The 261,316-nt window shown below is 41.9% G+C and overlaps 2 protein-coding genes and 1 pseudogene across 5 annotated transcripts; 2 read left to right on the forward strand and 1 right to left on the reverse strand.

Moving 5' to 3' along the window:
- The first annotated feature begins 103,316 nt into the window (after positions 1 to 103,316).
- fgf16 (fibroblast growth factor 16) lies at positions 103,317 to 121,964 on the forward strand. The gene is made up of 3 exons (XM_047017777.1): positions 103,317 to 103,806; positions 112,821 to 112,924; positions 121,245 to 121,964. Exons 1-3 carry the CDS (start codon positions 103,536 to 103,538, stop codon positions 121,488 to 121,490), a joined length of 621 nt encoding a protein of 206 aa, XP_046873733.1. The 5' UTR covers positions 103,317 to 103,535; the 3' UTR covers positions 121,491 to 121,964.
- Positions 121,965 to 125,352: 3,388 nt separating this feature from the next.
- On the reverse strand, positions 125,353 to 224,029 carry atrx (ATRX chromatin remodeler). Of its 4 annotated transcripts, none has more exons than XM_047017770.1 (33): positions 223,836 to 224,029; positions 222,730 to 222,776; positions 219,188 to 219,234; positions 218,882 to 219,087; positions 208,368 to 208,477; positions 208,109 to 208,176; positions 205,280 to 207,345; positions 196,646 to 196,715; positions 195,350 to 195,483; positions 195,029 to 195,205; positions 191,915 to 192,032; positions 191,482 to 191,581; positions 190,929 to 191,141; positions 190,645 to 190,786; positions 190,400 to 190,509; positions 190,011 to 190,157; positions 182,049 to 182,226; positions 180,915 to 181,052; positions 175,072 to 175,247; positions 174,834 to 174,951; positions 174,425 to 174,555; positions 174,184 to 174,278; positions 169,991 to 170,130; positions 169,645 to 169,798; positions 169,327 to 169,427; positions 158,057 to 158,165; positions 157,731 to 157,908; positions 157,289 to 157,480; positions 136,652 to 136,801; positions 127,681 to 127,797; positions 127,336 to 127,431; positions 126,973 to 127,101; positions 125,353 to 126,803 (listed from the first exon to the last, which is right to left on the reverse strand). In XM_047017770.1, the coding sequence occupies exons 2-33, from the start codon at positions 222,769 to 222,771 to the stop codon at positions 126,588 to 126,590; spliced, it is 6,168 nt and encodes a 2,055-aa protein (XP_046873726.1). In that variant the 5' UTR covers positions 222,772 to 222,776; positions 223,836 to 224,029; the 3' UTR covers positions 125,353 to 126,587. The 4 variants fall into 4 exon arrangements, with proteins under 4 accessions (XP_046873726.1, XP_046873729.1, XP_046873730.1 ...); XM_047017773.1 differs by having other exon boundaries at positions 190,947 to 191,141; positions 223,836 to 224,028; XM_047017774.1 differs by having other exon boundaries at positions 219,071 to 219,087; positions 223,836 to 224,026.
- Positions 224,030 to 241,209: 17,180 nt separating this feature from the next.
- Positions 241,210 to 243,104, forward strand: LOC124466088 (annotated as a pseudogene).
- Positions 243,105 to 261,316: the final 18,212 nt, after the last annotated feature.

Genomic DNA, 261,316 nt, shown 5'->3' on the forward strand with positions numbered 1-261,316 from the left:
GTTTCTTTTAAAGGTTTGTTTTCGTCATCCATCTAAATGTCTGACTAAAGAGTCACCCACTATGCAGGTTTTAAAGCAAAGTTCAAGGACAATAGGTCTGTGAAAGGAGGGATGTGTTTTTTTTTAGAAGTACCTGTAAGGAGTAAGTAAGGACAGGTTGGCCACATTGCCCAGATGTTAGAGTTTAACCAAGAGCAGGTTGTAAACCTGCCAACAGCTACAAGGGGTTTCCTTGTTAGGGCCTGTTCTGTGTGTCCTGATAAAGTTATCTATCAAATGCTTAAAATGCTATCCTTTCCCGGTTTTCTGCAACCACGTTGCGAGCGCTTCCCGAATGTTAACAAACAAATAATTGGTCTATAGGAAAGAGGTGTCAATGGACTTTGATATTCACTGTATGTTCATTTTACCCACCGTACTGTCGTTATTCAACTATGACAAGGTAAAATCGGTTTTGCAATCAATTGCTCCTTTAACAGTTTATATCACAGACTTCAAGTTTTCAAGTCTTCCACTTTTTTCCACAAAACCTTCATTTTGGTTTGAAATTCTGCACTGGCCAACTTTCAAATACTGAGGATAGCCTACCGAAGTTGAGTTAGCGATGCTAGCTAATGTTAGTTTGCTAGCTGTGTATAACATTTCACTGGGTTTTGCAGCTGTTTGATTGACTGAAATTATTATGAAATGTTATGTATACTAGCCATTTGTCTACTTTAGCAAGTCACTTTAGCAGTATTTCCAAGCCCTGCTAGTGTTAATCCTCTTTCAAGTAATAAGCACTGTTAAAGTGTTGAGCATTACATTGGCTGCACGGTCTGTAGGATCAAGAGTCTAACCATGTAGATGAGTGACTTCTGTGTCACACACTACTCCCCTGCACTCACAATCATTAGCCTAATTAATTATATTACTCTCTACATGAAGTGTGACAGGTAAAGATAAAGTGATATGAGTTCATATAAAGTTATAATAATGTCAGACCATTTCCCAGGAGGTACACATAACGTTAGGCTACATACAAAAATAAGTTATCAATTAAATAAATGAATTCTTCAAATGAATTAAATAAGCTCATTTTAACTTAGTGGCATATCCATATAAATCATTACTCGGGTTTCTATGGCTTGGACCTGCAGTTCCTAGAAGGAATTAAGTTTACTGCTAGACTAAAAAACTGTTAAAGTTAGCAGGTGCATATAAGATAGCGTTACAAACACTGCGTTCTTTTAGTCCACTTGGACTTTGTTGTCATTCTGTCTGTTTCTGTATAAATAAGCGCCGCTAGTCAAGACATGGCAATTGGGCAGTGCGCGTCATTTTCGGGGACGCAAGGCGTCTTACGCTAGGGACACACTATGGAAATATTGGGGGTGACAAGTGCCCTAGTGGAATTTCCAGTTCAAATCCAGTAGAAAATCCCTGTAGATATCCAGTTGAACACCAGTAGAAATTCATTTAAAACCAATAGAAATTTCAACCGGTTTTTATTGTTTTTTATAGGGGAATTGGAACACATTCTACTGGTGTCCAACTGGTTTTTACTGGAATGTATTGGTCTGTTCCAGTTAAAAAAAGAAATCATTGACCATTGAGGTTATTGGTCTCAAATGGTCTGTATTGGTTTTATCTGGTCTTAAATGCTCTGTATTGGTCTTATCTGGTCTCAAATAGTGTATATTGGTTTTATCTGGGGAAAATGTTATTTTTTGTTCACAATGGTGCCTGAAACACTGCCGTAGGAATTTAAATTGATTAAACTAATTTCAACTAGTGGAACCTGGAATTATAGTGAATACATAAATACCACACTGACCTATGACACACACTGCAACCTACACCTTCATTATAGCAATTTAACATAATATTGAAATAGAAGCAACAAGTAAATGTATTAACGTAGATTTCTTTTAATTGACTTGTTGACGGCCGAGAACAGCCACCTTTGGTTCCGGGACACCTCTTTCCTGCAGCCATCTCTTAAATGAGTCTGTCGTTGAAAATATGCAGAACATAGACAAACAATGTCACATAAGACTGTTGGACACAGAGCATTGGACTCAATTTAACTGAGTATACAATATCCTCTACCAATGGTCTCTATAAACACAATACAGAATTCCTCTTTTTAAATCATACTTTCCAATTGGCGGTGACCTCCTCAGCTCTGCCTTTCCTGTTGGATGAAGCAAGTTCTGTCCTTATTTTGGGGATGGGGGCCCCTTTTCGTCTCCAAACGCTGCCTCAGTTTGTTTTCTTCATCTCAATTATAGAGAAAACATGTAATCATTAAACACATTAGCAACAGCAGGCACACACATCATATACAATACAGTTATTACCTAACCAGCTTAGTTAGGCCTAACCTATTGTTCGTTTGATAGACTACAAAAAAACGAACAGCTTGCTTGACTAAGGGTATACCTACCTATTAAAAAAATCCTGGAATGAGACTAGAACCATCTCGTGCTACGAGTTGATATATCTAACGGTACATTGTTTTTATGCAGATACTGGTCGCTGGTTAATTTTCTTCTAACGTTACACTCACAGAAATTAATCATGGCATATTTTATCATTAAGTATTTTCATCTATTTGGTTTTATTTAAATAGTAATTTTCTCAAAATGTATTTATTAAAATTCCTTAGAATAAGCATAAGTCTATTGATTCTGAAATATATTACTCTTAATCAATTAAAACATACTAACATGTTTTAAATAGGGCTAGCTGTGAAACAAGCAAGATTCTATTGGTTAAAACGTATGAGATTGGTTAACATGCAATTTTCGGGAAGTGAAATCATTTTGAGGTGTAAATGATGTCTGATTTCGCGCTCTCCCTACCGTTTCTTCTGTCCACCATTTCACCTCAGCGCTGTAGGAGGATCGTGACTTCTGCTCTGTAACGGTAACGGTGTGTTCACACTGCAGACTTTTTTACCGCTCAGCACCGCCGGCCTTCCCACAGTGCACCACGCTCGGGGGCGTGTCAGACAGATTCATTCAGAGCTGTAGTTCTCTTAAATCACTGTTATAGTTCGTTTAATGTCATGGCAAATGTGCAGACAAAATACAACTTTTACACACATTAAGCAGAAATCCGACACGCATTCTAGATCTGACATGATCTTATTTACAGCACACAAGAGGTTATCTTTTTCCACACTTTTTTTAGGCCGAGTGAAAGATTAAACGCCACCCGCACTCTATGGAACGGGTCTTGTTCCGGCTGGAAAAAAAGATGCATCAGACATAAACGTTGACATGTGTAACCTTTTATTATATTACTCGAAATCTCTGCAAATCAGTCGCTAGATTATGACTTGCCACTACACATTCACTGTATGGATAGCGAGTGGCTGCCAGCCAGCATTTCAGCGTCGAATGTCAATCGTGTGCCGGGTGAGCTAGCTAGACTATGCAGCTAGCACAGAAGAAAGTTACGTAATGTGAAGAAACTGAATTAAAGTACAAAATGCAACACACCAGGGACGCCGACAACCTCAGCAACCCTGCGCCAGGCATCATATTTTTTGTTTATGTCTCTGTAATCGAACACAGACGTATCATACAATACTGGGTATGAAGACACACATACGATGAGTTGCTCTTCAATCTTGAAATTGTCAAACCTAGAAATGTTTACCATGAGCAACAGTTGCTACGTTACGAGAAACAAGAAACCAACGTGATTGGCCATAGCTGGCGTTTTCACGCTCGTCATTTACATAAAGTTGAGAAAATTCAACTTTCGCCGCCCTGCTCGCCTTCCCACAATACCCTACGCGAGCGTCGACGCCCCGCTCGCCTTCCCACAATGCCCTACGCGGGCGTCAACTCCTGGTTACATTGAAAATGAATTGGAAGCCGACGCCCCGCTCTGCCCGCCCCGCTGCAGGGTGAACGCACCGTAAGCTATCTGCACTGCAGTCATCCAAGTTTTCTGCTAGTAATCTGTCAGCGTACTTATGTTCTACTAGTGCACTTAATAGCGTATCACACTGATATGAATATATAGCAATAAATTCGGCAGCAAATCCGTCATGATTACAAACATTTGTCTGGTTTGATAGCTAGCCCTAAGTATCACATGCTAGAACCATCAGCTAGGGTGGCTAATTTGCGGCTGGTGTCAGTGAAATAGGAACATACAGAGTACATTGCCAACAGCAAAAGATTTATAGCGAGTACTGTTCAAATTATACATACAAATTTGCAGCTTTTTACTTGCTCCAAATTTAGGATTAACTATTAACACTGCTGTGGGTCAGCGTGCATGCAAATGCTGTAGGCAAGTAGCTAGCTAGCAAGCAAGCATGCTTTTCTCAAGTGCGTTAGACAACTTGTACGTTAGACAACCTGTCATATCTTGTTTGTTAATTGTTTTACAGTGTGCACATGTAATTTTTTTTCGCATTTAGTTTGCAACACAATGAGTTGACTTTGCTAGCTTACTTTGTCTACCTTGCATATCGGGCGCAGTTATTAAAAGTAATTAGTAGTGCTGTCAGTTTAACGCGTTATTAACGGCGTTAACGCAAACCCAAATTAACGGCGTCAATTTTTTTATCGCGCGATTAACGCTCTTTTTGGCCTAGCAAACTTTGTAGTTTTTTTCACATTCTGTTGCAACAATTTCCGACGTTAGAAAGACTACAACACCACACCGGATCTAGCTAGACCGGAAATAAAACAACAGGCACGCCACATACACTTGCTTGGCTTGCGAGCCGGCTATAGAGTAGTAGCAGAGCCCGTTTACGGATATTAGACATTCTCTGGTAGTAGGCTAACGTTACGTTTTGAGTGGATGGAGAGGTTTTAGACAAAACAAAGAGCAGGACCTTTCAATATATCCCATTATTGCAGTCTTTGCAGCAGTTGCTTTCTACTGACGTGTTAAATAGTGTTATAAATAGCCACAGAACACAAGGAGGTAATACAGAGCAGCTTGAAAACCAGCAGTATCGCTCTCTAAGAGACGGTATTTACTTCAAGGAAAACCCTTTCCTGTCAGGTGACGAGTTGAAAATGTGTTTAACCTTGTACATTGATGACTTTGAATTGTGTAATCCCCTGGGCACATCACAAAAGAAGCATAAATTGTGTAGTATAGACTGGGTTCTGAATAACTTGCCACCGGGCTCTCATTCAGCACTCAGCTCAATTTATTTGGCAGTTTTGTGCAAGAGTGACAATGTAAAAGTATATGGATATGGTAAGATCTTAGAGCCTTTTACAAGACCTTGTCACTCCAGAAGAGCATGGTGTTTTCATCTCAAAACTTGGAAAGTTTGTCAAAAGAACAGTCCATAGTGCATTTGCTGATAATTTGGGGGCACACGGATTAGCTGGTTTTGTTGAGAGCTTCTCTGGGAAATATATTTGTAGATTTTGTACGGCTCAGAAAGAAAATATTCAATCTAAGGACGTTCAGTCAGGTGCTTTTTTACTATGAAATACATGAAGCACATGTAAAGTCTGCACAGGAAACTGACACAAACTGTGAACATCTTCACCACTTTTATGTTAACACAGGGTATCCCCCATATCTAGTGCATGATTTATTTGAGGGTATTGTCCCATTTGAACTGGCTCTGTGTTTGAGGATTTTGATCTCTAAAAAGTATTTCAGTCTTGAATGTCTTAACAAGCTAATCCTCAACTTTCCTTACAAGTGGGGTGACAAAAAAAAAGTTCTCAATTAATACCACAAAGCTATTCTTTAAAAAAGACAATAGGTGGCAATGCTCATGAGAATTGGAGCTTAATACGTTTGCTTCCATTTCTAATAGGAGACTTGATACCAGAGGATGAGCTTGCTTGGAAAGTTATACTAGATATGAAGGAAATTGTAGAGTTAGCTGTGGCACCTGTTCATTCGGATGAGACAATTGCCTATCTTGATATCAAAGTGTCTGAGCACAGACAGAGACTACTTGAACATGACCTTGGTGTTACAGTGAAACCTAAACACCACTATCTTGAGCATTATCCACACTTGATTAGGTGCTTTGGTCCACTCGTAGGTGTATGGACGATTCGATTTGAAGCGAAACATTGCTTTTTTAAACAAGTTGCCCGACATACAAATCATTTCAGAAATATTGCACTCTCACTGGCAGCAAAACAGCAACAATTCATCAGTTATCACATCCATTCATACAGTCTCAGGACATTGAATTTGGAAGTTGCAAATATCTCCACAATCCAGGTTGATGTTTTGAGTAAGGAAATTGTTTTGGCTCTCAGGCAAAAGTATCCAGGTATCAGTAAAGTTAATCTTACAAAAAATGTCACCACTAGAGGAATAAATTACAGAAATGGAATGGTAGTTGCATGTGGTTCAACTGCTGGAATGCCTGAATTTGCAGAAATTCTACAAATGTGCATAATAGGAGATGAGTTGAGTTTTATTGTTCGTTTATTTTGTGCCTGGTATAGAGATCATTTTAGGGCCTTTCAGTTGACTTTGTCACCAGGTAGAGAGGTTGCCCTAGTTCATCTTGAGGAACTGAATGATTACCATCCACTTTCAGCCTACACTGTTGGATCCAAACGTATGGTAACACTGAAGAGGCACATCATCGTCAAAGGTTTGATTTTGAATGACCACAGCAAAAAATATTGATACTATGTCCCCCCAGCCATATCTTCACGTCATGTCACAAAGTTAATAATTCTACAGTTTTACAGTCAAAAAAGTCGAGCCGGGCAGCTTTCAAAAGATATGGGAATTCTGCCAGCATGGTCCGATTAATTTGGTGATGTGGTGCCAGTTTGTTTAAAACTGGCAATCTGGGTTGCGCCCCCGTTACACTGTTTTGATGTTAGCATCAGTCAGACTTGGTCGCTCACTGACAGTGTGCACACCGTTATGTTGTACTTCACTCCATTTTACACTATAAACGTCAGGGAGGACTGCCTATTGTAGATACGAGCCTGCTAGCCAGCATCTCGGATTTCTTTAACCAAACCTGTTTCATTCATAATTTGCCTGACAAAGCGACTTCCGTTAGCCAGGCTAGTTTTGCCCGATCACTTGGTCAGGTTATTTAAAGGTATCGGGTCAAGTGACTTTTGTGCATACACAAGTGAGACGTAAATGTACTTATCCAAAGGAGAAGTGCCTCAAAAAGTTAATGTCAAGCCCTGCAATCCAGTGGCCAATGATATATGATGACCTGATCGACACTTCAAGTGCAATAGACCCGGGAGAAGTTCGTATTTTGTAACCGACATGCGCAGTTGAGCCTACTTGACAGTCGTGTGACGTAGGGTGATAATTGGTCTATAGCTTACTGTTCAGCCGTTCAACAAAGGCATTAGCTACTTCAACTTAATAGTATGTACATTTATATAAATCTTCTCAGATGCAAAAAATTGTGACGTTTTCTGAGCCGCTTGTAATAATGTTAATATTTATAATTGGCTTCCTAGTCATAATCCCTAGTGTTATCCCTAATACCAGTCCTTTTGGTGTGTTTGTATCTGCTCTATAGATTAAATAAGCAGGATGGCAGGATGTGTTACCATCAGAGTCCTTTTTGGAGGTGAAGATGATGAAAGGAAACTAACCATTAAATCCGGAATACCAACAACTGTGGAAGAATTGGTTCTTGAAATAAGTACTTTCTTTGGAGTGACGGAGCAGTTCAGGCTTCAGTACAAAGATGAAGACTTCAACAATCAATTTATGAACCTTTCGTCAACTTCAGAGATCCAAGATAAAAGTACTGTGAAAGTTGTGTACTTGACTTGTGAGACTACCTCCTCTGAAATCTTGGCTTCAACCCCTAAACATACCTGCTCCACAATCCCAGGGACTACCCTCTTGGCATTGGCCAGCTCATCTCCAGAGCCTAGTGACTCAGTGTCTGTCCAGTCATATAGCAGCAATGATACCATTCTGTTGTCCTCTCCTGAGTCTTGGTCCTGCTCTTGGCCTGAATCCTTTGTTGTCCCGCGCTTTTCATATTGTGCTGAGATGATGCTCCAGACAGGTAATGCTGACTTTAATGCAAATGGAACTTTACTTTCTCTGACCCCGAAAATTCGATCTGATATATTTGAAGGACTTGTTGAAGAAATGATCAGATAAACAGTATATCCAAGGGATGATCATTATGAAACAGTTGCTGAGGTCTTGATCCAGACCCATCCATGTTTGTTTGAGAAAGGAACTCGCACTGGGTATTGTGGATGGAAGTACTACATGAAGGTAAAGATGATGAACTTCCCACCAAGCTCAGCCGAGCTGGACACCCAGAAGTTCCTGTCAACTCACTTAAAAACAAACGGAAGGGTCAGGGGAAACCAGCTGCAAACGTCAAAAAGCCCCGGAAGGCAGAGGTTAATTTCTGTCAATGCAGGTTGAAAGGGTTGCTCTAATGATGGAGGTAAAAAAGAAGAACAAGGATGAGGCAGGGATTAAGGACAAGATGCAGCATACCTTCTCTTACAGAAGACAAGAAGTTCTCCAGGAACCAACGGTTGCAGAGTTTTCTAACAGATGGCCAGCACTGTTTGAAGTTGGTGAAGTGAGTGTAGTAACCCATTTCTTAAAAAACATAGATTAAATTGAATGTTAGACATCTAGTTAAAGTTAAGTATACCCTGTCTCTTTCAGGTCAACATGGAGTTAATGCGTATAACTACAATCCCTCTGACTTCAAAATTCATTGGACAACTGGACAGATACACTGATGACCTGATCAAGGTTTTCCATGCCAGAGGAGGATCTGCAGGAAAGAAAATCAGCACCATTATGGCACCAACAGCTAATTTAAGTGTCAAGCAACAAGCTGCTGAAGTTCTACAGGTTGTTTCTTTTCCACCTCATTTGTTCTCTGGTCCTTTCTCTAAAAGTTCAACAGATTGGCAGGCTGTCAGTCATTTCATGTTGCAAAATGTAATTTGTGAATTATAGTTATCTAACATTCACCACCTTCTGATTCCTTTGGGGAAGGATCCAGCAGCACTGGCTGTTCCTAAAATTCTGCATTACTTACACTGTTAAACAAAGCATTGACTAATGTATTATATTTTGGATCTTGACATGCTTACTTCAGAATGAAGACATAAACATCAAGCATGTGTTCTGAGGAGCCTTAGCGTCTATCTCAATGAAGACATGGAGAAGCTTGTCAAAGAATACGTGTTAAGTGTACATCTGCCTACTCTTCTTTGTGCCAGGTGTAATGAAATTCATCGATATTATTGATTCCGATTCCAGTGAGGCAGAGTTGGCGCAGATGACCATGGGCATCTACACTGTTCAGAGTGCCAATCCGGGAAATGGGTGTTTTGCTGGCGTGGTTCTTGAAGGAGTGACAGTTATTCCCAACCTCCCAAGTGTCACCATGGGATGTGTCATGCTTTTTGGACTTATCTACAGCCTTAACTTGAGCTACCCCAAGGACCTGAAGTCTACATTTGAATTTTATCAGAAGATCATTATGGAACTGGACCCAACAAAGTTGTCACCAAAAGTCCAAGGACTCAAAGTTAAGTTGCTTAAGTGATAAAAACAGCTCATAACAAAATACAACTTTTTTATTTTTGTTGGTTTAAACAGCACACCAGTTGCTAAATAAATGAGAAATCTTCCCACCTCATTTTTTTCACCCATGTCCCTTACCGTAGACTAAATAACTGGGAAGTGAAATACTTTGTGATATCTGTTTTATATGATGTTTTCATTAGTTTACACTGCATGACCAGAGAGGATTTATCAACATATCAATATAATTTTGGAAAATTGTTTTATTAGAACTATTTGTAGCAGTCAATTTTTTTGGGGAAAAATTTATGAGAAATCTTCCCGCCACTGGGAAGTGAAATACTTAATGATATTTGTTTTTGATATGTTTTCATTTGTGTACACCAAGTCTAGACAGGATTTATCGACATAGTATCAATATAATTTTGGAAAATTGTGTAATTCGAACTAAAGATGCAAATATCTGGTAATCTGTTACTCATTGATGGCAATAAATTGATCAATTCAACAAGTGTCTGATTAATTTTTCTATAGTTATTGTGGGTGGATGTAAATATTTAAACACGTTTAAAATCTTTTGGGTATTAATAAAAAGTACATACATATTATCTATTTTGAATAAATATAGTTTATTAGGTTAACCTGACTGTAATGCATTTTAGGTATTAATAAAAAGTACATACATATTATCTGTTTTGAATAAAATAGTTTATTAGGTTAACCTGACTGTAATGCATTTAGGGTATTAATACCTAAGTACCTGAGCGAATAGTGTCTAACTGAGTGTACATCGTGACTGTCTCCTGACCAAGTGAGTGACTTCAATTTGTAGTATTGTGTTGTGTTGTGCTAAAATCTTGTGTCTGGGCTAGGCTGGTACACAGCAGTTATCCAGGCCGTTAAAGTAAAGTAGCTAGCTAGAGATCGAGTTTCAGGGTACTTACCGCTGCATGAGACCCTGGCCTTTGTTTACATAATTAGGGTTCATTGTTGAAAGTAGCTAACTAGCCCTGACTTCTGTAACCAGATTCAGAGCGAATAGTGTCTAACTGAGTGTACATCGTGACTGTCTCCTGACCAAGTGAGTGACTTCAATTTTTAGTATTGTGTTGTGTTGTGCTAAAATCTTGTGTCTGGGCTAGGCTGGTAGACAGCAGTTATCCAGGCCGTTAAAGTAAAGTAGCTAGCTAGAGATCGAGTTTCAGGGTACTTACCACTGCGTGAGACCCTGGTTTTTGTTTACATAATTAGGGTTCATTGTCAGCTGCGCCTTGCATATTTAGGGCGGCTGGCACTCCAGAGGTAGCCTCGCCTGGCAGCCTCGTCGCACGAAGACTCAGTCGAACAAAGACAAGGAGTCTACCTGCGGAGTCCACTGAGGAAGGCCGACGGGGTCAGATCACCTCTTCTGATAAGTATCAACCTATTTATATTCATAATTAGATTATATTCTACCTAGAACTTATTCATAGCTAGCATGTGTTTCTTTAGCATTCCTGTTCATTACACTACCCGTAGACGTAGATATGTCACAAAGTATATTCGGTCAACTTCTAACCTTCACTACCTATCCAGATCCTCTCCTACTGCCCTCTCTCTTTCTTTAGGGCTCTGGAACTGCCAGTCTGCTGTGAACAAGGCAGACTTCATCCCGGCGTATGCATCCCATGTTTCTCTTCATGCCCTTGCGCTGACAGAGACATGGATCCGCCTAGAGAACACTGCAACTCCAGCTGCTCTATCCGCCAACCACTCCTTCACTCACTCACCCCGCTCAACCGGGCGGGGTGGTGGGACAGGTTTGCTTCTTTCCCCACATATTAAATACACATCCACACCACTCTCTTTTACTGCCAAATCATTTGAACACCATTATGCGATGATAACTAATCCTATAAAAGCATGCTTAATTGTTCTTTATCGCCTTATTTATTATTTCCTCAGCGTCCTCCCGGATGATGGAACCCCCCTGATAGTCCTTGGGGACTTCAACATCCACCTCCAGGGAACGCAGGCTGTCGACTTCTTGTCCCTCCTAACCTCCTTTGACTTGACGCTGCTGAGCACACCGGCGACCCACAAGGCAGGCAAACAGCTAGACCTCGTCCTGACACGTAACTGTATCACTGACTTAACCTCTGTAACCCCACTGCACATTTCCAATCACTACTTTATCAAATTATCTGTCTCTCTCACTCCAACCCCTCCTACCTCCCCTCCCCTCGTAACTTTCCGGCGCAACCTCCGCTCCCTATCCCCCTCCCATTTCTCCTCTGTTGTAACATCCTCCCTCCCTCCCATTGACGAGTTCTCGTCCCGCCCCACTAACACTGCCACCGACACCCTGTTAACCACTTTAACTGCATCACTTGACTCTCTCTGTCCCCTGTCAACCAGGCCTGCACGATCTTCCCCCTCCTGCCCGTGGCTTACGGATGTTATTCGTGAAGAGCGGTCCACCCTTCGAGCAGCGGAGAGGAGATGGCGCAAGTCCAAAGACGGTCTGGACCTTGATAAGTATCACTCCCTCCTTAAATCCTTCTCTTCTCACATAACTGGCGCTAAAACCCTCTACTTTCTTAACAAAATTAACTCTGCTTCAAACCCCCACAAACTTTTCTCTACCTTCTCCACCCTTCTTAACCCACATCCCCCACCCCCCCCCCTCCACCCTGACAGCAGACGACGTCTCCTCCTTCTTTGAGGAAAAAGTCTCCGACATTAGCAGTCGGTTCCCTAAACCCACCTTTCCTACCCCCTCACCTTTCATGACTGACCCAACTAAATGTCTAAACTCTTTCTCTCCCCTGTTCGAGTCAGAGCTCTCTGACCTCATTCTCTCTCGTCGCCCCACCTCCTGCCCCCTTGATCCTGTCCCCTCCCCTCTCTTTCAAACCATCTCCCCCTCTATCATAACTTTTCTGCTCCATGTCCTAAACTCCTCTCTTACCGCTGGCACCTTCCCCTCTGCCTTCAAACAGGCCAGAGTTACCCCTCTACTCAAAAAACCCTCACTTAACCCTGCTGTCCTCCTGAACTACAGACCGGTATCACTGCTACCCTTCTTTTCTAAAACAATTGAACGTGCTGTATCTAGCCAACTGTCTAACTTTCTCTCTCAGAACAACCTGCTTGACCCCAACCAATCGGGCTTCAAGACCGACCACTCCACAGAGACTGCCCTCCTTTCAGTCACCACTGCCCTCCAGTCTGCCAGAGCGGCTTCCAGGTCATCCGTCATCATTCTGCTGGACCTTTCTGCAGCGTTTGACACGGTTAACCACCAGATCCTGCTCTACAGACTTTCTGAGATGGGCATCACTGGCACTGCACTCCAGTGGATCTCATCCTACCTCTCGGGAAGATCCTACCAGGTCTCCTGGGGAGGCAAACTGTCAGACCCCTACCAGCTCTCCACCGGTGTCCCACAGGAATCCGTCCTTGGACCCCTCCTCTTCTCCCTGTACACCACCTCACTTGGACCAATCATCACCTCCCATGGCTTTTCCTACTACTGCTACGCCGACGACACCCAGCTGTACCTGTCGTTCCCCCCGACCGATCCGGGGATCTCAGCTAGGATTGAGGCCTGCCTCGCAGACATCTCCGCCTGGATGACCGAGCACCACCTCCAGCTGAACCTCGCCAAAACAGAACTTCTCATCATCCCGGCTAAACCCTCCATCTCCCACGATCTGTCAATCACCCTGGGATCTGCGACGGTGACCCCCTCATCCTCTGCCAGGAACCTTGGGGTTACCATGGATGACGAGCTCTCCCTCACGGCCCACATCGCCGCCACATCCGGAAGATCAGGAGATACCTGTCTGAGCACTCCACCCAGCTGCTAGTCCAAGCACTGGTCCTCTCCAAGTTGGACTACTGCAACTCGCTGCTCGCTGGTCTCCCAGCATGTGCAACCCGCCCTCTTCAGAGGATTCAGAACGCAGCTGCCCGTCTGGTCTACAATCTACCCAGACGCTCCCATGTTACCCCGCTCCTCATCTCTCTCCACTGGCTACCCATCAACGCCCGTATCAGATTCAAGACCCTGGTACTGACCTTCCGAGCAGTGAACGGGACTGCACCCGTCTACATCAAGTCTCTCCTGCAACCTTACACCCCCACCCGTCACCTAGGGCTTTCTTCAGACAACCGCTTGGTGGTCCCACCGCTCAAGACTGCCCGGTCCCAACACAAGCTCTTCTCCTGCCTGGCCCCCCAATGGTGGAACCAGCTCCCCACCTCCATCAGGGACACTGACTGTCTCCACACCTTCAAGAAAAGGCTCAAGACGCACTTGTTCCGGGAGTACAACGGCACTTAAGAATGCTTGGCTGGACTTGTTAGTTAGTTTCCTCCAGGATCACAATGACTCTTATTGAGTGACTTGTTGCTCTTTTAGGTTAGATATAACAAAGTTAAGTATTGTACTCGCTGTGAAATATTTTACTGTTGATTGTTCTTCTACAGGTACAGTCCTGCACTTTTGTGGTTCATGTTGTTTAATTTGTAACTTGTATAACTGCATGCTCTTATGGGTCTTCCCTTTGGCACTTGTTTAGCTTTTCACAATGTATGCTTCATGTTTTGGCTACTTGCAATGTTTGGGACTATCTCGTTGTTATGATCAGTGACCTATGCTCTTTTATAAGCTCTCTCTTGGAAGTCGCTTTGGATAAAAGCGTCTGCTAAATGAATAAATGTAATGTAAATGTAAATATATTATTTATTTTGAATAAATATAATTTATAATACATTTCAAACAAATAGTCTTTATTAACATGAACCTACTTTTATGCATTTCAAACTAATACATTTTATTATATTGACATATACAAATCATATTACGTTTATATATTTTGTTTAATTCTAATTATGTAATGTAAATGAATGGAAATTCTATATGCATTTAAATTACATAAATCAAAAAAATTAGGCTTAAATATTTCTGTGAGTACGCTAAGGTGAGTAACTTAACATTACTCTTTAGGACACAAGATATAATTATTCTGTAAACTTAAGTGTTTCAATAGTTAGATGACAGGCGTGAATAATTGTTCTTGTAATATTTAATAGCTAATCTAAAGATAAGTTAAATATGTAATGACAGGTAACAGTATTTTACTTACCAGAAAGGAGCAAAACTTGGCCTTGGTAATAGGCACCGTCATCCCCCCACAACACCCAGTACTTTGTGGTTTTATTAAAGTCACTGATGTCGTCTGGGTCAAAATTCTTAATATGAGAACTGGGAACAATAGCCCGACAATTATCTTGTAAATATCTAACCAGTGCAAACATTGTAGTTAAATGTGAAGAGGCTGTAAACCGGCGATACTCTTCACAGCTGGAAACTGTCGCGCTTGACGACAGTATGAAGTGACGCGCTTTTCGAGTTGAATATGAAACTCGTGCAGAGCTCGAATATGGAACTCGCGCCCCTCTGGCGCCCCTTGTGTTGGTTCTGGCGTAGTAATTTAGGAGATGTGGCTCATTCATAAAATGGTAGGCTATGAAGGCCTATTCTGTATTACATTGATTCATATTCATGTATTTATCATTCAGTGTTTGCTATGGAATCAAGGAGACAATATAAAAGATATTTAAAGCCACAGAACTCTGCTTCAGTTCCTCAAAATTGGAAGTGGCGATGACAGGAACACTCAACAAAGGTAATAACACAGACCTAAAGAAAAATAGAAGAATGGTTCATATTTAGCTTGCATTTCATTTTCTAAGTACAAGTATCTCTCCTCAACAGGATCAAGACCAAGACTCATGGCCTGATGAAGACCAGAGCCTTCTTGATGTTGCCTCTGAGGTAGGTTCTATGACTGATTTGGTTCCCCGACATGTTATCTATTTTTGTGTTAATCCTGCTTCAATCATCTCTTTAAATACGTAGGTTCTATGACTGATTGTTGACATCAGTTCACTATGCTTAAATATATTAAAGTATCTTTTTATTATAAAAAACAAGACCAGCGGTAAATGTTTTTTTTTTGTTACCATAGTAAAATACCTTTCAAATCAGACTTGCTACTTCAAAATATTAATTTGATTACACTGACATGGGAGGTACTGACCTGAAATTGTAAAAAAAAATACATCAAGCTGTGTGACCTATATTTGTGTAGTAATATATTTATGAATATAAAAAAGATAGGACATCAATGCAATTATTAAGCAGTCATGTACTGTACTATCAACCTCTCTGTCATCATTTTTATCTAGGCCAATGACAATGGTACTGGCAGTGACAGTAACGACTCAGTTGAGGATACTTCAAGCAACAGGACAACAGGAACGATCTGAATGCTGGAATGATCCATTTCACATCTTTGGAAGCCTACCAAATTTGAACAAACCATTGTGTGATTCTGTTCGTGTAACAAAAGCTGAAGCTCTCGTGCTGGTACTATCATTTGCCATGAGACATTGTCTTAGTGGAGTTGCGATTATTGACCTTTTGCAACTCATTAATGTGTTGTTTGGCATGGATGTGCTTGCAAGTTGCAAACATTAATTCAAGAGTGTTTGGGAAATCTTCAGACCTGGTTAAATTCCATTTCTACTGCAGTTTTTATAAATCTTATATTGGAACACAAAGTAGTGACATGAGAGAGGTTGAATGCCCTCAGTGTCATAGTGAATGTAAAACACAGGATCTTAACCAAAATAATTTCTTTGAGTGTTTCCCTTGTTCCACAAATTCAGTGCATCCTTGAACGACTAGATGGCACAGGTCTTTTAGAATATAAAATGAACAGAAGCACAAATGGATCAATTTCAGATACAGTGCCCTCCAAAAGTATTGGAACAGTGAGGCCAATTCCTTTATTTTTGCTGTAGACTGAAAACATTTGGGCTTGACATCAAACGATGAATGTGAAACCAGAGATCAACGTTTCAGCTTTTATTTCCAGGTATTTACATCAGGATCTGATGCACAAATTAGAAAATATCACCTTTTTGTTCGAACCCACCCATTTGTCACGTGAGCAAAAGTATTGGAACATATGACTGACAGGTGTGTTTTGTTGCCCAGGTGTGTCCTATTACATACATTATTCAATCAATAAATACCACTGAATGTCTACACTCAGGTTCAGATTGGGTAAAATAGGTTTTGTCTATGCAGACTGTATTCAGAGGTGAAAACAACATGAAAACCGGAGCCCTGTCTTTGGGTGAAAAACAAGCAATTGTGAGTCTTAGAGAAGATGGAAAATCAATCAGAGCCATTGCAGAAACATTGGCCATAGCCAGTACAACCATTTGGAATGTCCTGAAGAAGAAGAAAACTACTGGTGTACTAAGTAACAGACGTCGAACAGGTAGACCAAGGAAAACATCAGCAGTTGATGACAGAAACATTGTGAGAGCTGTAAAGAAAGACCCTAAAACAACTGTTAGTGAGATCAGCAACAACCTCCAGATGGCAGGAGTGAAGGTATCACTATCTACTGTTCGCAGAAGACTTCATGAACAAAAGTACAAGGGCTACACCAGAAGATGCAAACCACTCATTAGCAAGAAGAATAGGAAGGCCAGGCTGGAATTTGCCAAAAAGTACAGAGATGAACCTCAAAAATTCTGGGACAAAGTTTCATGGACTGATGAGACAAAGATTAACTTTTACCAAAGTGATGGAAAGGCTAAAGTTTGGAGAAAGAAAGGAACTGCTCATGATCCCAAACACACAAGCTCATCTGTGAAACACGGTGGAGGTAATGTCATGGCTTGGGCTTGCATGGCTTCTTCTGGGACGGGCTCATTAATCTTCATTGAGGATGTAACACATGATGGCAGCAGCAAAATGAACTCGGAAGTCTACAGAAACATTTTGTCTGCCAATTTAAGGAAAGATGCAACCAAACTGATTGGCAGAGCCTTCATCATGCAGCAAGATAACGACCCAAAACACACTGCCAAAACAACAAAGGAGTTCATCAGGGGCAAGAAATGGAAGGTATTAGACTGGCCAAGTCAATCTCCAGACTTAAACCCTATAGAGCATGCATTTTACCTGCTTAAGAGGAGACTGAAGGGAGGAACCCCACAAAACAAACAACAACTGAAAGAGGCTGCAGTGAAAGCCTGGGAAAGCATCAAAAAGGAAGAATGCAAAAGTTTGGTGACGTCAATGGGTCACAGACTTGCTGCAGTTATTGAAAGCAAAGGATTTGCAACTAAATATTAAGTCTTATTCACTTAAATATGTTTTAAGTATATCTGTTCCAATACTTTTGATCACATGACAAATGGGTGGATTCAAACAAAATGTGATATTTTCTTAGTTGTGCATCAGATCCTGATGTAAATACCTGGAAATAAAAGCTGAAACGTTGATCTCTGGTCTCACGTTCATTATTTGATGTCAAGCCCAAATGTTTTCAGTCTACAGCAAAAATAAAGGAATTCGCCTCACTGTTCCAATACTTTTGGAGGGCACTGTATATTAGATGGTGAAATGTACAAACAATTATCAGGTCCTGGAGCAATCCTGAATGAGGAACATAACTTCTCTTACACATTCAACAGTGATGGCAGCCCAGTTTTCAACTACGCTACATTTTCAATTTGGCCTATTCATGTGATGATAAATGAGCTACAAACAAAAGAGAGAGGGAATCCCATGGCTCTGGCTTGTCTGTGGTTTGGAAAGGGGCATCCTAAAATGAGTAGTTTCCTCCCTCATTTTGTTGAAGATGCTGAAACACTGGCACAAAATGGAATTAGGTGGCTGATTAAATCCAAACATGTAGTCATTTCTAAACTAATAGGTTTATGTTGTGTTGTTGATTCAGTGGCAAGACCTACCATGCAGAACACAACGCAATACAATGGTTACTTTGGGTGCAGTTGGTGCTATCATCCTGGGAAATTGGTAGCAGGGCAAGTTAAATACCCCGTTACAGAATCAGAGTATCCTGACAGAACAGAAAAGGAAATGTTGAGGCACATGGAGAAGGCTTTTCAAGATGGGGTTAGTTATAAGGGTGTTAAAGGTCCATCTCCTCTTATAAATGTGCCACATTTCAACATAGTCTGGGGTTTTACACCAGACTACATGCACTGTACTCTTCTTGGTGTAACAAGACAAATCGCAGAGCTCTGGCTAACTTCAGTGGGAAGAGAATTTTACATTGGTGCCCCAAGTCACTTACAATCAATAGACTCAAGACTGCTTTCTACTCACCCACCTAGAAATATATCACGCTTACCCAGATCACTGAAAGAGCAGAAATTCTGGAAAGCTTCTGAGTGGCATACCTGGTTACTGTTTTATTGTTTGCCCTGTCTGAATGGAATTCTGCCTTCAAAGTACATAAAACACTTTGCCAAATTAGTTCAAGCCATTTACCTCTTGCTAAAGTCCAACATTTTCCCAAATTATATAAATAAAGCAAATGTTATTTTAGGGGTTCAGGAGCTTTATAATGAGGAACAAATTACATCAAATGTGCACTTACTTCTCCACCTTGCTAAAAGTGTTAAGCTATGGGGGCTTCTTTGGGCCCATTCCGCATTTGTCTTTAAATCCGCAAATGGAGAGATTCTAAAACTTTTTAATGGAACAAGAGGTGCAGCAACTCAAATAGTTGACAAATTTGTACTACGAAATACAACATTCATGTTTTCTCAGATATACACAGTCAACCATGACATATTGAAATTCTGTCTCAACTTCACTTCTTACACCCGATTACAAGTGGCTGAAGAGCATCACGGCACTACAGTCTTAGGAGAGGGTTATCCATACGCACTCAACACTGAAGAGCGGTAGCTATTTCAAAAGAGTGGTAGGGCAATATCAGCTGTGGTAGTGCATAACAGACTGGTCTACAAAGTTCAAAGGCTTGACAGCACCGGCTACAAAAGGTGCATCAAAACAAACAACACAGTTGTACAGTTGTCTGAAGGAAAATTTGGTGAAATAATCAAAATTTGCACATCTACACATTCAGAGGTTATGCTCCTTGTCAAACTTTTTTATGTTCATCGTAACAAAGCCATTGCAAACACCCCCCACATAACATGCATTAGTCGTTCAGAACATAAATGTGTTGTGCTCCCTAGTGACATTGTTGGAAAGTGTTTATTACTTGAGTTCAGTGACAAAATGTATATATGTACATTTCCAAATAATCATGAAAAGGACTGATTGTTTCAAAATCCAAAACCCCAGTGTGTGCTCTACTTTGTCTTTAGACGATAAATTACCTACCCAATGTCCCTTCAATATCCAAATATTATAATATACGGGTCCAGCCCTACATTGATCCTCTCTATTTCTGCCCTTTTAATGGAGTGGTTTATCTTTATTATTATGTTTGTTTTTACTGTGTGTGGATTTAAAGTCCTTATGAAAAGTCTTTGTGAAAAGAAATGTATTCATTTAAATTGGTTGGCCAGTTACATCCTATTGGTTTCAACTGGACGGAACTGGTGAATCAGGTGCCACCCATAGCTCAATTGGTTTAATTGGGTTTTGATTGGTTTTAACTGGTATTCTTAACTGGTTTAAACCAGTAGATTTTTAAAACCCAGTTGGATCCAGTTGACTCCAGTACAAACCATTTGAGAACAGTTCATTCCAATAGACTAGCTACTGGATTTTCAGCTGGAATTTCCACTAGGGAGAACAACACACAACCATACGCCTGACAATCACGGACGCCGCTACGCCAAGAGTCTTCAATCACGGACGCCGCTACGCCAAGTGTCTGACAATCACGGACGCCGCTACGCCAAGCGTCTGCAATCACAGACGCCGCTACGCCAAGCGTCTGACAATCACGGACGCCGCTACGCCAAGCGTCTGACATTATGTGGATAGCTAGGAAGATAAGTAGCTAGCTCAACATTATGCCATGCCGGTGTTGTATCACCCGATGCATGACTTTCTGGATTGGCACCCCCTCGCGGGAGCGCACTCGATTCAAAGAGTGAAGGATTGCCTGTCGTGAAATGCACACCCCCTCCATTGTCTGTTCTGTATATCCCAGCATCAAATGATTCTTACTGTACACTGAGGTCACTAGTATGAATAAGCACAGTAAGTTTCAGGCATGTCACACTTTCCTAGTCAGTGTTAGCAGGGAGTGCATTGCACTTACATCAAATGGAAAACAAGGCCTGCATGAAATGCTCTCCCCCTGCATAAGTTTCTTCCCTTCTACTCAAGCATTATTTACATTTAGTCATTTAGCAGACGCTCTTATCCAGAGCGACTTACAGTAAGTACAGGGACATTCCTCCGAGGCAAGTAGGGTGAAGTGCCTTGCCCAAGGACACAGCGTCATTTGGCACGGCGGGAAATCGATCCGGCAACCTTCAGATTACTAGACCGACTCCCTCACTGCCCAGCCATCTGACTCCCATGGCATCATGTACATTTAATAGAAATCAGAATAGTCCATGGTAGGTGTGGGATTATCATGTTTTATTTTTTCATGTATTTAATTGACATAAACAATAAGAGTAATATTTCCTATCATAAAAAAGGATTTGATGGTCATTTCTTTTGATATTGACACATACCTCATACATAGTTTTTAGTACTTGTCTTTTGTAGGATATAGGCATGTGAACCTTTGGTCCCTTTTCAGGACAGCTGATAGCCTATTCTGGATCAGAAGGCTGATGTTTTCGACCTGTCTGAGTAACCCACCCTACGCGCAGGCTAACTGCATTAAAATCGCATGCCTTTGAACCTATACATTAGTATGAAGAGCCATACCATGGGAAATACTTTGAACCTGCTACACAAAATACATTTTGTGTAGCAGTAATCATGATCATACTGGGGTATATTTCCTCAGAATGCGATGTCATGGAGCAAGATTGTTGGTTTGCGTTTGTTACTATACCGTTTGAATGACGAATTTTAAGGATTTTGTGTTGAAAATAGCATCTGATATTTACACAGATAACCGACATCCTTCTCTTGAATTCAACAACAAAGAAAGTATAATTTGAGACCTGTCTCCCCTTCTTTTGGTTGCGATATCAAGACGACCCATCTAACACGGCACACAATACACAAACCCATATATTCTTATTCATGTAATTCTTCAATATTGAATCAAACCACTATAAGCACTCCTGACTTGTTTCAGTTTTTTAAATTCAATAATGATGCCTACACATTTAAGTAATTGTAGGCCTATAAATGCTGTTATCGTATGTTCTAAAAGTAACAACAAATAAATCAACAATAACAATTGTTATATATAGCTGCAAGCAGCGATGCGGGTTCCTCCGCAAAATGGCAAAATATTATAAACATGTACACTGTAGAAGATTGAGACTTGGACAACAAGAGAGCAAAACTACTACTACTACATGTTTGGCCTACAACAATAGGCTGAACGGGGATTTGAACTCATGAGTATAAGGTTACAAGTCAGTGTCTCTAGCCTCTCTGCTACACATCAACCGCTGAGCTCTTATGATTAGTAAGGGCTTATTATTAACTTTCCATAGGATATTGAAACCCTTCTTGAGACCCTCTTTCCAGACTCTCAATCAATGCACAACTAACAATAGTCATGTGGGCAACTTAGCTAGGGACTTCAACTTGGAGCCAGGTGGCTGAGCGGGTAGAGCATCGGGCTTGTAATCTGAAGGTTGCCAGTTCGATTCCCGGCCGGTGCACATGATGCTGTGTCCTTGGGCAAGGCACTTCACCCTTCTTGCCTCGGGGAGAATGTCCCTGTACTTACTGTAAGTCGCTTTGGATAAGAGCGTCTGCTAAATGACTAAATGAAAATGTAAATGTAAACTACTTGCGAGAACAGCCTGTGACAAGTCGGCAGCCGACTCTTGTCACATTACACAAATGCACAATCAGGGTGACCAACAAGATTATATTAACTAACCAACAATAACATTACAAACATCTAACTGAAGGAACACAACAACTGAAATCCCTGGCATGGCTTTTGTAACCAAACTATATTCCACAAGTCTTTGCGTTTTTTGACATGTCGCATTGCATGCTGGGTAACCAAGGGTGCTGACGCTGATTATCTAGCTGTGATCCGACTGCGTGATATGAGTATTAGTTTTTGGTCAGATTTGGGACAAAGGTTAAGAAACGGTTGACATTTCAAGGTGAAATTGCGCATGGTATTTCAGAAGGATGTCTGCCTATTTAACTAAACAAGTAATCAAAATTATGTCAGGCCAAAGAGTGTGCCTAGATTCAAACCTGTGACCCTGCATTTACATTACATTACATTTACATGTATTCATTTAGCAGACGCTTTTATCCAAAGCGACTTCCAAGAGAGAGCTTTACAAAGTGCATAGGTCACTGATAATAACAACCAGATAGCCCCAAAGCATTGCGGGTAGCCAAAACAAGTACACATTGTGAACAACCAAAAAATTCGTGCCAAAGGGAAAAACCATAAGCGCATACAGTTAAGCAAGTTACAATTTTAACAACATGAATCTGTAAGTGCAAGTGTACCTGTAAAAAAACAAGCAACAGTAAAATAAATTTATAAAATTGACTAAAATAGAATACAACAGTTTAAATCAGCTACCACTAACCAACAAGACTCTACGCAAGAGTCATTGTGATCCTTGAGGAAACTAGCATTGGGTTCAGCAAACCATTCCTAAGTACCGTTGTACTCCCTGAACAAGTGCGTCTTGAGCCTTCTCTTGAAGGTGGAGTCTGTGTCTGATGGAGGTGGGGAGTTGATTCCACCACTGGGGGGCCAGGCAGGAGAAGAGCTTGTGCTGGGACCGGGCAGTCTTGAGCGGTGGGACCACCAGGCGGTTGTCTGAAGAAGACTGTAGGTGGCGGGTGGGGGTGTAAGGCTGCAGGAGAGATTTGATGTTGTCGGGTGCAGTCCCGTTCACTGCTCGGGAGGTCAGTACCAGGGTCTTGAATCTGATGCGGGCCGTGATGGGTAGCCAGTGGAGGGAGATGAGGAGCGGGGTAACGTGGGAGCGTCTGGGTAGATTGTAGACCAGGCGGGCCGCTGCGTTCTGAATCCTCTGAAGAGGGCGGGTTGTGCATGCTGGGAGACCGGCGAGCAGCAAGTTGCAGTAGTCCAACTTGGAGAGGACAATTGCTTGGACAAGCAGCTGGGTGGAGTGCTCAGACAGATATCTCCTGATCTTCCGGATGTTGTAGAGGGTGAATCTACACGACCGGGAGATGTGGGCCGTGAGGGAGAGCTCGTCATCTATGGTAACCCCAAGGTTCCTGGCAGAGGATGAGGGGGTCACCGTCGCAGATCCCAGGGTGATTGAGAGGTCGTGGGAGATGGAGGGTTTGGCCGGGATGATGAGAAGTTCTGTTTTGGCGAGGTTCAGCTGGAGGTGGTGCTCGGTCATCCAGGCGGAGATGTCTGCGAGGCAGGCCTCAATCCTAGCTGAGATCCCCGGATTGGTCGGGGGGAACAACAGATACAGCTGTGTGTCGTCGGCGTAGCAGTGGTAGGAGAAGCCATGGGAGGTGATGATTGGTCCAAGTGAGGTGGTGTACAGAGAGAAGAGGAGGGGTCCAAGGACGGAGCCCTGTGGGACACCGGTGGAGAGCTGGCGAGGGTCTGACAGTTTGCCTCCACAGCAGACCTGGTAGGATCTTCCCGATCGGTAGGATGAGATCCACTGGAGTGCAGTGCCAGTGATGCCCATCTCAGAAAGTCTGTAGAGCAGGATCTGGTGGTTAACCGTATCAAACGCTGCAGAAAGGTCCAGCAGAATGATGACAGATGACCTCGAAGCCGCTCTGGCAGACTGGAGGCCAGTGGTGACTGAAAGGAAGGCAGTCTCTGTGGAGTGGCCGGTCTTGAAGCCCGATTGGTTGGGGTCAAGCAGGTTGTTCTGAGAGAGAAAGTTAGACAGTTGGTTAGATAAAGCACGTTCAATTGTTTTAGAAAAGAAGGGTAACAGTGATACCGGTCTGTAGTTCTGGAGGACGGCAGGGTTAAGGGAGGGTTTTTTGAGTAGAGGGGTAACTCTGGCCTGTTTGAAGGCAGAGGGGAAGGTGCCAGAGATAAGAGAGGAGTTTAGGACATGGAGCAGAACAGTTATGATGGAGGGGGAGATGGTTTGAAAGAGAGGGGAGGGGACAGGATCAAGGGGGCAGGAGGTGGGGCGATGAGAGAGAATGAGGTCAGAGAGCTCTGACTCGGACAGGGGAGAGAAAGAGTTTAGACATTTAGTTGGGTCAGTCATGAAGGGTGAGGGGGTAGGAAAGGTGGGTTTAGGGAACTGACTGCTAATGTCGAAGACTTTTTCCTAAGAGAAGGAGGAGAAGTCGTCTGCTGTCAGGGTGGAGGGGGGGGGGGGGGGGGTGGGGGAGGTGGGTTAAGAAGGGTGGAGAAGGTAGAGAAAAGTTTGTGGGGGTTTGAAGCAGAGTTAATTTTGTTGAGAAAGTAGAGGGTTTTAGCACCAGTTATGTGAGAAGAGAAGGATTAAAGTCATTTTGCACGACAACGTTTCAACCCATTGAGCTACCTGCAAGGCTGAGAAATTCTGGTCAGTTTCTGTATAAAAAAAGAAAGCCGTTTCTCCTGCAGCATGGATAGTTCGATTCGGCCAAAGTTTAAACAGCTGTAATTCAATGATCTTTTGACATATCAAGGTGAAATTGCGCATGGTACTTCAGAACGATGTCATCCTGTTTAACTATACAGATATTCAAATTTAAGATGGGCTTAACGACTGTGGCTGGATTCGATCCTACGACCTTATACTTTGCAGGTCGCCGTCCCAGCCTAGTGAGCTAATCTCACTGCTGAATATTTCCACGTTCAGTTACTGTATAAAAAAGTAAACTGTTTCTCCTGTGGTAAGCAAAAGTTGAAACAGCTCTAATTCAATCATATTTTGACATATCAAGGTGAAATTGTGTACGGTACGTCAGAATGATGTCACCTTAAAGCCTATTAGGTTTGAAAAACCATCATTCAAAATGACATTTGATTTAGTGACACAAACATATTGAGTTAATGTGGACATTTACATAAATACACCCCTTTCAGCCATTTTGTACTTGATTCAATTGCCTTAACCCTTTCCTGCCGGACCATTCAAATATGGGTCGAAAAAGACCCATAGAACCCGCCTTAATAACTTCCAATCATCCAATCACCGATTTTATTTCTGAAAACTGCCAGATACTCATGACAACTTAAGCTCAAAGCACATATCATTGGTTAAGGGGTTAGTGGGAGGGGGAAATAAATCTATCGTCTGCAACGGCAGCCATTGTTTTCTGAGGCGGAGCCAGAGCGGAGACCATGGGAGATTGCCTACAGTGTTAGACATACAGCTTCGAATTGAAATCGGAGACGATATTATGAGTTAAGACAAGTTCCTTAATATGTGTTGTCAATATTGTCTATTAAAAGTCTCAACTTTTTACTTACGAAGAATTTGTTTGTGGGAGTGACGCGAGTGTTTTCAGGAAAGAATGACGTGTCCGGCTTGGCCGTTTGTGACAGGCAGCAATGACGGTAGTAGCACTGTTTAGCTTCGATTTGAGCAGATTTCTAAAAAACTTCGAAAAACAACATTAACTAGGTAGATTATGTATACTCTAAGCTAAATGTACATGCCTTGTTTGGCCAATTCGGTCGATTGTGGAAGAAACTCGAACGTTTTTTACTTATCGAGAGGAGTATCTAGCCATAGCGCTAGCTGCTTTTAGCTGCTTTTGGGACAGGATAATTCCGGTTTCCCCCATGTCTCCACTAGTCACAAGAATGGTCATAACTTTTAATCAAAATAAGGTATTTCTAATCTGTCTTCTGTTCTACATTGCCCACAGACTTGTGGATATTCCACCTACTCAAAGTTTTTCTCTATCTTGTAATTAAAGTGGTGACAAATTCAGTTGTCTGATGAGGTATGGTGGATGGAGAAGTTTTTGTTAAAAATATCTACCTGAAACCACTTTGATAAAATATGATTTGCCTTAAGTAATCATATATTCATTGACATGATAAAAATCCCCTAGTTCTCCTCTTCAAGATGGTATAAACAGTTAAGGTGTATGATTTTATATGAAAATCCATAAAATATGAATATTAATATGCATATCATATTTCAACAGCATATGGAATGTTCGGAATTTTGTATTAGGCAGTAAAGGGTTAAGTAACATTTTTAAATATGTCAATGATACATATATGTACCAAATTTCAAGTCAATTAAACCTATGGTTCAAGAGAAAAGGAATTTTGAATGTTTACCCAAATTATCACTGTACAGGAAAATCCATCATGGTGGACCTTATGGGTCCTTGAGGCTTTTTTGTTCCTCATGAAAAATGAGGCATGCACACCAAGTTTCAGTACAATTGGAGCAATGGGGTGGAAATGCAATCACTCTGAAAAGTGGACATTTGGGCGTCGCCTGTGGCGCCCCCTATGGTCTGATGTGGGCCAGTCTGTGTTTGGGCCGTAGTTGTGGCATGTTGTTTCAATATGCCAAATTTCAAAACTTTTTACCAATGTGTTCATGAGATAAATTACAAGAATAATAATAAATATAGCTGCAAGCAGCGATGCAGGTTCCTCCACAAAATATTATAAACATGTACACTGTAGAAGATCGAGACTTGGACAACAAGAGAGCAAAACTACTTCATGTTTGGCCAACAACAATAGGCTGAATGGGGATTTGAACTCATGAGCATAAGGTTACAAGTTAGTCTCTATCCTCTCTGCTCCACACCAACTGTTGAGATTGTATGAATAGAAAGGGCAGAGTATTAGCTTTGGTCAGCTTTGCGACAAAGGTTAGGAATTTCAAGGGTGAAATTGCATGAATTTGTGCAGGGTATTTCAGAATGATGTCGTCCTGTTTGACTATAAACAGATAATACAAATTATGACAGGCCAAAATATAATGGCTGGATTCCAACCTAATACTTTATACTTTACAGGTCATCATCCCAGCCCATTGAGCTAATATCAGTGTTGAGTAGTGTCATGTTCAGTAACTGTATTAAAAAGTAAGTTGTTTCTCCTGTGGTGAGCGTTGTTAGATTCAGCCAAAGTTGAAACTGCTTGTACATTTCCTATGAAAATGGGACAACGGGATGACTGGGTTGCTGCTGTAAAGAAAAACTTACTTATAGTTTTTTTAAAAGGTTGTTTGGAGTGCCATAACTTGTCATGGAAGGGAATTTCAAATCATGCCTAGCATCAGTGGGGATGTGTCCTGGCTTAGGTTACTGAAATGAATTTGTGCAACAGACAAGGAATCCACCTGAACAATCAATTTACTTCATTAGAGATAACCATGAGCGATATCTCTACCATGCGTAGACTAAAAGTAGCTAGCTACTGTGGTGAACCTGAATTTTTTTGCAGTAGTTTACACAGTCTCACTAAACAGATGATTGGAGTGTTGTGATGGGCTCAAATAAACACGCATTGCTATGTTTTACAACCGGAGGATTTATCTGAAGACTAGAAACCGTTTTGTCAGAATAAAAAATAAAAAACTATGCCTCTGATTGGTTTTGAACCTACAACCCTTTGCTTACCAGCACAACATCTCAGCCAATTGAGCCATTCCCAGGCATGGAATACACAAAATTCAATAAAGATAATCAAAAAAACTATTTCTCCAATGGCGAGCATTGTTAGATTTGGTCCAAGTTCAAACAGCTGTAATTCAGTCATATTTTGACATATCAAGGTGAAACTTTGCATGGTACTTCAAAGGCATGTCACCTTAAAGCCTATAAGGTTTGAACCATCCTTCAAAAATACATTTGATTTATCGACACAAACATATTGAGGCAATGTGTACATTTACATAAATACATCCATTTCAGCCATTTTGTACTTGATTCAATTGCCTTAATTAACATTTTTAAACACGCCAATGATACATATCTGTACAAAATGTCAAGTCAATTAGACCTTTGGTTCAAGAGAAGAGGAATTTTGAATGTTTTCCCAAATTATCACTGTACAGGAAAATCCATCATGGCGGACCTTATGGGTCTTTGAGGCGTTTTTGTTCCTCATGAAAAATGAGGCATGCACACCAAGTTTCAGAAGAATTAGAGCAATGGGGTGGAAATGCCATCACTTTGAAAATCGGACTTTTGGGCGTGGCCTGTGGCGCCCCCTATGGTCCAATGTGGCCCATATTTGGTGTGGGGGTACCCACTTGGATGTAGTATCAATGTGCTAAATTAGAAAATTCTTTTTGAGATATTGGGGCGCATGGAGAAGAAAAATAATAATAAGAATACCAACAATAACAATGGGTTCCCTCCTACCGGAGAAACCTAATAATACCAACAATTACAATAGGGTCCTGTACTCCCCACTTGCTTCAAGAGGACCACCATCGTCCCTGTGCCCAAAAACACCAAGGTCACCTGCATGAACGATTATCGCCCGATAGCACTCTGTCATCATGAAGTGCTTCGAGCAGCTAGTCAAACCATTAATTTGCTCATCGCTGCTTCTCAACCTGGACCCTATGCAGTTTACATACTGATCCAACATGTCTACAGACGATGCCATCACCCTGACTATGCATACCGCTCTCTCCCACCTTGACAAATAAATATGTGAGGATGCTGTTCATTGACTACAGCTATTCAATACCATCATCCCCTCCAGACTCGTCTCCAAGTTTGTGGACCTGGGACTAAGCACCTCCCTATGCAAGTGGATCTACAACTTCCTGACGGGGAGGCCACAGGTGGTGAGAATCGATGACCGCACCTCATCCACACTGATCACCAACATAGGCACCCCCCAGGGCTGTGTGCTCAGCCCTCTCTTGCTCTCCTTGCAACGCACAGTTCTAACCTCCTTGTTAAGTTTGCTACCAACACAACCATTGTGGGCCTCATCTCTGACAGTGACGAGTCAGCCTATAGAGAGAAGGTTGATACCCTGACATCATGGTGCCAGGACAATAACCTCTCAATGTCAGCAAGACAAAGGAGATTATTGTGGACTATAGGAGGCGACAGGACGAGGAGCATGCTGCTTCAGGTCAGCTGCAAGCAGGTCAGCTGCTTCAGTTACAGCTGCCCGGAAACACCTGTTATTCCTGAGGAGACTGAAGATGTTTGCCATGGCCTCAGTCATCCTCACTAACTTTTACAGATACACAATAGAGAGCATACTGACTGGTTGCATTACAGTGTGGTATGAGAGCTGCACAGACAGGGGCCGCAAGGCCCTACATCAGCGTTCCCCAACCACCGGTCTGCGGACTGGTACCAGATCGTGGGCCATTTGGTACCGGGCCGCACAGAAAAAATGATAATAACATTATTTCCTTTTAATTGATTATCAGAGTCTGAAAGACGTTTTATTCTGAAAAATGACCGGATTCTCTCCTTCTCTGCGGGCCTTTTCCCCTGAGCAGAAAAGCTCTGCAAAGACGTTTGTTTACTCATTTTTTACCAAGTTTGTGGGCTTCATTGAGCGGTAACTATCATGCGCGTCTCTTCCGCTTGACACAGGTGATGGTTACCACTCAATGAAGCCTGTGCTGGTGTTTTGGATGAAGGCTGAATATCCTGAGATCGCAACAAAAGCACTGAAAACCCTGCTTCCATTTCCAACATCCTTTGGAAGCGGGATTTTCTGCCGTGACAGCAATCAAACAAAATCACAGAATAAACTTGATATAAGGAACACACTTAGGGTGTCATTGTTGTAGCTTAGTCTCGTTTACACATAAAAGTGGGACTGACAGATCGAAAGCTAGCTAGTAATATAACGATGGAAGACCAGGCTAAAAAACGTAGTAAAGATGGGGCTGAAAGATTGAGACAACATCACATTCACCAGACAAGGTTTTACCAATTGAAAAACAGCTATGTTTATTTGACATAAAGCTCCAAAAACTATTTTTCGCTCAAATCAGCAACAAAAAAAAATTATTGCACGCTCTGCGCGCTCGCATTAGATGTGAAAGTCGCTAACTAGGATCACATCAAACCTAGAATGTGCATGCATTAGCAGGGCAGCTGTGGTTAGGTTAGTGTAGGTTTAGTGTTGTTTTTGGCAGCCTGTTTTAATTTGAGTCTAGTCTTTGTGTAAAGCTGTCATTTTAGTTTTTATTAGTTTTAGTCACGTTCATACTCTTTTTAGTCTAGTCAAGTTTCAGTCGACTAAAAGTCTGAGCATTTTAGTCTTATTTTAGTCAGACTTATCCATGACTATGTTCGTCTAGTTTTAGTCGACGAAAACTGATGAAATGTAATCTAGTTTAAGTCAATTGAAATTTTATTTTTGTCTCTTTTTAATCAAAACAAAGGTAGTCTAAGCTGTAGTCTCGAGAAGCATGTTAATGCCAAAACCATATGTTTAATGTAGGCCTATTGGTCTATAATAAGGTATTCAAAGTCATCTTGTTTATCTTGTGCCTCATGAGTTAGCTAACAATAACGCGACTAAACGAGACGAAATAACGTTATAACATTTCGTCTAGTTTTTATTTTGTTAACTACATTTCGTCTCGTTTTATTCGTCAACGATATTGCATTATACATTTCATTGTAGTCATCGTCACATCACCAGCATTTACTTTGCGTCTCATTTGTCACTTTCGTTGACGATGATATTTAGTCATAATTTTTGTTGACGAAAGCAACAATAGGTTTATACGGTTAGTATAGGTTAATATGTGTATTATTACAGTATACTGTATTGTATATTATTTTGTATATTTAGGAGTTGTAATCTATGTTCAGAGTACTTATATGTTATGTTATGCCAGGTTTTTTAGCATTGTTGTGTCTTAAGAATTTCAGCGCCCAGTCTGACCTTGTGTTGTTCTGTGCTTCTGACAATAAAAAACTTGAACTGGAACTCAGCTAACAATCAGACTAAATGGTAGAACAGTGGTGAAAAACAGTCCTCCAGTGGACACAAAACAACTTAAAATAGGATGAAATGGTATAACATTTTAAAACCAGCACATACAACTCATATTACCCTCTTGTTTGTCAGGGACACATAAAAAGGCTCTCTTGATAGTGACTTAGGACTCCAGCACATTTTATTGTCCAAACATTGAAAGCAAACACAAAGACAAGTAACTTTAAATGCAAAAACACTGTTTATTATCAAAATAGTAAGATAATCAATACATTATGACAATGTAACAAAATCAATACAGAAACAAACGCTACCTTCAGAGCAAACCATAACAAAGGTATTTAATAAACCTAGCGCACCTAACCTGAGTAAGTATAGGAGGCTAATCAAACTCAGTGATCGGTTTAGCTTCTCCCATCCTGCATACTAAAATTGCGACGCCGGCTATATGAAAGAACAATTGGCTGACACATTGGCTGACACATACAAATTCAAATGGCCATCATCGGTACTTGGCTGCAGTAAGCCAAATACACTTTTGAAAGACAAAGAGAATATGTAAACACATATTGGGACTCAGCACAACAAAACTCTAGGCTATCAAACCAGCAAATATACATTTTACAACATTGAAAACATTACTAGAATGTGATGCATAAAATTCGAAATTAATACATATCAAACATGACATGAAAACGTGCTTAAAACTATATATACACTCACACAAATGTATTCAGTCTAATTCAGGTCTACTAATACAGCCCAACACTAGCTAGCTGAAATAGCCACATTTGATCATGTAGGCTACTTAAATTTGATAAAGAATTGATAGCTATCTAGCCTACAGTTGCCAACTTGAGACCGGTTATAGCTAACTTACCACATAATTGCAGACGCTTGGCGTAGCGGCGTCCATTATTGCAAACGCTTGGCGTAGCGGTGTCCATGATTGCAGACGGGCTACACATCACACACGCACTAATGCAATGCTCACAAAGGTAACGTTGCCGTATACGTCGATGATATCAAAGTTCCCTCACGTACTACGACGCAACGTCGCCGCCATCACCCCCATTGGGAACCAATGATAAAAAGGCTGAGACGACACGCACATTGTGGGCAAAGCTAGTATACATTGTATGTTGTTCGAGTGTGTGAGGGCACTTGTCACCCCCCATATGGATGGCCTAGTGGGCAAGTAATAAGACGCCCCGTGTGTCAACCACGTGTAATTAACACCAACTTGGCATGCAAAGTCGGCGTCCTTTGCGCCTTGCTTGACACGGCCCCGTCTCACATGCGTAAAAAACATTTTTCACCTGGAATTGAACCGTGTCACGTGACACAATGCCATTTACACATGTAAATTACGTCTTAAATTTTAAGACATGTATAGCAAACCACACGGAATTAATGCCTGGATTGGCTCAATCAGTGTCTGGTTTTCCAAAATTAAAGTCTGCTTGCTTGAATCTCCGATGGGAAATTATGACAACAATTGTAACAACTAACAATTGTAATTAACTAAAGTAAAGTAGGTCTAAGGATGCTTGTGTGAGCTACTATCAAATACAATGTTGGTTGGCTAGTTAGCTATTAGTATGAAGTTGGTGGTCACAATTGCAATACTAAAAAGGGGTGCAGAGACAAATAAATGCAGTAATATCAGGCTGGCTGGCTTGGAGCTTTGTGAACTTCCCTTGCGTTGCCTCAGTAGTGTGCGCAATTTAGTTTCACTGCCAACATTCCTTAATGTAAGAGGCAATGCGCAAACTCAGTTGGTGACAATATACAACTGTTGTTAAGCTACTATTCAAGTCAAGTGTATTTTATGGTCATTTTCAATTACATATGGTTGTACATATAAAAAATGTAACAGTTTCAAGTTCAAGTCTTTTATTGTCAGATGCACAGACCAACACAGGGTCAGACTGGGCACTGAAATTCTTAGGACAAAATAACGCAAAGCAACCTGGTATAACATGACATATAAGTACTCAGAACAAGTTTACACTTATGTGTATTGCGCACATTTTAAATCAGAATTCAGCGCTGTATGTCTCACCATAAGATTGTCCACTACGGGATGTAGGAGGGGGAGATGCCCAAGCACGACTGCATGGAATACAGGATAACATCACATATCCTACCTATAGATAACTGCAGAACACATTGTATAACTAAATATAGTTCTTTAACACTGTGCATATATCATCATACGTCAAAAAATGGAAATACAGTTGTTAAGCTCCCGTGCAGTCACTATACTCTACGTCCTCGTTATCTGTCCAGACTTCAATAGACTACTGTTCATAACAAAACACTTTTGTTTTTAAATTGTATTTCGACTTGCAGTATCACTGGCACAGTTGAGGCTTTTGAGCGTACGTACACTTTTAGCAAGAATCCTACGCACAGTTTTATAAATGAGACCCCTGGTCTGTAAGGCGGAACGACTCTGACTCAGGCCTTGTTGAAAACCTCCGTTACGTCTTGATAGACTGGTGGAACACTGACCACCTCCTGTGTGATGGGACTTTCTACCTGGCCAAGACAGGCACCGATTAAAACAGTCAGTTGCCCAAGCAGTGATTTATTTTATATCCCAGGAAATGGAAGGGTTGTGATGTTGTAGCCAGGGGTAGCCCAGAACCAGGTCCAACCCGGGTGACTGCAGGACCAGAAACGACAATTCCTCGTGATGGAGTGCGCCAACTCTATCGGACCGGAGGGGTTCTGTGGGTGATTTCACCGGTGCCAATGGGTTGTCCGTTTATTCCGTTGATACGAAAACCAGGGGTACATGGAGTGATGGGAAGGTTTGATTTCTTGACGATGGTGTGGGATAAGTTCGCCGCGGATCTCGAGTCTATCAAGGCAGAAAGTGGAAGGTTAGCGTCTCTCCAGGAGATGTGGGCCAGGACACAAAGCTGCACTGAGAACATTTCAGGACAGGGTTCACTCACCACGTCTCTGGCAGGAACGGCCTTAGCAGGTCGTCGTGTCGGGCAGGCTGCTAGAAGATGCGCTGGGTCTCCACAGTAGAGGCACAGGTGTCGGTCGATGCGGTGCTGTCTCTCTGCTGGGGAAAGACGAGTTTGTCCCAATTCCATGGGTTCGGCCAGGCCCTGACTCGTCGAAGTTTGTTGACGTGTGGTGGAGCGTGTGCTGCTTCGCCGGGCTCGGAGGATGTTGTCAAGCCAGATGGAAAGTTGGATTAGTTGTTCCAGCGCCAGGTGCAAAAGTCGATGCACAGGCAAACCGGGCAATATAGGCATTTCTAATTCGTGGTCAAAGACAGGCAAGTGGTCGATCAGAGAAACGGACAAAACTGAATGTAACAAGGCTCAGACTGACTATTTAAGATATGGGTAAGAATTCACAAAGAAGCTACAAAACACTGGGGTTTAAATAGGAAACTAAAATGGGTCAAACAAGCAACAGGTGAAATCAATAATCTCTAAACTCAGGGGAAGCAGACCGCAGCCTCCTTGCAGGCTGCGCAGAGTACGGAGGCGTGTCATGACGTACACACCTGGGATGTCGCCGAAGGTCTCACAGTTTTTCTGTTGGAACACTTCGCTTGCAGTCTTGATCCCAAATGGGACTCTGAGGAAGCAGACCCGGCCCCACGGCGTGTTGAAGGTGCATAGTTTAGACGACGGCTCATCTAGCTTGATCTGCCAGTATCCATCATTCTCATCTAGGATGGAGAAAATGGATTTTCCTGCTAATCTGCTCCGCACGTCTTTGGGCGTAGGAATGGAGTAGTGCTGACGCTTGACTGCCTCGTTCAGGTTGCGAGGATTCAAACACACCCTTAGCGCACCGTTCTTTTTATTTGTGGCAACATAACTGTTCACCCATTCTGTAGGTTCTGTGACAGGTATTATCACTTTCCTGTTCTGCAAGTCTTCAAGTGTATCTCTCAGTGAGTCCATGATAGACAGTAGTACGTTTCTGCATGCGTGAATCACAGGCATGATGCAGGGGTCAATGTGTATGGGATGAACTTCAGGAAACTCGCCCAATCCTGTGAAGACCTCTGCATACCGTTCTTTTTATTTGTGGCAACATAACTGTTCACCCATTCTGTAGGTTCTGTGACAGGTATTATCACTTTCCTGTTCTGCAAGTCTTCAAGTGTATCTCTCAGTGAGTCCATGATAGACAGTAGTACGTTTCTGCATGCGTGAATCACAGGCATGATGCAGGGGTCAATGTGTATGGGATGAACTTCAGGAAACTCGCCCAATCCTGTGAAGACCTCTGCATACCTCTGTAGCAGCTCCTCTTTGGTGGCTGGAGGTTTTCCTGGTTGCGGGGATCTCGCTGTGAGTTCCTCAACTCTTCTCACCAGCTGCAGCTCCTCACATGCCTCTCCACCCAGAATCGGCTTTGTGGCCCGGCTTGTCACATGAAAGTGCGGCACAACTTTGCGTTTGGTCGTCCTGCATTCTAGTCTTCAGGTAACTTGTGTAAATATCGTCCTCAATTTATTCCGTATCTCCGTCTTCTGACACCATGTTGTATCTTTATGTACCATAGACTATTGTAGTGCTACTATTCGTGGGTTGCTAACTTAATCATTGTTTATCACATATATACACAGAGATGAGGATGCAGTACAAGTCAGTTCTTTACTGGCTGCAAATCACACCACTAGACCCAAAAACAGTCAATCCCCGAACCCAGTAGTATTGACAGTCCAACACAGTCGAGCACCGAGTGCTCGATCCAATATACCACACACACCAAACTTGCTACGTGTACTCGGAACCCTGTTCTGTGGATGTCTAAAATGTGTTTTCGGCATTGAACCACTTTGGCCCCCTCAATGCTGCTTGTAGCTATATTAATCAATGAAATTCTCACTCCCTTCCATAATAGGACAAAACAGCAGACTGGACTGTCCTCCACAAAAGATGCTGTTATTGCTGTTGCTATTTTCTGATTGGGTGAATTGGGTCTTAACTTTTGTTTACTTTGAAGATGATCAATGTATGTGCGACTTATGTGAAATAACACATTTCCTGGATCCCCATTTCCCATGAGCAAAATTCGACTTTCTTTAAACCATAGGTAATCTTTTAAAAATGGAAAGGGATAAATCAATTAAAACTAGAGAGGGTACAATTTCTGGGGAAATTGTGGGGTGTGCTCCTGTATTTTTGTATGTCATTCGACTAGTTAGCTCCTGCAATTCCCACACAGCAGAGTCTAGTAGACTGGTTGGCTCTGGCGATTCATACACAGCAGAAGTCAAAAGTTAGCTAGCTGTACAATTTACCGGGTCTAGGTCTGAATCTAGGACCAAAGGTAGCAACCCTAGTGCTAAATATCTAGTCGGCTCCATGACGCTGGGTAAGTAGGATTTGTGAGACTGCTCACCAAAAGAACAAAGGGGAAACCCACTTGTCTAGCAGATAAAGATATTAAGTAGGTACCTAGTGAAAAGTAGCCTCAACTTTCCTTGACGTTTAGCTACGGTACTAATGCTGAGTCTCGCTGATATCGCTGTCTGTCTTACTAGAATGTTGTATCTATGCGTTGTTGCTAAAGTGTGATGACGTTGTGACGTTGAGGCAAGCACTGAGTTCCCTTGTGCCACACAAGGAACTTTTTGCCACAAAAATGTTGCAAGGTCCTAAACCGTGTAACGGAACGTAAATAAAATACAAGCAACGCAATCGCTAACAAGACGAACCTTTTGACACCAACGTTGTCTATGTAGTCCAAATATTAAGGGATCTTTCGGGGTGGGGAAATAAATAATAATAAGAAAGAAACATATGAGTGTCAAGACCCCACCCCCTTGAGCTTGTTTCACTTACACACCTGCTCCTGATCATCGTTATCACTCTCGTTATCGCTTTACTTAACCTGTGACCTGACATCTAGTCCCTGCCGGATCGCTAGACGTACCAGTACGTTGCGCTTGAGTGCCTGCATTTTTTCTGCAGGCACTCATTTTTCATATTTTTCTGACCGGACTCCTGCTCCTGTTTCAGCCTCTGCACCCTGGAATTAGGGATGGGCGAACTGAAAATGAACAGCGTCATCTAGCAGCCGTTTAAACTGGCTGAATGAGGCGTAGTGGTTGTCTCCGACGGTAGACTACCCTACGTTATTCAATATTTTAATTAAGGCTCCATGCGCTCATTTTGATCTGATATTAGTGCTCACACATTAAAATGTTGTGATACATCTGTAGGCCGTTAGAATTATGTCATTTTCTCACAGTAAAAGTTAAAGAATATCGTACGAGGGTCCCTGCACTGGGGCGCGAACTCGGGATCCCAGATTCGCATTAACAATATGCTGTAGTACAACGCTTTAACCAACTACACCACCAAAAAAACTGTTACTTGTTAATGCGGGTGGACGGAGTTTATACGACATGGTCTTTATATCAATTAAACTAGATAACACAGATTTTTTATTAACATTTGTGATATGTAGTGATATGTGATATGTCTATTGTGAACTGGGGGAACTTTATTTTTACAAATTATTATTACTGTTGACAATGTTGACGAATCATCAACATTTGTTTTCTGGGCACTGTATAGACCTACCTAGTCCTATCATGTTACGTTTCATTTCAATAAAATAACACAACAAAAATGCACAGATTTATAATTATTACTATACGGATTTGGCTAAATAATAATGACTGATGGAAGAAACTCGAGCGATGCCTCGTGCTGCTTCTCTGACAATGTGAGATATGTCTTTACAAGAAGCGGTGGCTTCGTTCCTTCTACGGCTCTGGTTTAGAAGAGCGGCAAAACTTTGAACCAGTTTGTGACGTTTGAAGCATTGAACGTCATCTATCACGTGGTTTCGTAATTTGATACAAGCTCCAAAACACTTTTTCGAAACTGTGCGTATTGGTTTTGCGACACAAGCATCGATGCGTCAGTGCCATACGTCCCATCCCTACCTGGAATCCATTCACTCCCGCCTAGCCACCCTCACCACCGACCTGCACGTTTGTTACCACCATCACCTGTACTCACCTGTCACCAATAAATACCTTTTTTTCACCACCTACCAGTCACGGTCTGCATTTGGGTCCCATCACTGGGATTTGTGACAGAGAACAATGGTTGTGCTCGTCAAAGGCTTGAGCACACCCAATTCGATTTCTCACTTGATAAACCTCTTCAAACTGCCATATGATTACTATTACTGATAGCTAGATGGTACAACAACAACAAATGTAATTCAGGAATATTATCAAATACAATATCCCGCTGCAAATTGATGTAGGTTATGGTTTTCAGAATTGTAAAAAAACATTAAGATTTGTGTTATATACACCAAAATACATTATTTCAACACCCCTCTCAATTGATCTACAAAGGTAAGTATGGCTCACCCTAGTATCACATGGTCCCTCTCCGGACAGTACTTCAGCCTGTACCAGTCAGTGTTCTTCCTGGACTTAAAATTACAACAGTTCATGAGCTTAAATTTCTGTAAACAATGTCGGTTTTTACAATCCACTATGAATCTAACTTTCCATAGCTGCACTCAAGACAGAAAAAATACTGATAGAAGCTGTATCTGTGACGAGAAAAGCAGTGATATATACTCAGATATAGCCAGTAAGAGAGATATGAGGAGAAAGTAAGTCATAGAAAAGGAGGACTGAGAACTTTTACTGGACTGGATTAACATTTTAAAACCTGAGTATAAATGCTTGTGATTTTTGTGACTTTCTCTGAAGGCTCAAATCATTCAATGTCTGCAGTAAGATGCTGCAAGTATTCTACAAGTTTGTTGTGGCCACTGTACTGTAGCATGTAGAAGAGGGTTAGCATCCCTCTTCTACATGCTGCCTCCCCATCACATTACATCATGGAAGAGTACAGTGGCCACAACAAACTTGTAGAATATTTGCAGCATCTTACTGTCTATATCACCTAGCGAAGCCAACTCTTTTCTTGGTACCCAGATGGACACAATGGTGATAGTAGCTGAGAAAAGGAATTTGACCAAACTGCTGTCCATCACGGAAGGCTACATGGAAGAATTGAGGAAAGTGTTCTGTTATGTTTCTGTCTTGTCCAGTCCTGGTTTTGTGTTTGTCCGTCCAGTTTTCCAGTTCAGCTCCCAACCAGACACAACTGTTACCCATCGATCATTACCTGCACAGTTCATCTACCCTAGCTTCCCACAGACTCGTTGCCAGTTAAACGTTGCTACTTTGACGGTAGTTGGTCCTGGCCTTGCCCATTACTAATCCGCCTCGGTCCCTGTGTACTACCGACACCACCATCTACAACCTACGGCTCCGTCCTTTCTCCCTCCTATCTGGCATCCATGGGACTCACCATCATCCCCCTCTGTGTGGCTACAATAAACCTGATTCATATCACATCAGCATCTAAGTGTTGCATTTGGTTCACCTGTCACTTCCCACAGCCGGGATCATAACATGTTCAGCAACAGAAGGATTTCAATGGGCAGCGCAAATGACTTTAATTTGTTCCAGGGGCCCATTATTTAATCATTCTGCATACAGGAGACCTGAGTGGCTGAGCAGACAGCTGGCCTAGTGAATGTTGCCCACTAAGCTCATTAATTAGGGTTTCTCCGGTAGGTTTTTGTTGGTATTCTTATTATTATTCTTCTTATATATTTGGCTTCACCAAAGCCATTCAAAATGCAGAGGAGAGACCTCAGTGTGTGTTATGTGGGGAGGTGCTCAGTAATGAGAGCTTAAAAATGAACAAATTGGACAGACAAGCATCTCCAAAAGGAGACATTCTCAGCATCAGGGCAAGTCAAAGGAATTTTTCCTGGGCAAAGAAGAGACTTTCAGCAGACAGTGTTTTGACAGTGGAAATGTAAGTAAGTAGCTAGCATTTGAAATGTTTTGTGTCTGTTAGTTGCAATGCCAATGGTTATTTTGTGACTAAAATGTTGCTAGCTAACATTGCTACTAGCTAACGGTGGCCGGGTTTCCCAGATTCGTTAAGAAGCTCTTAAGGCTAAGAGCTTCTTAAGAGCGTTCTAAGAACGTTCTAGAGCGTTCTTAGAACGCTCTTAAGAAGCTCTTAGCCTTAAGAGCTTCTTAACGATTCTGGGAAACCCGGCCGTTACCTATAGCTAACATATAGCTAATGGTGACAGCCAATGCCTCGCAACCTTGCGCCCCCGCCTTTTCCCTATGTGGATTAGGCCGCGAAGTGCATTTATTCAACTTTGTTTTGACAGTGTGGAAGAGTCATTAACATGTGTGTTATGTTAATATAAAGGCCATCTCACACGACTCACGTGCATGGGAATTAATGAAAGAATACAGACCCAACGGTATCATTGCACTTACAATTAGAAACCAATTCTTTTCTCGCGTCTAATCAGAATCAGAATGGGATTTATTCGCCATGAAAGTTTGCACTGACAAGGAATTTGCTTTGGCAGGAAGGTGCATACAATAAACATATAGGAATCTTACATTTAAATATGTGGTCTAACTATACTAAAACTAGCAGTAATAAGTGGAATACACTAAAATAAAATAAAAGTGGGCATAAAATAAAATATAAGTTGCCAGTTACAATATAAAATACAATATAAAATACAAATATTACAGGAATTGAATGTAGTGCAAAAGCAAAAAGTTTTAAGACATGAAGTCATTTGAGTCAGTGTGAGCTCTTGGCCTTGTTGAGGAGGCCAACAGCGGAAGGGAAGAAACTGTTTGTGTGGCGTGAGGTTTTGGTCCTGATGGACCGCAGCCTTCTGCCGGAGGGGAGTGTTTGAAACAGGGAGTGGTGGGAGGGTCCGCCACAATCTTCTTCGCTCGTCTCAGGGTCCTCGAGGTGTGCAGGTCCTCGAGGGAAGGCAGATTGCAGCCAATCACCTTCTCCGCAGTGCGGATGATACGCTGCAGCCTGCTCTTGTCCTTGGCAGTGGCAGCAGCGTACCAGATGGTGATGGAGGAGGTGAGGATAGACTCAATGATGGCTGTGTAGAAGTGCACCATCATTGTCTTTGGCAGGTTGAATTTCTTCAGCTGCCGCAGGAAGTACATCCTCTGTTGTGCTTTCTTGGTGAGGGAACTGATGTTCAGTTCCCACTTGAGGTCCTGGGAGAAGATAGTGCCCAGGAAGCGGAAGGACTCCAAAGTGTTGACTGGGGAGTCACACAGGGTGATGGGGATGAGTGGGGCTGTGTTCTTCCTGAAGTCCACAACCATCTCCACTGTCTTGAGAGCATTGAGCTCTAGGTTGTTCTGGCTGCACCAGGTCACCAGATTGTCCGCTTCCCACCTATAGTCGGACTCGTCTCCACCAGCAATGAGCCCAATGAGGGTGGTGTCGTCCGCAAACTTCAGGAGTTTGACGGACGGATGGCTGGAGGTGCAGCTGTTGGTGTACAGGGAGAAGAGCAGAGGAGAAAGGACGCAGCCCTGGGGAGATCCAGTGCTGATGGACCGGGAATCAGAGACTTGTGTTCCCAGCTTAACGCACTGCTTCCTGTCAGACAGGAAGTCTGTGATCCACATGCAGGTGGAATCAGGCACGTTCAGCTGGGAGAGCTTGTCCTGAAGCAGAGCGGGGATGATGGTGTTGAAGGCAGAGCTGAAGTCCACAAACAAGATCCTGGCGTAGGATGCTAGGGAGTCCAGGTGCTGTAGGGTGAAGTGGAGGGCCAAATTAACTGCATCGTCCACAGACCTGTTGGCTCTGTAGGCAAACTGCAGGGGCACCAGTAGAGGGTCTGTGATGGATTTAAGGTGTGCCAGCACCAGGCGCTCAAAATACTTCATTACCACAGAGGTCAGGGCGACGGGTCTGTAGTCATTATGTCCAGTTGGCCTGGGCTTTTTGGACACAGGGATGATGGTGGAGGATTTGAGACAGGCTGGCACGTCTCCAGGGAGGTGTTAAAGATGTAGGTAAACACCGGAGACAGCTGGTCAGCGCAGTTCTTGAGGGTGGCTGGAGAGACGGAGTCCGGCCCAGCTGCTTTGCGGGGGTTCTGTCTCTTGAACAGTTTGTTCACTTCTCTCTCCTGAATGGAGAGGGTCGTCACTGTAGATGGGGGAAGGGGGGGACCTCACGGGTGGAAAGGGGTTGTTCAGGACTGTCAAATTGTCTTTCAAATCTACAGTAGAACTCATTCAGGTCGTTGGCCAGGCGGGAGTCGTTAGTGGAGTGGGGGGCTCTGGGCTTGAATTTGGTGATCTGCCTGAGGCCTCTTCAGACAGAAGCAGAGTCGTAAGCAGAGAATTGGTGTTCCAGTCTCTGCGAGTACAGTCGTTTAGCCTCTCTCACCGCCTTGCTAAACCTGTTCTTCGACTCCTTGAATCTGTCCTTGTCCCCACTCCTAAACGCTGCCTCTTTGTCCAGCCTCAGCCTTCTGAGTTTAGCTGTAAACCAGGGTTTGTCGTTGTTGTAGCTCACCCTGGTGCGTGTTGGTATACAGCAGTCCTCACAGAAGCTGATGTATGATGTCACAGCCTCCGTGGGCTCATCCAGACTATTGGTAGCAGTCATGAACATGTCCCAGTCAGTACAGTCCAAGCACGCCCGCAGTTCCTCCGTAGCCTCACTGGTCCACTGTTTCGATGTCCTCACAGCAGGCTTACAGCGCTTAAGCTTCTGCCTGTATGCAGGAATCAGGTGGACTATGGCGTGGTCTGAGTGACCGAGTGCTGCTCGGGGAACCGCATGGTATGCTTTACTGATAGTAGAGTAGCAATGATCCAAAGTGTTCTCTTCTCTGGTAGGGCATTTGATGAATTGTCTGTATTTGGGGAGTTCTTGAGTGAGATTGCCTTTGTTAAAGTCGCCTAGCACAATAACCAAGGATTCTGGATTTTCCAGACCAAGGCCACCCCAATGCACACAAAGGACAACCCATGCTCCCCCAAATATACTAGACAGACTAATACATGTATCAGAGAGCAAGTGACCCACAAACAGAAAACACACATACTCCCCAAAATATAACAGATTGACTGACACATGTATCAGAGAGCAAGTGGCCCACAAACAGAAAACACACATACTCCCCCAAATATACCAGATATGACTGACACGTATCAGAGAGTACATGAGAAAAAATAATTATGGACACAGTAAACACAAAGTCTGGTGAACGCAGGTGAAGCAGACGTGTTGTAGGCGAAGCAGACGCCTCAGCTGAAGAGGCAGGAATGTGAGAGGTGCTCGGTCACCGACAGGGGCAGGTACAACAGACCCAGGGCCAACGCGTGGAGGCTCGAGGTGTTCCCATGCGTCGTTGCACCACCGCAGGGCCTCCTCCAGCTTCTCATCGATCTCCGGGAAGAACCTGTACTGCAGCTGGCGGTGGCGCAGCATCTTGGCCTGGTGGGACCGGTGGAAGTGTTGGAGCTTAGCCCACGTGGCGAAGGAGATGATGGAGCAGCGCTCGCTGATGCCCTCTGCGTGGGGCCGCCCTTCTTGCCCTCCTCCACGTGCTTCTGGCTCTCCTTCGATTTGCACACTGTCGTTTCTCCTTATTTCCCCTCTAACCTTAACTAAAACGAGAAAATTCCATAGGCACAACGTAACGAAAACAGCAACAGCTAACGCCAACCGACTGCACATCGACGTAGCTAGCAGAGCCATGCCAGGCCCCAACTACAAAATAAATAAATAAAATACATCCCACCGCTGTCACCAATGTAGCCGACTGTTTGGGGTAATTCGAGATGTGGTCGTGTCGACAATAAACAAGGACACGAGCCCATCAATGCCTCGACCACGACGGCACGGCACGTCTTCCTTTATTCTTCTCTCACTGTCCCAACCGTCCGAACCACGACCCCCCCTGTCACAATAAAAGCCCACAAGAAAATACCTTACAATAACAACCAGATAGCCCCAAAGCATTGCGGGTAGCCAAAACAAGAAGCACACATTGTGAACAACCAAAAACCCCCAAAATTCTTGGATAAATTCTGGAAACGGTGTTGCGATCAATGTGTTTTGATTGAGGGAGGCAAATTTTGATCAACATCTAAACCTAATGCGTCCGCTACAGCATTTCTGCTTTGGCGTGACTTGCGCTGGGAGAGAGGTAAACGGCATGGATTGGGATAGTGTGCGGGCAGGTGTGTTTTTATATAGGGTGAAATGGAATGAAAAATGTTATACAAAATGTCTGAAAGGAGTGTAATTATATAAATGTCCACATTGCCTCAATATATTTGTGTCAATAAATCAAATATCATTTTGACTGATGGTTTTCAAACCTTATTGGGTTCAAGATGACATCACTCTGAAGTACCATCAACAATTTCACCTTGGTATGTCAAAATATGATTGAATTTGAGTAGTTTAAACTTTGGCTTAATCTAACAACTCTTACCACAGAAGAAACAGCTTACTTTTTTATACAGTAACTGAACATTACATTATTCAACGCTGAGGTTTGAATCCAGCCGCAGTCCTTTAGCCTGTCTTAAATATGAATATCTGTTTAGTTAAACAGGATGACATCATTATGAAATACCATGGGCAATTTCATGCAATTCCACTTTGAAATGTCAACCGCTTCTTAACCTTTGTCCCAAAGCTGACCAAAGCTAATACTCTGTCCTTTCTACTCATACATTTTCAACAGTTGGTGTGTAGCAGAGAAGATAGAGAGGCTGCCTTGTAACGTTATGCTCATGAGTTCAAATCCCCCATTCAGCCTATTGTAGTTGGACCAATATGAAGTAGTTTTGCTCTCTTGTTGTCCAACTCTTGACCTTCTACAATGTAGATTTTTGTAAGTTTTTCCAAATGAACACTATGCAATGGTTTACAAGTAAATTCCAATTGGTTGTTTGCGTTATGATTGTTTTCTATATAACTTTAACTAATACCCATTGTGTTTTATAACTGTATATGTTCCATAATGCAAGTATGGTGTATGAATGCAAATAAATGCATTTTATGTTATATTCCAAGGCAGATTCATTAGCTTTATTTCCAAATTACTGTCATTTTGTATTATATTGTGTGTTATCTCTGTTCACTCTTCTTCTCACACAATCCTCTCCTCATTTTTGCAACACCTCTGTACGCTCTACTTCTGTCTACTCTCAGCACAGAATGAGTTTGCGTTTCCCAGTGCCTGTCTAGATCTGTTAAGCAGCACATCTAGCACCATGTAGAGAACAACAGTTATGTTTTGAAACAGCAGGAAGCAATGAGGGTCAACTAGAACATGCATTTCCTGCTGAAAATGCGTAAATGAGAAAATACCCGCAAGCTGAAATTAATTTTAAAAATGTATGATTCACACAAAAGAGGGAGTGTGGAAGCTGAACTGCATCATCTAACAAAGCTCAGTGCTTAAATACAATGCGGGAGAATACGTTTTAACGTTGTGAAGCAATCGAAGAAATAGTTTAATTTCAAGAGGCAGTGTGGAAGCTGAACTGCATCAACAAAGCTAAGAGCATAATTAGCCTACAATGCGGGAGAAGCTGAAAGTTGAACTGTTAAACAGAAGAAGTAGGCTAGCTAGTTACAAGAATATTGTAGTTTTATCAGCTGAAATTATAGTTGGGATAGTAATATCAGTAGCAGATGTAGCCTATAATTGAGTGCGTTTACTCGGCTTTCTTAGTAGGATTCAATGTTTTGATTGAATGAAACATACAGCAGTCCCAGCTAACACATTTACGTTGCCCTGACGTTGTCGCAACGTCACGCGATGACCAAACATACGTTGCCGCAACGTCTTTGGCGACGTTGCGGGACCGTGCATCTGTGGGGCGCCAGTAGGTTGCCGCAACGTCATCTTGTGACGTTGCCAGTCCGTAACCGCGACGTCGTGGCAACGTTAATTTTCCGACGTTGCCAGTCCGTAACCGCAACGTCGTGGCAACGTTATTTTCCGACGTTGCCAGTCCGTAACCGCAACCTCCTAGCAACGTAATTTTCTGACGTTGCCAGTCCGTAACCGCGACGTCGTGGCAACGTTATTTTCCGACGTTGCCAGTCGGTAACCGCAACCTCCTAGCAACGTCGTTTTGGGACGTTGCCAATCCGTAACCGCGACGTCGTGGCAACGTTATTTTCCGACGTTGCCAGTCGGTAACCGCGACCTCCTAGCAACGTTGTTTTGTGACGTTGCCAGTCCGTAACGGCGACCTCCTAGCAACGTAATTTTGTGACGTTGCTAGTCTGTAACTGCAACGTCAACAATTTACTTAATTATGAAGTAACCTATATTTCATATGCAGACCTCATTTGCCCAGAAGGCTACTTGTTTTGGTATAATAGATAGCCAACGTTAGGAGGAATATGTTTGTGTGATGTGTAGCCTGACTCAAGCTAAATCATAAACGAGGCAGCATTTCAGAATCATAAAGTGTTTTAATCGCCATGAAAGTTTGCACAGACAAGGAATTTACTTTGGCAGGAAGGTATATACATTCACCATATAGGAATCCTAAATATGTGGTCTACCTATACTAAAGGGGAGTCAGATGGCTGATCGGTTGGGAAATCAGGCTATTAAATCAGAAGGTTGCCAAATGATGTGTCCTTGGGCAAGGCACTTCACCTTACTTTCCTCCAGGGAATATCCCTGTACTTACTGTAAATAAGAGCATCTGCTAAAATGACAATGCACAAAGTATGCATGTAACATTTACAATTAAAAAACTAAAATGGCCAAAATATATACATACGTGATAAAAAGTGCCACTGCAAAACAAACACTGCAAAGAAAAAAACACTGCAAAACAAACACTGCAAAACAAAAGTGCCAAACAAACAAAGTGCAAAAAATTAATTAAAATCTTCTTCCAGTCCCCGCTATGAGTTCTGTCTGTTGGCCCTGACAAGGAAGCACAAAATAAGTTAGTGTTCGATTAACATAATCGCACGTGTGAAAAGGGGCTATACAAGTCATAAAAAAAAATCACATCTAAAATAATATACGTCATCAATTAAAATATTATGTGATTCTAGATTTGTGTCATAGCCATGTGAAAGATTGGATATGGAAGTTGCAAACATGATTCATTCACCTGGCTGGTTTTGAATGGGCTGCCGGGGTGTGTTTGAGTGTTTCCTCTATGCGGAGCTCCACAGCTTTCTCTCCCAGTCCCGTCTTCTACTTCATCACAGCGTCTGGAATTAGAAGTCATGAACTTATTGTCAGCACCAATGTGAACGTTGAATGCGTGTAAGCCATAGTTTGTGGGATCTCCAAACACTTACCGCTCTCTTTCGCAACTCCAGCACCTTAAGGCGCTCCTCAAGGTCTTGAAGTTCAGCCTGTGTTTGGGCCACCTGTAGGTCCATCACTGGCACCTCTTCAGTGTGTCTGCCATGTGGTCGCCTGAACAGGAGAGCCTCTCGCTGGTTCTCTTCCAATGTCTCCATCTTCCGGAGCATAACCTGTAATGTGTCTGTAATTAAAGACAAGTAAAACAAGTTTACAAGAGTTTGCATGATTGGCATACACTGTGGTTCTTCTAGATTAGCTGTAACATTGATGTACATAACAAATGTTACCTTGATTGGTCTTTGCCCAAGATGGTACAGCTGAATGGGGTATACAAAGCATTAGTAAGACAACATTTGTTGTTTTGACAAATATGTTTCCCCCACGATCAGAACAACTTAAGTATGCCTTACAATTAGGTATGCCTTACAATGGCAATGGTGTGAGTATTTTTTTGAGTGTCTTATATTTGCACTTGCCTGGCTGCCAGCTGTTTTCCAGGGCACCCTATGGGTTCTCCTCCACCAGACCAGAGTTGACACCTAGAGGTATGGCATCTGGTGATGCAAACGTTTTAAGTCATACTTTTGCTTCAAAGCATAGCCTTTAGGGTTGCCATGGCCTATTGCCTATTTTGGGACAAGGTTTTCTAACAGTTCTGAACTTTTACTTTCACTGATTCTTTTGAGGGTGATTTTTGAGACTCTAAACTTTGATAACATGTATGCATTTTCAGTATTTCAAAACAACTTTCTGGAGGGTTTAACCTAGCTAGCGAAATTCTAACGTACTAGTAAACAATGTGAATCTGATATAACGCTATAAACAACTCAATTTCAAACCTATATGCCCCATCCAATTTCTAAAAATATGTTTATATATTTAAAACTATGTCTGTAAAGAAACTCACCTTTGAAGTAACTTATTTCCAGGTAAAATCCATTGTGTGAAAGACGGTAGGACCCCGGCAAAAACTGTTTAGGAAGCCCAGTTTCAGCTATGCCTTGAAATGGGCATGCGCAAAGTTGTTGCTCAGGGGCAGACTGAGGGGCAGGTTTGCTAAGGAAGAATTGTAATATTCTGTGATGACTTGTCTTTGAAAATGAAACTCTTAAGAGTCGCTTACCTTTTGGTCACATTTAACAATTTTGTAGGCCTATTACAAAACTATTGGAGCACAAATTTGCATGTCATACAGCTTTGGTGTGCTATAGCCTACAAATAATTTTTGCTTAATCATATTACTCATCACACATTGATTGCTTTTGTACATGTTTATAGTAAAGAATGAAAGACTAAATTATATTCCACATTCTGTCTTTTTTAATTTACGATGTGTCTGCATATGAGAACATTGATGACCAATGACCTGCTGGGGCTGAGCAGCACATGAATTACATGCAGTGTCTACATTTATATATATAAACCACTATATTGCACTCAAGATCCGTTGTCCTGCGACAAAAATAAGGTAACCAGCCGACCAAGGGACGACGTCGCGGAAACGTTGTCCACGGGTCTAAAAATAAGGTAACCAGCCGACCAAGGTACAACGTCGCGGCAACGTTGTCCACGGGACCAAAATTAACGTAACCAGCCGACCAAGGTACAACGTCGCGGCAACGTTGTCCATGGGACCAAAAAATAAGGTAACCAGCCGACCAAGGTACAACGTCGCGGCAACGTTGCCCACGGACCTAAAAATGACGTTACCAGCCGACCAAGGTACGACGTCGCGGCAACGTTGTCCATGGGACCAAAAAATAACGTAACCAGCCGACCAAGGTACAACGTCGCGGCAACGTTGCCCACGGACCTAGAAATGACGTTACCAGCGGACCAAGGTATGACGTCGCGGCAACGTCGCCCACTGGTCTAAAAATAACGTAACCAGCGGACCAAGGTACGACGTCGCGGCAACGTTGCCCACTGGTCTAAAAATAACGTAACCAGCCGACCAAGGAACGACGTCGTGGCAACGTTGCCCATGGGACCAACTGGCAACATTCCCTTTATAACGTTGCTACGACGTTGCCACGACGTTGCCAGAAGGTAACGTCGCGGGTTACCAACTGAGCACTTACTGGCAACGTTGCCGCAACGTCATGTGTTAGCTGGGGTAGGGCTGATACAGGAAGACACGGCGACACTTTGTTGCAGAAGAATGATGGTGCAAGTTTTGTCCGTGGAGCACAACGATTCATAAAAAGAATCATGTAGACGTGTTTGAGTAATCGCATAACTAATTTCACATGTAAACGGAGTAATCGTATTATTGGCATAAACCGACAATTGCTATCGGGTTTCTCATGGTCAAGTGAACGCAGTCAGTGGCGTAGTAGAACAAAACAATACCATTAGCATAGTAGTTAGTAAAAGAGATATTGGCAGCATCTGCAGAATTAGTAGTTGTAGTGTGGCATAAGATACAGCAGTAGTGGTAGTAGTTGTGTTGTTGTTACGACCCTCCCTGGCTGAACAAACTAAGGCTCGACGTCTAGGGTTAAAGGAGGGACTAACAACCAGCAGCCAACACAAACACAAACAAAGGTGTATGTAGAGAACCGTGCGTTTTATTTTACAAACAGAAGAAGGCGTCACAGGAGAACAAGGGGACCATGAACGGTGCCAAAGGAATGAAAACAATAAAAGTGCTAAATACCCTGCCTACCCAAATAATGCCTCTCTAACGAAATTACATAGGGCGGCACCGTTCCTTGCCTAGTGAAGTAACAAAGGAGTTAACTGCGTGATGGGAGTGTATACCCATGGGCGGCTTACCTGTCCCCTCTCTCCTGTGAACGACCAAACGAACAACACTAAAGGCAACAAACACGAGGACCTGCTACCGACAGAACATACACGTAAACACAAAACAGAATGCGGAAGGCTGCCTCCCGTTCCAAAGACGGATGGGGTCTTAAGGGCTGCGAGGAAGACGGACGGGATCGGAATTGGACGAGACCCGGAACAACACAGCCAATCGCGGACAGACACCTGCGGACAACGACAGGGAGAACAAAAAGGGGAGGGGAAAACACGATAGGGCAACGCACAGTACACAAAAGGCCCACAGGCCGTAACAGTTGTGGTGCTCTTAGTCTTTTAATGAGACGAGTTGACTGAATAGCTTGACTTGTGTCTCCTCTAATCAGCTAATACCAATCACCTGTGTAAGAGACTGGCGCGTGTTTGTATGGTTACCACGGTGATGGTGCAGCTATGGCTGCTAATGCGCTGAGGGCAGAGAATAACCTAACATTTAGCTAGAATCCACACCTCAAACAAGTTAACCTAGACGCAAAACTATACGTCCAATCCAAAACATAACGATATTTTCCGAGACCCAAGACTCTGCCGAAACCAGAGATGTCCTTTATATGTCTGTGCGGTCAGAAATACGACTCTACAGGCAGTTTCTAAATCTGGTTGTTTTAGCCTTTGTTGGACTTGTGAGTTGGACTTTGTCTCGCTTTTGTGGGGCTCTGAATAAATGTGTAAGTCTGTTAGTTTCCACAGACAACTGTCTACGACCAGCACAAAATTAGCTATCTATTGATCCAAAAATGAAGCATAAAGAGTGAAAATTGTGGCAATGCTGGCAAACTAGAAATACTTTTTGAAACTGATTTCGAAGCTCCCCTCCACTCTAACGCTACGGCAACACCAAGTACGGAAATTTTGCCGTGCGGAAATAGAAGTTTTATTTAGCCGGCTACACTGGACGCGTCAAAGATTTACATTCAAGATGAATCCAGTATCTGTTTTTCTGTGTTTGTTTATTTATGTTATAAGCCAAAGTTCATCTGCACCTGTTCATCTGGGTCACAGTAATAACATGGGTAAGTATGTAGTCTTAAGTAACCCTTAAATCAAGAAGATTCGTGAATGTTACATTTAAGGCAGACATAGTTACCAAGCAACCACCAACGGACATACAGTAGCTACCATTTGATAAAACTAACTATGATATAATACATAACGTTGGTGTGATACAAACTAACTAGCAAGTTGCAAATAAAATAGTTAGGGTTTTCAGCTTCCACCAAAGATCAATATAATATACCAGTCTTACTGAGTAGGTTATATAGCAAGTTATGTTAAACTTTGGAATTGCAGAGAGGCTAGTTGTAGCTACAGTAGCATAGATGAAAGCTTTGCGTTGTTGAATAATCTAACGTCAACAGAGTTGTTTTATTACAGTGCCTGCAGTGAATAGGCGGAAGGCACTTGCAAGTTTGTTTCTTCAAAAAAAAGAAACAAACTTGGGTGACTGCAATCAACCAGCGCAGGCGAGAGCAAGGGGCTTTCTACAACCTGGTGGAGGAGTTGCGTTTTAACTCCGAATATCATCGAGCGTACTTGAGAATGACACCATCGCAGATGGACCACATCCTGTCACTGATAGGTGCAGATCTCCAGCGACAGGACACCAATTACAGACTGGCAGTCGAACCAAAGCAAAGACTTGTGGTTACATTGAGGTAGGCACACAGCGTTTGCCATCATTATTATCCATGGGCAACTAGTAAAGATAATAGTTTCATTATGTGTGTACACATTATATTTACAGCTCCTGGTAGCATGTTTGTTAATGTCACAACTAAGTGACAAAATACACTGTTAAGGGGGTTTTGGGGAGAGAGTTGGGTGGTCCACAATGGGCTTCTATTTGGAGGCTCAAGGCCCAGGGGGGCATTGCACTGCCTTTATTTACTCCTTTAATTTCAGACAAACTGCATGGGCTTAAGTGTTGACAAGTTACAGAGAAACACAAAGGAAATACTGATTTACAAAGTCAATTTATTTATCTATGGGTCTGTAAAGTAAGGGGTGGGTGAAGCAGTGTTAATTTTGGCAGCTATTTTTGATTTAGTCTTAGTCTTAGTCTTTAGACGAAAATGCTTATTAGTTTTAGTCACATTTAGTCATTTTAATCCTTCTTAGTTTTAGTCTGGTTTTCGTCGATGAAAACTCAAAACATTTTAGTCTAGTTTTAGTCGACGAAAACTAATTACATTTTTAGTCTAGTTTTAGTCTAGTTTTAGTCACATTTAACAGCCATATTAGACTCCTTTTTTCCCTTCTCAGTAGAGATGTGTATCTCCATCACTGAGGACGATGAAATACACATCTCGATGCACTGCCAACGATCCGATACATTAAAGATACATAAAAGCAACTACTAATGCGATACGATTCACCCCTATTGCAATGCAGTGCGATTTGACAAGATGTGATTCAATCAGATGCGATGCAAAATAATATGATGATGCTATGCAATTTAATATGGTAGCCTACATAATTATGTATTTCTCTGTCAGACAGCAAATAATCAATTAACAAGTGAAAGTTTTACTTCACATATTAAACAAAGTCTCTGAAGACATAACATCAGGCCTGGACCTTGCCTTAAACTAGTCCTTTTTTCCTGTTGTAGGCTGTTTTCTGAAAGTAAAAAATGGTAAACTATATTAGGCTACTGGCAGTCACAAGTTGCTGTAAACACTCATTTAACACCACACACTAAATTGAACTCATGTCCTACTTTAAGGTTTTTCTCAATGACTCAGCTATCTCTCATCTTACTTTGTCGTACACAACAGGGATTTGTTTCTCGGAGGATATAGACTTCCTATTCTTGCTAGAGGTACCGGTGGAGCTAGCCACCGACTGTAGCCATAGTTGAATCCGAGGGGGAGGCAGACGTCTCCACACAAATACCATGTAGCCTCTTCAGATGACAACCTAAATTAGCCGTGCTGCCTGTGTACGTTATAGCAGCACCAGCACAACATATCTTGCCAATTGCATGGGTTGATAACACTCGCCCGAACACGCCTCTAACTCGTGCGAAACTTGACGAGAATCGGCCACTTACAGCAGTAGAGATGAGAGCGCGCTTAGTAAACAGAGGAGGAATCTATCTCAATATAAAATTCTTGGGGGAAAAAAGTATTGTGACTTAGTCAACCACCAACATTTTCGTGTCGTCTCGTTAACGAAAGTTATAATTTATTTAGTCATAGTTTTTATTTTCAAAGGTCCGTTTTCGTCACGTCTTAGTCTCGTTTTAGTCATGGGAAAAAGGTCGTTAACGAACATTTTTCGTCATAGTTTTCGTCGACGAAATTAACACTGGGGTGAAGGCACAATATTTTCACCACATTCCCCCCAAGTCTCCTCACTTCTTGGTCTGTACCTATGTGCATGCGAGGGTGGTGCATATCCTTGACTCGGGTGGCTCTGGTGGGATGACTGGGATGTCTGATCCCATGGCCTCATTAGACCAGGGCCCTGCATCTGCGCCTGCCGGTGCCCTTGGTCCAGGTCATGGACACCCTGGAGACTCTCTAAGAGGGCAATTTTTGCCCTTAATTTACCCCAGCCACTTAATTTATTTAACAACGGCACCAGACTGAGGGCAAAATGCAACATTTCATCTTCATCTTGTGGCACACGATGGAACATTGGTTGTGGAGGCTCCTGTACCATAGCCAGCAGCCTATCCTCCAATGACACCGCTGCTGAGGCCCTCTTGCGTGGGGCAGGTCTGTTGTAGGGCTGCTTGATTATGGAAAATAAATGATAATCACGATTATTTTAATAAACATTGAAATTACAATTATTTAACACATTTATTTATTAAATTTGGAAAACAATTGCACAGCCCTACCCTACTGGTTGAAGAACCAGGTTGCAAATGTTTATCAGCTGCCTGTTGGTCATTTTTATCCCAGACATCCTCTCCATGGCTCAGGTCCAATGCCTCCCAATCTTCAGCATCAACCTGGTCTAGGCTGCTTCTAGAGCTAAAACATAAATTAAATGCACAACCATTTATAGTCTAGGTAAATGTATGTTGATTCTTGAAATGAGAAAAACATTTCAGTTCTTTGGAACTTGTGCCATATGTAAAATAGTGTGCTGGGTATCAGTGTGCCATCACTGCCTTTCAGTGTTTGCCCTGTACCTCCTGGGTTGAAGGTGGGGAGCAAGGAAGGAAAGGGCTTGAGAGTACTTCCACTCCTTTTGGGGTCCTGCTGCCGATCCACTCCGTGGTTGAACCTTTCTTTTAGAAAATTGGTCCCTTAGGTCCCTCCAGCAACCTTGGCACTTCACAACTGTTGACATAAATTGCCAGATAATTGAATAACATACAATTTTTTTCAGTAACAAGCTTTTGCCTACAGGCTAGGACGCAAAACTGTGGCAGACTCTGTCTATATGACATGTAGGGCAATTGTCCTCAAGATGATGGAGACACAAATGCCGAGACCAACAGAGGCAGCATGGAGAGAGATTGCGGAGGGCTTTTGGGGAAGATGGCAATTCCCAAATTGCATCGGAGCCATGGATGGGAAACATATAGTCATCCAAGCTCCTAAAAAATCATGTAGCCATTTTTTTAATTATAAAAAAATATTTTCAATAATCTTGATGGCCTTAGTGGATGCAGATTCAAGATTTAGATTTATTCAAGTTGGTGATTTGGCCGTGCTAGTGACGGTGGGGTGTTCGCCAACTCAGCACTGGGAAGGGGGATGAATAAAGGAAGTTTAAATGTGCCAGAAGACATCCCCCTGCCTGGATATGGTCAGCACGGTGACGTTCCTTTTATGATGGTAGGGGATGCTGCTTTTCCTTTAAAACGCTACTTTATGAGACCCTACCCTGGCAACAACCTTTCAAGACCAAGGAACATTTTTAATTACAGGCTATCAAGGGCAAGAATGACTGTGGAGTGTGCGTTCGGCATTCTTGCTGCCAGATGGAGGGTGTTCCATACAAAGATATGCATGCTGCCGTGTCATGTGGACACGATAGTCATGGCAGCATGTGTGCTCCACAACTATTTGCTTAACCCTAGGGACAGAGAGCTGATAGAGAGTCAAAGGGACGGGGAAAGCAGTCTAGAGAGTGTCAGACACATGGGTGGCAATAGAGGACCCAGGGAAGCCCTTCACACTCGGGAGTTGCCCTGTGAATTCTTTAAGTCCCCAGAAGGAAGTGTAAATAGCGTACATAATATGTAAATAATTTTGTTTCATAAGTTTGGATGAAATGATGAACGTTGTACATATGTTTTTTGTAAATATATATTGACTATAAACAGGGCAATCTATGTGCCCGCCCCTCTCTCTCTCGTTCTTTCTGTCTGTTTCCCTGTCTCTCTCTAGACATCTTTGGTTTTGAATGTATTTTCATTAAAGCTTTCTTGTTGACAATATGATTCATTTTTATCTGTTTCCACTTAAAAATACATTCTCAGAATTAGCTCTAGATTAAGTAACACAATTAAAGTAATGATACACAATGATTTGAGGAATGAATGACCGTTATTGGCTCGTTCAATAGCTGTTTATAAGTTAGTATATAAGTTACTCACCAGTTTTCCCAACTGCCTCCGAAACAGCCCTCCATCCGGCATCTCTTTGTCGCATGTCCTTGTAATTGGGGTCACCGTGGTCGTAAAGCTGTCTTCGTTTCTCAGTTTCATGGATTAATATAAAGTCATCCATTCCTATACTAGTAAAACTTTACTTAAATATACTTACAACTGTCGTATCTTCAAATAAAAAAGCAAAGTTAAAGTCGTTAGAAACTTTAAATCTCCATGGAAACGGCTCTCGAGGGTTTGGGAAATAACCTGATTTATTGCTTCTTTCATTATTTACAGCAACATATATAATAATCGATTACATTTTAGATTTATTACCAGACTATGTAGAAAGGGCCACGCAAACCTTGCGGAAAATAATAAAAATAGAAGCCAGTCTATTTATACATTTACGCGGAAATTTTGTTTCCGCGTCTGGTGTAGCCACTCTCATTGATTACAATGTTTTAGAACTCTGCTGAGTCCACACCGCGTCCGTAAGGCAAGATTTCCATACTTGGTGTAGCTACGGCGTAAGCGTTTCAGTCTGCACTCTAGGCTTTCTCTTACACACCCATGTCAATCTCAGAAACGGTTTGAAAAAGTCATGAAACATAATCAGTGATATTTAAAAAAAGTTGAATAGATATCAAAAAGCTGATTTTTTTTTTAAGTTTAGGGTTTTGTCAACATTTTTAAGTTTAAATGGTGGCTGTAGCTGAAGGATTGAGGAAGAAGAAGGATTTGAAAGTTGAAGAAGTTTAAGAGGATTGAGAGGATTAGAAAAAAAACTCAATTGGAAAACCATGTAAAAAATTTGATGTATATTGATTTATATTAATTCAAGCATAAGAGGTACAAAGCTGAAAAGTCAGAGCAGTCATAGCCTGAAACTGCTGAATTTTTTGATAGCTGAACGGTTTTAATAGCTGAAGACTTGAAGGTGCTAAAAGGTGTCGCGGAAGAAATAGAAGAATAAGAAGAATATGAAGAAGTTGAATAAAGATTCAAAGAACAATACTTGGAATGCTGAAGCAGCATTCCAACAATGATGTGCCTAACATGACACACAAGAGAAAAATGTATGTGTGTTTTCTGTTTTTCTCCCTAAATCATTGTTGTTGTGAAACCGCTTTACAAGTACTTTTTAGTTTGTTTGCTGTCCCCCGGTTTGCCAAAAATGACTTTCACTCAATAAAAATGTGTGATACCAGGCACCTTCATATCAAGCAGAACAGTTGTTTGAAATGGGTTGTAGATATTATACAGTATACCCTGTTTGGTATGAACATACTCCTACAGTCGCCCCTGCACATCACAGGACCACAGAATCTAAAGCCTGGCGGCAAAAAAAAAGTAAAGCCAGGTGGCAAATATTTCAAACTATTGTAAAAGACAACGTTTACATTATTGCATGGCAAAGAATTTCAAAGGATTAAACACCAAGCCAGTGTCAACTTTCCAGCAGAATAAACAAGTGTTTCTCCATTTATCACTGTCTGACTGACCAGCAAAAAGCAACTTGAGATCTTATCTTAGTGCAGGGACAGAGGACGACATGACTGCCACCTTGTGGCACACCTTTCACTTCTTCCAAAATAGTTTTGCAACTCAATAGAATATCTTAAAAATCCTTCTACATCCAACTCCAACCTCATTCCTACATGCTCATTGAATTGTAGAAATGATGAACATTCCAGGGAAAAAGACTTCAGTCTCAGAGGTGATCAAAAAACCTAGGACCTCTGGCAAAATGTAAGAACCTTCAAGAATGGAAGTGGACTGATGGAATCCACTCCTCAAAGGAACATGACAGCTTGAGTTTTCCAAAGGCAACAGACTCTCAGACCTTTAGAAAGTATCTGATTCTCTGGTCTGATGAAACTAAGATTGAACTTTATTTGAAGTGTAGCGGGTTGAATATTTAGTGTTTAATAAATGAAATATTGGCGCTAGAGTGTAGAGTGAAGTGCGAAGCTAGAAGCTTTGGTGACCAGCAAATATGTGCCAGAATAAAATGGAAACCAAAGTATGCACAGTTTGCTAACTGTCTTCACACGACTTCTATCTTTTCTATTCTCTTTTCTTCTACCACAGGTTGGTCAACCAGCTAAATACTAGGGGTGGAACGGTACACTGAAGTCATGGTTCGGTTCGTACCGCGGTTCAGACATCACGGTTCGGTACGAGTTCGGTACAATGGGGGGAAAAGCAAAAAAAAAATGCAGAAGCAGGGCTCCAGACTAACTACTGTACATGCAAGTCTTAGCTAAATGTATGATGCGCTTGTCGATCAGTTTTCCTACACCACGACACGAGAAGCTACTAGCTGAGCAACAGCGCAAACAGGCAGGGATACAGTAGCAGCAACGCCGGCCCTGGTCCCTTACATATACAACAAAACACGGACGTTGACGGAGCGCGAGTTGTCAGCTGCACCCTCCGTTTCACTAACGACTGATGGTTGGACTTCTCCTGCTACCGAAAGCTACCTCACGGTGACAGCTCATTTTATTGGCTGAGTGGGAAATGAAAGCGTCAGTTCTACAGACATGGCCCCTGTATGAGCAGCACACAAGCACTCACCTAGCTGAGAAGCTACAGAAGATCGTGGCAGAAAAAGCGTCAGTTCTACAGACATGGCCCCTGTATGAGCAGCACTCACCTAGCTGAGAAGCTACAGAAGATCGTGGCAGAGTAGAAACTAGAGAGACCTGGACATTTTGAATTTATTGGGTGTATACAACGTCAGCACACGTTAGCAACAACTCATAGATACTACGCTCTGGATAACAGCGTCTGCTAGACTAAATGCACGTTCTAGTAAGACAGCAATATCAGCGAGCCCTCAGCATTAGTACCGCAGCTAAAAGTCTAGGAAAGTTTAGGCTATTTTTCGCTATACTTACACTACAAACATTCATTTTTAACACTAGCGTTGCATAGGTTACGTCTTTAGTGCTGCTGCTGCTAGCTATCTCTGACTCACTCAGGCACAGCTCGGCTACACAGGTGGCTGCGCCAATCAGTTTCAGAGCTAAGGCGGGGCTATGATTGTCCCTAAAGAACACGAATATCTTACAGTAGTTCCGCATTACATTAATTAATTTGCACGCGAGTTTTATAAATTTTTATACCGTGTATTCTCCGTGTAATTTCACGAGCCGAACCGTGACGCCCGTACCGTACGGTTCGGTACGAATACATGTACCGTTCCACCCCTACTAAATACTCAATGAATGTTTTGGTGAAATGATAGTGTGGGGTGTTAGCGATGTGTGTGTAGTGAATAGATTTAACGGAGGAGTATTTTGTTGTTTATTAGTTAGGATCGGTGATTTACTGCAAACTTCGAAGCAGTGCGCTGTCCGTTTCAACGCGAGTGTTCAGAAATTCACAAATGGTAGTCATTACTAGTATGATTCACAGTACATATAGAGGAATAGAGTTTTTCCTATAGCTTATTTGTTATAACGCTGTTGTATTTTTTGAATAAAACTAATAATTGTAATTTGAAATGTGTGTATATGCGTATGTGTGCCTAGTTGCTACATTTTTGTACAATTGAATAATAGGACGGTGCATAAAGAATCATTTAAATCTATGTAATGGTATGGCCAGAATAAAATAGAAACCAAAGTATGCACAGTTTGCTAACTGTCTTTGACTTCTATCTTTTCTATTCTCTTTTCTTCTACCACAGTTTTAAACATCTATGTATCGGCTCAGGCACCCCTAAACCTGAGGCCGGTAACAGAAGCATTACATCTGTTGTAAACCAAGCACCACTTAATGCCATTGTTATGATGAAGCATGGTGGTGGCTGCATTACATTACATTTACATTTAGTCATTTAGCAGACGCTCTTATCCAGAGCGACTTACAGTAAGTACAGGGACATTCCCCCCGAGGCAAGTAGGGTGAAGTGCCTTGCCCAAGGACACAACGTCATTTGGCAGGGCGGGGAATCGATCCGGCAACCTTCTGATTACTAGCCTGACTCCCTCACCGCTCAGCCATCTGACTCCCGGATCCAAATGATCCCAGATGCATCATTTACATTTACATTTATTCATTTAGCAGACGCTTTTATCCAAAGCGACTTCCAAGAGAGAGCTTACAAAAGAGCATAGGTCACTGATCATAACAACGAGATAGTCCCAAACATTGCAAGTAGCCAAAACATGAAGCATACATTGTGAAAAGCTAAACAAGTGCCAAAGGGAAGACCCATAAGAGCATGCAGTTATACAAGTTACAAATTAAACAACATGAACCACAAATGTGCAGGACTGTACCTGTAGAAGAACAATCAACAGTAAAATATTTCACAGTGAGTACAAGACTTAACTTCTTTATCTAACCTAAAAGAGCAACAAGTCACTCAATAATCATAAGCATCATGCTGCTGGGATGTTCAGTAGTGATCAGTAGTGGTGTGTTGTCCGTGAACGATTCGTTAATTTTGGACGAATCATTAGTATGACTCGGGAGTAACGAGTAGTCTCAAAAAGCGATTCATTCATTTTCTCGTGGCCGAGAAAAAAAAGTTTAAATAACTAAACCGCTTGTTACTAAAACACTAATCATTGATCCGAAGACACTGTTGGGAGGTGAATGATTTGTTCATCTGCCGGGTACGAGTCTTTGGATAATTTTTCACGTGACCTGCATAGGTTCAGAAGAGGAAACAGAAAGGATTTGTTTAGTTCACTTTCGCGTGACTAGGTTAAGACGTGAATGATATTCGTTCACAAGTAATAATTAAAGGTTTTGTTATTTTCACTTTTTTTGTACTTTGCTTATAGTTCTGTGCAGCGTAATTGTTTTCCGTGATAATTAAATGCTAGTGTAATATTAAACGACAATTTCAAATCTTAAAAACTGTCATGATACATTATTTTAATGCAGGAATTTATTTTAAAATAGTTGGTAGCTGGTTTACATGCACTAACATGAGAATATAATACATGTTTGCAGTGGACGTATTTAGGCCAGGGAATTGGCTATAACATTTTTTAATGAAGGAATGACTCAAAAAAATATTTGTTAATTTTGCTGAACGAGATTCAAAGAACCAAATTAGTAAAATCATCCGAACTTCCCATCACTATTTATCAGTGGCAGGGACTGGGAGACTAGTCAGGATCATCCTTGATGACAACCTGTTGCAAAGTGCTCAGGACCTCAGACTGTGTAGCAGGTTTACCTTTCAATGGGACAATGCCTCTAAACACACAGCCAAGGCAATCCAAGGGTGGCTTCAGGACAAGTCTGTGAATGTTCTTGATTGTCCCAGGCATAGCATAAACTTGAATCGGATTAAAACATTCTAGTAGTGCAGGTCCCAAATGTGTAGTCTCATACCTAAGGACTACTTTGAATGCATTCTTCTTAGCTTACTTGTAAAATACACACAGCAGGGATGTCTGGATTACAGCCTTCATATGACGTCTCAATTTTGTTGAAATCCATTAGTTTCAAGTATGTACGGTGGTACACAGTATGTCTGCTGGATGTCTGTCAAAACAAGACAAAGAATACAAAACTGATTGTCAGGTCAATCATCCTAATGTCTTCATTCAAGCACCCTCTTTTACCCAAAGTACAGAGGGATTTTGGGGGAAGGGGGATTTTAACCTGCAACCTCCTGATTTACAGCCAAATGCTCTACCAAGGAATTATACCTATCCCCAATCATCACAAGGATAGTCTGATCAATTCCACTATATTGAACACAACCAAGGCTCTCCAACCCAAAGTCCTCTATCAGCCTTGAGACACTAGAGTACAGTATGCTTCTAGATACTTCTATATATTAGAAAATAGAACATATTTTCATATTTTCAAATCGTGTTCTTAAAAAATATACACTAAATTCTAACATTCATGAGTCATGTAACCATTTCAGATTTCCAGGATATTTTAAGCAGTGTTGTTACAAGGAGAAATTGAGGAGTATATTTCCTGTAAGAAATGTATTTCTTTCTCTTATACAATACTCTCTTTTTAGCAGTTTTACACGTGTATGATTTTTGGCAAAATGGTTAAAAAATCATAAATACAATCAATTGTTATATAATTTAATCGCTTATCATGTTTGACCAATAGCTAGCGCTGTAACCAATGATGTGATGTGGTAGGTTCAGTGTAGGGTCACAATGACACTCAGAAAGTTTGGAGTCAATAGGCCAAAGACTTGCAGAGATACAGCCTAAGAATAGTTTTATCATCATGCCATCTAATTTGTATTTGATGCATTGATGTATTAGTATCTCAACTCAAAATCCATTACTTTTGACTGGCATGATCTGAAGACCATCTGAATACAATTTTGTAAAAATTGAAACAATGGTCTAGGGCCTAGACTCTAGGCAGTTAGCAAAAATAGGTTTTCAAAGAAATCAAAAATGGTGTATGGCAAGTTCGATCGACATGGCATAATTAGTATTATTGTTCTCTACAACTTACCAAATCGAACAAGACAAGTTTCATTACAGTAGACAAAACTGATTGAAAGATATGAGCTTTTCAGTATTTTTTCGCATGCAGAGTTTCATAAGGATTTTATAAAAATTCATAATGGCCCAAACCAAAAATGTCCAACATGGGAAAATTTGATATATTAAAGGCCGATTTATACTTCTGCGTTTTTACGCACACGGGGAACGCCCTCTCCGTCAAGAAACGCCCTCTGCGTGTCCTCTCCAAGCCCCTCGCAGAGCTCTGCGTGCACCTCCTGATTTTCCTGACTATCCGTCTGTCAGTCCGTCATTTTACGGATACCCCTTGGCTGGGATTGGTCCGTATTAAGAACCGCTTGCGTCGGGGGTGGGGGCGGGGTTGCCGTGACCAACAATAGAACAGAATCCTTTGACCGCCATTGTTGTAAGTTTTTACAATTCATATTTCAGCTAAACAGTACATGTAAATCAGCATCTGAATTAAAATGTAACGAGAAATGGGCAGTGTAGTTGCTGAAAATTTGCTTATTTTATTGATCAAACGGTTCATTTGTAAATTTGCTCCGACTTTTCGATAACCTAGCTAGCATCGCAGTGCAGCGCCAGGATCTACTGTTCTGGCGGTGAATTGCTTTCAGCACGCAGAGCCATCGGAGTAGTATAAATTCAACCAATCCGTCCGACTCCGTGCGTGCGTCTGTCCGTTATCGGAGACGCAGAAGTATAAATCAGCCTTTAGACTTGGTATGCCGCAACGATTTGAAAGAGACCGATCTTGTGATTTTTGGACAAACTGTTCAAAAGTTATAAACCAAAAAAGCCTTTGTCATATTTTTGACCAGTAGCACTGTGCCACAACTGAGAAAGTACCCTCAGGTCAAAGAGATACAGCCTCAGAATATTACGATTTGACAAATCAATTTGAATTCCATACGTTTGTATTGGCATGCTCTGAGGATGATCTGATTTGATGGTCGTAAAAATAAGAGCAACGGCCACCATTTAAAAAGTTTCAGAAAAAACTAAAAATGTCTGAAAATGTTGTAAATGGTGGGAAAATGTTCACGTTGGAAAATCATGTAATGGAGTGCAATCAAATGGTCTCCATCCAGGGGATCACCTTGAGACACACCATCTTTACAGTGGCAGTCCATACAAGGATTGTGGTGGCAGCATCATGCTCATCAGTAGGGACTGGGCATCTTGTTAAAATTCATGAAAGAACGGATGAAGGAAAATACATCCTGAAAGAACTCTCAAAGAAATACATCCTGCAAAAAAAGGAGGTTTGGGCTGAACAATAATCCAAAGCACAAGGCCAAATCAACATTGGAGTGGCTCAAGAACAAATCATGTCCACAAGTGTTGTCCAAGCAATATAAACAACCTTGAGTAATCGTTCTGATACTATGTACTAAGCTGAAAACTTACTCACTCCATGAGCCTTAAAAATGTGTTTCTCCCAAATATGTATTTATAAAATGTGTCAGGGTTGAATATGCAAGCAAAATATGTATGGATTTGGATGTTTTGATTTTTATTAAATTATGTCCAAACATAGAACCAGTATCACCTTATGAATTGCTTTGAGCTTTTAAATAAAATGTCAATCAGAACGAAATGTCATTGTACACATTTTTTATTCAGCAAGAGGAAATTATTGGTAAATACTCTCTTTCTCTATGTATTTCTATAGCTGCTTCAGAAGATTTCATTTCAAACAGAGAAGGTAATTATAATCAGACTTTACGATGTGTGAAATAGGTGTGAGAAAGAGAGATTGCGAGAGGAGGAGGGAGAAGGAGACAACCTTAACAAGAAAAGGACAGAATTACAAATCAATAGATTTTTGTGGAGAGAGAACGAGAGAAAAAGAGTGAGAAGTGAGGGAGAGGGAGGAGGTGACAGATGGGGGTAGGGAGAGGGACAGAGAGGGAGGGAGAAGGAGAGAACGAGCAGCTGGATTGCCATGTAAATAGTTGTGCAGATAGGTAGGCTTGGGCTTCGTGCCAAGGCTTCTACAAAGGCCCGTGAACATCTGTTGGAGGGTAGATTCCTGCTCTGCGTTGTAGCAAGAATAACAATCTCACTCAGAGGGAACTGTTCTCTCAATAGACAAGAGCATGAGCAAGCATACTCTCAGGGACTCTCCCTCTGTCTCTCTATCTCCCTTTTTTTTTACTCTTTCTTTCTATTTCTTATCCCCAATTTCTCACCCTTTCCTTTTCTTCTCTTGCTTGTCTTCACTTTATATCAGTTAAGAAACTTTGGCAGTACACCCAAATCCAACAGGTGAAGAATAAGTCAACAGAAAGAGAGGGGAACACCCACCCTCTATGGACTGGACAGAAGATGTTCTTCACGCATCATAAATCATATAAAACTGTCCTGTTGCGTTACACAAATCATATTATTTGGATACATTTTATTGGTTTGTAAAGAGAACGTTTTACATTGGAGCAGGTAAGTTTTACATTTTCGGATCTGCAGCAATCAATTAATCAATGTGGTAAAAAATAACTGATCTGCTAGGATCAGTTATTTTGATGCTTTCAAATTAAGCATTGAAATATGTAAAGTGGTTAACTTTACAGTTTGATTTGAGGTAGACTGAACCAGACTGAACCACTGTGACATCACATTGATAGGGCTTTTTTCACGTACATATGCTAGTAATTTGTATAACAAATGTTAGGTTTAGACTGTGTTCCTTAGATGTTAGCACCTCTTCTAGATCTACTGTTGGGCATGGCTCTCCCTTTGTCAGGGCTTAAAAGCAATGCAGATTCATTCACTAACAGTTTCTAAAACGATAGACCATTACGTAAATTTGCATGCACATGTCTGTCACCCCTCCTTCCTTCCCTTACCTACCCCGGTTCATCCCCACCACCTACACCCTTTGGTGTGCAAAGTGGAGCACCCTTTATCAAGGCAAAGGAATCACCTGCATGAAAGAGGAGACCCTATTTGTTATGTCTCTGCTTTGGAATAGAATAACGCAGAATCCAGTTCTGCAAATACTTAAGTAAGAAGAACCTGTACTTTACTCTGTGGTATAAAGAAGACACATGTGTAGCTTCTACCAGTCCCACATTTTTTCATTTGATGGCCTGACTCTCAAGCACCTCAGATTATCTTGACACCTTATACTTCTCCTCCAAGGTCCAAAGCTTTTCACCAGTAAATTTGACAGCTCCGCTGCTGTAACATTTGACATTTTATTAATTTTAGCAGACGCATTTATCCAAAGCGACAAACAAATAGTGCATATAGAAAAGACAGCAGAAAATCAAGGATCAGTGCATGTATCAGTAGTTACAGAAGTTAAAACAGAAGTTTTGGTGGTTAGCGTAAACAGTGCAAAGTAATCTATGCAACCAGGCACATTCAAGTCAATTCAATTTCAATTCATTTTTTTTTTTTTTAGCACATTTTAAATGGTGGATGACCTGATACTAATTGGTAGTTTATTCCACAGAGTAGGGGGTACAGCTGAAAAGGCACAATCACCTTTTGTTTTCATCCGAGTCTGTGGAATGGCTAAAAAGAAATGGTTTGATGATCTAAGGGGCCTAGAAGTGTGATACAGCCTACGAAGACATTGAATAATAATTATACCTTAACAGTGCCACAATAACATCTCAATTTCAAATATAGATGCAAGCAGTGATGAGGGGGCCAAGCAGATCAAATAACCCAAACAACATTTTAGACAAGGTTCCGAGTACATATAGCAAGATTGGTGTGAGTCCATCAAGGATTTGTTGAGATACGATCCAACTTCCTGTTTGGCGGCTCAGACGTGGGATCTCCCAAGATATCACGAGACAAAGAAATCACTTAATTACCGCAAAGAAATCAAAGACCAAATGCATTATAGCTTCCTGCGGCCCCTCCCAGTGGTCAAATGACAATGACAAAAAAGAACACGTGGCAGAACATTATGAAGCTGGATATTCACGCCAAAATGTTTAAACATCCTCAAAACAGGCTTCTGAGTACATGTAGTGTGGATCCATCAAAGGTTTGCTGATATATGACCCTTCCTGTTTGGCGGATCTGCTGCCAATTTGGACATACTCAGAACCGAGATCCAGGTACCAAGTTTGGTGTTGATTCCTCAAAGAGTTGCTGAGATATGCCGCAACTTACTCCTTGCTTGCTTTGCTGTCAATTTTGATAGACTTTACCGGATCAAACAGTTTTGAAAATCAGAAATCATTGAGGACATGTGTGAGGCTTGTTCTGAAGATGATCTGTGCCCATTTTGGGGACGATCAGACAACAATTGTAGGAGGAGTAGTGAAAAAGCTTTTCCTTCAAATTCAAAATAGGAAAGAAAATAAGAAATAGGAAAATATGTATAACTGGAAATTGACGCCATATAGTACGCTGATTTCGTCTTGATCCAGGGAATCAAATGGTACCTCATTTTTGAAAATCGGCCATTGGGTTCAAAGTTACATGGGTAAACGCACCTCCAATTTTGACCTGTTGGCACTCCAGAGATAAGAAACTTGGTGGAAAGGATTAGGGGAATGGCCCCAATGATACCCCTTTTCCACCACAGCCGGGCCGGTGCTGGTTCTGGGCTGGTTCCAATTCTCTAACCAGTTCTTCGGTTTTCCCACACAAATAAACCTGGCTCCGGTTCCAAAAAACAGGTTCCAACTCAGCACCAACATTAAGGTGGGCCAGAAACAAGAACCGGTGACGTCGGGTGCCAGGGGGCGGGATTATCGTCCCGTCCCGTGCCAAAACAATACATTACGCCGCCACTTCTAAAAAAGACCAGTACAACAGCTACAGTAACACAATGGACGCAAAACTAAAACAGCAATGGTCTGAGGAGGAAACGAAATGTTTACTGGCTCTGTGGTCCACCACAGAGGTTCAAAATAAATTAGACGGTGCCGTTTGAACAAAACCCATTTTTGAAAATATAAAGCTGGAGATGGCCACGGCTGGCTACTACAGAAGTATAGAGCAACTAATAAATACAATTAAAACATTTAAAAAAGAATATAGGGACCAGAAGAAGGACCTTGGGCGAAGTGGCAGTCCTAGTAAGAAAAACCCATATTATGACATCCTGGAGTCGGTATTAGGTGACAGACCGGCTTGTCAGGTGAGGGGGGCGCTGAATTCAGCCACAGCAATGCTGGAAGCATTGATGGATGACAGCGGACAAAGTTTCGCTGCCTCAGGTAGGTCTTCTCATTTAGTCAAGTACATTTACATTTATTCATTTAGCAGACGCTTTTATCCAAAGCGACTTCCAAGAGAGAGCTTTACAAAGTGCATAGGTCACTGATAATAACAACAAGATAGCCCCACAGCATTGCGGGTAGTCAAAAACAAGAAGTACATATTGTGAACAACCAAAAAATAGTGCTAAAGGGAAGAAACCATAAGAGCATGTAGTTAAACAAGTTAAATTACACAACATTAATCTCTAAGTGCAGGTGTACCTGTAAAAAAGCAATAAAAATAGGATTAACTAAAATAGAATACAACAGTTTAAACCAGCTACCACTAACCAACAAAAGCAACAGTCTAAGCAAGAGTCATTGTGATCCTTGAGGAGACTAGCGTTGGGTTCAGCAAACCATTCCTAAGTACCATTGTACTCCCGGAACAAGTGCGTCTTGAGCCTTCTCTTGAAGGTGGAGAGACAGTCCGTGTCTCTGATGGAGGTGGGGAGTTGATTCCACCACTGGGGTGCCAGGCAGGAGAAGAGCTTGTGCTGGGACCGGGCGGTCTTGAGAGGTGGGACCACCAGGCGGTTGTCTGAAGAAGACCGTAGGTGGCGGGTGGGGGTGTAAGGCTGCAGGAGAGACTTGATGTAGTCGGGCGCAGTCCCGTTCACTGCTCGGAAGGTCAGTATCAGGGTCTTGAATCTGATGCGGGCCGTTATGGGTAGCCAGTGGAGGGAGATGAGGAGCGGGGTAACGTGGGAGCGTCTGAGTAGATTGTAGACCAGGCGGGCCGCTGCGTTCTGAATCCTCTGAAGAGGGCGGGTTGCGCATGATGGGAGACCGGCGAGCAGCAAGTTGCAGTAGTCCAACTTGGAGAGGACAAGTGCTTGGACAAGCAGCTGGGTGGAGTGCTCAGACAGGTATCTCCTGATCTTCCGGATGTTGTAGAGGGTGAATCTACACGACCGGGAGACCGCAGCAATGTGGGCCGTGAGGGAGAGCTCGTCATCCATGGTAACCCCAAGTCATTTAATATATTTATTAACTGTGTCTCCTTTTAACATTACATTAAATCGCTTGGCAACGTTAAAGTTGTTGACGTTAGCAGCTGAAGCTAGTTAATAAAACAGCTGATAGGTTAGCTCTTGTTGTTTAGCTAACTTTCCGTAACCATGGCTACAAAGGTAAAAAGTAAATGTTTTCACGAGTTGACGTTTGTCACCACAAAAAGACTGAAGTTGATGTAAGTGTAGTTTGCAAGACTATGTTTAAGACACAATTCTCTTGATTTGGCTATTTATAGAGTTGTCTGTCACTGATGTGGAAGTGGAGGAGGGTGAGGAAACAACTTTGCCACTGCCACGGGACAGCAGCTCACCGGCACCATCTAGCTCTGTACAGCAAGCCAAAGGAGCTAAGATGTGTTGTGCATTAATGCAGACATCCCGACCTGCAGAGACTCATTTCAGGGGGGTGGCTCCCCTCCCCGCGGGACGCAATCCAGACGCTGTACCCCCCTCTACCAGCGCTTACTCCCCCCCCCACCAGAAATGACCATTTGACAGTCTCGGCTCGCTATAAATACAAAATCCCCGATTTCAGGGAGATTGTATAGCATTTGTGGGTGTCAGGGAGCCGCTATTGAAATGCGGGAACTTCCGGGAGACTTGGGATGTCTGTTAATGGAATAATGTGTTTTGTTAACAAATTATAAGACGCGCATGTTTTGGTAAGCCAAGTGAAGTCGTTACTGTAGACCTTCTGTCTGTCCACTGTCCTCTTTTGTTTTTCTAATCTGTATTGTTTTGTTTTGTGAACAGGAAAAAGAAAGCGTGCAAATGAGGACTTAATTGTCTATATGCAGAAGGCGGACACAATATTTTTAGATTTCAGCAGGGAGATGATGCAGAAAATGGAGGCAGATATGGGCGCTCTGCTGGGTCTTATGGGGCGCATGGTGACGGCGATGGAGTCCCAAGCCAATAAATGAAATATGCATTGTTACATCTAACTATTTATGAATTTAAAATAAAATTATTTATCTACTTATTCTTGTTTTTACATTTAACTATTTATTAATAAAAATATAATAATTTATCCATGTATTTTTGTTCATCAGTTTTAAATATGTGAATAACAACTCAAACTTGAATTGATGAGATGTGCAGCTTTTATCAGGTACACAGAACAGAACACAGTTAAGGGAGGAGACTGTAGGGGACTCTTTGCAATTGAATTATCTATGCAGTACAAACATTTATTCTTCTCTTCTGTTGAAGTAGCTCATTATGGCTGCCCTAATGTCTGCCCCTTCCAGCTCACCATGCTCAGGCAATGCCTGACCTGGAGGCTGAATGTTGAACTGCCTGTCGTGCTCCTCAATGAAATTGTCACCATGCTCTTCACAAATATTATGAAGTACACAGCAGGTCAAGGTCATCGTCTTGCTCAGCTCCAGCTTGCAGTCATTTATTTTGAGGAGACATCTCCATCGCCCCTTTAGTCTCCTAAAAGCTATCTCTACAACTGAGCGCGCACTGCTCAGTCTTTAGTTGTACGTGTGTTGCTCTGCTGACAGTCTGCCAGAAGGTTGCCGGTTCGATTCTCGGCCATGCTAAAAATGACGTCCATGGGCAAGGCACTTCACCCTACTTGCCTCGGGGGAATGTCCCTGTACTTGCTTGCTCTGGATAAGAGCGTTTGCTAAATGACTAAATGTAAATGTAATAACTAGAGAGGCTACACTCTCAAAATTGTGTGCTTTAAATTTAAGTAAAAAAAATATTTTTTTGCTTACATTTTACAAATGATATTTCTGTGCATTTTAAATACGTTTCCATATTTATTTTTTATGATTAGATTATTAGATTAAAAAGTATACATTTCAGTGTTTCCCACAGATTAGAAATCTAGTTGTGGCGGAGAGGGGGGTGGGGTTGTCCGACGAGGGGGGGGGGGGGGGTCGTAATAATTCCTTCGTAAATAATTTGTTACACAGTTAATTTGTTAATAATTTGTTAAATTAAATATTAATCGCTAGTGCTAAACAGCTATTTAACTGGTCGGCTCCATGACACCGGGTAAGTAGCTAGCTCCTGAGACTTCTCACCAAAAGAACAAAGGGGAACCTTCGAGTAAGGTACCTAGCGAAAAGTAGCCTCAACTTTCCTCGACTTTTAGCTACGGCACTAATGCTGAAGGCTCGCTGATATAGCTGTTGGTCTTACTAGAACGGCGTATGTATGCATTGTTGCTAACGTGTGCTGACGTTGTGACTGTGTGCATATGTGAGAAAGACGCATGAGTGACAGAGAGACGGAGGGAGAGCAGGGGAAAGGAAATGCAGCTGAACGAATACGCTGCGTGTTTTAACCTAAATAGCAATACTTTTTTTTTTTTTACGAAAACGCAATATGTTGCGGCCGGTGTTGATTCTGTGGTGCACCGCCACAAATGATTCTATGTGTGGGAAACACTGCATTTGTTGCTGCTTATTTATACTTCAACACTAAGAGTGAACTGTTAAATGAAACAGGTTTCTCTTCTCATTTCCCTTGGTGCAAAAGGGAATGGTGATGCTATGTGGCAGCCTCACATAGATGAAACAGTTGCATTAAAAACAAAGAAATTGGGCAATTCTGTGTAAAAACGGTCCTAACCTATATTTAAGCAATAAGGTACTCGAGGCAGTACTTCATCGTCAATAAAGTACGTGTTCAAGGGTGTTGTTAGGCCCGACGAGCAGCGGAGGGCCGACAAACCCTGGAAAACGTACTTTATTGTTACCAGTGTACCAATGCTACCAGCAACATTATGAATATTAAATAGATAGTAAGCGGTCTTTCAGCACAAAATAGTTTTAGCCAACAAACGTCGTGTATCGCATTTCAGTAGCTGAAAGAAAATAGTCCCGTACGTGTGGCTGTTGCTATGCAACGGACAAACAGCATTGTGAACTAGGGATGGGCATAATTAATCAACGATTCACTTATCGATCATTAAGAATTTAGTCAATGACATTATTTGTTCATTGATAAAACTAATACGTGTTCTGTTGCGTAGTGTGAGTCTTGAAGGAATGCAATGGATTTCGCTATGTGGCAGCAATTAAACATTTTACCAAATGAAGCCAATGTTTGGAAAAAAACGCCACAGGCCTACTCAGTTACCGGCGAGTTTCCATGTATTTCAAAAGTAAACATGAAGAGGTCACGGCGAAGTGTAGCGTTACACCATATTGACAAAAAATTACTTTGTTCACTGCCAACACTGCAAAGCTGAGTATAAATACAACTCCTCCACGACTCAAATGATGTACCACTTGAAGAACGTACATCCGACACTGGTTAGTGGCGGTGCATCCTGCTCTCGGTGCTAGCACGGAGGAGCTGCGATGCACAACGAGCAGAGAAAATTACCCAACGGATCTGCAAGTCCATTGAGATGGATAGGCTACCCTAAAGTATTGTTGAGGGCAAAGGTTTTTATGAAACTTTGTTAATTAGCCGGAAAAAAACGAGGGTCAGTTGTGTTTGAGCACAGGCTTCTAGCTGTCGGCTCCGCTTCTAGGAGTTACAGAAATAGTCGTTTTTCTAATCTTGTAATAGCTACAGATCTCAATGTGGAAACACGCTGTGTTTCTTCTATTTTCATTGCATTTTAATATAGCCTATAAATAGTTTTAATATAAAAATGTTAATGATTAATCGAAAATCGATCGTTAATTCTCCCAACGATCGATTAAGACAATTTAGTTGAATGCCCATCCCTATTGTGAACTTCACGTTTGTTAGCCTAGCTAGATCTCGCACCATCTCATTCATTCACATTGCTCATTTTATAAAAGTTGCCTTTAAAATAACATCAATGACAATGGGACACTTTCAATAAAATAATATTTAATTTAAACATTAGGCCTAAACATTCTAAATCAATAATAAATGTTTCGTAGGCACTGGGTATATGCTAGCTAGCTACATATGCTGTAAACTATAGCTACTTACAGTACGAGTGACTTGGGCTACGAAGCTCAAATTCAAGCTCAAAAAGTGGAAATCTAGTTAACAACTAATGGCTAGACCTGAGCTTCCATGCAACGTTTCAGTAGCTAGACCAGCTAGTTAGCACTGATAACACGGGAAAGTGCAATATTATTGCTAAAAAATTTACCAAATGTTGCTAGTCTAGCTTGCTAACCAATAAGCTGGTGAACACGAGTACTTGTAGACAGTCTTTTTCTTCGGCAACCTTTTAGTTATTTTGAGTGTGCACTAATATGGAACTCTCCCCTTTAAGGTAAATGTAAACAGACGTACAGTACTTTATCGCTCAATAAAGCACACCCCGTGACTCCCTCTCAACCAATCCGAATGCTTGATTTCATCTACCCATATTATAATATGACTTAAACCTCCCTGAAGTTTTTTCCTTCCAGTGATATTTTTAAGCAGTTACTCATATTGCATTTCATTAATAGAAATAGGGAGTCATGTCACCTGCTCACTGTGCTTTAAGTAGGGAAAACTGCCTCACGCTTAACCACGCCAATAGTTCTGATTTTGAATGGCATTGATTGCGTTACAGGACTTATGATCATCATGTGTGTTGATATCACAGACTGGAAACATAGGCTGTGATATGTGACATAGGCTACATGTTATCAACCTGGCCTTTGCCTGTGGCATTTCTGCAGCTGGCTTGCTGTTTTAGATAGCTAGCTATCTCCCAGAAAGTAAATGAGCTGCTAAACTAATGTTCTAGGCTAGAATGTTCATCAAAAAAGGTCTAGATTCTAGAATTTTCGTTTGTCAAGTTTGGCCCTTGAAAGCTTCCGGTTTCAGACACGCAAATGATTGTTTTGAAGGAAGTCAGCGAGTTTACAAGCATAAGTGAGAAAGTTACTGTGGTAAAAAAAATGTTTTAAACAATGTCAATTGTTGCTGTGTTCGGCTGTTTGTTGAGATTGAGGTTTTCCTCAAATCTTGACAAGTTGTCAACAAGTTTACATTTCCTATAAAAACGGGACAACGGGATGACTGGGTTTCTGCTGCAAAGAATAGCTATGTGCTTTAAAAGGGTGGTTTGTGGTGCCATAACTTCATGGAAGGGCATGGAATCATGCCTAGCATCAGTGGCAATGTGTCCTGGCTTAGGTTACTGAAATGAATTTGCGCAACAAGCAAGGGATCTAACTGAACAATATATATACTTCAGTAGAGATAACTCTGTTGTGGATCTGACATTACCATGCGTAGTCCCAGCTAACACATGACGTTGCAGCAACGTTGCCAGTAAGTGCTCATTTGGTCACCCGCGACATTACCTTCTGACAACATTACCGCAACATCGTAGCAACGTTATAAAGTGAATGTTGCCAGTTGGTGCCGTGGACAACGTTGCCGTGACGTTGTATCTTGGTCAGCTGGGTACATTATTATTAATAATAAAAATGTATTAACATTAAAATTAACGTTAATTTTAATAAATAAAATACTTCACTGAATTTTGAATATAATTTAGTCTTTCATTCTTTACTATAAACATGTACAAAAGCAACCAATTGGTGATGTGTAACATGATAAAGCAAAAATTCTTTGTAAAGCACACCAAAGCTGTAAGACACACATTAATGCAAATTTGTGCTCCAATAATTTTTTTATAAAAGTGTTATATGTGATCAAAAGTAAAAGCGACTCTTAAGAGTTTCATTTCCAAAGAGATGTCATCACAGAATATTACAGTTCTTCCTTAGCAAACCTACTTGTTATCGCGAATTTCCCCATTGTGGGACGAATAAAGGGATATCTTACCTTATATTTGAGGAATACATCAGAATCTGCCTGTTAAAGCAACTACAACAATTGCATAATAATTAGTGCTGTCAAACGATTAAAATATTTAATCGCGATTAATCGCATTAATGTCATGGTTAACTCACGATTAATCACAATTAATCGCACATTTTATCTATTCTAAATGTCCCTTGATGTCCCACTCTTTTTTCAAATTTTAAAGCTCTTATCAACATGGAAAAGTGGTTCGGATTGCTTCGTGCAAATATTTTTTTTATTGAAAACAACATTGCAATAGCCTGGCTTTGACGAGGGGGCGGAGAATTCGCATGAATCGCATCAGCAGTGTGCTTGGCCATCAAGTGGTATTTCAGACTGGACGTGCTGCGATGATAGCTCAGTTTACAACGACAAAACACACAGATCACTTTGGTCTTGTCAATGGAACCATTTGGCAACTTTTTTAAAGTAAACTTTCCATTCAGAATCTTATTGGCATCCATTTCGGCGTCTCGCGCTTGTCATCCACTCAAAACGTAACGTTAGCCTACTACCAGAGAATGTCTAATATCTGTAAACGGGCTCTGCTACTACTCTTTAGCCGGCTCGCAAGCCAAACAAGTGTGTGTGGCATGCCTGTTGTTTTATTTCCGGTCTAGCTAGATCCGGTGTGATGTTGTAGTTTTTCTAACGTCGGCAATTGTTGCAACAGCATGTGAAAAAAACTACAAAGTTTGCTAGGTCAAAAAGAGCGTTAATCGCGCGGAAAAAAAATTGACGCCGTTAATTTGGGTTTGCGTTAACGCCGTTAATAACGCGTTAAACTGACAGCACTAATCATAATATATATTGTACGTATACACACTGTAAAAAATAAAACTTGAAATTGTTGACCTTAAATGTCATTGTTGAGTTAGTTTTTACCATTTTCAATGAATTCCAAAATGGCGGCCCGTCAATTTGGTTATTATGAAAAGTTATCAATTGTCAGGCTTGATATCTCGCAAGACATCAATAGACAAAGAAATTACTTTATTAAGGTAAACACTTCAACAGTTATTAGCCAAAACACGTTTATGCTTCCGGCCACGCCCCCTTTTTATCACAACACAATTTTTGGAAGAACATGTGTAGGAGGAGTAGAGAAAAAAAGTTTTTCAATGAATTCAAAATGGCGGCCGCATTCGGCTATTATCACAAATTATTATGAGTCACACACGGGATGTCCCAAGAGATCATGAGACAAAGGAATCACTCAATAAAGGAAAACAAATCAATAGTTATTGGCCAAAACACATTTTTCCTTCCTGCGGCCACGCCTAATGATCACATGACACCAAATTTAGTAGATATTCTCAGAAGAGGGTTCCGAGTCATCATACCAAGTTTGGTGTTGATATCTCAAAGATTTGCTGGGATATGACTTCACTTCATGTTTGGCTGCCGTTTCTGCTGAATTTGATTGACTGTACCGGACAAACGGTTGTGAGGAACAAAAATTCGAATCAATTTTTTCTTTTGTGAGGCTTGTTCTGAAGATCATCTCTGGTCATTTTGAAGAAGATTTGACAAAAATTGTAGGAGGAGTAGGCTTTCAAAGGTTTTTGATAAAACCGGAAATTGCAGAAAATCTATATAACCGGAAATTGACGCCATGGTGTGCGTTGAACTCGTATTGATCCAGGGAATCCAATAGTACCTCATTTTTTTTTTGGAGATGCATTGAGCATTCTTTCATATTGATAATAATAAGCTTAATGTAGATTTTTCATATGAAGATTTCTGAGATGCAAATCATGTTATCGGCATATACAATTCACAATTGGTGTAGGTTTAGTAGCCTAATAATTATGTAGGCTACATTAAAAAAATAGCATCTCCCTAAAGCATGACTGGACAGTTCAGAAATGATCATATTTGTGTTCAAACCTGTAGTCTTTTCCACAGATCACATCCTTAGGATGTAAGCTTTCAGAAAATACATGGTTTAGGTCAGAGGTCACCAACACAGTGCCCGCGGGCACCAGTGCGCCCGCAAGGACCATTTGAGGCGCCCGCAGGCCTGTTCTAAAAATAGCACAACTCTCCAGTGAGCTGCGTCTAAAAAAAAAATCACACTTGCATTTATATGTAGGCTATATGAAAATGACAAGATCTTTAAAATAAAAAATAAAAAAATATTTGTACAATACATGGAAGTTTTGATAATTCAGTCGATTTCTGACCTATTCTAGTTCAAAGATGAGTGCGCATGACAAAGGAAGATTCAGTGTTCGCGGGGCTGAGCGTTTAGCGGGAACAGCGATGATGGGGAGCTGAATCCATGAGCTGAATGCACATTCTTACCCCAAAAACATGGCAGAAAAAAGGAAGAGAACCTATAATTTTCACAGTGAATGGGAGGAAGAATTCTTTTTTACAAGTGTGAAAGAAAACTGCGTTTGTCTCATTTGCGGCGCGACTGTGGCGACGGCAAAGCGGCACAATGTGGAGAGACACTTTGCTACACACAACAGCTACCAGGCTAACTACCCCGCGGGAAGCGCGCTACGGGCAGAAAAAGCCTGTGAGCTAAAGGCAGCTTTGGGAAAGCAGCAGTCTTTTTTCACGAAGCCGGCAAAGAACTCCATAAAAGCAACCGAAGCCTCGTTTAGAGCTGCACATTTTCTGATAAAGAAGAAGAAGGCCTTTTCAGACGGAGAAGTGTTCAAAGAAGCAATGATGATTATTGCCAACACTGTACTTAAAGACGAGAAAAATGGAGCCAATCTAATCTCCACTCTCTCCGATGTCCAACTGGGGGCATCGACGATGACTAGACGGGTGTCAGCTATGTCCACTAACCTGGCAGAGCAGCTGGACCGGGATCTGGCGCGGTGCAGGTGGTTTAGCATCCAGTGCGACAAGTCCGTGGACAACAGCAGTACAGCGCAGCTGTCAGTCTTTATCCGGATGGTGTTTGCAGATTTATCCACAAAAGAAGAACTCCTGACACTACTGCCCTTAAAGACAACTACGAGGGGAGTTGACGTTTACAACGCGGTGAAGGAGTTTTTCGTACAGAAAAAGGTGCCACTGGAAAAGCTAGTAGCGGTGACTACAGACGGGGCTCCTGCTATGATCGGCCGACATGCAGGTTTCATCGCGCACTGTAAAGGTGACCCAGACTTCCCAAAACTTCTGCATTACCACTGCATCATTCACCAGCAGGCGTTATGTGCAAAAGTGATCGGCTTTGAGCACGTGATGACTCCCGTTGTGAAAATCATCAACAGCATCCGCTCCAAAGCGAAACAGCACAGGATCTTCAAGGTGCTATTGCAGGAGATGTCAGCAGAATATGGCGACCTGCTGCTACACACAGAAATCCGATGGCTGAGCAGAGGACGAGTTTTGCTTCGTTTTTTGTCACTTTTGTGTGAAATCAAGGAGTTCATGCAGTCCAAAGGGGAAGATGTCTCGCTGCTAGAGGGCACAGAGTGGACACTTGACCTCGCATTTCTAACGGACATTACTGGGAAACTAAACCACTTGAACTGCGAGCTGCAAGGCAAAGGTAAGACTGTTGTTGACATGATAAGTGCTTTAAATGCATTTAAAGCCAAGATGAACATTTTCTCTGTGCATTTACAGAGAAAAAAAATGCTGCACTTTCCCTCTGTGTAGTCGGTGCTGAAAGACAATGCTTCTGCATCTGAGGCATTGGACAAAAATGCAGAAAAGTACTGTCAAGTCATAAACAGACTTGGACAAGAGTTTGAGGATAGGTTTTGTGACCTTGATCAGCTTGAGCCATGTGTTTCATTCATCTCCAATCCTTTCATGAACAAGGACATAACTGACATTGCTGAGCAACTAAGTGCAACGTTCAACTTGGATGCTGGACAGGTGGAGATTGAAATTGTAACATTGCAGAATGACCTGCACCTCAAAGCCCACCAAGCTGCACCAAACTTTTGGAGCCTTGTTGACACAGAAAAGTACAGTGGTGTAAGCACAGCAGCTATGAAGGTTGCCAGCCTGTTTGGTTCAACCTATCTCTGTGAATCAGCATTTTCTGACATGAACTTCATCAAGAACAAACACAGAACCCGCCTCACTGATGCACATCTGCAAGACTCACTCAGAGTTGCAGTGTCAAGTTACACACCAGACTACAACACACTGGTGAACAGCATGCAATGCCAGTCTTCCCACTAACAAAGTGTCAGTTGCAAAGCTGAATCAAAAATAGGATACATTGTGTTCAATGTAATAGTGTTCATGAAATGTAACAGATATAATTTTGTAAAAATGCAGCACACTTGGTCATTAGTTCAAAATGTGATTAGATTTATTTGAAAATATGTAAGTTGATTTTTCTTAAACATTACATAATTGATTGATTTTTCTTAAACATTACATAATTGATTACTTTTTCATACAAGGTGCAATACATAGTTAATGATTTATTAAAAGAGTTTGTCACTGGCTAGTGAACATTTGAGATTTTTCCTATGAAATGTTGTGAATTTAAAATAGGAAAAATTGTGTTCCATTCAAAAGAGTATTCATGAAATGTAAAAGATTATTTTGTAAAAATGCAGCAGACTTGGTCATTAGTCAAAATGTGATTCGATTTATTTGAAAATATGTAAATTGATTTTTCTTAAACATTACATAATTGATTTATTTTTCAAACAAGGTGCTACATAGTTAAGATTTGTCAAAAGGGTTTGTCACTGGCAAGATTTTTCCTATGAAATGTTATAGTGATCCTGTAAGCAAATGTAATCAATTGCTGAGTCATTGCTTTAAGTCATTGTTGATAATTATTGTGAGAAATCATTAACATGATCAGTGTCTTCACATAGATGAATATCATTAATCATTAATAACAATACATAACTAAAGGCAAACTGAGCACATTTTTTTTTTCAGAAGAGTGTATCAAACTGGGTGCCCTTCGTATGACTCAGTACCCATGAAGTAGCCCTCAGGTTCAAAAAGGTTGGTGACCCCTGGTTTAGGTGGTTGAATGGCACAGCCCAAAAAAGTATCAGCCATATAGCCTACTCCCTTTACCAATACCGAATTTATTATGCATGGGCAGCATACTAATATGGAGAGATGGACGTGTCTCTTGTCTCATTAGATAACATCCTGAGGGTATAAGCTTTCTGAGGATATATGGTTTTAATGGTTGAATCAGTTTTGCCTTCATGTGACAGACTAACATGTAGCAATACAATTCTGCGAATAGCCAAAATTACAAGTTGAGCAACCTTATTTAAATTGGAAGACAATTCTGAAATAAAGATTTTGTTCTTCTTTTTTCAGTCGTTAGAAAAACTAGCATGTTAGCTAAAGTTAACTCCAGATTAGCTCACGGTTGTTATGGCAATAAAAAAAAACACCAGCAATTTCTTTTGTAGCTACTTGGAAAAAACATCTTGTCATCTCTTTCTGCCTGAAACAGACGCCTAGGTCTGAATACGGCCAAAAGCACAACATATTTCAGACCCAGATTAAGAAATCAACAAATGCTGTTCCACTTGTAATGGGTAAATAAAGTATGGTATTGCCTAGTGCTAGATGTAGGTAAAAAGCTTGCTTATCTAGCTAGCAATAATCATAATGTTTGCAGAAGGATCTTTGTGACTTAACTAATGCTATTATAGTCAGAGAATGTCTTATAAGGGTGCTTTGGCCACTGAAAGGAAAACTGGGCAACTTTGACTTACTTTCCTCTTCCTCGAAAAAACCCTCCTTATGTCCATCTCCTCTGTGGAACAGTCATGTCTGAAGTGCGACTAGCTACAAGCGCGATGCGTCGATCAAAGAGTATGGGAATTGAATCTGCGTGGTGGATGCTGTTCTAGAAAACGTGGAGTGGAATTCTATTGCTATGGGTATTCTCCCTACTTATAAAGTGGAACGGATTTGATTGTGAAGCAATGGAAAGATCGCTGGACTAGTAGACCAGTCATGCACTAATATTTTGATCGCAAATGTGGGGGGGTCCAAACGACTTTTATTGGGGGACCCCCCAAGTTACATTGCGGCGACGCCCATGACTGTAGCCTACTAGTAGTAGTATCAGAGAATGTCTAATAAAGAGAGAACTCCCACTCTCGGGAAACTTCCAGGTTCCGAACTGGTTGTAGTTCCACTCAAGTTCCATATGAGGGCGCTAACGGTCGAGTGCAGAATGAATGGAGGTCTATGGAGCTATACCCCTCAAAATCCAGGATATAATTTTTTGTCTGGTAATTTGAATTCTGAAATCGAAAGGGGAGGCAAAAAAAATACACACCACTGGGTGTGATTTTTTTTAAAAGTCGCCTTTCTGTTCTAACAAGCCTTTGAAAATGGCATTGACGTCATTCACATCGTACGACCAGAGCTACTGCTTGACGGCAAGCTCTGGTTACTTCCACTTTACTCTCCAGGCATCGACAACACAGCTGACCGGTTAGGCTCTCCCTGTCAATACACATGCTAGAAAGAGTTTTGGCTTGCTAATGTTGTTGCTAATGTTGCTAATGCTCTGACATTCTGGTTCTGCTTCGGATGCCATCAAGCGGGATCTCTGGTCGTAGTCAGTCCTTCACTAACCAATCAACATTAGTTATCAGAATGCTAGCGTGTTATGGGCAACAACGACTTACCCTGTAAGAAATCGAAAGGACATAAGTACTCGTTCATTCAACTTTTGACCTGTAATCCATGTTGAACATGCAAAAACTATAATCAAATCTGAGATTTATCAACAACAATCAGACGAAAGAGACAAATTTAGCCGTTTAGCTCCATAGACTCCCATTCATTTTGCACTCGACCGTGATCACTCCCAGTGAAACTCTGATGGAACTGCAACAAAATTCGATACAAGGGGCCTTATAGGGAGTGGGCAGGCTCTCCTTAAACAGGCTTTGGTCTATCACGTTGTATCCATGCGTCGTTGCTAACGTGTGTTGACGTGGTGACGTGGCTGCTAAAGTGTGTTGACGTGGTGATGTAGCTAGCACAGGTTACCCTTCGTCGACAAAAGGCACTTTGTCCCTACAAAAACGTTGTAACCTCCTAAACTGTGCAACGGAACGTAAATCCAATTACAAGCAACGCAATCGAGACCAAGACGAACATTTTGACACAGGCGTTATCTATGTAGTCCAAATATTGACTGAGCCTTAGGGGGGCAAAAATAAAAAAAACTAGAAAAGGCTGTTCCTGCGAAACAGCAGTGAGAATGCTGAAAACCTGGGTAGGTGACCATGCTAAAAAAGCTGAAAATTGTGAACACTTTTAGAAAGTTATAAGCTGAAGCTTCAAAGCGACCAAAAGGTATTTTAAATAGGGGCTGGAGCTGGACGAAGGCATAAAACTACAGGAAAGAGAAGAAAAATACAAAACAAATGAAAAAAATCTGAAAGAAGAGAAACAATGCATAAAAATTTGAAAATGTAGCGAAAACATATTTGCTGGAGTTTCAAAAGGCCTGAAATGTATGTTAGAAAGGACCTGCAGCAAGATGAAGGCAGATAAGTACAGAAAAGAGAAAAAAAGCAAAAGTACTGGCAGTTTGGAAGATACTGCTGTGAAAGGTATTTTTGAAAGGACCTGGAGCAAGATGAAGGCAGAAAACAGAAGAAAAGAAGAAGAAAAATGCTAAACAAAAAGGGGAACATTTCAGAAAGATGAGCTGCAGGAAAATGTGAAAACTTAGCAGAAAACCAGTTGCTTAAGTCTGGGTTGAACGAATTTGAAGGTAAGAGGACAACACTGGAATGACCTGAACTTTCTGGAAAAACGTAGCAACCGTTGGTCATTAGCAACAGACTGGCAACATTTCTAACGTCCTGTTCAGACACTTAATGACATCAAGATGACATCAAAATAATAATTCATAGTGCAGGGTTGCTGATGTTGTCCCTGGTGAGTTTTTTATACGTAAATAACAAGATCATGCTACATCTAACCAGCGGATCATTTCTTGCAAGTGTGTCAAAGTGGTATGTATTAACACCGTAGGCTTGAATAATAACCAAAGGCGTGAAGCTAGAGAGGATGCAATGGAAGATTTCCTACATAAGCTATCTACAACTCCAGATTGAAAACGGAGAAGATATTTAAAGTAAAGACAAGTTACTTTATATATGTGTTCAATATCGTCAATTAAAAGTAAAAGCTTTCCAGTTACGAAGCGTTAATTTGTTCGTAGGATTAACGCCAGCTGCAGCAAACACTTAGCGTTACCCCAGCCCTGGTTTGGCCAGGGCTGGGCTAGCATGTGTATTGACAGGGAGAACCTGTCAGCTGTGTTGTCAATGCCTCGAGAGAAGAGTGGAAGTAACCAGAGCTTGCCGTTAAGCAGAGAGTGGGAGTTCTCCCTTTATTAGACATTCTCTGCAAAGTGTAGTTCAGAACTCAACTTTGCCGTAAGAGCAGCAAAGATCAATATCATACCTTCTGTAAGTTCTGTCGCATTGACATTGACGTGAGTAGTAGGGGGAAAGGGGCTATAAGCATGCCTGCGATACGCAACTGCACAAGGATAATGCTAGGTATGCCGGGCACTCTTCTTTACCCCCCCTCCCCCGTCAACAACTTTTTGGAGTTGTCCTCCTTTTTGACCCTTTGTCCTCCTTTCTGGACCCAAAGTGTCCTCCTTTTCAGGGTCATGCTTCTGGTCACCCTATCACGGGTAGCCATCGTTCTTTTCCTCTTCTTCTTGAGCTTGAAGATTTCCCGCTTCCTCGGAGTGCTTGACTGAAGGTCTGTGCTCTGATAGGTCAGAAGTTGGTTCGATTGCATTGAAGCTCGATTGCTCTACCTGTCCTCGATATCCTGGATGTAAAATATATGATTTTTTTATGGTCGGCATTTTTCGGGTCGAATTTGATAGGCACAAAAAAAATTGCCTCACATTTTTTCAGCTCGAAAACTTTCGGATCGAATTTGAAAGGGTCGGGTTTTTTATGGTTGAATTTTTAAGATCAATTTTTTTGGCTTGAATTTGAGCAACCTGAATTTTATTTTACATCGAAATATATTCAGATGAGAATTCAGTGTTGTTTAAATTTCAATATTAAGTATTTGATGCCTTTTAAAATAAAAAAAATTATGGCACTAATTTGCTTCCATACTATAGCTTTGCCAGTTGTTCCGCATCGGTCTCCGCCGCCCTCCGACTCTGCCTCAACTCACTTAGTAACAGTAACTGCCGATTTTGACAGAGGAGAAGACACAAGTTTTTACAAGTTTCATAAGCACTTGCTCCATATTCTTCCTCCAACGAGCAACTCTTAGCTTTTGTTCTGAGGTAAAATTCGGTCAGAGAATGTCTAGATTCGGTCGTTCTGAAATCGTCTACTTTTCCCTGTAGTGGAGAAAATAACAGCAATATTTTGGGGGAATCGTTCAAATGGTGATACAAGCGTGAAATTTGGTATAAATCATCTATGAAGGTGTACTCTTCGATTTAGGAATTGGGGCCACTCGAAAATCCAAAATAGCCACCATTTATTTCAAGATGGCCACCATGGTTAGACTGATTTTGCATTTCAGCATAATCTTTGCGTATACTTTGTAGATGTCAATAATATCGGACTCCCATAGTATGTTTTTGAACATTTTCAAACAGGAGTTACCAGTTATAACCATTTGAAACATTTATAAAACATTTCATAGGCTAACTGTGTTGTAGGTCACGGGGAAAACTATGTGAAGTTTAGGCTTAATAAGAGGTTGACATAGTCTTCGATGTTTACAAGAAGTCCAGCCTGAAGTCAGAAACCAGAGCACAACGTGGGAAGGCCATTAGGTGAAGGGTAACAGAATCTAGTAAGGCTCCATCAAACTGGAAAAACTTCCTACGAGATGATGACAACAAGACTGAACTCTTTAGCTTTCTGGCAAGCAAAATATGTCAAGTAGTAACAGAAAGCACTATTGTGGTGACAAACGGAGAAGAGATAGTCAGCAACAAGAGTGAAATCACAGAATCTTCCGACCTGGCCCCATGCTCCCAAGAAGAGGCAGATACAAGAATATTCGTCCATATGCGACATGCAACAGCATGGAACATGGAAGTAGCACAGTGACGATCAAAGCAAACGACACTGATGTTGTTATTATAGCAATATCCTGCTTCCAATCCTTCAAAGCAATAGGTCTAAAGAAGCTGTGGATTGCTTTTGGTCAGGGAGCCCATTCACGATGGATTCCAATACATCTTTTCAACAATTGGGCCAGAAAGATCCAGTGGCCTACCATTTTTCCATGCATTTAGTGGGTGTGACGTTGTGTCTGCATTCCGTGGCAAGGCTAAGAAATCTGTATGGCAAACATGAAATGTGTGTGATGAAGTGTCAGGGACATTTACCAAGCTCAGTCACTGGCCCACAACCGTTGATGATGATGACCTCCAAATGCTGGAGAGATTTGTGGTCATAATGTATGACCGATCAAGTGCAGCCACATCTGTGAATGATGCACGACTGCATCTGTTCGCCCGCAAGCAAAGGCCATATGATGCCATACCACCAACAAGTGCAGCCCTCAAGGAACACATTAAAGTGCAGCCTACCAAGCAGGAGCTGTCTGGGGCCAAGCAACTGTCACTCAACCAGTTTTACCAAGTCCTGCAGAATGGGGATGGAAACTGCAAGGACAAAGGTGGTTGGTGAACTGGACAACACTTCCACCAATTACTGCAAGTTGCCAGGAATTGGCAAAATGCTCATGCAAAAACAGCTGTACAAATGGCAGGTGCAAATGTTTTCGTCTGACTTTGTCTTGTAGAGCCTTGTGCAGCTGTGAATGTCACTGAGACGTTTGAGGCCCAATTAAGTTATTTTGACTTGACACTGTTCCACCCCTACTTAGGGGTATAGGACATAAGTATAAATTAGGCTTAAGCGTTTCAGTCTGCACGCTAGCCTTTCATGAACACAACCATGTAAATCTCAGAAACGGTTTGAAAAAGTCCTCAAACATAATCAGTTATATTGAAAAAAGTTGAATGGATATCAAAAAGCTGAATTTTTCGAAAATAGTTTAGAGTTTTGTCAACATTTTAAAGTTTAAATGGTGGCTCTAGCTGAAAGATTGAGGAAGTTGAAGAGGTTTTAAGAAGTTTGAGAGGATTTGAAAGAAAACTCGATTGGAAACCCATGTTAAAAGTATTATGAATATTGATTTATATTAATTCAAGTATAAGAGGTACAAAGCTGAAAAGTCATAGCATCCATGGCCTGAAACTGCTGAATTTTTGATAGCTGAACGGTTTTAATAGTTGAAGATTTGAAGGCGCTGAAAGGTGTCATGGAAGAAATAGAAGAAGAAGATGCTGAATAAAGATTCAAAGAACAATACTTGGAATGCTGAAGCAGCATTCCAACAATAAATACAGCTGCAAGCAGCGATGCGGGTTCCTCCGCAAAATGTTTCTTCATTGACGGAACTCACACTCGTGGTTGGATCATATCGTGGTCTAAACCTAATCAGAGACAACGATGGGGCGGGTCTTTGCCTCTAATTAGCTGTGCTCCAGATATTCCTGTAGGCCTACACTGCTCTGTGCTGTGTGATTGAAATTACGACCTGAGCACGAGAGAATCAGTTATGGCAGACCTGGGCATTGTACGACCCGCGGGCCACAACCGGCCCACAGGCTGTCCCAATCCGGCCCGCGTGAGGTAAATCAAAAATTAAAAGTAAATAAATATGTTGAGCGGTAGTAAATATGTAGTCCTGAAAGACTAGTGATCAGGCAATTTACAAATGTGCGCTTGTGCAACCTCACCAACAGGAGAGTTAGCTGTTGGTTAGCCCTCGAAAATGAAAAAACGAAAGGTTGATACAGAATGTTGAGTTTTTAACAAGACATGGACTTCTAAGTATCTGTTTACTGAGGTCAAAGTCAAAGCTGTGTTCTTAGTTTTGGAGAACAGGTCGTTGTGTTGAAGGATTACAATTTGAATCGGCACTAAGGGACTAAAGAAAAATACAAACGCGGACATAATAAGAACTTGACAACTTCAGTGGGCGCGGGCTGATGGTTTGCTAATTATATTGCAGACCCGGATCATCACCTGTCAGCTGTCCTTTGCATATCCACCTCAGACATTAATCCAGATTTTGATGCACTTGTTCAAGCCCACTGGATTCCTCTCCAAGAACAAACGTATTGCTATAAAACTATAAAATTACATTTGATCAATTGCATATCTTTAACATAATGCAAAACATCTTTTCAGTGTTAGTGAAGATTAACTAGTTACAAATAAAATGAAACACTGATGTAATGATTATTTTAGTTTTTACTGTTACTTTGATAGTCTTTTCCTAGTTGACCAACATGTAAAATATTTATATAAATATTTACAGAATATCCTTATTCTTCTGATAACAAGTAGCAGCTAATCAAAATATATACTTTACTGCTTTTTACAATGGGGGAAAATGAATAGTAAGCAGAATTAAATTCAAATTATTGTTGATGCGGCCCTCCAACACATTTCAGGTTTCTCATGTGGCACCTTGTCAAAATCAATTAAGTTAAGGAGCTGGGCCATGGAGCTAGGATTGTGATGCTAGAGAGTGTGGCAAGCTAGTTTAGCCAAGGCCAAAGGGCAAGAAAGCCAAATTACAGGTGTTGGCCATCTGAAGGGCATGCGACAGTAAAGGGGGGACCCGCTATAAGACTTTGAGCCATGAAATGTTAGGTCTCAGTTCAGGGAAGCACTTTTAAACAGTAGCACTTTCTATTTTGAAATGTTTTATTTGACTTGCAATGTTTTAGTTTGGCAGCTCAGTGAAGCACTTAAAATATTTTTATATACAGTTTAAGTGTGCTTCAAATAAAACCATTATTTACCTACACCTTATTCTTGTTTAAGGTCATTTACATAATATATATGAATGTATATGGAGCGTGATAAAAAGGTGACCTTGAAATTGTGGCGACGCAAGGAAAAATTTGGGTGCACCTAAATATTGTGCAGGTGCACCTAAATTAAAAATATTAAGCGCACCAGTGCAACAGAGGGAAAAAGTTAGTCTGGAGCCCTGTTGCATCGGTTGCAGGTGGGTCCGTTTTCCCTTCTTGTGATATTTTCAAGCATTTAGCCTACTCATATTGCATAATTCATTAAGAACACCCTTTAAAAAAGCGAACCCCCTTTGAAACAAGCGAACCCCGTTTGGAACAAGCTACTGTAACAACGTTGTCACTGGCAGTATTTCAGATGGAATTGCGATTCAAACAGTACTGTATGTTAACTGAAAATATACCCCCCCAAACGTAAATACGTTTGACATTAATTTAAGGGGACATGGCTAATTCAAAAGAAGTTTGCTAGAGGCAAGCTAGCTGCAGTTGCTAGCCACACTTCACTGATTGTTTGAAAGCGCCGGAAATTAGAATGTTTCTTTTAACATAATAAAGTTTAGCCAGAGCCTGTTTAAGGCTCTTTAAGTCTAAGTCTTTATTAGACATTCTCTGGTTTAGCCATAGCTGAGGCATTGAAGACTGTACTAGCTTACTACTACACACTGCCTGTGGGCAAGCCGAGTCTGAATGACGCTAACGTCAAAACAAGACAAGATCCCACTCAAATTCTCAAGTTTTACACAAATCACAAACATTTGCTGACCCGCTGGCTGTCTTTACAATCGCCATATCTTTATATCATAACACTGCTGTCCATTTTTATGTAGAATTGACCCTGGTACGAAATTAAGAAAATACTCATCAGACGCAGTTCGACAACAGCTGCCGCAATCGTCAATGGAGGCTGACGGGGCTCTCACGTAGCAAACAAATCAACGTTTTTACAGCTACCTACATTAAAATCTCACCACCTGGCTGGCTTCACAATAGTCATATCGTCATAACATTTCCTTCTTTCAGTGTAAAATTAAACTATAAAATTACGAAAATACTACTATGACGCTTTCTAGCATGGCTGTCGCCTAAAAGACTAGCCGGTCTCACGGGCGACCCGCACTCGCTCAAATTACAAAGACTTTCACAACCTAAATAAAAAATCCGAGATTGCAGTTCCACTCAAAATCGCTTTGTCAACAAAGTCCAATGGTTGGAAATTTTTGGGGGTGGTATTTTTCACTCATAATCCAAGCTCCAACTTGCGTGCTAGAACGTCTCTATCACATTGTATCCATGCGTCGTTGCTAACGTGTGATGACGTAGGCTAGCACAGAGTACCCTTCGTTGACTAAAGGCACTTTTCGCCACAAAAACGTTGTAACCTCCTAAACTGTGCAACGGAACGTAAATCCCAATACAAGCAACTCAATCGCTAGCAAGACAAAACTTTTGACACCTACCTTGTCTTTGTAGTCCAAATATTGACTGAATCCTTAGGGGTGGTAAAATAAACAATAAATAAATATATATGAGAGAGAACAATGGTTTGTGCTGGCCGAAGGCAGGCACACCCCAATAAGAAAAGGTAGAAACACTTAAACCGCTTTGTCCTGTCCTCTGTAACCGTCTACATCTAGAAACTAAGCTGTGTGGTGCAGGGAACATCTTGTGATGAGACATTAGGTACTTGTATTCAACTCCATGCAGCGCCGCAGCATCCGCCCCTTTTTTGTCACATGACACAAGTTTTCGAAGACATTCTCAGAATAAGGTTCTGAGTAGGCGTACCAAATTTGGTGTCACTGCCTCAAAGAACTGCTGAGATATGACTTAACTTCCTGTTTGGTGGCTTTTCTGCTGAATCTGATTGGCTGTCACGGACAAATGGTTGTTGGGATCAAAATGCTCTACCATAACTTTTGTGAGGCTTGGTCCGAAGAGCATATCTGGTAATTTTGAAGAAGATTTGGCAAAATTGTAGGAGGAGTAGGCTTTGAAAGGTTTTTGATAAAACCGGGAATAGCGGAAAATCTATAAAACCGGAAATTGACGCCATGGTGTGCGTTGAACTCGACATGCACCAAGGAATCCAACAATACCTGATTTTTGACAATCGGACATGCGGTTCAAAAGTTACATGTGTAAACGCAACTCCAACTTTGACACATTGGTGGCGCTAGAGTGCCCAAGTATGAGACATGAAACTTTGTGAATTGGACCAGGGGACTGTCCCCAATGAGTGTGCCAAATTTCACAACTTTCGATCAAGAGCTTCTATGGCCTGCCATAGGAACCCATGGCGGAAGAATAATAATAACTAGAGAGGGTACAATTTCTGGGGAAATTGTAAGGTGTGCTTGCTTGGGTCGGTCGCACAGGGGTCCGTTTTTTAATGACATTTTTACAACTGATATTTCTGTATGCTATATTTTATATCAAAAATGCATAGCCTACTTATTATTTATAAAGATTACATAGATTTAAAAGCAAAAAAAAATTCTGCTCATTTACAACTCAAAATACAAAGAGCGAAGAGTAGAATGAAATAGTTGCCTTCCCATTTCACCTGCAAGAGGGAGCAGCCTCATAGTTTAATCAAAACGAATACATTTGGCAGACCAGTGTAAACCTGGACTTAATCTCTATGACCTAAACATAATAGCAAGTTTTTCCTGTCTCGTGATATTTTCAGGCATTTAGCCTACTCATATTGCATTCATTCATTAATAAGGAACCCCCTTTGAAGCTTATTCTAACAACAACGTTACCGGGCATATCTTATGGAGGATTATAGGGGCCAAAACTAAATAAATACTTGGATAAATAAATAATTATATAACACAAAGCTTAAATAAATGACACAAAATATATAAATGTTACATGTATTTGTGTGTATATATATATATGTTTACGTTTTCATGTGTTTACATTTATTCATATATACTTACATTTATTCATTTATACTTACATTTATTTATTTATACTTACATTTATTTATTTATACTTACATTTATGTATTTATACTTACATTTATCCACGGTGAAACTTCCTGCAGCAAAATAAATCTGTCGACCCCCCCGTCACCAAGTCAGGGGGCGGGTCAAAGCCTCTGATTGGTGAATGAACAGTATTACACACCAGGCAGGCTCAACCAGTCGATCAAGCTCTCTTCAAGCTAGAGGGATCCTCTATCGCCTCACTTTACAGCTGCTAGGGGTGTGCGACACTGCACGATGTGGTATAGATCCGATACCAAGGAGTGAATACAGGGCCAGTATTGCCAATACCGATACTTTGGGCTTAGAAAAGCAGTGGAGGGGCAAAGTGAGTTTGAGCGAAGTTAGACGGTGTTTGCACAACCACTATGATATAAAGGGAGTTGTGTACTCAGTGTGGAATGAAACTTAAGTATCGATCTTATCACGCTATCAACCAGGCTATCGATACCAACGTTGGTATCGATAGTTGCCGGGTTTCCCAACCCGGCCACTGTCGGTCTTAAGATCGATATGCCCACCCCTATGCTGTATCATCTCGCTGAGGATCGTGAACACATTTTCATTGATGTCTGTGTCAGTTAGGGCCAATATCATTCCTATAATTTCAGCGAAGCTCTCAATATGATGTAAAAAAAAGTGAACTGGCAGGTGCCTCCATCTCTTCAGCTTCCGCCAACATTTCGACCACTGTAGCATTCAATATTTCATTCATTCAATACGCACAAGGTGCTGCCACCTTGGAATAGTCAAAAGCAGTCGATTCAAGTTGAACCACCAATCAGAGGCTTTGACCCGCCCCCTGACCTGGTGACGGGGGGACGACAGATTTATTTTGCTGCAGGAAGTTTCACCGTGGATAAATGTAAGTATAAATACATAAATGTAAGTATAAATAAATAAATGTAAGTATAAATAAATAAATGTAAGTATAAATGAATACATGTAAGTATAAATGAATAAATGTAAACACATGAAAACGTAAACATATATATATACACACAAATACATGTAACATTTATATATTTTGTGTCATTTATTTAAGCTTTGTGTTATATAATTATTTATTTATCCAATAATTTATTTATTTAGTTTTGGCCCCTATAATCCTCCATAATATCTCAGATGGGATCGCGATTCAAATAGTACCATCTGCTAACTGAAAAATATGCCCCCAAAAACGTAAATAAGCTTGACATTTATTTAGGGGAAAATCCCTCATTCATAAACATAATTAAGCATGATAATTAAATGCTAGTGTGATAATAAATGACCAAATCATGCAAACTGTCATGATACATTATTTTAATGCAGGAATTTATTTTGAAATAGTATCTGCTGGTGCACATGTCATGCACTAACCTACCTGAGAATATGATACGTGTTTGCAGTGGACGGATAGCCCCCCCCTCCCCCCTAAAATGATTGATGATACGGCAAAAGAACCTCACGGATAATACAAATAGTTGATTTAAAAAGACCAAAAAGGTCGAAGAGGACAGCCTTTAAGAGAGAAAGGGATTACCCATTGATCTGTCGCATCAGAATGTTGATTTGGGTCACGAAATTCTTGGAATTTGAGTGAGAATGTCGCCCGGTACAGACCGCATAGTCGAGCGGCAACCATGTCTTCACGTCATGTCACAAAGTTCATAATTTTAGTTTTACAGTCAATTGTACATCTAAAAAGTTGAGCAGGGCAGCTTTCAAGAGATATGGGAATTCTGCTTTTAACCAGCTGGTCCGATTATTTTTCTGTTTTGATTAAACTGGCAATCAGAGTGAGACTGCGTCCCCGTTACACTGTTTTGACGTTAGTGTTCTGTCGTGGTAATCGTAATAAGACCAGGTAGAGGCAGAGATGGATTCATTGTCTCGTTACTTCACTCGCTTGCATACAACACAGTATACATACATTTCCCCTGATTCAATGCGGGGGTTCTACTACGGATGTCAGCGAGGAACATAATACATAACAATTCCTCCCCCCTTAAATGAAAAGTAACACCTTGATCACCCTCTGCCCCCATAACAGACATCCTGCTTGGACCAAGAGTTCAGTCATCCTTGAGAGATACGGTTTCAGTTCTGCTAAACTCTCCACTTTCCTTCCACTCACCACGACATCAATCATCTTAGAGAGCACAGGGTAATTTCTGCTCTGACGTCTCACTTGTGTACAGGTGATTGGTGTCCCGTCTACCTGCTGGAAGTAGAAGATGTCTGCTTGCTCAGACATGACATGAGTGTCAGGCAATGGCAGTCTGGAGAGACCATCAGCATTTGAGTGCAGATCAGACTTCCGGTACTTAATGTCATAGGTGTGAGCGGAGAGAATCAATGCCCCCCTCTGCATCCGGCTTGCAGCCAACGACGGAATCCCTGTGTGTGGCCCAAAAATGGTGGTAAGAGGACGATGATCCGTTAGTAAAGTGAACTTCCTCCCAAACAGGTATTGGTGGAACTTCCGGACACCAAAAACTATCCCCAGGGCCTCCCTCTCTATTTGGGCGTAGTTGCTTTCGGCCTGGTTGAGTGAGCGTGACGCAAACGCTATTGGTCTTTCCTCACCATTTGCCAGAACATGTGACACCACGGCACCTACGCCACACGGCGATGCATCACAGGCTAATTGTAGCGGAAGCAAGGGGTCAAAGTGTATCAATGCCTCTGATTGCAATAAAGCTTCTTTGGTTTGTGCAAACACCTGATCACATTGAGCTGTCCATTTCCACACCTTGTCCTGGCACAAAATCTGATGGAGTGGCTTCAACATGGATGCCAGATTAGGAATAAACTTCCCGTAATAATTAAGCAGACCAAGATAGAAACGTAGTTGACTTACATTTTGAGGCGCTGGGGCCCCAGTGATGGCTCGGACCTTTGATGGAGCCTTGTGCAAGCCTTGGGCATCAATCACATGCCCCAAGTACTCCACAGAAGATTTAAAGAATTCACACTTAGCCTTGCGGACTCTGAGTCCATATTCTTTCAGTCTTTGTGGAGTGGCCTCAAGATTTCGCAAGTGCTCTTCCTCAGTCTTCCCCGTGACTAGGATGTCATCCAGGTAGCACTGTACTCCAGACAGACCACTTAAGACCTGATCCATCGCTCGCTGAAACAAAGACGGGGCAGATGTGATCCCAAAAGGCAGACGGAAGTATCTGTATAGCCCATTATGAGTGTTGATGGTCAGCTGCTGTCGTGACTGCTCCGCGACATGCATCTGCAGGTATGCCTGGCTCAGGTCAATTTTGCTGAATTGTATTCCTCCTGCTAGGCGAGCAAACAGATCCTCGATGAGAGGGAGTGGATATTGTTCCACTTCCAACACCGGGTTAAAGGTCACCTTGAAATCCCTACAAATCCTGAGCGATCCGTTCTTTTTCATTACAGGAACTATGGGCGTTGCCCATTCACTCACATTGACAGGTTCAAGCACGCCACTCTCTACTAACGCTTGCAACTCTGCTTCCACTTTTGGTCTAAGAGCATAGGGCACCGCTCTGGCTTTCATGAACCTTGGTTTGTTACCAGCTTTCAGATCTAGTTTAGTCTTGATGTTCTTCATGCTTCCCAGTTCGTCTTTAAACACCTCTGCGTACTTCTCTAAGACGGTGGTTAGACCTGATTCCGCCTTGGACATCATGAAGATGGTTGACCAGTCAAAACGCATCTTTTCCAGCCATGCACGACCGCAGAGAGATGGATAATTGCCTTGCACGATGTAGAGCGGCAATGTAGCTGTCTGTTTATTGAGTTGGACCCCTACCTCAACTAAGCCGCTGACTGGCACTGTTTCACCAGTGTAGGTCTTTAAGAGGATGTTAGACCTTTTTAACGGCAGATGTTTTAATGCCTGGTTGTAGACGCGGTCTGATACAATTGACACTGCTGCTCCAGTGTCAATCTCCATGGGAGTGGGTTGCCCTTCCAATAGTGGAGTAACAGAGTACCTCTGTGACCCTCCCTTAATGGACAGTATGTGAACTCTCCAATCATCTGAGCTGGAGATAGCATACTATCTCCAGATGAGTCATTCTGGTAACCCACATTATAAACCCCTTTCTTCTTCCAAACCCGTTTTGGTGGCTGAGGCTCTCTTTTACTGTTGGTGACCCTTCTACTCTGGCAAGCACGTTCGATGTGACCCTTCTTCCCGCAATCTAGGTCCTTGCTCCAGCATTCAGATGCCACATGTCCCATCTTATCACACCTGTAGCATTTGATGTGCTTTTCATAAGTACATAATGAAATGTACTTATGAAACTTATGAAACTTGAACTCAGCTGATGTGCCTCTTTAGCTGCCATCTCCATGGACACGCTTATTTCCACTGCTCTGTCTAGTGTCAACGCCTTTTCCGTTAGCAATCTCTTCTGTATGGCTTCACTCCTGAGACCACACACCAGTCTGTCTCTTATTACTTCGCTTAGTGACTCTTTAAATTCACAATGCTCAGCTAGCCTTTTCATAGTAGCAACAAACATATTCATGGACTCCCCCTCCTCTTGATTCCTCTCATGGAAACGGAAATGTTCCGCTATGATCAAGGGTTGTGGCGAGAAGTGCCTTGCCAATGTTTGCACAATCACCTCATACGTCCTGTCACCGGGTTTATCCGGCTGTATCAAAGAGCGCAACAGATTAAACGTCTTAGCTCCCATCACGCTAAGAAACGTGGGTATTGTCTTCTCCTCGCCAATGCTATTTGCAGCTACAAAGTATCCAAAACATTCAGTGTATTCTGCCCAAGGTTCAACCAGTTCATCAAAAGCACCAATGGTCCCAATTATCCCCGCCATGCCAACTTTCACTTTCTCCCATTCAGGTTTAAGCAGAATGCACTGGTCTCTTTTACAGTCACGTCTATCCGCAGTCGCTGCACTCACAATTCCTTCCTTCACCGCTCCTCTTGTAGACTCGGTTCGGTAGCTTGCCAGCAACGGTATCCAAGACAAGTTGGTATCCACGAAAAGTTAGTATCCCGGTTGATTCCAGTTTTTCAAGCGCTAAACACGTCTTCCTAGCACCACAAACACGCATGTATCCGTCATCCTCGTCGCCAGTTGTTCTGTCGTGGTAATCGTAATAAGACCAGGTAGAGGCAGAGTTGGATTCATTGTCTCTTTACTTACATTTACATTTATTCATTTAGCAGACGCTTTTATCCAAAGCGACTTCCAAGAGAGAGCTTTACAAAGTGCATAGGTCACTGATAATAACAACAAGATAGCCCCAAAGCATTGCAGGTAGCCAAAAACAGAAGTACACATTGTGAACAACCAAAAATAAGTGCTAAAGGGAAGAAACCATAAGAGCATGTAGTTAAGCAAATGACAATACACAACATGAATCTCTAAGTGCAAGTGTACCTGTAGGAAAGCAATAAAAATAGGATTAAATATAATACAACAGTTTAAATCAGCTTCCACTAACCAACAAGAGCAACAGTCTAAGCAAGAGTCATTGTGATCCTTGAGGAAACTAGCGTTGGGTTCAACAAACCATTCAACAAAACATTCACTTCACTCGCTTGCATACAACACAGTATACATACATTTCCCCTGATGCAATGCGGGGGTTCACCTACGGATGTCAGCGAGGAACATAATACATAACAGTTAGCCTCATTCAGACTCTCTCACTGGCAGTGTGCACAATGTTGTTTTTCACTCCATTCTACACCAGAAACGTCAGGGAGGACTGCCTAATGTAGATACGAGCCTGATGAAGATAGCCAGCATCTCTGATTTCTTTAACCAAGCATGTTCATTCGTCATTTGCCTGAGAAAGCGACCTCCGTTAGCCAGGCTAGTTTTGCCCGATCACTTGGTCAGGCTATTTTAAGGTATCGGGGTCAAGTGACTTTTGTTCATTAACAAATGAAACGTAAATGTATTTGTCCAAAGGCCAAAAGCCTCAAAAAGTTAATATCAAGCCCTGCAATCCAGTGGCCAGATATATGATGACCTGATCGACACTCCATGTCGATGGAGTGTCGATGTGTAAGTGTAATAGACAGGGAAGAACTTCGTCTTTTGCAACCGACATGCGCAGTTGAGCCTGCTTGACAGTTGACATGTGTGACATAGGGAGATAATTGGTCTATTTGTCTATGCCATAGAGTTATATTACTAGAGACAGCAACTTCTGTCTTCCAAGATGGCGTCCCTATTAATTTCTATGAAAAGTGCTCAGTGGCGCAGTGAGGCAAACAAGAGAGTGCCATCTATCCAGACCGACTCGTCCGGTCTTGCGCAGAAGCTTGTTCCTAGCTCCGAAACTCGTGCATGCTTGCAACTAGTTGTATACGTCATACTTTGCGACAACCAGTCGCAAGCTTGTGAGCTGGAGCTAAGGCATTGCAGAAAACTGTCAGAATGTGGTACAAGTCCGATGAAGAAGCAGATAGCCTACTTGTGAACTTTACGAAAATCTAGGGCTGTCCCCGACTAAGATTTTCTTTGGTCGACCAAGACTCGACTAAAACGTCTGAAAATCGACTAATCGAACTTTGAAACGCTTTTTAAAAAAAACTTACAAACATTATCGCGATCTGACTCAATGGCTGCTGGACATTGCAGATTCAGCCGCTAATAGCCTTCTAATAATAAAGACTCGTATCACCAGTCCTGTTGTAACCGAATGCCGATGGTATTTAGTATCTCTTACAATGTACAACAAATACCAAAATATTGTTTGTTTAACATGCAAATCATCAGAGCGCGCTTATCACTGCCTGAAAACTTGCAGCATGCAAATTTACGTAGTTAGAAGCTGAGTGGGGAACGTTGCAACAGAGAAAGATTTTGTTGTCTTGGCCGGAGAAGATAATGTCATTCGATTTGGATGTGATTCTTATAATAGGCATATTCATTTTTCAACCCAGCGCGTTAGCATGAGCGAAGTAGGCCTAGACCAACTTACGTTTTTAAGGTGGTAGGCTACATCATATTCCACGTCAAACTATGAAAAATAAACCGTTGTTGGCAGAGTTTACATACAACGTTTTTCGAGTCACCTGGTACTTTGTAAATGTACTTTAATGAAATACTGCCATACCACAGATTTCCTTGCCATTTTGACTAATAACACCGACAAAGTAGGCTATGGCAGAGTTTGTAGTTCTGCAGCCAATTGTGCTTGTGCCGTGTGCAAAATACCAAAACAAAGTGCAGATTAACGAAAGGGAAAACAGTAACACCTTTTCTTTTAAATTATATATTTTTTGAGTTGGTTTATTTGTCTTAAATAATATAATCTACAGTTTCTGTTGAACATTTCGTTAATTCAGCAATGATGACACAAGCGGGAATCAGATCTCACACTGCCATATGGCAGCTCGACAAAAAAATCTTGGTCGACCAAGAGCATATCGACCAGAAAATCGACTAGTCGAACAAGTGGGGACAGTCCTACGAAAATCAATACTATTAGTACTGTAGTATTATAAGCTACGTGCAGGGCCTATTCGTTGTTCTTTTTGCTTCGTGTTAATAGTTTAACTGCTCATGTATTGTGTCGGATAAATAAACTGTAAACTTGAATTTCTGGCTCCGTCGTTGTTCTAGCTTTGCAAAGCAAGCTAAATTAAGCCTATACCTTTGTTACTATTATAATGATGTTTAGTGTTGTTTACTATTACTAGCTTATTGGGGTGTGCACAAACCATTGTTCTCCATCATATATATTATTTATTATTTATTTTCCCACCCCTAAGGATCAGTCAATATTTGGACTACATAGACAAAGTAGGTGTCTATGTAAGTTTCGTCTTGTTAGCGATTGAGTTGCTTGTATTGGGATTTACGTTCTGTTGCACAGTTTAGGAGGTTACAACGTTTTTGTGGTGACAAAGTGCCTTTAGTCGACGAAGGGTAATCTGTGCAAGCTACGTCACCACGTCAACACACGTTAGCAACGACGCATGGATACAACATGATGGAGACGTTCTAGCATGCAAATTGGAGCTTGGATTACGAGTGAAAAATACCACCCCCAAAAAATACCAACCTATTGGCTTTGTTGAGAAAGAGATTTCGAGTGGAACTGAAATCGATTTAGGTCGTCAAAGTCTTTGTAATTTGAGCGATTGCGGGTCGCCTGTGCGACCGCCTAGTCTTCTAGGCGGCAGCCATGCTAGAAAGCGTCATAGTAGTATTTTCGTAGCTAATTTTATAGTTAAATTTTACAAGAAAAAACAGAAAGAGGGACATTTTATGACGATATGACTATTGTGAAGACAGCCAGGTGGTGAGATTTTAATGTAGGTTGCTGTAAAAACTTAGATTTTTTTGATACGTGAGAGCCCCGTCAGCCTCCATTGATGATTGCAGCAGCAACAACAGTGTTGTCGACGAGTGTTGACACTCGTCGACAACAGTGTTGTCGATCTGCGTCTGATGAGTATTTTCTTAATTTCGTACCAGGGTCAATTCCACATCCAAATGGAGAGCAGTGTTTTAAAGATATGGCGTGTAGTAGTAGGTTACAGTACTGTCTTCAATGCCACAGCTATGGCTAAACTTTATTATGTCTTATTACACGACTGTTCTTAATGCTGTAGAATGCTCCATTCACTTGAATGGGGCTTCCCAACGTTCTGCTGTGAACAATTTTCTCATATTTAACCGTTGCTATGCATATTTGACCGCTGTCAAGGGAAGTGGCCTTTTTGCCTCGGATTCACGTCTTTCGTAGCACTCCGCAAGTAGTCCGGTAACTTTTCAACCCTAGCGTACTCTGTTGCTTAGCGACGTCAGCTAATTTCGTCAGATTTGAAGCCTAAAGAATGTTCAAAGTCTATGAAGTTCAACGTCTTTGGTGAACTATTTCTCTGCTGATCAACAATACGAATGGTAACAAATACATTGTAAAAAGACACACTGTGTTAAGCAGGGACGTGCACACGCTATGGCTAAGGTTGCCCGGGCAACTGCCCATTTGCCCTCCTCCAGTCAAAGTGCCCCTCCGAGGAAAATAAATAAATAATAGTGAATTTAAACAACTGCAGAATTTCATGTTGACCTAGATTTTAAAAATCGCCTCCCGAAACATTTCATAAAGTAGCCTTATTCACTTCCAATCGACAAGCCTATGGGCAATGAGAGTGGAAGTCACAAGGGGGAGGGGGGTATGCCCCCTACTCTGTTTACTCTGCGGTAGCTAATGCACGCGACCGCCACCTGAGCCTGCATTTTCTTGCATTTAAGAGACGGTCACGGTTGTCTTATTCTGTGTCGATAAAAAACTGCTTTGACGTTGTCACAAAAGGTGAGTTTTAAATTGTAGAAATGTATAACAAACAAACACTCATCATCAAGTTTTATGAAATCAATTAAAATCTTCATAAATCCAGGCTCAGTTTGCCACGTTTAGCCTAAATAATCAGACGGCAAGCTTGCTTACCAGACAACTAGCCCGTTATCACATGCTAATTTTTTGGTAGGAAAACTAAGTTACATGTCTGCTGATGGTTAGTTTATAACATTTTGTTTTAACAAGAAGAATAAATGATGGATGTAATGCATTACAAGAATTATTATCATTAGTAGGCAGGCTATTTTTTCATTCTTTTTTTTGCGGGGGGGGGCGCCCTTTTTTCAGGCCAGAGCAACTGCCTTTCAAAATTCCTGTGCACGTCCCTGGTGTTAAGTTATTTTTGTTGGCAAGTAGCCGTGTAATAAGTGGGATAATGTATAGAACGCCGGTCATTATTGGGAAAATAACTTACTTCCCCGATAATGACCGGCGTTCTATACATTATCTACGGCGTTCTATACATTATCTACCGACATGTGCAAATGCGCTGCAAACTAAGAAACGCATGCATAGACAAAACACAAGCAAATTAAGAAAACATCTTCATAAATTTGACAACACATGTGCAACATTCAGCAAACACGCTGCAAATACACACAACACAACCAAATACATAAACACGCTGCAAATACGCGTTGCAAAAACGAAAGCACGCAAACCAAAAATGCTGCATCTAGTTTTCGCAACTGAAGTTTTCCAGGCCTCTAGGGGGAGAGCCAAGTGGAACATCTTGATTTTCGGCCCCATGGAGCGAGAGAGAAAGAGAGAGCATATGAAAAGTTTGGACCAACATGGAAGTAAGTCTTCTGAACAACTGTCAAAGAGGAGGGGCACATGTACAAATTAAACTATTATTATACTAATCTTTTTATGTTGCCTCTTTACTTCGATTTTGGTACTATTCAAAACAAACTTCTCATCTGCCCTCTCTGGTTCTAAAATCACGCGTTTCTACTTAGCGCTTCCACTGGCCTGGAGCACTTCCGTTGTGTTATCTGGATGCAGCGTTTTTCTGTTTGTATTTGTTTTCGGGGTTTGCGTGTTTTCCTTTTTGCAGCACGTTTCTATATTTGCAGAGTGTTTATGTATTTGGTTGTGTTGTGTGTATTTGCAGCGCGTTTCTATATTTGCAGCGCGTTTGCTGAATGCTGTGTAGCCGGTGTGAACTGGTGAAACTCACTCCTCAGGTATGTAATGGGCCACCCGCATCAATTAATAGCTAGCTTTTCTTTGGCGTAGCTGGTAGTGGTCGCGCTTGGCAAGTCAGAGGTGGTGAGTTCGACTCCTGGTCCGTGCGGCCAGATACCTCTGACCGAGTTTGCTTGCAAGACCACGTCCGTTACATGCCCGTCACAGCTGCGCATGTGTGGTCAAAAACATGTTTTCTTAATTTGCTTGTGTATTGTCAATTTGCTTGTACTTTGTCTATTTGTAGCGTGTTTGCACATGTCGGCCACCGTAATTATCCCTTACAAAAGAAACATTCTCATTTCCGGCGCTTTCAAACAATCAGTGAAGTGTGGATAGCAACAGCAGCTAGCTTGACTCTCGCAAACTGCTTTTGAATTAGCCATGTCCCCCTAAATTAATATCGAACTTATTTTGTGGGCTTTTTATCGGCTTATTTTCAGTTAGCAGACGGTACTATTTGAATCGCAATTCCAACTGAAATACTGCCAGTGACAACGTTGTTACAGTAGCTTGTTTCAAGGGGGTTTCTTGTTTCAAAGGGTGTTCTTAATGAATTATGCAATATGAGTAGGCTAAATGCTTGAAAATATCACTGGATGGAAAAACGGACCCACCTGCAATCGACGCAAGCAAGCACACTACAATTTCCACAGAAATTGTACCCTCTCTAGTTTTTAATGTCATCGTTGTGGTGTTAACTGATATATAAAGTTCTAACAATATAACGACCATAACAATATTGAGGTTATCAGACATGATTTATTCATATTTGTCTTTGCCTCAGAATAACATGTCAACAATATATAATGACGCCGTAACATGCCACGATATTATAACTAATTATATTAGGCAATAATTACGTTTGTCATGCCATGAGCAAAATGAAATGAAATTAACTCTACAAACAACCATCATGTAGCTATGTGCAACCATTTGTAAAACGTGCTACAATAATAAAGGCAGGCAGCTGTAGATTATCAAGTCCTTTCTCCTTGTTCTCATTCAGCTCAGGTAAATCAGCGATTTACTGATGCTCCCTTTTGTGCTCGTCCCTTGTTCGTATCCGCGAGCACGTTTCCAGGCAACTTTTCTTGAGGTAAGCAAAGACATGGGGTGCTAGTTTACCCATTTCGGATTGGTTTCAAACTCAGCAAAAATCTGGAAAAATTATTCTATGAAAAAGCTAGTAGTATGAGCCAGGTTCAAGAATCTAACACATTTTTTGGGGGGAGATAGTTTTAGATATGTTGACTGGAGTTAATAGAATAAAAACGACCGGACGAGTCGGGTAGCAAATCGGAAATGCAATACCACCTACATCCACCGGGGCCATTGCCTCAAGCCGAGGGGCGAGGGGTGGGGGCTTGGTCTATGCTCCCACCAGAGTAAGTTTTAACGATTGAAAACAGATGCATCATAGACCGTTGTAGTATGTGTTGCCCGGGCAACAGAGGCTAACGTCATGATGCTAATGCTTCAGTGAAATAGTAGACTACTGTTTCCGAAAGTAAATGTAACTACTTCCTTATATCAGCTTATATTGTACATTACACTTCACAATTGTGTTTCATATCACAAAGTAAAATTAGTAAATAGTTATCACCCTGGCCTCTTTGCTTGTGGCGTTTCTGCAGCTCCCTTGAAGTAAAGCAGTTAGCCTAGCTATCTACCAGAAGTTAACAAGCTGCTAAACCAATGTTCTGCTAGACGTAGTCACGCGATATTTCGTGACGTCAGTAGCGTCAGTAACTGTGGCTAGCAAGTCAACCACCGTTAGCTTCACTTTTGCCACAAAAACTTAATTAAAACCTAAACCGTGCAACGGAACATACATCCCAATAGAACCAATGCAATTGTGAGCAAGACAAACCTTTTGACATCGACGTTGTCTATGTAGTCCAAATATTGACTGAGCCTTAGGGGCGCGAAAATAAACAATAAATATATGTGAGAAAAACAAAGGTTGTGCTCTTGCCGAGGCATGCACACCCAACTAGAGAGGCTGTCTCCCATAATAATGTATAAGCCTTTCAGTGGAGCAACCATTTCAGCTGCATAAGACATACATGGTAAATAAGTGAAAGCACCTGCTTCCAGTGAGTTAGAGAAGGAGAACAATTGTGTGTCTGAACGAGTGAGTGAGGACACTTTAAAAGTAGTAATTCTAGAAATCTAGTGGATCATGTTGTAAGTCTTCATGGAGCTTTTCTATCATAGGTTAGGACAGGCTTCTTGGTCGTCGCATTCCTAACTGAGGTTAGGACAGAAAATATTATAGCTGACATTTAGCAGGGTTGTGTCTCTTTATATTTAAAAGCACCCCAAACTAGTTTCCTGTCGGTTGGTATATGAACATTTCAGTTACATCAGTAATGAGGACCTTCACCTTGTGATCAGGACCAGTTATGTATTCATTAACATATTTCTTAAGGAAGCAAACCGATAAGGCGCACAAACAAGGGATGCTGTCCAGGCGTGGCTTTTATTTGAATATCCAATATGAGAATGCGTGGGAGGATGTAGGCTATATACAAAGCTCTTTCCATCAGATCAACAGATATCAAAGTAATGAACAGTGAAGGTCGACTGATGAACTCGAGGATTTAAATTATTGAGGAGGATGAGAAGAGAGGCACTGCGCAGCAGGTAGTTTACAATCCTACTTGTGGCACCGCCGAAGTATTTTCCTCACTCACTTCAAGTACATTTTAAATGCATTTGCAGCTTTGACAGCTGTGCGCACGATGGCAGAGGTTGGAAGCTTTCTTGGGGCACTCGATCTGGAATTACAAAGTTTTCCTGCACTTGGAAATATGCCATTGGCAGAGTCGCCCGTGGGATTAAATGAACGTTTGGGACAGATTGAGGGGAGGTTACAACGGGGTTTGCTGACGGATTTTGGTCACCTCAAAGGGATTTTGCGGCGACGGCAGCTGTACTGCCGTACGGGCTTTCATTTGGAGATATTTCCTAACGGAACTGTTCACGGGACAAGACAGGACCATAGCAGATTTGGTGAGTAAACAAAGATTGCAATCCATAATGTACACAATCCAGCCAATGTAGTGCGTGCAGTGGAATGTTCTCAAACATATCTTGCTGAAGTGTCCAGGGGCCTGTTCTACGAATCAAGATTTGGCGCTAGCAAGGTAACTTCAGGTTCAACCCAGGGTTTTCTGTAGGCTACTACGACGGTGGATCACTTGTGACTGGGGTAGATCGCCATGGTAGCACATGCTGAACGGCTAACCTGGTCGGGAGCAGGTTAAATTGGAGATCAGAGATCAACCGGTATAAAAACGCCGCCCATTCTTGACGATAATGTCGTCACCGTTTATAGAAGATCCTGTGGAGCTTGATGCGCGGATAGTGTGAGGTGCGCTCAGAAGAGCCAGAACATTTAGACACCGACCAAACCCTTTCGCATTCTCTCATGAGTATCTTTATGAAATACATAGATTCTTAGCAGAGGGAATTACGTATATTGCCAGCTTCTTGAGCCGTATGTTGCCAATGCGACACATTGAAGCTGTGCACTCAGTCCCACATACTGTATGCACAGCGTTTCGTTATTTCTATGGGTACTTTTATAGTGTGGGTGATGCGGAGAACCTGAGCAAGAACACGGTCTGCCGCGCAGTTTGCTACGGATTTTCTTTGATGTCTGTTGCCACCATATTCTGATTAATGGAGTGATGAAAAAGAGATATCGAAAGTGCCCTTTGTAAAAACTTTGGACTCCAATATGTTGACAAAATGAAACAAAGATTTTCACTCAATGTTAGTTATCACATGGGGGGGTTTCATGTTGATAAGTTATCCCTATTCACTGGGGCGTCTCCCCTTAACCCTTTTGTCCTTGGGTTGCTTTGACCCATTTTCTAATAATTTCCATTCCAGAAATTGGGGTTTCTTTCAACTAAAACATTTCAAACCAAAAAGAACAACGTGTATCTGTACAATGCTCTTCACAAGTTAAATGAAATGATAATTTCACTACTACTCATTGAATTTTGATGTTTCATTCACTTTTATACAATTTTTCAAAAATAATAAATAGGACAATAAAGGGAAAAGTGGTGAACCCCCCAAAAGACTCAAAAGGCACAACAAAAAAGCCACAAAAAGGTATAAAAAGACCAACACGTAGAAAAAAGTTTAAAAAATACATCCTCATTGTGTTCTCCCTTCCCTAGGAACAGAGGAAAATGATGTCAGTGTAACTAAGTTTAGTGCCATTCATGCAGTCATGTATTATCTCTTCTCATATTCCAGTTTTTCTATCTAGCCTTGTTTTTTTTATTAAAAGCCTCTTATAATCAAGCTCCAGGGTTATTTTATACAGGGCCCTCACATTATCTGCTCCAACCTGTAACAAATAAAGAAGGCCCTAGGCTCAGGGGGAGGAATAAGTTCCTCTTCCTGCTGAGTTTAACACCATAGCAATTTACTCAATTGAGTCATATTTGAAATGAGCACTTTAAGGACTTATGTCTTATGTTGAGACCACCACCATTAGTAAGTCATTACAAACACTTAAATCACAGCCACACGTTCACACACTCTCACCATCTGTGTTGCAAGTGGTAAATAAAACTCAAGTGTACCCACAAAATGAGCAGCCAGACACAGTTTCCTGATCATCTACGACCTCCACTTGAGAAGGTAAGTGGTATATTTTATCAATTTTCAGCAACCACATATGGCATACATACTCGCGTATGACTATTAGTTTCACTGTTACCTCTGTATGGCACAGTGGGACGACAGTGGGTGGTGGCAGCAACACCACTGTATTTCCTATCACTGCAGAGAACAGTAATACATTTCACTCCTACAATATTCATAAATAATTGTTGAATGAACATGGTCAAATAGATTACTTGAAACATACATATGCCTGGGCTTCCAACCTGCTGCCACCAGGGTCTGAAGAAATGCCCCCTTCCACTCTTCAGGAAGCAGTGCGTTAAGCTGGGAACACAAGTCTCTGATTCCCGGTCCATCAGCACTGGATCTCCCCAGGGCTGCGTCCTTTCTCCTCTGCTCTTCTCCCTGTACACCAACAGCTGCACCTCCAGTCATCCGTCCGTGAAACTCCTGAAGTTTGCAGACGACACCACCCTCATTGGGCTCATCTCTGGTGGAGACGAGTCTGATTGTAGGTGGGAAGCAGACAACCTGGTGACCTGGTGCAGCCAGAACAACCTAGAGCTCAATGCTCTCAAGACAGTGGAGATGGTTGTGGACTTCAGGAAGAACACAGCCCCACTCACCCCCATCACCCTGTGTGACTCCCCAGTCAACACTGTGGAGTCCTTCCGCTTCCTGGGCACTATCCTCTCCCAGGACCTCAAGTGGGAACTGAACATTAGCTCCCTCACCAAGAAAGCACAACAGAGGATGTACTTCCTGCGGCAGCTGAAGAAATTCAACCTGCCAAAGACAATGATGGTGCACTTCTACATAGCCATCATTGAGTCCACCCTCACCTCCTCCATCACCACCTGGTACGCTGCTGCCACTGCCAAGGACAAGAGCAGGCTGCAGCGTATCATCCGCACTGCAGAGAAGGTGATTGGCTGCAATCTGCCTTCCCTCGAGGTCCTGCACACCTCGAGGACCCTGAGACGAGCGAAGAAGATTGTGGCGGACTCCTCCCACCCTGGTCACTCCCTGTTTCAAACACTCCCCTCCGGCAGAAGGCTGCGGTCCATCAGGACCAAAACCTCACGCCATACAAACAGTTTCTTCCCTTCGGCTGTTTGCCTCCTCAACAAGGCCAAAGCTCACACTGACTGAATGTCTTTAAAAACTATTTACATTTTGCTCTACACTCAATTCCTGTAATATTTGTATTTTATATTGTATTTTATATTGTAAATTGGCAACTTATATTTTACTTATTGTATATTTTATTTTAATTGTATTCCACTTAGTATTGCTAGTTTATGTATCCTTAGTATAGTTAGACCACATATTTAAATTTAAGATTCCTATATGTTTACTGTATGCACCTTCCTGCCAAAGCAAATTCCTTGTCTGTGCAAACTTTCATGGCAAATAAATCCCATTCTGATTCAGATTCTGATTCCATCATGGGGTGACCCTGCTAACTGGAGAGGGCCAGCTCCTCGGCAGGAGTGAAGTCCTGTGGAGGAGTCCTTCCCCCTCAGTTGCATAATTGTTCTTCCTGTTGGCTGCAAGCAATTTCATTGTTCTATTTGCGTTTTTTTGCTATACAATATCCTACAAAAGGGACTAATTCAGGCAATTCAGCCTGTACTTGTTGGCCTTAAATATGTGCAAGTATGGCCTACTTACCGTTTTGAATTATGGTTTTATATTTATTTTTTATTTGCTCCCACGATCGTTTGCCACTGCAGGGTTGCAACTAAAATAATACAGCAACAAAGGTTTAACGTTGTGGAATGCACACGTGAAATTATGGTCACATCTTCAATAAGTTATGTAGCTTACGCATTTACAGCGTCTGCTATTTTCTGCCAGCTTGGCAGCAGCGACTTTGTTGAATTTTGACTGTATTATGTCTGTATTCCTGATATGCTTGTATTACAATATTTCACGCAGGAGGAGTAGAAAAAGTTTGGAAGATTATTGTCTGCTCCTCCTAAGTGAAATATGCGGCTCTTAGGTGCGTTCGACATGACCCGACTTCATGCGGCGCTGCAGCCGGCTGCAGGCGGCTGACTTGAAACAGTGAATTCTGGTTAGACTTTTTGTCCGACTTGAGACGGAGCCGAGGACACGTCACTGTGACGTAGCCATCAAAGTACCGTGAGATCGATTCGAGAACTGCCGGCTGTCTAGCCGACCGCATTTTCTCAAGAGCAACTGCACGGGTTCAAGTGACGACACAGCTATTTCATGATTGGCCTGACTCACACATGACAACTTTGACGTGTGTTTTGTAATATTGGGACACCTTCAGTTTCGCCAATGCTCAGATCTGGACCAAACAATTGCATTGAATTAAACATTTATGGAAGAAAGGGTTTTACTCCGCCTCTTCACTAACGGAAAGACTACGTTTAATTATAAATAGAGTAAAGTAAGCAAACAGCGCTTAATCGGCCGTGATTGACGTCAACGCAGCAAACCACGAGAAGCTGAAATGTCCGACTTCACAGAGCCATTTTCAACTCCTCCCCGACTAAAGTAAGCAAACAGTGCTTAATCGGCCGTGATTGACGTCAACACAGCAAACCACGAGAAGCTGAAATGTCCGACTTCACAGAGCCGTTTTCAACTCCTCCCCGACTGCAAGCAGCCACTCTCGCCGGTTGTTTCATGCAGCCGCAGTCCATGTCGAACGCACCTCTTGTTTCGTCCATGTTTGCAATTGGACATACGGTGCAAACACCACCCTTTTAAGTGAACGCGCACGTCTCTAGATTGGAAAGATCTGGGTTGAGTTAGAGAATTGATAACCGCCGTCGTAGTACTGCTTATCGTGATTGGGATTGATACCGTGCGTGTCCAGTACAGCGGAGCGCCGGCTTCTCATCCATTTTCAATTAAACCGGGCGTTGACGCTGGTGTAGGGCATTGTGGGAGCGTACGCGAGCGTCAACGCCCGGTTTCATTGAAAATGGATGGGAAGCCGAAGCGCCGCGCCGCTCCGCTGTAGTGGACACGCACGGTTACAGTGCGTTCACACTGCAGCGACGCGAATCGCTTGCCATCGCTTGCCTTCCCACAGTTCAACACGCTCGGGGGCGTTTCAAACAGATGAATGTAGAATGTAGTTCTCTAAAGTCACTGTTGTAGTTGTAAGTGTGCAGACTTGGGTTTACGTACTCGCAACATCGATCAAAATACAACTTGTATACAAAATACAAAACTGTTTAATAGACATACACATTGGCATATGTAAAAAAAATAATATTTACATTTAGCGGACGCTCTTATCCAGAGCGACTTACAGTAAGTACAGGGACATTCCCCCCGAGGCAAGTAGGGTGAAGTGCCTTGCCCAAGGACACAACGTCATTTGGCACGGCATCGATCCGGCGGGGAATCGATCCGGTAACCTTCTGATCACTAGCCTGACTCCCTCACCGCTCAGCCATCTGACTTTATTATATTACTCAAAGTCTCTGCTAATCTGTCGATACGATAGGGAGTTCCAGCCGGGCTAGCTAGCTATCTAGTTACCACAGAACGAAGTTACGTACTGTGACTAGACGGAATTTGAAAGTACAAGCACCAACTACTTCGGCAACCTTGCGCCATGCATTGTTTTTATTATTATTAACATCTCTGTACGAATACAGCTATGTATCGTACAGGACTGGGTAAGCAGCCACACAAACGATTTGTTTCTCCCCCACCTTGAAACCTAGAGAGCTAGAAATGTTTACCATGGTTGCTATGTTACGAAAAACAAGAAAACACTCCGCCATCGCTAGCGAAAATCGCTCCTCATTTGCATAAAGTTGAGAAAATCTCAACTCGGTCACGTTGCGTCACTACCCACAATGCACCACGTAAGCGATTCGCCTGGCTCCATAGAAAATGAATGGAAAACGCTCGCATCGCGTCGCTGCAGTGTGAATGCACTATTAGGCTTCACGTAGCCGGGTAACTGAAAGTAATCCAGAGCATGTTGATCTTGATTCGTAGTACAGGCCCCAGGTTTTATTAAAGATTGTGATCAATTAAATTAAATTATGAGTTATAAACATTGCCGTTTAGTGCTGGAGGGTTTTCAAATTTGAGCACAACAATGTACGATCAAAGTCCCACACAACCCACAAGGCTTTTATTTAAATCCCGTTCACGATGGGGACGGTGTTTTATTTTTGCTCTTTCTGATTTCAAACTCACTTCAAGGATCCCATTTGCAGTCACCACCATATTTATATATCAAATAAAATAAATCATTAGAGGTGTGGTTTGCACTTCTTGATCGCGTGTCATCTCGCAGGTGCGAATGAATAGCTAAAAGTTAACTTAAAACAAGCCCACGTCGGAATCCAGGGAAGGTTTAAAAGTTGACCTGCAGCAAACAAGCAAGTTTACAAATGTGGTTGGTCTGTGTTGTGCATGTGTGCGTGTGTTTGTGAATGTCTGTATGTTAAGTCACATTAGCTTTAGATATTTTAACCCTGGCTCTGATTAGACAGTATTAAAGCATTAAGCAGGCAGCATTAAAAAGGTTCAGCACACCCCTGGAATGAGAAAGATGTGCGCTGTGTTTCCCATGCATGGTAATCTCTTGCCACACAGAAGCCTATGACTTCATAATCTGTCATAAACACCAATTGAAAGTTTATCCCTACCTTCTTTGATGAGGATATACAAGTTCATGCTGTGGACCTTAAATTCAGCGGTTATTTGACCATTACCTGAATGTCAGGAACAGTCTTTAAACACATAATTATTCTCAGATTAAAGTAGCATTTGTAGATCTTTGCTGAATAGCCTGGTATAGCCTGAAATGTATTTTCCATGTGTAGAAGAGATGGAGATATGAGAATGGGATAGACTCATCCGGTCCTCAAGTCTGTCTTCAGAAAACAGCTTAGTAAAGCTTGATGACCACTGTTATATTGTTATTAATGTAATGATCAGTGGAGCGGGTTGCACCAACAGGATTTAGGACCAGTCTTAAACTAAGACTGGCATAACTCAACGTTCTATGTCTAAAATGATGTTGCGCCTGTTGCACCACGCTGACTTAAGCTGCTTTTTCCCTAAGTCTAGTCCTAAATGTTACGCCCTGTGGAGAGGAGTCTTATGTTAAAACAGAACGTTTTCTGTGTTGGTTTCTATAGTAGGCTAATTTTCACAAAACCGTTGAGTGCAGCTAAAACAACAAGTAGCCTATAACAATGGCGCGTCTAATTTATAGATTGTATAATGAACGCGCTTTAAGACGTGAGAGAGTAGTGCGAGACAGAACTAACCCGCTGGATATGTACAATGATGAGGAGTTATTTCAGAGGTTTCGTTTCAGTAGGGTTGAGATTTTTTCTCTAGTGGACGAACTGTCCGACGATTTGCGCTTTCAGGCAGACCGAAATGCTGCCCTGACGCCAACGTTACAGTTTTTAATTGCACTGAGGTTTTATGCAAACGGTGCATCTAAAAACACCGTGGGGGACATGATCGGCGTGCATAAATCTACAGCTCGTAGAGTTATTCGTAGGGTCTCGCTGTCACTGAGTCGCCGCCTACCGCATTATGTCAACTTGTCTAACGAGGCCGAGGCAATCGCTGTCAAGCAGCGTTTCCGCCAGGCGTCTGGCATCCCTGGTATCGTCATGGTAGAAATGTATGGGTATCATGGCATGACTCCAGGAGTGGGTTGCACCAACTAGTCTTTGCTAAGACTGTCTTAAGTCCTAAGTCAGTCTTAGTTAAGAACGGTCTTAGGCCCATATCTAACGCCTGTTGCTCCAACTGAATTTACGACCAGTCTTAACTAAGACTGGTGGTAACATGCGCGTTCATGAAAGTGCCCGTGGAATTCTAGAATGGAACGTGCGTTGCCATGATACCCATACATTTCTACCATGATGATACCAGGGATGCCAGACGCCTGGCGGAAACGCTGCTTGACAGCGATTGCCTCGGCCTCGTTAGGCAAGTTGACATAATGCGGTAGGCGGCGACTCAGTGCCAGCGAGACCCTACGAATAACTCTACGAGCTGTAGATTTATGCACGCCGATCATGTCCCCCACAGTGTTTTGAAATGCACCGTTTGCATAAAACCTCAGTGCAATTAAAAGCTGTAACGTTGGCGTCAGGGCAGAATTTCGGTCTGCCTGAAAGCGCAAATCGTCGGACAGTTCGTCCACTAGAGAAAAAATCTCAACCCTACTGAAACGAAACCTCTGAAATAACTCCTCATCATTGTACATATCCAGCGGGTTAGTTCTGTCTCGCACTACTCTCTCACGTCTTAAAGCGCGTTCATTATACAATCTATAAATTAGACGCGCCATTGTTATAGGCTACTTGTTGTTTTAGCTGCACTCAACGGTTTTGTGAAAGTTAGCCTACTATAGAAACCAACACAGAAAACGTTCTGTTTTAACATAAGACTCCTCTCCACAGGGCGTAACATTTAGGACTAGACTTAGGGAAAAAGCAGCTTAAGTCAGCGTGGTGCAACAGGCGCAACATCATTTTAGACATAGAACGTTGAGTTTCGCCAGTCTTAGCTTAAGACTGGTCCTAAATCCTGTTGGTGCAACCCACTCCTGATGTTTACTCCAACAAATCTTTAATTAGAGGTCTTTAATTAGAGGTCCAATAGGTGTCATAGACACTACCGGATTAACAAAGAGGAAAATAAAAATGTCTCAAAGTTTTTATCTAGATGGTGATTCTGTTCTAAATGTATGTATACAGTATGTTCAAGTTCAAGTCTTTTACTTGTCAGGTGCACAGAACAACACAAGGTTAGACTGGGCACTGAAATTCTTAAGACAAGACAACGCAAGCACCTAGCATAACATAACATATAAGTACACGGAACAAATTTACATCTATGCTGAGCTTAGATAAGTGAAACTTCCTAAATATACAGATAGCAATAAATAAACGACTATACTAACCCTAACACTAAAACTTCCTAAATTACAGATAACAATAAATAGTACGCTATACTAACCCTAATGCACAAAAAACCTGTTTCAACCCTATAACCTATTCTAACCTACGTGGAGTACAGTGCAATAGTGCAAATTTGCAGATCAGTGACTTATGTCAATGACCAAACAGGAGCCTGGTGGCGAGTATGTGTTGTACTGTCATTGGCCGGGTTTCCCAGATTCGTTAAGAAGCTCTTAACGCTAAGAGCGTCTTAAGAACGTTCTAAGAGCGCTCTAGAATGCTCTTAGAACGTTCTTAAGAAGCTCTTAACGTTAAGAGTTTCTTCATGAATCTGGGAAACCTGGCCATTGTTGATAGTGTGTGCATGTTTGTGTGGTGCTGAATCCCGTCCGTGTTTGTAATGTATGTACTCTTGTCTGATGGTGCTATGTGTTCGTTCAGGTATCCTGGAGTTCATCAGTCTAGCTGTAGGTTTGGTGAGCATCCGTGGTGTGGACGCGAGTCTCTACCTGGGCATGAATGAGAAAGGAGAGCTCTATGGGTCGGTAAGTTAAACCCCCCTCCACTGAACCACCTCCCCCACCCCCGCCTCGACAACACGTCATCCCAAACACCCCCACTCCCTGTATACTGCTGCTCCTGTCATTAATATGAAGTAATGTACATTTCTGGTGAATGCTCTTCTCGGTTCAGTGCTCCTGGTTCCGGAGACCCATGGAGATGTCAAAATGTGGCATCAAGTAGACAAGAACAATCTTTTTTGTCAGTGGAATAACAAGTAATCATATGCTGTCACAGGAGTGTGTGCAGACTGAAGCATGCTCAGAAGACCTTCCGCTACTAGTGTTCCAGTGACTCTTCCTCACTCTTTTTTTTAGCACAGCACCATAAGCTGGAGCAAAGCAACACAGCAGGGGTCTAGGGACCAGTGCTTGTTGTCATGGTCTGTTTCTCATGGTTCTCAAGGATGACATTGATAGTGCACAGATCAACAGACATGCCTGTATCCAGCTTGGCAAACAGAGAGATACAACAACAGAGACAGCATGCCAGAGCCAGACACAGCAGTGGTATTATGTTAATCTTACTACATAAAAAGCCAGGCTGGCTAGGAACGACTCAAGGCCCAGTCCAAGGCCCAGGGCCCACATCATGTACATTTAGTCGAGAACATTATTTGAGAATTTCTTTAAATATGTTTGTGAGCATCATTTCTCACCTTAATTTCATTAAGTTGGCTAGCTTTGTTCAGGGGGAAATACCCTTGAAGAAAAACAAAGAGAATGATACAGAATGAGGGTGAGACAGAAGTAGATGGACTATTAGTAAGAAAGTTTGTCTGTATGTCTAGGTATGTGTGTAATACAGGGTTACGCCCTATAAAGTGTACCGCAACACATGTGGGCCTAAGACAGAAAGGGAGACAGAGACATAACCAGGAACAGGGATAAAGACAGAAACAGGGACAGGGACAGAGATAGCACTTGTTAATTACAAAGGATAAACAAAGGGATATTTTGCTGGTTTATGAGGGGCTGACATTCTGACCACGTCATCTGAGTTGAGAGAGAGATGGAGAGAGATACTATCTGAGTTAGTCACCTGACGGGTATGCGAATGATGGGATTAGACCAACAAGTGGGATGAAGAGAAAGACAGATAAAGAGGACAAATTAACTTTGTTGTTGTTGTTGTTGTAACCAAGTTTTGAGCAAGAGGGGGATGTATTGGCGATGGGACAGTAGAGTCAGGATGTAGATCATGGGTCTGTGTTTACAAACTACATCACTACTGTGTCATCTGCGTTAAATTGTTTTGTGAATTGTTTTGTACATACTGTATGTGTATTACCCCTTTGTGTCACCAGCGTTAAATAGTTTTATATGTGTGTACCCTGTGATTTAAAGGGGTCATAGGAAAAAACGAGTTTACTTTGTCATAGTTGAACGACAGTTTGGTGGGTAAAATGGACATACAGCAGTGTTTCCCACACATAGACTAATTTGTGGCGGTGCGCCACAGAATCAACACCGGCCGCCACACATTGCGTTTCGTAAAAAAAATTTTTTTATCGCTATTTAGGTTAAAACACGCAGCGTATTCGTTCAGCTGCATTTCCTTTCCCCTGCTCTCCCTCCGTCTCTCTGTCACTCATGCGTCTTTCTCACATATGCACAGTCACAACGTCAGCACACGTTAGCAACAATGCATACATATGCCGTTCTAGTAAGACCGACAGCTATATCAGCGAGCCTTCAGCATTAGTGCCGTAGCTAAAAGTCGAGGAAAGTTGAGGCTACTTTTCGCTAAGTACCTTACTCACATTTACATTTAGTCATTTAGCAGACGCTCTTATCCAGAGCGACTTACAGTAGCCTACTCAAAGTTTCCCCTTCGTTCTTTTGGTGAGAAGTCTCAAGAGCTAGCTTACCCGGCGTCATGGAGCCGACCAGTTAAATAGTTGTTTAGCACTAGCGTTGCTACATGCATAATGCAGAAATGATATGTTAGTTGTTGTTAATTTTGTGAAGGTGTGAATAATTTTGGATTAATATTTAATGTAACAAATTACTAATTAACTGTAACGAATTATTAACGAAGGAATTATTACGACCCCCCCCCGGTCTGACAACCCCCACCCCTCCCCGCCACAATTAGATTTCTAATCTGTGGGAAACACTGTACAGAGAACCTCAAGTCCCATTGACACCTCTTTCCTATGCAAATCTCATAATTTGAAACTGCCGCTGTAAAACGGGCGGTTTCCGAAAAGCCACCTTATTTGTCTCTGGTCTGTACCTTTGTCATGCCCAAAAATGTACATATGTGTATGCTTATCACAACCGCAAGCTGTAAGTAGGATTTTGTCGCTAACAGTTATTAGCAATGCTAACGTATCCTGTATTTAGCATTGGTGGAATGTATGATGATTTAGTTTATTGGCAATGGGGGTAACGTTATTTCATTTTCCTGACTGTGTTTCATTCGAATAAATAACCTGTGTTGTCATGTAAATCTACAATTCACGATGCATGTTTGGCTATGTTGTGTCTTTGCTCCTCAGCTTCCCTCGTTGTAAACCAACCGGCGCGCAGCTCATCTAAATATTCATGAGCATACCATAAAAGGGAGAAAACCTATTATTCTAGGGCTATTTCACAGGGTTGCCTTACAGTGCATTCACACTGCAGTGGAGCGGGCGGAGCGGAGCGTCGGCTTCCAATACATTTTCAATTAAACCAGGGCATTGTGGGAAGGCGAGCGGAGCGTTGACGCTCGCGTAGGGCATTGTGGGAAGGCAAGCGGAGCGTTGCAAGTTGGATTTTCTCAACTTTATGTAAATGAGGAGCATGAAAACACTGGTGTTGGCCAATCAGATTGGTTTCTTGTAACTTAGCAACCGTTGGTAATGGTAAATATTTTCAAGATGTAGGAGAAACTTATCGTATATGTGTCTACACACCCAGTCTTGTTTTATACGCCTCTGTACGATTAAAGAGACGTTAACAAAAAATATATACCTGGCGCAGGGTTGCCGAGGTTGTCGGTGTCCCTGGTGTGTTAAATTCAGTCTCGTCATATTACATTTACATTCAGTAGATGCTCTTTATCCAGAGCGACTTACAGTAAGTACAGGGACATTCTCCTGAGGCAAGTAGGGGGATTTGCCTTGCCCAAGGACACAACTTCATTTTGCACAGCCGGGAATCAGACCAACAACCTTCTGATTCATAGCCCGACTCCCTAACCGCTCAGCCATCTGACCCCCGGAAAGTTAGAGCTACCTACGTAGCTATAACTTTCGTCTGTGCTAGCTGCATACTACACTACCTAGTCTAGTTCACCCGGCACACGATTGACATTCAACGTCGAAATGCTGGTTGGCAGTCACTTGCTAGCCATACAGTAAATGTGTAGTGGCCATAACCTAGCGAATGTTACTGGAAAAATGTATGGTCTGCACACTTGCCCATGACAACGTTTAACACAAACTACAACCGTGACCTCAGAGAGTGCTGTACTATAGCCTAGTTGACAAGATCATGCAACATCTAGTCAGCGTATCTGATTCCTTGCATCATGCCGTGTAAAAGCTGTATTTTGATCGAGACAGGAGCACCTATATTTATATCAATAATGATCGATATTGTAAGTCCATGAACCCAAGTCTGCACACTTGCCCATGACAACGTTTAACACAAACTACAACCGTGACCTCAGAGAACTACAACTCTGTATTAACTTTTCTAACACGCCCCCGAGCGTGGTGCACTGTGGTAAGGCCAGCGGTGCAGAGCGTTAAAAAACGCTGCAGTGTGATCGCACCGTTAGGGAGCATATAACAGCACCTGTGCCATTTTCAGCCCAACCGATGTTACATGCCCTATTCAGAGACCTTAAGGAACAGTGTGAAATACCCTATAAAACTGACTACTAACCTGAATTTCATTGCCACAGCCCAAACTTTGTCAAGGTGTTCATGAAAATAATTAATTTGAGCCTAAACCGTACAACGGAACGTTAAATCGAATTCAACCGACGCAATCGCTACCAAGACGAACACAGTAGTACAGTCTAGTATTGTATTGTAGTAGTACAATTAACGGGGCAGCTTCTGACAATAATCGCTACCAGTGAGCTTTTTATGAATGAGCAATTTTCCCCTAAATAAATGTCAAGCTTATTTACGTTTTTGGGGGCACATTTTCAGTTAGCAGATGGTACTGTTTGAATCATGATTCCATCTGAGATAGGTACTGCCGGTAACGTCGTTGTTAGAATAAGCTTCAAAGGGGGTTCTTTATTAATGAATGAATGCAATATGAGTAGGCTAAATGGCTGACAATATCATGAGAAGGGGAAAAACTTAAAAGGACGTTTAAGTCATAGAGATTAGGTCCATTTTTACACCGGTCTGCCAAATGTATTTGTTTTGATTCAACTATGAGGTTGTTGATCACCATTCCCTCTTGCAGGGGAAATGAAAAGACAACTATTTAATTCTACTCTTCACTCTTAGTATTTTGAGTTGTAAATGAGCAGAAAAAATTATGCTTTTAAATCTATGTAATCTTTATAAATATTAAGTAGGCTATGCATTTTTATATAAAATATACAGAAATATCAGTTGTAAAAATGTCATTTAAATACGGACCCTCTGCAACCGACGCAAGCAAGCACACCCTACAATTTTCCCAGAAATTGTACCCTCTCTCGTGTTTTGTTTTCTTGCATTAGCATATTTCATATTTTTCATGACTAAACTGTTTTTAGTATTATTTCCTATTCCTTATTTCCTCCCCTTTCCTGTGCAACACCACTTACAATTACATACTACTACTGCCACCACACATAATTATTACTAACTACTACTACAGTACTACTAGCTTTAGAACACTGTCAACACTAACCCCTTCCAGTACACACCATTTTATCTAATCCTGTGTGTACAATACCATGCCATTCTCTACCGAAACACCCGTTGTGTGTGTGTATGTTTGTGTGTACCAGTCCTAATCATCCCCCTGAATGGTATTGGGCATGGTAGCCCAATTCAGGCCTGAATGACTGGTCTTGGCAGGAGATACACATACACACACATATGTACATAAAGGCACTGTAGCCCCGATTCCCTGATAGCCCTGCCATTGTCATCCAGCAGTCTCATCTGTGAACCCACAACTATTTCTCAGGTTGTGCTGTCAGCTGAAGACTACTACATTAAAGAAGAGGGCTGGAAGTCAAGAAACAGAGAGGGGGATGTCGAGGGGATGGGGGAGAAGACAAACTACAGAGAAAAGGGAGGAGACAGGGAGACAAGAAGGAGTGTTGGAACAGTTATATCTGCAGTGTATGAGCAGCGGGTCTGACTGAAAAGTGCCATAATGGTTCATACTCTACTGTCATCACAAACACCTACTGCACTGCCTTCCAAGATGTCCACTGGCTGGTCTCATCTGATGCTGACCAGGATAAAGCCTGGTTTATGCTTCTGCGGGTATTCGTTCTTAATGTCATGTGCGGGTGTGGAGACCTGCCCAGCATTTAAAGTTGTGCGGCCATGTTGTGTTGATAGCCATTTTCTTTGCACTCCACAAAATGGTGGTTTGTTCGCTTGTAGCGCAAGAAAACCTCACAGAAGAAGTTACTGTGCTTTAGTAAACAAAATAATATTTTTAGCATCTTTCCCAATATAGCTAGGTAGCTATCTATCTACTAACTTTAGCTAGCTACCTAGCTATATTGGGAATTACGAACAAAAACGTTCTGGTATGACACGTTTGAGAGAATCAGTGAAATTTCTTGAGGAGATGTACGATGAGTTGGAAGAACATATTTGCTTATAGTTAATTAGAAAACAGAGACAGAAGACACAACTAGGCTTTTGAATATGTCTCAAACAGATAAGAGAAAATACAGCGTGATTGTTCAGCAGATGCAAACACGGATGAAGAGATGCATAAAAAAAAAATCTGAAATCCCAACGCTGTGTAACTCCTACCTCCGCCATCCAACCAATCAACAGATGTGTTCGACTCAAGCCCCCACCGCTCACTCCTTGGCTTGAGGTAAAGGCCCCAGTGGATGTTGGTGGTATTACATTTCCGATTAGGTACCCAGCTCGTCCGGTCGATTTTATTCTATTAAAGTCAACATATCTAAAACCATCTCCCCCAATTAAAAAAAATCTATTATCGAAGTTATATTCATACTTAGGTCACAACGGTGTATTAGGGCCAGGTGGGTTAAAAAAAGTAACATTCCGTGATTGCGAGAAAAAAGTCTGAGATTCTCAGAGTTTATCAGGTTTTTTTCAAGGAACCTCATCGCTTCACTTTGCATGGTCAACCTCATCACAACACAGACGCCGCCGCTTGGCATGTATAAAGCCTGCAGTAATGGATGACCTGATCAAATTATACTTTTCGATAGGTTCGTGGTTCAACAGGACACAGCCAAGATGCTGTGCTGTTCTAAACTGATCCACACCTTGAGGATCGACTAATTTGAGGATCTGTCGTATTGTGTCCTGTTCAACCACAAATCAAATTTGAATTGTCCGTATATTTAACCAACGATATCCTTGCATCTGTCCATTGCATTGTAGTTCCTGATGCACAAAAGCTATCACCTCATCCAAATAAGTAGTCCTATGATGTTTACTTCTGAATAGGCCCAAATCACAAAAGTTTAATCTGGATCAAAATTATCTGGATTTTGAAATCCCATGCTTTGCTATCCATGAGCAGGTAATCCATTTTACTTGTGTACTGGTTTTTCAAAGCAACATTGGATTGGATCACCCTGACCCAGATACAAACTTTTCAAGATGACCAAATCCGGATTCCCAGTGTTGTAAATGAGACTACATATAACAATGTAGGCCAATGTAGTAAGCTAGCCAAGTAAAGAACAGGTTCACAGGAATTCTGATTCAACATTTGTAATATTAGTATTTTATATTGCAAATTGGCAACTTCTATTTTATGGCAACTTATTATTATTTTATTGTATATTTTATTTTAATTGTATTCCACTTAGTATTGCTAGTTTATGTATCCTTAGTATAGTTGGACCACATATTTAAATTTAAGATTCCTATATGTTTATTGTTTGCACCTTACTGCCAAAGCAAATTCCTTGTCTGTGCAAACTTTCATGGCGAATAAATCCCTTTCTGATTCTGAATAGCCAGCATTGGGTCACTTTTAAGTGTTTTGATTTAAAGACACAGAAAAAGGTAAAATAAAACAATCCAAACATTTCTAGGATTCTAGTTGTAATGACCGCGAGGACGGAGAACGATGACGACGATCTCATGATTGGTCAGACTCATGGTCAGACATAACAACCATCAGGTGTGTTGTGTGTTTATTGTGACACCTTCAGTTTCACTAATGCTCAAATCCGGACTAAACACTAGGCCTACAATTGAATTAAATATTAGCCTTTATTGACAGACTTGCAATACTATCGTTGAATAAAGTGTTTTAGTTTGCCTCTTCACTAAAGGAAAGACTATGTTTAGTTTTGTTCTGGTTGTATTATCAATCTGCAGATTGGAGAGAGTTTAACATTGTTTAATAAATGACCAATTTCAGTGCACAACAATTAGCCAATATGGCTATTTGTCATCTGTAAACCCTTGACAGAATGTTAAAAAGTCACCCTAAAAAACAATACATCTTTGGCATTAAAGCATAAACCAGGTTTAACTCTACAGTGTAATATCACCCTCTCCTGCCCTTTTTAATCCCCCCTCTTTCTGCCACTCCGTCTCTCAACGTCTTCCTCCTCTCCTCTACCCTTTTTCACCCTCTGCCCATCTCTTTTCCCTCCTCTACCATACTTCTCTTCCCCTTTCTCCCTTGCCTTCTTTCCCTGTGTCTTTCTCCTACAGCGTCTTCCCCACTCACCACTTTTCTTAATCTCTTTTCTCCCCCCACCCTCTCTTTTCTCCTCCACTCTTCTCTTTTTCTCCATTAATCTAATGGGCAGGTATGAGCTCTTCTTTTAGTCATCCCTACAGGGCATTTATTCAGTAACTATCTAAAATCCCTAGTATAAGAAGCCTTGAAGCTCCTTCAGGTGTCCTGTGTTTGTGATGAGTATATAATCAAGCAGGTCTCCCACACAAACACTCAAGTTAAGCATTTGATTACCTTTCATCTCCACTTTAAAAAGCTCTTTAAACATGTTTTATTGGTCATTGCTACATGAGAAACATTTAAACGAAACTATTCATTAATTTTTCCTTCTTTGTCTCTATCCTCTTTTTCCTTCATTGTCTCTTCTACATTCATACATGTCTCTCTCCCTACCTCTCTCCCTATCTCACTCTCCTTTCCTCAATCTCTACCTCAGGAGAAACTAACGGCCGAGTGTGTGTTCAGAGAACAGTTTGAGGAGAATTGGTACAACACCTATGCCTCTACGCTCTACAAGCACATGGACACGGAACGTTTCTATTATGTAGCACTCAACAAGGACGGTTCGCCACGTGAGGGGAATAGGACTAAGAAACACCAGAAACTCACACACTTCCTTCCACGGCCTGTGGAGATCGATAAGATCCTACAGGCCTACAGAGACCTGTTTCAGTACAGATGACCAGAAACCTCATTGGTAAAACTGGGATAAGAAGAAGAGGATGATAAGGAAAATTAGAGTGGAAAAATTGATTGTCTGATCTACCCCCTCTACCTACCGCTTCTCCTCACCCCCAAGGTGTTTATGTTTGGTTCTTCTGTATAAATAGTGACCCCCCCCAGCTCCCTTTCCCAGTCACTACACATCAAATAAACACCAGATATTGCGTGTCTTCCAGGATGTAACCACCCAGTTTTGCGGAACTGTTTCTGATTGCAGATGGAATAGGATTTACTTCCTCAAAGCTACAACTAGAGATGGGGTGATGGAGAGAGGAAGAGAGGACAGTAGGAGGAAACAAAGCACGAGGAGATGGAGGAAAGGATGTCCAGGGAGAGGTGCTGGCCTCTGTTCCATGTGGCTGTTCCCCCGAGAGTAACCAGGGCTTAAAATTTAAGATCCACTTTAATATCAGATGGTCAGATGGCTGAGCGGTTAGGGAGTCGGCTATTAATCAGGTTGTTGGTTCGATTCCCGGCTGTGCCAAATGACGTTGTGTCCTTGGGCAAGGCACTTCACCCTACTTGCCTCGGGGGTACTTACTGTAAGTCGCTCTAGATAAGAGCGTCTACTAAATGTAAATATCTGATAATCCACACACCACACTATTCCCTACAACTCTAACTGAACACAGCCTAGTACAAAACCATGTCAATGTATTTCTATTTATTTATATCCATACATTCAATGCACTGTTAGAGACATGATGAGTCATGCTTGTTAAATTGTCAGGGTAGCAGTTAAAACATGTGGAACCTTTGCTTATGGATCACACTAATTTAGAGACAGAAATACAAGTTCAGCATAAAATACCTACCAGATAACCCCAAAAAACTGATTCAGTTCACAACAACAGAAAAAGGATTTTAGTTGTAAAATATTTTTGTCCTGTTCTCTGTCTGTAGGTGTTGATGTATTAAATAAATAAACGCTGGTTTTAGAACTTCAGTTTAAATATGAAGTTACAACAAAGTGTTGGTGTCTAATTACATGCTAAAACTGCTTCAAAAAACTGTTGTAACTGAATCCATCTTTAGTGAGTGATGTTTTCTGAGCATGGGCCTAAGGACACTATGGGATTGAAGTGAAGTGGAGTGAACTCATAAGCTATGTGCAAAAGGTTAACAATTTGACAGCCAATGAAAGTGAGATCATCCATGTCAGAGACCCAAAATGGAAAATATGTGCCTTATATGTGAGGTAAAACTGAGGATAACTGGTTGAGCAGGAAACCTATAGTTCACCAGGTTCCTTCCTAAATCTTTAATTGATGTGAAATAAAAAGATGTTCAGAGACACTAATGGATCAAATTGGTTAAAGAGCACTTAACAGTTTCCTTGAAGAGACACCCAATACGCCCGTATCTGATCTACAGGGGGTCTGATGCATCTGGAGACTAAGAGATGCATGTGAGTATGCGCGTGGGCACTTCTCTGACAGTAGTAGTGGTTATGGAAGTGTTCATCCAGTGTGTTTGGCTGTTTGGTTGAACGAAGAGCGACTTGCAGTGTTCAGAATTGTAGTAACATTATTAAATATGTAAGCAGCTGTGGTGTACATATATGGACAAATCCTATTTATGACATGTACAATGTATTTATTTTCTATACATATTAATTTGAAATATATATATATATATATTTATTTCAAAGATTTTATTTTGCAATAAATGAGTTATTGAACATCATAATCTAAAATATAGCCAGAAATTAGTTTATATTTAGTTTAACAATAAAATTGTCCTTCTCTTGAGTGTTCGACATGAGAGAACATTATTGCCTGGATCTTGGAGAATCTTCTGTAACAATTAAAATCATATATAAACACTATCTGACGTTTGAATCTTTTTTTCTGGAAAGAAAGTCCAGCTCAGAGTTGAAGCAAGTGAGAGCATAGCTAACCAACAGTTACACTTTTTTTTGTTTGTAAATTTGCCTAAGCCATTTGCTTCCGATCACATTTTAATAATGGCCCAAATCTTGTGGCAACTTCTGTCAATGACAGTAGTCCTGACCCATGGGTGAAGAAAATGATTGCCAATTAAGTGCTGCTTTAAAATTGTGATATTAAGTGAACAATCTAAATAGAGGGATACAAAATATTGCCATAGCATAATGCACTTTTCTTTACAATAATGCAATTTTCTTTACAATATTTTATGGTAAGAAAAAGCATATATGTCTCCTACCAAAACAGTAAACCTTGAGCAGCTCCTGCTTTTCTCCTGTGTTGAATTGTGTTTAACCTGGAGTTACATGCTTTATCCCAGGAGTGGAAGTTGGCTGGAGAAAGACTTCTCGTGGTCAAAAAGGAAATCCTAAAAAAGCAAATCCTAAAAAAAGCACCTCTACCACAACCCTCTCATACAGCTTATTCTCTCCCCCCGTGCAGTATGTGGGCAGTGATTTATTTGGTTATGATTTAAAAAATGCTTTGGCACAGATCATGTATTTCAATTTTGTGACTGCATTTAATTTAAATTACAGTTAGGGTTACAGCCCACAATGGAACAGTCCCAAAAGATGAGAAATGTGTTCTCATGTCCCAGGGAAGGGAAGACTGGGGAATGTGTTGAAATAAGATTGTACAGATTCCCAGCAGCGAGAGAACCACCATACAATCTCATGGGTATTATCCCCCTTAACCTTTCTCTGGCCAAGCTGGACCTGCCCCTTACAGCCCTACTGTGACTCCATATGGGCCAAGTCATTTAAGTGCACCGTGGAAAATCCAATTGAATCTGAAACTGGATCTTCCCTCTTAATTGGCTTTACACATCAGCATGGCTTTCGGGCAATGATTGGTTGACCCAGGCTGTGGTCTCAACGGTGCTATTGGTATAGTATTGTCTATTGGGAGACTGAAAACAGCCAGAACTGAGAAAAACATCTGCCTGCACCCAAAACAGTAGCAAAACAGTCAGACTGCCAGCCAGTAATCCATTCAACCTGATGGCCAACCATCCAATTAGGCAGCCCAAATGCTATCCATTCAATCAACCAGCCAGCAAGTCCTCCAGTTAGCAGCTCTCAAACCAGACATTCCCATAGGGATGCAGGACTGTGAACCTGGATGACTAATATAGAGCTAAGCAAGGATGGAATCAACATTTCAACATCTGCAATAGTTGTCATGTTTCTGCCCCTCTGGCTGACCCAAAGGGTGGAGGAGATTGAGAAGATAGTTTGTGAGAAGGGAAAAAGTAATAGAAAGAGAAAAAAGAAAGAAAGACAGCAATCTCCAGGGGGAGAGGGATGGGGAGGTGGGAAGAGACTGGAAAACCTAGACATGCAGGGAAAACCCCTGGCAGAATGAGATATGAAGGCAATATTGGGTGGAGAAAGATTTAAAGGAGGTGGCTTCAATGTCTAATGTATTAATTCACATTTACATCAGACAGGCAGACCACTGAAGTTGTTGCAGTTGAAGCTTATTGCAGCTTTAACTTCAAATAACAGATCAATACAATTTATTTTATAATATTGGTATGGTAGGGTAAAATTAGGGCAGTGTACATCATTTTGCTCAAATTATGTCACTTTGATGATGTAATCATCAAAATATTTACAATTTGATTTTACAAATTCATTTAATTGTTAGAGGTAAAATATAGAGAAAGAGAATATTTTTTTTTAGCATATACTTAATATAGAATAAATTAAACAGTTTAACTGGCATAATGATTCTTGAGTCTCTGGAGCATCTTCTAGGCCCAAGTTAGCCCTTTTCTGGTAGATGCATTCTGTAAAGGGGGAAGGGAGTGCCTATTACTATGAATAGTTTTGAATGCTAGACATCAACAAATAAATAAGACAAGAGAAATACATAGAGGCTCAAAAAGGTGGTCACCTTTTTGGTCTATTTATTAAATTGTTATATTAAATAGTACAAGATGATGGTGGGTCAAATAAATGGCAAAAATGTTTGTGTATTTCGAACATGAAAACATTCTTACAGAGGGATGGGTTGGCTATGGTTAGCTTCACAGCTAGCTAAGCTATCCTGCTCTTTGGGACCCGGTATGTTTCCTGGGTACAGGCCAGCAGGCCTGCAAACAATGCAGGTGGAACAGAAAACATGGACCCACAATGCTATGCTAGCAAACACATGACATGGAACAGGATTTACAAACCCCCAAAAAAGTCTGGCATTTTTTTTTTTTTTTTATGAAGAACTAACATTGCAGAACCATGATATAGCAACAACAAAATATTTTAACACCTAAAAGCAGACTAGAAAGAGGTTATCAACATATCTCAAATTCAATTTACGACAAAGACTTTGTTCAGGATATGAAGATAAAGCCATAACCTACTTAAAAAAAGATTTTCCTTAACCCCCCCCCCATCTCATCTCTCATCTGTATAATTTATCTCCTAGAAAGAGTAGGACATCACTTCACCATCAGCTAACAGGTAGCCAATAGATATTGTTGGAGGAATTGTTTAGCGATTACATTTTAAATCTTCCTCCTCATGGTCAATGACACCAACCCACACTATGGTCCCATTTCAATCAACTTCAGTTAGACATTGTTTTTAACTGTATAAAAAAAAGAAAAAAGAATTGTAATTAATAACAAGCCCTCCTTTAAGGGAAATAATTATGCAATGCTTCAAAGCATTTGGGGTGCATACAACATTTTTTCCTTAATATTCTTTAAATACATGAAAAATGCAGATTGAATTTGAATAACATTAAGGCGGTATATACAGAATTTTAGAGCCAGGAGACCCCTTTCAGCCACTATACATTAACGTTCTTTCGCCTCCTCTCTCTGCATTAGAACTTAAGGGGTTCTAAGTTGAGTCGATGGTATGTCAGTCTCTCCACCTGAAGGCCCCATATAGACAATAACCACATGACCTTAAACTGCGTCATTGTAGTGCACTTCTTCCTGTCTTGTACGATCAGGTTTTCCATATTAGTAGTGCATTATTTTGACCAGATAACCTAATTTACTGTAATGTTAACTGTTGTCAGTCACAACAATAGGCTGTGCACCATTTGTGAAGTGAGGAAATTGAAGGGGTGCACTTAGGAGCCATGGGGCCTTTCTACAGGCCCTTAGACGGCCCAGGGTTTTTGCCAAGCTGGCCCATGCCATGCAGCTGCTGGTACAGGCCAAGAAGGTCCATCTGGCTGAGGCCCGAGGCTCCCAACATGCTGTTCTGCATGGCAAGCTGGTTCAGGTAGGTGGCCTGGTTGGCCATAGCCAGCTGCTGCTCTCGCACCTTCCTGTTGGTGATCACTTTCTGCACGTACATCATCAACTGTTAAGGTAGATTGGGTAGGGGATGGGATAGGGAGAGATACAGAGACGTAAGACTGTAGGCTGCTCATCAGTGATCATCTTAAGCCACATGCAGCAGGCTTAAAGCATCTGCAAAGTCAAAAAGGCTTAAATGGTCTGTGTGTGGGATGGGCCCTGCATGTTCCTACCGTCTGCTGCTTGTTGAGGACGTCCTGGTACACAGCCTCGCGACGGTTCAGCTCAAGCTCCATACTGGTTTGCCGGCCCATTGCCATTGACTGGACCTGGGATTCTGTAAGAGCTGGGTTCTCCTTCCACTGGGGAGTTCAAACAAATAAACTTAGGGTTAGGGTTAACGAATAAACATCAGCATCATACTGGCATGTGATCCGGAATTTCGGATTGATCTGGAAAAATCACATCCCTGAACATATTAGTAAAGAATGGTTTCTGCTGGTCGGATTATTTCCACTTTCTCCACTATCTGGAAAAGCAACACATTTTTGGGCCCATTTAAAATAATGAAGTCAGGGAGGGAGGTTGTCTCTCACCACACTGCTGATGATGTCCTCCAGTGATTCTCTTGGTAGAGACTTTAGAGAGTTAGTGGCCTCCACCACCTTCTGACGGCCCTGGTTGATCAACTCCTAGACATACACAAACATAGGAGGAAAGAAAGAGAAAGGTAGAAAACACAAAAGTGAGGTTGGGATACAGGAATCAACAGTTAAAAAACAAATAAAAACATAGGCAATCCTTAAAACGTAACATTCAGCCTGTTGCCCCCATGGCCCATTTGCCGATGTGGCATCAATGGCAGAGCGGGCGGGGGTAGTAAGCCGATGTGCAGAATCCCTATTAGTGTCCGTGTGCAGCATGAGGAGCCCATTAAAAACCTCTAGTTGCTGGTTCGTCATCGAGGCCAGTGCCGCCACGTTGAAGGGGAAGTAGGGACCAGCCCCCATGTCTACCTGAGCATATGTTGCTGGGTAGTTTGCCCTCATAGACATACCCTGTGGAGGACAAATACACACACATTAGAATAGGAACAGATTAGTCAGAAAGTTAGGACAGACGTGTAAAAGCAGACAGAACCGCTAGAAGCCTGACAAATCAGCTGATCTATAACAAATTAATCAGAATTACACAACATATATTTAAAGAACATTTACATTTAGTCATTTAGCAGACGCTCTTATCCAGAGCGACTTACAGTAAGTACAGGGACATTCCCCCCGAGGCAAGTAGGGTGAAGTGCCTTGCCCAAGGACAGTTCATTTTTTGAGCGGCCGGGAATCGAACTGGCAACCTTCTTATGAGTAGCCCGATTCCCTAACCGCTCAGCCACCTGACTCCCCTTAACATTCAATTAAGATTCTTAAAATGTGACACGTTCTGGTGAAAAAGGGCCTTTTTCTGCATTCTTTATTTCCGCTAGATAACATGTTTAAGATCACAAAATAATTTGTTCTTGTTTAACTAAGCTTCCAGTTGAGTTGTAAGTGCATCATGTGTGATGTAATTTGCATCACGGTGCAGCCGGCTACTTTTAGCGAGGATAGGGGGGTCAATGGTCCACTAATGATTGCACTTTTTGCATGCAGCCAAGGCAAGGTCGTAAACTGAAGTGGCCTTAGTCAATCTGTCATTCATTTCCGTGTAGATAGTCGGTGATTAGAACGATTATTGTCTAGCCCTTCAATCATTCATTAAAATGTAATTTATTATTTATTTTATGTCACACGTTGAGTGCAGTTGGTCTATAAATGCTTAGCCCGACATGACAAACTACGGTGGCCCTGAAGTGCAAAACACTACGACAAATGGGAAAACACAACAACATTAACTTCTGACGGAAAAAGTAGGGCCTATCTAGCAGAAGACGGACCTTCCTGATTGGACAGACGGACTGTCTGTCTTTTAACAGGAAGGAGAATGCTTATTTTGAAAACATGAATCCCTCGAAGATACTTTCACTATTTTTAAGAATGATTTTGATTCAATGCATACATACGATAGTTGATTGGCAACTTATATTTTATTTTATGGCAACTTATATTTTATTATATATTTTATTTTAATTGTATTCCACTTAGTATTGCTAGTTTATGTATCCTTAGTATAGTTTGACCATATATCTAAATTTAAGATTCCTATATGTTTATTGTATGCACCTTCCTGCCAAAGCAAATTCCTTGTCTGTGCAAACTTTCATGGCGAAAAATCCTTTTCAACCAATCACAACATCAGGATGAGTATAAGCACTTGAAGTCACGTTTGTCAAGCCACGGAAGATATAAAGCACTTTTAGTAGTATATAGGCTATAGCACAAAATCAGGCACCAATGAATTGCGTCTAGGTATTGCGTTAGGTATTGGAGTCCGTTTATTGAGTACCCACCGCAGACAGTAAAAGATACCCAGCAAGTAGAAACACTAGTGGTTCACGCTTGCGCGCATAGGCTACTGCTGATTTGCTTATTTCCTATTTACTTGTTTGGTGGAAGCAATCCAGAATTACTTTTGGTGACATTCAATTCAGACCCCCCCCCCCCCCTTTAAAAAACGATTTGGATCTGCAAGATTCACGCAAGTCACCCAAACTGACGTGAAAAAAGCGGGAGGCGCCGAAAAGCGCGCTGTTTGCATCCCTGATAACATGAATACACGGAACATAACAAATGTTGTTTACGTGGTCAATAGTAAGTGGGCTGATGAATAAAAAAACGTGTTTAACAAGACCCATTTATTCAACAGTCGAAAGTTAAATGTTCAGTCGAACAATAGTCCTCATTAGGCTACAGTACGCAGCTAGCATAGCCATTTCTAGCTCAGCTTCACAATATGGCTGCCTATTGTTATAGGTTAATCATGTAATACATAAATGTTAATAAAGTATGACATATACATGATGCAACACACCAGTAACCAATTGATATTATGTGTTAGTATACCAAAAATTTAAAGTAAATCGAGATGGTGCTGCTGTCTGTCCCGTCGAAAACCATTCAAACAGGTTAACAGCAGGTGCTGTTCGTGTTTTTCACCGCTCCTTCCTGTTAAAAGACAGACAGTCCGTCTGTCCAATCAGGAGGGTCCGTCCTCTGCTACATAGGCCCGACCTTTTCCGTCAGAAGTTAATGTTGTTGTGTTTTTAGATTTTGCGTTGTGTTTTCCTATTTGGCGTTGTTATTTGCACTTCAGGGCCACCGTAATAAACATTCTATTGTCTGTTATCAATTATCACGTTGTACTCCTTCAATGGTCTGATAGATCCAGTTATCCTGGTAGAACATGTTTTGTTAACAGTGGTGTATAAAGTACCCAGTACAGTCTTTTCCTCTCGACGAAGGCGGTCGCATTTTCTCCCTCGCCTCCCCGACCTTCCCTGCTTGGCTTCTATCGTATTGTCTAGTCTTGTCATATAAGTGAGAGACTCTCTGCAACCACTCTCCGAACTAAAAATCATGGAATTGATCAGCTGGTCACTCAATGCAATTGACACCATCTTCTCAACGAGAAACTTGGGTTCAGGGGAACCTGACTCCTGCCGGGACGTTTGCAGCTGGCTACTCAATGGACGCGTGGGAGAAGTGGCGTGTCGTGTGCCTAGCGGCCCTTTCCGTTGAGGACATTGAAGACATCTTCCTATAAGGAACCATGATTACAGGCTTTCTGCTGATTGGTTTGGGCGCTGCCCTGGTTTATCTTAAAATTGATAAAACGGTAACAGCTGTCAAAAGCCCCCTAAGGCTGCCCGACATGATTGATGCGCTGGGCAAAGCTGTTGTAACTCAGACTGTGGCTTTTAACCGCACTATGGATAACTACATGGATTAACTCGGGGCTCTGCAAAGGAAGTTGGACCGATTCGGAGACGTGTTGGACAAACAAAATGAGTAGACGTGAAAATTGAATGCGGCTACTCGCCCAAACAACCCCAATCTTATCTGCTTTCGGCCCCGTACCCAGCACTGGCCTTGGCCAAGGCCGTTGCCTACCGCTAATGTCATAACATAACAATTGCACTTACCTGTCTACACACAACGGATAGTGAAGCAAATGCAATTCATAGAATTCAACTAAATGTTTTGTCATAATATTGCATAGGCTATACATATAAATCTTATTTAAGTTAAAACTGTCTAAATTACAAACTTGTGCAAGGAAGCCCTTTTATAGAAAATAAGCCGCATTTTCTATAAACGAGACCCCATTTGAGGCCTGTTCCATAAAGGCTAATCAAAAAAGCTGACTTCAATCCCAAAGCTGACTTAAATTAATTTAATTAGTCAAGCGCGGCAAAAGCGGTTCCATAAAGGCCAATTTCAGCTCACGCACTCCTACAAATTCAAGTCAGATTTAAATAGTCAATCTAATTGCGCATGCACCCTATTCTTAAGCAGCCCAAGAGGTTAAACATGTATCATACGATCCACCACGGCAAAAATCAATGCACATGGCCATGTGACTTCTTCCAGAAAGAACGTTCCCTTTCAGCCGTGTACTAAGACGGCTCCCTCATCCACCAGTACATAAAAATAAAATGACACGCCATGATTGACGTAAACGATAAAACATTTACTTTAGAGACATTGCAAACAGTGCTCACAAAAATGAAGACAAAGCACCAAAACAGACTGAATGCTGAGCCTGATATGCGTGTTGCGCTTTCCTCCTGCACCCCGGACTGGAACGCGCTACAAAACGCAGAGAGGCCTACCTATCCCATTAGCAATGTTGAAATGGTACAACATATTTTGGATAATTTGTAATCTTTTTGTAATTATTACATATTTTTTTTCCAATATTTCTGGTTCAATTGAATGTTGAAAATAAGAAGAAATGGGCTATATGTTTTTTTTTTATAGCCTATATTTAATGTCCAATAAGGCACTTATTGGATAACTTCTTTAAATATTGCTGGTTCAATTGTTCAGCGAGAAGTGATCACTCAGTCTGAGATAGATTATTAACAATGGCAGTAGGCCTACAAGTCCTGAAATAACAATAAAATAACAATACAATATCCTCATTATTGTTCAATTATGGTCAAATCCACCTTAATTTGGTGATTTACGAATAATGTCTATTGTCTTGGGTCGCGAAGGCTTGTGACTTTTAAAATATGGGTCCCCAGAAAAAAAGTTTGGTAAACACTGATGTAGAGTACCTCAAGGTTCAATCCTGGATCCAATTCTATTTTCTTTGTATATGCCCCCTCTGGGCTCCATTCTCCATAAACATAATGTTATGCTGATGATACAAAGTTATACTTACCGTTAAAACCAGGTGATACCAACTCTCTGGTGTCCCTTTTTGATTGCCTTAAAGATATCAAGTGTTGAATGGATAAAAACATTCTCCAACTTAATGAGAGTAAGACGGAGAGGATCCTTGTTGGTAGCCCCAGATCGATCGATGATTTATCAAAAAAATTTGCCCCTCGTGCACCAATGTGCCTATTGCAAAACTAAAATCTTTCCTCTCTTTCAAGGACTTGGAAATTGTTATTCATGCACTTATATAGTCTTAAATTGATTATTTTGGCATTCGTCACTGTCTTATCTAACTAAGCTAATGCCCTTAACTTCGTCGTTTTTCAGCTTGCCACGGGGCATTCTGGGTACCAAGAGCATTGTCGCTACAATACCAAGCAATGCACGAGTATAGGCGACGTGTAACACACTTCGGTTGTGGATTGAATGTCCAGAAATAAAGCCAAGTCACTCATTTAGTGGCAAAATCCATTGTTACGTAAAAAAATTATTTTAGATATTGTTTACATTTAGCTAGCTTGCAAATCCTGAGTATAGCCTACCGAAATTGAATAAGCCAATATCGTTAGCGATGATAGCTAACATTAGTTTGCTAGCTGTATAATTTCACTGGGTCTTGCAGCTGTTTGATTTACTGAAATGATGACATGTTATGTTCTACAAGCCATTTGCCTACTTCAGCAAGTCACTATATTTCCAAGCCCTGATAGTGTAACTGAGACGACACAGTAAATAATTCCTCTTTCAAGTAATAAGCCCCCAATCAAGTGTTGAGCATTAAATTAGCTGCACGGTCTGTAGATCTTGGGACAAAGCCACTTTTTTGTTCTAAAACCAGGCTATAAGCCGCTTCGAAATATAAGCCGTACAACCACCTGATTCTGATATATTGCTAAATTATCATACAATAGTACAAACTGCCAAAATTCAGGCAGCAGATTAAGTGTCCCACCAGAGACAAAAACACACTGGACCACTGCTACACAGTTTTAAAGGACACATATCACTCTGTTCCCCGTGCAGCTTTGGGTCTCTCTGATCACTGCTTGGTCCATCTGCTCCCAACCTACAGGCAGAAATTTAAATCTGCAAAGCCTGTAGTCAAGACAGTGAGAAAATGGACCAATGAGTCAAAACTGGAGCTTCAGGCCTGCTTTGATTGCACTGACTGGAGTGTTTTTGAGGCTACATCTACAGACCTGGACGAACTTACTGACACTTACATCAGTTTTTGTGAGGACATGTGTGTACCCACCAAAACTTTCCGCACCTTCAATAATAATAAACCTTGGTTTACGGCAAAGCTCAGACAGCTTCGTAAGGTCGAAGAGGAGGCCTACAGGAGCGGGGACAGGATCCTATACAACCAGGCCAGGAACACTGACAAAGGAGATCAGAGTAGCAAAGAGGAGCTACTCTGAAAAGCTTAAAAACAGGTTCTCATCCAATGATCCTGCGTCAGTGTGGAGAGGCCTGCAAGACATCACCAACTACAGGAAACCGTCCCTCCACACTGCAGAGAACCCTCAACTAGCAGACGATCTGAATGAGCTTTACTGCAGGTTTGATCACCCCACATCCACACCCCGCTCCAAATCAGACTTCACCCAACAAACTGCACCCCCTGCTATCACCTCCCCTCTCCCTCCTAACTCCCCCCCGGCACTGACGGTCTGTGAAGAAGATGTGTGTCAGCTCTTTCAGAAACAGAAGATGAAGAAGGCTCCAGGCCCAGAGGGTGTGTCACCCTCCTGTCTGAAAGTCTGTGCTTTCACACAGATCTTCAACAGATCTCTGGAGCTGTGTGAAGTCCTCTCCTGCTCCAAGCGCTCCACCATCATCCCGGTTCCCAAGAAACCCTCCATCACTGGACTAAATGACTACAGGCCCGTCGCCCTGACGTCTGTGGTCATGAAGTCCTTCGAGAAACTGGTGTTGTCCCACCTGAAGGTCATCACTGGCCCCCTGCTGGACCCTCTGCAGTTTGCCTAACGGGCTAATAGGTCAGTGGAAGTGGCAGTAAACATGGGACTGCACTACATCCTGCAACACCTCGACTCCCCAGGGACGCCGTTTGTGGACTTCAGCTCGGCGTTCAACATCATCATGCCAGAAGTCCTCCTCACCAAACTCACCCAGCTCACTGTGCCAGCCACCACCTGTCAGTGGATTACGAACTTCCTGACAGATAAGAAGCAGCAGGAAATGCTGCCATACCACAGATTTATTTGCCATTTTGACTAATAACACTGACCAAGTAGGCTATGGCAGAGTTTATAGATTTGCAGCCAATTGTGTTTGTGCCGTGTGCAAAATACCAAACCAAAACAAACCGCAGATTAACGAAAGGGAAAATAGTAGCACCTTTTCTTTTAAATTGTATATGTTTAGAGTTGCTTTATTTGTCCTAAATAATATAATCTACAATTTCTGTGGAACATTTCGTTAATTCAGCAATGATGACAAGCGGGAATCAGATCTCACACTGCCATACGGCAGCTCAATTAAAAATATCTTAGTCGACCAAGAGCATATCGACCTGAAAATTGACTAGTCAACTGAGTGGGGACAGCCCTATTCTTAATAATAGTGATAATTCATAATTTGTTTGGGGCCAAAGATGCAATCAATCACGCCCCCAAAACTCGACTAGAAAAAAATGCCTTCCCAAGCCTACTTGCCAACATATTATGCGTAAATAGTGATATTTCGTTTGAAAATTATTATATTGTATGAGTTTGGCAAAACTAGCTTTTGTACTATGAAAAAAAGGAAAGTGGTAAAAAAAGAAGAAATATATATATAGCTATATAAAAAAATGCTTCTCAGGGCGATTTGAAGATTGGCGACATGCAGCACGTCAGATTTAAATTTCCACTCAGGGATATATTTAAAAAACCTTTGCACAGACACATTCAAAATGAATCATTAAAACACCACACGTGCACATCACCCATTTTGATCTGTGAGTTACAATCATCAAATGTCATCTTATTTACAAATAGCTGATGGCAGTCAAACATGCTAAAAAAACAACAACAAAAAACACTCACTGTCCTTGGAAAATCCAAATGCAAGTAGGCCACAACTATTTTAACTCTTACAGGAGTAGCGTCAAAAATAGACTAATGCGTTGTGGGGGGGTGGGGGGTGGGGTTGTTTGTGCGATAGACTAATGCGATCTGCAGTGAAGGGAGACTGGCATTGTTCACGGTTTGGAATGAAACAGGACAGAGTAACACGGTGGATATGTTTTTTGTTGTTGTTTTTTTTACGAAGTAGTTAAGGCTGCAGGCGGGTGTTGCTTAGGTGGCCGCCTTAGCTGCAAAGTGCTGCGGGAAACCCTGGTTACACTCGGATCACGATTTGATACGCATTACGATACTGGGTTCACGATGCAATATGTACCACAATATACATATGTATTTTTTACTTTCTTTGTCGTATATACAACTTAGTAAACTCAGTTCAAGTGATCTCTGTGAAAGCACGCGTGATGCAAGTGCATGTGCAGAGTAGGTAGCTCAACCAATGGGATAAAATGACACCATATGTAAATGTTTTGCCATACCTCTAGGATACATATTGTAAAAATGTTGCATTGCGATTTATTGTTACACCCCAAAGGCCTACTGACTTTGATTTGAAAAGGTTAGCATATTTATTTACATGCTAAGCGGTCGGTCTCGATGGCAAGTGGGTTACTGTTAGCCCTGCTGTTAAAAAGACCCGCTCGGATGGCACCGAGGTTGCTGGTATGCACAGGTATTGACGTACCAACTTTGCTGGCTGGGGGAATCTTACTACGTTGACCTTTCACCGGTCCATTGTATTTACATCCAGTGGAATATCCCAAAGAAAGTTATTCACTTCTGTTTCAATGGAATTCAAGCTAGTAGAATGCTGCTCTCCCAGAAATTGATCAAATCAAATGCTGACAATCAAATTCTGTAGTACTGAATTGTGGAGTTAGACTGAACCATTTTTCCCAATTTTTGAGTTCAGAATTGTTGGGATGCGGCCGTAATCAAGCCTCGATAATGTAATGGAGGCTCTGAGCATGGCCCCTCCCCTAACACTGTAGTAACTACAGCACATTATCATCAGTGGTTCGCCTGGTCCATTGCGAGCGAGTTACTGTTATTACTGTTTTATTTACTGTCATTACCACAGCCTAAAGTTTTTACTAGCTAGCTATGCCTTTGTCCTGCAAATGCATATTCCCTGGACGCGAGAATTTACAAAACAGCTCTGCCTCCTTCTTTAAATTTCCGACGAATTCAAGAATTCACAAAATCAAGAATAGGTGAATAGATTTAGTAAAGGGCCACCTTGTTGGAGAGCTGATAATCACCACCAACACCCACCACCTGAAAATGTCACACCAGTTAGTTTGTTTAGTTAAATTCAAGTTCAAGTTTATTGTAGCGGTTTTTGACACTTGAGAAAGGCGTAGCTTTCCGTTGAGTGGGCGTTTGCGCAAATGTTTTTCTCACAGAAATTTTTCTCCTGTAACCCCATTTTCCTTATAGGGCAACCACACGTTTGGGAACCACTAGTCTAAGCTCTTGTATGTGCTCCTGAGTACCTTTTTCTCTGCTTCATACTCCGCCCATGCAGCCTTGCGGTCCTCCTCACTGAGTGCCTCCTCCTCTTTATGGTCAAGCAAAGAGTCATGCTCATGATATCCCACAATCTGGTCCTTGTAGCTGTGCAGAAGCTCCGCTAGGACGGGGTCCTGTAGAGGTACAAAGGTGGTCAGTTAGCTGTTAAGCTTGGCTAGAGATTCAGCAGGTAATAGTTCAACAAAGCAGAATACACTTCTTTCATCTCTTCCCAGTAATTCTTAATCTCTGATCTAACATGATCAATTCACATGCTTGTCTACACAGTTGTTCCAAGTGTTGTCACAACAGATTTGTCGAATGAAAAACAAAGGAAGGAGAGAAAGATGTCTCAAGATCAAATCAAATGTATTTGTATAGCCCTTTTTACAAGCAGTGTGTTATTTGAAGAAAATTCAAACATGACCAAACTAATCGCATTTGACAAGCAATTGTTGGGGAATAAAGTGCAAATTACAAGCAATTTAATAAAATCACAGAAATGTGTTTATTACATTCTGTGATCCAGATGAATCAGAACAATTGAATCAGAAGTAGACATTTGACTTTTCCCCATTTGACTACTCTTGTTTCCATAACAACACTTATGGAAAACAATACCTGAGTGAGCAAAGAGAAGCGGGCCATTCCAGGCAGCCAAAAAAAACAGCCAAACAGCCAAAAAACCCATGGTTTACATTACCCCCTTTCTTCTCCTCCACTTACTTCCTTTTCTCTTCTTCCTCTGTCACTCCCTCTCCTTAATTTTCTTTCGCCACCTCTTTCTCCCTGTCCCCTCATTTGCTTTTGCTTAGATTTAAATAATTTACCATGCACAATTGTCGGCTCTCTTCTCTCCTGCTCATCCATCTACATTCATCCCCATTCATCCCCAACAGTGAAAATGTGTGCACAACCCCAAGCTTAATATGAAATAAACATAATAAAACAAAGAACAGCATAAAATGAAGCAGTGATTGCAAACCTGCAAATAAAGAAAAACTAAACAGGGAGTCAGGTGGCTGAGCGGTTAGGGAATCGGGCTAGTAATCTGAAGGTTGCCAGTTCGATTCCTGGCCGTGCCAAATGATGTTGTGTCCTTGGGCAAGGCACTTCACCCTTACTGCCTCGGGGGGAATGTCCCGGTACTTACTGTAAGTCGCTCTGGATAAGAGCGTCTGCTAAATGACAACATTTAAATTTAAACACATAGAGGAGGGGGGATGGGAGAGTAAGAGACTATTCCAGATAAAATGAACTAAATATAAACTTCCTTAAGGGACAAATGACAGTGCAGTCGTTTGACCCTTAAGCACCCCAACCCCAAAAACTGTGCATTCTGGGATGTCTGCGTAATCCCCACCAGCACTCTGCTCTGGGGTGGTCCAACCAGTCTCTTGTCCTACTACACTGTATGTGTGTGTTCTGAGACAGCACCTGGCCTATTGTCATTCTGCATGAGCCTGAAGGGAAATCACTTTATGGAGGGACAAAGAGTGTGGGGTGGGGAACAAGCTAAATCATCCCACTAAACTAGAGTGGGGAGTGAAACAGAGGCAGGTTTCTATAATATCTAATCCAGGAAATTATTTGGGCATATTAAAGAGCCCACACATGTACAGACCAAAATAAAAAACAAAATCACAACAGAAACCAGAGAGTGATGCAGAATTGATCCAGCTGCAGTCTGCCTTGTTTGACACGTTATCGTTTCTCTGAAAGCTGACTAACTTATTTTCTCTGCCCACATCACTTATGTTCTCCAAGTAGCCAAAGCGTTGTACAAATATACATCTGAAGCATTAGAATTGCCAGCAGTAATGTAAAACAGAGACTCAAATCAAAGTGGCCCCACCATCACCCAGATGGAGTCATGAGAGTCCTGACCAGAACCTGGCTCGTTGAAAGCAGTCTTTACGACCTAGCAACGTCATTGACTTCTACCACACTGTTACCACTGGTCTTAACAGTAGGGTTGGGTATTGTTTCAATTCAGATTCTGCTTGTCCAATCTAGTTCTTATAGAATCTTGGTTCTGATTCAAAAAATTCTAGCTAGAAAAATTTACATATTTCAAGAACAAAGATGAGTCTACCAATTTACCACAAACCACCGGTTGGTGACATTCACCCACTTTCTCCTTGCTCATCTTTATAGAGGTAGATTTATTTTTCCATTGCTGCCGTTATTATTTTTCATAGTGACAGTGTATTGACAGGAAAAGTATGGGAGGGAGAGGGGGAATGACAAATGCGTTGTGCAAAGCCACCTATTGTGTTTCTACCTTTTCTTATTGGGTGTATGCCTTTGTCAAGGCACAACCTATATTCTGTCTCATATATTTTAATTTTTGTATTAATTATTATTATAAATGTTCCCACCCTTAAAACTCAAACACTTAGGGCCCTATCTTGCACACAGCGCAACTAACTTTGAACACCGACGCATGTATAATTACTATTTTGCACCCGGCGCACAGCAGACTTTTCCCTCCACAGACGCAAGTCTGTGGGAAAATAGGGAATTAACTTGCAAAAAAAAAAAAAGCAGGCGTGTTCCAGCGCAAACGTTCCCTGGTGCTATTTTACAGTTTCAGAAAACAATTCCGCCACAGAAAAACATAGTCTAAAGTCAGTGGCGCGTTATTCAGATGGTATTTTTAGGGCGCATGCTTGGCCCGTGCGCACTGCTGGCAATGCCAGGGTCTTCTTCCTTCATACATTGTTTTGATTTATTGTATGGCTGTGTTACATTTCTTTCATGTCAATGATTAAAGAGATTTTCATGAGAAATCTCTGTGTATGTGAACTTGATTACAATTGTGGCAAATTTCTTCCCAATGGCACTTGGTTGCTTATCACAATGTATGCTCATGTTTTTGCTTCCTGCAATGTTTTTTGTTGTTATCTCGTTTATGATCATTGACCTATGCACTTTTTGTAAAGTTCTCTCTTGGAAGTCGCTTGGGATAAAAGCATCTGCTAAATGAATACATTTAAATTTAATTTACACCCACGCCTATTAATCGAAACTAATTTGGGTGGGTTTCTTCTCCCATCCCCATCCAAAGTTACCTCTATCTTTTACAGCCCTGGCGAGAACGTCAGTCTCCTTGGCTGTGAACCGCTCCTGGCGTGCGAACGGTCCAATTGCAGTGCTCCCTCCTCAAGCCCCTCTAAACCGGAACTCTCTCCTCAGGCCCCTGAAGCCGGAACTCTCTCCTCAGGCCCCCTTTTTCATGTGTATCCGAGGTATTAGCGCCACCGCTGGTCGGAGGAAACTGTAGGCTATTTGTATTAATAGGCTAACTTACATTGAACTTTGGTTTTAGCATAAGTCAATAGTGTTTAACATAGTGGAAATTAGCATTGCGGCTAGTGTTACGTACTGCTTACATTACGAACATGATCACTGTTCTGCCCCTGGCAAGCATAGAAAATAGGTAGAATATCACATTTTTTCCATTGGTCATTTGCAGCAGCTACAGCTGGCGCTTGTTATTGTTTATCGTTTCCATGGCAACAGGAGCCGGCAATGAAATAATTCATTTTTAAAAGTTGATAATACACACAACAACACTACTCTCTTAATCCGAAATCAATATCTATCCTTGTATTTATGTTAAATGTTGCTTCATCAATCACCACCTCAATCAAAGATGTGTAATAATAGTACTAAAACATATATTCCATATTCCAATCACGTAGCATTACGGCAGTGTTCATGGGAAACGTAGGAAGTAGGCTAATGCAGGGGGATAAATTAACGATAACCATGCCGAGAACATAACCTTATGTATCGTTCATGAAATGCCTCATGCATCACCGGCCAAACGGGCTAGTGAGTTTTTATTAACACCCGCCAAAATGAAATTTAACCCGCATTGAGCGGGTGTTAATTAAGAACCCTGTATGTAACGCAGGCCGCAATGCTAATTACCGCTTTGTTAAACACTATTGACTTATGCTAAAACTGAAGTTCAACGTAAGTTAGCCTATTAATATAAATAGGCTACAGTATCCTACGACCAGCGGTGGTGCTAATACCTCGGGTACACTGAAAAAAGGGGCCTGAGGAGAGAGTTCCGGTTTAGAGGGGCCTGAGGAGGGAGCACTGCAATTGGATCCTATTGCCTGGTGTGCGCCTGGCAAATCCGCCATTATAATAGCAATCCGCCATGGAACAAGCGCGCCTGCCCTTAAAAGGAGATGAGACGCTGAGATGACACTGATTGGTTTATTGCACGTTACGCCCAAACCACACCTATAAGTAATTTAGCTACTTCAGACCAACCCATTTTTGATTTGGGTCGGACGCAAGAGTCATTTATATCGCCAGTATAATAGCTATAGCGCCATAGTCCCACCCACAAAGTTATTTGCGTTTCACGTTTGACACTTGCGTTTCAGATCGTTAAAATAGGGCCCTTAAACTCTAAAAACTTTAAATGGTTGCACTACATAGTCAATGTTGGTGTCAAAATTATTGTCTTGGTCTCGAAAACGTTGCTTGTATTGGATGGAAGGTTTTGTTACCTATTTAGGCATAATTTAATTTTTTGTAGAGAAAAGTGAAGCTAATGGTGGCTAACTGACTATCCACAATCACAAACGTCACAAACCCGCACGCGATTACCTATAGCAGAACATCAGTTTAGTAGCTTGTTAACTTCTGGGAGATGGTTAGTTAAATGCAGAGCCATAGAAAAAGAGAGTTGCGACACGCTTTGATCTCGCCGACACGTGATCATGTGGTTCATGTATCTCGCTGTAGTTCCAAAAAACCCCACTGCTGTCAACCAGTTTGAATGGTTTCCAATGAAGCTGGCCAACGGAAGTCGCTTTCGCAGACAAATGACCAATGAAACAGGCTTGGTTAAAGCAATCCTATATTCTGGCTATCTTCAGCTGACTCGTATCTACAAAAGGCAGTCCTCCCTGACGTGTTTGGTGTAGAATGGAGTGAAATACAACATTGTGAAAACTGCCGTGTAAACTCGCCTTTGGAGGGCATGAAGCTCCCGAAACCTCGGGGGGTGGGGTGTGGGGGGGGGGGGTGTGCTACCAAATCTCACGCCAAGGTTTTTGGAAAAGTTGGCAGCACTGCATTATGTCAATTGGTTACTGGTGTGTTGTATCATGTCTGATACTTTATTAACATTTATGTATTACGTTAACTTATAATACATAACGCAATATTGTGAAGGAGAGCTACAAATGGCTATGCTAGCTACCATACTGTACCTACTGTACATAACAAACAGTAGCCTAATGAGGACTATATTGTTCCAGCCTTCAACTGGTTAGCTCCTGCGATTCCCACACAGCGCTAGTCTAGTAGTTAATTCATCTTACTTACCAGTCCAGGGTTCAGGTCTGAATCTAGGAGCAAAACGGTACATTATGCCTGCTAGGCTGTGCTCTTCTGGAGCAGATAATCCAGTTCTCCAAAGCACAGCTGTATTAGCTAGCTACAGTACTAGCTACCAAGCAGTTAGCTAATACTTCGTCAGCTTTGTCTTCCCTGTATTTGTGCTGTTGAGCTAGTATTGTGGTAGCCTGGTCCTAACCAGACCCTCGCACATTTCATTTGTACAGAGGGTCTGGGATCTCTCGATTGACAAATGTTAACTTCCTTGAAGGCGGGTCCTCTGTTGAAGTTTAAAACTAATGGATCCGCCCAGAGCTACTCTGATTCGCCATAACCAATCGCAAGCGTTCGCCTTAGCCAACTCCTTCACCACTACTGTAACGGAGCTAGCTGCCGTAGCTGGAAAATCAAACTTTTCCCGAACCCCGTGGGGAGGAGGGCCACAACATCATGGCCACCAACAAAACTCAGCAAGGAATGTTCTTGCTCCGGCTTTAACCTATATTCGGCAGCGTTGCCACAACCGCAGAATAGTTTCGCTCGCATCTTTCTCCGCCGCCATTACTGAACTACTCAAACAAGTGCACAACATTAACGTCATCGTTCTCAGCCACTCCCTCTGTTCACTGATTGGACCTACAAAAAAATTGTTTCTGGAAACCGACATCAGAGCCTAGCTCCCAGACCTAGTACAGAAGCAAAATCCAAATTGAGCGGAAGTACGTAGGGGGGCAGAGCCAGGCTAGTATTGTGGTGGGACTGATAGATTATTAAAGAGGGGTATCTAATGATGATGAGTCCTGTCGAGCAATCGAAGCCATTCAATATCCGAACAATTGGAAGGCAAGGCGGTTGACTCCTTAGTCTTCAGGCAGGGCCATTGTTACTGACACATAAATCACTTCTAGTAAACTTTTTTTAAATTAGCAATATGTTATATTACTGAAAATTCAACTGCAATTCCAGCTAAGATCCTGTCAGGGACCACGTTGTTGGAATCAGCTTGATACTTTTTTTAAAAATTATTATTAATGAAATGCAATATGAGTAAATGCTTAAATCACAAGAAGGAAAAAAACTTGAGGCGAAGTTTAAGTCATAATCTAGGTTAGGACCGTTTTTACACAGGATTGCCTAACTCTTTGGTTTGACGCAACTGTTTCAACTTTGTGAGGTCACATAGCCTTCACCATTCCCTCTTGCACCAAAGGGAATGAGAAGAGAACCCTGTTTTTCTACACTTCACTCAGTGTTTTGAAGTATAAATTAGCAGCAACAAATGTATGCTTTTAAATCTATGCAATCTTGTCAGACTATAGTCAGACTGCAGAAAGTACATTTGGGAACAACGATTACTCGTAATATTTATATATTTTGTTTTCCTCACACCATTTTTTTTTCACTCGATTTCATCATTATCATGACGATTTAATCCAGCAGTATTATTTTAGCTTGTACTGAGTGATAATTGTTCCATAAGCACCTTACAATCAACTCAAATTTTAAATCAAAATTCAGCGCTGTCTCACCATCTGACGGGGAGGCCACAGGTGGTGAGAATCGGTGACCGCACCTCATACGTACTGATCACCAACACAGGCACCCCACAGGGCTGTGTGCTCAGCCCTCTCCTGTTCTCCTTGTTCACTCACGACTGTGTGGCAACGCACAGCTCCAACCTCCTTGTTAAGTTTGCTGACAACTCAACCATCGTGGGCCTCATCTCTGACAGTGACGAGTCAGCCTACAGAGAGGAGGTTGACACCCTAACATCATGGTGTCAGGACAATAACCTCTCTCTTAACATCAGCAAGACCAAGGAGATGATTGTGGACTATAGGAGGCGGCAGGAGGAGGAGCATGCAGTATAAGTCAGTTTTAAAACATGTTCGTTTTCTAAACCGTCTTTTTCATACGAGAGTGATGATGTAAATAGTTTTAGTTCGCTAACGAGCCATAGTTTGTATAGTCTTGCCTACTGTTAGCTATGCTATTTGTTAATAATACCTCATTTCTGTCAAGTTTAATCAACGTTATTCACCTTGTATGGAGTCGATGGTAGACTCATAAACCACGCAACACAAAACGTTATAGTCTAAGAAATATTTAATCAAGGGGAAAAAGGAAAGGAGAAGGGAAAATGTGGATAGGGATACATCTCCTGAACACTTGGACCAGAGCCACAAGGCAAAGGTTGGTTAGTACACAAAGAGAATAAATGAGTCCTCCTTAGTCCTCTTCTACGGTCCTATTGTCACAGTTTGTGCACTTGCAAAGGTTTGTACATGGCAGCTCATACACTTGGCATGTACATTTTCCCCTGACACAATTAATTTTCTTGCAGGAGCAGTGAACAAGCTCAAGGATTGCCTCTGGAGCTGGTGGAAGTGACATCCAGTCGACCTCATAGAGCTCCCCAATAGGGCTGGGCGATAAAAATAACTATCGAAGTAATGAATTACCTCAATAAAGATATCGTAACATTAATTAATTTTCAATAATATCGATAGAGAATAATTAGGAACAGCAGTGCATTTAATTTCTGTGATGCAGCAGGAAGTTACGGAGAAATGGTAGCCTATGCTCACTAAAATATACTGAGCACCTCGAGTGGAGTAGCTTATGTTAACCGCGGAAAATGTGTCTTATTGCCGTAAACAGTGGAAGCGATAGCCATGGCGAGGGAGCCACTTCCAATGAAGAAATTATTGATAAAAAGGGTTTGTGTTCTTCAGTTATTTGGAAGTTGTTTGGCTTTTTGAAATCCGACAGAGCAGAGCAATGCTCGGTGCAAATTGGTGTAGTAAACAAACAGGTGGCTACCAAGTCTGGTAATACGACAAACTGCAAATGTGGACTTCTTGTTGACCTCGACCTACGGTCTCGGTTAACAAATGTTTTAACAAATCTCTGCTTACAAAGATGTTGGTAGATCTGTGGAAAATTCCATATTTGTTTTTTTAATATAATATAACAACAAGTAGGAAAATCCCAAATCAAACACAACAAATCTGGAGCAGACGCCATGTTGTCAACATCTCCAAGGCAACCGTTTGCTAGGTCCGTAAATCGTTTGAGGACCTCTGGAGAGGTCTGCAAAAGGTTTGGCGGATTTCTTAGAACGTCTCCGGACCAATAAGAACAGCGTATTGGTCCAATTATAACACTAATATTTGTGCTGTCAAACGATTAAAATATTTAATCGCGATTAATCACATTAATGTCATAGTTAACTCGCGATTAATCAATTAATCGCACATTTTTATCTATTCTAAATGTCCCTTGATTTCTTTTTGTCCCATTCTTTTTTCAAATTTTAAAGCTCTTATCAACATGGAAAAGTGGTTCGGATTGCTTCGTGCAAATATTTTTTTTATTAAAAACAACATTGCAATCGCCTGGCTTTGACGAGGGGGCGGAGAATTTGCATGAAACGCATCAGCTGTGTGCTTGGCCATCAATTGGTATTTCAGACTGGACATGCTGCGATGATAGCTCAGTTAACAACGACAAAACACACAGATCACTTTGGTCTTGTCAATGGAACCATTTGGCAACTTTTTAGAAGTAAACTTTCCATTCAGAATCTTATTGGCATCCATTTCGGCGTCTCGCGCTCGCCATCCACTTAAAACGTAACGTTAGCCTACTACCAGAGAATGTCCATAATATCCTAATATCCATAAACGGGCTCTGCTACTACTCTTTAGCCGGCTCGCAAGCCAAACAAGTGTGTGTAGCGTGCCTGTTGTTTTATTTCCGGTCTAGCTAGATCCGCAGTGGTGTTGTAGTCTTTCTAACGTCGGTAATTGTTGCAACATGATGTGAAAAAAACTACAAAGTTTGCTAGGCCAAAAAGAGCGTTAATCGCGCGATAAAAAAATTGACGCCGTTAATTTGGGTTTGCGTTAACGCCGTTAATAACGCGTTAAACTGACAGCACTAACTAATATATAAGAAACCTTTTTTACCACTTGAAGCAAAATCACTCGTTGGAACATGCAGAAAGTGTGAGTTTGCGCCATGTTATTGATAGGTAGGCTATTGATAAAAAACAAGGTTTTAAAAAGCTTAAGTTACTTGACCCCAGGTACGTGCTCCCTGGCCGCAAACATTTCTCTCACACCGCTCTGCCTAAACTTTATGCCGAGTGTAGGGAAAAGGTTGAGGAGGAGACTTATTTAGCTACTACTAATGATCTGTGGTCTATCGTTTAATTATCGTTATCGAATGTAAATATATCTACATCGAGAATTTTTTTACCCATATCGCCCAGCCCTACTTCCCAGTCATCTTCCAGCCATGATTGATTGGAGGAGTGTCTGGGTAACACTCCAGGCTCCTACTGTGCACTGCAGCCTGATAACTTGCCCGCTGTATGTGTTTTTGTGGAGTCTTGATTTGGAGGCAAGTCCTCCTCAGAGCATCTGCCCGACTTAAACACTGCAGCCCTGGCCTTATTAATGTCCTGAGAGGTCACTCCATACAGGTCACATGTGAATGCCTCCAGTGCCTGTTGTGAAACTCTCTCCTAATTGCCGAAATAGGTCGATGTATCCTTCTTTGGAACTAGTTTTCGGTCTAGTTTTCGGTATGCCTTAATTTTCCCAACACCATGCAGAGCACTGACTGTATCAAACCCTGTAAATAGATGGAGACCTACAAGGGCATCACACTTCTCCTGTCCAAGATGAGTGTGCAGCTTTGTGACATCCGTTATTTGGGACTCTCTCCCCTTCGCAGTGTGGAAGTACAGGTTTGCATTATTGATGCGGCTACAAAAAGACAGTGTCAGAACAAAGACATGTGTCTGGGCTCTTTATAACAATGTTGATCCAGGTTTTTGAGGCATGAGCGGCATGAAACAGCATCCTGGTGTCTGTCTCTTCTTGGTTAGAGTCACAAATTGACAGAAATTAGGTATTATTAACAAATAGCACAGGTAACAGTAGGCAAGACTATAGTACAAACTACGGCTCGTTAGCGAACTAAAACTATTTACATCATCACTCACGTATGAAAAAGACGGTTTAGAAAACGAACATGTTTTATAACGGACTTATACTGATCAAATTATTACTTACAAGTCTCCGTTTCAATGGGTTGGAGCTGTTGCGGCAGCAGTGAAATATGTCAATATTAGCTATGAGTTGAGTAATGGGTGAAACGGGTGTCAATGTGACTGCATCTGATTGGTTAATAATGTTCTTACGCCAGTATTACATCGTGTTATTGGTTGGACTGATTTAGTAGGCAAGTGTGTTTGCCGGTGAGTTTAACAAACTTTATACGATGGTTTTGACAAAATGTGCAACAAATTTTGCTGCCAACAACTGGTTTCTCGTTAGAAATAATATAATCAACTCGAAAATTCCAGCTAGTCCCAATTAAAATTATAAAGTTGAACAGGGGCTTCGGCCCACCACCTACTTCACTCAGAGCAGTTGTCAATCACAGCTGTCAATCATCAACGTATCACCCCCTTTTAATATAATCAAATAACGAATTAAGGCGAGACACGGCAGGCAAAAATAGGAGTTTTTCGTATACTGGTCAATTTTGATTTTCTTAGCTATTTTGCTTCCTCAACATGTCTATTTTCAAACTAGTAGAAAGAAAACGTTCAAAATATATTTTAAAGTGTTTATTCTACTGCACTTTGTCTTGTTGTGCCTGTGGATTTCACCAAAATTCAGCAAAAGTTAGCATTCTAACGTAACATATAGTACCGCGACCGTTTGCTTCACCATGACAGTCGTGGTATCGTTGTAAAGCTCTCTTTCTCCTGCACAATGTTATCCGATCCAAACATGGTCATTTCCTTTGTATCAGCAACCAATCGTGAAAGTACAAACGGGGGGTTAGACCAAATCAAGAAATCCCATTGGCTGGAGTCGATTTATGATAACTTGATTCGTTCAAATGCATCACGTGATGTGCGCTGACGCTTCCTGGTTTAGCTGTCAGTGGGACCTTTTAAATCTCAAAATGCCGAAAGAAGCGCGAACAAAAACTACCAAGAAAAGAAGACAACAATTGTCACTTGCCAGACAAAAGGCTAAACAGTCTAATGAAGAAGACTATCAAGTTCCTTCACAAAGCGCATCCATGCGAAAATTATCGATAGGAAAAGAGTTAGATAGCGGTGAACAACGCGCCTCACAGCAGTGGCTGATAGTTCATGTGGCGCGTTTGAATGAACTGGTCAATGGATTAATTTGTCCTAATTGTGCAGGGACAGGGCTTAAAATTAATATTGATCCGCAAAATCAAGGCTTTTGTAGCAGTTTACTTCTGGAGTGCAGTCTGTGCGAAAGAGATGGGTTCCGCAAAAGTATTTACACATCAACGCGTCTTCAAGACGGAACGAGAAACGACGTTGCCTTTGACGTGAATGTGCGAATGGTGCTCTTAGCGCACGAGTTAGGGTTGGGGTATGCTGCGCTCAAGAAAATAAGCAAAGTGTTAGGGATACCTGCTCTTCATTTGAAAACTTATCAGAAACACGACAAGAGAGTGACAGGTAGGCTATGGAAACAGGGCTGAGACTTAAAGTGGTAGGGGAAAAGGAATGCATCTCTCTCACTGGTGGAAAACAATGTGGCACTTTGGACAAAGTCAATTACTAATGAAAGGAGGCATTGTTGTATCCCCCACCAACCACACAGCTCCACTGTAGCCTTCATCAATTTGTTTTACGGATGAATAAAGTATATAATTCATGTGTTATTTAGTAAGTTTTACAGTAAACCCCACAGCCTTTTCCTTTTAATATCAGAGTGGACAATATTTAGATAATGTAGCTCACCAATACACATAATTTGTTTTACTTTAGTGGCAAAAACATAACTTTAACAATAACACTTGTCCAAATGAACAGTAAGTAATACACTAAACATTTGATTTTAGTGGCAGAAATTGAGAGAGGGCTGGAGTCACTGCACAGGACCAGGGAGCAGATCAGACAGGCTTATGCAGATGTTGACCCAGAAGTGGCAGAGTTGCTGAGGGAGGATGAAGATGCAGTCATTAACATCAGCGTGTCTTTTGATGGAACCTGGCAAAAAAGAGGCTTCACCTCTCATTATGGCATTGGTGTTTGCATTGACCTCCTTTCGGGGCTAGTAATAGATTATGAGGTCCTATCCTCATACTGCCATGCTTGTGCTCTAAAAGAAAATGCCAAGCAAGAAAAAAAAATTACAGAGCAGGAGTTTGACAGTTGGAAGAACACTCACAATGACTGTGCTAAGAACTTCACAGGGTCAAGTAAGGCAATGGAGCAGGAGTCCGCTAAGAGGATGTGGGCGAGGTCGGTGAATCGCCACCAGGTGCGGTACACAGAGATGCTGTCAGATGGGGATAGTGCAGCATTTAGGGAGGTGGTTGCACTGAACCCATACCCTGGGCATGACATTGTTAAATTAGAATGTATCAATCATGCTCACAGGCGAATGGGGACAGCTCTAAGAAAGCTGAGTGCACAGGGAAAGTTAGGAGGAAAGGGTTTGGGAAAGCTAACTGCAAAAAAATGCAAAAGTTTGCAAAATTATTACAGGGGGGCAATTATAAATAACCAGGGTTCAGTAGACGGGATGAAGGCAGCAATATGGGCAAGTCTCCTCCACTGTATGTCCACAGATGATAACCCCTTGCACACCAGGTGCAATCCCTCCTGGTGTTGGTACAGAAAGGCAGAGGAGAACGGGGAATCACCTGGTAGCCACAAGCAGCATGCTGGGAACTATTTAACCCGTGAGGTGGGAAAGCAGCTTATACCAGTCTACCACCGGATGTCAAGTGACAGCCTGCTGCAGCGAATGCAGCATGGAGGCACTCAAAATGCAAACGAGTGCCTCAACTCTGTTATATGGGCACGGTGTACAAAAACGGTTTTTGTGGGTAAAAGCAGGGTTGAGGCAGCAGCCAGTATGGCCATCTCCACTTTTAATGAAGGTGCCTCTGCCATGCTAAATGTAATGGAGAGGTTGTGGCTTCAGAGCACAGTTGTGACAGTTAACGCCATGAGGGAAACTGATCGGTTCAGAATATCCAAAGCTGAGGCTTACACCACCAGCATGAAGCACAGGCGCAAGTGTCTGAGCACTGCAAAAAAAGTGAAAAGGCATCAGCAAGAAAGGGATGAGGGTCCAACATATGAAGCTGGCATGGAAAACTAGGCTGCAGACATAAATGCTAACAAATAAATATAAATGCGACAACCACCAAACCAGTGTGGCAGTTCTGGTCGCAGTGTGTGTCTGTGCGGGTGCGTGTGTTTGACTATAGTTCTGTTCAGTTAAAGGCCAATGCTGGTTCAATTTTTAGTTTTAATGTGTTTGGGATGTTGTCTGTTGTGGTTGCTAAGGTTTTGATGAGATATTTTGTCTGTAAATAGTGCTTTGAAATACATTTGTATAAAAATTTACAACACATATCTTTTAAAGGCCGTTTTCTCAAAATGAGTTTTTTCTCATGCTCTGAGCGTGAAATCTCCACTTCTGTAGTACTTACATAGATCAAACTTTCTATTTAAATTCCTATTTACTTTGTCTAGGAGTTTACAGAAGGGTTTGTTTATAAATATTTCATAGCCTGATTTATCGGCCATTTTATTTGAAAAAAGTGGCGAAAATCAAGTTTTTATGAGTGTTGAGAGTATTTTCTGATTTCTGAAGTGATAAAAAGAGATATCAAAAATGTCCTCTGTAAAAAACTTTGTATTAAAAGTATCCACAAAAGGACACTAAAAGTGTTTACCTAGCTTTAACCAATGTTCAGATTTCAGTTCTGGAAATGTGCGCATATTTAAGTATATTGCGCCTCATATGCATATAATTTGCATATCTACATTAAATATTCAGAAAACTTGTAATGCAAAAAAACATTGTCTTAATATAAGTAATCAACTTGGGAAGTTTAATGGGGATATCTATTAGTAAAAAAAAATACCCTATTAACCTGTGGTGTCTGGCCTTAACAACAAACTTGAGAGGGAAAATGTAGCACTTAAACCTGATAACTACCTTAAATGACAGAATTACTTAAGCTCTTTTTTTGTTCAGCTCATGTCCCATCCGCTAACATGGAGGGGGTGGGACTTATGACCTATACTGCAGCCAGCCAGGGGGTGATCGAGATGCTTCAGCTTCACTTTTGGGGAGCTGTCATGCCATCCATCTATATATACAGTCTATGGCAAGGAGTTGGACGTGAGGCTGGCAGACTTCTCCCCTTTGGCACAGATTTGTGCATCGTTTATTCAAGGGTGCCTTCAAAGACAATTTCTTTTTTAATAGGAAAGTAGCTAGCTACCCACAACTTAGCCCAAAACTCAGTGCAGTGTCAACTTGAACCTGTCCAGTGATTTATGTAAAAGTAGTCTGCTACACTCCCATAAATAATTTTAGGTTGCACAGGTAAAGTTTTGGGAGCATATTATAAGACTTAAAAATTTGAAATATTTCATATGAATAACTACTTTTTATTTGCAGAATATGTAATAAAAATATTATAAGAAATTGGCCTCTCCATGTGGCCATTTTATATATACTATTTATTCATTGAATTTACAGAAAAGTGCCATATCAGGATATGCATTGTTATGAAAGGATCAGGATGACATTTTTGTCATTTCGCACAGCCTTACGGTGAAAGAAAATTCATTGTAAATACCAAAGGCTTGATCAGTAATACAGTTAAAATGGAGGAAATGTGAAAAATTGCGTTGCAAGTTGATTGAAGGTGTGCAACCCTATATTTTTGGCCCGTGCCTTTAAAATGTTCAGTTAGGGGCTGCAGTGCTCCTTGGAAAAAAAAGGTAGTGTGGAGCCCTGGATAAAGACAACTAACCGGTTTTATCATCCAATTCTTTGGTTTATAGTCAACTTTCAGTGTCCTAACCTAATGTATAACCTGATAAAAATCAAGATGTAAGAACACAAATCAGTTCAAAACTAATGTGTTTGATTTTAAACTATGTAATCATGGCTATTTCTTTCCCAGTCTCTAAAACCGATCGGATGTGTCCGATCTTATAGTAGAGTTTGTATCAGTGTATATGATATGATATCAGATGTTGCTTGATATGTGCATTGTAAATGTTGTTATGCTATGTGGGGTCGTCACATTGCTAAGAATGTGACAAATCACTAACTTACAGTGGTGATGCATAAGGGACCAAGCAATGCAAGACCAAAGCTGGCCTACTCCCAGGCACCCTTGGCTTTCGTGTCTCTTTTTTCACCTCTCATCATCACAGTTGCGCACCTGGCCAGAAAAGGTCACCTCGCCTCTCCTCCCCTTTAACACCATGCCACATAAACGTCAGTGGGCTTGTTAAAGATCATACAGATATCACAAGGACATGCTGATGAACATATCTTTCCCCTATAACACTTTCCTTGCACCCAAAGCTATGGCAGCAAACTTATTTGACAAACAGAGGCAGGAATTGAGAGGGAGACCTCAAGTAGTTGATAACTTTTTCTTTCAATCTAGATTCTCTGAGCGCGTGTGTGTTGCTTGATTATCTTCCAAACTGTGCACTGTATGAAGTTGAAATGCAGCAAGTGTATGGCAAGGCCCCAAAGATGTGCAGTGTTGACTGCAACAAATAAATATGAATATATAATATACGGCTTTGCTGCCTAGCGTTCAGCCCCAGAGTTCTGTAACTAGCATTTGCACTACAGCACAGACCACTTTGTCACTGAATATTGTATTTCTCATATTGGCAGGGGCAAAGAGTCAAGAATAGGTTTCCTGTTGTAGGAGAATGTACAAGAGAAAGCACATTCTGTCTGTTTAACTAGAAGAAGAAACCAGTCACTGTCTGAATTATATACCATACAGTCACTGCACTAGTGATGGGAATGGGGGCCGATAAGAATGATTTTACATTAAATTTGGAAAAACAGCATTACTTTCCTGCCTATTTCCCTTTAAATTAAGCTGATGTGTATTTGTGTGGCGGCCTGCGGAAACCCGTCAGATGTTGAGGCTGCTCATTGTTGGCTATAAGCCATAAAAGATCGAAAATCGTTTGTCTAAATTGAGATTTTAGATGTTTAGTAAGGGATAATTTCGGTGGCCCTGAAGTGCAAATCACAACGGCAAATAGGAAAACACAACAACAAATCATAAAGCACAACGGCAAATAGGAAAACACGACAAACAATTCATAAAGCACAACGACAAATCATGAAGCACAACAACAAATCATGAAGCACAACAACATTAACTTCTTACGTAAAAGGTAGGGCCTATCTAGCAGAAGACGGACCCTCCTGATTGGACAGACGGACTTGTCTGTCTTTTAACAGGAAGGAGGGGTGAAAATCAAGAAAACCGCCTGCTGTCAACCTGTTTGAATGGTCTTCGACGGGACAGACAGCAGCACCATCTCGATTTACAGACATTTTTTGTATATCAACACATAATATCAATTGGTTACTGGTGTGTTGCATCAGCAACCACAACTGTTGTTGTGTTTTCCTATTTGCTTTGGGCTCCATGATTTGTCATTGTGCTTTATGATTTGTTGTTGTGTTTTCCTATTTGCCGTTGTGATTTGCACTTCAGGGGCCCGTTCATCGTAAGGGTTGAAGCTAAGTTAATCAATTGTCCCTTTAACCCGTTAACATTAGCCAGCTAACTGAAAACCGCAAATATCGGTTTGTCGACAGCTGATCCGCATCCAAATCATGTGGTTGATTTCAATCAGGCTAAACTCATCAGGGCAAGTGCACGAGCACATCCTACTTCAAAAGGCAGATCACCAAAACCGTGATTTTCTAACGGTATGATGGCAGAAAAGACGAAAGAGAGAGCGGTGATATTCTCGCCATCCGAGCAAACTATTATAATGAGTCTCTATGAAGACAATAAGCATATTATCATGGCTAAGTCAAACAGCGCCAGCGCTGCCAGAGCAAGACAGGCAGCTTGGCAAAAAATAGCCGATAAGCTAAATGCGTATTTTGGTAAAATGTAGGCTATAGGCTCATCTTTAGTGCCTTATTACCCTTATTAATCAGATCACATTTCTTTAAATGTTCCTGCTGGCAGTAGGCTTAATGGAAATTAATCATCGAATGAGATCTTGCTAGCAAAAATAATGATATCAACTCTTTCAGAGTAAGTATAAAAACAAGGCCAAAGAGTATCTAATTGATACGAATTCATAGACACTTATGAGGATACAGTTGAAACCAGAAGTTTACATACACACCTGGTTTCAACTATATATGTAGGCCTACTTAAAGCGCTTATATCATGTAGCCTACTATATAGCCTATGTGTATATGCATGTAGGTCTATGTGTAAATCAATCTTTGATTTCATTGACTGGGACATGGCCAGGGAATATGATGAATTGATTCATCAGCTGGTTAAGCGCCAAGTACACTTTTCTTACAGCAACGCATGCAGCGGCTTTGCCAATGTTTTCTGCATCGCCTATAGCCAACTGTGTAGAAATGTACCTGATGCAAAAAACCTGTAGGCTATGCAGAGAGTCTGAGCACAGTTAAAGTTTCAAGTACTTTATTGTCAATTTATTGGAACCAAGACAATTGGAACCATTGTCAAGACATAAAAAGGAATCGATATGACGTTTCCCACTCTCCCAGTGAAACATATAAAGAGCACAGGCCAACAGATAAGACAAGACTTTTCCTTAAACATTGCGTTACATATTCACACACAGCGCGCATTTCTCATAATAAAGCATAAAGATTGCTGCGGCGTGTGATATTTGCAATGTACGGCCCGAGAAGGTCTTGCAAATAAATGAGTCTTTGTCGGCTGAATCGATATCGCTCAAACAAGAACTCATCCGTGTGAAATAAAGGATGTTGGCGATCGCGTAGAACTTTATTGGTATGGAAAGCTAATCGAACTAGAATATAGTTCCTTGCAGTGGGGAACCGTCAGAACCCTCTAGGCCCTCAGAGAGGGCCTAATATATTCTAAAAATATATATTTTAAAAGTAACTCTGTTATAATTGTATTTTATTAATCCATAATTTTACAATGTCTCTGAAATAAACCCTTCAATCCTGCCCTATTCAGTTTATGTTGTAATGTGAAGAGTTAAATGAAAAAAATCCTGTTTGGTCACCCTATCAGAATTTTGCTGCCTCCGTTGTTGGGAGGAAAACGCTATGCTTGATAAAAATTCAATGAAAGACTAATTTCCATTGACAGTAAAATTGACCAATCATATCTTCCCTCTAAATGGGTGGGCCTTGTTATTGCTAACTTTATGACAAGTTCCACCCGCTGTGGCAACGGAGAAACGCGATCAGAGAATGTATAATAAAGGGAGAACTCCCACTCTCTGCAAACTTCCGGGTTCTGAACTGGTTGCAGTTCCACTCAAGTTCCATATGAGGGCGCTAACGGTCGAGTGCAGAATGAATGGAGGTCTATGGAGCTATACCCCTCCAAATCCACTTTTCTCAGGAAATACTTTTTTGTCTAGTAATTTGAATTCTGAATTTGAAAGGGGAGGCTTTTTTAAAGTCGCCTTTCCGTTCTAAAAAGCCTTTGAAAATGTAATTGACGTCATACACATCGTACGACCAGAGCTACTGCTTTAAGGCAAGCTCTAGTTACTTCCACTTTTCTCTCGAGGCATCGACAACACAGCTGACAGGTTAGGCTCTCCCTGTCAATACACATGCTACAAAGAGTTTTGGCTTGCTAATGTTGTTGCTAATGTTGCTAATGCTCCGACATTCTGGTTCTGCTTCGGATGCCATCAAGCGGGATCTCTGGTCATAGTCAGTCCTTCACTAACCAATCAGCATTTGTAAGCAGATTGCTAGCGTGTTATGGGCAACAACGACTTACCCTGTAAGAAATCGAAAGGACATAAGTACTCGTTCATTCAACTTTTGACCTGTAATCCATGATGAACATGCAAAAACTACAATCAAATCTGAGATTTCTCAACGACAATCAGAATGACCGGTCAATCTGTAGGCTAACTAAATGTACCAACGCAACTTCATTATGCACAATTACCGTGAATAGGTCCGCAAGGGCTGGCTCAAATAGTGCTCAATGACCAACACAATTTCATGTAGGCCTTAATGCTGTGCGCGCTGTATTGTGTTTTTTCCCGACGAGTAATTTAGTTCAGAGGGCCAAGGTTTAAGAGTCACGGTTCGCTACTAGTTCCTTGGTCAACTGGGTCTCTCAAAAACGTTATGCTAGCAAGATTCAAAGGCAATAACATTGTGTATGGTTGACAAACAGTAAATATAATTTTACAGGTTGTTTGACAAGAAGATTAGCTAGCTAACCAGCCATGTCATTGTCCCCAAATCAAATCAAGATTTTTAAGAAGAAAATAATCGGCATGTCGTGTTGGCCGAAGCCTGTCTGAGGTACTGTAGATTGACTAGCGAGGTGAATAGCAAATGGTATGTGAGATGAGTGGTTACGTGACACTGACAGTAAACTTAGAAAATTATTAGTTTTAATTACATGCTTGTTAAAATCTGTCAAAATTGTAAATTGAATCTTTGACTCCATCCCTGTTGTTATGGTTTCTTATTTCAGACACTTTGTACAGGCTCATATACCATGTAGCCAGCGCAATCATTTATAATGGTGAAAAGACAGTTTTGCTGCAATCTTTGAATGCAGTTTTCTCCCTTATCACTTTTTTGACACAGGTCAACTTTAAAAAGATGTAACTTCAGTTGTGATAAAGATATGAGTGATTTAAACAAATTTGTATTCAGGATAGTTCAGGATAGAAAGTCAAATATTCACGATGTGAAGGGTTTCCGCAGAAATTGAGATGGCCGCCAAACATTTACAGGTGATGAGCAATGTTTGAAATGGAGAGGAGTGAAACAGATTCAGAGAGGTCTATCAGTCCTGGACCTTATGCAGTGTTGTAATGTGAAGACTATTTATTAAATAGCTATAAACAGAGAAGTCTGTGCAGCTGTGTGCGGCTGGATGACCCATCTAAGGGCTGCGTGTTCTCATTAAACCCCATGGGGTTGGGGGGCCTTGAGGGCCTTTGACACACACACACACACAGAAAAGGTGGAAAAAGAAAGAGGGTTAACAGAAGCATCCAAGAGGAGATTGGATATGGACCAGCCAAATATCAGTCTATCAGCAGAGCACAGAAGTTAAGGCAGCACAAAATCACAGAACTGGTGGTTGTCAGATTTTCTGCACACAGACACTTGCACCCCCCCCCCCCCCCTACCACCCCCACAAACCTTAGGCAGCATGGGTGTGGCTCTCTTGCTCTTCCTTTCTGACGGGTCATCCAGGAGGTCAGGCTCAAAGTAATAGAGCTCGGCCAGCTCGTTCATGGTGAAATGCCTCTCTATTTGCTGCTGGTCCACCACCCGGAAGGACAGGGACTGCTTAGCGATTTGCCGGTCGTAGATCTTCTCCTCCATAGTACCCTGGAAACAAATATAGTGGACCACAAACAATTATGCAAACATTGTCATATCTAATATTACATGTTTATCAAATATTGTACAAAGCTGTCTGTTTTCCCAGGATGTCATTTCTCTTAATGTAGGACTATTAAAACAGAATGTTTTAGTAAAAAAATTAGCCCAATATGACGTTGACAGTTCCATGTAGGTCTCTACAGCTCCCTATGAGTATCAGTATTTAAACAGATGCATGGCTCCTGACACAACTAACCTGGGCCAGGAAACGGTATACGAAGACAGTCTTGAACTGTCCAAATCGGTACACCCTGAAGATGCTCTGGATGTCGTAGGACGGGTTCCAGGAGGCGTCAAATATGATGACCCTGTTAGCTGCCACCAGGTTGATGCCCAGTGAGCCCGCCCTTGTGGAGATGAGGAACAGACGGCCCCTTGCAGTGACGGAGAGGAAGAGATGAGTGAAATGACATGATGAAATCAAAGATTTGCTTCAACTTGCTAAGCTAAGCTAGTTAATCTAAGATGGTTGTCAGAAACACTACTATTTAGACCTAAAAGAGTGCGTTTCTAGGTGTTTACCTGATGTTGCTGGTGTCGTTGAAGTCCTCGGCCCACTTCTTCCTTGTCACAGCATTGGTGGAGCCGTCCAGTCGATAGTAGTCAAGGTTCCTGAACCACTTCCCCTCTCCTAAATCCACACACCAACAAAAAACTTTGAGGTCTATGAGCTGGTATATAATAATATATTTATAGCTTCTAACAAAATATGTAATAACAATGTTTTTACATCATGCAAGTCCTGGGAACCCCAAGACCTTCTTGCTGTGAGGCTGCAGTGCCATTGTACCACAAAAATATATATTCCCTCATTTGGTACTTTGATAATGGTGGTGGAGAGTGCTGTCTTATATACTGCCGTCTTTGTAATAAAAGCTTTATGCACTACAGTTCTACCATAATATCCCTTTCTGTGCAATTGTTTGTGGACTGTTCTTGCCAACAGTCTGATCACCTTCCGCATTGATTTTCTCAGTGATCTGAGAAATGGTTGCCATTTATTTTTTCATTACATATCACACTGATTCAAGAGCATCACAGTCATCAAATGAGCTTCCCCATATTTTTACATGGTTATTTATTTTTAGTAACTGTTCCTACTTAAAAGAGGGTTGATTGAAAGAGGGTACATTATTGGTGCACAAAAAGCAAGAGCTTCAGTCGAAGTCCATTTAGAATTTTTTCATTTGCTATCTTGATCTAGCCTGGCTGCCAGCCCAACTTCTCCCCGGCCACAAAAAAATTTGGTTGGGACGTTGGGTCTGGAGGGTCTCATATTGGGGACAACTACAGAAAACCAGAATCGGGACGGACCAATAAAATTGCCAGGGCGGGCTTTATACGATGATGGACAGATGATCAACAGTAACGTAATCAACGTCACGAAAGAGCGCTTGGGTTGAATTTGTTTTCAACAAACAACATATTACGTTGCTCTGATTGGTTGTAGGTCTATCCAATTGAGCGAAGAGGCATTTGTTTCACGAGTTCGGTTGAAACACGAATTATGAGTATGACAACGTCAGGCTAATCTTGATCCAAACTGGGCATAAATTAGCTTTGTGGTGGGCATAGATCATTTTTTTAAATCTAGATTAATCTCACTGTAATATTGGCGTTAATCTAGATTAAAATGGCTCATTTGAATTTGCCGAAGGCATTCAGAATATGTGTGCTACCCATATAATGACTAAAAGTAAGTCTTTGAGAACGGGATTTGTCAAGCCAGGTGGTGCATTTAGACTAAGTGCTCATCTCTTGTTTCCAAAATGCATCACAAACTACTTGAGAAAGCTGTTCTACTATGATAATTGGTGATGAAAATAAATTATGTTCAATAAGATGTAGCCTACTTGTGTTTATTAACTGTTTATTAGATTAGTTAGCTTGGCTGATAGAGCTGTCCTGACGGTCTTGCCTCGGTTGCACTCAAACATCATAGTTTGACAACGACTCTTTCCCTGCGCTACATCAGTGCTGTGCCCGGCATCTTCTGCATTAGCTAAGGGATGCTTTGCGTTTAGGTGGTATTTGAGACTGAAAGAACTACAGTAAATTAGCACAAGGTGCAAACAACCTTAGTCTTGTTGAGGTTTCCATTGGGAAGCTTCTTAAAAATAAATTTTCCCTGAAGCAAACCCGGCGGCTTCAAAGCTGCATCCATGTTAGCACGTCACGTTAGATGTGATTTCATACACAAGGCATACACACAGGTTCGAAGACTCGTTCTCGCCCCCTACAGTGCAATTTGGCTAGGTATACATCCGCACTAAAATATCAAGGTGAAAGTCTTCATAGCTTCCGTAGTAAAGACCCAGTTCCCAACCCAACTAGGAGAATAGATTAACAGCGATATTTTTGTTTTGCGCCCGATACGTTAACACAGCACGTTAAAGCCGATAACGGCCCACCACAATTTTTTTTTACATGATCGGATGTTTATGGTATCATGTAGAACTCCTTTGGAAGCATGTGCTTTTTTCCTTTGCAACCGATCTGTGTGTAAAACACACACACACAATCTATATTGTGAAGAACATGTATCCAGTATTTATTGTGCAATCACAGGTGGGTTTGACACCAAAAAGTTTTCAACGTGAAAGCTTTAGTCTGAGTTAAGCATAAACAGATACATTTTGTTTGTGTATGTGTGTACAAGATTGCTTGTGTGTGTGTTAGTGTAGGCCAGCAGTGCTTGGCCGTTAATAACCTCTCCCCCCCTGCTTTCATAACTAGCATTTCAGCATGTTTCCAATTACTACACTGTGATCTTTTCTTTACAAATTGCAAACTCTAAAGCCAAAAAAGTTGCAAAAAAAAGTCAAGGTCTAATTTTCTAAATGAAAGCAAAAACAGCTGCTTAACTTTAATTAGGAATGTGACCTTACGCCTGAGGCTTTGCGTGTTGTGTGCATGTGTGTCTGCACACTAGCATATATGTTACATGTGTGTCTTATTGATGTGTGAAGTATATGTCTAAACATTAAAAAAACTTGGGTTGTTTTGGGAGTGTAGTGTTCACTCTTTCTACCTCACACATGGCTCCCAGAATTGTATCAGTTGAGCCTGCAGTGTTCAGCTACATGAATGAGAGCGAAGGCTGTAGACAACTAGAAGACTAGTTGGTCATTGGAACATCTGAAGTGCAAACCTTAACCATGACGACAGTATGTCTTTCTGTGATGGCAACAAAAAGGAATTACTCAGATTGTCTCCCTTCCCTGTCTGACTGAATTGACAATTGCAAACAGATATGGAGTTTGTTATGATTGCAGAAAGAAAGTATGAAAGAAAGTTATGTTAGAAAAGACCGCTGGTGAAAGAGACCACATCTAGGAGTCAACATGTTTCGAGTGCTCACAGTAATGGTATTGTCCGTATTCTGTGTAGAAACAGGGCAAGTTAAACGAAACACATTTAGCAGCTGTTTTGATTTCCATTAACAGAATGAACAGCTTTTATCAATGACACAAATTGGCCATTAACAAGCTACAAAGTCAACAGAGTACTGTTGTAATACACAGTTTTTTGGGCGTGGCAAAATTAGCTGGTTTGATCATGGGATGCAGCATTTATCATAAATTAGTTTTTAAGGTTTTCAAAATGCACTAAAAAGGCACATCCCCAAAGTCCAACTCATTGACATAAAAATACCCTACATTGTTAACAGCTCACTTAACAATCCTGTAAAATTAGCCTAAAACTAGTGCTGTCAAACGATTAAAATATTAAAATATTTAATCGCGATTAATCGCATTAATGTCATAGTTAACTCGCGATTAATCGCAATTAATCGCACATTTTTCATCTATTCTAAATGTCCATTGATTTGTTTTTGTCCCAATATTTTTTCTAATTTTGATGCTCTTATCAACATGGAAAAGTGGATCGAAATGCTCAGTGCAAAGTTGTTTTTTATTGAAAACAACATTGCAATCGCCTGGCTTTGACGAGGGGGCGGAGAATTCGCATCAGCTGTGTGCTTGGCCATCAAGTGGTATTACAGACTGGACGTGCTGCAATGATAGCTCAGTTCACAACGACAAAACACAAATCACTTTGGTCTTGGTCAACTTTTTTAAAGTACATTTCCATTCAGGATTTTGTTGGCATCCATTTTGGCGTCTCGCACTCGCCATCCACTCAAACATAATATTAGCCTACTACTCTTTAGCCGGCTTGGCCAAAAAGAAAATGAATCGTCCGATGTCCAAAAATTACGCTTTTAAAATGGTTTTGCGTTAACGCCGTTAATAACGCGTTAAATTGACAGCACTACCTACAACGGCCTAAACAAGTCATACCCAAAGAAAGCTACAAGCATGGTCTCTTTTGAAAGGTGAAATTGTATTGGTCATGTTGAAAGTTATTCCCCCTGTTGTCAGAATCCATGTAGGTGCTACCAGTTTAGAGTAAACTTGAAAACAATGAAATATAACTTTTTTTTCCCGCCTGAATTTTGTTTTGCAAACAGATGCCTGCAGAAGATTATAAATGGGAGATATTAGCTGGAAAACACACTGGGACCACAGCATTAAGCCTTACCTAGTCCAAGTCAAAAGTAGATTATAATTATAATAAGCCCTTGGGAGACTTCAAAAGGACCCTTGGTAAAATACTTCATGCATACTAAGATAAAATTGTATTACTTTTCATGATTGTTGGCTCTAATAAAAGGTGATAGAAGGTGGTAGAAGCTATCATATACCATATCCCCCATTAGTATTGATGACAAACAGCAACAGAAGCATTACACATTAGAGTGCTTTATCTGATTCATCAGTATTTATTTCTGATACTTCAGAAAGACTATTAACCCCAACCACCTATTGTATTTGTTTGTATTATTGGGTGAAATGGAGCAACTGATCCGGAAAAGGGGAAGTGAGGTCCAATCTTTGATGCATTGACTCCAAACTTGGGTGTATGGACTCAGGACCCTCTTAACAGGTCTGAAACAGGTAGCGTAATTTGACCTCTAGGGGGCACTACAACAGGCAGGACTGTGTGTTGACCAATAACTGTTGATTTGTTTGTCTTATTTAAATGATTCCTTTGTCTCGTGATATCTTAGTAGATCCCCTGTCTGACACATGTTAACTTGTGATACCAGCCAAATTGATGTGGCCGCCCTTTTGAATGAATGAATATAACGTGTTTTCGCTACCTCTCCTATAAAGTTTGTCCAATCTTCACAACATTTTGCACAGATCATCTTCAGACCAAGCCTCACAAAATATATCACGTTTTTTTGATTTTCAAAACCTTTTCACTGGAACAGCCAATCAAAGTGGTTAACCAAGCCACCATAAAAGAAGTGAGGTCATATCTCAGCGCCTCTTTACTGCATTGACACCAAATTTGGTATAGGGACTTGGGACCCTGTTCAAAAGAGGTCCAACATAGGTCATGCCATTTCACCTCTAGGTGGTGCTGGAATAAGCAAAAAAATAAAATAATTGTCTTTATCTTCAGATCAAGCCTCACAAAAGTTTTGACATGGGTTTAGATTTTCAAAATGTTCCAGTAAAGCTGATCAAAGTCGGTGATGAAGCCGCCAAAACGAAAAGTCATCATATCTCAGGAAATATTGGCTGAATTGACATCAAACTTGGTACAGGTGCTCGGGACCCTGTTCCAAAGAGGTCCACAAGAGGTTGTGTCATCTAACCGCTAGGGGGCGATCCTGTGTCTGACATGTTAACTTGTGATACTCGCTGAATTGATGTGGCCGCCATTTTGAATTAATAAAATGTTTTTGTCCTACTCCTCCTACAAAATGTATCAAATATTCACCAAATTTGGCACTGATTATGTTCAGACCACAATCACCTTGACATGTCAAAATAGGGCTGAATTACAGCTGTTTAAACTTGGGCCAAATCTGACAACCGCTTGCCAGTTGAAAAACTGTTTATATTTTTACACAGTAATTTCCAGCACTGAGAATAGCTCACGAGGATAAATTGGTGTTCTAACAAGGGCAACGTAAGAGGTTTGAATCCAGCCAAAGCCAACAAGCCTTTCATGTCACTGGTTATCCGTTTACACTATCAAACCTCTCCTCACTCCATCAAAATTGTTTTAGATTTTCGAAACCGTTTGTCCGGTACAGCCAAGCGAAAACGGCAGGAGAGCCGCCAAACAGAAAGTTGTGTCGTATCTCAGCACATCTTTGATGGATTCACACCAAACTTGCTGCGTGTACTCGGAACCTTCTTCTGAGGATGTCTTCCTCTGGGTCATCTGACCTGCTTGGCCACCCCATTGCTGCTTGCAGCTATATTTTTTGATGGTATTCTTATTAGGGTTCCTCCGGTAGGAGGAAACCTATTGTTTTTGTTAGTACTCCTATTATTAGGATTCCTCTGCCAGAAGGAAACCTATTGTTATTGTTAGTATTATTAGGGTTCCTTCGGTAAGAGATCCCTATTGTTATCGGTGGTATTATTATACTGCAATGGGAGTCAATGGCAGCCCCTAAACCAGTAATGTAAAAAGTTAGAAATTTGGCAAGTTGAAACTGCAGAGCATTAGTAACTACCGCAGTGTTTCCCACAGATTAGAAATCTAGTTGTGGCGGGGTGGGGGTTGTCAGATCGGGGGGGGGGAGTCGTAATAATTCCTTCGTTAATAATTCGTTACACAGTTAATTTGTTAATAATTTGTTACATTAAATATTAATCCTAAATGATTCACACCTTCACAAAATTAACAACAACTAACATTTCATTTCTGCATTATGCATGTAGCCACGCTACTGTACTCCATTTAGGTTAGATTAGTTTTTTTTTTCGGTTTGTAACAGGTTTTTTTTTTTTTTTTTTTTTTTTTTTGTGTATTAGGGTTAGTATAGCGTACTATTTATTGTTATCTGTAATTTAGGAAGTTTTAGTGTTAGGGTTAGTATAGTCGTTTATTTATTGCTATCTGTATATTTAGGAAGTTCACTTATCTAAGCTCAGCATAGATGTAAATTTGTTCTGTGTACTTATATGTTATGTTATGCCAAGTGCTTGCGTTGTCTTGTCTTAAGAATTTCAGTGCCCAGTCTAACCTTGTGTTGCTCTGTGCACCTGACAAATAAAAGACTTGAACTTGAACTTGAACGCTAGTGCTAAACAACTATTTAACTGGTCGGCTCCAGGACACCGGGTAAGTAGCTAGCTCCTGAGACTTCTCACCAAAAGAACGAAGGGGAACCTTCGAGTAAGGTACCTAGCGAAAAGTAGCCTCAACTTTCCTCGACTTTTAGCTACGGCACTAATGCTGAAAGCTCGCTGACATAGCTGTCGGTCTTCCTAGAACGGCGTATGTATGCATTGTTGCTAACGTGTGCTGACGTTGTGACTGTGCATATGTGAGAAAGACGCATGAGTGACAGAGACGGAGGGAGGGCAGGGGAAAGGAAATGCAGCTGAACGAATACGCTGCGTGTTTTAACCTAAATAGCGATAAAAAAAATGTTTCACGAAATGCAATATGTGACGGCCGGTGTTGATTCTGTGGCGCACCGCCACAAATTAGTCTGTGTGTGGGAAACACTGCACCGTGAGACAATACGTGGCCACCCCCCAATTTACCAATTTTCAAAGTGATGCCATTGGCAGCCCGAAGGTCCCAAAATTCTGATATTTAGTGTATATGCCTTATTTCTCATGAGGAACAAAAAAGCCTCAAGAACCTATAACGGCCACCATATTGGATTTGTCCAAAACGACAACATTCTTCTCAAATTGAACCGTAGCTCCGATTGACTTAAAATATAAAACTGATTTGTAAGATATATGTCTTTGTATAGGGTGATAAGCACTAAGGAAAATATTAAAAAATGGCAAAATTATTAACATAAGGGTGAATTTGCACCTGTGACACATTTCATGTGTCCATAAATAAGTGCCACATTGCCCTAGGGGCTTGATCTGTTCCACACATGAGGAATGCACTACAACATGTTACCATGTGCAAAGGCAACTTAATATACTTACAACAATTATTGAATTGAAGGAAATCTAATTTATCGCTAATGCTAAAATAATGGTTTACACATGGACCGGTCAAAAACTGATACTCTGATTCAATCACAAGTTCAGATGAAAACTCTTGACAATGTTTTGTACACAAATCTGAAGATAAAAAGTTGATTTATTGTGAATATTTGAAATATGCATGCTTGGCTAATTGCTAGGCCTTTTTCAAAAAATCCTCTCTCACTCTGCTCCTCAGCGCACGCTCACACACATTCTGGCCCCTTGACATACGCACAAGCTTGGAAAGACGCACACACATGCCCCCAGCCACAACTTGGTTTTTAGCATTGGACCTTGGTATAATTGCATTTGTATGCAATGGTAAAAAGTTTTAAAAAATCCTGAAACATTGATAGTATAGGCCAGTGGTTCTCAATCCTGGTCCTCGGGACCCCCTGCCCTGCATGTTTTAGACGTTTCCCTCCTCAAACACACCTGATTCAAATTAATGGGTCGTTATCAGGCCCATTTATTTGAATCAGGTGTGTTGGATCAGGGAAATATCTAAAACATGCAGGGCAGGGGGTACCGAGGAGCAGGATTGAGAACCACTGGTATAGGCCATGAGTAACTAACATACCACAAATGGCCCACCATTGCCCAAAGGTGGCGCTATAGACCACGACCCAATGCACACACATACAAGGCTTTCTGGAAAGGGTGGGATGACCAAGCCCCCACCCTTCACTCTTTGGCTTGAAGAAAAAGCCTTGGTGGATATTGGTGGTATTGCATTTCCAATTTTGTATACAATAGTACAGAGTTCTCCAAATTCAAACATTAAAAGTATAGGCCACGAGGAACAACCACACCACAAATGGCCGACCATTGCCCAGGTGGCGCTACGGCCACACCCAATTTTAAATTTTCAGTGATGGCACTTCCACTCCATCAACTATACATGCCTTACTTATCATGGGAAACCATACAGTCGTGAGCGACATATGTAGTTATGCTAGTTTGAGACAAGTCAATTTTGAAATGGTTTGCAATGTTGAGGAGGAACCCGCCATTGCTGCCTGCAGATATATTTATTTTTTATTCTTGTGACATTGGTGTCAATGGCAGCCCCTAGACCAGTAATTTTGTTGTGACAACCATACCAAACATGGGCCACTTTAGACAGAAGGTGGTGCTACAGGCCACACCCCAATGTCTCAATTTTCAAAGTGATTCCATTTGCATCCCATTTGTTCCAAAATCCTGAAATTCATTACATATTACTTATTTCCCATGAGGAACAAAAATGCCTCAAGAACCTATAACGGCCTCCATATTGGATTTTTCTGTACAATAAAGTTTTGTCAAAAAACTACAAAATTAATCTCCTCATGAACCGTAACTATGATTGACTCGATTCTGAGCCCTACATGTGTAGGATACATGTATTTCTATAATTTGGAAAGCAATTTGCCAAATTATAAACATTTACTAAAACTGTACACCTGTTACACCACATATTTAGTCATTTAGCAGACGCTCTTATCCAGAGCACATAGTTCAAGTGTCCAAAAATAAGTACCACACCGACATAGAGACTAGATCTCTTCCACACACGAGGAAGCAGTGTTGGGAAGGATACTTTTAAAACGTATTCCGTTAAAGAATACATGCCCAAAAGTGTAATTTGTAACTTATTCTGTTACATTACTCAGTGGGAGTAATGTTTTCTGAATACTTACATTTAGTCATTTAGCAGACGCTCTTATCCAGAGCGACTTACAGTAATTACAGGGACATACCCCGGAGGCAAGTAGGGTGAAGTGCCTTGCCCAAGGACACAACATCATTTTGCACGGCCGGGAATCAAACACGCAACCTTCTGATTACTGGCCCGATTCCCTAACCGCTCAGACACCTGACACCCCACCTAACGAATACTTGGATTAATTCCACATTGAAGAATGTTATTATATAATATATTATAACATACCATGTTATCACATCATGGCCTACATGTTTCATACGCAGGAGGACTTGTAAGGAAACATAAGACTGACTGAAGACAGTAGGGAGTAGGCTAAATTGAACTAACTGCACTAACTGCCCATTTAACTGCACAATCTAACCGCAGTCTGAGCTACCACAAGCTAATTTTAGCTAACGTTAGCTAGCATGTCAAACTGGGCTAACCGCTCTGGGGCTAGTAAATCAGCACATAGGAGAATATAAAGTCAAACTTCAACTAAGCAGGTAGCTACCTCATACAACTATAAAATAGCAAGGTGACCAGTAAAACTACAACACCGGCTCAATCTCTACCTCTAGCTCCTGCTGCTCCTCTTCCTACTCCATTGTGACTTATCACGCAAATAGCAAATGTTTTTGTTTTCATATTGGGGCTTCTAGAAAATGCATGGAGTTTGACTTGAAATATCATACAGATGTGTAGAATACATGCAATACAAAATGTCTGAAAGGGATGTATTATGTAAATGTCCACATTGCCTTAATATCTTTATGTCAATAAGTCAAATATAATTTTGACTGATGGTTTTTCAAACCTTATTGGCCCATGTATAGGTGGTCCTATAAGCCACGCCCAAAGTTTACGTGATTTCCCCAGCGCCCCATTACTCCAAAATGCCTGAAAAAACATTGGCTTCAAGATTACATCATTCTGAAGTACCATGCGCAATTTCATGCAATTTCACCTTGAAATGTCAACCGTTTCTTAACCTTTGTCCCAAAACTGCCCAAAGCTAATACTCTGCCCTTTCTATTTATAAAATCTCAACAGTTGGTGTGTAGCAGAGAGGATAGAGATTGACTTGTAACCTTATTCTCATGAGTTCAAATCCCCATTCAGCCTATTGTTGTTGGCATAACATGAAGTAGTTTTGCTCTCTTGTTGTCCAACTCTCAATTTTCTACAATGTACATTTTTATAATACTTTGCCATTTTGCGGAGGAACCCGCATCGCTGCTTGTGGCTATATTTCTTTTTATAATAAGTGATTTAATACAGTGTGTAGGGTTTATGGTGTTCATTAGATTGGAGGATTTCCTTTTCTTTCAGCAAGGACAGTGCACACTAAAAAGGAGTCTTTCTTCTGAAGTAAATGTACAGTAAAACTGACTGAAAAAAGAGCTGCTTCTAACATTGTGACTGGCCAAGTCAGCAATCTTGTTAAATGCTGGGTGCACATGTTACAACATGTTTAAGCCTGTTCTTACTGGTGCTACTTTCTGACCTCCACACCTTTTTATCCTTCTGAGCATAAGCGTTTGTTGCTTGTTTTAATACATTGCAGTGTCTGATTTGTAAAAATGTGTGCATACCTTCTTTTTTAACAAGCAAAATGTCTTCAGGAACTATTGTATCTAAATGGAGTGGAGTCTACCATACAATATTGACCATCATAAACAAAGTCAAAAGTTTGCAAATGCAAACAAGTAAAGTTTAGGTTTGCATTTCCAATTTATGTAAATATGTTTGAATGACTAATGTACCTTTCAACAAATCGGTATTAGTTATCTCCATAAAGCATGTAAAAAGCCCTTAAAACATCTTAACTTGGATTGAAGGACTCTGTGGGCTGTTATGTGCTCTTCATTTAATCATTGCACAATAAATAAAACAGAAGAGAGCTGTTTTATTTTGCTCATCAAGGCTGCAAGTTTGCGAGGAAATGCAGGTTTCTATTGCAATTGGTACTCTTAATTCTAATTGTTAATAAACGAGTCATATTCATCTGAAAGCACATCCTTTTTATAACGCCTACATGATCATACACAATATCTGCATGGACATGATCCTACCTTTGTAAGGAGAGGACTTTCCCTCCTCCTTAGCCCTTCCTGCCAGTTCAAGGAAGTCCTCGATCAAGTCCAGAGAGATGAGAGACTGGCTGAAAACCAAACTTGAGGAAAAGGATTGAGGAACATGAGGATGATAGAGAAGGGGAGGAAAATAGGAGGAGAAAATAGGTAGTAGAGGGTAAATATCTCCACCAGTCATCTTCCCTTCATCAAATAGTCAGACATGGCTAACCTGATGAACTACACCCTCCATAATCACAATAGTATATTTTTGTTCCAGTGTGATTAAAAATATAATAAAAATTAATCTTTGCTTACACTTTGTCATCCACCTCCTCTGCCATGCGTAGGATCTCAAAGAGCAACACCATTTTTCCAGAGTGTTCCAGAATCTCAGAATCTGCCTCTGTCACAAACTCCTTGTGCCAGTCAGGGGAGGGGCTACTGGGACCCCCACTGGAGCTTGGGCGTACTAGGGAATAGGAACAGTCACAGGTCAGAAGGGTGACAAGATCGGCAGTGGCTGCCATTTATATAATGTACAGGGAGGGTCACGGCAAACCCCAGCAGTACTGTATCCTGTCTGGTCTTGAATAACAGCTGCTTCACTTTTACAGTTAGAAGAGAGCTCGATCCAGAGATGTTTTAGTAGGTCTAGATCTACCTTCCTCCACAGGCTCGGCTCGGTTGCGGCTTTCTGGGTTCCCCCCTCGGGAGCTTGTGTTCCATTCCTTTATCACCTCCAGGTCATCGCTGTCAGACTCCTCAGATCCCTTCTTTCTCCCCTTACCTCTTTTCTTCTTCCTGCAAGAGGAAGAGTAAAGGAGGAAATGGGGAAAAAGAGAGCACGAGTGAAACGAGGGATGTTAGTGTAATGTATTTAGGATCTAGTCCATTCAGCATGTTTTTGTTCAAGGGTTTACACAGATTGAGATAAACACTAGGATTTCCTACAATACAAGCAATTTTTGCGTTTTCTAGGACAGGTACAAATTGCCCGGCACGGCTATATTTCTACCACCACAGTATCAGAAATACGGCCATACAAAACGCGGTCACGCGCTTCACACCCGCGAGGGGGCACGTGCGACACTCGCCGTTAAAGGGAAAGAAAGAAAAAATAGACTGCCGCTGTCCGGAGGATAACTAGCCAGTTGAGATCGCGTGTGTGCGTCCTTGAGAACTTTAAGTCGTATAAACCTTCATTTAAACCTGTTATTGTATTAGTCTATAGTTCTTGCAAATGTAAATTAAGTTTACTGGTGATTTCCGTTGTTTGTGTTCTTCATCTGCTTGCTAAATTGCACTTGGCTGTTGATTTGATAGCGAACGCCCTTGCCTTTGCTCACGTTAGTTTTTTAGGTGCCTTATTATGCTGAAGTAGTTACACTGCATTAAGAGAATGTAATTAATATTGGGTTTATTGTTATTATTTGTTACAGAAGGCTTTGCCTATATGTCAAAATCAAATTAAGCAGAGAGTTCCGTTTCCTAAGTAAAAAAACATTAATTGGCGGCGGCGGGGTGTTGATTGTTCGGACAGGCCTGCCCCCACTGCAAAAACAAAAAAATCCTAGCAGAAATACTGAGTTTAATTCTAATTTTAACCTCTAACACTAGAAGCGCCAAGCCATTATTCCCTACTTATAGCTATTGACCCATGAGTCTACAGACAGGGATGTTGTTGCTGACACGTAATGGTTGCTAGATGGCGCTTGATGGTGTAAGAGGACTGATCGACAAGCACTAAGCATTAAACCTTTAAGCAATTTAAGACTTGCATGTAGAATAAGTAATGTCACATTAAATAAAGTATTTTAACTCAAGAATCATTGCTAGGTTTAGGATTATATTATATTACAGTAAGTACAATAAGTGAAGTGATCACCATTTTGCTACCTGCATATATCTACAGCTGACAATACAGCCCAGGCTGGTGGTATCGCAGGAAACATTTAACACCTTGAGATCTGTTTTCGGATGAAAAGTGAGTTAGAAATTAAATGTATTATTATTATTATTACATTTTGAATTACATTTATGCATTTAGCAGACGCTTTTATCCAAAGCGACTTCCAGGAGAGAGCTTTACAAAAGTGCAAAGGTCACTGATCATAACAATGAGACCCAAACATTGCGGGTAGCAAAACATGAAGCATACATTGTGAAAAACCAAATGAGTCCCAAAGGGAAGAACCAAAAGAGCATGGAGTTAAACAAGTTACAATTAAACAACATGAACCTCAAAAGTGCAAGAATGTACCTGTAGAAAAGCAAGCAACAATAACCAATAATATTATATTTCACAGCGAGTACATGGTAGAAATTAAAAACTACTAGGCTGTCGAAGCTCTACTAAGCCTACTTTTTTCACACCCTTAAAACTCTGTACATTTTTGCACTACATACACAATGCTGGTGCCAAACATGTAGCTAGTTATGTGTCCAGGCTGTGATATATCAACACCCTGTATTTTCCTTCCCCCCTCTGACTGGTTAGCTCCTGCGATTCCCACACAGCGGTCGTCTAGTAGTTAGGTAGCCCATCTGTACAACTTACAGGAGTCAGGTCTGAAACTAGGAGCAAAACGGAGCACAGCTGGCTTCTCCACGCAGGGCTCTAGACTTTGACCAAATGGTTGAATTTTGCATTGTTACTGACAATGATCGCTTCCAGTAAACTGGTTTTGAATGAGCCATTTTCCCCTAAATAAATGTCAAGCTTATTTAGGTTTTGGGGGGCATATATATATTATATTCAGTTTGCATATGGTGCTGTTTGAATCGCGATTGCATCTGAGATACTGCAGGTGACAACGTTGTTAGAATAAACTTATTTCAAAGGGGGTTCTTTATTTATAAATGAATGCAATATGAGTAAATGCTTAAAAATACCACTAAAAGGGAACAACTTTAGGGACATTTGTCATATAGGTTAGGACCTTTTTTTATACAGGATTGCCCAATTTTTCGCTTGGATGCAATTTTTCAACTATGTGAGGCTGCCATAGCCTATCACCATTCCCTCTTGCAGGCGAAATGAGAAGAGGACCGTTTAATTCTACACTTCACTCTGTCGTCGAAAAAATAGTCTAAGTTTTTAACCAATATCAAAATGTAAAACAGCACAGTATGATGCAAAGTGTTTTTTCGAATCCAACACAAAGGATTGATTACAACAAACGTGAGTAGACCCCGGAGTCCGACTGAAACTTTTCTCCGGACATTTGCTTATATATTTTTCCTCCATTATTTTATGCTATTTTATCATTGGTACATTGCATGTAGTCACAGATTAATGTATGCATTTCACACTTGGTTGGTCCATTGTCACAGACTTTGCATAGCTTGGACTTTCCCTAACTTTCCCCCATCCAGTGCCCGCGTGGGGCCTTGCAGCCCAGCTGCACAGGTTATACAGAGTTTAAGGACATAAATCTGTCCCGATGTCTAGCGCTTGTAGTTCTCAATATCTGGGCCTTGTAGTCTTTCATGGGAGAGGCCTACACACGCACTTCTCTCTGTTGATCTCAAACTCTATCTATCTGAACTTCCACATTTTGGCCTTTATCTCTTCTACATTTTAGTGGTAATACTAATCAGTCAACAGCTTTGCATCTGGTTTTCAGTAATATAGCATATAACAGTAATAAAGGTGATTAAGAGGTTAATTCTCAATCATATAATCCATAATCATTTCAACTTCATAATTAGCAGCATGATGTTTCATCACAGCAGTGTGATGTTTTTTTTCCACTACAACTCTCAACAAAATATTTCATTTTCAAAACCGTTACAAAACCGTCCGGTACAGCCAATCAAAATCAGCAACAAAGCAACAAAACAGGAAGTTGGATCAAATTTCAGAATTTCAAATCTTTAAGATATCAATACCAAACTTGGTATGTCACGAGGAAGACACTACAACATGTTACCATCTGCAAAGGCAACTTAATATCCCCAAAAATGATTGATATAAAGCAAATTGAATTTATCATTAACGCTAAAATAATGCTTTACAAATCCGCCGGTCAAAAAAGTGATACTCTGATCCAATCACAAGTTAATATGAAGACTCTTGAGAATGTTTAGTACACAAATCTGAGAAATAGTTGTAAGATAAAAAGTAGATATATTGTGAATATTTGAAATATGCAGGCTTGGCTAATTGCTAGGGCTTTTTCTGATGAAAAGTCCCTTTGCTACTCAGCGCGCGTGCTCCAAATTCTCACACACACATTCTGGCCCCTTGACACATGCGCAAGCTTGACGAGACGCACACACAACATTTCAGGAAATTGTGGGCTGACCAAGCCCCCACTCACTCCTTGGTTCTTAGCATAGGCCCTTGAGGACCTTGGTGTCATTGCATTTACAATTTCGTATGGTAAAAACTTCTCAAAATCCTGAAACATTAATAGTATTGGCCAAGAGTAACTACCACACCACAAATGGGTCACCATTACCCATAGGTGGCACTACAGGCCACGCCCTCACACACAAAGATACAAGGCTTTCTGGAATGGGTGGGCTGACGAAGCCCCCACCCATCACTCCTTGGCTTGAAGCAAAGGCCTTTGTGGATCTTGATGGTATTGCATTTCAGATTTGGTATCCTATTGGCAAGTCTGCAGCACGGATTTTTCTATACAATGACAATTTGTAAAGAATAAACATTTTTCAATGGTTAGCAATATTTTGGAGGAATCCGCCATTGCTGCTTGCTTATTTAGGGTTCCTCCCTAAATTATTAATATTATTATTAATCTTCTCCTTGCGCCACAATAACTCAAAATGTTATTGATCCCCCCACCCCACCACCTTAGAAGTCACTTTCATCACCTCATGTTGCATTACCTTTTCACCTTCTCATCCTCTGAGCTTAGACTCATTGAGGATTCTTCTGTCTCTGAAGCGATAAACTCGTCCATGCTGTCCTCATCAAAGTATCCCTAGGGGACACACACATATAGTCATATATACTGTGAGAAGTATGGTTTGCAGAATTGAATGAGGGGAAATTGTGCTTACAGTGTGGTTACTCTGTGTGATCATGGAAGGGGATGTGAATGTGCATGTGTGTGAGTGATGGAATCACCTTGTTTTCCTTGCTGATATAGTCTAGCTGAAGGCACCAAGGATGAGTCCAGATTCTGCTGAGCATCTGGAAGTCCTGGAAAAGCTTGGTCCCGGCCCGGCCTCGTCCTCCCTCCAAAGCATTTCCCACACCTACACACACAATGCCACGGAGGTTGAGTATGTAAAGGAGGAGGCACAATGTCTGTCCAACAATATGTGTGTGTCCAACACTACCCTTTACTCATCTCATCCAGATTAGGGCTGTCTCCTACTTGGTCACAGTAGTGTGTGGTGAAGCAGGGGCAGGGTGTGCCTGTCTCAATGTTTTGCAGCATGGAAGTGGTTGCCCTGTAGTAAACCAATTGGGCTCAGGGGAAATGACCCCTCCCCCACAAGAAACGACTGCATATGTAGGTTGATGATCCTACCAGTGAAGTGCTCCAAATAGTATCTGTAGAGTTTGGACTGGATGGGGGTCACCCTGATGGCCAGCACATATTCATGCTTAGGAGGCAAGAACTTGGTCAGTGCTGTGTAGTCTCTTCTCTGAAAGGACAGCACAGAAAATGTTAACTTCTGAACTTTTAACAGTAACAAATTATAATAAATAAAACTCAAATTTCATAAACAAAGAAAACATTCTTTGTAGTTCCTCATGGACTTTACCTGGACACACCCTGCCAACATCTCATACAGGATGTGTGCCCTTTTTTTCATGACACGGACATCCTGGGGGGTTGAGTCCGCACACTGGCCGTTCTGGATGGGGTTGATGAAGCGGTTTCGGAACTCTTTCACCGAGCCCAGCAGATTCTCCTTTATGAACGTCACCATGCAGTGGTCTGGTGAGAAAATGGAGCGGAGTAAGTTAAACACACATCTGGTACGCTGCTGTCACTGCCGAGGACAAGAGCAGACTGCAGCGTATTATCCGCACTGCTGATAAGGTGATCGGCTGCAATCTGCCTACCCTCGAAACCTTCACACCTCGGGAACTCTGATGCGAGCGAGGAAGATTGTGGCATATTCCTCCCACCCCGGACACTCTCCGTTTCAACCAGTCCCCTCCGGCAGGAGGCTGCGGTCCATCAGGACCAAAACCTCAGACCACAAGAACAGTTTCTTTCCTTCCGCTATTAGCCTTATTAACAAGGCCCCAAACTGTCACAAACACTAGCACTTTACCTTATACACTCTGTCACTTTAACATATTATTTTAGTAAAGTATAATTTTTTTCAATTTTTCCATCCATCATCTGCTGTTTTTCCGGGGGTCGGGTCGCGGGGGCAGCAACCTAAGCAGGGAGGCCCAGACTTCCCTCTCCCCTGTCACTTCCACTAGCTCCTTCTGGGGTACCCAGAGGCATTCTCAGGCCAGCCGAGAGACATAGTCCTTCCAGCTTGTCCTGGGTCTTCCCCGGGGCCTCTTCCCAGTGGGACGTGCCCAGAACACCTCACCAGGGAGGCGTCCAGGAGGCATCCTTATCAGATGCCCAAGCCACCTCAACTGGCCCCTTTCGACACATAGGAGCAGCAGTTCTACTCTGAGCCCCTCCCGAATGACCGAGCTTCTAACCCGATCTCTAAGGGAGAGCCCGGACATCCTGCGGAGAAAGCTCATTTCGGTTGCTTGTATTTGCGATCTCGTTCTTTCGGTCACTGCTAGGGGTGTCACGATACCAAAAATTAAGTAGTCGGTGCCAATACCAGTAAAATAAAACGATTCTCGATGCCAATTTCGATACCACGGTAAAAAAATAATAAACAAAAATTGATTTTTCTAAAGGCCGATTTATACTTCTGCGTTTTTATGCACACGCACACAGGGAACGCCCTCTCCGTCAAGAAACGCCCTCTGCGTGTCGTCTCCGAGCCCCTCGCAGAGCTCTGCGTGCACCTCCTGATTTTCCTGACTGTCCGTCTGTCATTTTACGGATACCCCTTGGCTGTGATTGGTCCATATTGAGAACCGCTTGCGTCAGGGGTGGGGGCGGGGTTGCCGTGACCAACAAGAGAACAGAATCCTTTGACCGCCATTGTTGTAAGTTTTTACAATTCATATTTCAGCTAAACAGTACATGTAAATCAGCATCTGAATTAAAATGTAACGAGAAATGGGCAGTGTAGATGCTGAAAATGTGCTTATTTTATTGATCAAACGGTTCATTTGCTTTCATGGTTTTCTGAATGTAAACGTCGACTGGAACACACCTGAATCCTGACCCCATCAGTTCCAGAAGAGGCGCAGCACCGATGCTATCGGCGCTCACGGTGCTTAAAAAAAATGGGCGTTGTCTGTGTTTTGTTATTTTAGCATCGAAAGGTATCGTCAGTATCGATTCTCGTGACATCCCTAGTCACGATCCACAGTTTGTGACCATAGGTAATAATCCCCCCTCCCTGAGTCACCACCTTACCGCGGTGGAGGGGTTTGTGTGTCCTAGTGATCCTGGAAGTTATGTTGTCGGGGGCTTTATGCGCCTGGTAATGTCACCCAAGGCAAACAGGTTCCAGGCGAAGGACCAGACAAAGCGTGGCTCAAAACCCTAGCATGAAGAAAACAAACAATGGTTCTCAGTTGCCCCTCCCCGGAAGTGAGTCACCGGGGCCCCCCCCCTGGAGCCAGGCCCAGGCGTGGGGCTCAATGGCGAGCGCCTGGTGGCCGGCCTTTTCCCATGGGGCCCGGCCGGGCACAGCCGAACAGACAACGTGGGACCCCCTTCCAGTGGGCTCAACATCCGCAGGAGGGGTCATGGGGGTCGGGTGCAGAATGAGAGGGGCGGAACTGTCAACTGATCACCACCTGGTTGTGAGTTGGCTACGATGGTGGGGGAAGATGTCGGTCAGGCCTGGCAGGCCCAAACGTAATGTGAGGGTCTGCTGGGAACGGCTGGCAGAATCCTGTCAGAAGGAACTTCAACTCCCACCTCGGGGAGAGCTTCGATCATGTCTCGGAGGGGGCCGGGACATTGAGTCCGAATGGGCCATGTTCCGGGCCTCCATTGTTGAGGCGGCTGACCGGAGCTGCGGACGCAAGGCGGTCTGTGCATGTTGCGGCGGTAACCCTCGGACGCCGGAGGTGAGGGATGCCGTCAAGCTGAAGAAGGAGGCCTATCGGACTTTATTGATTGGTAGGACTCCAGAGGCAGCTGATGTGTACCGGAAGGCCAAGTGGAGGCAAAAACCCGGGCGTGGGAGGAATTCGGGGAGGCCAAGGAGAATGACTTTCGAACGGCTTCGAAAAGGTGGATAGGTGAAAGGAATACTTCGAAGACCTCCTTAATTCTACCAACACACTTTCCGACGTGAAGGCAGAGTCTGGGGACATCGGGGGGGGGACCTTCTATCTCTGGGGCTGAGGTTGCCGAGGTGGTTGAAAAGCTCCGCGGTGGCAGGGCCCCTGGGGTGGATGAGGTCCGCCCGTAGTTCCTTAAGGCTCTGGATGCTGTAGGGCTGTCTTGGTTGACACGACTCTGTAACATCGCGTGGACATCGGGGACAGTGCCTCTGGACTGGCAGACCGGGGTGGTGGTTCCCCTCTTTAAAAAAGGGGGACCGGAGGGTGTGCTTCAACTTTAGGGAATCACACTCATCAGCCTTCCTGTGAAAGTCTATTCAGGGGTTCTGGAGAGGAGGGTCCGTTGGATTGTTAAACCTTGGATTCAGGAGGAGCAATGTGGTTTTCATCTTGGCCGTGGAACTGTGGACGATCTCAACCTCTCGGCAGGGTCCTGGAGGGTGCATGGGAGTTTACCCAACCAGTCTACACATGTTTTGTGGATTTGGAAAAGGCGTTCGACCGTGTCCCTCGGGGGCTCATGTAGGGGGCGCTCCGGGAGTACGGGGTACTGGATTCCCGGATGGAGGCTGTCCGGTCCCTGTACGACCGGTGCCAGAGTTTGGGCCGCATTGCCAGCAGTAAGTCGAACCTGTTACCGGTGAGGGTTGGACTCCGCCAGGGCTGCCTTTTGTCACCGATTCTGTTCATAACTTATATGGACAGAATTTCTAGGCGCAGCCAGGGCATTGAGGTGGTCTGGTTTGGTGACCTCAGCTTTTTGCGGATGTGGTCCTGATGGTTCATCGGGCCGTGACCTTCAGCTCTCACTGGAGAGGTTCGCAACCGAATGCGAAGCGGCTGGGATGGGAATCAGCACCTCCAAATCTGAGGCCATGGTTATCGACCGGAAAAGGGTGGAGTGCAATCTCCGGGTTGGGGAGGAGATCTTGACCCAAGCGGAGGAGTTCAAGTATCTCGGGGTCTTGTTCACAAGTGAGGGAACAATGGAGCACGAGATCGACAGGTGGATCGGTGCGGCGTCCGCAGTGATGCGGGCTCTGCATCGGTCCGTCGTGGTGAAGAAGGAGCTGAGTCGAAAGGCGAAGCTCTTTATATACCAGTCGATCTACGTTCCAACCCTCACCTAAATTATTTTTTTCTATAATATTTTATTTATCGTATTTTATATTATATTGTATAGCCCTAGTATTCTATTTTGTTGTACATTTTCTACATTTTTATTCATTTCATTATGTTTAAATGTTCAATGTACGCACCTTCCCACCGAAGTAAATTCCTTGTTTGTGACCACTTACTTGGCGATTAAACACGATTCTGATTCTGATGACTGTATGCAAGCATGTCTTTGTGAACAGTGATCAAACTGAATATATACAATACATTCTACACAGAGATTTAGTTAAATAAGACACCTTTCTTTGGGAAAGAATAAGCATGGGAAATGTGTATTACAAGTGCACTTTTACTGCAACAAAAAAAAGTACATTTGTGTTAAATGCTCGGATTCCTTTTAGCTACTTAGTATTTAATTAATCAGGTGACTGATATTCTCCCAAAATGCCCATTCGCATACAGGTGCTGGGAATAGCATTTATTTTCTTGCATATACTGTGCTAGCAGTGTTATGCTAGCTAGTTTAGTTTTGACTGGCAACATACTGACATTGCTCATCCACAAATGCCCTAATAAACGCGTAGAATACGGTTCGTTTCCCTTGCTAGGCTAACTGTTCATGCTGCCAGGCATCTCACACTGCCTTGTCACGTGACTATCATAGAAAATTACCAGAATTATTTTTTGGGGGGGAAACACTGCATTGTATGGGAACACATTTACATTTATTCATTTAGCAGACGCTTTTATCCAAAGCGACTTCCAAGAGAGAGCTTTACAAAGTGCATAGGTCACTGATAATAACAACAAAATAGCCCCAAAGCAATGCGGGTAGCCAAAAACAAGAAGTACACATAGTGAACAACCAAAAAATAAGTGCTAAAGGGAAGAAACCATAAGAGCATGTAGTTAAGCAAGTTACACTAAGTGCATTTCATAAAGTACATGTAACCAAGGCCACCACCTGAGATCTGTGTACAATCTCCACACAAGTTTGCGTTCTCATACTCACAAATATTTTTTTGGGCGGGAAAATAAGCCAACTTTTCTATAAACTACACCCCACTAGAATGTGTTTGTAAATCTGAGTATAAACCGCACGGGAATATATGCCGCACTTGATACGGTAACAATTATACCAAGCAATGCACGAGTACAGGCAGTACAGCATGCCGTTGTGTTACACACTTCGAAAACTAAAGTAAGTGCGTAATGTATGTTTTTTTATTGCCCGGGAATTAACTAATATTTACCTTTAGACGCATGAGTTGTAAATATTTCCGACGGTCCCCAAAGCATAAGTTATTTTTCTGAAACGGTAGCTAGCTAGCTTTAGTTAGCTTCCGGGCTAAGTTAGCTAGCATAATACTCGTAGCAATGCTACGACGATTCTAGCAAACATCCTAACCTGCAAAAATGTATTTCAGGGTGGTGGCTTCACCGGCTACGCATTTATGCGACGTTACGCTGTGAGACCCGTATTCGAACGATCACATATGTGCGACGCTACTCCTTAATGGGTTCAATAGCATTCACAAAAAAAGTGTTTCTACTGTTGTTTTGTTATAAACACTTTCTATAAGACACTCCAAAATGTAATCCGCACCAACACAAGAAAAATTTAAAATATGAGTATAAACTGCGGTTTTACTTCAGAAAAACACGGTAAAGGGAATAAATCTATATTAAATGTATTTGATGGATTTCAATTTACAATATATCGCCAACACACATTGGATTTTACATTTACATTTGAGTAATTTAGCAGACACTCTTATCCAGAGCGACTTACAGTAAGTACAGGGACATTCCCCCCGAGGCAAATAGGGTGAAGTGCCTTTTTCAAGGACACAACGTCATTTGGCACGGCCGGGAATCGAACTAGCGACCTTCTGATTACTAGCCCGATTCCCTAACCGCTCATTGGCCCTCATTTCTGAATGAATGTACAACAGATAACTGGGAGTACGGTCTATTCAATACAAAACTCTGCATTTATCAATTTGGACTTCAGTGGAGGCTACGCTCAAGTCTCACGTCAAGTTTCAACTTCTGTACGCAGTTTTAGAGTCAGTATGAGGGCCATCTCACTTACACTCTATGAGATTGTTCTGCAGGGGTGTTCCTGTCAGCACCACTCTCCTTCTGGTTGCAATGGAGTTCATAGCTTTAGATACAGCAGATGCCTCATTCTTCAGGATGTGACCTTCATCACAGATCACAAAATCAGGACCTAAAAAAATGGAAGCCAAACACACACAGATGCATACACACAGGCACGCACACATACAGGACAAAGAAACAGGACAAAGACATGGGTGAGGCATGTTCAAGGAGATTTATGTCATCTTTATTTGGAGTTCAATAACATAGATCAGAATTATTTGTATGTATGAATTCATTATATATGCACTATTTGGCCAAAAAAATTGTGTAAACTGGAGGATTAAAGAATGTCCCATTGTCTAAATGCATAACGTAATACCAATAGTGAACTCATACTCAAGGTAGAACTCATTATATTTAAGTTCAGATAAGTCAATTATTTAATTATTTATTTAAGATAAGGGTGTTGGCATTACCTATCTGGCTGACACCATAGAGGCTGCTGTTGTGTGTTGCACTCGGTATCAACAGTTGTGCTGCCTCTTTTCCAACATAAATGAATTATTCTTGTTTGGTGTAACTCTCCTATCAGTTGACTGACAACTAGTATATACATTCCAGAAACCAAATCAATGCTACACCACAGTTGGATCATTAATATGCTAATATAAATATATAGTTGTTCCCCACATTCTCCAGGTGCCATCACTCTTCTGAGTAGGGTTTCCAATAAATGCTAGAATTTTGATGCAGGATTTCCTTTAATTCATCCAAAGGAATGTAAGTGAAGTTGGGCACCAAGTTAAAGGGTTATTAGGTGTGGCTTGTAGATAGCACAAGAATACATCCCAAAGGTGTTCTGTGGGGTTGAGGCCAGGGTTGTCTTGCACACCAGACTGGTTCTGTACAGAATGGACCTTCCTTTATGCAAGGGGGCACTATCTTGCCAATTATCAATGGGTGCTTTTCATGATTTGGGAAAGCCCCTTTGTTCCACTTTAGGAAATCTTAATAATAAAGCATACAATGACACAGTTCAAACTTCAGACTAGTGCCACAGTTTTCGGGAAGGCCCTTCCTTATTTCGGCTTTATATGTACACATGTGTGCGTGTTTCCTGTACCTGGGTCGACCAGGGTCTTCTGGAAAGTCTCTTTGAGCTTCTTGCTCTTGATGTTTCTGCCCTGGGTGAGGTTACGGTACATCTCATACCCAATGATCATGATGCCACCATCTTCCTGCCAGCGCTGCAGAGCGTACGCGCGCTCCTGAGGACGCTTTACTGTGGCCAACTCAGTCACCTAGGACATACATACATTATATTTACTCACACCAAAGGACATCTTTTTAATTTCAACTACTGAGGGTGGGCCGATATTAGGCTCTGTTCCTGATAAAAAAAGAAGTGTTTTTAACATGGGTAACATATATGACATGAATACTTTATAAAGTCTTAAAAATAAAGCCAGCTTTCTCACTCAGAAACTGTGACGGTTGACGAATGCTATCACCCGATGTCTACAGCAATTTGTTGGGTAGTACGGATCTCTATAATTCCATAAATATTGATGCAAAATTGTACTGAAAAAATACAGACTAGCCAAATAGGTTCTGTTTAATTCTGAAGTACTAAAGGTTTATTTACTAATTAACAAACCCAAATTAGATGGGACCATCAATAACAGTTCATACCCGCATGTACTTTTTGTGAACTGATTGACCAACAGCGCAACCTAATATAAGGTTGTGTGTATAAACGGGGCAAATTTAATCCCAATGAATCAATCCTGGGTATGGCAAAAAGCAAATTAGAAAAAAAGTGCAGTGATAGTCATGGCTAGTTGAGGAGCGGAAAACTTGAAAAGCCTCCAGCATCCTTTAAGTTGCATGATTATTAATGTTAATAATCAAATAAATGAAAAGCACTAGGTAAATTGTTTTTCCTTTTTTTGCTCATCCAAAAAATGATCAGATGTGTGATTCAAAACCGCGGTTTGTTCCAAACTTGGAGCTTTGTGATCGGTTGCACCATTATTAGTGGGTGCATCATTTGGCTCAACTGCAAGAGGCCAAGTTACCCAGTAATTGTCCAACTCTACAGCACTGATGTGATGACTATATTCATGGTAATACAGCAGTAAGATGGCAATTAAGGGTGGGGGAAAAAATCGATTCACATATGAATCGCTTTTCAGTTTTCTAGCTATTCACATGTTTTATCGAATCGTGACCCCCAAGAATCGATTCAAATCGAATTGTGAGGTATCAAAAGATTTCCACCCTAATGGCAATGTAGTGATATGGAATTTTATGTTTGTAAAATTAATGTGTTTAAAGTGTGGTTAGATGATTGTTTAAAGGGTTGTAAGAGTTAATTGATAAACAGAGCAGTTGTTGTGGTAGGACAGATGGCTAACAGTATAGATAATATTACTCCTAGTAATGACTATACAAGGGAAGTTCAACATTTAATATATGGACATTTCCTGGAGTTTATGATGTGATGAGCTGCTACGGGGTGATTCTAGGGAAAATCAGAGACTGTTTTGGGACAATTGGTCTGAGGGTTTATGATGGTTATTGTATTAGGAGCTAATGATAAGGAGGGTCATGGGACAGCTGCATGTCTATTGTGATTGTACCAATTACTTTTGAGAACTGTGTACTATAAAATTGTGTGTTGAAGGATGTTTTTGGCATTCAGGGACATCAGGTGGGTAGTGCTGGTGTCTACTGAATTCTCTGGTTCCACTCTGATGCAGTTGTAGGGAATTGTCTTGGATGTTTTTTGTAGTTCAGGGCCATCAGCTGGGTAGTGCTGGTGTCTGCTGGATTTTCCAGTTCCACTCTAGAATGCTAGATGGAGCTGTATGGAATTGTCTTTGTGTTATGCTAGATGGAGGTGTATGGAGGTTAGAACTTGTGAGACCCTGTAGTGTGCACTACTTCTGATCCCATCTGATTCATGGCCAGGTGGTTTGTGTTACTGTCTATGTTTATGACAAAAGTGGTTTTGTGTTGTTGTCTGATGTTTGTGTGTCAAAGATTGTTACAGTCGTATGCAAAAGTTTAGGCACCCCTCTGAGACTGCATGATAATGTCCTGTCTTCACCGAAAAAGATCAATACAATATTGTAATATTCCTTTTTTAGTTAACACTGAGTGCTGGGGTGTTTTCCAGTCAAAGATATTTGGTGTAGCAGTATTTAGTTGTGTTAAATTAAATCAATTGTGAAAAAAAGGCTGTGCAAAAGTTTGGGCACCCTTATCATGTATTTGATTTGAATACCTCTGCCTACTAAATGCTGATTAACTGCAACACATAGTTAGTCTGATTAACTCGGTAAGCCTTCAATTACATAAAAAGGTGCATTCAATCATTAGAAAGGGTATTTAAGTTGGCCAATTGCAAGTTGTGCTTCTCTTTGATTCTCCTCTGAACAGTGGCAAAATGGGGGCATCAATACAGCTATCAAATGATCTAAAAACAAAGATTGTTCAGCAGTATGGTTTAGGGGAAGGCTACAAAAAGTTATCCCGGAGGTTTCAGCTATCAGTTTCCACTGTGAGGAAAGTCATTAAGAAATGGAAGGCAACAGGTACAGTTCTTGTTAAGGCCAGAAGTGGCAGGCCAGGAAAAATAACAGAGGCAAAGGCGAAGAATGGTCAGAATGGTCAAGGACAACCCTCAGACCACCTCCAAAGACCTGCAAGGTCATCTTGCTGCAGATGGTGTCACTGTGCATTGCTCGACCATTCAGCGCACATTGCACAGAGAACAGCTGTATGGGAGAGTGATGCGGAAGAAGCCTTTTCTGCACACGCGCCACAAACAGGCTCGCTTGAGAATCAGAATCAGAATCAGAAAGGGATTTATTCGCCATGAAAGTTTGCACTGACAAGGAATTTGCTTTGGCAGGAAGTTGCATACAATAAACATATAGGAATCTTAAATTTAAATATGTGGTCTAACTATACTAAAACTAGCAGTAATAAGTGGAATTCACTAAAATAAAATAAAAGTGGGCATAAAATAAAATATAAAATACAAAATTACAGGAATTGAATGTAGTGCAAAAGTAAAAGTTTTTAGACATGAAGTCATTAGAGTCAGTGTGAGCTCTTGGCCTTGTTGAGGAGGCCAACAGCGGAAGGGAAGAAACTGTTTGTGTGGCGTGAGGTTTTGGTCCTGATGGACCGCAGCCTTCTGCCGGAGGGGAGTGTTTGAAACAGGGAGTGACCAGGGTGGGAGGAGTCCGCCACAATCTTCTTCGCTCGTCTCAGGGTCCTCGAGGTGTGCAGGACCTCGAGGGAAGGCAGATTGCAGCCAATCACCTTCTCTGCAGTGCGGATGATACGCTGCAGCCTGCTCTTGTCATTGGCAGTGGCAGCAGCGTACCAGATGGTGATGGAGGAGGTGAGGATAGACTCAATGATGGCTGTGTAGAAGTGCACCATCATTGTCTTTGGCAGGTTGAATTTCTTCAGCTGCCGCAGGAAGTACATCTTCTGTTGTGCTTTCTTGGTGAGGGAACTGATGTTCAGTTCCCACTTGAGGTCCTGGGAGAGGATAGTGCCCAGGAAGCGGAAGGACTCCACAGTGTTGACTGGGGAGTCACACAGGGTGATGGGGATGAGTGGGGCTGTGTTCTTCCTGAAGTCCACAACCATCTCCACTGTTTTGAGAGCATTGAGCTCTAGGTTGTTCTGGCTGCACCAGGTCACCAGGTTGTACGCTTCCCACCTATAGTCGGACTCGTCTCCACCAGAGATGAGCCCAATGAGGGTGAGAGTTTGACGGGCGGATGGCTGGAGTTGCAGCTGTTGGTGTACAGGGAGAAGAGCAGAGGAGAAAGGACGCAGCCCTGGGGAGATCCAGTGCTGATGGAACGGGAATCAGAGACTTGTGTTCCCAGCTTAACGCACTGCTTCCTGTCAGACAGGAAGTCTGTGATCCACATGCAGGTGGAATCAGGCACGTTCAGCTGGGAGAGCTTATCCTGAAGCAGAGCGGGGATGATGGTGTTGAAGGCAGAGCTGAAGTCCACAAACAGGATCCTGGCGTAGGATGCTGGGGAGTCCAGGTGCTGTAGGGTGAAGTGGAGGGCCAAATTAACTGCATCGTAGCTTGGTCGTCGGTCTGCCAACGCTGAACCAGGTCGTCACCCGGAATCCAGTCTCCATGACGGCCAACAGCGAGTTTCCCGGTCCCATCCAACGTCTATAAAGCCGAACAATGGATTTTGGTGTTTCAAAACCCATTGACACTGTATGACTATGTTTAGCTTGTGTTCTGCTCCTCTCTCTTACCAACCGTCTCTGGAGGAGGGGATCCCTCTCTGAATTGCTCCTCCCAAGGTTTCTTCCATTTTTTCTCCCGGTGGGAGTTTTTCTGGGAGTTTTTCCTTGTCTTCCTTGAGGGTTTAGGTTGGTTGAGGGGCAGTTCTATGGGCGCATGTGAAGCCCTCTGTGACATGCTTGCGTGTAAAAAGGGCTATACAAATAAATTTGATTTGATTTGATTTGATCGTCCACAGACCTGTTGGCTCTGTAGGAAAACTGCAGGGGGTCCAGTAGAGGGTCAGTGATGGATTTAAGGTGTGCCAGCACCAGGCGCTCAAAAGACTTCATTACCACAGAGGTCAGGGCGACGGGTCTGTAGTCATTATGTCCAGTTGCCCTGGGCTTTTTGGGCACAGGGATGATGGTGAAGGATTTGAGACAGGCTGGCACATGGCATGTCTCCAGGGAGGTGTTAAAGATTTAGGTAAACACCGGAGACAGCTGGTCAGCGCAGTTCTTGAGGGTGGCTGGAGAGACAGAGTCCGGCCCAGCTGCTTTGCGGGGGTTCTGTCTCTTGAACAGTTTGTTCACTTCTCTCTCCTGAATGGAGAGGGTCGTCACCGAAGGGGGGGGCCTCACGGGTGGAAGGGGGTTGTTCAGGACTGTCCAATTGTCTTTCAAATCTACAGTAGAACTCATTCAGGTCGTTGGCCAGGCGGGAGTCGTTAGTGGAGTGGGGGGCTCTAGGCTTGAAGTTGGTGATCTGCCTGAGGCCTCTCCAGACAGAAGCAGAGTCGTAAGCAGAGAATTGGTGTTCCAGTCTCTGCGAGTACAGTCGTTTAGCCTCTCTCACCGCCTTGCTAAACCTGTTCTTCGACTCCTTGAATCTGTCCTTGTCCCCACTCCTAAACGCTGCCTCTTTGTCCAGCCTCAGCCTTCTGAGTTTAGCTGTAAACCAGGTGCGTGTTGGTATGCAGCAGTCCTCACAGAAGCTGATGTATGATGTCACAGCCTCTGTGAGCTCATCCAGACTATTGGTAGCAGTCATGAACATGTCCCAGTCAGTACAGTCCAAGCACGCCCGCAGTTCCTCCATAGCCTCACTGGTCCACTGTTTCGATGTCCTCACAGCAGCCTTACAGCGCTTAAGCTTCTGCCTGTATGCAGGAATCAGATGGACCATGGCGTGGTCTGAGTGACCCAGTGCTGCTCGGGGAACCGCGTGGTATGCTTTACTGATAGTAGAGTAGCAGTGATCCAAAGTGTTCTCTTCTCTGGTAGGGCATTTGATGAATTGTCTGTATTTGGGGAGTTCTTGAGTTAGATTGCCTTTGTTAAAGTCGCCTAGCACAATAACCAAGGAATCTGGATTGTCATGCTCCACGCACAATATCTGGTTTGCGAGTACACGTTGAGCTTCGTTGGCGCTAGCCTGAGGGGGCATGTAGACGCTGACCAGTATGAATGAAGCAAACTCACGTGTCGAGTAAAAAGGTTTACAGTTAATAAAAAAAAAATCCAGATCAGGAGAACAACGCTGCAGAATCACTGTCACCACTTCACACCTGCCACTGTTACCACCGCCTTTCGTTTTGCCAGAAAGCAGGGAGTCACAATCCGCTCTCAGCAGTTTGAAACCTGCTAGCTGTAGTGCAGAGTCTGGGATCATTTCACTCAGCCATGTTTCCGTAAAGCACAAAACGGAAGATGAACGAAAGTCTCTGTCTTTCCATACCAGTAGCTGAAGTTCGTCCAGTTTGTTGCTCAGCGAACGAACGTTGGAGAGAAATATCCCCGGTAACGCTGTGCGCACTCCGCGCCGACGAAGTCGCACCAAAGCACCGGCCCGTTTACCTCTCCTACGATTCTTCGCTGCTAGGACAAAGCCGAGAGTGGCTTTGACTATAATTCCCACTAAGTCTGCCGCTGGAAGCAGAAAAGTGGGAAATAAATCCACAGGAGTTGTAGTCCTGATGTTAAGAAGTGCTTCTCTTGTTAGAGAACCCCGGAAATCTTGGCAGAACACTGAATTAACAAACAAAACAAGACAAAACGGAGCACACCGAGCTACCGTGGCTGCCATCGTCGGCGCCATCTCTTGAGGTTTGCTAAACTACATTTGAACAAGCCAGGCTCATTTTGGAACAAAGTGCTTGGACTGATGAGACAAAGATAGAGTTATTCGGTCACAACAAGAGGCGTTACGCATGGAGGCAAAAGAACACAGCATTCCAAGAAAAACACTTGCTGCCCACAGTAAAATTTGGTGGGGGGTCCGTCATGCTGTGGGGCTGTGTGGCTAGTGCAGGAACTGGGAATCTAGTTTAAGTTGAAGGTCGCATGGATTCAACTCAGTACCAGCAAATTCTGGACATAATGTTCAAGAATCTGTAACAAAGCTGAAGTTACGGCGGAGTTGGGTGTTCCAGCAGGACAACAATCCGAAACATTGCTCCAAATCCACTAAGGTATTTATGCAAAGGAACAACTACAATGTTCTGGAATGGCCATCCCAGTCCCCAGACTTAAATATAATTGAAAATCTATGGGGTGACTTGAAGCGGGCTGTCCACACTAGGCACCCATCAAACCTTGCTGAACTGGAGATGTATTGTAAGGAAGAATGGTCCAAATTATCTCAATCCAGAATCCAGACACTCATCAGAGGATATAAGAAGCATCTAGAAGCTGTTATTTTTGCAAAAGGAGGCTCTACTATATATTAATGTGATTTTTCTGTTGGGGTGCCCAAATGTATGCAAGTGTATGCAAATTTAGCCAAACCACTGGCCGATCCATGCAACCTTTAGATGCGTGAGGTCTAAGTATTTCCGACGGTGCCCACAGCAAGCATAAAAGGCTACTCGAAACAATGCCACTAGCATGCTAGTGTCACCTGTTAGCCTTCTCATTGTACATATTGAAGCCATACAGCGTTGGTCGCATAGTTTTTGTCTATCGGAAAATATTCAGTTGGAAATGTCGAAATCGCATATGCAACGTTACGCTGTGCGCATTTGAACAATCACATGTGTGCGACGCTACTCGTTCTACGTAGTCGTTGAGCTGCAGGAATTCGGCGTACTCCTAGCATCGTGCTTTTGGATGTGCTTGATTAAATTGGTACTATTGTACTTTGCAGTACTACCATCACCCCTCAAAACATTTACTTCGCAGACATTGCAAACAGCCGACAAACTAGTTGGCCTTGCAAGCGTGAAATATCTCCACACAGCCAACTCTGACTCGCTCCATGTTGCTTTTAAGTTTCTGTCCACTGGTTGGACATGAGCTGGTCACCGCACGGTGCAATGCTTCAAGCTAAAAACGTTCATGGTTTACACACCATCGACAACAAATAAATAAGAATTCAAATATTTTTACATGTTAACAATGTTTGGTTGCTGTTTGATTACTATTGTATGTTTGACCAATACACTATTTTGTTTCTAATGCTACATTTTATTTATTTTAATAGGCCTTACGTTTGATTACATTCTATTTTCGCATTTTGAATGCACATTTGTTTTTTAAATAACAAATAAATAAGAATGCAGTAGATTACACTTGTTATTTTGTCTTAGTTTGGAAAGTCTGGTGCCTTTAGTCTTTTCCACATGGTGGAAGGAAGGTATAAGGTGGGAGGTATACAGTTTATTATTAATTCAACAGCGGTATCGGGTATCGACAGATTCACAAAGCCCAGGCATCGGTATCGGTATCGGGACTGAAAAAGTCAGATCGGTGCATCCCTACTTCGTACCAGTAGAACAATCATGATACCAACAGCAGAATCTCGTACCTCCAGGCTCTCCTCGTCCTTCATGCCATGCTGCCACTTCTCAAATTCATTGAGCCAGTTGAGCACAGTGTTCAGGGGGCACACCACCAGCGCTGTGCTAAATTCCATCTTTTCACAGAGTAGCAAGGTGTGGAGGAATGTCACCACCTAGGGGACACAGCAGAAACCACAGTCAGAAAATATTTTCCCTGATTAAGGTTAGATTTCAGGGAAAGTCCTCTCACAAAAGAGAGACAAACAAGTCAAGAAACAGAGAGCAGCAAAAAGAAAAAAGAGAAGGAGGGTCAGACAAAGAGTAATAATGTAATAATGCACAAGAAAGAGGTACAGAGAGGGAAGGACAAGACAGAACTATGATAAAGCTGTAAGAAGGGTAGATCCAGTCCTACCTGCAGAGTCTTGCCGAGACCCATGCAGTGAGCCAAAATACAGCCTGAGCCTGATGATGTCTTGGTTTTCTTCACTGACTCACAGCAGCAGTCCCACATAAACTGCACTCCTGCAAAACACACACAAAATGAATTACGCACATGTAGCCTCCATTAAAACATAACTTTCACATTGGGCATTTTCAAGCATGTGTCTATATGTACAGTACACGTGTGGTCATTTGTCTGTGTGCTTCTGTTCTCACCGTCAACTTGGTGGGGTTTAAGCTTTGTGACCAGGTTTCTGTGCACCTGCACAATAGGTTCCTTGGTTTCCTCGTCTTCATCCAGAACCAGCTTGGTCGTGATTGGACACACTACCTGGGAGGACTCCTCCACAACAATAGTCTAGAGGGAAGTGGAGAGGGGAGTAGAGATGGGGGCGGAGAGAAAAGAGGAAAGGAGACAGAATGTTCATGGGTACCTCGTATATGGAGTTTAACTCCTCAGACAAAGTGTGAATAATCAATCCATCGATTCGTTTTTTTACCTGATTTAAGAGGTTTACCTCTCTAAGTTTTTCCCTCAAGGCCTCCCTCTCTGCGATGCGTTTCCTTCTGTCCTCCTCCTCTTTAAGAGCATCCCTTGTTTCAGTTCGAAGCTTGTCATCCTTGAGGATCTTGCGTATCTTTTTGCGGCCTTTGGGGGTCCCTTTGTCATCATCTCCCTCCTCCCCAGAGCCACTTCCCTCTCCTGAACCACTCTGAGAGAACCACAAACATGGACAAAGATGGCTCAACTCTTGATCAAACAATTACTTACAGTAAAATCCACCACAAACCTAACCGCTGCAGCCAAACATGTACTTATTTGCTATTAGAACAGGTCTTGGTCAAACAATCAAATGAGTGGACCAGAGTTTACCATGTACTATGGTAAAAAAAAAGCTGCTTTTACCAATAAGACTCAGAGAATCAGAGCAGGAAGCAGCAGCACTGCATCTCAATAGTTGAAAAGCAGCAATAACTATACAGGATACAACCCTAAGTCGATTGCAAACCCGATTATAAGGCAGTCCACGCACATCCGCTATCTCCTTTTACCTTTTCGTTGCTGGAGGAAGAGTCCTGGACCTTAATTCTCCGCCTTTTCTTTTTCTGGTGATAGCTCCTTTGCTTGTCCTCTCCCTTCTTCTTGGAGGATCTGATTTGAATAATTTAGTGTTCAACTTATACAAGCAAGTCTTACACAAAACTGGTGAATGTTTACCACATCAAACATATAAAGTAATCAATGAGGCTTTTCTGTAAAGCAGCAAATATGAAACAATTTTGGTCATCTCAGGTAGAAACACACATTTTTATGATCTGAATCTATTCATGTTGAATATTGTAAGAACATTTGAAAATTATTTTTCACAGATCGAAATACAAAGGTTTTAAATATAATCTAACTCATTGCATTTAACTTGAGTATTCAATCATTTGAATACAAGTTTTTGGGAGAAACAGGACTTTTCAATTGGTCTCTCTTCACCTGGTCTTGCGCCGGGTTCCCTCCTTCTCTGAATCGCTGACCTCCTCACTCATGGCTGAGTCCTCACAACTGGTTTCCAAATTCTCAAAGTCAGAGTCTTCGGAGTCATCACTACCCACTGGAGACGGGTCAGGGGGATGAAAGGAAGAGGGAAAAATTGTAATTAAGGAGAGAAGAATCAAGAACAATCGCACACTAGGATGGTTCTTGGACGGAAATCTTTTGCTGATTATCATCATTTTACATGATGCAGCAGTTTCCCACAGACTAGAAAGCAATTTGTGGCGGGGGGGGGGGGGGGGGGGGGGGGGGGGGGGGGGGGGGGGGGGGGGGGGGGTTCATTCGTTACACAGCACTTTTTTTTTTTTCAATTAAATATATATGTATTAGCTATGTTGGATGCTGTCTTCCTCTCCTACTCTTTCTTCAATGCCTAACGAATCTCTTTCTCTCCCTGACCCAGACTTTATGCTTGAGCCACACTGGTTGAAGCCTGAAAATATTGTAAACAATTTCTGCATGTATGCAGGTACCAACGCTAGTGCTAAATAACTATTTAGCTGGTCGGCTCCATGACGACGGGTAAGTAGGGCTCGTGAGATTGCTCACCAAAAGAACGATGGGGAACCCACTTGTCTAGCAGATTACGACATGTTCGTAGGTACCTAGCGAAAAGTAACCTAAACTTTCCTAGACTTAGCTATGGTACTAATGCTGAAGGCTCGCTGACATCGCATAGCGTTGTTGCTAACGTGTGCTGATGTTGTGACGTTGTGACTGTGTGTATGTGAGAGACGCTTGAGCGACAGAGAGACGGAGGGAGAGCAAGGAAAGGAAATGCACCTGGACGAATACGCTGCATGTTTTAGATGGCGTAATAATAAAAAAATATCACAAAGAAATGCAATATGTGGCGGCCGGTGTTGATTCTGTGGCGCACCGGCACAAATTAGTCTATGTGTGGGATTGCATATAGGGCTGCAACTGTCGATAATTTTTTCGATTAATCGATGAATTGGATAAAAATTGGGCTCAAGTCGTTGGCGAGCACAACCATTGTTCTCTTTCATATATATTTATTATTTTCCCACCACTAAGGATCCCTCAATATTTGGACTACAAATATTGTGTGAAAATGTTTGTCTTGGTACCGATTGTGTTGATTTTATAGGGATTTACGTTCCGTTGCACGGTTTAGGCTGAAATTAGGTTTTTGTGGTGAAAAGTGCCTTGTGGCAGAAGGGACCTCAGTGCTAGCCTTATAGTCACAACGTCAGCACACGTTAGCAACGACCCTTAGATACGCCGTTCTAGTAAGACAGACAGCTATATTAGCGAGCCCTCTGCATTAGTACCATAGCTTAAAGTCTAGCTAACTAACAACTACACGTCGGTAGTGTGGGAATCGCAGCAGCTAACCAGTCAAAGCACGTACAATAATACAGGGCAACACCCCACAATTTCCCCAGAAAGCTACGGTACAATTTCCCCAGAAATGTTACCCTCTTTAGTTCAGTGTGAAATGCTCCCACACCTTGGATGACTTGGGTCGTACTGATTTATTTGCCTCCGCCGTGTGTTTCAGAACAACGTTACGGGTCTCTCCGATGGTCTTTCCTCTACCTCCGCTCTGCTCTTATTGAGTGGCGTAATAGTTGCGCGACACAACGAATCAATAATAAAATTCGTTGCCAATCAAACGTTATTGATTTTATCGATTCATTGTTGCAACCATAATTATAGTGCTTGTGGTACATCTATCGGAGACTATTCAATAAATATATGATTGGATATGGCCTACACTTGCATAACTGATTCTGTTACCACTACTCTGAAATGCAGGTGCGTTTATTTTCTTTTAATATTAAAATTTTTGTACAACCCACAAACGAACAGAACTTCTTGATAGCCCTATTTGGTTGCTGTTGATTCTGATCATTTCAGTGAGGAGACTGCTCCTAGGCTAATTTTAAGCATTTAAACAACATACATTATATGGCCGAAAGCATGTGGACACCTGATTATCTCACTTATATAAGCTTGTTGGACATCCCTTTACAAAAAGGTATTCATATGCAGTTGGGGCCTCTTTTGCTGCTATAACAGCTACCACTTATCTGGGAAGGCACAAGACACAAGGTTTTGGAGTATATATGTGGGATGTTTTGCTTATGTAGCCACAAGAGCATTAGGGGGGTTTGGCACTGATTTGGGGTGATTAGACCTGGCTTGCTGAGGGCATGAGCATTTTTCCCCAAAGATGTTTAGGTCAAGGATCAAGGGTCACATTTTTCCACACCAAACTCAAGAAAGCATGTCTGTATGGACCTTGCTTTGTGCATGGGGACATTATCAAGCAAAATTAACAACAGAGAATGTATTTCAGGGTTTTAAGCTAGAGCTCTTATTTTACTGGTGAAAATATTAATGCGAAAGCATAATGTGTCATTGAGTCATTGTGTACTTAAATCTTTATGAAAACAATTTGGGCAAGGTCATCTCCTGTTTCGGCCCCCATGCACAAAAAGAGGTTCTTACAAGGAAATTGGTTGTCTTTCGCAAGTCTAAACCCCCCAGCAGTCGGTTTCCATCGAAGGGGTAGATGCCGAGGTGATCTAGACCAGTGGTTCTCAACCCTGGTCCTCAAGTACCCCCTGTCCAGCACTTTGTACTTGCTCCAACACACCTGATTCAAATGAATGGTCGTTAACAGGCTTCTGCATAACTAGATAACGACCCATTCATTTGAATCAGGTGTGTTGAAGCAGGGGGTACTTGAGGACCAGGGTTGAGAACCACTGATCTAGACCTTGTAGTTGGGTGTCAAAATGGTTGTATTGCCCTCTGTTGGTTGGCCATGGCATGGCTATGACAATTTGACTTAACATGGTAATCCAGCCACACCATGGTTTCAAGGTGTGGACTATAGCTCTGCTTGAAGCCTAACTGGAATGTTGTTTTCTCAGTAATATTTTGTCTGACTAAAACCCATTACTCTATTATAGTATTAAAATATATCAAGACATACGTTTTAATAATGTATTGTGATACATATAAAGTGGACTGTTGTATCATGCCAAGTCTATGACAACTGACTCCAACTCAATCACATACCTTTCCGCCGGGTCTTCCTCTTTGTCTCCTTTTTCTTGCCTTTGGAAACAAGTTTCTCATCTCCTGACTCTCCTTCACTTAGAGACAGTTTGTGTTTAAGCAGACGGTGGCATCGGCCACCCTTTTTCACATCCACCTCAGAACCAGAGTCAGCATCATCCTCCTCATCTTCCTCTTCTAAAGTGTGAGCACAAGAAAACAAGGGAAAACCACTTATTGATAATCAAAAACAATTAAATATATTTCTGATAAACTCCAGAGCCAAATTAATCTTTGATGAACAAAACCATTCAAAAGCTTCAGTGGTACAATCTAGCTCACCTTCCTCATCCTCTTCTTTGGCCAACTTCTTTGACTTATTATCCTCATTGTCCAATTCTTCGTTCTCAGAGGAAGTCTCAGCTCCAGAAGAATAATTGGATTTGATCTGGGCCAGGAGCATCTTCTTGGCAATCCTTTGGTAGTTTGTTTAAGTATTTAATCAGAAACAGTCCAGCTGGACTAATCCCCAACTCCTGTCAACAAAGTCTAACTCATGGCAAGGTAAGTGGTTTAGTACTAGAAGTGCCAAGCTGTTTTCCCCTACTTATAGCGCTGTTAGGCTTCAAATTACACCTGTCTTCAGACAGGGACACTGTTACTGACATGTAATGGTCACTAGATGAAGCTTCTTGCGCTAAAGGCAAGGTTGGAAAATGAACTTGCCTTTGTCAATCAGTAATTTATTTCCGTGTTGTTGGTCAGTAATAATTTAATTAGAGCGTTTTTTGTTGTCTAGCCATTCAATCATTCAGCAAAAATTAAATTGACTGGCTAAAGGATGTCAAACACATTACAGGTTAAACTGCAATTTGTCTATAGTAGCCCAACATTATCAACATTATATAGTCAGCTGACAAGATTGCGTTGTTGTCCCCCGTCAAGTATAAACAAACACAAAGGGACATCATAAACATTCAATGGTCTAATTAGATCAAGTTATACAGGCAAACATGTAATGTCCTTAATTTATGTCAGGACATAGTCCAAGTATTGCAAAAATGAGAGCCACATAATTAGTTTGGAAATTGTAGGCTAGAGATTTACTTGACGTTAGCCTCTTGATAGTAAGCCTATTCAATTTAACGATTTTCGGAAAGACAAGCAGTGTAGCCTATAATAGGCAGTGGATAATATCATGTTGGTTGAGAATGTGTATTTTGGTTTTATGTAGATGGAGGGTTACGCAAGGGCAGCAGCACATATAAAATGAAAGTTGCATTTGATAAATCAAGTAGGCGGCCTATCTACTACAACTATCCTCATTAGCCTACGTTTTGTTCCCTTTACATCTACGGACTTAATAGATTAAATAAGCTAATTTTGTGCACTAACCACGCTTCTAGTAGGTAAAACTGGCTCAGCGCTTCTAGTGTTAAGAGATAGTTGAAAACATGGTCAAAGGTACGACTCTTCAGGGATCAGCATGAGCTAAATATGGTTATAATGGTTGCCATAAAAGTATTAATAAAGTTGAGGAATACAGAGGAGATTTAAGTTTGATGTGCTATTGTGGTGTTTTATATTGGTGTTGTAAAGGTGGGGGAAATTTTTGGGGTCTTCTTACACAACTCTTACCTGTTTTCGGGATCGTCATCATCATCGTCATCTCCCATTTGAATGTTATGGTTACCCTTTTCATCATCACCTATACAAGCAACAAATAAGTCAAAAGATTAAGGACCAAAGAATACAACAGTCCATACGCATCCATTCACTCAGTTGACTACTGACTCTCTGTTAACTTGGTAACTTTGACCTTGGTCAAATACTTTATCCATACTAAGATAAAAAGGTATTACTTTCCATAATTGTGGGCTCGAATAAAAGGTGGTACTTGGAGCTATCATATCCTATATCCAGATCCACCGTTATACCTGCTGAAAGCATAAACTCATCAGAAGGCTTTATCTGATTCATCAGTATTTATTGGGTTTGCTTGCCGATGGCAAGGCGCAACCTATATTCTCTCTCATATATATTTATTACTAGGTGTAGGGGTGGGCGATAGGGTCAAAATCTTCTATCACCGTATGAGTAATTTTATATCACGGTTACGTTATATATCACGGTATAGTAATATTTCTGGAAATATGTAAAACAAGACGTTACTGGCTATTATTTAGAGGCAACGACAGTACAAGCGTTCCAATTGGCTGATGCGTCATGCCATCCGCGTGGTGACCTACTCACAGCTCAATACGGATCCGTAATGCCCTCCGACAAATTTAAAAATTAGCGAAAGCGATCAGTCTGAGTTTTACTATCCTCGTTGAAGCTCGGTTGATACGTTAAAGCCTCAGTTTGATATTTCCCATCATGACCTCACTCAGTTAGTTGGTAGTTAGCCTTCACTAGCCATCATATATCAAGAATGCTAACAATGCCACCAGCGTAACACGAGCCATAAAACAACAAATCGAATTGGTTACCTGCAGAATAGGTCATCATACATAATTAATTAGACAGTTTTTCCGCTATGTTGATTGTGTGGCCCCCACGGCTAAATTTCTGCCGCCACGGCATAAGAAATACGGCTGTAAAAAATTTTTGGCTGTCTATCAGCAGTGATTTTTAGAATGCGTGCGTGTGTCCTGGAGAACTGTAAGTCGTATAACTTATGTTGTCAGTTCATTTAAGCCTGTTATTGTATTAGTCTATAGTTCTTGCAAATATAATTCAGTTAACTGGTGTTTTTTGTTGTTTGTATCCTTCCCTTGTTAGCGAAATTGCACACCTCGATTCGATGGATTTCTGCCCTTACTCACGTTTGTATTTTAGATGCATTATTATGCTCAAGTAGTTTAAAGGGCAGTTTTTTGGGGGTATTTCACACTGTTCCTTAAGGTCTCCGAATAGGGTATTTAACATTGGTTGGGTTGAAAATGGCCCGGGTGCTGTTCTATGCCCCCTGATAGATCCTCTGAAATGTTCCCGGGAAAAAACACTAACACTTTTATGGTATGCTCATTAACATTTTGATAAGCTGCGCGCTGATTGGTTGGTTTTCAACAAGTGAATCTGTGGAGCAAAAACACAACACGGCCAACAGCAGCACTCACTGAAACACCGAAGGTGGAGACTTGAAATAAAAATGCGCAAATAAATCTATTGTGTCTACACAACACTGTTTTCAACAGATTGACTACATATCATTTGAAATGATAACATTACTTGTTTCCACTTCTGTTGTTGAAGCAAACTGGATTGACTTAGGTGGGTAGAACGTTAGGCTACAGCTTAGCAACCAAACCATATCGTGATTCTACTCGGCTTCAGTTAGCTAGCTCTAGATATCTTGCTGAAAAATAACATGACAAAGATCTGGACAAACATCCAAAAACACAGGTTATTTATTTGAATGAAACACAGTCAGGAACACGAAACAATGTTAGCCCCATTGCCAATAAATTAGGCTAAATTATCACACATTCTACCTATGCTCTTGCGTTAGCAAGCTAAACTAATTTACATGCCTACAGTCTGGGTGTTACTAGTAACAGTTACTAGCAATGCTAACGTATCCTGTTAGCACCTGCCTTTCTTCAGTTCTTTCAAATAGATTATCTAGACAGACGTTAGCAATAAGCCAGACTGCGATTCGTTTTCTGGCAATTTTTTCGGAAGCTTCCCTTCTAATGCCGACTACAGCTAGTCTAGCGAGTCATTTGATGTGTGTAAAAACGTATTTAGCATTCTACCTGTCATGCTATATACAGGACACGTTAGCATTGCTAATAACTGTTAGCACAACATCATACTGTCCTTATAGCTTGCGGTTGCAATGAGCATACGGTTGGAACAGCACCTCTTTCCAGGTTCAGCTTCCTAGCAAATCCTGCTTAAAATTGTCCAAGGTTGTCAAAACTGTCTTGGTTGAAATGTTCAGAGCAAATGAATGATTGAGTGTCGAACTTCGCCGGGATCTTCTCATAAACAACAGCAGCCATGCCTGTCGAATGTTTGGCTCCTTGGGAAGACTGAGTGTTAGCCTTCCCTGTACAGCCTGGAACACAGCATTTACGACCGTGGTCCATTTTCAATTCCTTATAGGTAGCCTACACAGAGCAGCGCGCAGCTAAACTAGAATCGGAGATAGACGCTACCTCGGGCTGGTCTGGATGTTAATTTTGGGGCGACAAAGATACAGACCAGAGCCAAAAAGGGCGGTCCCCCGTCCTACGTCACACCGGTGGCTTTGTTGAAAATCTAGCGTTTTACAGCCAAATATTTTCTTTTTGAGATTTGCATAGGAAAGAGGTGTCAATGGACTTTGATATTCACTGTATGTTCATTTTACCCATCGAACTGTCGTTATTATACTTTGACAAGGTAAAATCGGTTTTGCAATCAATCGCCCCTTTAAATTAATAAATAGTGGGTATATTGTTATTATTTGCAACAGAATGCTTAGCCTATCAAGATCAAATGAAGCAGACAGTGTACATGCTTCCGAGTGGCCTAACTTAATCAATAGGCTAGGCTACTGACCATTTACAATAAGTTGTTATGTCAATTATTAACTGGCAGCATTTTATGCCATTTACAACATACTTTGAGTGAACAGTGTCTTTACGTAGCCTAACTTTATTTCTATAGGGGACATCGACGAAAATATGTGTAATATTAAATTAGCTATTGGACTATTACATTAACCGGCTCTGAAATATAGGGTTAGGGTTAGCACTTTTTTTTCGGCCGTGGTGGGGGAAGGGGGGTGTTCAGACAGACTTGCCCCCACTGCTAAAAAAAATCCTAGAGGAAACACCGTTAGCATCGGCATGAATGTGGTCCGCTTAGACAAAATACACTCCACATCAAAAATTCCGTCAGACCAACGCAAATATGCTTCAAGGTCAAACGAAAATAGCAACAACAACAAAAAAGTCGCTCTGGATAAGAGTGTCTGCTAAATGGCTACTAAATGACTAAATGTTATCAATAGCCTTTTTTGGAATGTAAATAAGGCGAGACGGCGAGCGGTATTACTCCAGTAAAGTATAGATACCCAAAATGTCTACTTAAGTAAGGTAACATAGTATTTGTCCTTTGTACCTGAAACCTTTGCAAATAACTTGGATATTTAGCTTAACCCTTGTGCTGCCTTCGGGTCACATGACCCAAAGGTTCATAACGAACCACCAATTTTACCCAATACAAAAACAAATAAAAATGATTTTCTTTTAACCTTCGCAATGTGGGAGGTCTAAGACAGCCCAACGGTTAAAAGAAAATGCTTCACTTTGTTTTAGTATGCGGTAAAGTTGTCACAATACGACGGTGGGTCACAATGACTGATGGGTCAGAATGACCGAAGATAACACAAGGGTTAAGCAGTACACAGTGTAGCTAGCTAATGTTTATTGAGCAAGTTTCAGAGAATTCTGAAAAGAAAACGAGGCTATACTTAAACAATAGAGTACGAGAGGCAGTAGTGTATCGTCAATAAAGTACGTGTTCAAGGGTGTTGTTAGGCCCGACGCGCAGCAGAGGGCCGGCACCTGCGACATTATAAATAGTTAATAAATAGTAAGCTGCCTTTCAGCACAAAATAGTTATCGCCAACAAACGTTGTGTATCGCATTTCAGTAGCCGAGAGAAAATAGTACTGTACGTGTGGCTGTTGCTATGCAACGGACAAGCAGCATTGTGAACATCACGTTTGTTAGCCTAGCTAGATTTCGCACCATCTCATTCATTCACATTGCTCATTTTATAAAAGTTGCCTTTAAAATAACAACATTGACAATGGGACACTTTCAATAAAATATTTAATTTAAACATTAGGCCTTAACATTCTAAATCAATCATGTTTCGTAGGCACTGGGTATATGCTATATATGCTGTAAACTAGTTACGAGTGACTTAAGACTCGATAGACTAACATTAGGCTGTTGTTATGGTTTGCTTATGTTGATTTGGATATCTCCATTAATTGTGCATCCGTGAAATACGTTTCTCATGTCCCCTTCGTCTCTGATGACATCGCTTCCGACCACTATTGCTCTCTTTGCTGGTGGCTCAGTGTTGGAAGTGCCTTCTCCAGTAAGGATATTACTCCAACTCTAACCCTAACGGTCGTGCAAAATCTAACCGTTATTTTGAGTGCGCACTAATATGGAACGCTCCCCTTTAAAGTAAATGTAAACAAGCATACAGTACTTTATGGTTCAATAAAGCACACCCAGTGACTCACTCTCAACCAATCAGAATGCTTGATTTCATCTACCCGTATTATTAAGTACTACTACGATCAGTAGCTGCCTGCCACCAATGCAGAGGCCGGATCATGTAATTATGTCCTGAAATAACTTGCGTTACTCCAACAAACAAATGCTTCATAACTAAAACGTTTTTACTTAACTGACAAAATTGACAACATGTAAAGAAACTCTTTCCTCGAAATATCGCCTACGTTTTCAATTTGAAGCAGTAAATCTAAAACTGTAGGAAATCTCCCATGGGGAGTCAGATGGCTGAGCTGTTAGGGAATAGGCCGATTAATCTGAAGGTTGCCGATTCCTGGCCGTGAAAAAATGACGTTGTGTCCTTGGGCAAGGCACTTCACCCTACTTGCCTCGGGGGAATGTCCTAGGGATGGGAAGATTCACCGGTTCGCATCGGTATAAAAGCTCACGATGCAATTGCCCGAATCAAAAGAGTGTGCACCAGATACAATGTGGGATGAAATCGCAATGCATCGTTTCCGGTGTTGGGAATAACGCGTTACAAAGTAACGAGTTACTGTAACTCCACTACTTTTGGCAGTAACTAGTAATGTAACTCATTACTTTTTTCAATTAAATAACGCAGTTACATAACTGAAATTTAAATGGGCTCGTTACTCGTTACTTTTTTCTTGCATAAATTTCCCAATTTCCTGTTTTTAATCCAATTTAAACAAGTTTACGGTGACGCAGTGTATGAATAAATCACTCCGCATTTTAGACCAGCCCACACAATGGCCTACAGTTCGGACCGTGCAAGCATTGTGTCATGGAAATATCAACATTATTTTTCCCTTGTCCAGATCAAGGATAAGAATATACTGGTTAGCTGTAGTTTGTGTGCAGGTGCGAGAACTCTATCCACTGCGAATAATAGTAATAATCTTCACAAGCACTTAGTAAAACAACACGCTTCTACAAAGCTAATCGCGAAAGAACCCAGAGCTAGCTCCGCTGGTCAAGCAGTTGGAGCCACTTCATCAATACAGCTGAGGCTTGATTTTAAACAGAGTATTTCCAGTCTCTAAGCCAGGCAGAACTAAACAGACTGATCCCCCAGGTATGTTGTCAAGACATGCGACCTATGTCAACCGTTGAGACCGTTGCCTTCAGGCAATTAATTAGCAACATACAATATTATAGAATCTGTGTGCGTTAATTTGATTTTAATTTAATAGAAGCAGGGAAATTAGAATTAATACAAACGTTACTTTCCATTGTAACTAATTACTTTACTATGCAGTAACTAGTAAAGTAATGCAGTTACTTCTGAAATAAGTAACTAGTAACTCTAACTAATTACAAATTTTCCAAATTTTTCATCTGTATAATCCGATGTATTTACAGAATCGTGTGTAAGCGAACACCTTTAGTATTTAGAAATGTAACAATTTTATATTTAGATACATACCTCCTCTCTAACTATTTCTTAAGCGCGCTCATCTCCACTGCTGTCAGTGGCCGATTTTCGTCAAGTCTCTCGGCCAAGTTTCGCGCGAGTTAGAGGCGTGTTCGGGCAAGTGTTACCATGGTGGTGGAAGAGTTACACGTTTCTACGAATTGCGATAAATCCAAGGTTTGGAAACACTTTAGATTTTACAAGAAAGATGGGCAATTTGATAAGACCCATGCAATTGGCAAGATATGTCGTGCTGCTATAAGTACACAGGCAGCACGGCTAATTTAGGTAGTCACCTAAAGAGGCTACATGGTATTTCTGTGGAGACTACTACCTCCCCCTCGGATTCAGCTATGGCTACAGTCAGTGGCTAGCTCAGCTCCACCGGTACCCCTAGCAAGAAAAGGAAGCTATTCTCCGAGAAACAAATCCCTGTTGTGTACGACAAAGTAAGACGAGAGATGGCTGAGTCATTGAGAAAAACCTTAAAGTAGGACGTACGAGTTCAATTTAGTGTCTGGTGTTATGACAGTGTTTAAAGCAACTTGTGACTGTCAGTAATAGTTTTCCCCTTTTTTTTTTTTTTACATTCAAAGAACACATACAACAGGAAAGAAGGACTGGTTTAAGGCAAGGTCCAGGCCTAATGTTATTTTATCTTTTGTAAGAAACTGTTTAATATGTGAAGTAAAACTTTCATTTGTTTAGTTAATTGATGATTTGCTGTCTGACAAAGAATTAAATCATTATGTACCATATTGAATTGCATCCATTGAATCGCATCATGTTGAATCGCACTGCATCGCAATAGGGGTGAATCGTATCGCATTAGTAGTTGCTTTTATGTATCTTTAATGTATCGGATCGTTGGCTGTGCATCTAGGTGTATCGCATCATTCTCAGTGATGGAGATGCACATCCCTAGAATGTCCCTGTACTTACTGCAAGTCGCTCTGGATAAGAGCGTCTGCTAAATGACTAATTGTAATGTTAATGTATCCTCTCTGGCTCCGCTTAGGCAAAAGATGGATGACGATACCTTAATTATTCACGGCCTGATACCCCTTCACCAATTAGATGTGCTGTTAGCTTATGTTGTCATGAGTATATGACAGTTTTCATAAACAAAATCGGTGATTGGACAGTGAGGCAGGAACCATGGGGATTTAAGATCCCATATTTGAATGGTCTGGCTATTAAGGGTTAAACGTAAATATTAGAGCTGTCAAACGATTAAAATATTTAATCGCGATTAATTGCATTAATGTCATAGTTAACTCGCAATGAATCTCAATTAATCGCACATTTGTATCTATTTTAAATGTCCCTTGATTTCTTTTTCCAAATTGTAATGCTCTTATCGACATGGAAAAGTAGTTCGGATTGCTTTGTGCAAATGTTTTTTTTTTAAATTGAAAACAACATTGCAATCGCCTGGCTTTGACGAGCAGGCGGAGAATTTGCATCAGCTGTGTGCTTGGCTGTGTGCCATCAAAATTCTATTTTCGACTCCACGACGTGCTGCGATGATAGCTCATTCCCTCCGGCTCAGTTCACAACGACAGAACATACTGATCACTTTGGTCTTGTCAATGGAACCATTTGGCAACCTTTTAAAAGTAAACTTTCCATTCAGAATCTTATTGGCATCCATTTCGGCGTCTGGCGCTGGCAATCAACTCAAAACATAACGTTAGCCTCCTACCAGAGAATGTCTAATATCCGTAAAAGGGCTCTGCTACGACTGTTTAGCCGGCTCGCAAGCCCAAACAAGTGTGTGTGGCGTGCCTGTTGTTTTGTTTCCGGTCTAGCTAGATCCGGTGTGGTATTGTAGTTTTTCTAACGTCAGTGGTTGTTGCAACAGAATGTGAAAAAAAACTACAAAGTTTGCTAGGTCAAAAAGAGCGTTAATCGCGCGATAAAAAAATTGACGCCGTTAATTTGGGTTTGCGTTAACGCCGTTAATAACGCGTTAAACTGACAACACTAGTAAATATACATCCCAAACACCAACATTTTTGCAAACTATGTCATCTAAAAGCCTCTGTAAAATGTGTTAATGCTGTTGTGCCCTCTCCTTTCGTATGCCTCAGTACATTTGCAGTATGCTGCAAACCATAAAGTACATGAACGGTGATGGTTGCAAATTGGTTTTTGGTGATCCAAGATGATCCCGCTGTCATCTGCCTCACACCCCATTACTTATATATAAGTATTTACATACATGGCTCTTTTCATTTTTTTTGTGACAACACTAGTTGAGAAACATTCAAACACCTTTGGTTGAGAGAATCTCCTTTTGCTCTATAATATAGTAGCAGACAGGATATCGCCAATGTTAGTTTCCACCTTTTATTCTAGCAAAAAAAAACACTTGTAAACTGAAACACTAAGAGCTGACCAACATTGCTAGTTAGCTAGGTGCACATAGCATGGATCTTATGAATAAGTGTGTGGTAATTGTTTGCAGCTACTACAGCTTTGCCCAAAGTAAACAATGTCTAAGACAAAGGCAAATACAACACAATTGAATGCTGAATTGCACAAGTCTGTTGTCTGCTTTTTCCATTTAGTTGTCAAACTGACCTGAGGACTGGTGAAAGGGGTCTCCTCCTGTGGCCATGCTCTCCTCCACAATGGGCTTGATCTCCTGCTGGTCCCCACTCTCCTCCCCTGACACCCCTCCCTTTGCCTTAGGTTCCTCCATGTCCTCACTGGAGGAGGAAGAATCTTCTTGCTTGGTATCTACTTTGACTCCTCTTTTTGATTTGCGCTTGCTCTCATACGACCTCCTTCTGTCACCAGCTTTGGCTTCTTCCTTATTGTCATCCTTTGTTTTTTGTTCTTCCTTCTTCTTGGCCTGGCCAAACGTCCTCTTTCCCTTGCCTAAGCTCTTCATTGTCACCTCGAAGTCAGTGTCTTCAGAGGATTCAGACCTGTTCTGCTTCTTCTTATTGGACTTTTTGGCAGCCATTGACGTTGTCTTGTATTTGTCAACTGACTCTGAGTCAATGGACACAAGTTTCCGTTTAGGAGTTTTATTTTCTTTTTCTTGTGCAGTTGATGTCTTGTTAAGCTTGAACAAGCACTTCTTCAAACTCCTGCCAGCACATTCATCCTTTGCAACTCCTTGGTTCTCGTCTGAGCTCTGATCCGCTGCCACTGTTTTAAGGAGGATCTCAGGGACTTCATCTGAATCAGAGTCTTCTGCCTTGAGCTCTGCGGAGGCTTTGGTGCCCATGCTTGAATTATCCCCTTCTTCAGCCTTCAAATTTGTATTTCTCTTGGAGGCTCTGGTTTTGCTTTGCCCTTCAGACTCTTCAAAGTCACTGTTGTTATCCTTTAAGGTGTCGGTCTCAATCTTACCATCTGCTAGCTTCCTCAAGGGCGTGGTCTTCACTCTGGATGACCTCCGGTTGAGGCAGGGTTTACTCTCTACATTGCATTGCTGGTCTAAGTCTCCTGTGCCATCTTCTTCCATTTCTTCTTCCTCTTTCACTTCCTCTTCCTTCAGCCCCTCATCCATGTCCTCACTCTTGGACCCACAAGTGGTAACCACAGGAACAGGCGTAAGTTTAACAATTAGGTTCTTCACCCTAGGAGGAGGCATTTTGGAGTCTAGTGATCTTCTGGTGAACTTGAGGGTCTTGTCTTCATTATCTGTGCTGTTGTTCCCCTGAGACAGCATTGTTGTATCCGAGAGGCTCTCCACCATCTGGAAGAGTTCATCAGGAACAGATGGAGGGACAGAGACAATGTCCTTATCCAGGGACAACTCATCAGCCGATGCAGCACCTTCATCACAATTAGCCTCTTCTGTCTCAGATTTCACCTTTGGCTGATGTTTGGCTTTATTGGCGTCTGTATTGGTCTCAGACCCCTGTGGTGATGTAGTGGGGATGTCATTCAAATCCTTCTGGGCTGACTGTCTGTCTTCCTCTAGTTCAGCCTCCTCCACCTCGGTATGTTCATTTACCTTATGGACAGTCAAGTCAGAGCTGCCATGTGTTTGGTCAGACTCAACAATCTTTTCACTGCTTGTCCTGTTTGGTATAGCATTGCCTTCTCCATTCTGTATCAGTTGCTTCAAGAACTCAGGCTCCAAAGCCACCTCCAAGGCAAAGTGGGCCTTCTTCAAATCAGTCAGTACAGACTTGAAGGCCTTCAAATGCCTGTGCCTGACTGCGCTGTCGACCTGCTTTTCCTCTGTTGCCTGTTGGATAAATTTTATAAATGTGCTATTTAATCCAGCGGTAGTTTCCACAAGACTCTTAGCTTTCTTCAAAAGCTCTTTGGGAACCTGTATCTTCTTGTAGGAGAATGTCAAAGTTCCTGAGCCATCCAAGTGCTCCTTCCCGTTCACCATCGGCTTGTGATATTTGAGCTCTCTGTGACGCTTTTTGTCCCCTTCACCTTTCTTGTCCTTCCTCCCATGCCTACTCCACAGCTGACCTACGTTGCTTATGAGGCGTTGGCAGTTAGAAACCAGGTCCAGGAGGGGGTCAGCGGTGCATATGTAACAATGCCATTTCTTTTTCTCATCTGTGATGATGGACAGTTCCTTCCTGCCTAGGTTGCGCAGGATGCACTTCTTACAGAAAGCGTTGTTGCAAAAGTCACAGCAGATCAGGTTCCCCCCTTCAGCACACCACCTGGATATGTGGGAACACAGACGCATACAGTAATAAGACTGTAAGAAATGCAAACTGTGACTAAGGACTCTTGTTTAGGGATGGCACAATGTAGGCGGTAGCGCTAAAGCAGACAATATCACAATTTAGTTGGGCACAAGGTGGGTTTTTTCTCTCGTCTTGCCATGTTTGCTAATTTGACAGCTTGTAATGGCATCACTTATGCCAAAGTGGGCGTAGGTCACGCAATGGAGTGTTCGTCAAAATCAGGTGAAGCTGTGCTAGTTTGGTGTCAAATAAAACCAACATTGGGGATAGCATCTGTCTCGTCAGACCACGTCTTAACGCTTTATTCCATTGTTCTGTGTTAGTTTCTGTATGTAGTTCAGTATGTCATGCTGGCTTATTAAGAGAATAATTTTACTAATTTTTACTGTCATTAACCTTTTTTATCACAAAACAAAATATATGCATGTGTATGATTGACACATTCTTCCTTGGAGAAGCTTTCCTGTCTCAGCCGGTGAAAGAGGCGTGCTACTTTTAAGGAAAATGAGGGGTGCTTCTTTGATGGCTAGAACTGAAGTCCACACCCCTCATTTAGATTATTTTAAAATTTCAATAATTTTTACAACTGTGCGCCATTGCGCCCAATACCGTAAAAAGGTATTGGCCATACCTTAGATTCACTTGTGCTGTGAACTTGTGCCATGAACCAGAAATTACGGCCCTGAGAGCTTCTTGCTCAATCTTTGCTGAACATCTGAGATTTGTTATTTCTTACCTGCATTGCTCATCCATGCCATCCGTGTCTCTGCTGATGTCATCGCTTGTGTAATACTTGTAGCATGACTGGAGTAGAGGAATAATGGATTTTTTTTCTTAGGCATACATCAACATCAGGAATGCAACAAAAAAACAATACAATACAAAAACAATAATCTCTTATTATTAGTTTTTTTGATGAATAACCATGCATTTTTTCATTTTCCCACACAGCCATCTCTCTAATGTTGCAAGAAGCTTAGCCCAAACCTGATTACCTTGCAAATGAGCACTTTAAGCATGGGGTGCTCATAGACAGAGTTGCGCTGGAAATGGTTCACTTGCTGTCCGCAGGCAGTACAATTTACTCTCTCCTGTAAGGATTCGTCTGTGAGTGCAAAAAGAGCAATGGTGTGAAAATTGCCAGTGGCACCATAGCTGATACTTGAAAATTAACACAAGGTTTCAAGTGCAAAATACATCTGTTACTCGCTACTTCCTGCCATAATACAAGATAAATGACAACTACTACTATTAAAAACTCAAATGCCTTAATTAACTGCCGGGGATCTGTCTATGGGTAGTTGACAAATAAGGGTGAAACAGATTTTTTTTTTTTTTTTTATAAAGTTCTCATGAGGATTACAGTTGTATGAAATTATAATGTTCAAATGCTGAATTTTTTTAAACTGTTAGTGTTCCATAGTTTTTTTTTCATAATTTTTGAAGCTTTTCTTATAGCTTCAGCCACAATTTGTCCTGCGGTGTGACATGTCACTATGACAAAATTAAAATATTTTACTATTATTGATTTCAAGTACAGCTTAGGTATGTTTAAAGTTTAAGAAGTACTCTTTCAGAATGTTCATAAAAATTCTGCATATGATTATTTTTCACAGCTGTTTTTTTATTTGATTATTCACTTGTGCCATCTTTTATCACTCACTCTAGTGGAAATATTCTATAAACAGACAAAAAAAAACTAATATATATGTCTGCTTTCTTTTTGATAGTTAAATTATGCAATATTTTCATATGTACATAATAATAAAAGTTAGTTAAGATTAGGAAAAGTAATTTAATTGTATTTAAAGTGATGTCACACCACAGGAAGAGATGAGACATTGTATGAACTTTATAGGTCAAATGTATTTTTGTAACAAACAAATCCATTTGCATTTTTGACTTAACATCTGTCAACAACAAGACATACTGAATAATCAACATATTAGAGGCATCAGTCGTCACAAAGAAGAAGACAAAACATATCTTATTTCTCAGTAGAATGTCATTGAAATCATGTTAGAAAAAGTTATGTGTTGAACATGATCCAATCGAGTTGGTCCAATTTTGCCACTCTACCACAGGGCTCAGGCTCAGATATCCCCCCAATTATGTTGGTACGAGAGTAATAGATGCGATCATCTTTGTCAGGCCACTGGAAAGTATTCTTCTGTCCACGCTGAACCATATAATTCACCTGTATTTCCTCTCCCTGAATATCTGAGATTTGGCCAACATATCGCTTCTCATCATATTTGAAAATGATGAACTTTCCCACCTCCAACACGTTTTGGTCACCATCATCTTGGGAGGGAGGGACTGTGCTCACCTCTTGACCTGGACTGTCAGTGGTCATTGTGACTTGTTTGACGTTAAAGCAGTCACACACTTTGGGATAGTTGCAGAAGCAACTGACTTCCCTGTGAAATATTTCCCCCGGTGTAGTAGTGAAAATCTGGTGTGTGCCCAGTATACCCTTCACAACTGGTAGGACAGGAGGGAGCAGGGTGTCAAATTCAGCAATGTCCTTTTCCTCTATCCATTTAATTTGGATTTTCATCTCATCTTTGCTGGACAAAAAGTCAAACAGTGCCTCAGCAGTTTGTAGATCATGTCCCCTTAGCACAACCTGGTCTGCCATCCGCTTCACACAAGCTCTGATCCCATCAGGAGCCCCTTTCCGTGACTTCTTTCACTGTAATTCCATGTTACACTCTGGAACCCCCAGGTAAATGGCACAGTGCTCATCAGGAAACAGTTGGTCTTATTGCGGTACTGCGTCACAGGACCATCCCTGATTACATGGAATGACTCAAACGGTGAGCCATGCTGGATCTGGAGGTCCTCAATGACTGGCTGTAAGTGAGCCCACACAGCACGCTCATCGTGCCTCAGAGACTTTGATATGGTTGCAAAGCTCTGAGTGGCCGTTTTGGTGTATGCTACAACTGTATGGAGGGTAACCTGGCTCCTACTTCCACCAAAGTGAAAAGCTTGTATCTCAGTATTGAGTTTACAAGCATAGTTTTCAGAGAAATCTATATGTAAAGCTAAGTCGTTCTCCTGCAAATTTCCCTTCAACTCTTATTTTCCGTGATTGGTGCATCCAGTTAAACTGGTGGGATGCTATCGACTCCAAGGCATGTTGGAAGGCCTCTTCAAGTTGTTCCACTCACCCCTTTCTTCACCCAGTTTTTGTACACCTTGTCACCCACATTCACATCTTCTCGCTGCCACTGCTCCCACCTTGCCAATTCAGAGGTATGTTGAGCTGCACCTCATCAAAACAGCAGTTTGTGCACAGCCTCTTCATACACTGCTGATCTTGAGCATTGCACGTGATCTCAGACAGAAGATGGGAAAGGCTCTTGGTTGCGATCAGGCCTTTACGTACCAAACACTATGAGAAGATGCATGTTCTCATGCTGATAACACGCACAAGTATTCCTGTCTGTGGGTCTGGCCTCTGTGATGTGCTTGGGCCTGTACCTCACAAACTGATGGTATGACATCTGATGCACCAAGGTGCATTCCTGGCTGAATTTGGTGTGGAGCTCCAATAATGTGTTGGTCAGAACACGCCGCTGCATTTTTTTTTTCCGCCCTACTGTATCCTTTTTTCCCCGCCAAGAGCCTACTGTTTTCATCTCTGGTTAGAAAATGAATAACTTTGTTTTTTTTCTGTAGCAGGTCTGGTGCTGGATTGATGGGCAAGATTCCTTACTTTTGCCCCAGCGATGCTTTTGGACCCTCATTTTGCTGTTCACTTTTCTTATGCCATCCAGCTCTGATTTAAGCGTCATGTTCTCTTTTTCCAGCTTCTTAACTTTGGCTCTCAATTTGGCTTGACACACTGTTTTCTTCCGCCTATTGCTTGGTGGATGGGCTAAGGGAAGGTTATGGCTGATTGTTGACAGAATTGAAGGACTTGGAATGGGAGATAGAGAAGGAGAACCATGCACAGGAAAACCATGGACAAGTCCTTCAGGGGGAGTCATGTCTAAAATAGCTGCCAGATCCTTCTTTTTCTTCCTGCTCTTTGCCTTTGTCTGCCTCCATTCTTCACGACGCTTTTCTTTTTTTTGTTTTGGGAGGCAACTTATATTTCTTGGTGGAATTTCTCCCTTAGCTTTCTTTTCTTGATATCTGTTGATAAACCAGAGTCAGTTGTTGCACAGTTTCTACAAAAGTGTACATTTTAAAGAAAGCCTCAACTCCCTTTCCCTATTATCAGCTTATTTACTTTCTTATTCTCTCCCTAAGGATCTTCTCACGCCTGGCTTCTTCCTGGTTTAACCTTTCCTTTAACCGGTACTGCCTAGTCCTTTCTTTGCTCATTCTTTGCTCATGCTATAAAAATCAACAAAAAAAACTTTAATGTGATTGTTAACATTCCACATACAATAAATGATTATGTCACATTGACTCAAATACCTAATATATATAACATTTAAAGAATAACAGATAAAGACCAAACAAGACATCAAACTTATTTATGTCACACCAGAGGACAGAGTAGTCACACCACAGGACAGGGCCGTCACACCGCAGGACATTTTCATCGTTATGGCTATTTTGAGTCATTGCTATACAAGACTGACCTTAGCTATTATGCTAACTGAATAATTACACTGTTTTAACCTTAATATGTTTAATTAAAAATATATTTTTTACACATTTTGAACTACAGCTGTCACACTACAAAAAATGACACATACATTGTCTGACAGAAACTGTGAAATTTATGAAATTAATCAGAGGTAAACGCTCACCTTTTAACCTTCACTGTACATTCCAACATCTGGGGGGCTTCCTGGTAGGGGGGGTTGACTAAGGACCCCTATAGTTGTCCATGTAACTGCCGTTTCAAAAATCGGATTTGCCATGTCACGCCACAGGACACCATTTGTGTTACGAAAGTTATTTAGCTGTAAATACTAATTTACTAGTTTTGCGCATATTAAAACCTAATATTAATAATGTAAATATATACAATATAATGCCAAGGCAGTTATTAGCTGCTCCAGATATTTCTGTTTTATTTTGTTCATATGTAAGTTTAATGCTTCACCTATGTTACGGTCACACCGCAGGACGTTATGCGTATTCACCTTAAAATATAATCAAAACATAACAGATATTTCATACAAAATTACAGTTTGAAACAAAGAACCATAGTATGCTTCACTACCATGTGTTGTTTAAGTGGAAAAATGCATCTAAATAAACATTCACACTTAATTACAGAAAAATCATGTGTCATGTCATCTACCCCTATATGCTGCAGTGTTTCCCACAGAATTAGATTCTATTTGTGGTGGTAGGCAGGGGCGGAGCCAGATGTTCTAAACATTAGGGGCTTAGCCCAAACCTAGGTCAAAGTATCGTTTTGATGTGGGTGTAGATAGGGGCGTCAACAAGTAATGCGAGCGTGCAAGTAGGGATGTCACGAGAACCGATACTTACGATACCTTTCGATGCTAAAATAACAAAACACAGACGATGCCCATTTTTTTGAAGCACCGTGAGCGCCGATGCCAGATGTTAGCATCGGTGCAGCGCCTCTTCTGGAACTGATGGGGGCAGTATTCAAGAGTGTTCCAGTCGACGTTTACATTCAGAAAACCAAGATGGCAACTGCAGCCGCAGCAATCGCCCCACCTCGTCTTGTTTACAACAAAGGCACAAAAAGTCGTGTTTGGAAATAGCCTACTTTGCTTTTGAGGCAGATGACCGTGGCGTTACAATTAATCCGCAGAAGCCACTATGCAGAAGATGCTACCTTGTTCTTCAGATCAAGGGAGGTAATACTTCCAATTTAGCTAAGCAACTGAAAGATCGTCATCTGGATTTGTTTAAAGAATTCAAGGTGAGCCGTTCCAGAAGAGCAGCACCGATGCTAACATCTGGCATCATACAAAATAAATCACTGTTCGTTGTGGTCGCGGCGAAGTTCTGAATACATCCAAAGAATGCACTTTTTCTGTTTTTTAATCTGTCATACACGTTACTGTACAGGATGTTTGAGATGGTGGGCACTAGTGTTACAATGGCTTATGTTATGTACTTAGTTTAGGTTAGCTATGCTGTAGTTTTAACGTAAGCCTATAGCCTACCTTGGTTAGAAGGTAAAGTCATGTTCATCTTGTTAGCTGAATGGCTTAATTGCACTGTATTAGGTTGTGCTATGCTCTGTTGCACATGTTTTGTATGTCTTATGACATTTTGCTGTTTTTCCAAATATTTTTTATAAATAAGTAAATGTTTCAAGTTCAAGTACATACGTAATCTTAGAAAATCCTTTTTTTTTTACCATGGTATTGAAATTGGCATCGAGAATCGTGTTATTTTACTGGTATCGGCACCGACTACTGAATTTTTGGTATCGTGACACCCCTACGTGCAAGTAACATTTGGAGCATTAATTTGTATTGTTATACTAGCCAAATGTATTTAACTATGAATATTCTTATTTTTAACTTAGATGTATTACTCCCAGTCTGTCCCTGACTACTGCGTATTGAGCAAATTTAGATCGGTATTGTGCAACAATCGAGAGATGGGGACCCCCCCGAATATTGACGTGTATTTCACACACTGAGTGTTACCATTTAGTGCACTAATAGCTACAGAACATATACTATGCTGTGTAAACTGTACTGTATCACATAGCATTTCAGACACACAAACTTTTTAACTTTCAAACTTGAATGGCTCCCGGCTATAAGCCGCAGGGTCGAAAAATTTGAAAAAATATGCGGTTTACGGTCCGAAAATTACGGTTTAATAATAAAGTTCTGTGTAACTAATTACAAACAAAGTAATTATTTTGAACCCCCCCAGTCAGACACCGGGCAACCCCCCCCCCCCTCCACCACCAACAGAAATAGCTTGCTAATCTGTGGAAACACTGCTGTAGTAGGCTAATCTGGACTTCCCAAGAAACATATTTTTCTATGGCTCTGGTAGAACATAGGCTAACGTGAAACTAGTTGATGCTAGCTAGTGAATTAGCCGTGTTATCTGCCTCAGTCGGTAGCATGCTAAGAGTACTGTTAAGTGAATTTCACCAGTGCTAAACACGCTAACTCTCTTAACTTGTTGCAACCGGAGGGTTACTTTCTCCGCTGCGTAAAACCTGAGGGATTCCTGCACTTTCCATCTTTGACGAGACAAAAAAAACAATTTAAACTGCCAATACCGCATCAATGATATAACGGAAAATTAAAGAGGTATTGAAACCGTGACTTTTTCAAACCGCGGTATACCTTGAAAGCGGTAACCGGCCCATGCCTAGTCTCCAACCAATGAGAACCATGATACCAACTCTTTGATTTGACACTGAAACATCGAAACAAACCGAGGGCAACCACAAACCCACACCTTAATGTGACAGTACACATTTACCATCTTAAATAAACATCTAGCCTATATTTATTGAATAGGCCAAACTCAATGATATAAAACACCAAACTAAACCAATGTTTCATTAAATATTATGGTTACTAATAAGCTATTACAATATAAACTACTGTAAATAATAATCTTTAAGAGATCTCAAAACTTTGAAATGACATTGCAAATGTGGGCTCAAAGGTAATTTGCTCCCACAGCCAACTTATGATAAAATGCTGCTTACACACCCCGACCAGAATACAGTTCTTTGAATCCAGTCTGAATGCAAAATGTTGTAAATCAGCAGCTTAATAAAGATAGTGCTCAAATTTGACTGAAATAATCATGACCAATCATTAAGGTTGGATCGGCACTAAGGATCGAATTGCATTCAAACCAAATGCAATGACTGGACGGGTAACTTATCAAACTTCCTCCCAGCAGTAGTCAGGCAGTGCGTTCATGTGTTTTGGAGGAGTGGCTTTCAAGGGAGACGGTGGGATATTTTGGTTTTATTCCTTTCAAACCTATAAAATGGCTAGGGTCGCAAAACTTGCATATGCTAACTTTAAGGAAAATGCACGAAATATGCAACCGTAGAAGTGATTCACTGAAACAACACTTAACTTTCTTGGCCTTTTTAATCCATCACTCATGCCACTGCACGCCCTTAGGTCATGGCAGATTTTTTACTTCATACAGTGCCCATTTCTCAAGATAATTGTGCCACAAAAACCTTTAACACACAGAGATACTTGAGGCCAAATGTATCAGAATGCGTAAATTAATCCGTAAAAGTATGCATACAGACAAAACAGTTTTTTCTCAGATGTATGAACACTGCGTACGCAACCGATATCACACATTTGTCACAATGGATTCCACTGAACTTAATTTACTGATTTTCCCATTGGTGATGTCCTCCAAAAGCGCTAAAGCATTGCACACCGATTGCATAATCACATTTGGTGTAACTCATTTGTGGCCCAAATACAAAAAAATATTCTGGCTAAAATTTGATAATTGACATAATTTGTAGATAGCCTATACAACTTGCTCCCGTTGTAGACCAAGTAAAACTGTCATTTGTTATGCGTGCACTTTCTCTCTGCCTTTCGGTCACTTTGTCGCCGTATCACGTCAAAACATGGCGTGCGCATGGGTTCTAATTTGTGCAGAATGTACATAGATTCTCACGCCACATGTTCTTTCATAAATCTGAAACTGTGTAGAAACACCCATACACACATTTCTGCGCCCATTTTCATGCGTACACGCCTTTATACATTCGGCCCCTGGCATTGTAGTTAACTGTGGATGAGCTAGACAAGAGGCTGGGGCTTCTATAGAAATAGTCTCTGAATGAGCATGTGGGCCAAATCAGTCCCTTCTAGGCCAGTTTTTGATAATGGGGACATCTATATTTACATTCACATTTAGTCATTTAGCAGACGCTCTTATCCAGAGCGAATTACAGTAAGTACAGGGACATTCCCCGGGAGGCAAGTAGGGTTAAGTGCCTTGCCCAAGGACACAACATCATTTGACACGGCGGGGAATCGATCCAGTAACCTTCTGATTACTAGCCCAACTCCCTCACCGCTGCCATCTGACTCCGAACGATATAGGGTTAAAATATGTATATGAATACTGTTGGCACTGTTTAGCCTGGCTGCCAGCCCAACTTCTCCCCGCCCAAAAAAAAATTTGGTCGGGAAGTTGGGTCTGGAGGGTCTCGTATTGGGGACCAACTACAGAAAACCAGAATCTGGGCGAACCAATTAAATTGCCAGGGCGGGCTTTATACGATGATGGACAGATGATCAACAGTAACGTAATCACCCACGACACAAAAGAGCGCTTAAGTTGAATTTGTTTTGAACAAACATGGCTACCGCTGGAGATCTGGGATGTTATGATTCTGCCATCGAGTCTGTTTTAGAAGACATCGACAGCGCATTAAATTTGAAAGAGGAACAGAGAGACGCAATCAAGGCATTTGTCGATGGAAAATGTTTTTGCCGTCCTTCCTACGGGAATCGGTAAAAGTTTAATTTCTGTTTAAACTGTTGCTTTGATTGGTTGTAGATCTATTCAATTGAGCGAAGAGGCATTTGTTTTCCAGGCTCGTTTGAAACACGCCCTGTAATCAAAGCCCAACGGAGAGTTCTCAGACTCATATTCAGACTAGAATTATGAGTATGACAACGTCAGGCTAGGCACTGTTAGGGCTGGGCGATGAAAATAACTATCGTAGTAATGACTTCCCTCGATAAAGATATCGTAACATTAATTTATTTTCAATAATATCGATAGAGAATAATAAGGAACAGCAGTCCATTTAATTTCTGTGATGCAGCAGGAAGTTGGGGGGAAATGGTAGCCTAGCCTACGCTTACTAAAATATACTGAGCGAGTGGAGTAGCTAATGTTAACCGCGGAAAATTTGTCTTATTGCAATAAACAGTGGCAGCGATAGCCATGGAGAGGGAGCAACTTCCAATGAAGAAATTATTGATAAAAAAGGTTTGTCTTCAGTTATTTGGAAGTTGTTTGGATTTTTGAAATCCGACAAAGAACAGAGCAATGTTTGGTGCAAATTGGTGTACTGTACAGTAGTAAACAAACAGGTGGCTAGCTACCAAGTCTGGTAATACAACAAACTGCAAATTTGGACTTCTTGTTGACCTCGACCTACGGTCTCGGTTAACAAACGTTTTAACAAATCTCTGCTTACAAAGGTGTTGGTAGATCTGTTGAAAGTCCATGTTTGTTTTTTTATATAATATAACAACACGTAGGAAAATCCCAAATCAAACACGACGAATCTGGAGCAGACGCCATGTTGTCAACATCTCCAAGGTAACCGCTTGGTCGGTCACTTACGGTTTAGCGGATTTCTTAGAACTTCTCTGGACCAATAAGAACAGCGTATTGGTCCAGATATAATACTAATATCAGTGTTTCCCCTAGGATTTTTTTCCTAGGATTGCCCCCCCCCCCCGGCCAAAACAAAGTGCTAACCCTATATTTTGGAGCAGCTTAATGTAATAGTCTAATAGCTAATGTAATATTGCAAATTTTTTCGTCCTATTTCCCCTAAAGAAATACAATTAGCATACTTAAAGACACCTTACAGTATGTTCTAAATGGCATATATGCTGCCAATTAATAATTTACGTAACAAATTATTTTAAATGCAGTGGCCTAGCCTAGGCCACTTGGAAGCATGTACACTGTCTGCTTCATTTGATCTTGATAGGCTAAGCATTCTGTAGCAAATAATAACACTATACCCACTATTTATTCATTAAAACTAGGCTACTTAAGCATAATAATGCACCTAAAATACAAACGAGCTAGGGCAGCAATCGCTATCCAATCAACAGACGTGCAATTTCGCTAGCAGGGGAAGAATACAAACAACGAAAATCACCAGTTAACTTAATTTAAATTTGCAAGAACTATAGACTAATAAAATAACAGGCTTAAATGAACTGACAACATAAGTTATACGACTTTCGGTTCACAAGGACACACGCGCAAACTCAACTGCGCTGTGAAGTGCGTCTGTGCTATTCTCCGACATGCGCTCTAACATTCACGGCTGATAGACGGCCTAAAATTTTGTACAGCTCTAATTCTGTGGTGGACCGCCACGGTTAAGCAAGATGGTGGAAACACTGAATATATAAGAAACTTTTTTTTACCACCTGAAGCAAAATTACTCATTGGAACATGCAGAAAGTGTGAGTTTGCGCCAAGGTATTGATAGGTAGGCTATTGATAAAAAGCAAAGTTTTAAAAAGCTTAAGTTTCTTTACCCCAGGTACGTGCTCCCTGGCCGCAAACATTTCTCTCACACCGCTCTGCCTAAACTTTATGCCGAGTGTAGGGAAAAAGTTGAGGAGGAGACTTATTTAACTACTACTACAGATCTGTGGTCTATCGTTTAATTATCGTTATCAAATGTAAATAGAAATATCTATATCGATAATTTTTTACCCATATCGCCCAGCCCTAGGCACTGTACAAAAGCAGCTCAAGGTAGATTAATACAATGCTCTGTGCATTACTACAAAATGTGTACTCTTTCCAGTATGAACCATCGAACCTGTGCGTTTGCGTGGAAGATCCACTCTGAGCTTCATCGCTCCTCTGCTGCATCTAGGGTCATCTCTGCTTTCGTTTCCTGATGTTTCAGGCCTTACTACCAGCTTGCCATCAGAGGGGCTGTCAGATGTCAGTTCTTCGTTCTCACTGTCATCAGAGGTGTCTGTTTGGTTATGTCCAATGTGCTTACTTATTGTTGTAGGCTTCCTGTAAACATAGAGCATAAAATACATTTTGTAACAGAAATGAAGTATGTATGTATGCATGCAAACATGCATGTATATAGAGATTGTGTATGTAAATGTACCTCCTGGATCGGGATGAGGACCTAGTGGCCTCTTTGGAACTACCAGGCTGAAGGGAAAACAAGCAAAACCAAAGCTTTTGTTTAAGCATTAAAAAAGTTAAATGCGCACACACACACGCACAGAAAAAGAATACAGAATGTGTTCTAAAGTATTTTAAGAATGTTTGGTATATGGACGAGCATCCGATAGTATTAATGCCTTTGCTTTTACTTGGCTTCTGTACTATTAACACTTTATATGTCGCTTTCAATACAAGTGTCTGATAAATTAATACAATGCTCATGTACAATGCTAACAGTCATAGTTCAGTGTTTCCCACACATAGACTAATTTGTGGGGGTGCGCCACAGAATCAACACCGGCCGCCACATATTGCGTTTCGTGAAAAAAATTTTTTATCGCTATTTAGGTTAAAACACGCAGCATATTCGTTCAGCTGCATTTCCTTTCCCCTGCCCTCCCTCCGTCTCTCTGTCACTCATGCGTCTTTCTCACATATGCACAGTCACAACGTCAGCACACGTTAGCAACAATGCATACATACACCGTCTAGTAAGACCGACAGCTATATCAGCGAGCTTTCAGCATTAGTGCCGTAGCTAAAAGTCGAGGAAAGTTGAGGCTACTTTTCGCTAGGTACCTTACTCGAAGGTTCCCCTTCGTTCTTTTGGTGAGAAGTTTCAGGAGCTAGCTACTTACCCGGCGTCCTGGAGCCGACCAGTTAAATAGTTGTTTAGCACTAGCGTGGCTACATGCATAATGCAGAAATGATATATTAGTTGTTGTTAATTTTGTGAAGGTGTGAATCATTTAGGACTAATATTTAATGTAACAAATTATTAACAAGTTAACTGTGTAACGAAGTATTAACAAAGGAATTATTACGACTATCCCCCCCCCCCCCCCGGGTCTGACAACCCCCTCTCCGCCACAACTAGATTTCTAATCTGTGGGAAACACTGTAGTTTATGGAATCACATTTAAAAACATCTCTTAACAGCCCTGAAGAACTGCAAAATGATACTTTCATAATTTCCAACCAGTTCATTCCCAGCATAATTGAAGACATAACCAGTATTGCAGAGATGGAGAAGAACATTGAGCTTTGTCGTTCAGTTTGACATGACACAACTTCCGAAATTTACAGAGACTGAAACATAACAAATGCAGCATGGAAAAGTGTAGCCATGCAAGCAAATATGCCAGGTTGGTTACAATTGTGAAATGTTTATTGTAGGCCAACAGAATCGAGTCTTCAGCCATGTAATAATTTGTTATACAGTGTTTCCCACACAGACTAATTTGTGGCGGTGCGCCACAGAATCAACACCGGCCGCCACACATTGCGTTTCGTAAAACATTTTTTTTTATCGCTATTTAGGTTAAAACACGCAGCATATTCGTTCAGCTGCATTTCCTTTCCCCTGCTCTCCCTCCGTCTCTCTGTCACTCATGCGTCTTTCTCACATATGCACACAGTCACAACGTCAGCAACAATGCATACATATGTCATTCTAGTAAGACCGACACCTGTATCAGCGAGCCTTCAGCATTAGTGCCGTAGCTAAAAGTCGAGGAAAGTTGAGGCTACTTTTCGCTAGGTAACTTACTCACATTTACATTTAGTCATTTAGCAGACGCTCTTATCCAGAGCGACTTACAGTACTCAAAGTTTCCCCTTTGTTCTTTTGGTGAGAAGTCTCAAGAGCTAGCTACTTACCCGGCGTCATGGAGCCGACCAGTTAAATAGTTGTTTAGCACTAGCGTTGCTACATGCATATTGCAGAAATGATATGTTAGTTGTTGTTAATTTTGTGAAGGTGTGAATCATTTTGGATTAATATTTAATGTAACAAATTATTAACAAATTAACTGTGTAACGAATTATTAACGAAGGAATTATTACGACCCCCCCCCCGCCACAATTAGATTTCTAGTCTGTGGGAAACCCTGGAATTATTTCGAACCCCCCCTCCCGGTCTGACATGAAACAACTCCCCCCCTGCCACAAATAGATTTCTAATCTGTGGGAAACACTGTTATAGTTAGCTCATTAAAAATACTGAAGTTTTCTTGGGATCCCAAAAAGGTACTGTTGAAAGCAACATATTAGCACTTCTTTCAAATTTCCGTTACGTCTTGCATGAAGTATAGCGCTCTAGACTTGTCCATGTTTGTAATTGGCCATATTTTGCAAATACGCCCCTATTTCTTCAAACGAGCTCATCACTCAATTGGGGAAACGTAGGTTGTTAACAACCCTCTACGGACAAAATGAAGCTTGAGTCTCGATTGGCTAGTAAAGTTTTTATTTTACTCGCCAGACTTTTTACATGAAATGCATGAACAATGCAACTGGAAAATAAAGTACATTATCTGTCTGAATTAGTCTTTATGTTGCTGGAATTGAAGGTTGTTTGCATCCATCTCTTTGTGCATGACGAGTGACAAAGTCAATCTTTTTGTGAGAGAAAGCGACAGAGGCAGTGTAGCATTTTACCTTCCCTAGCGACAAAAAATCGTATCTAGCGACGAGCAATAAATTTAGCGACTTTGCGTTACTTTGGCAATCTCCGTTATTCATTATTGAGCAGCAGGAAAATAATTGTGCGTCTTGTCATAGCAGCCAATCATGTTAACTTGCAGTCAAGCAACGGTGCATCATTGAAATCTGCGCTAAACTTATTATTTGCCTCTAACTCAAGGCTGATTTATACTTCTGCGTCTCCGTTAATGGACAGACGCAATTTTATAAGTTTTATAATTTTTATAATTTTGTAATTTTGTGAAGGTGTGAATCATTTAGGATTAATATTTAATGTAACAAATTATTAACAAATTAACTGTGTAACGAATTATTAACGAAGGAATTATTACGACGACCCCCCCCCCCCCCCGGTATGACAACCCCCACACCCCTCCCCGCCACAACTAGATTTCTAATCTGTGGGAAACACTGTCCCATGTTTCAGTTTTTTGGAAAACGGAGAACCCTAAATCGGCCTTTAGTGAAGCAAGATAACGAGAATTTAGCCCGGGCGTGTTGAACTTGCTTCGTAGTAGGCAGTGATTACATTTGCGTTATTTCACCTATTTGCTCCTCCGTGTGGTGCTGGGAAAAGAATTTACTCCCTTGCATATACTGTGCTAGCTGTGTCATGCTAGCTAGTTTCATTTTGACTGGCTCATCCACAATTCACAGAAAAGCTAAAATAGTTTCTCTTGCTAGGCTACCTGTTCACACTCCTAGGTATCTCACAGTGCCTTGCAGGTCCTGTCAAGTGTTTTTCATTGAATGGGAGGCAAACATTAGGTCTACCACTCCCCCTGAATAAATCCTAGGCAAAACACTGAAATATATTGTGGTACGGGCAAAGATTGAACAGTGAGTAAAAACTAGTACAAAGGAAAGAGTAAGAAAAATATGTATACATTTCAAAAATCTATACACTAGGCTAAATAAATAATAACAACAACAAGAACATAGTAGTAACTGCAATTAAATCATCTGTGTGTGTTGTGAAAAAACTAACAGACTAACCTCTTCCATCATTTGGTCTGTTTCAGCTGAAGCTTTACTCATTTTACCTGCAAATAAGGACAGAAAATACATATTAAGATTTGCAATGCCAAGATATGTACCATTTATTGATATCTCAATGGTAAACTACAATGAATAGCATCACAAGTCTAACTAGTTCTTTGTCAAAGATCTGGTAAAATCATAATCTGAGTCCCCAAGTCTGGAGTTGAACAAGTTCTGACTAGTCATTAGGTGGGATGTCAACACAAAATTGCAGCACGATGTTCTGTTCTCTGTGCTGTTGTGTATTAAAATATTTTGTCGGAGAAAAGTAGACAGCTAGCTGTAAAAACTGCTATAATCCAGCAGTTTGCTAATTTTTCAATGGTGTCTGTTAGCTAGTCCAGCACATGCACCGCTAAAACCACCCTAACTGGCTGAAGACAAACGTTTTTAATAATAACATTCAAATAGATATTTAACGATAAGTAAGTGCGTGCACAAGACAGCAAGTCCCCATGTCTTTATCAACAAGCGTACCTGTGCCCAATTTTCGAAGTACAAGTAGCTAGCTAAGACACTAGTTTATCTACCACTCCTTTTCACATTGGCAAAGCAGTACAGGAAGCTAACTAGCTAATTCTACAAACTCGGGAGGTTAACATGCACGCGATGCAGTGAGACGTTGCCCTGGCAACCTTGCAACCCCAGCGCATGCCGCATGCACAGGCATGCATGGAAATGCTTGCATCAACCCATCCCTTATATTAAAATAAAGTATATCCGATTTGGCAAACCAATCGTTCGCGCTAACAATTGAGAATGCTACGCCTCAAACATTCGAACATTTCCACGAAGTAGTTAGGCTTATTATAGATTGGAAATATATTCGAATGGAAGTCAATCAAGCTCTGAGAGTTAGCCTACCCATATAGCTACTTAACTGGGTACACAGTTACAATAATAATTACATACGTATAGTGCTAGACTTGAAATACATAGCCAGGCTAGCTAGCATTAGCGACCATTGCCGGCAATAGACTGGTATTAGCCTCAAGCTAGCCAAATGCTAGCAATGCATCGATTGCAAGAAGAAAAAACGCTACTGTACACACAGTTCATACCTGCTATATTCTGTCGTCATGTCGTATTTAACAAAAATAGTCGCCTTGTTTCAGAAATGTGATTTGTCCAACTAATCTTAAGCATTGATGTTGCAATTTTTTTAGATTTTTCCATCCAGTCAGTAATGTCTACAGACAAAGCAAGTGCGCCATCTTGCCGGATGGCAGAAGTTGCACTAAAATGGCGCGTATCTCCTACTGCTGCTATTTGGTCATGTTTTTTTTGCTGCGACCAGCAGCTCTATAGCTCTCTCTGTCGGTGCACCCCTTACGGTATGAATCAGACGATTTATTTGATGAAAACCCTCCCCCAATTCACTAATTTGAATCTAGTAGTGGGGCACCTTCTGTCCCAGTTGGTCAGAAGGTTAGACTCAGATATTTATTGTGATTTATATTGTTATAAATGGTAGTAGGTCATATAAACCAATCCTTCGATCGTGATTTATGTTAATCCATTCGTGTTTATAAATCCCGTGATCAGAATCAGGTTTATTCGCCATGTAGCCTACACAAACACAGACAATAAACATATACGGATTTTATGTTAAGTAAAACAAAACAAAAAGTACAATAGTTAAACTAATTCTAAAAACTAAACAATTTAAAAATAAAACAATTTTAAAAATAAAATATTGTAGCGACCCGCACAGATATATGTGTGTGACATGTTGGGATGTTGAGTTTTGTGGCCATTGTTCAGTGTTTGCGGGGTCTAACATGCCGATCAACCTGCTATCTGCCAATCACAGGAATGCACAGAATGTTCGGTTGCAGGGCATCCTGGTGGTTGGTGGAGGGACATTGGAGGGGGGTTGGGCTAAAGGGATGGGGCATTGTTAGGACCAGGTTTAACCTTTTTAGCTGTCTCTTACGCCTGGGTTTCAAGAGAGCTGGTCGCGATTGTTCTGTGTGTCCTAATACGAGTACGAGTCTGCTAGTTGATTTGGCGTAGGCTACGGCCAAACAGTAGCCTTTGTTAACTTGATTAAACGATATAGATTCTGTAACGTCATTGCATGCCTGTTGCTTTCGAAGCGAGGCTGGTCATTACATTGGTGTCAGAAGTAAAAACGTAGGGAAAGTTAGTCAGCTAGCTAGCTGACTTATGTGGCTAGCTGCCGTGGCCGAACAGGAGTTGATTATGCTTCGAGGGACTCCGAAGGTGAAAGTGGAGGACGATTACGGCCAAGGAGGTGCGTGTGCATGGACGTCGGAGGATATGGCTGAGAAGATCGCCGGGGCGTCGGAAATCAGAGGCCGCTTGAGGGAAGACGTTAGGACGATGGCAGCTGAGGAAGGCATGGGTACTTCTTCAACTGTGCTTCGCGCGGATTCTGGTGGGCGGACCAAAGTGGTGATGTCGACGTTTCGGCGGGACGAGGAATCTGGGGCTCGGATGGTAAACAAACATGGCGGCGCCCAGTCCCCACTATCTTCCGTGTGTCAAGACCCCAAAGTATTCAGGTAAAGCGGATTGGGAAGCTTTTCATGCTCAGTTTGAACTGTTGGCTCATTTTCGGGGGTGGTCAGATGAAGATAGGGCACTGCAGTTGGCTCTATGCCTCACGGATGATGCTCTGTCTTGTTTGCTATTGCTTAGCCCCGAGGACAGACATGACTATGGCGCTTTAGTTGGAGCCCTGAAAAGGCGCTATGGACAGTGTGTACAGCCTGGGCTGCTGCGCTCCGAACTGAGTGGTAGACGCAGGCAGCCTGGAGAGTCTCTGCGGGTGCTGGCTAATGACATTGAGAGCCTCTCTCGTCGGGCATATGCTCACATTCCCCCCTCCGTGCAGAACGAGCTGGCACGCGACCAGTTCATACAGGCGCTCTCTCCTACGGAGCTACGCATTCAGACCCAGCTGGCTCATCCTGAGTCACTGCAGGTAGCCTTGGAGATGGCTTTGGAGAGGGAACTGGTGGGGGCTGGGGCTTCAGCTGGGGCTGTGATGGGGTTGCAGGGGGACATACCCTCTGTGCGGGCTGGTGGTCAGAGCAGCCCAGAGCCGAAAAAGCCTGCATGGGTGGCTGAGTTGACAGAGCTGATTCGGGCTGTGTCACTACAGGCGGCGCAAAACACACGCCCGGGTCCCAGGGTCTGCTGGGGTTGTGGCCAGCCAGGTCACCTGCGGCGGGATTGCCCCATGTCCCCCAGAGCTCCGGGAAACAGCTCGGGGTCCACATAAACCGGGTGGTGGGGACCCCTGGCTTCCTTTACCGACCACCATCATCTTCGGGAGAGGCCCTCCGGGGAAGCGAGGCTTCACTTTCCCCAGAAGCAGACGAGGGCGAGCGGATGGAGCCTGTTGTTGTGGTGGGCCGGACCTGTGTTGGGGACTTTTGTCATGTCCCTGTCACGGTGGAGGGGGTGCCCTGCTCTGCCTTGGTGGACTCTGGGTCTACGGTTACCCTGGTGAGGCCAGACATTGTGCCAGGTTGGACTCAGTTTGAGCCCACAACTGTACAACTCCGCACAGTCACAGGTGAGCTAGCAACCATGAAAGGGAAGGGAGTGATGACTCTGACAGTAGGGGGCAGGTCTGTGCATCATCCTGTGTGGGTAGCGCCTGTGCAGGACCCTTGTATCCTGGGATTGGACTTTCTTAGGGCTACAGGCTGCCAGTTAGACCTACATAGGGGCACACTGAGCTTTCAAGGAGGGCCAGAAGTCACCATGGCTCCCCCTAATGTTACATTCACTCAATCCATTGAACCCTTCACTCCAACGGTTGAAGCAGCAGAGACTCATGGCTGCCCCCGCCCCCCTTCGTCTGTGTGTGACTGTTCCCCTACTCCCCTGGCACCGACGGCTTTGTGTTACGTCCCTCCAGCTGCCTCCAAGACACATCCCTTGGTGAGCCTGGGCTGCGCCCCCCAAGCCCAGCTATCCAAAAGGGGTAAGGAGGGGACACAGTCTGCAGTGAGGAAAATATGGGAGAGGAACTGTTTTGGTCTCGACCCCGAGCAGCAGGAAGATTGCAGCAAGATGCAACCCCGCCGTATTCCGCTGGCACGCCAGGAGGCGGCAGACAAGGCTGTGTTGGAGATGCAGCAGACGGGTTTCATAGAACCCTCTGACAGCCCCTGGGCGGCACCAGTCATCATGGTTCCTAAGAAGGGAGGCAAGCTGAGGTTCTGTGCGTACTACAGGACTATGAGGTAACAAGGAAGGATTCACATCCCTTACCTCGTATTGATGAGTCACTGGACCTGGTTAGGGGGTCTTCCTGGTTCTCCTCACTGGACCTCCGCAGTGGTTACTGGCAGGTGCCTCTGTCCCCAGAGGCCAGAGCCAAAACTGCGTTCTCCACCCACAGAGGACACTGGCAGTTCACAGTCCTGTGTTTCGGCCTGTGCAACGCGCCAGCTACGTTTGAGCGTTTGATGGACAGGGTGCTAGATGGCATTCCCTGACAGCAGTGTCTAGTTTACCTGGATGACATCCTGGCCCATGGCAGCTCTTTCCAGTCAGCCCTGGGGGCGCTACGGTGTGTGCTGAAGCGGGTGGCTGGCGCAGGTCTGAAGCTCCACCCTGAGAAGTGCCACTTCAGGAGGAGGGAGGTGTGCTTCTTGGGCCATCAGGTGGGGAAGGAGGGGATCAGCACCATGGAAGACAAGGTGGGGGATGTCCGAAACTGGCCCATCCCCACCGACCAGCGACAGCTGAAGAGCTTCTTGGGCCTGGCCTCTTACTACAGGAGGTTTGTACGGGGCTTCTCAAGCATCGCTGCTCCCCTGAACCGCCTGCTTCCAAAGGACAAGGCCTTCACTTGGACAATGGAGTGTGACAAGGCCTTCAACGCCCTCAAACAGGCACTGAGCGGGGCCCCCGTGCTCGCCCCCCCTGACCTCACCTTGCCCTTTATCCTGGACACAGACGCGAGCAATGTGGGCATGGGTGGGGTGCTGGCCCAGGTGGGGCCAGAGGGGGAGAGAGTGGTGGCGTACTTCAGTAAAACCTTTGACAAACACGAGCGAGGCTACTGTGTCACCCGGAGGGAGCTCTTGGCTGTGGTGGCTTCTGTCAGACACTTCAAGTACTACCTGGGTGGCCTGCCCTTTACTGCTAGGACTGATCACTCTGCTCTCCAGTGGCTCATGTCTTTCAGAGAGCCAGAGGGTCAGGTGGCTCGCTGTTTGGAAGAGCTTCAGCCGTATGACTTCACAGTGGTGCAAAGGGCAGGGGCACGCCACTCCAACGCCGACGCCATGTCCCGCAGGCCCTGTACTGCCGACGGTTGCCGCCACTGTGAGCGGAGAGAGGAACGGGAGAGGGAGCTGTGTGCAGAGGAGGGGTCTCTGCCAAAGAGTGTCGGGTGAGCGGGCCTGTCAGCTGTGAGCTGCAGACTGTCGATGTGGCTGCATGGGGGGAACAGCAGGGACGGGATGCAGACCTACAGCCAGTGCTACAGTGGGTAGAGGCACAGGTGAGGCCACCATGAGAGGAAGTAACAGCGCTCTCACTTGCAACCAAAGGGTTGTGGTCAAAGTTTGAGAGACTGCGGCTGGCGGATGGCGTGCTCCAGCGGGCATGGAAAGAGTCAGCTACAGGGGAGGAGAGGTGGCAGGTGGTGGTCCCAAAAGCGTTGCGGGAGGCTGTGCTCCAGAGTACTCATGGAGGGGTGGGGACTGGACACTTTGGAGTCACAAAAACACTCCGCCGCCTCCGTCAGGGCTTTTACTGGGGGTAGCACAAGAGGGATGTTGAGGACTTTTACCGCCGCTGTGACAACTGCACAGCGAGAAAGGGCCCCACAGGCCGCTCTCACGCTCAGCTCTAACAGTTCCAAGTGGGGGCTCCCATGGAGAGGCTGGGAGTGGATGTAGTTGGGCCGTTCCCCACCACAGACAGTGGAAACCGCTGGGTGCTCACGGCTATGGACTATTTCACAAAATGGCCCGAGGCCTATGCTCTGCCTGACCAGGAGGCAGAGACAATCGTCGACGCCCTGACAGAGGGGATGTTCAGCAGGTTTGGAGCTGCAGAGGCGATCCACAGCGACCAAGGCAGAAACTTTGAGTCCCGTGTGTTCGCCACCATGTGTGAGAGGCTGGGTATGCACAAGACCCGCACTACTCCTCTCCATCCTCAAAGTGATGGCCTCGTGGAACGCTTCAACAAAACGTTGGGACAGCAACTGGCCATCGTTTCTGCCAAACACCAGCGTGACTGGGACAAGCACCTGCTTATGGTCCTCATGGCATGCCGCTCCGCTGTCCAAGACTCCATCTCCTGCACGCCTGCCCTCCTCATGCTAGGGAGAGAGATCTGCACCCCTGCGGAGATGGCGTTTGGTCGGCCCCTGGATAGCCCTCCTGTTCCCCCGGGACTGGAATATGCCCGGAGACTCCAGGACCGGCTGGAGACAGCCCACACCTTCGCCAGGGGGCAACTGGTGAATGCAGGCGTGAGGCAGAAGAGGAACTACGACGTGCACAACCGGGGTAGGCACTTTGTGGCTGGGGAGCTGGTCTGGGTTTACAGTCCCCTTAGGAAAAAGGGCAGATGCCCCAAGTTGGACAGTCACTGGGTGGGACCCTGCAGCGTCCTGGAGAGGGTAGGGGAGGTGGTTTACTGGGTGCAGCTTCCTCCTAGGGGGAGAAAGGTGACACTGCACCGGGACAGGTTAGCCCCATACAGAGGGGCCTCTTCACCCCAAACCCCAGGGACCCCCACAATTCCCTCTCTGGCCATGACACTCCCCAGGCACCCACCCCCAAGCGCCACAGACCAGGCTCCAAACGGCCCACGCCCCCTGTCTCCCTCCCTGTGTCCCTCCCTGTGTCCCCGTGTGGTACCCCGGAGCCATGGACGGTATTCCCCGTTCCTGCTTCTTTGTCCCCCACATCCCTACTCTTGTCCCCTGGTTCTCAGAGGGTCAGCCCTCTGCCACGGGTGGAGCCTCCTGTTCCACATCTGGACACTCTGCAACCTTCACGGTCACGCATGCGAAGGAGACCTCTGGGTCGCTTCAGAAACTTTGTTTGTTCCCTCGGGGACGAGGGACTTTGTAGCGACCCGCACAGATATATGTGTGTGACATGTTGAGCTGTTGAGTTTTGTGGCCATTGTTCAGTGGTCGCGGGGTCTAACATGTCGATCAACCTGCTATCTGCCAATCACAGGAATGCACAGAATGTTCAGTTGCAGGGCATCCTGGTGGTTGGTGAAGGGACATGGGAGGGGGGTTGGGCTGAAGGGATGGGGCATTGTTAGGACCAGGTTTAACCTTTTTAGCTGTTTCTTATGCCTGGGTTTCAAGAGAGCTGGTCGCGATTGTTCTGTGTGTCCTAATACGAGTACGAGTCTGCTAGTTAATTTGGCGTAGGCTACGGCCAAACAGTAGCCTTTGTTAACTTGAATAAACGATATAGATTCTGTAACGTCATTGCATGCCTGTTGCTTTCGGACCAAGGCTGGTCATTACAATATATACAAAAATAGAAATAAGAATTTGAATGAGCAGCATGGGCAAAAGGTGGCTTGTGCGTAGTGCATAGTTAATGTCAGTGGGGGTTGTTGGCCTTGTAGAAGAGGCTAGTAGCAGATGGAAAGAAACTATTCTTATGGCGTGAGGTTTTAGTCCTGATGGACCGCAGCCTTCTGCCAGAGGGGAGTAACTGGAACAGGGCGTGTCCAGGATGGGAGGGGTCGGCCACAATCTTCCTCGCTCGCTTCAGGGTCCTCGAGGTGTGCACGTCCTCGAGGGTAGGCAGATTGCAGCCAATCACCTTCTCAGCAGTGCTGATGATACGCTGCAGTCTGCTCTTGTCCTTGACAGTGGCAGCAACATACCAGATGGTGATGGAGGAGGTGAGGATGGACTCAATGATGGCTTTGTAAAAGTGCACCATCATTGTCATTGGCAGGTTGAATTTCTTCAGCTGCCGTAGGAAGTACATCCTCTGTTGTGCTTTCTTGGTGACTGGTGAGGGAGCTGATGTTCAGCTCCCACTTAAGGTCCTGGCAAATGATGAGTCCGCTGTGTTATGGGCGGTGTTGGGGTAGTTACTCAGAAAAGGTAACTAGTTACAAGTTAATTCTGAAAATTGTAACTAGATTACTTTTCTAGTTACTGCATTTTTTAAGCAAATGTCCAAATTTAACGCAAAGGACAAATTTACATGGACAAACATCATGGCCCTTTCATCACTTTATTTTTCAATTTTCAATAAAGGGCATCTCTAAGCCTTTCCACATAATGTATTGTAATTGTAAACATGTAAAACAAAATGGCATAAGGAACTCAGCCATTCACTTGAACGAATATTAAGCCTGTCCACACTATCTGACCAAAGAAATATGCCTCACTTTAAAATCTTATTGAGTTGACAGCAGTTGAAAGACAGCTCTCGCCTGGACAAAGAGTGCATTTTACTGTAATATTTTTGTCCTTTCGAGCAACAAAGTTTAAATAATGAGAATATCGCCACTGGCTGAACCCTCCTGTCTCCGTCTCATCATTTTCCCGCCTGCAGCCGGCTGCCGCGCTGCATGAAATCAGCCCATGTCGAACGCGCCTAATGTCTACGCACCAGCAGCTACGTCACTCAAACCACTCAAATCGGTCTCTGTGGCAACGGTGCCCAGACAAGCAAGCACACAGGCAAGCATGCAAGCGCCACTAATAGAGAACTTTTCGGACCGGCAAAAATGGCTTGGGTAACGCAGGAAAGCACGTTCCTGAGGTCTGGTAAAGTAGTGTAGTTACAAATATTTTGAGTGTAATGCGTTACTTTACTTCATTACCTATAATAGTAATATCGTTAATGTAATCAGTTACTTTGTAACTCGTTACCCTGGTTATGGGGGCTGTATTCTTCCTGAAGTCCACAACCATCGCCACTGTCTTAAGAGCATTGAGCATTGAGTAGTACTGGCTACACCAGGTCACCAGGTTGTCAGCTTCCCACCTGTAGTCAGACTCATCCCCTCCAGAGATGAACCCAAATAAGGGTGGTGTCGTCCGCAAACTTCAGAAGTTTGATGGATGAATGGAGGTGCAGCTGTTGGTGTACAGGGAAAGGGCGCAGCCCTGAGGAGATCCAGAGCTGATGGACCGGGAGTCTGAGACTTGTGTTCCCAGCTTAACGCACTGCTTCCTGTCGGACAGGAAGTCTGTGATCCACCTGCAGGTGGAGTCGGACAGGTTCAGCTGGGAGAGCTTGTCCTGAAGCAGGGCGGGGATGATGCATTCAGATCCGTTGTTCAGGTTGAATATAATAATTATATATATTATATATTATAATATAATAATAATAAATAAATGCACAAATAAAATGTTTACAACATTTCCAACTTTGTAATAGTATGCAAATATTCAAACCATGGATAACTTTTAGTGAATCAAGCCTAATCAGACAACAATATCACAGGATTATCAAGATCCAAGGTATGCTAAGACTACCCATAGCCCATCAGCACTTAGAGGAGCTAACGCTGCTAGCACTATAGAATCTACTGCTAGCACTGACACAGTGGCTGACCTTGGTCTAGCACAAGGACCTATCATTGCTAACCCAAATAAGATAAGAACTGGCTCCCCAGCTACTAATAAGGCAAACGTTAGAAATGCAAACACAACACCACATATGGCCACTCTCTTGATTGGAGATGCCATGACAGCACATACTGGCAAAGACAGAAAATATTTGTCATAGCAACACATCTGTCAAGGACCTGTCGTCAGAGGTACAAACAATCCTCAACGATAAACCAAACAACCCTAAGATTATCATCCACACTGGCTCGTTTGATATCCTACACAAGAAAACTGGCACTGAGATACTTAAAAAACATTTCACCCAGCTACTGAACACACTCAACAGATATCAAGATGTATTCAACAGTGGACCAATTGCATGCTTTCGCAGAGGAAAAGAAGCCTTCAGTTGACTACCGTCTTTCAACACATGGTTGGCATCTGTCTGTGTGGCACACAAACTGAGATTTATTGATAATTTCAAAGTGTTCTGGAACTGTGCAGACCGCTTTCAAGCTGACGGACTCCACCCAAACCGTAGAGGATCTCGACTACTAACAGCAAAACATCAGTCACATGCTCCTGACCACAAATCTCCCTATCCCTGATGTGTCTAAGCTGACTGTCACATCCCAAACAACCTCCCATCGAACAGAACATTCAAACAGCCTCCTGCAAGGACATGGGCCTTGCACAGATCTGCACCCTCCGGATGAATTCCCTTGTGATGGAACAGCTCAGTGACGTCAGTGACTTTCCCAAAGAAAAGCTACGCTAGGGCAGCCACCATGCTATTTCATTAGACATACCAGTCATCATCACAAACAGAAAATGGCATGGTAAAATGCATGGTTACAAACCTGAAACTAGTGTTAGAAGTCACAGAACTATCCATATTCTTCCAACAGATTTATAAACCCCTGTTTTATCTGTTAATACCCCACAGATGAAACTGGCCCTTCTAAACGTTAAATCACTAAATAACAAAACATTTCTAGTTAATGATGTGGTCAAAGAAAACTACTTAGAGACTGCATCAGTCTAACAGAAACCTGGCTAAACAATGACACAGCAACAGCAACTTTGATAGAAGCGTGTCCGCCTGACTACAGCTTTCACCAAGTTTGTAGGAAATCAAAAAAAGGTGGAGGAGTCGCAGCTATTTGCTCCTCTGAACTATTGTTCAAAATCACTGAGCTAGGTGAATTCACATCATATGAATATCTTGCTATAGAGCTCAAAACCGAATCAATACTTTTTGTTATTATATATTGGCCACCCAAGCACTCGCCAATATTAATACAAGAATTCTCTGAACCATTATCACTATGTGTCACTAGATATGACAAAGTAGTTTTAAACAGAGACTTAAATATCCAAGTAAATAAAAAAGCTGACCCAATAACTATTGAGCTCTTAAATCTCCTTGACAGTCTCAATCTAACTCAACACATAACAGACCCAACACACCGTCACGGAAACACACAAGATCTAGTGATAACAACTGGACTAAATATCGATAATATTTCAATAACTGATCTACCCCTCTCAGACCATCACTGTATACTTTTTAATGTGGAAGTCATCCTAACAAACAACACAAAATAATTCTTAGTCCAAAGAAGATATTTAGACGATACAGCTATGATGACATTTTCTGAACAATTTGCTCTATATGAGCCAACTAATCATGATTGCTCTCTGAATGAAATGGTAGAGAACCTCAATGATGCACTATTAACTGTGTTAGACTCTGTTGCACCACTGAAAACCAAAAAGAAGTGCACAAGTAGAACCTCCCCATGGCTGATAATTAAAAATGTTAGTAAAACGAAAAGAAAATGCCGTGCAGCAGAGAGAAAATGAGGAAAACATAGATCACTATCCACTACTAATATCAACAAAGATGCACTAACCACCTATAACAAAACCATCCGTCTAGCGAGGAGAGAATATTTCTCCAACATTATTACAGAAAATGCCAGAAATTCTAGAGTTCTTTTCTCCACCATTGACCAGCTGCTAAACACTGTCTCTGCCCCTTTTCCATCCTCAGCAGTTAAATGTGAAGAGCTTGCTTTGTTCTTCAAGAACAAAATAACTTTGATCAGAGCTAGTACTAGTAATAGTGGGGTCGAAACTGACATCAGTAGTGTAACATTCACACTGCATATTATTTGATATGTTCCTGTTGGCCAATCAGTGCGTTTCGTGATTTATATGTTGCATTCCTACAGCGCATCCTCAGTGTGTTTTTGTAGAGTGAGACCTGATGAAGCTAGGTCACATACGATGTACTCCCGCATCAGTGCTAATAAAAGTACAATTTATAGCACGTCGGTGTGATCCTGAATTTTGTACATACATTACGAAACAAGACAAGTAGATTTTGCAACATAACCATGAGCACATTTACCTGTATCACACTTAATGAACTTTCCAAAATTGTCAGCGAATCTAAGTCCACAACCTCAGTTATTGATCCTATACCCACAACATTCTTTAAGCAAGTGTTTGATAGTGTCTCAGGTCCGGTGCTAGAGATTATAAACACATCCCTTAGAACTGGCGTCTTCCCAGATGCCTTTAAAACAGCTGTTGTAAAGCCCCTATTAAATAAACTCAAATTGGATAACAGTCTACTTGCAAATTACAGACCAATATCAAACCTTCCATTTATTAGTTAAGTACTGGAAAAGATAGTTTTAATCCAATTTATTTATTTTCTTGAAGAAAATAACATTCTGGAAGTCTCGCAGTCAGGTTTCAGGAAATATCACAGTACCGAAACTGCTCTCACCAAAATAATTAGCGACCTAAGACTAAACTCTGATGCAAATAAAGTCTCTATACTTATCCTGTTAGATCTCAGTGCAGCATTTGATACCATTGATCACGACATCCTAATCGATAGACTGGAAAAGCTTATTGGTTTCACAGACAGTGTACTGAACTGGATGAAATCATATATCACAGGAAGAAAGTTTTATGTTAGTTTAGGAGACCATAGGTCGAAGAAACATGAGAACAGCTACGGGGTTGTTCAAGGAAGCTGCCTAGGTCCATTACTTTTTTTTCTTTATATGTTACCACTCGGGGACATAATCAGAGAACCTAACATAGGGTGACCAGATTTGAGTTTGTGAAAAAGAGGACACTTCGTCACGTCGGGGGGGGGGGGGGCGCTGGTGCTGGTCGTGTATGCCGCACTATCTGATCAAAATTCTCGCTGCAGTCAGAGTTTGGCAAGAAGGTGGAACGTAAGAAACTTGTAAGGGCATAATTGTTGGTGAAAGACCAAGAGAAACTCGAACAGGGCAAAAACCCGGACAATTTTGGAATCCCTGCCGGACGCATTTTTTAGGTCTCGAAAAGAGGACATGTCCGGGTAAAAGAGGACGTCTGGTCACCCTACCTAACATGAATTTCCATAGCTATGCGGATGACACACAACTATATATATCCACTGAACCCAACGATGCAACGGCCATCAATTCCATTACCAGCTGCCTGTTGGCAATAAACAAATGGAGGAATGATAACTTTCTTACATTAAATGAAGACAAAACTGAAGTCCTACTATGTGGCCCCAAATTCAAAAGAGAGATGCTTACTAAGAATCTAGGAGGTTTAACCCCCTGTCTTAAACCAGAGGTGACAAGTCTCTGTGTAATCCTGGACTCAGATTTGAATTTCAACTCTCACATTAATAAAGTGACCAAAACTGCTTTCTTTTACCTGAGGAATATAGCGAAGGTACGACCGTTCATAAACCAAAATGATGCAGAGAAGTTAATTCATGCTTTTATATCCAGCCGGCTGGACTACTGTAACGCACTTTTTGCTGGTCTTCCCAAGAAAACCACTGAAAGACTACAGCTCATTCAAATTTCTGCAGCTAGATTATTAACCAAAACTAAAAGGAGAGAACACATTAGTCCTGTCCTAGCTACTATACACTGGCTCCCTGTTACCTTCAGAATTGACTTTAAGGTCCTATTCCTCACATACAAAGCTCTACACGGAAAAGGACCTAGCTACATTGCTAACTCTCTTATTAACCACACACCAGCTAGAACACTGCGATCATCAAATGCAGGCCTATTAGAGGTCACCGGAAGAAGTCATAAGAAGTGATGCAGCCTTTGCCAATTACGCCCCAAAACTATGGAACAAATTACCCATAAATATTAGGGAAGCAAATATGCTAGACATTTTTAAAAGACAGCTTAAAACATACCTTTTTACCAAAGCATTTAACACATTTTTATCTCAGAAGGGTTTTACAACTTTTAGTAGTTATATTATTGTTTTTATAGATTTGCTTTGGATTCCTGCAAAGATTGCGGCTTGTGTTTGACTTACACTATCGCTTATGTGTTACATTTTATTCATTCTTGTTTATTTTGTAGTTTTTATTATATATTGTATCACTTGTATTATTGTTTTTTGCTGATTTTATGTTTTTGATGATGTTATGTAAAGCACCTTGAGCTGCAATTTTTTTATGAAATGTGCTATATAAATAAAGTCTTACTTACTTACTAGTGTTTGAACTCAAAATATTTCCCCATATTTAACTGGGTGGGTGTTAGATGGCTGAGCGGTTAGGCAATCGGGCTACCAATCAGAGGGTTGCTGGTTCGATTCCTGGCTGTGCAAAATTATGTTGTGTCCCTGTGCAAGGCACTTACCCTACTTGCCTCAGGGGAATGTCCCTGTACTGTCTGTTGCTCTGGATAAGAGTGCTGCTAAATGACTACATGTAAACTAATTTAGTAATACTTTTTAGGGAACCATTTTAAATGCATGTCCTTTCTTCTCATTCAACAATTTATTTCATTTAGAGATGCCATCTTTTTGAAAAAAAGAGAACTTCAGAGAAAAGGGGGAACTGTGGTGAAGCGTTTTCTTCAGGTGCACACAGGAGTAAGGCTAGCCTGACGTTGTCATACTCATAATTCTAGTCAGAATATGAGTCTGAGAACTCTCCGTTGGGCTTTGACTACGAGGCGTGTTTCAAACAAGCCTGGAAAACAAATGCCTCTTCGCTCAATTGGATAGATCTACAACCAATCAGAGCAACAGAGTTTAAACAGAAATTAAACTTTTACCGATTCCCGTAGGAAGGACGGCAAAAACATATTTTCCATCGACAAATGCCTTGATTGCGTCTCTCTGTTCCTCTTTCAAAATTAATGCGCTGTCGATGTCTTCTAAAACAGACTCGATGGCAGAATCATAACATCCCAGATCTCCAGCGGTAGCCATGTTTGTTCAAAACGAATTCAACTTAATTCAACGCTCTTTTGTGTTGTGGGTGATTACGTTACTGTTGATCATCTGTCCATCATCGTATAAAGCCCGCCCTGGCAATTTCATTGGTTCGCCCAGATTCTGGTTTTCTGTAGTTGGTCCCCAATACGAGACCCTCCAGACCCAACCTCCCGACCAAATTCTTTTGGGGGCGGGGAGAAGTTGGGCTGGCAGCCAGGCTAGAGTAAGGCAGCTGCAGTCTCCAGTATCTGATCCCATCAGCATACATGTAGTGCCATGTGGATATGCACCTCCACCTAAACATCAGAGGATGTGGATGCCTGGCAATCACTCCAATAGAGCCTTTATGCCCCTGCAATTGAGCTTGAGTGCCCACCCATTAAAACAACATGACCAGTGTGTGGATTACTTTGACAAGGCGCTGAGCTGTGGCACTGCAGAAATTGTGTCTGAGAAATATTTTACTGCTGCACCTGCGCTGAAAATGTTTGCAGAACTCCAAACTCCATCAGCTGGAGATATGGGAGGTAATCTATGCAATGTTCATCGCAAAATTACCAGTGTGTTTAAAGTAGCAATGAAGAAGGCTTCATGGACATGAGTGTGAATCGTCTTCCACATAAAGATCCTGTAAAGTGGAATTGAAAATGAGTTTTAAGTTCATCACACCACAGAAGAATGTGTTGTTAACTACCCATCCAAATTTGAATGAAAAAAAACTGACATGTAATATAAATTAGGCTTTGAAATTGTGAGAAAATCAGCTGTCTTCTTTGCTTGAGACAGGGGGCGTGTCGCCTGAAAGAGATGATTCTCCGCCCCCTCGAATGTATTGAATTTAGCAACAACAGCAACACTAGCTAAATCAATTGCAGATATCAGAACAGACCTACCTGCAGTCCCTGAGTGTTTAATGTATTAATTACTTTGTCTTTACTTTACTGAAAATTACTGTTTTTCGTACCAGCTGAGTAACAGAATGCAACCGTCTGTGATCTGACAGTAGATAGGTCGCTGTGACGTAGATTGGTCGGATTTTGGCTCTGCCTATACAAAACCTGAGCTGAAACTGAAGAGAAACTGTTCAACGGTCTAACACTGTTCAGTGCGACAAAGTTTTTGCACTTTGCACCTGCTTTCAGGAACTCATTTCACATGTATATAATGTACTGAGAAGCAAATCATGGAATTTGCTTTACAGGACCTTTAACTTCTTGACGTGGTTGACGCCAAATGTAAAAAAAATACAAATTATTGTGAATTAATATATTTAATATTTAAGTATCTATGTATAAGCAGTCCTAAACAATTTGAGCAATTGTTGTCTATCGTGTTCTACAGTAATGTGCTCCTGTAGGCATACTAGTATTTGTAAAATGAAGTCAAGAAAAGTCCTGTTTTAAAAAAAAACCTGTTTTACTCTCTCCATTTCTTAGGAAGAGCTGACGATGTATGGATACAATTCTGTGGTTGTGAGACAGGAGTTACATTAATCCGGTACAGACTTTGGCCTGCAACACCACTGCTTCCCCAGACACAATTTTCAGTGTATCTGCTGCATATCTTTGCACCTCGAATGTGAGGTGTCCTTGATGTGCATCACCTTAGCTTTTGAATATGTAAATTGTTCTTCTTGGAAAGTAATCATAATCTTATTAAATTGCCTGATAAAAAACTACACTTCTCTTTAGCTAGTCTAATTCAGTGATTATTGTACATTAGCGATACAGAAAACTCACTAATGAGTCATTTGAGGAGTTCAAATTCTTAATTTCTGAGACAGACACAGGCAGGAAGTTGGCACCACTAACATCAGAGGGCCCCAAACGTCATCTCTGTCCTAAGGGAAATGGGGAATGTAAAAAAACAACGACATACATTTCAAATCTTAGTGTGATGTTAAATTTCGGCCTTTTATTTTTGCAAAACATTCATCAAATTGTGGCAGCCGATGCCTTGTTTGGCTTGCCGTCAAAGCGATTCTTTGGGGCTTGTCTGGAGGATCCCGAACAGGACCCGTCCCATTTTTTTGCAAAGGTGGGCCACTTTGTTTTGGGAACACAGGACCTGAGGCCTGTTCCATAAAGCGAGTTAACCGAATAAGCCAGACTTATGTCAGTTAATCAGACTCATTTCTTGTTCATTCGGTTCCATAAAGCTAGCTCAACATAGTTCGAACTCGGTTACTATGGCAACTTAGGTTGCGAAACTAGTCTGGTCAGGGTCAGACTAACTGTCAGGCTGAGCGTGACTTGGTGCTTAACCAGACATTCCTGTTCCACTGACCCAACGGGAAAACGATGATTGACCACGTATATTCTCATTTTCTTGTTCAACATTGATAGAAAATCAACTTAAATAGCCTAAATAGGCTACAACATTTAGCCCAACACATTAAACAATGATGAACAATGCTTTGATAGGCTACACACCATAGCCGTTAAATGTATGTTAGTTTGTGATTTCAAATGTTTAGGCATCAGGCAGGCCTATATCTCAATCTAAATTATCCGAGTATAATTATCATAGCAATATAATTGTTAACAGTAGCCTACAATTGCAAAACAAACCTAAATCCGCCCTCCATTTCCCCGACACAAAAACCATGTTAAAAAGTTAGGCGACTGGATAATGTATTGATTAATAGTAGGCTATTTATTTTAAACAATGTCAAAAAAGCCAATTTAGATGAGTTTAGAGGGTGTTTTTTAATCAGCGAAGTAAAGGTCTAAATAGGTCCTCGACCTACGTAGCCTAACGTTCACAACGTCAATCATGGCGTGTCATTTTATTTTGATTGAAGCGGTGGATGAGGGAGCTGTCATGGTACACGTTTTAAAGGGAACGTTCTTTCTGGAAGAAGTCACGTGGCCATGTGCATTGCTATTGCCGTGGTGGATTGTATGATCCATGTTTTACCTCTCGGGCTGCTTAAGAATAGGGTGCACGCGCAATTAGCTTGACTACTTAAATCTGACTTGAATTAGTAGGACGTGACCTAAAATTGGCCTTTATGGAACCGCTTAAGCCCCGCTTGACTAATTAAACTTATTCAAGTCTGGTTTAGGACTTTAAGCCTAGCTTTTTTGACCGGCCTGTATGGAACAGGCCCCTGGGGGATGTTCCATCAACGTCGATTAAGGAAAAGCAAGACTTATTTCGCCAAGTCTCACTTACTTTAGCGAGAGTTCCGTTCCATTAAGGTGGATTATTCTAGTTCTAGCTATGTAACCAATGTTCGGGACTAGCCTGATCCATGTCAGGCTAAAAACAAGCTAAACTAAACTGTGTTGCCAATAATTTCAAACAGGCGGAAACAGAATCTCAAAAGATAGTTTTGCCAAGGGAATTTCAGCCTTCCGAGCATTTTTGTTCCGTCCGTGTTCGGAAACATAAGTGAAAACCTTTTTTCTCACAAAGACCCTATAAATTAGGCTAATTGCCGTGTTTCGCTAATCTTTTAATACATATTTATATATTATTAGGCTGATCGAAATATACCACTTAAGAAATTATGTCACTTAAACTGTTTTCAAAAGTCATTGGATAATTGACATAGGCCTAAACTATAAAAGCAGTGCGTCAAAGAGAATTTATTAATAAGAACCATCATGGCGTGTCCATTCATCGACAACCCTGTGGACGAAGGTGCACAGATCGTGCACAGATCATTCAAAGAGCGTTAACTCAACCAGCCCCACGAGTCTTCAGAGACAGAAACAACTGTGCTTCCCTGACGAGTATCTGTGGGAGAGGTATCGGTTCAGCAGGCCCAGCATAGTTTACTTATGTAGTCTGCTGGAGCCGCACATAAGGACAAAAAAACACAGCAGCCAGGCATTGACCACTGTACAGGCCGTCTGTATAGCTCTGCGTTTCTTTGCTTGTGGGACCTTCTTGTAAAGTGTTGGGGACGCAGAAGCTCTTGCAAAGGCAACTGTATGCCGGGAAATACGAATGGTATACCTTGCTCTAAAGCGGTACCTGAATATCTACGTCTGTTTTCCTGGTCATCATGACATACAACGAATCAAAGAGACTTTTTATTCAATTGCAGGTATGTGACAGTATTATTTTTCAAGAAGTCTGCAGGTTGACAAGCATTAATTGAGTCCTTCCTTCAGGCTTCCCTAATGTCATAGGGGCAATTGACTGTACACATGTGCAAATCCAAGCCCCATCTGGACCTGTGGAGGCAGACTATGTTAATCGGAAATCTTTCCATAGCCTAAATGTACAGGTATGCAGGCCCAGCATAGTTTACTTATGTAGTCTGCTGGAGCCGCACATAAGGACAAAAAAACACAGCAGCCAGGCTTTGACCACTGTACAGGCCGTCTGTATAGCTCTGCGTTTCTTTGCTTGTGGGACCTTCTTGTAAAGTGTTGGGGACGCAGAAGCTCTTGCAAAGGCAACTGTATGCCGGGAAATACGAATGGTATACCTTGCTCTAAAGCGGTACCTGAATATCTACGTCTGTTTTCCTGGTCATCATGACATACAACGAATCAAAGAGACTTTTTATTCAATTGCCGGTATGTGACAGTATTATTTTTCAAGAAGTCTGCAGGTTGACAAGCATTAATTGACTCCTTCCTTCAGGCTTCCCTAATGTCATAGGGGCAATTGACTGTACACATGTGCAAATCCAAGCCCCATCTGGACCTTTGGAGGCAGACTATGTTAATCGGAAATCTTTCCATAGCCTAAATGTACAGGTATGCCTATGTACCAGCCGAAGACAACTGTCCATACACTTGAGGTTAACAAATGTTTTAAATAGATTGGATGAAATGTGCCCTTCTACAATAGAGCTAATTATATCCTTCTATAGGCATGCCCAGCTATTTCAAATTAACGTTCTTTAAAGCAGTGTGCCCCATAATTGAACACACTTATCTTGTCAGATGATCTGCAATGCAAGTTGCCTGATATCCAACATTAAGGCAAAATGGCCCGGCTCTGTCCATGATTACCGAATATTTCAAGCATCATGTCTTTCACAGAGATTGGCACAAGGCAAGAGCATGCTATTACTATAGGGCTAACATAATGTCCTTCACCTTAACAATTTTGTATATTAAAACACTTCCATTCTGTAGGAGAGTTTAATGGACTTCTGCTTGGGGACAGAGATTATGCCTGTACGCCATACCTGCTGACAACCTTCCCAGAACCAGTAACAGACCCAGAGAGAGCCTTCAACCATGCCCATGCTAAAACCAGGGCACGGATTGAGATGGTCTTTGGCCAACTGAAATCGAGGTTCCAGTGCCTAAAGGGTCTCAGGGTTGCTCCAGACAGGGCCTGTGACATTACAGTGGCCTGTGCCGTCTTGCACAACATCGCCACCCTACGCCGTGAGAGACTGCCCAGAGTATTGCTGGAGGAGCGATGGGAAGATTTGAACCCAGCCCTTCAGGACAGAGATGGAAGAACCGTGCGGGATGTTTACAAGAATACTTATTTCAGTCAACCCATTTTAGACATGGTCACCTTTGTTTGAATTAACCATTTATTTCAAAGCTCAGAATTTAAGTTAAATTGGTTTGAATTCATTTGAGAGGGAAGTTTTTCCTTGTCTTCCTTGAGGGTTTAGGGGGGTTTAGGTGCAGTTCTATGGGCATATGTAAAGGCCTCTGTGACATTGCTTGTAAAACAGAATATACAAAACACATTGCAATTTCACTGTATTTATTCATTCATTTTCATCAAGCTGCGAAGACAAAAAAGAAAAGTTATAAAAAAGCCCAAATATGACCTTCTGCAGTGTTTTAAATGTATACATACATCCTTCTCCAGTTTCTTTATCTCCAATTTTTTTTTTTTAATCTTCTGTACTCCATGTCCAGTTTTTTGCTTTCAATATCAAGAAGCAAATGCCTCTTGTATATTGCCCAGACATCCTGTGAAAAAGAAGATCATCAGAGTAGCCGATTACGTCGTCAATAGCAATATTAATAGTTACCTACTTCGCTCCTTGACGATGTTCTTGTAATTTCCTGCAGCAAGGTGTATGGTTAAACATAATTTAAAAGAAAACAGACATTCAATAACATGATTTGGTCTTACCTCTGGAATTTCTGTCATGGCAGACATGGTCTCTTCATCAGGGGCCATACACATGCTGGCACCTTCTCCCTGCAAATAGAGCACAGCAGTTAAAATGGCAAATAATAATGTAAACTTGCACAGCCTTTAAAAAAGGACTACTAACGGGATCAATGTAATGGCATTGTGCCCCTTCAGTGGGATTCAAAAGGGATATTTCATCTCCAGTCACTGAAAGATAGGCCTGTTAATTTTACCATAGAGAGACTGATACCTTTTGAGGAAAGGTATAGCAGTCAAAATACCTTGAACATATTTCTCCCGAACACCTTGGGGAAGGACGTCAGAAGAGGTCCCACCCACTATTCCCTCTACTAGAGGGCACCCCCGGTTGAGGCTTAAGGCCAGCTCCTCTGCAGGTGTGAGGCTCTCTGGAGGTGGTCCCCCACCAGTCGCAATGGTGTCACCCATCATTTTAGTGGCTATAAAGGGTGCGATTTTTCAGAACACCTACACTAACCTTTGAATTTACTAGGTTACTTGCACTTACCACTCTGGAAAATGTTCTTATATTTAATTTTGACTTGTTGCCAAGTCAGTTTTTGAATGTTCAGTTGGCTGCTGTTGAGAATAGCCCAATAATTAGGCCTACGGTCAGAAAGTCTTTAAACACCTCATCAAAGTTTGCTAAAAACGGTAAATGCATTAATGTGTCTACACACCACAATAATTAGAAATATAGCTGCAAGCAGCAATGGAGGGGCCAAGCAGTCCAGAGCAGGACAAGGCCTCCATAGCACTTGCGCAACAATTAAGTCACAGCAACCTGTTGCACTCATGCAACTGTAACAAAGTTGAAAACTATACTAAATGGAAAGAATAGGCCAATTGATCAGAAGAAATTAGATGCGAACAAGAGGTAGCAGCGGTACTGAGTTGCAACATGTATTGTGATTTTTTTTACTTGAAGACAAAGAAACGGTCTTACATGCGTTAATAGAACAATCTCCCACAGATATCAATACAATCAATTACTTTCTGGGTGCACCCTTTGACTCCAATAACATTCATATTACACAATTTGGATCACACAAAAACATAAAACAATATTCATGAATGTTGGTTCCAGCTCAATTAAATTATACCAAAGAAAACAAATCACCACCATTGGTGGTTTCAGAATCAGCTTGTTACCAGTCCAATATGAAAGAAGAGAATAGTTTGTCCTCAAAATGAAGGTTCCAAATCTTCCAGCTTTATCCTTGTGGGTTGGCTCGCCATCCAATTCAACGTATCCCAACAAAAAAACCTGACCTAGATGTGTAGCAAGGTCAGAGTATACAAAACAATTTATATTTTGCTATTAATTTTGTCTTCCTTCAAACAAAATAACATTTAGCCAGAGCGGAACTTGTAACACAATGCCTATGCTAACCAACATTATATCGGCAATGAGCTATGCGTCAAAGCCCTGTTTCCATGAGATATGACAAAAATAAATAAAAGCTAGCGCCTACTTTGAGGCAGGCTCTTTAGCATTTTAACCCTTGTATAACAGTCTGAACTAACCTACAAGATTTCACAACTAAACCTTGTAGTACATTTTAATAAAGAACAAACATCAACTTGAGCGTGCATTGTGATGTTCATGCTAGCATCGTAGTTCAACGAGTGACGCTTACCAAGACGGTCAAAAGTGTGCAATTGCCGTTTCCCAATACCAATGGTTCCAGGCTCTAAAAGATCAGTCTCTAATAATAATATGTTTGTTATTATTGCTTAGTTTGAGCACTTTGATTTAGTTTATAATCGTTTTCTCTTTTTTTCTTCTCTAACATACGTCAAGCTCTTTGAAGGAAATCTTCCGTTTTTCTCCTAGGGGTTAAATCTTCCGTTTTCCTCCTGGGGTTTTTCCCTGCTCTTTTCCAAGGGCGACCCTCAATATCTAGGTGTCATTTAATTGGCCCAAACCACCAAACCATCTTAATCTGATAGGTTAACTCCACAGTCAGTTAAGACTAACATCCGTTTAACATTAACCCTTTAGTTTCCCTGCGTTACACACTCCCCCCTTGAAGTCATGCACGTCCCTGTGCATGTTGGAAGTGGTTGAACTGTCACTACTCCTGGCAAGTCATTTGAAAAAGTATCAGTGTACTCCAATGAATTTATAAGGGCCGTACTTAGTCCATGGAACAAAGACTGTACTACAGAGATCAATGGATTCCCATAACGGGAATATGCAAGTCGATCAGGCTGCATTCTCTGCCGAGTAGACCGTCTGACAGAAGCTTCAGAAGTATTCTCTGTTTGATTAGTAGCAACTTCTTCCATAGCATCCTGAAGTCCAGCAGAAGTTCCTTCTCCACGCTCTCCGTCTTCCATAGCAACTTCTTCCATAGCATCCTGAAGTCCAGCAGAAGTTCCATCTCCACTCTCTCTGTCTTCCAGGGAAGTAATAGAGTTGTCTTCATCAGGAGTTGCATTAGGTGGGTCACTCTCTTGGGAAACAACAACAGGCAATCCAACATCTGGTGTGTCATCAAGCAAGTCATCACATGGAACTCCTAAGTTGTTGGCATCGTTGGGGAAAACGAAAACGGCAGGATCAATCATAGAATCATCCATCCTTTTGCCCGGACTGGAAATGTTATGAACAGTAGGGAACTGTACAGGTTCAGCAACAGATGAATATTCCAACCAACAGGTGGGGTCTTCATCTTCGCCATCCGATTGAGATTCCTCATCAAAGGCCTTTACACCTGGATTCAAACGTGTCTTGGGTCTGGAGGCAGGTTTCGCCAAGACCGGTTGTGAAACTTCTGGAATGGGCAAAAACCCACAGGGAAGCAAGAGGTCTCTATGCAGAGTACGAAGAAGTCCCTCCTTAGTGTCACTCCGGACAGTGTATACAGGGAGATCAGGCGTTTTCTTCACAACCACATAGCTTTCAGGTTCCCATTTATCAGCTAACTTATGCTTCCCACGAAGGCGAACATTTCTAACCAACACCCGGTCACCAACCTCCAGCCTAGAAGCAGTAATATGTTTGTCGAATCGGGCTTTATTTCTTACAGCACTCTTTTGTGCTTGTCGTGTCGCTATCTGGTAACTCTGCTCCAATTGTGACCTCAGATCCCGGACATACTGAGAATGAGATCTCTGCACATTGTCATTGATGGGCAAGTTGAAAGCTAAGTCAACAGGCAACCTGGGTTGACGTCCGAATATTAACTCGTATGGGCTGAATCCTGTGACTTCATTTCTTGTGCAATTATAAGCATGTACCAATGGCTTTACAAAGTCCTTTCAATGAGTTTTGTCTTGTTCCTTCAATGTGCCAAGCATATCGAGCAGGGTCCTGTTGAACCGTTCGACTGGATTGCCCCTTGGGTGGTATGGAGTGGTTCTTGTCTTCTGAATACCTGAAATGTCACAGAGTTCTTTGATGGTGCGGGACTCAAAGTCTGGTCCCTGATCACTATGCAGACGTTCCGGGAACCCATAGTGCACAATGAAATTGTCCCACAAACACTTTGCAACAGTTCTTGCTTTTTGATTTGCTGTCGGGATTGCTACAGCGTATTTAGTGAAGTGATCGGTGATTACCAAAACATCTTTTGTGTTGCTTCGATCTGGTTCTATTGACAAGAAATCCATGCAGACCAGCTGCAAGGGTCTAGTTACTTGTATATTGACTAGGGGTGCCGCGTTTTCAGGTAATGTCTTTCTATGTACACAACGGTCACAAGTCTTAACCTTCTGTTCTACTACAGCTGCCATTTGTGGCCAGTAAAACCTGGACCGTACCAGATCAAGGGTTCTGTCGATACCCATATGTCCCATACTGTCATGTAACTCTCTTAACACCATAGGTCGAAGCACTTCAGGCAGCACTAACTGATAAACAGTCAAGTCTTTATCTTGGCGTCTCCTGTAAAGGACTTGATTTTTCAATTCCAGACGATTCCATTCCCGCAATAGAAAGGAAAGTTCAGGAAGCTCCTGTCGTACTGTCGGTGGGGGCTTTTCTCCCAACTCCATGTGGGCTATTACTTCTTTGAGGACAGGATCAGATCTTTGTTCGTTTGCCAGGTCTGCTTCTGTCAGTTGGGGTAGGGTTGATACCCCACCATGCTCACCTTCCTGTCCATAACTATCAGGCACTGCATCTGGGTATAGTGCGAGTGATTCAACCAAGGTGATACTGCCATCCACCGTCTGATGAACAAGGTGTCCCTCACAAATAGCTTTGACTACATCATCACAGATAGAATGAGGGCTCCCTAAATCCGCTAAATGATACTGGGTGAATTGATTAATCCTCTCCTGCTCTTTCTGGGATGAGTGGTCATTTAACAATTCCCCATGAGGTCGTCTGGAGAGACCATCAGCATCCAAGTTTTGTCTACCTGCCCTATACTGTAGTTTAAAAGAGAAGGTGGAAAGTGCTGCTAACCATCTATAGCTAGTGGCATCAAGTCTTGCTGTTGTGAGGATGTAAGTCAAAGGGTTACTATCTGTTACCACAGTGAACTCATTACCATAAAGATAATCCCTAAACTTTTCAGTCACACTCCATTTAAGCGCTAAGAACTCAAGTTTATGAGCCGGATAGCGGGACTCACTATGTGATAGTCCTCTACTGGCAAAAGCAATGGCACGCATTTGCCCCCCCTGTTCCTGATATAACGCAGCTCCCAACCCTGTAGTGCTAGCATCCGTATGAAGGATGTACGGTAGTTTAGGATTTGCAAAACCTAGGACAGGTGCCGTAGTAAGCTTGTCAATAATGGACTCAAATGCCTGCTGGCAGGCAATTGACCAACGACCCTTAAAGGGCTCCTTTGGGTGGAAATATTCATCTTTTCCTTCCTTTATTTTGCAATTTTTGCGAAGGGGGGGGTATCCTGAGGTTAGGTCATTAAGTGGCTTCACTATTCTAGAGTAATCCTTGATAAATCGGCGGTAGTAGCCAGAGAAGCCAAGGAAGGATCTTAACTCCTTAAGGTTTTTTGGACTTGGCCAGGTTTTTAGTGTCTGGATCTTTTCTGGGTCGGTTTCTACACCTTTGTCTGACACTATGTGCCCAAGGTATCGGACAGACGTCTGGAAAAACATTTTTCTACGGACAGCTTTAATCCATACTCCTTGAGACGATCAAGCACATGTAACAGCCGGGTCTCATGTTCCTCTAGAGTTTCGGAGAACACTATCAAGTCATCCAAGAAAACAAGTACTTCCTTAAGGTTAATATTACACATGCATTTCTCCATTAATCTTTGAAAAGTACTTGGGGCATTGGTCACTCCCTGAGGCAAGCGATTAAATTCCCAAAACCCCAGAGGGCAAACAAATGCAGTCTTGGGCTTGTCGGACTCTTCTACTTCTAGCTGGTAATACCCAGACTTTAAATCAAGTACAGTAAACCACTTGGAGCCTGTTAGGGCTGAGAATGTCTCTTCTAGGTTTGGCAAAGCATATGCATCTTTCACAGTTTGGAGATTTAATTTCCGATAGTCTATGCACAATCTGACATCGCCATTCTTCTTCCTGACTATCACTATTGGTGATGAAAAAGGGGATTCCGATTCACGGATCACTCCACTTTCCAAAAGCTCGCGGAGATAATTACGTACGGCTTCCAGATCCTGTGGATGAATTGGCCGGGCCCTGTGTTTGAATGTAGTCTCATCATTTAGGTGGATGTGATGTTTTACTTTGTGCGTGTGCCCAAAATCTAGGTCATGCTGTGCAAAGACCTCAGGCATTGCTATAAGCTTCTCAGTAATACGCTCCTTCCACTGTAAAGGCAACGGAGACTCACCAAAATCGAGGTTAAGCTTTGGCTCTTTAACTGGTACATACTCATTATCTGAAGCGTACGGCCTGGATACTGAGTGTTCTTGAGACAGTACTCTCTCAACGGCATGGAGCTCAGCTATGACGCATCTTTGCAGTATGGTGACATCATGCTTTGATTCATTCGTAAGCACCACTGGTAACTGGTAAGTATATTTGCTTGGAAGAGGAAGCAAGCAACTTTTCACAAGTACCCTACCAGGTAAGGATGACACGGAGGGATGCTCCATTACAACCCAATTGTCTGCATGTTGGCCATGCACACTGACAGATCCTTTCAGGATGAGGGTCTGGCCTGCAGACATCACTCTAGGAACCTTATCTGTTAATCTAACCCAGCCGAGATTACTATCTGTGCTTTGCTTATGCCTCAGTTCAAGTGTTTTTAGCACTGCCCTGTAGCCAAAAGGGAATGGCTGGTGGTTGGAGGATTTGACTTCTGAGTATTGCTCAAAAAGAACATCCAGAGTGTTTGTACCTATTAACACTACAGATTGGTGGTGAGACTTTATGTCAGGTACAATCAAAGCTAAAGTAGGTACTTCAATACTTTTTTCAAGAAACTCTTCAGGGAAAGTAACAGTTATCTCAACATAACCTTTATAAGGCACAGATTGTCCATTAGCACCCTCTACTTCCAGTAAGTTGTTAAGAGACTTAATAGGTTGTTCTGACAAATTCTTTTTGTAAAATGACATGGGGATTGTAGTTACCTGTGAGCCAGTATCTAATAAACAATTACATTGGTTCCCTGCTATATTGACTTGTGCAGTACATTTTGTCCCTATTAACCCTCTAGGTAGTTTAGGAGTCTGCTGTTTAGTTCGCTGACATTTTTTTAAGACATGATTGGTTGAGTTGGGACAGTGGTAGTTTGTTTCAGTCCCTATCTGTCCCATGATAGGAACTGATTCTAGTTTAAAGTGACATTTGAAGCACTGTTTTGAGATTCCCAGATCAGTTGTTTCTCTCTCAACTGCTTACGTTTAGCGGCGACCAATGCAGGATTTGCCTCGTCTTCACAAGAAGATGCGATGTGACCTCCTCACCACATGAAAAACAATACCAGGGCCTAGGTTTACTTGTTTGTTTACCATGTGTGGCTGCTAGTGTCTCAGCACCCGGTTTACCTGCTTTCTTCTGTTCATTTGTTGGAGGTTTCTCTGATGTTCCTTTCTTTAAAACGTTCTTTGAAGTTTGGCGTTTAGTAGTCAATGTTGCTAGCTGGCTCTGAAGTTCTGCTATTTGCTTCCTTAACTCTTGAGTCTCAGTGGTAAGTGATTGCATGTCTGGTTCTACTTCTTCCATTTCACTGGAGACCCATGCTCTCTGGGAATGTGCCAGTACCCGCTGTTTAGATAAACCAAGATGTTGCTTCATGCGTGTAGCTTTTGCAGAATACTTATCTTCTTCTATGCGAAGCAATAGTAATAACTCAGCGAACGAAGGCGGACATTTTCGTTTTTGTTCCAGTTGTAGATCCGCAATCATGTTGTTATCCCAACAGCCCCTGAAAAATTGTTTGAGAAGATGTCGATCTGTTTCTTTAGGATCAATGCCGCCTCGTTTGATGGTCATGTTCAGTGCCACTTGTAATCTGTATAGGTACAGAGAAGGTTTCTCCCCAGCATCCTGCAGAGTACTCATGAACTTGGCAAATAGTTCATCGCCATCCTCCACAGCACCAAAAGCTGAATCTAAAAGCTGGAGGTACGCTGAGGGTGGGGCTTCTGGGCTCAAATGTTTTATGACATCCGCAGCCGGTGGCAAAAGGCTATCTAGCATTCTCCTAGTCCTATGCAAGTCAGACACAGCAGGATCTTTTAGAATTAGCTCAACACTAGAGCGCCAGGTATCATTATCAGCTTTGTTGCTAGGTCGGGGACTCTTGCCGGAAAAAACTCTTAGTCTCAATGGTGCATGCACCTGGGGGGTGGCATCTCCACTTCTTACTATGTGTTCAACCACCAGTCTCTGGACTTCAGGTGGATTAAGAACCTTTGCACTGAATCCTGGTGGTTCATTTGTGCCTGCAGAGAAAGGTTGTGATGGTTGGGCAGCTGTGGTTTCAGACAATGGGTGAGACGATGCTTCAGGGCGGATTTCGCTTTCTTCAGTATCTGCTGAAGTAACGGATGCACTCATCTGAGTCAGCATCTCCTTGAAAACTGATTCAAAATGTATTCCGCTAAGTTTAGCTATGTCTCTTAATCCATCTAGATAAGATTGGGTGACACTTTTCCCTACTTGTTGTGCGTAAACGCTTGACAGGGTCCTCATAAGATATTTGATACTTGGATCACTCAATGGTGTATATTCATAAGGCAACAGTGACTCTAAGGATTCTAAAGCTATTCCACTGGTAAACTCAATTATTAGGTCTTGATAGAATTCTGATTTAGAGTCTTTTATGTAAACTGATCTAGCAATAGAGCCATGTTTTTTCAGAACATCAAATAATTCCTCATCTTTATCCGTTTGTGTTAGACCACTGACTATCAGTGAGTTTGGGATTTTAATACCCTCTTCCTCAACTATGTCCATATTTTTTTTTTATAGTTTATCTTTTATTTTAAATTTTAAACTGTTGGTGCTCAGTAGTAGTGCCACCTCCTGGCTGGCTCGCCACTTGTAACAAAGTTGAAAACTATACTAAATGGAAAGAATAGGCCAATTGATCAGAAGAAATTAGATGCGAACAAGAGGTAGCAGCAGTACTGAGTTGCAACATGTATTGTGATTTTTTTTACTTGAAGACAAAGAAACGGTCTTACATGCGTTAATAGAACAATCTCCCACAGATATCAATACAATCAATTACTTTCTGGGTGCACCCTTTGACTCCAATAACATCCATATTACACAATTTGGATCACACAGAAACATAAAACAATATTCATGAATGTTGGTTCCAGCTCAATTAAATTATACCAAAGAAAACAAATCACCACCATTGGTGGTCTCAGAATCAGCTTGTTACCAGTCCAATATGAAAGAAGAGAATAGTTCGTCCTCAAAATGAAGGTTCCAAATCTTTCAGCTTTCTCCTTGTGGGTTGGCTCGCCATCCAATTCAACGTATCCCAACAAAAAAACCTGACCTAGATGTGTAGCAAGGTCAGAGTATACAAAACAATTTATATTTTGCTATTAATTTTGTCTTCCTTCAAACAAAATAACATTTAGCCAGAGCGGAACTTGTAACACAATGCCTATGCTAACCAACATTATATCTGCAATGAGCTATGCGTCAAAGCCCTGTTTCCATGAGATATGATAAAAATAAATAAAAGCTAGCGCCTACTTTGAGGCAGGCTCTTTAGCATTTTAACCCTTGTATAACAGTCTGAACTAACCTACAAGATTTCACAACTAAACCTTGTAGTACATTTTAATAAAGAACAAACATCAACTGGAGCGTGCATTGTGATGTTCATGCTAGCATCGTAGTTCAACGAGTGACGCTTACCAAGACGGTCAAAAGTGTGCAATTGCCGTTTCCCAATACCGATGGTTCCAGGCTCTAAAAGATCAGTCTCTAATAATAATATGTTTGTTATTATTGCTTAGTTTGAGCACTTTGATTTAGTTTATAATCGTTTTCTCTTTTTTTCTTCTCTAACATACGTCAAGCTCTTTGAAGGAAATCTTCCGTTTTTCTCCTAGGGGTTAAATCTTCCGTTTTCCTCCTGGGGTTTTTCCCCGCTCTTTTCCAAGGGCGACCCTCAATATCTAGGTGTCATTTAATTGGCCCAAACCACCAAACCATCTTAATCTGATAGGTTAACTCCACAGTCAGTTAAGACTAACATCCGTTTAACATTCATTTTTGCACAGGCCTCCTATGCTCCTCGTGGGAAAAAGGAACTGAAGTTTGGTGATGATCGGACACATTTTTGCTGAGTTATGCTCTCACGTGTCTTTTGCGGCTTCGCCGCCGCCTTTGATCAGTTCTACCGAACAAACGGTTTCAAAAATGGAAAATCCATCAGACACATTTGTGAAGCTTGGTCTGAAGATCATCTGTGCCAAATTTAGTAAACATTGGACAAAATTTGGGGCGTTTAAAAGGTTTTTACACTTTTCCATGAAATCCAAAATGGCGGCTGCGTCAATTCGGTTGTTATGAAATATTATTGATGGTCAAGCTTGATATCTCACAAGACATTAACAGACAAAGAAATTACTTTATTAAGGTAAACACTTCAACAGTTATTAGCCAAAACACGTTTATGCTTCCGGCCACGCCCCCTTTTAGTCACATGACACCATTTTTGGAGGACATACTCAGAATAAGGTTCCGAGTAGGCATATCAAATTTGGTGTCACTGCCTCAAAGAACTGCTGAGATATGACTTTATTTCCTGTTTGGTGGCCATTCTGCTGATTTTGATTGGCTGTCACGGACAAACGGTTGTGGGGATCAAAATGCTCTACCATAACTTTTGTGCGGCTTGGTCTGAAGAGCATATCTGGTCATTTTGAAGAAGATTTGACAAAAATTGTAGGAGGAGATGGCTTTCAAAGGTTTTTGATAAAACCGGAAATAGCGGAAAATCTATATAACCGGAAATTGACGCCATGGTGTGCATTGAACTCGGCTTGATCCAGGGAATCCAATGGTACCTCATTTTTGAAAATGGGTCATACGGTTCAAAAGTTGCGTGTGTAAACACAACTCCAACTTTGACCCGTTGGTGCCGCTAAAGTGCCACAGTATGGGACATGAAACTTTGTGAATTGGACCAAGGGACTGTCCCTAATAAGTGTGCCAAATTTCACAACTTTCGACCAAGCGCTTCTAGGGCCTGCCATAGACACCCAGTCCTAAGAATAATAATAATAATACTACCAATTACAATAGGTGCCTCGCAGCTTCGCTGCTTGGCCCCTAATAAAACAATCCTACAACTTACGCATTTAGTCAGTCAGCAATGGTTTGCCAAGCCACCTCCCTTGCTTTATTAATAACGGCTGTATTTCCCTTTTTGACAATGATGTCTAGATAGTCCTGATATAATTGCATCAAAATGTCTGCTCCGCAACGGAAAAAAACATCAGCTCGGGCTGTCTTTGCTGTTCTTTTCGCCATTTCTCTTCTTTTCGACGATCGCCTGCTCTGGGCTGCTTAAATACTACGTGCGCGTCCACAGTTTGAGATACGCAAGTCTGGTTTATGTTAGCGATGATTGTTAGTGAAACAGAACGTTAGTGGAACGGCTTGAGGCTTAAGTCTAAGTTGACGTTTACCCAAGTGAGACTTATTCGTGTTAGCGCGACTTGCGTTTGCGACATTGATGGAACACCCCCCAGGCAGGGATGGGCAAAGATACATTAAAATGTATTTTGTTACAAAATACCCCCTTAAAATAAACTGGCAGCAGAAAATGTATCAAGATAAAATACATGTATTTTCAAAATACAGGAAAATACATTTGTAACAATGGGCATTCAGAATTTGTACATTCATTTGTACATTTGAACATTCAGATCTTTATGAAAATTGTATTAACACCGTAAGTCTTTGGTGAGTTTGAACCATACAGGAAGAATAGAAAGTAGAATGCTACTGTGTCTAAGCAACACAGGGGGGGATTTTAGTTATGAAAATAGTATGCTTTGTATAGTATTTAGAAACTTACCTATTCAAAGGCATGGCAGTTGAGAACCGACCACTTCAGTTAGTAGCCTATTTAGTTGCCTTTAAAAACAACTAACTTTTCAAATATTTTTGGTGTTAACCGCCTGCTGTGTGGATGGAATTTCATTCCTGCAAATGAGAACAGTCTCTCAACCGGAGCTGAAGAAGGAAGGGCTGAGTTATATTGAGCAAAAAGGAGTTTGATCAGTGGGTACTGCTCCAAAAAAAGCATGTCCTTTCTGGTGTCCTACATGAAATGGAGGGTTTTTAACTCAGCGTTGCTATGGCTTGTGAGGTTTAGTCTTTCTGAGACGTCAGTTCATCATCAACAGGAAGCTGTTTCACTCTCTGTCACGAGGCCAAGGGTGTGGAGTGGAGTATTAGCTAGTGAATTCGTTTTTTTTCTCCTGACATCGGTGAAAATGTTTTCTTTCATTAAATATTATTTACCTTGATGGACAGTTGACTGTGCTGCCATGTTTGAGGCAGGCTTGCTTGATGAGCCAGTGGGGGGCATGAGGGGTGAACTTCACAGAAGATTAGGCTATCTTTATGTACAAACGGTACTAAAACACAGTATGAGTATGTCTATGTGTTTTGTCCATTCTTGTAAGATTTTAAGTTGATAAATCTTGGATAATATATTTTCAGTATTTTGAAAATACAAATGACTTGAATCCAAAGTATCTTGTTTCAAATTACATAAGATTTTTTTTCAGCGCCCTGTCAAATACAAATAACAAAAAAGTAATTGAAATATGTTCAATTACAAGTAACATAAATACATCTTTGAGACCAGAGGCTTGTTCCATAAAGCGAGTTAAGCCATAAGCCAGACTTATGTCAGTTAGTCGGACTAATTTCTTGTTCATTCGGTTCCATAAAGCTAGCTCAACGTAGTTCGAACTCGGTTACTATGGCAACTTAGGCTACGAAACTAGTCTTGGGGGTATTCGTCCTAGCTCGCTAAGCAGTTTAGCGAGCTAATGTTCAGGCTAAAATAAAAAACGCCCCTCTTTTTGGTTCGTGGAAGCAACTTTCGATAAATCACCATAGTAACATATCAATTAGCACTAACCTGCTCGAGAGCAGGCTAACGTCAGTGTAGCTGGATAAGCTTGCCACACCCCCGGAAAATAATTGGCAGCTCCCTTTTTGAGAGACCCATCTGACCAAGGAGGTATATTCGATTAGCTTTCCATACCAATAGAGTTCTTCGCGATCGCCAAGATCGTTTATTTCACACGGATGAGTACTTGTTTGAGCGACATCGATTCAAGGACTCATTTATTTGCAAGACCTTCTCGGGCCGTAGGCTACATTGCAAATATCACAAGCCGCAGCAAGTTTTATGCTTTATGAGCTTATGCTGCTGTATGTGAATATGTAACACTATGTTTTAAGAAATGTCTTATCGGTTGTGCCTGTGCATTTTATGTTTCACTGTGGGAGAGTGGGAAACGTCATATCAATTCCTTTTTATGTCTTGACGTGAAGAAATGGACAATAAAGCTACTTGAAACTTTTACTGTGCTTCAGACTCTCTGTATAGCCTTGAAGTTTTTCCCGTCAGGTAGGCTACATTTTTATACAGTATAAGCGATGCAGAAAACATTGGCAAAGCCACAGCATGCGTTGCTGTAAGAAAAGTGTACTTGGCGCTTAACCAGCTGATGAATCAATTCATCATATTCCCTGGCCATGTCCCAGTCAATGAAATCAAAGAGGGATTTAGACATAGGCCTACATGCATATACACATATAGGGTGATATCAGGTAAAATGGGCCATCAGGTAAAATGGGCCATTTAAGGTTTGGGGGTCCCAGCCCTGACAAGTAACAGGGGATTTGATTGCTTTATGGTTGCTATGGTGGGCAGGTCAATAATTCAAACAAGCCTGCACCAGAAAGCTGCATGGTAAGTAGCCTGGCATACCAAATCTAACAAAAATATTATAAGGATGATAAATCTTTTTTTTTTTTACATGCGAATAAAAAAACTATGCATAATATCTGTCTTGATGGCATCAATCACAAATCATGTTGTTTGTTTGGTATATGAACATATTTTTTGAAAAAGTGATGTTTTTCTTGCTGGTCCAATTTACCTTAACCCACTGAGGTAAAATGGGACATCATCGGTGTCCCTCACAAACACACATGCACATGTGTTGGAGTGTGAGTGTGTGAGGCTGTGTGTGTGTGTGTGTCACACCATGACCCCCCCAACAGTAATAATGGTAGTAGATATTTTATGTACAGTGAGTATGGCTAACGAGAAGAAAGCGAGAGGAGAGGAGAGAGGGAGAAGGAAAGAGAGAGAAAAGAGAGGAGGAGCAAGGACCAGAGAGGAAAGGATACAAACATAAAACAGGGATGGAAAGGAAGGCCCCCTTCATCCTCTCCTCTTACCACAGATTGTAATTGTTTGGCCTTCCTTTCCATAAGGCTTAGATGAATACATGGAGGGAGAGAAGAAAGGAATTACAGTGAGTGTGCACCTCTTATCAAGAGCATGGGGTGTGCCGCGATCCACACTGCAAAGATGCATCAGTGGAAAGGTGACTGGCAGTGAACATGTGTCAGGGTAGAAGCCCTACCTTCCACAGGAGGCGGAAAGGGAGCTTGCTGCCACCCTCAATACATTGGCGCAGAGGGGGTTTCCCTTCACAAAACGTGATGTCCAAGTGGCCTTTGATTTTGCAGCCAAGAACAACATATCTGGTTTCTCCAAGACAGCAGGGAGGGACGGATATTACTGGTTTAAGAACTTTCTAAAGCGCAACCCAGAGCTTGGGATGCGCAAGCCAGAGGTCCTGTCTGCAGCACGGGCTGCTGGACTCAACAAAGAGGTGGTTAGCCAGTGGTTTAACCAGTATGAGAGCCTTTTGGTCGAGCTGGGTATTGAGGGCACACCGTCACATATATATGGAACTGTGACAAGTCTGGGCTTCAGGATATTTTTTTTAATATTATGGCACATATGAATATGTTTGTTTAATGCAGTTTATGTTATGGTACAGCAATGTTCGGACCTTAAAACGGACTTGTGAGGCAAAAAGTTTCAAAAGGTAGTTTTTAATGTTCTTTGTTCTAGCAGAGTTAACAATCTGGCAGAGTCTGAATGGTGAGCAGGGTCTACATAGATCGTTGATTGCTGATCTGCCACAGGTGAGGATGGTTGTCTACTCCTGGAGACTCCGCCCATGCACACACACATGGAATAAACAAAAAAGGAGGGAGTAGAACACAGGAAAAAGAGAAACAGAAACAGTGTCACAGCCAGGGGCATGACAGTTTAAATGTTATGTGGCTGTATAAGCAACTGTGTTTTAAAATTAAAATTGATGATAAATTACTATTTCCCTTTGCAGTTTCACTGGCCCATTTTACCTGAACAGCTGGTCCATTTTACCTGAAACTGCTTGTGCAAAAAAAGTTGGCACAGCTGATGTTTCAAAAACTGTAGGGGCTAAATAATTATATTACATCATTTCAACAAAAACATGATCAAAAACAGTCATTAGTAATCATAAAAACACTTTAAGTGGCCCATTTTACCTGATATCACCCTAGTACATGATATAAGCGCTTTCAGTAGGCCCACATATAACCTCATAAGTGTCTATGAATTCGTATCAATTAGATACTCTTTGGCCTTGTTTTTATACTTCTTCTGAAAGAGTTGATATCATTATTTTTGCTAGCAAGATCTCATTCGATGATTAATTTCCATTAAGCCTACTGCCAGCAGGCACATTTAAAGACATGTGATCTGATTGATCGGGGTAATAAGGCACTAAAGATGCGCCTATACATTTTACCAAAATACACATTTAGTTTTTTGCCAAGTTGCCTGTCTTGCTCCGGCAGCGGTGGCGGTGTCTGACTTGGCCATAATAATATGCTTATTGTCTTCGTAGAGACTCTATATAATAGTTTGCTCAGATGGCGAGAATATCACCGCTCTTTCTTTCGTCTTTTCCGCCATCATACCGTTAGAAAATCACAGTTTTGGTGATCGACCTTTCCTGCCTTTTGAAGTAGGACGTGCTCGTGCACTTGCCCTGATAAGTTTAGCCTGATTGAAATTAACCACATGATTTGGATGCGGATCAGCCGTCGACAAACCGATATTTGCAGTTCTCAGTTAGCTCGCTAATGTTAACGGGCTAAAGGGACAATTGATTAACTTTGCTTCAATCCTTACGACGAACGGGCCCCTGGTCAGGGTCAGACTAACTGTCAGGCTTAGCGTGACTTGGTGCTTAACCAGACGTCCCTGTAACACTGACCCAACGGGAAGATGATGATTTACCACATATTCTAATTTTCTAATTCTCATCAGTTCAACATTGTGGGAGTCAGATGGCTGAGCGGTGAGGGAGTCGTGCTAGTAATCAGAAGGTTGCCGGATCGATTCCCCGCCCTACCAAAATGACGTTGTGTCCTTGGGCAAGGCACTTCACCCTACTTGCCTCGGGGGGAATGTCCCTGTACTTACTGTAAGTCGCTCTGGATAAGTGCGTCTGCTAAATGACTAAATGTAAATGTAATTGATAGAAAATCTATGTAAATAGCCTACATAGGCTACAACATTTAGCCTAATGCATTGAACAATGATGAACAATGCTTTGATAGGCTACGCACCATAGCCGTTAAATGTATGGATGTTAGTTTGTGATTTCAAATGTTTAGGCATCAGGCATTGGCCTACATCTCAATCAAAATTATCAGAGTATAATTATCATAGCATTATAATTGTTAACAGTAGCCTACAAATGCAAAACAAACCTAAATCCGCCCTCCATTTCCCCGACACAAAACCCATGTTAAAAAGTTAGCACTAGTCTACTGGATAATGTTTCAATTAATAGAAGGCTATTTATTTTACACTATGTTAGAAAAGTCCATTTAGATTAGTTTAAAGGGTATTTTTTAATCAACGAAGGTCTTATCGTTCACGACGTCAATCATGGCGTGTCATTTTACTTTGATTGAAGCGGTGGATGAGGGAGCTGTCGTTGTACACGATTTAAAGGGAACGTTCTTTCTGGAAGGAGTCATGTGGCCGTGTGTATTGCTTTTGCCGTGGTGGATTGTATGATCCATGTTTTACCTCTCGGGCTGTTAAAAAATAGGGTGCACGCGCAATTAGCTTGACTACGTAAATCTGACTTGAATTAGTAAGACTGCGTGAGCTGAAATTGGCCTTTATGGAACCGCTTAAGCCCCGCTTGACTAATTAAACTTATTCAAGTCTGGTTTAGGACTTTAAATCTAGCTTTTTTGAGCGGCCTTTATGGAATAGGCCCCAGGCATACCCCATATGAATTGTAAAATAGACAGCTGCAGCACCTCGCCTGGGAAAGGGAAACTCACCGGTGAGCGTCTGATGGCCGAAGATTAACCCATGGGGCTCAGCCGGGCAAAGCCCGAAAGAGTTACATGGAGCTGTCACCCTGTGGGCCCAGTATACAAAGGCCTATGTTCCGAGTGGTCAACGTGCTCAAATGATGATAAATACAAGCAGCCATTTTGAAAGTTGCCAGAAGGAGCAGATCATCTTCCAGTTGTATGTAAAGCTTTGGGAAAAGTTTCTCCGCACACGAGGTACCCCGGTGTCAAAAAATCTACCGGCTTACCATTTGTGGGCATGCAATAATGTGTCATGTACCCCCCCTCCCTCAAACAGAGAACAAATGTATTCCAACAAAAAAAAAATTATGCTAGGGCCAATCAAACAGCTCAAACAGAACATATGTTACAACAACATGACAAATATGCCTACATATAGTCAATTCACTGGTAGGCTACTTTCTACAGGTTTGCAGGTAATGGACATGTGCGCGTTTTTAGCAAATCTGTGTGCAAAGTCTTTAACCACCCTTTTTACATCTAACCTACGCGCACGTTTATTCTCTATGCTAAGGATGGCCAGACCTGACAGCCTCTCTTGTGACATGGAGCTTCTGAAATATGTTTTGATCAGTTTTACGCTACAGTTAGCTACTTATTTGCTCGCCGGTCTGTGTGACCATTGACCTATTTCGTCACATCACTTACCTAGCTAACAAAGAAAGCACAATTAAACATACTTTTCTTTATTTTTATATCAACTCTGGAAACACAGACAAGACAATAAGACCATAGTGTGCATCCCAT

The sequence above is a fragment of the Hypomesus transpacificus genome, unplaced genomic scaffold (genome assembly GCF_021917145.1).
Source record: "Hypomesus transpacificus isolate Combined female unplaced genomic scaffold, fHypTra1 scaffold_64, whole genome shotgun sequence".
Lineage (NCBI taxonomy): Eukaryota > Metazoa > Chordata > Actinopteri > Osmeriformes > Osmeridae > Hypomesus > Hypomesus transpacificus.

Bases quoted from the DNA above. Each gene is read 5' to 3' on its own strand.
- fgf16 (XM_047017777.1), top strand. From the start codon at position 103,536: ATGGCAGAGGTTGGAAGCTTTCTTGGGGCACTCGATCTGGAATTACAA. The intron at 103,807-112,820 runs GTGAGTAAACAA...GTGTTCGTTCAG, and splicing joins ACAGGACCATAGCAGATTTG to GTATCCTGGAGTTCATCAGT. The intron at 112,925-121,244 runs GTAAGTTAAACC...TCTCTACCTCAG, and splicing joins AAGGAGAGCTCTATGGGTCG to GAGAAACTAACGGCCGAGTG.
- atrx (XM_047017770.1), bottom strand. From the start codon at position 222,771: ATGAGTAAAGCTTCAGCTGAAACAGACCAAATGATGGAAGAG. The intron at 195,206-195,349 runs GTGAGCTAGATT...CTCACACTTTAG, and splicing joins CAAAGAAGAGGATGAGGAAG to AAGAGGAAGATGAGGAGGAT. The intron at 174,556-174,833 runs GTAGGATCATCA...TTGTGTGTGTAG, and splicing joins CTATTTGGAGCACTTCACTG to GTGTGGGAAATGCTTTGGAG.